The sequence below is a fragment of the Dendrobates tinctorius genome, unplaced genomic scaffold, assembly GCF_039654945.1.
Source record: "Dendrobates tinctorius isolate UK_male_01 unplaced genomic scaffold, ASM3965494v1 ptg000089l, whole genome shotgun sequence".
Lineage (NCBI taxonomy): Eukaryota > Metazoa > Chordata > Amphibia > Anura > Dendrobatidae > Dendrobates > Dendrobates tinctorius.
Window position 1 is genome coordinate 23,521,461 of NW_027361757.1, and position 288,358 is coordinate 23,809,818.

Sequence of the window (288,358 nt, forward strand, 5' to 3'; positions counted from 1 at the left end):
TGCTCCACCACTACCGCAACAACCCGATAAGCCTGCATTTGTACTATAAAATGCACCCCCAAATTTTGGAGGGGGGGGTGCGTCTTATAGTCCAAAACGTACAGTAAGTATGAAAAACATGCAAAAGAATAGAAAATCAGGAAGGGGGCAAACGCTTTTACTCACAACTGTTGATCCCAAAATAAGTGGTGCAAGATAACGAGTTTTGAAAATAGACAAACTTTTGTATTATCAGGCATTGAGGGTATCATAAAACATTTGCTGGTCATTTTGCAGCATTCATCACGTTATATCTTAAGCCAAGAGTGCAGTCAATGAATGGAGATATCTATACATCTACTTTGAAAAGCCTCCACAAGCTTATATTAAAATGGTTGTCTAGGGCTGGGATATTGATGGCCTGTCCGCAGGATATGTAATCAATATAAGCTTTGTGATGATCCAATACCCAGCATCCTCACTAATTAGTTGTGGGCCGGCCGGAACCCCACACTGTGTTCTGGCCACTGTCACGAATTGGAGCTCATCTACTAGCTTCAGTAGAGCTGAAATGTAGAACTTAAGACTGGCCAATATACTGCGTACAGAGCTGCGCAATTTTCAGTGTACATCTAGCCACACCAAGATCTGCAAAGGGCTGATCGGTGGGGGTGCTGGGTGTTGGGATTTCTACGGATCTGTTACTCATACACTGGACAATACCTTTAAATGGAATCACCTCACCGCAGCCTCCTGCTGCAGCACACAAACAGCTCCTAAATGGGACTTCTGTCAAGTCTATGCACTATCTTCTCCTGATTTTCCACAATGTGTAAGGTTTGATAAAGACCAAGGATAGGGTCGAAACGTTACCTCTGGAATACTTTGTTTTTCCACTGCGGTGAATTACCTTGTGATTGAAATAAACCTTCCTTTTTGCAACTATATGAAATTTTGAGTGCGATTGTTTATCTTTTGGACTGGGTTTAAATGAAATCTATCAGTCGATTCATGCTACCCAAACCACGGGCAACATGAGCACGATATTTTACTGTGAAACATTTTCACATAGAAAGAGATGAAATTAGTCCTGCACTGCACCCGGCCAACTTCTTTTTGCACCACTTTAATTGATTGATGGGTTTATTCCATGTGTGTACATCGGGAGAAACCTGTCAGTTAACTAGAATGGTGAGAGTAAAATTCGGCAGTGTGCAGTGTCGGACCGGTCTCGTTTTCTGTGGTCCACGGGCTGGATCTTCAAACTATGTTTTCTTTGAAATACCGCAGCATTTCAGAGTAAAACATACCTGGCTATAATCGTACAGCCAGTGTCTGATTCATGATACTATTGGCTTGGGCAGCATGAATTGACTGCCAGGTTACCTATCAGAAACCATGATAACTTATTTGGGCAGAGCTTATATACAGCTGCAGGTCCCTGTATATCTGCACACACCATATGTTCCCCCATCTATGATAATGTTGTGAAGTTGTTGTTTGGACTCACCTACACCAATGATCCACATGTTTACCACTGGTAACATTCCGGCAAAGTGTTTTACAAACTCCTCTTCCTACAGGTTGTGTATCGCAGGCGTAATAATGAAGGTAATTTGTTACTGTCATATCTTACATATTGCTCACATAGAGCACCCACTGTTTGTTTTTTTTAGTCTCTTAATTTATTTTGCTCTGAGTTTATTTTTTAGACTTTCTGCTAGAAAACCTTACTGTCATTTTGGGTGTGTAACTTCACTCAGTGGCAACCATCCCTAAAAGGAATCTCTTACAAAGGGCCAGCAGTCTAAGTGCATTTTTATTGTATTATTTGGGATTAGTGAAGAACCTCCGTAAGTTACTGTTCCATATATAACATATACCACCAGTCATCAAGCAGGTTTGATGCCCTTAAGTGTATGTGCACATGACCTCTTTTTCTGGAGGGTTCCGCCTGGAAACTGAACAAAACACAAAAAATGCCAAAAAGAATCAACATATCCATAGCAATGTAAAAACAACTTGTGCATATGCTTGGTCATTTTGAATTTCTTTTGACCGCATCAGGCTTCCAAAGTTGCAAAGCAGGTTAAAAGGAACCATGTCACGTTGGATAATGCTATTGTCGTGCGTTCCTGGGACGTTGTTCCAGGTACAATCACCAGGGAGCGAGGAAGCGAGGAGAACAGAAGCTCACCATAAGTGAGGACCTGCAGTAGCGGGGCCAGCACCGTTAGATGGCAGTAGAGAGGTCGAACACGCCGAGTCGTTAACAGCTGAGAACGCAGTACAAGGGGGTGAGACAAGAGCTGAGTCAGGGTCGAGCCAAAGGTCAGAAAGCCGGTCAGGAGCACAGTATCAAAGAGGGTGAGATGGGAGCACAGTCAAAATCACGCCAAAGTGTCGGAGCCGGGCAGAACCAGAGAAAACAGACACGGAATACAAGCCGACAGGACAGAGTACAAACCTGGAGTACACCGCAGGAAACAGACACACAGACACATGCTAATTAAGGGATAGAGAGTGAGGCACACTAACATGGGTAGTCAGGAAGCAAGGGTCACGTACTGGGTGCACTGGGTCAGCAGCTAGCCGAAGACAGAAACTATCACTGACAAGAGCTATCGGCGGCAGCGCTGAGAAATAGCCATCCCCATACCAGAGTGAGGCAGAAAAGGTTAACCCCCACATGACCAGGCCGGGGAATGAAAAGCAGACCTTAAACCCCGACCTGGATCATGGCCGCTATTACCCTGCTGATAAAGGGTTAATCTGCAGGATAATAGCGTTAAAAAGGTGTGCGGACACTGTACTAAAAGTGCGTCACATGGGAGAAAATTAAATTTATTGGGAGTTGTCAGCTTTCAGTCATAGAGATGCATTGGCGTGGCTACAGTCATCATTTACGGTGCATTGAAGGGCAGCTGTAAGCACTTCCCGGCACAATGACTGATAGCCAGATCTAGTTTACTTTTCCTATACATTGCAGTAAAATTATCACCTGCTTTAAGCTGTCCAAACCAAGGATTACAGCCAGGTATATTTTTCCCTGAATCGCTTTGGCATTTCACAGAGGATATGCTTTAAAGTTCCTGCAGAGGTCCATAGCCAAGAGACCAGACTAGTCCTGTGACACCCCACGTCGGATTCTCCCAGCAACGCTCCAGGTGGATTGACAGGTCTTCACTATGGGAGAGATGTGCCAATCACCTGCAGGAGCGCTGGTAGAAGTCAGTCTAGGGCTGTCCCCAGCTATGGACCCTGCGGGAACTTCTAACTATAATTTCAGAGCATTTTACAAAAAAAATATGCCTGGCTTCAGTCATACAGCCAGTCTCTGGTTCATGCTAAACATAGTTTGGGCAGCAAAAATAAGGTGACAAGTTCCCTTTAAAGAGTAAAATTTGCATTCAAAAGACACTTGAATCACATCCGTGTGCTGTCTGTTTTTTTCCATGGACCCATTCACTTGAGTGGGTGAGTTTCATCTGTGAGATTCATCTGAGATAATGCACGGACATGTCTCCTCTTATCTCTTTTGCAGATTTTCATTCTGCAAAAACATTAACGTGATCTAGCCATGAAGAATGTAGATAGAACATATTTATGAAAGTTTGAATGAGACCGTATGTACATATATACCAAATACGCATATTTAGCCTTTAAAGAAGCACTCCTCCCATCAAAGTTTTTATCCTATTAATATATTGCAGTCATATTATGTAGCACTGTGCACTTACAATTGCTCATTTTTCTTTTATACCCAGTAAATTCTTCTCTTTTCCATTAGGTCTATGAGATCACATGATTAATAACAGACTAGCTGAATCCTTCTAAGCTCTGTGTAGAAACAGGAAGTCAATTTTCACTGCATGACTGAGTCACTGCAAGTCCCTAGCAGGAGGAGAAGGGGGGATCTTGGTCAGGAGTTGAAGAGGGGTGTGAGAGCAGGACTTATATTTATTTATACTGACTCTATTGTGGATATTCTACATATATTATCTCTTTCCTTCCGAGATGGAGCCTATGATCAGATAAGGTTCTCAGAAATGTGTTTGTCTAACAGACTAAAGGGGGTTTTACACTAAGCGATATCGCTAGCAATATCGCTAAAACGTCACTGGTTTTGTGACGTTATAGCGATATTGCTAGCGATATCGCTATGTGTGATACTTACCAACGACCGGCTCCCCCGCTGTCCATCGCTGATCGCGCGAGAATGTCCGGCTCCATTTCTCGTCGGGCGCTTCCTGCTGAGACTTCCTGCTGTGATGACGAGCGACACGTGGAGGCGGGCGGGAGGACGTCTGGATCGCCGTGTGTGAAAGGTGAGTATCGTGCGCTGCGTCGCTGCTGCATCGCTGTGAGATCTTTCTGTATGAAAGCTCACTAGCGATCATTTAGCGATGCACCAGCGATCCTGACCGGGTCATATCGCTGGTCGGATCGCTGGTGCATCGCTAAATGTAAAAGGGCCTTTAGAGAAAACATAGGAAAGTTGATAAATGAAACCTAAGGTGAGGAAACACACCTAACTTTCCAGTTGGGTGTAGAGAGAATTAAATTTAGCCAATGAGATACTTGTACTGAGCATACGTGTTACTCACCCATGGGTGATGGAGAAAGGGAAGCTCAACCATGGGGAGAAGGCGAACCTACACGCAACTGGTCACTATACCGAATAGAAAGGCCTTAGCCGCATAACTAAAACACCACCTCAGACCTTACTCTCTAAAAGGCCATTGAGGGGTTTCTCATACCTCCTGAAGAACCAGAGCGGAGGCCGCAACACACTGCCAACTAGTGGATTATGAAGGAAGATACGAAAACCCAAGGTGAGAAACTACAACATGTTCATAGAAGGTAGAGAGGGAAAAGTAAGAAGAACCAAAATAAAAGGAACAACTCATCTCCCAGACAGTGGTAAAAGATGAAAAGGTGCTGGAAAGGAAAGAAAACAGACTCACTGCATGAATACAGCTGGAGTTTACCAAACAAGGTAAACCCCTTAGTTGAAGGGGCTGGAACTCCTAAACACACATCTACCAAGAGGTATAGCCAGCAAGAAAGTGCAGTGAAGAGTGAACATATAAAACCCCACCCAGGGTGTTATAGGGCAAGCGAAAATAGGAAAATGAGAAACACCTGGAGAAGGGAAAACAAAGATAGTTGAAACCATCAGCATTTGGACAGGGAAAAAGGGCAATAGTTCAGCAAACAGGGGAACCGACCACAAAGCAACAGGTCACCAGATCAAATCCCCAAACCAAGGCATGACAATGCCCCTGAAATGGATATTACTGATGCCACTTTGTCACAGGGTCAGGAAATTGGCTGTGGCAGTGATGTCCCATTTGAGTATCCCAGCATGCACTGACGATTCTTAAACAGAACATCATCTAAACAAAAATAAGAGAAAATAAACAAAGCAGTTAGAATAGAGAGAGAGAACAATAGGGACTATTTAATTAAAGCATGTTATAAAATCTATCAGAGTATTACAATGAATAGTCATTTAGGATGAAAATTAATATTAGTGTCGGACTACTCCTTTAAAGTCCAACTCAGATTGAGTTAAAGCAAAAATTGCTGTGAACAAGCTCCCAGTTGCACAGGCTCATAATACAAAATAATTAGAAATATACACCACCGTTCAAAAGTTTGGGGTCACCCAGACAATTGTATTTTCCATGAAAACTCAAACTTTTATTAATCAAATGAGTTGCCAAATGAATTTGAAATCTAGTCCAGACATTGACAAGATTTGAAAAAAAGATTTTTATTTGAAATAATAATTTTCTCCTTGAAACTTTGCTATCGTCAAAGAATGCTCCCTTTGCAGCAATTACAACATTGCAGACCTTTGGCATTCTAGCAGTTAATTTGCTGAGGTAATCTGGAGAATGCTTCCAGAAGCCCCTTCCACAAGTTGGTTTGGCTTGATGGGCACTTTTTGAGTACCATACGCTCAAGCTGCTCCAACAACAGCTCAATGGGGTTGAGATCTGGTGACTGCGCTGGCCACTCCATTACAGATAGAATACTGTCTGTCTGCTTCTTCCCTATATAGTTCTTGCATAATTTGGAGGTGTGCTTTGGGTCATTGTCCTGTTGTAGGATGAAATTGGCTCCAATCAAGCGCTGTCCACAGAATATGGCATGGCATTGCAAAATGGAGTGATAGCCTTCAAAATCCCTTTTACCTTGTACAAATCTCCGACTTTATCAGCTCCAAAGCAACCCCAGACCATCACATTACCTCCACCATGCTTGACAGATGGCGTCAAGCACTCTTCCAGCATCTTTTGTTCTGCATCTCACAAATGTTCTTCTGTGTGATCCAAACACCTCAAACTTGGATTCGTCTGACCATAACACTTTTTTCCAATCTTCCTCTGTCCAATGTCTGTGTTATTTTGCCCATATTAATCTTTTCCTTTTATTAGCCAGTCTCAGATATGGCTTTTTCTTTGCCACTTTGCCCTGAAGGCCAGCATCCCAGAGTCGCCTCTTCACTGTATACGTTGACACTGGTGTTTTGCGTGTACTATTTAATGAAGCTTCCAGTTGAGGACCTGTATGGCGTCGATTTCTCAAACTACAGATTCTAATGTGTAATGGTCAACGTGTGACTGGACACACCGCCTCCAGCAGGGCGAATTTATATGACACGCGACCCTGGATACACCGCCTCCAGTAGGATGAATTTAAATAATAAGACGTGCAGCCAGATACACCGCCTCCAGCAGGCGAATTTCAGAAATACGTGAAACTGGATACACCGCCTCCAGCAGGGCGAATTTAAATAATAAGGGGAAACACCAGGGAAACAATTACAATGGTGTGCCCTGCGACAGGGAATGGGGACGTGGAGACCTCCTGCACTCCCCTGAGTCAGTGTCTCTACACTCCTACCGATCCCTAGGCCAGTTCCGCACCGGGCGCCGATCAGGATACCTTTAAACCATAGCTCGCCCTGCACCTACACCTTTCTAGTGAAATGGCCGGTGCAGAGACTAATCCCACCACTGCACTGAAACACACATAAAGGAAAGGCACAAACAGGGAACACCACTTAGCTTTGCTATGTTGCTCTTGCTCCCAGCAACAGAGTCCACCACCAGAATGCAGCTTTCCTCCAGAATAGCTGCTGCATCAGAGTTCTGCCTGAGCTGCAAGGAATTCTTCTCTGTAGTTCCTTCCTTCTCCAGACTTGGTTGGAAATGAGCACTATCACCAACACCAGTGAGAGCACATGACACACCTTTATAGTTAAGCCAGAGGAATCACACCTGTTAGTGATTCCCATGTAATAACGCTAACCACCACCGGGGGAAAACTAGAACAAAAGACACCACTGTGTAATAATCCTAATGGCCACCGGGGACAAAACCAAACTTAAGCACACAGCTTAAGGAAAAAAAAAGGTTACATGTGCTTTTAACTGTTATCATCCAACCTGGATCATGACAGTAGCCTCCCTCAATGAGGGGCCTCTGGACCCTCAAGACCGCTCCTCATCAGGGAACCACCTACAGAGGAGACGCCCAGATCCAGAGTTCACACCTGCAACTACCTGCACTTCAGGTTTACGACAAACGATTACCACTGGTATTGGCAATGTATGTTCTGGAGGCACCACACATCTCCGAAGCGCCGACCTGGGGAACGAGTTATGTATGTGTATGTATGGGGGATACTTGAATTGGTAAGACTCCGCAACACACTTCCACTGGATGTTTTTTGGTGGCCACCCATACATGCTCGTTCACACACAGGTCCGGACCTGAACGTTTATTGCCACTCATTCGTTTGTCACCATTAGGTAAACTTTCTGTGATTGACAACAGAGGCGTCCCCCTGTGTCACCACACTCACACCCCCGCAACTCCCCACGGGGTACACCACCCTCCAACCCCTTCCACCACGAGGTCTGCGCCTCCCAGGGTTGGCTAATGGCGAGGGTTGAGACTTGCCCCTACTCTCCTGTAGCACATCTGCTGCTCTCACTGGAGAGAAAGGGGTCCGTTGAAGAGAGACGGCAGAGACAGTAGTCCCTAGCCAGCAGCCCTCACACGACTGCTCCCAGCTGACCACTTCCCTCGCCCGCCAATCTATTACAGGGTTGTGTTCTTTCAGCCAAGGGAGGCCTAAAACGATAGGTACTGGCATTCCTTCCAAGACGTAGCATGACAAGGACTCCTCATGATGTCCTATATGTAGATGGATATTTTCTACGACTTGGGTCAAGCTCCCCTGGCTCAGTGGAACAGAGTTTATGGCCTGGACGCTTATAGGTTGGGAAAGCGTCCTACACCTCAGGCCATGAGACTGGACAAAGCGAGCATCCACCAGACTAACTCCTGCTCCGCTGTCCACAAGCACCGGTATCACCTCCAGTACGCCGCCAGCCAACACCTCTGCTGACATAGTACCTTGGGAGGGCAAAATGGAGGAAATATACAGTCCCTGGTCGCCTCCCTCCAAGTGACCAGGGGAATGCGGCTTCACAGATGGCACAGATAATAATTTGGCGCGGGTTGGGCAAGCCTTCAGGACATGACCAGTCTGCCCACAGTAAAAACATGCCGACACTACTCCCCGAACCCTAGGCAGCTCCGTACACAAACTAGCTGCTCCTACTTGCATGGGTTCGTCTGGAGACTTGGCACGTACTGTGCAGGCTCCCATGAAATGGCCCGGCTTCCCACAGGAAAAGCATACCCCCCACCATGATGAGCCGCAGACACCCCCTTTTTTGTACCAACAACACCGGGCTGTCTGGGTTCCTCCGTCCACACTGGTGGGTCCTCCTCCCTAGCGAGGACAACAGGGGGCACATTTTGTGTATGTCTCTCCCTAAGGCGTCTATCCACCCGGATGGCAAGGGACATGGCTGCCTCCAATGACCTGGGGGCGGCATACTGCACCAGAGTATCCTGCAACTTTGGAGACAGACCCTGCACAAATTGACTCCTAAGTGCAGGGTCATTCCACTGAGTGTCAGTTGCCCACCTCCTAAACTCTGAGCAGTACTCCTCAACAACCCGGGCTCCCTGTTTACACTTACGGAGTCGAGATTCCGCCAGGGCGACGCCATCAGGATCCCCATACACTAGCGCCAAAGCCACAAAAAACTCGTCCACGGACTCTAATGATGGTGAATCATCCGGCAGGGAGAAGGCCCAGGATTGGGGATCCCCCTTAAGAAGGGACATAATGATTCCCACCCGTTGCTCTTCATTCCCTGATGAACGAGGACGCAGCATGAAATATAATTTGAAGGCTTGCTGGAATACCAAGAATTGATCTCTCCCTCCAGAAAACCTGTCAGGAAGGGATATCTTGGGTTCTGGCTGAGCCTGTGCCGGAACCAGACCCCCAAAGCCCACCAACAGCTGCAGCTGCTGCACCAACTCACCGCGCAGCCCCCTAATCTCCTCAGTAAAGATTTGCAGCATTTGGGCAAAGGTCTGCCTTGGGTCCATGGCTCAGCAGAAAAAAAGTTTGGTTGGTGATAATGTAATGGTCAACGTGTGACTGGACACACCGCCTCCAGCAGGGCGAATTTATATGACACACGCGAAACTGGATACACTGCCTCCAGTAGGGCAAATTTAAATAATAAGACGTGCAGCCGGATACACAGCCTCCAGCAGGCGAATTTCAGAAATACACGTGAAACTGCATACATCGCCTCCAGCAGGGCGAATTTAAATAATAAGGGGAAACACCAGGGAAACAATTACAATAGCGGGCCCTGCGATAGGGAACGGGGATGTGGAGACCTCCTGCACTCCCCTGAGTCAGTGTCTCTACACTCCTACCGATCTCTAGGCCGGTTCCGCACCGGGCGCTGATCAGGATACCTTTAAACACTAGCTCGCGCTGCACCTACCCCTTTCTAGTGAAATGGCCGGTGCAGAGACTAATCCCACCACTGCACTGAAACACACATAAAGGAAAGGCACAAACAGGGAACACCACTTAGCTTTGCTCTGTTGCTCTTGCTCCCAGCAACAGAGTCCACCACCAGAATGCAGCTTTCCTCCAGAATAGCTGCTGCACCAGAGCTCTGCCTGAGCTGCAAGGAATTCTTCTCTGTAGTTCCTTCCTCCACCAGACTTGGTTGGAAATGAGCACTATCACCAACACCAGTGAGAGCACATGACACACCTTTATAGTTAAGCCAGAGGAATCACACCTGTTAGTGATTCCCGTGTATTAACGCTAACCACCACCGGGGGCAAACTAGAACAAAAGACACCACTGTGTAATAATCCTAATGGCCACCGGGGGCAAAACCAAACTTAAGCACACAGCTTAAGGGAAAAAAAAGGTTACATGTGCTTTTAACTGTCATCATCCAACCTGGATCATGACATAATGTAGTTGTCTTATTGCTCAGTTGTGCAGCGGGACCTCCCACTTCTTTTTCTACTCGGGTTAGAGCCTGTTTGTGCTCTCCTCTGAAGGGAGTTGTACAAACCGTTGTAGGAAATCTTCAGTTTCTTGGCAATTTCTCGCATGGAATAGCCTTCATTTCTAAGAACAAGAATAGACTGTAGAGTTTCACATGAAAGTTCTTTTTTTTCTGGCCATTTTGAGAGTTTAATGGAACCAACAAATGTGATGCTCCAGATTCTCAACTAGCTCAATGGAAGGTCAGGTTTATAGCTTCTCTAATCAGCCAAACTGTTTTCAGCTGTGCTAACATACTTGCACAAGGGTATTTTAACCATCCTTTAGCCTTCTTACACAATTAGCAAAGTGATGGTTGTTGGAAATGGGCCTCTATACACCTATGATGATATTGCATTACAAACCAGACATTTGCAACTACAATAGTAATTTACCACATTAACAATGTATTTCTGAATCATTTAATGTTAGCTTCATTGGAAAAAACTGTGCTTTTCTTTCAAAAATAAGGAAATTCGTAACTGACCCTAAACTTTTGAACGGTAGTCTATATAGTGTACCTCTGTGTACTTTTGATATCTTGAGTAGGTTTTCATTCTCCATAATACAGTGTCATACAGAGGCACCACTTTGCGGTACACTGACTGACTACATTGCCCTCTTCTATTATATGAACTGTATGGATGGACTATAATTAGAAAATATATGAGTATTGTATTTTCACCTATGACCAGTGGCAGATGTTGCATCTCCAGGTATTGTATCAGCTGAGATGTCTAGAAGAAAAGGTCTAAATTATATAAATCCAGAGTCGTACAGCGGGTGGAAAAAACTCTTTCTGTTGCCCCCATCAGTTTATTAACTCTTTTCCCTTTACATATGTCTATTTTACTCTACATGGTTAATGTTTCTACTGCAAATTACAGCCTTAAAAATTATATATAAATAAATTCATCTTTTCCAAAGTGCTCATGGTGAAAATTATTACCAACAATTTAATTACAAATTACAAATTCAGCCGGAGAGGTAACGACCATTAACCCACAATTTCTTTTTTTTTTTTTTTTTTGTTACAGCAAGCATTTCTTTATGAAGAAATTGAGTTTTACATTTCTTTAGCCGGGCAGGCTCTTTAATAACATGTTATGTAACAGCTTTTATACGGGTAATAGAATTTTTCCTAACATTTTCCTTAAGATGAGAAGTGATTTATGGGTCCAGTTTCCATTAAACAAACTAAAATCTTTTGGCAGTCTGTAATTTGAGCACCTCCTTTTAATGGCAGAAATCCAACAACTTCATTTGGAAGGTATGTTGCTGCATTTATAATTCATAAAACTCTTGGCATTAATCCCATAACGCAATGAAGGGAAGGAAAATGTTCTCATGCAGTTCGAAAACATTTCTATTTGCTAAGCTACTAACTTTTTTTTTCCTTTTTTTTACTTTTGTAACTTTTCTTTTGTAAGTAAATGTTATTTTAACAGAACTTGTAGGCGTTTTAGGGATGAAACAAAAACATATAAAGATAAATTATAACAGAAGTGGAAAAAAGGGAAATACAGTACATATTGATGTATTAATAGCAAGAAACTAGATAATATCTAAGTTCTTTTATATATACTTCTCAAAATTAGAAATTTGTTGGGGAGTACATGTATAGAAGGGTTTTCCCCAATCTGCAAGTCCTATGATTAGGAGATCACTTTGATTGTTGGGGGTCCAATCACTGGGATCTTGATTCACGAGCAATGGTATGCATTTTCGGCCTACAATCCTTTCATCTATGGGAATGTTGTACAAAGCCAAGTGCAGTGCGGCACTATTTTCGGTTGTCCCCTGGAACTGTTGCTACTTGTTTTGGTCTAGTTATCCACATATTTCTCATCTACCATACCAATTAATAGCTAGTGGAACATATTGATAAAAGTACGTAAAAAAGGTATTCCCTTTTTAGAAATGTTTTTAATCTAGGCTTCATGAGTAGTGAAAAACAAACAAACTGCTTTACTTACTATGCCCGGGTCCGGTGCTGAGTACCCACCACTGCCCCAGTGACTGTTGTCTGCACCGATAACATCACATTGGAAGGGCTGCAGACAATAACCAAGCTCAGCGGTGTAGACAGCACGAGCCAATCAGAGACGCTGAGCTTGTTGATTGGCTGCCGCACTGTGAACGTGATGTCAGCGCTGCAGACTAAACAGACACTGAGGTAGCGGCACACACTGAGGGATGGACCAGGGCAAAGTAACTATGCACAATTTGATTAGTTTTTTTTTTATTACTAATGGAGTTTGTAGGAAAAAGTTTTCTGAGATGAGACAACCCCTTTTATGAGCAATTGTATTACATCAATAAAAGTGACTGCTAGTTAGCAGCTCTCCTGCAGTGGTGTCAGTACGACTCCAGTATGTAGCCCTGATGCAGCAGGGGGTGGAGTGTGCTGATGTGGATGCAGGTCAGCGGATCAGTGCAACATGATACTAGGGCAAGCCGGCGAGGGATGCATTGACTTTCCATTGGGCCATTCCAAGCCTGGATATTCCAACAAAAGGAAAAAACTTCAACTTGGATTAGGATGCAAACTGCTGATACGGTGTTCTGATAATGAATGAAGGAAACAATTTTATTAACTAAAGGTAACCATTAATATATGTAAAAAAAACAATTTATCCATGGCAAAGGCGTCTGTAGTTTTTAACATTTTTTGTTTTTGATTTTTGGCTACATTATCAAGAAAAAGTGAAGCTGCTAACTCTAGCCAGAATTCAAATCCAGCTTTTAAAAGTAATAATAAGCAAGAGGAAATGATTTTGTGACATTTTTAATAGACTGGATTTTTTTTTTTGAGAATAAGTTTGTACATTGATGTTTCCAGTATTGTCTTGGTTAAAGGGGTGGTCCGAAGTTCAAAGTAATTTGCATCCTGAATCCCTAACTACAGTTGTGGCCAAAAGTATTGACACCCCTGCAATTCTGTCAGATAATACTCAGTTTCTTCCTGAAAATGATTGCAAACACAAATTCTTTGGTATTATTATCTTCATTTAATTTGTCTTAAATGAAAAAACACAAAAGATAATAAAGCAAAAAGCAAAACATTGATCATTTCACACAAAACTCCAAAAATGGGCCAGACAAAAGTATTGGCACCCTCAGCCTAATACTTGGTTGCACAACCTTTAGTCAAAATAACTGCGACCAAACGCTTCCGGTAACCATCAATGAGTTTCTTACAATGCTCTGCTGGAATTTTAGACCGTTCTTCTTTGCAAACTGCTCCAGGTCCCTGATATTTGAAGGGTGCCTTCTCCAAACTGCCATTTTTAGATCTCTCCACAGGTGTTCTATGGGATTCAGGTCTGGACTCATTGCTGGCCACCTTAGAAGTCTCCAGTGCTTTCTCTCAAACCATTTTCTAGTGCTTTTTGAAGTGTGTTTTGGGTCATTGTCCTGCTGGAAGACCCATGACCTCTGAGGGAGACCCAGCTTTCTGTCACGCCATGCTCACCTGGGGGCGGGACCTCGGTCCCGACGTCATCTCTTCCGGAGCCGCGGTCACTCTGGGGGTCCCGTTGGGTGCGCACGCGCAGCTCTCGTCCCCGGGTCTCCTCCTACATGTCACGTTTGCGCGCTCCTGTCAGTGCTGTATAGGGCTCGGTCCTCTCTATGGTAATGGAGGACCTGACCCGGAACCTGTAGTGGTCATGTGCTTTCTGGCTAGGTCCTGACCCGGAACCAGTAGTAGTCATGTGCTATATCAGACGACCTCCCCCTAGGGGAGGTGCCTGATTATTGTTGTGCTTCCTGGCTTGGTCTGCCGTGTCCCTGCCTGGCTGTGCGCTGTATTCAGGTCCTCTGCTTTGTACTTGGTTGTGCCTCCTGGCACACGCTCTGACCCTGTGCTCTGTCTCGTACTTATTTGTGCCTCCTGGCACATGCTCTGACCCTGTACTCTGTCTCATACTCAGTTGTGCCTCCTGGCACACGCTCTTACCCTGTACTCTGTCTCATCCTCAGTTGTGCCTCCTGGCACACACTCTGATTCCGTGCTCTGTCTTATACTCAGTTGTGCCTCCTGGCACACACTCTGATTCCGTGCTCTGTCTTATACTCAGTTGTGTCTCCTGGCACACACTCTGATTCCGTGCTCTGTCTTATACTCAGTTGTGCCTCTGGGCACACGCTCTTACCCTGTACTCTGTCTCATCCTCAGTTGTGCCTCCTGGCACACACTCTGATTCCGTGCTCTGTCTTATACTCAGTTGTGCCTCCTGGCACACACTCTGATTCCGTGCTCTGTCTTATACTCAGTTGTGCCTCCGGGCACATGCCCTGATCCTGTACTCAGTCTCTTACTCTGTTGTGCCTCCTGGCACATGTACCAATCCTGCGATCTGTCTTATGCTCTGTTGTGCCCTCTGGCACACACCCTGCTCCTGTACTCTGTTACACCTCCTGGCACACCTGCTGCCTGACTCAGTGCTCTGACGTGCGCCTTGCACAAATCCTGCTTCACTCACACCCGGACGAACGTAGTCTCTGTATACCACGTGTTGCCGTGTCCACGCTTTACACGTTCCTGCAGACACACTCACCCACTCGTGTCTCCTGTGAGCCGGCCGCCTGGTGCCAGCAGTCGTGGTGCTTCACCCCCTGGGGCTTGCCCCTGACACTCCCTGTATAGGGGTGGTCTTCACTAGGTCAGCTCGCCCTGGGAGGGTTGGTGTCACGACCCAGAGGGTCCACTCCAGGAGTTGTCACAGTATAATCAGGCCATGGACCCCGCTGTTACCACCACCTCCATCCAAAAGGAACTGGTGTTCCTACGGGAGAGTCAGACCAGGATTATGGCCCTTTTGAAATCCATGGAGTCCCGTTTGTAGGCCATACAATCCGTTTCTGCCCAGTCCTCGGCCCCGCACCTGATGCCGCGCCTCGGCAAGCCACCCCGATATAGCGGGGACCCCAAGTTTTGTTGAGGATTTCTGAACCAATGCCGGTTACATTTGGAGCTTTTGCCGCAGCACTATCCCACTGAGCGCGCCCAAATTGCCTTTATTGTTTCACACTTAGAGGGGGAGGCGTTAGCATGGGTGAACCCCCTCTGGGAGCGCAATGACCCACTCGTTTCTCAGCTTTCCACCTTTTTGGACACCTTCCGCAAGGTGTTCGACGAGCCGGGTCGGCTGGCCTCTATCACCGAGTCCCTCTTTAACCTCCATCAGGGTACGCTACCGGTGGGACAGTATGCCATCCATTTTCGTACCTTGGCCTCCGAACTCGGTTGGAACAATGAGGCTCTCGTAGGGATCTTTTGGCGTGGCCTGTCCGGTCGGATCAAAGACGTACTGGCAGGTCGGGATACCCCCAACTCTTTAGAGGATCTGATCTCTCTGGCGACACGCATTGACCTGCGGTTTCAGGAACGCGCCCGTGAATTAGCCAGAGAGAGGAGCTCCTCTCACCTCCTCCGTTCCTGCTCCGAGAAGCCGGGAAACTTCTCCGCCTAGGGTTGATAGGAGAGGCCTCCCTAGGTGTACGTGATTCCTCTCCTCCCCTGCTCGTGTCCGTATTATTGAATCTCGGTGCCAAGCGTTATTCTGAGTAGGCTTTTCTGGATTCTGGCGCGGAGGGGAATTTTATCACACTCGAGGCGGTTAAAAAATACCGGATTCCTGTCAGATCCCTGGAGACTCCTCGGTCGATTGTTTCGGTCAATGGTACGTCCGTGCAGGAGACCGTTACCCAGGCCACCGAAGAGATCGAGCTGCAGATTGGAGCCCTGCACCGGGAGAAGATCTCCTTCCTCGTCTTGTCTACCATGTCTTACACACTTCTTCTAGGCCTCCCTTGGCTACGGACTCATGAGCCAACCCTGGACTGGCGGTCGGGCGAGATACTCTGGTGGGGACCGTTCTGTCAGGAGAAGTGCCTGTTGCCCGTCCGTCCGATGAACTCTGCCGGTCCATCCCCGGCACCTACAGGTCTGCCGTCGGCTTACTGGTCCTTTGCAGATGTCTTCGACAAGAAAGAGGCCGAGACTCTGCCCCTCCATCGGCCATATGACTGTCCGATTGACCTCATTCCTGGTTCTACACCACCCAGGGGTAGGATATACCCGCTATCCCCTGCTGAGACCCAAGCTATGTCTGACTATATCCAGGAGAACCTTGCGAGAGGTTTTATCCGTAAGTCCTCCTCGCCCGCGGGAGCGGGATTTTTCTTTGTAAAAAAGAAGGACGGCTCCCTCCGTCCTTGCATAGACTACCGAGGCCTGAACGATATCACGGTCAAGAACAAGTACCCATTGCCATTGATCCCGGAGCTCTTTGACCGACTTAGAGGAGCTCGAATTTTCACCAAACTGGATCTTCGTGGGGCCTACAACTTGATCCGCATTCGTTCCGGGGATGAGTGGAAGACCGCCTTTAACACCAGAGACGGTCACTATGAGTACTTGGTCATGCCCTTCGGCCTCTGCAATGCCCCAGCGGTGTTCCAGGAGTTCGTGAATGACATCTTCCGGGATATGCTGTACTCCTGCGTGGTAGTCTATCTGGATGACATCCTCGTTTTTTCTCCAGACCTCTCCGCCCACAGAAAGAACGTGCATCAAGTCCTCCAGCGCCTGAGGGAGAACCGCCTTTATGCCAAGCTCGAGAAATGTGCCTTCGAGCAAACGTCCCTGCCATTCTTGGGGTACATTATCTCAGAATCAGGTCTACGCATGGATCCGGCAAAGGTGTCCGCCGTCCTCGATTGGCCACAGCCTCATTGGGTGAAGGCAATCCAATGCTTCCTTGGTTTTGCGAACTACTACCGACAGTTTGTTCCTCATTTCTCCTCATTGGTTCGCCCCATCTCGTCCCTTATCTGCAAGGGAGCTAACCCAAAGGCTTGGCCCTCTGAGGCTGAAGAGGCATTCTAGTCGTTGAAACAAGCCTTCGCCGCTGCTCCGGCGCTTCACTGACCTGAGGTTAGTAGACCTTTCACTCTCGAGGTGGACGCATCCTCTACTGGGGCTGGCGCAGTCCTTCTGCAGAAATCCTCTTCTGGACGTCTTGTCACCTGTGGCTTCTTTTCTAAAGTATTTTCCTCCACTGAGCAGAACTACTCCATTGGCGACAAAGAGCTATTGGCCATTAAGTTGGCCTTGGAGGAGTGGAGGTACTTACTGGAAGGTGCCATACATCCATTCAAGATCTTCACGGACCATAAGAACCTGGCGTACATCCAGTCCGCACAGAGGCTCAATCCTCGGCAAGCCAGGTGGTCCCTATGATTCGCCCGCTTTGACTTTGAGCTACATTTTCGGCCCGGCGATAAGAACGTTAGAGCGGATGCGTTGTCAAGATCATTCCTGTCGTCTGATGCAGAGGAAGAACCCTCTCATATCATTGATATATCCAAAGTGATTACTGTGGCCCCTGTCAAGTTAACCACGTTACCTCCAGGAAGAACCTTTGTGGCTGAGAATAACCGAAAATGAGTGCTAAATTGGGGACATTCGTCCAAGATTGCCGGCCACGTTGGTGTCAAAAAGACTTTGGACTTAATCTCTCGCCATTATTGGTGGCCTTCACTCTCCCAGGATCTTAAAGACTTTGTGGCATCTTGCCCGTCCTGTGCCCAGAACAAGATACCCAGACAACCACCCTCCGGTCTTCTGTTCCCGCTTCCCGTTCCGTCGGCTCCATGGCAGCACATAGCCATGGATTTCATTACTGATCTGCCTTGTTCTTCCGGTTGTACTGTGGTCTTGGTGGTTGTAGACCGATTTTCAAAGATGGCCCACTTCATTCCTCTTCCCGGACTACCCTCTGCTCCTGACTTGGTGAAGATCTTCATTTCCCATATCTTCAGGATTCACGGCTTCCCCCAGCACATCGTGTCTGACAGAGGGGTCCAATTCACCTCCCGATTCTGGAGAGCTCTATGCGGACTCGTGAAAGTGTCATTGGATTTCTCTTCCGCCTATCACCCCCAAACCAATGGGCAAGTAGAACGTACCAACCAGATCCTTACATCCTACCTCCGGCATTTTTCTAATGCTCATCAGAATGACTGGGTCGGTCTACTTCCTTGGGCTGAGTTCGTCTATAATAATCACTCCAGTGAATCGTCTACCAAGTCTCCTTTCTTCATCGTCTTTGGACAGCATCCCAATGTGCCTCTACCGGTACTTCCTGTCTCGGGGGTACCTGCTGCCGATTCTCTGTCTGTGGAGTTCTCCAGGGTATGGCAGGAGACCAAAACCGCTCTCGAGAAAGCACGGGACAGAATGAAATTACACGCTGACAAGAGGCGTCTGGACGTTCCTCCATTTCTCCCTGGTGACAAGGTGTGGCTCTCCACCAAATACGTCCGCCTTAAGGTACCATCTTACAAACTGGGTCCCCGTTACATTGGTCCTTTTGAGGTCCTCAGGCGGATTAATGATGTTGCTTACAAATTGAAGCTGCCTCCTTCACTCCGTATTCCCAATTCTTTCCATGTATCTCTCCTAAAACCTGTGGTTCTTAACCGATTTCATCCTTCTCCAGGTCACACACCCCAGCCTGTTGGCTTGGGGGATGAGTTTGAGGTGAATGACATTTTGGCCATGAAGAAGGTAAGAGGGAGAACCATGTTCTTGGTCGATTGGAAGGGTTTTGGCCCCGAGGAGAGGTCATGGAAACCCAGGGAGAATATCCACGCACCCCAGATTTTGTCTAAGTTCCTCTCCAGTTTTAGAAAGAGGGGGCGTAAAGGGGGGGGTACTGTCACGCCATGCTCACCTGGGGGAGGGACCTCGGTCCCGACGTCATCTCTTCCGGAGCCGCGGTCACTCCGGGGGTCCCGTCAGGTGCGCACGCGCAGCTCTCGTCCCCGGGTCTCCTCCTACATGTCACGTTTGCGCTTGCGCGCTCCTGTCAGTGCTGTATAGGGCTCGGTCCTCTCTATGGTAATGGAGGACCTGACCAGGAACCTGTAGTGGTCATGTGCTTTCTGGCTATGTCCTGACCCGGAACCAGTAGTAGTCATGTGCTATATCAGACGACCTCCCCCTAGGGGAGGTGCCTGATTATTGTTGTGCTTCCTGGCTTGGTCTGCCATGTCCCTGCCTGGCTGTGTGCTGTATTCAGGTCCTCTGCTTTGTACTTGGTTGTGCCTCCTGGCACACGCTCTGACCCTGTGCTCTGTCTCGTACTTGGTTGTGCCTCCTGGCACATGCTCTGACCCTGTACTCTGTCTCATACTCAGTTGTGCCTCCTGGCACACGCTCTTACCCTGTACTCTGTCTCATCCTCAGTTGTGCCTCCTGGCACACACTCTGATTCCGTGCTCTGTCTTATACTCAGTTGTGTCTCCTGGCACACACTCTGATTCCGTGCTCTGTCTTATACTCAGTTGTGCCTCCGGGCACATGCCCTGATCCTGTACTCAGTCTCTTACTCTGTTGTGCCTCCTGGCACATGTACCAATCCTGCGATCTGTCTTATGCTCTGTTGTGCCCTCTGGCACACACCCTGCTCCTGTACTCTGTTACACCTCCTGGCACACCTGCTGCCTGACTCAGTGCTCTGACGTGCGCCTTGCACAAATCCTGCTTCACTCACACCCAGACGAACGTAGTCTCTGTATACCATGTGTTGCCGTGTCCACGCTTTACACGTTCCTGCAGACACACTCACCCACTCGTGTCTCCTGTGAGCCGGCCACCTGGTGCCAGCAGTCGTGGTGCCTCACCCCCTGGGGCTTGCCCCTGACACTCCCTGTATAGGGGGTGGTCTTCACTAGGTCAGCTCGCCCTGGGAGGGTTGGTGTCACGACCCAGAGGGTCCACTCCAGGAGTCGTCATACTTTCTCACACTGGGCCCTACATTATGCTGCAGAATTTGTTGGTAGTCTTCAGACTTCATAAAGCCATGCACACGGTCAAGCAGTCCAGTGCCAGAGGCAGCAAAGCAACCCCAAAACATCAGGGAACCTCCGCCATGTTTGACTGTAGGGACCGTGTTCTTTTCTTTAAATGCCTCTTTTTTTCTCCTGTAAACTCTATGTTGATGCCTTTGCCCAAAAATCTCTACTTTTGTCTCATCTGACCAGAGAACATTCTTCCAAAACGTTTTAGGCTTTTTCAGGTAAGTTTTGGCAAACTCCAGCCTGGCTTTTTTATGTCTCGGGGTAAGAAGTGGGGTCTTCCTGGGTCTCCTACCATACAGTCCCTTTTCATTCAGATGCCGACGGATAGTACGGGTTGACACTGTTGTACCCTCAGACTGCAGGGCAGCTTGAACATGTTTGGATGTTAGTCGAGGTTTTTTATCCAACATCTCTTGTCAATTCTTCTTTTCCATCCACATCTAGGGAGGTTAGCCACAGTGCCATGGGCTTTAAACTTCTTGATGACACTGCGCACAGTAGACACAGGAACATTCAGGTCTTTGGAGATGGACTTGTAGCCTTGAGATTGCTCATGCTTCCTCACAATTTGGTTTCTCAAGTCCTCAGACAGTTCTTTGGTCTTCTTTCTTTTCTCCAATGCTCAATGTGGTACACACAAGGACACAGGACAGAGGTTAAGTCAACTTTAATCCATGTCAACTGGCTGCAAGTGTGATTTAGTTATTGCCAACACCTGTTAGGTGCCACAGGTAAGTTACAGGTGCTGTTAATTACACAAATTAGAGAAGCATCACATGATTTTTTGAACAGTGCCAATACTTTTGTCCACCCTCTTTTTATGTTTGGTGTGGAATTATATCCAATTTGGCTTTAGGACAATTCTTTTTGTGTTTTTTCATTTAAGACAAATTAAATGAAGATAATACCAAAGAATTTGTGTTTGCAATCATTTTCAGGAAGAAACTGAGTATTATCTGACAGAATTGCAGGGGTGTCAATACTTTTGGCCACAACTGCATTTAGTGGAATAATGTTAATTATTTTCTAATATACTTGAATTAATAATTCTCTAACTACACTCTCTAACAGCTTTTCTTTTTTTTTTTCACTTCCTTTTTGTTGACACTTTGTTTTGAGAATCCCAGTAACATCTGCCCCCTCCCTGAAATGAAGTGCCATTAGTGACACTCCTTTCAGGGGCTGAACAAGTCCCTGCTTTGTCCCTGCACAGTGTGCACTGTGCGATGTGCACATTGACAGCGCACTCTTTGTTGCCGGCTCAGTAACAAGCTGGCAACAGAGCACATTGTCAGAATACACAGCATACAGATGAGCACCGCCCCTGCAAGTGACATCACTTGTGAGGGCAGCGCTGGTCTCTGGACTCCTTCCCTCTGCCAGGGAAGGATAAGGAATTTTTAGTTCAAGTATATTAGAAAATATTTTACATTATGGCACTAAATTGATAGAGATTTAGGATGAAAGTTACTTTGGACTTTGGACTACCCCTTTAATATCACCAAAGATTAAATCAATGCCTCTATCATCAGTTTATTCATTCTTCCCTGCATATAGATACATAATGCAACAAATGAATGCTGGATCGGTTAACTCACATTTACAGGAAAATGAAGGGTAGGGCTCTATAGTTTTGACTCCTCACCAGTAGAAATGGATTCAATCTACAACTTCCATATCTAAAAATGGTGCAATCAGGATCATTGTTCTCAATCAAAAATAAGCAATTACCGTCTTTTGATTAAACACTGAATCACCTGCTATTCAGAATATACAATATATACTCATGTTCATGTTCAAAAGTAGCAAAAATCCTTATCCATTTTTAGGATAGCATTACATTTAGTGTCCCAGAAATAATCAAGACAACCTCTCTCTATAAGCCTAGGCATGACAAGATTTTGGACATGACATAGTTCACAGGCCCAAAGAGCACTATACACCATGTGCTACTGTGCTACATCATAGCATAATGCAGTTGTATGCGTTTGCATGGGTACCATGACTGTGACAACCAAGTCACACAAAAAATCAGACCTATTCTGACTTCTGGCGGCTTACTTATTGCTGTCATGGTACCTTAGGGGTCACAATGCAACCCATTTCACAAAGGCTAGTGACCGGAATTATGGCCAAAGTTGTATGTAGTCCCAGCCTAAGTCCTCTGAAGGCTCAGGACACTTTCTACGAGCCAGAGCAAAGAACTAATTTTTCTGGGAGCCTCATGAACCAAACCCTTCCTCCAGCAGCATCTCTGATATTAAAGGGTTTCTCTGGTTTCAGCTCTGAAGTAAAAGGCATTTATGCATCGAATAGGAATAAGCTGTATCACAAAATCTTTTTTTATATTACTAAAAAATGTTATTAAATTTGTAGTTTTTTAGTATTTGGACAGCTCCAGGAATATTTTGGAAAATAGGTGAGGCTTAACCAGGAGAAGGTAGGCTGAGAACAGTTGACAACTTACCTAACTGATATACATGTCTTATGGTGGCCACTGGCAGGAGAAAGATGGGACAAATTCATTAAAGAGTACATGCCTCTTCATCAAGACTGGCTATCTTCATTAAGACTGACACTCTTCATCAAGATAAGAACTTTTCATGAAGAATGGCACTCTTTATCAAGACTGGCACTCTTCATCAAGACTGGGACTCTTTATCAAGACTGGCACTCTTTATCAAGACTGGCACTCCACCAAGACTGATACTCTTCATCAAGACTGGCACTCTTCATCAAGACTGGCACTCCACCAAGACTGATACTCTTCATCAAGACTGGCACTCTTCATCAAGACTGATACTCTTCATCAAGACTGGCACTCTTCATCAAGACTGATACTCTTCATCAAGACTGGCACTCTTCATCAAGACTGGCACTCTTCATCAAGACTAGGACTCTTCATCAAGACTGGCACTCTTCATCAAGACTGGTATGCAAACATGATGAGTTAGTAAAATATAATCATATTATGGCCCCATCAACAGAGCTGTGTGAAGGCCTGTAAAGGCCTGATCTTTGATGGAATTTCCTTATCAGAACCCATGCCTGCTGGACCAGACTGCTGCAGTATGTTCCTGCTCCATAAGCCATTTTCTGATTAATAGGAGTCTGCTGGATCATGCAGATCGCTCCTCAATGAAGTGGCCTTTGGTGGCCCCCTGATCAGAAGAGGTAGCACAATGCCACAAGTAGTAAGAGGTACACCGTGATTTGGTCCAGCTGTCATGGATTAGCAACATGACTGCTGGACCCGGGTCCTGTGAATTTGTCTGTCTAACTCTAATTCCATATAATAGGGACCACAGGTGCTGTGGAAGCCATCATCTTAGTGGCTAAATGACCTAGATCACATTGAAACATGAGTTTAGCTGCGCTTCCTTGATCATGATCACAATGATGTACATTATTTTGCGTTAATGGATATTTTTCCTGGCTATAATCCAAAGTATATTGTGTATTTGACAGATTGGTCATTATTGGGTCCCCATACATTGTAGCATCTGTAAACTGGCAGTATCTATACTGTAGTAAGTATATTAGGGAACATATAGAATTTACAGTTTTTGACACTATAAGAGTTAATAGGGTTAACTGACTAATTATGTAATCTGCTCTAGAAAAACTCACCCCTTACTAAGGAAGTATTCAATAATCTTTGAAGTGAGGGCTAAGACCATGCGAGAGCAGCGGGGTAAATGGTCCCTGTTCTGTACGGATATTTGGCAGGGTTTTAGTACTGTTATTCTTATCTATGCAGCGAGCTGGGCGTTCTGGCGGTCCCAAATGAATTGGGGCTTAATTTTTATTATGTTTAGGCCCTTGCTCTTCCCTCGTCTGACAGCCTCACTTGTCACATTCTCTTCTCCCGTGCTGTTTGTCATACCAGTGATTCTCATATGCTCATCACTGGTTATTCTTAGCTGTGTGCTCCAGTCTAAATAAAATCCGTACATGGGGATTAAAGCCCCACCTCAGTCGTGAGCGAGTCCACATGTATGGTATTAGCTGTGAATGCAAGCCCAGTAGGCAAGCCAGCGATGACACAATAGATGAAACTCTTTAATGTGTCCTTATATTTTATCTTTATACATCAAGTTATACAAAGAGTGTTTAGCAGAAGCTCCTCGGTATGAGGCCACCACATTTACACCATGTAGTAACCTTGACATTCAACAATAATTATATTTGTATCTTGAATGACTTCTGGAGACATTGCTGAAATGCAAGGCATTATATGGTAACCATGTGCTTAAATTAAAGGTCATGCTAATGAAGAAACTTGGCCGGTCCTCAAAATACACTGTAAGATCTGATTTGGAATAAGATTTCATAAAGATGATGGATTCTTGAGGCGTTACGAGCCTGCTGAGGTCATTCTGGAAGCGTTGTATAACAGGTGCACTAGTTTGCATTAAATGAAGGCTTGCAGAGGTTGTTACAGACATGCCGAATCAAGAGAAAATTACATCATCCATTGTGGATTTTCTAGAAAACCATAAGTCTTATAGAATGATTATCTTAGACGACGCTGAGTTATTGAGTGGTCTGTGGTATGCAGGGCTCAGCAGTAAATCTTTTTGTTACTCACCTGTTCCATTTCTGGGCCCGGGGCCCTGTTCTTTTCTTCCACAATGTCCGGATCCTGTTATGATGAGTTACTGTGGTAAATCAGCATACTCTTCTGATGTCTTCATCCAAGGCCTGCTCAGTCAGCTGCTTGCTGCCTGAGTATTGCCGTAGTACAGTCCTCTGCTACCATGTGTTTGTCAAGATTTTAGCTTCACCTTCTGCTTGCCACAAACCAGCCATGTTTATAATCATCTTCAGCTACCACCTTCTACTACTACTTTGAGTCCAGCTTCTCTATGTGACACTGCTGAATCAAGATTGCATCTAACTCCTCTCAACCATTCTTGGTGTTGTTTGCACCTCAGTCTCTGCTATCAAGGTACCTGATAATTATCTTATCTCTGCTATCAAAATATTAGATAACCAACCCCTTATCTTTGCTATCAAGCTCTCTAATAATTACTTTCTGCTGTTCGGCTGCTGTCAAGTTTCCTGTTAAATTGTTTCAGTTATCTTGGTGCTACCCGTACTTCCATCTTTACTATTTATGTGTGTTACTGCACTCTTGCTGCAAGATAGCAGTTTGCCTGTACATCTCTCCTGTTCATGTACAAATTCAGTGGTGTAACTAGAGTTCGTTGGGCCCTGGTGCAAAATTTGAACTTGGGCCCCCACCTGCATGTTGGTCAGATCTATGAGCCCTTGTAGCGTTTGGATCCATACATGTTTGCCCCCCATGTAATAATGTTCCCCTGTCCTATCTCCTTCTAATACTATCCCCCATCCTGGACACCTTCCAGTAATAATGCCCCCTATCGTGGGCCTCATGCTATAACATTTCCCCAATTCTAGTCTTCTACCAGTAGTTATGCCCCCCATCCTGGACCCCTTCCAGTAATAATACCCCCAGTCCTGGGCCTCAGGCTATAACATTTTCCCTCATCTTGGGCTTCTTCCAGTACTGATGCTCCCTATTCTTGGCCCCTTGATACATTTTCCCTCATCTTAGGTCCCATATCTGTTTCTCCCCGAAATTTCCAGTCACTCGCATCACTCATGCAGCATACCTACTAATTGTCACAGATAATGTTGCACATCTACTGCATTTCGTTTCACAAGCCACAACATATTGGCCCACATGACATTTAACTGTTCTTAAAGGGAATCTGTGACTAGATTTTTGCCACTTAATCTGAGCGTAGCAGAATGTAGAGACAGAGACCCTGATCCCAGCAATGTATCACTTACTGGGCCGTTTGCTTTAATTTTGAAATCAATCTCTGATTTTTTTAACTGCAGACCTAGCAGCTTGTTAGGCGTCAGGTTTCTGCATCTGCTCTGCTGGAATCCAGAGCCTCACATTCTGCGGTCTCCTGCTGTCTATCTACCGCAGAGGAGATTGCTTTGCAGCAGATCGCTCCAGAGACTAAGTCCCTCTGTTCTCCTACTGGGCATGCTCACGAGACGATTTCCCATTGGAGATCAGGAGTCATGTGCCCAGGTCCTACTCCAGATCTCATTGGTCCATCTTGGAGTTCTGGAAGCTTCCGGAAGGTCCCGGCTATAAAAAGCGCGCATGACCGTTCGGCCATGCGCTAGTATAGTCTCTAGCTGCTACTGTGTGAATGATGATGGATGTATGAACCTGCAAATGACTCATTAAGATCCCCTTCCTTTGATATTACGAATGTGTACAGGGACTTAGATTAGAGTCAGCGCCAGCGCGTGGCAAGCCTCAAGCCACTACAGCATCAACCACAGTGCTAGCGTCCGACATTGCGCCTGCTTCCTTGCTTTGTCGACTAGCGGCAGTGTCCTACGCCGCGCTGCAGTTGCAGCCCTCTTTGGCGTCCGCAGTAGCGATGCCGCACGCACAGTAGGTCTAGATGGACGCAGCTCCTCTGTCTTGGGTCCTGCTCCTGTGACCAGATACCGTGTGTGCATTTACCTGAGACCTGTGACTCTAACAGGCTCAGCCTTTTGTGTATATCTCTGCTGATATCTCTGTGAGCAAACAGAGATTGCTTACCACACTTGGGTGATGTTCAACCTGTGCGCGATATACCGCCATGTTGTGTGTCTGCCATTACCTAGCAGCGGTGTAACACCTACTGCACGGTGAAACCCGAATTTTATTCCGTTAAAGCAGAGAGTTATGTGACACAAAATAGTTACTAAATAACATTTCCCACATGTCTACTTTACATCAGCACAATTTTGGAGACAAAATTTTTTTTTGTTAGGAAGTTATAAGGGTTAAAAAGTTGACCAGCGATTTCTCATTTTTACAACAAAATTTTACAAAACCATTTTTTTTAGGGACCACCTCACATTTGAAGTCACTTTGAGGGTTCTATATGGCAGAAAATACCCAAAAGTGACACCATTCTAAAAACTGCACCCCTCAAGCTACTCAAAACTAAATTCAAGAAGATTATTAACCCTTCACAGGAACTAAAGCAACGTGGAAGGAAAAAATGGACATTTTAATTTTTCCAACAAAAATTTTTTTCAGTTTCACATGGGCAACAGGATAAAATGGATCCTAAAATTTGTTGTGCAATTTCTCCTGAGTACACCGATACCTCATATGTGGTCAAAACCACTGTTTGTGTGAACAGCAGGGCCCGGAAGGGAAGGAGCACCATTTGACTTTTTGAATGGAAAATATGCTGGAATATTTAGCGGTTGCCATGTCGCGTTTGGAGAGTCCCTGTGTGCCTAAACATTGGAGCTCCTCCACAAGTGACCCCATTTTGGAAACTAGACCACCCAAGGAACTTAACTAGATGCATAATGAGCACTGTGAACCCCCAGGTGCTTCACAAATTGATCTGTAAATATAAAAAAGTACTTTTTTCACATAAATTTTCTTTTAGCATCAATTTTTTCATTTTCCCATGGGCAGCAGGATAAAATGAATCCTAACATTTGTTGGGCAATTTCTCTTGAGTACACCGATACCTCATATGTGGTCATAAACTACTGTTTGGGTGCACGGCGGGGCTCGGAAGGGAAGGAGCGTCATTTGGCTTTTTGAATAGAAAATTAGCTTCAATCGTTAGCGGACACCATGTCGCGTTTGGAGAGTCCCTTTGTGTCTAAACATTGAAGCTCCCCCACAAGTGACCCCATTTTGGAAACTAGACCCTCCAAGGAACTTATCTAGATGTGTTGTGAGAATTTTGAACCCCCAAGTGTTTCACTAAAGTTTGTAGCACAGAGCCATGAAAATAAAAAATCATTTTTTTCCACAAAAATGATTTTTTAGCCCGCAATTTTTTATTTTCACAAGGGTAACAGGAAAAATTGGACCCCAAAAGTTGCTGTCCAATTTGTCCTGAGTACCCTAGTACCCCAAATGTGGGGAGAACCACTGTATGGGCACACGTCGGGGCTCGAAAGGGAAGTAGTGCAGTTTTGGAATGCAGACTTTGATGGAATGATCTGCATGCGTCATGTTACGTTTGCAGAGCCTTTGATGTGCCTAAACAGTGGAAACCCCCCACAAGTGACACCATTTTGGAAGCTAGACCCCCTCAAGGATCTTATATAGATGTGCGGTGAGCACTTTGAACCCCTAATTGCTTCACAGAAGTTTATAACTCAGAGCCATGAAAATAAAAAATCATTTTTTTCCACAAAAATGATTTTTTTTAGCCCCCAATTTTTTATTTTCCCTAGGGTGAAACAGGAGAAACTAGACACCCAAAGTTGGTGTGCAATTTGTCCTGAGTACGCTGATTTCCCATATGTTGGGGTAAACCACTGTTTGGGCACACATCAGGGCTCGGAAGGGAGGGAGCACCGTTCGACTTTTTGAACGCAAATTTGGCTGGAATCAATGGTGGCGCCAGGTCGTGTTTGGAGAGCCCATGATGTGCCTAAACAGTGGAAACCCCTCAATTCTAGCTCCAATCCTAACGCCAACACACCCCTAACTCTAATCCCAACCCTAACCATAACCCTAACCACAAGCCTAACCGTAATCCCATCCCTAGCCCCAACACACCCCTAACCTTAATCCCAACCCTAACCCTAATTCCAACCCTAACACTAATTCTAACCCTAACCCTAATGGAAAAATGAAAATAAATATATTTTCTTTATTTCATTATTTTTCCCTACCTATGGGGGTGATAAAGAGGGGGTTTATTTATTTTTTTTATTTTGATCACTGTGATATGGTCTATCACAGTGACCAAAATGAACCAATAGGAAAAATCTTTTTTCCATTTTTTAACCCGAAGAAGATGGCGGTGCCCATGGGGGAAGACCTGGAGACAGAGGGACACCGGGAGGTACCGGGGGAGGGGGTGGAATCGGATGGCAGGGGGAGCGGAGGGCAGAAGAGGGAAGTGGAGCACAGCACGGAGGGGAGACTGACACGGTATTAAGAAATGGGGTATGTGAACCTTTGATCAGGGTCATTTGGCTTTCTTCTGGCGACTTAACCTTGCAGCCCATTTTTCTTCAAATGCCTCCTTATTGTGCATCTTGAAACAGCCACACAGCTAGATTTCAGAGAGTCCAGTATTTCTGATTATGTTATTTGTGGGTTTTTCTTTGCATTCCGAACAATTTTCCTGGCATTTGTCACAGGTACAGGTGAGGATGTTACCTTTAGGAGCCAATTATCAGGATCCTGTCAGCGCCGGCGGACTGCCATGGCTGAGCAGGGTGACACACCCACACTGCGGGAGGGGCCCGGGGTCAGATACTGCAGGGCGCTCCCTCAAAACTCATTTGTTCAGAGCGGCCTATCACATTCACTAATCACAGTCATTCTATGTGTAAGTGTGCATGTGTAGCCCATTCACTATCTCCATCCATCCCTCACTCCCTCAAGATGGCTGGACCATCATTGAAAATACACACCTGTACTTTGTATCTCCCCCACCTCATTGTAGATTGTAACCTCTCACGAGCAGTGTCATCTTATTTTGCTTTAATTATTGTATTGTTAACGTTGTTACTTATGACTTATGTTATGGAACTGTTAAACTGTAAAGCGCTGCGGAATATGTTGGCGCTATATAAATAAAGATTATTATTATTATTAAAGTTCAGGCAGACGGGACCTGCGACGCTGAAGGTAGCAAGCAGTGAAGGACCTACAATCATGTGACCACAGGGGACAGGGCTTAGCATCCTACTGCTGGAGATGACTGTAGGATTCTACTACAGGAATCCTGGAGTAGAGGCGAGGGGAACTCAGGTCAGACAAACGGGGGGTCATACACGGAGAGGGAGGCGCTGTACCAGAGGGATGAGCAGAGAGTAGTCAGAACGTAAGCAATGAGTCATACACGGAGATAGCTGCACAGTACAAGAGGGGCAATCAGAGAATAGTCAGGTCATAGGCAATGAGTCATACACGGAGATAGCAGCACAGTACAAGAGGGACAGGCAAAACTCGTAACAGGGACGGAACCGGATCAGAACCAAACAAGCATAAAGTATCACAGTCACAAAGCACACCAGGGTCACACACACTCAGCCAAGGGTCTGAGTATAAGCGACGAGGAATGAGCCCACAATGAGGCTATAAAAAGCCTCCCAGAATCTCAGAGTGAGGCCGTGAAGTGTAATTGTTACACCACTCCATACTCACCCGGCCTCCGCTCCCACACCGCAGCCAGCCTCCGCACCCATGCCGCAGCCGGTCTCCACTCCCACGCCGCAGCCAACTTCCGCTCCCACACTGCAGCCTCTCTCCACCCGACAGCCACGGCGGTCACCTCTGACGGGCTCGCGGCCGACGCCATCTCTGCATGCAATGCGCATGCGCCATAGGCCGCGGCCGCGCCTCCCTGCTGCTTCTTGTGCTCCGGCTGTGCCCTGACCCGGAAGCACCTTTGGACCAATGGCAGACCAGACGGGGCTATATCAGGCCGTTTCCCCATGAGGGAGGCGCCTGATCGTTGTGTTACCTTGCACTCTAGGCCCTGCTTCCTCCTGTGCTCTCTGCAGCCTCTCGGCTCTGTCCACGGTGTTTCTTGCAGCAGCCTCGCAGCCCTGTCTCCTGTGTTCCCTGCAGTATTCTCCGTCCTCCTCCAGTCCTGCTCCAATGTTCCTGTTCCTCCTACTCCAGTCCTGTTCCTGTGTTCCAGTTCCATCCTACTCCAGTCCTGTTCCTGTGTTCCTGTTCTATCCTACTCCAGTCCTGTTCCTGTGTTCCAGTTCCATCCTACTCCAGTCCTGCTCCAGCGTTCCTGTTCCATCCTACTCCAGTCCTGCCTTCGGTGTTCCTGCTCCATCCAGCTATCCACACTCCAACAGTCCTACTCCTGTCCTGTCTCCTGTGTTCTGCTCCAGCCATCTCTCCATATTCCAACCTTACAGTCTACACCTCAGTCCCGCACTCCTACTCCAGTCAATTCTGAGCCGCCCCTCTCGGTTACCGGCTACCGTGGTTCTTGAACCCCTGGGCCTGCTCCTAACGGTCCCTGTATAGGGGTCGGTTCCACCTGGCAGCTCGCCCGGGGGGCGCTCCGTGCCGCGGTCCAGAGGGTCCACTCCTGGAGATTCCAGCTCCTGACCACCCACGCTAACAGTAATGGACTATACGTGGTGCGATTTATGATGGTTAAATAAACCGAAATAAGACTGTTTTGTGAGAAAATGTGCCTGTGTGCTTTAATCCCGTTGCCAAGCGAGTGTCCCCTAACACTTGCAGTAAGCACTGTCTTACAATTGTCATTATGATTTAAAAAGAGAAAACAGTAATTTCACAATAAATGGCTTCACCCAACCACTAACCATGAGTGGAGAAAAAGTTTTGGTGTTATCATTCATATTCTCTGAAAAAAAGCCAAGAAAGCAAAAATTCTGCCGGGGTATGTACATTTTTGAGCACAACTGTATGATAAATAGCCAGACAGAAGAAAACAGAAACATCAAATAGGTGCGTATAGAAAATCACATATGGGTGCTGGCCCCTGAACATATACTCAGTCTAGACAACAAGACCCCCGAAGGGGAAGAAGGGAAAAAGAGAGGAACAGACGAGCCAGGGGGTGCACTTTCTTCCTGAGACTGAAAATATTCCACCTCCCTCTCTTTCTTCTGATTCCCTCCTTTTCATTTCCCTTTTTGGGGTCTTGTCCAGACAAGAGTATTTTTTTAGGGTTACCTGGACACATTCATGGAGCTATATCTATATGCTGGCCTCTATATACACCCACTAGCTGTTTCTATTTTCTATTTAGCTCTTTGTTATATACAGGACTGTGCAAGTAGCAGCCCACAGAAAGGGATGGACAGAGACCAGAATCCAAGGTGTGGGAGCTAATGCGAATTCCACTATACAGCGTGAGAGCTAATTCGGGGGTCATTATACAGTGTCGGAGATAATATAAGGGCCGTTATACCATTTGAAGGCTGCTGTCGGGCCATGATACAGTGTAGGGGCATATATACAGTGTGGGGCTACTGTGGGGGCCTGTAAAGAGTTTGGGGCTACTGTGAGAACACAAAGGAGACATTTTACTATGCAAGGACACAGTGGTGGCATTACTATGTAAAGCAGTGTGAGGAGCATTGCTTTTGTACCACACAGTAGGTGCAGTAATAGGGACACAACAGCAGCGGCTCAGCATTGCGGTATCATTAGGATAGGGAATTTGTGTAGGTGTCATGGTCACGTGTGACTGGACACACCGCCTCCAGCAGGGCGAAATTATATGACACGCGTGACCCTGGATACACCGCCTCCAGCAGGGCGAATTTAAATAATAGAACGTGCAGCCGGATACACAGCCTCCAGCAGGCGAATTTCAGTAGTACACGTATGTCTGGATACACCGCCTCCAGCAGTCGAATTTCAGAATAAAGGGGAAAACCAGGAAAACAATTACAATGGTGGCCCTGCGATAGGAAACGGGGACGTGGAGACCTCCTGCACTCCCCTGAGTCAGTGTCTACACTCCTACCGATCCCTAGGCCAGTTCCACACCGGGCGCCGATCAGGATGCCTGAAATCCCTAGCTCGCCCTGAAACAATCCCTTACTAGTGAAGTGGACGGTGCAGAAACTAATCCCACCACTGCACTAAAACACACATTGAGGAAAGTGACAAACAGGGAAACACCACTTAGCTTTGCTCTGTTGCTAATGCTCCAAGCAACAGAGTCCGACACCTGAGCACATCTTTTCCTCCAACCGGATCCAACACCTGAGTGCAGCTTTCCAGCAACAGAGTCCCGCATCTGAGTGCAGCTTTACAGCAACAGAGTCCAGCATCTGAGTGCAGCCTTCCAGCAATTGAGTCCAGCATCTGAGTGCAGCTCCTTTCCAGCAACAGAGTCCAGCATCTGAGTGCAGCTCTCTTCCAGCAACAGAGTCCAGCAACTGAGTGCAACTTTCACCATAGCTGCCACTCCACCCAGCTTTGCAAGAACTCCTCGATGACACCATAGCTGCCACTCCACCAAGCTTTGCAAGAACTCCTCGCTGACACCATAGCTGCCACTCCACCAAGCTTTGCAAGAACTCAACACTGACACCATAGCTGCCACTCCTCCCAGCTTTGCAAGAACTCCTCGCTGACACCATAGCCACCACTCCAGGATTCTGACTGAGCTGCCAGGAACTCTCTCTAGCTCCTTCCTACACCAAGGATGGTTGGAAAAGACCAATATCACCACCAGTGATTGCAACCACCTGACACTCTTTTATAGGTAAGAGCCAGCAATCACACCTGCTTCATAATCACGTGCACTAAACTAAAGTAACCAGAGTGCAATGACCCTAGTGGCCACTGGGGGCAAAACTATCTTTAAGCACACAGCTCAAAGGAAAAAAAAGGTTACTTATTCAAAACCTGTCATATCCAACCTGGATCATGACAGTAGGCTGGAGATAGATGGAGACGCAGGAAATGTGAGAAGTCATATATGTCTTTCTTGTAATGTCTGCAGATGAGTTGAGGCTGGAGAAGTTGTCACGTCAGTCTGGGCCGGATGGAAAAAACAAGAAAAGTGAACAACTCCATCAGAAAGAAAGTCCTCTGTAAGTCACTATCTATAACTGTACTGTAATCACTTGTATGCTTTCTGGAACTGGTATCTACTACTATATTGTCACAATATAGCAGTAATATCAGTGTTGGTGCTTGTGGAGATTTTTTTTTAGGTACAGCAGAATCATCTGCTGAGGTTCCCCTATACTCATGATTAGAGAGCACCGCCATAGTTGTAATAAGAGGTTAGGGGCCCACTCAGATGTCTCGCCCCCCCCGATCTGAACCCCTAGTTACGCCACTGCGTCACTTTATCGTGTACTCACTGTTTGTCTGGCAGACGACAGTGCAGCTGCTGATCCTGAAGTAGAGCCAGAATCAGTGTGGGAACGAGGAGGAGAGGTGAGTATTGTGTTATATATAAGGCCATAAGACTGTGGAGCTGGATTATGTTCTATTATTATGGGGGGGGCTACATTATCTCCCATGTGGGGCTGCATTATACTCTATGAGGGTCTACACTATATTCCATGGGGGGGCAGCTACATTATATCCCATTTTGGTCTGCATTATACCATATGAGGGGGCTGCATTATACCTTATGAGCGGGGCTACATTATGCCCTATGAGGGGTGCTACATTATATCCTATGAGGGGGCTGCATTATAGCCTATGAGGGGGATGCATTATACCCTTTGAGGGGGGCTGCATTATACCCTGTGAGGGGGACTGCATTATACCCTTTGAGAAGACTACAATATACCTATGATAGGGGCTGCATTATACCCTATGAGGGAGTTACATTATATTCTATGAGGGAGGCTGCATTATACCCTATGAGTGGGGCTGCATTATACCCTATGAGGGGGCTACATTATACCCTAAGAGGGGGGCCACATTATTCCCTATGAGGAGGGATGCATTATACCCTATGGGTGGGCTGCATTATACCCTATGAGGGGGTTGCATTATACTCTATGAGGGGACTGCATTATATTCTGTGGGGGGGCTGCATTATTTTCTGTGTGGTGGCTGCATTATACCCTATGAGGGGGTTGCATTATACTCTATGAGGGGACTGCATTATATTCTGTGGGGGGGCTGTATTATTTTCTGTGTGGTGGCTGCATTATACCCTATGAGGGGGATGCATTATACCCTGTGAGGGGAGCTGCATTATACCCTATGCGGGGGCTACATTATATTCTATGAGGGGTGTATATTTTTTTTTCTATGAAGGGGCTGCATTATACTATATGAGGACTGCGTTATATTCTATGAGGGGGGCTACATTATATTCTATGAGTAGAAACAAACAAAGAAAGAAGGGAGTCTATAGCCACCTATAAAATTCCATCATTATTTATTGGTACTCACAAAATACTGTATAAAAGTCCATAGACAAAATTACACAACCATATGTATGACAAAATGCATTACAAAGAGACCAAGGTGCAACTATGTGCAGGGTCGCTAACAGCAAACAAAATTAGTATATCTACAGCAAGAGTCATTATCTCCCAGAGGCCCATAGGATACTGAATAGCATAAGTGAAGTAATCCTCCAGTGAGGTGTGAATTTCAAACAAGTGCCCTGCTTCCTGTCCTCAGATCATAACCTCCATATCATTGCTCACCCATTTGCTGTCAGGAACGCCACACACTACGCCCCTACGTGCGTTTCGCGTGGGCTTCTTCCAGGGGCTGCTGCATTATACCCTGTGAGGGGAGCTGCATTATACCATATGGAGGGCTGCATTATACTCTATGCGGGGGCTACATTATATTCTATGAGGGGAACTACATTATATTCTATGAGGGGGGTACATTATTTTCTATGAAGGGGCTGCATTATACTTTATGAGGGCTGCGTTATATTCTATGAGGGGGACTACATTATATTCTATGAGGTGGGCTACCCCAACCTCTGCTTCATAACTAAGATGTGTACTACCTTATATTATACCCTGATATATTATAATTGGTGGTCTTGTATTTATTTCTATGTAGCTACATAGTGGGCTCCAACAGTGATTTTCTATGGTGGGCCCAAGGTGCTCCAGTCCGATGCTGGTAGCATAAGTCCTTAATTTTGTTAATTTTGCACTCTTACATGCCTTCATTTTCCCGTTACTACTTCCCATCTCCCACTCCTTCCAAACCCTTGTGCACATCTTTGTACTATGTATTTTGTGATCTCCTTGGGAACTTAAGCTGTGTAAAATGAACAAAATGTAAAGGGTGCATCAAGATCCCATTGCTCAGAAAAAAACACTTTCATATAACAAGAGGCAAAATGGCATGATATGGGCCTTATAGCAAAATGGACTTGTGAAACAAACATTGGGAGCTATTGTGGTAAAGGAGTATACCTCATTGTGGTCTCCAGCTTCAAAATCTTTTGGACAGAGTAGAACTTTTTTATTGTGTTTTTTCTGGGTGGTGCGTGGCCCACAACATTAACTTTGGGATCAGCAGTTTTATTTGTTTAATCAGCATTTACCACCTTGGTGTTTCTCTCAGATGAATTTTCTTTGGCCAATTTTAGGCCTACAGATCGTTGATTGTTCCTGTGGTATGTTTGTGATTTCCTGGATGAGTTGTCACAGTGCCCATGAACTAATCTTGGCATTTAACTTACTTCTAAATACGGTAGATTCACCGCTCTTCCGAATATTCTCTGTTTGGGGATAATGGTTCTCGCTATGCCTCAATGCAGCCAGAGGCAAAAAAAATAGCTTGTTATCAGAGTTAGACTGATATATCCTTAAAACGTAATGGCTTAAAACTTTCACCCTCGAAATCTGTAGTAAAAAGATTTAAAAGATGCTAAATATTTCAAGGGCGTGAAACATGACTGTAATTCATGACGAGCTATGGCATTTCGCATGTTAAAAATCTTATTTCAATCACTTACTGGGGTAAGATTTGTGGTGACACCACTTCTCTCGACACCCCTTATTCAATAAGAAGCATGCCCTTATTTATTTATTTATTTGGCATATGAGATGTGGCCACCGCCATCAGGCTTATCTACAGCATTCTGTAATGCTGTAGATAAGCCCCCGATGTAACCTGAAAGATGAGAAAAACGAGTTATATTATAATCACCCAGGGGGGGCGGTCCGGTCCCATGGGTGTCGCGGTCCGGCGATTCCTATCTTCTAGCGATGACGTCCTCTTCCTTGCTTCCTGTCGCAGCTCCTGTGCAGGCGTACTTTATCTGCCCTGGTGAGGGCAGAGCAGAGTACTCCAGTGCACAGGCGTCGGGAAAGGTCAAAGAGGTCCGGTGCCTGCGCACTGCAGTACTCTGCTCTGCCTTCAACAGGGCAGAGTATTATGACAGAAGCAAGGAGGATGACGTCATTGCTAGAAGATGGGAGGCGCCGGACCCGGACCGCGACACCCATGGGAGCGGACCGCCCCCCGGGTGAGTATAATCTAACTCGTTTTTCTTATCTTTCAGGTTACATCGGGGGCTTATCTACAGCATTACAGAATGCTGTAGATAAGCCCCTGATGGCGGTGGCCGCATCTCATATGCCAAAAATGAGGTGACAGATTCCCTTTAATGAATGTGAAGCTTCTGACTCCAGCATTCCCCCTCATCAAGACCGACATGAAAACGCTGGTTTTGATGACTCCTGGCCAATATCTTCTGGAATTTCCACAGCAAGGAAACATTGTGGTGACTACTTTATTACTATGGGAAGGACAACTATGCGGTGAAACTTAGTGATGGCTGGAGTCTTATACCCATCTGCATCGTGAGTTGCACCTCTAGGTATAAAATCAATAGTTTATGGGAGTCTGCAAATCCACCTGTAATCACATCATGAAGGAAGTTTCAGCAATATGGATGCACGTTTATAAAACAAGAATTTCTTCCTGGATCCTATTATTATCGCACTTCATAAATCATTTTTTGTACTGTATTTCAGATGTTACAAACTGCAGGAGATGTAAAGGTTATTATTTTTGGCTACAGAGTAAAATTCAAAATTACTTTCCTAGTTAAAGCACTCAGTAAATTTACACTTTTTATGAAAATGCTTGATACTAAATGAAACCTAGTAAAGCACCATGCCTAATAACTTGCCTGACAATGAAAGAATGTTGATGTTATATGTATATACGCAAAATGAAATCTATGTACCTTTTCTTTCTTTAGAAAGGTCTAATACAGTAACTTTATATACCACAGAGACTTCTAGAGTATCCTTTCTTGTAATAGGACAGTTGCAAAGTGAAGAGTGGCCAATACTGCACATGTTTTATTACCGCTACTTGCCGGAGTAATCCGTTTTTTTTCCTTTTTAATATCTGCCATACAGTTCCAGACATATTGTCATGGGGTATTGCGACAGTATGGAGCCAGAAGACCGCAGCGTCGGATTGCTCCTACTCAGGCACTGAGAAGAAGCACTTCTTCATTTTAAATGTGTTTATTTCTTCGGGCAGAACAGGGGTTAATCGGCCATGTTGGGAATCCCTATGTTCACAGCTGTGCTCAGTTAGCCACTCCTTTCCTCTTTATAACCTGGGATCTGTCATATAACGCGAGTTCATGTGAGAAGGAGAGTTGGAGGAGTTATCTGTGACTGTTGCTGGGTGTGTATGCGTGGTAATTCTTTATCCTGCTCTATTTTAGCTTATTCCTCCACGCCCCAGTGCATTCCTCTGTTATATGTAAGTGAATATTTTGTATGCCTGGAGTTTTCTGTTAACCCTTGTTTGTGTTGCCTTGTTTGTCGGGTTGGTGTACTACGGTGCACAGTAGTGCCCCTCTTCCCTGAGTGGGGGAAGAGAATAAACCGAGGGCTAACTCAGGAGATAAGGCCAGGGTGGAAGCCCTGGCATCTACACCTTCAGAAGTATCCTGAGGAGCAGGGCGAGCTAGAGCGCCCCTTAGTGTTAGAGACAGGGAAGGAGCCCCTGGTCCTGGGTCACCCGACAGCTGTGCCGCGATAGATATGGGTCTTTTTATTTAGTGCTTATTTTTATGGGCTTTACCTAGGGGGTGTGATTCACAGAATAATTATGCAGACACGCCCCTAAGGAATTCTGTGAGCCACACCCTCTTGAAAACACCATGTAATTTTCGTACTAAATAAAAATGCCCACATCTGTGCAACTATATGGCAGATATTCAAAAGGAAAAAAAGTGGAATACTCAGAGGAGCAGCGGAAATCAAATATGATCAATAACTGGCCACTTTTGATCTGGTGACAGGTTCTCTTTTAACACGCATTGCTGTACATTTAGGGAGCTGAAATCTCGCAATAACAGCAGTTGGTGCCCTAGCCATCTCCTATAATTATAACCCCATTGTGAACATGTTTGATAGGGATAGCTCTAGATCATGAAAAGATTTTCCTTATTGTCCTAACGCTTGTTAGATAATACAGTACTTTAGATTTGCCCAAAAAGATGACTTAGCATTTTATACTGTGAAAGTATATATTTTTTCTATTGAAATACCGCAAGACTAAAATGGAGAAATAAAAATGAGGTGCTTTATTTCTTATAGAGCATAGTGAGCAACACAGTTATGGCTACAGAGAGAATATAGAAAGTGTAAGTAGAGGAGAATAAACTATATATAAGGAAGGCACTGCATGGCCAGGTAGTAGTGGTAGATTATACAGTAATTAGTCCATGTCTCAGATGTAAATTGGATTCAGTACTCCTAATTATAAAGTAGAGTGTCACAAGTTACAGCATCTGTAGTCTTGTACCCTATGACAACACTTCAGGTTCTGTGGCCTGCTTGATCACTGGTAAATTATATATATAAAAAAAAATCTTAAGTATGAAAAAAAAAGAAGAAACACAATTTTGGCTGACGATTTGACCCTTTATAAACCTCAAATCACTATTAGGCATTATGTATGAAAAAGAGGTTAAACTGTCATTCCCACCATTGGCCTAACCACCTGTAAGGAAGACAGAGGAAACTGGTATCATAAGATTTACGAAAATGACATTTTTAGTTTAAGGCTGCTACAATTTGCATTAATCCAGATACTTAAAGTTCAGGAACATTGGCTTTTGATGTTAGTTGCCGACCAAATTCCTTTAATTGTTTTACTTTTGCTAACACATCCCTCCCTAATTCTTGGATTAGGTTTCCCTGTTCGCACCCACCTATACTCTCCCAAAAAACTGTTCCCTGTATGAACCTCTCAAAGATCCCTGAAATACAAAATTTGCCAGGAATGTAAAGATATTAATCTCCTGCTGGTATTCAGAATAGGAGGAAGCACATTCCAGCACAGATTGTCCTACAGGTTCTTTCTTTATTCTTCTAGAATCATTCGCATGTTATAAAGTGTATTATTTGGAAACCTGCTGATAAAGTAATAATAACCTGTACACGGGAAAAACTAACACTAGACAGGGATCCTCGTATGGTTAAAGGAAAACCGTCACAAAATGTTTGCCACCTATTCAGCATAATGTAAAGACCCTTCCCCCCACACTGATTGGCAGCTTTCTGCCTATGCACAATGTTCACAGAAAGCAGCCAATCAGTGGTGTGGGCGGGGTTATACAGAGTTTAGCATTCAGGGAACTGGGAGACCTACAGCAGAGAAAACAGAGATTTTAACAAAACTACAGTAGACCTGTAAGTGATGCATCTCTTGAATAAGGTTCTCTACCCCTACATAATGCTGCTCTCAAAGACCTGAAGGAGACTGATTCGCTTTAAAAACAAAAAAAAAATTAACTTTTAAGGCAAAAGATTTGTGTAACATTGACCCAATTAAAATAAAGCATTACCAACTTATATCCAGTAAATGTGGCAATATTTAAAGGGAAGCTGTCATGTGAAAAAACATTACTAATCTGCAGATATATGTTAATTTGTAGGTTAATAGCGTTCTGAACCTGCCCAGAGCAGGCAGGAAAAAGACTTTATTCCCGTCGGTAGTGTTCCAGTTTCAGCCACAGGGGCGGCGCTAGTGTGGGTTCAGTCACCGCTCTATGTATGAGTGGCGGCTGTAATCACGCCTTCAGCACTGGCTGACAGCAGCTCAGTATTAGATATTAGAGCTCAGCATTGGGGCTGGCTGTCAGTCATGGCCAGGGGCGCAGTTACAGCCACCCCTCACTATACACAGATCGGTGATTGAACCCGCACCAGCGCCGCCCCTGTGACTGAAACCAGAACGCTGCATGGTGGAATAAAGTTAATTTCCTCCTGACATCAAGGCTCTCTGTGCAGGTGCCAGGCAGGTTCAGAACACTGTTACACAGATTAACCCCATATCTTCAGATTTATAGCATTTTTTCACATGGCAGGATCCCTTAAAGACCACAACACTGCTACGTCTGGAAGAAGGAGAACATCAAAAGAGGAGAGAACTGCATAAATTCTGTAAAATATGGGAGGACTAGAGAACTCACCAAGGCTTGGATATTATGTCCTTACTTGGGGGTGCTGGGTAATATTATTACATGTGTCACGCGATATATGTCTGATTAAGGTCTATGGAGCGATGTATGTAAAATCTGTTTCCATGATGTCCTTCTTGTTTCAGGTGAATAATAAATAACTTGGAGACTTGGGACTTATCTTTCATAATGTTTATTTGCACATGAGTGTACAGATTGCCGTACTCAGCTTAAATATGTTGTTTAACATAATGAGATACTTGTATGTGGTCCGGAACAAGGAAGGGGGGGGGGTTGGTTGGGTGTTGTCTTTTGTTGTATGTTGAAAAATTCAAGAAAAATGTATCTGATTTAAAAAAAATGAAATAATAACTATTTAAAAGAGTCCTTACACTCAGCAGCCACTTATAGCCGATGTACCTTCATAGGTCACTACATCATATTGTTTGGCATTGTCCACTAGGTGGCAATATATACACATTGAGCTAACACTTGCAATAACTCAGTCAAGCTTGCACTATATACAGTTGTGGCCAAAAGTATTGACACCCCTGCAATTCTGTCAGATAATACTCAGTTTCGTCCTGAAAATGATTGCAAACACAAATTCTTTGGTATTATTATCTTCATTTAATTTGTCTTAAATGAAAAAAACACAAAAGCGAATGAAGCAAAAAGCAAAACATTGATCATTTCACACAAAACTCCAAAAATGGGCCAGACAAAAGTATTGGCACCCTCAGCCTAATACTTGGTTGCACAACCTTTAGCCAAAATAACTGCGACCAACCGCTTCCGGTAACCATCAATGAGTTTCTTACAATGCTCTGCTGGAATTTTAGACCATTCTTCTTTGGCAAACTGCTCCAGGTCCCTGATACTTGAAGGGTGCCTTCTCCAAACTGCCATTTTTAGATCTCTCCACAGGTGTTCTATGGGATTCAGGTCTGGACTCATTGCTGGCCACCTTAGAAGTCTCCAGTGCTTTCTCTCAAACCATTTTCTAGCGCTTTTTGAAGTGTCTTTTGGGTCATTGTCCTGCTGGAAGACCCATGACCTCTGAGGGAGACCCAGCTTTCTCACACTGGGCCCTACATTATGCTGCAAAATTTGTTGGTAGTCTTCAGACTTCATAATGCCATGCACACGGTCAAGCAGTCCAGTGCCAGAGGCAGCAAAGCAACCCCAAAACATCAGGGAAACTCCGCTATGTTTGACTGTAGGGACCGTGTTTTTTTCTTTGAATGCCTCTTTTTTTCTCCTGTAAACTCTATGTTGATGCCTTTGCCCAAAAAGCTCCACTTTTGTCTCATCTGACCAGAGAACATTCTTCCAAAACGTTTTAGGCTTTTTCAGGTAAGTTTTGGCAAACTCCAGCCTGGCTTTTTTATGTCTCGGGTTAAGAAGTGGGGTCTTCCTGGGTCTCCTACCATACAGTCCCTTTTCATTCAGACGCCGACGGATAGTACGGGTTGACACTGTTGTACCCTCGGACTGCAGGGCAGCTTGAACTTGCTTGGATGTTAGTTGAGATTCTTTATCCAACATCGGCACAATCTTGCGTTGAAATCTCTTGTCAATTTTTCTTTTCCATCCACATCTAGGGAGGTTAGCCACAGTGCCATGGGCTTTAAACTTCTTGATGACTCTGCGCACGGTAGACACAGGAACATTCTGGTCTTTGGAGATGGACTTGTAGCCTTGAGATTGCTCATGCTTCCTCACAATTTGGTTTCTCAAGTCCTCAGACAGTTCTTTGGTCTTCTTTCTTTTCTCCATGCTCAATGTGGTACACACAAGGACACGGGACAGAGGTTGAGTCAACTTTAATCCATGTCAACTGGCTGCAAGTGTGATTTAGTTATTGCCAACACCTGTTAGGTGCCACAGGTAAGTTACAGGTGCTATTAATTACACAAATTAGAGAAGCATCACATGATTTTTCGAACAGTTCCAATACTTTTGTCCACCCTCATTTTTATGTTTGGTGTGGAATTATATCCAATTTGGCTTTAGGACAATTCTTTTTGTGTTTTTTCATTTAAGACAAATGAAATGAAGATAATAATACCAAAGAATTTGTGTTTGCAATCATTTTCAGGAAGAAACTGAGTATTATCGGACAAAATTGCAGGGGTGTCAATACTTTTGGCCACAACTGTATATAGTCTAAGTTGGTGGAGTGAAGTGAGACAAATATAGGCATAACTTAAATTTATGGGATAAAATTACTAAAAATTGGCATGTGCATATGTCTTCACCCCTTTTGCAATGAAGCCCCTAAAAATTTCTGGTGTAAGCAATTACCTTCAAAAGTCAATTAGTGAAAAAAAGTCCATCTGTGTGCAATCTAAGTGTCGCATGGTCTGTCACTATATACACTTTATCTTTTCTGAAAAGCAACCGAGGCTGCAACACCATTAAAGTGAATCTGTCACCCTATCAGCTGTGGCCACAGCCATCAGGGGCTTATCTACAGCATTCTATAATGCTGTAGATAAGCCCCATGTAACCTGAAAGATAAGAAAAAGGAGTTAGATTATACTCACTGGGGGGCGGTCTGGTCTTGGTCCGATGGGTGTTGCAGTCCGGCGCCTCCCTTCTTCTAATGGTAACGTCCTCTTCTTTACTTTCTGTTGTGGCTCCTGTGCAAGCGCACTGCTCTGCCCTGTTGAGGTCCGGCGCCTGTGCAATGCAGTACTCTGCTCTGCCCTGTTGAGTGCACCTGCGCAGGAGCCACGACAGGCAGCAAAGAAGAGGATGTCACCGTTAGAAGATGGGAGGCGCCGGACGGGACGGCGACACCCATCGGACCGAACGCCAGGGTGAGTATAATCTAACTCTTTTTTCTTCTCTTTCAGGTTACATTCGGGGGCTTATCTACAGCATTACAGAATGCTGTAGATAAGCCCCTGATGTCGGTGCCGGCAGCTGATAGGCGAAAAATAGGGTGACAGATTCCCTTTAAGCAAGAGGCACCACTAACCAAACCACACCATGAAGACCAAGGAGATCTCCAAACAAGTCAGGGATAAAGTTGTTGAGAAGTACAAGTCAAGGGTGGGTTTAAAAAAATATCCCAATCTCTGATGATCCCCCGAAGCACCACCATCATTTCTATCATAATCATCAAATGGAAAGAACATTGTACCACAACAATCCTGCCAAGAGAGGGCTGCCCACCAAAACTCTCACCTTGGGCAAGGAGGACATTAATCAGGCAGCACAGAAACCAAAGGTAACCATGAAGGAGCTGCAGAGTTCCCAATCTGAGACTGGAGTAGCTGTTCATGCAACCACAATAAGCTGTACACTCCATAGAGGTGGCCCTTATGGAAAAATGGGCAGAATAACGCCTTTACTTATACACAAAAATTGTAAGATTCATTTTGAGTTTGCCAAAAGATGTGGAAGACTCCACAAATGTATAAAGGAAGGTGCTGTGGTCAGATGAGACCAAAATGTAACTTTTTGACCACCAAGGTAATTGCTATGTCTGGTGCAAAACTAACACAAGCTCATCACCCCAAGAACACCATCCCCACAGTGAAACATGTATATAAGTGTGTATATACTGACAGACCATGTGACACTTAGAAATTGCACACAGGTGGACTTCCTTTCACTAAGCATGTGACTTATGAAGGTAATTGCTTGCACCAGATATTTCTAGGGGTTTCATAGCAAAATGGGTGAGTACATATGCACATGACAATTTTTATTTATTCAATCCCATATATTTAATTTATGATTATATATTTTTTTCTCTTCAACTTAGACTATCTAGTACTGATGCATCACACACAGATCGGATTACAAAACTATTTAAACACAGGCTATAATGTAAAAACAAAATAGGTTAAAAGCCAGGGGGTGAATACTTTTGCAACTAACTGTAGCCTTAGCACCAAACCCTGAAGAAATTATTTTGCTTTTTCTAGTGTGGACACTAACCCGCTTGAAAAACACTTTTTGTTTTAATCCTCTGTGTCCCTCTGTGAGACTCATGGGAATATATCTGGATATACCAACCTATGCTCGTGACTATAGGCAATTTCTCCAATTTGTCCTAAGTACTCTGATACCCCATATGTAGGAGAAAACTACTGTATGGGCACACGTCGGGGCTCGGAAGGGAAGTAGTGACGTTTTGGAATGCAGACTTTGATGGAATGGTCTGCAGGTGTCATGTCACGTTTGGAAGGCCCCTGATGTGCCTAAACAGTGGAAACCCCCCACAAGTGACCCCATTTTGAAACTAGACCCCCCAATGAACTTATCTAGATGTGTGGTGAGAACTTTGAACCTCCAAGGGCTTCACAGAAGTTTATAACGTAGAGACATAAAAATAAAAAAAATCATATTTTTTTCCACAAAAATAATATTTTTGCCCCCAATTGTTTATTTTCCCAAGAGTGACAGGAGAAATTGGACCCCAAAAGTTGCTCTGCAATTTATCCTGAGTAAGCTGATACCCCATGTGTGGGGGAAACCAAAGCTTGGAAGGGAAGGAGCACCGTTTGACTTTTTGAACGCAGAATTGGCTTGAGATCAGACGCAATGTCATGTTTGGAGAGCCCCTGATGTGCCTAAACAGTGGAAGCCCCCCAATTCTAACTCCAACCATAACCCCAACACACCCCTAACCCTAATCCCAACCCTACCCACAAACCTAACCCTAACACACCCCTAACCCTAATCCCAACCCTAACCCTAACTTTAGCCCCAACCCTAACCCTAACTTTAGCCCCTACCCTAACCCTAGTCCCTACCCTAACCCTAACTTTAGTCCCAACCCTAACTTTAGCCCCAACCCTAACCCTAACTTTAGCCCTAACCCTAACTTTATCCCCAACCCTAACCCTAAGGCTGCTTTCACACGTCGCTTTTTTCGCTTTTTCGCAGCGGTTTTAAACGCGCGATTTTGCCGCGAAAACACGAAAAATAAGCATCCCATGCAATCCTTTGGGATTCCAATGGTGTGCTAATGCCGCTGTTTCTTCCGCGGTGGAATCGCTTCACGGTAAAAAACGCAGCATGCTCATTAATTTAGGGGAATCGCGGCGATTGCGCCCACATAGGAATGCATTGTTCTGCTTACTTTCCGCATGTGGCTGTGCCCACCATGCGAAAAGTAAGCAGAACATTTGCGGATGGTACCCATGGTCCGGAGGAGAGAAGACTGTCCTCCGGGCTCTGGGTACCATATCCCTGTAAAAAATAGAAGTAAAATAGAAAATATTGTTATTCTCACCTTCCAGCGTCCCGCGCAGCCTTCCTGCCTCTCTCCACGCTCCCGGCATCTTCTGGTCCCAGTAATCCTTTGCGAGAATGACCGCGATGACGTAGCGATCTGGCGGGAACGCGACGTCTCGCGGTCATTCGCGGAAAGGATTACTGGGACTGGAAGATGCCTGGAGCGTGGAGAGAGGCGGGAAGGCTGCGCGGGACGCCGGAAGGTGAGAATAACAATATTTTTAATTTTTTTATTATTTTTTACATCCTATCTTTTACTACTAATGCTGCATAGGCAGCATCAGTAGTAAAAAGTTGGTCACACTTGTCAAACACTGTGTTTAACGAGTGTGACCAACCTGTCAATCAGTTCTCCAAGCGATGCTCCAGATCGCTTGGAAAACGCTAGCATTCTGCAAGCTAATTACGCTTGCAAATCGCTAGTTTTTCCGCGGGCAAATTGTCATGATCTGCTGAGTTTGTGTGATCAGGTAGTTCCGAGGTTAATCTGGAGTGTGTGACCCTGGTGTGCTTTGTGACTGTGATACTTTATGCTTGCTTGGTTTTGATCCGGTTCTGTCCCTGTTACGAGTTCTGCCTGTTCCTTCTGTACTGCTCTGCTATTCCCGTGTATGACTCTTTTGCCTTGGACCTGACTACTCTCTGACTGCCTCCCTTGTACTGCGTTGCTATCTCTGTGTATGATTCATTGCTTAAGTTTTGACTATTCTCTGCTTCTCCCTCTGGTACCGCGCTGACCTCCCCGTGTATGACCCCCGCTTGTCTGACCTGAGTTTCCCTAGCCTCTGCTCCAGGATTCCTGTAATAGAACCCTATCCTGCAGCAGGACTCTAAGCCACGCCCCCTGTGGTCACATGATCGTAGGTCCTTGTACTGCTAAACTACTTTCAGTGTCGCAGGTCCTGTTGTCTGAACTTTCCCTGCAGTATCGGACCCTGGGTCCTCCCGTAGTCTGGGTGAGTTACCCTGTTCAGCCGCAGCAGTCTGCCGGTGCTGACAGGATCCTGATACAAATGCGGGAATTTAAAATGCGATTTTCCCGCAGAATGGAATTCCGGAATTCTCACGGTAACTTCCGCGGGAGTTCCGCTACATGTGAACGTAGCCTAGCCCTAATGAGAAAATGGAAATAAATACATTTTTTAAATTGTATTATTTTTCCCTAACTAAGGGGGTGTTAAAGGGGGGTTTGAGTTACTATTTATAGCGGGTTTTTATGTTTGGCAGCTGTCACACGCTTAAAGACGCTTTTTATTGCAAAAAGTAGTTTTTGCATCACCACATTTTGAGAGCTACAATTTTTCCATATTTTGTTCCACAGAGTCATGTGAGGTCTTATTTTTTGTGGGACGAGTTGACGTTTTTATTGGTACCATTTTCAGGCACATGACATTTTTTGATCGCTTTTTATTCCACCTTTTGGGACGCAAAATGAACAAAAACCAGCAATTCATGAATTTCTTTTTGAGGGGTGCGCTGATACTGTTCCAGGTATGGTAAAATTGATAAAGCAGTTTTATTCTTCGGGTTAGTACGTACGATGACAGCGATACCTCATTTAAATCTTTTCTTATGTTTTGGCGCTTTTATACAATAAAAACAATTTTATATAAAAAATAATTATTTTTGCATCGCTTTATTCTGCGAGCTATAACTTTTTTATGATGACGCTATATGGTGGCTAGTTTTTTGCGTGACAAGATGATGTTTTCAGTGGTACCATGTTTATTCACATCCGTCTTTTTGATCGCGTGTTATTGCACTTTTGTTCGGCGGTATAATGATAAAGCATTGTCTTTTGCCTTGTTTTTTTTTCTTTTTAAGGGGTTCACTAAAGGGGTTAACTAGTGGGACAGTTTTGTAGGGCGGGCCTTTATGGATGCGGAGATACTAAATATGTGTACTTTTATTGTTTTGGTTTTTTTATTTACATAAAGAGATGAATTTATTGGGGAATATTTTTTTTTCTTTATTTAGGAATTTTGTTAAAATTATTTTTTACACATACTATTTTTTTTTTTTTTTTACTTTTTTACATTGTCCCAGGATGGGACATTACCAGGGCCGGACTGGGACTAAAATTCAGCCCTGACATTTGAAGTTACACAGGCCCACTAGTCACATGGTGACTATATAATATCTTTGTACACTTGTAGGTTACAAGAAGTGAGAGGAGAGTAACATGTAGTCACAGCTGTGCCCAGTATTTCAGCTCAGTCCTATTTATTGCTTTTAGTTGCAGTACTCCTTCAAAAGCTCTGTCCCCTTTTGTACATGCGGTGACAGAATTCCTGGCAGAACTGCTATTCATTGGGCAACCAGGCCCCCTGGTCATAGCCGCCCCTATCATACCTCCCAGCTTTTGAAGGGAAAGAGGGACAAAGACTGCGGCACACGTCGCTGCAAATTTTAATCCATGCCCCGGCCACACCCATTTCACAACTAGTCACACCCATGTTCACGCTCCCATTTAGCACTGCTCATCAGAATGACTAGTACTGAGGGCACAGTGGCTGGCATTATGGGCACATTTGCTGGCACTGTGGGCACACTGACTGGTACTAAGGAAGAGAGAAAACAGAGAGAGAAAAAGGAAAACAGAGAGAGAGAGAAAGAAAGGAGAGCGAGAGAGAAAGAAAGGAGAGTGAAAGAAAGAACAGAGAGGGAAAGAAAGAAAGAACAGAGAGGGAAAGAAAGAACAGAGAGAGACAGAGAAAGAACAGAGAGAAAGAAAGAAGTAAAGAAAGAAATAACAGAGAGAAAGAAAGAGAGGAAAGAAAAAGAAAGAAAGAGGGGAAAGAAAGAACAGAGAGAGAGAAAGAAAACGAGGGAAAGACAAAACAGAGAATGAGAAAGAAAGAACAGAGAAAGAAAGAAACAGAGAGAAAGAAATAAAGAAAGATTCTATAAAGATACTATAGCAGCCCGGCTCCCATCTGAGCCTCCTGCTGCAGGACATATCATGATCCGCTCACATGGCCGGCATCCCCGATTCCAAGGCGATCCTGCTGTCTGCGCTGTCGGAGGACATGGTGATGGATGTGAAGCATTCCTAGTTTGGTCACAATCTCCTCATGAAATTATCTCATTTCCGGTCAGCTTCCAGCACATCACTTCCGGTGGAACGTCATGTGCGAGTTTTAAAATGCTACTCGGGGCTCCGCCGTGTACTCCTGTGGCCGTGGGAAAAGCCCGCTTTGCCTCGTACACACTTGGCTCCGCTCCGTGCACCCCATACACATATGACTCCACTCCGTACACACACGGCTCCGCTCCGCATACCCCATACACACACGGCTCCGCTCCATACACCAAGTAAACACACGACTCTGCTCCATACACCTCGTACACGCACCGTACACATGTGGCTCCGCTCCGTACACCTCATACACGCTCGGCTCCGTACACCTCGTACACCCGCGGCTCCGCTCCGTACACCTCGTACACGCGCGGCTCCACTCCATACACCTCGTATACGCGCGGCTCTGCTCCGTACACCTCGTGTACGCGCGGCTCCGGTCCGTACACCTCGTACACGCGCGGCTCCAGTCCGTACAGTGTGTTGGGAGTATTTGATGGGAGAATACTGAATGAGGGTATTGTGGAAACCCCTGGATCTCGATATACTGCTTTGTGTGATTTCTGTGGAAAAGCTTTTGTCTGTCATTATAATAGTAATGGGGGGCTCTGGGTGTCGCCACAGTGAGGGGAGCAGGATTTAAATGGGGCTCGCGATCATCTGTCACAGGTGAATGTGGCTCTCAAGGTCAGAAAGGTTGGGGACCACTGGTCTAATGTGGATGGGTGCCTCCCAAACTTACCCTGAGGCTACGGCCACACTATCAGTATTTGTTCAGTATTTTTTCTCAGCATTTGTAAGCAAAAACCGGGTTTTGGCTTACAAATACTGATGTGAAATACTGACTAAATACTGATAGTGTGGTGTAGCCTGATAGATGATATCAGGGGTGATAAGTATCTGTCATGTCTGATTTTGAACTGATAATCCTTTTGTTCTCTGTGAAAGATTGGCCCACCAGTGTAGTCTGACTGTGGCTCTCATAGAGAACACAGGAGACCGTGGAATAGGAATGGGGGAGGTGGGAGAGAAAGCCGACAGCTATCTATTGTGTATTCGGGGCTTAAAATTGTCTAGTCTAAGTTTACACTGTTTAAAAGTTAGCTTTAGTAAATCAGCCTCAGGTTATTTTTTTTGTGTGGGTAACAGAATATGGATATTGCACTCAGTTATGCCACTGCAGGGATATTAAACCTAAGAATGTCACAATACAGAAATAATAACTTGTGAAATCTAATGTATGAAGCTCAAGTGTGTGTATGTATGTATGTGTGTATGTATGTGTGTATGTGTGTGTGTATGTGTGTATGTGTGTATGTCCGGGATTGGCATCTGCACCGTCGCAGCTACAGCCACAAAATTTGGCACAGTCACACATCTAGACCCCGAGAGTGTCCTAGGCTATGTTGTGAGGCAAAATTTTAACCCCGCGCGTTCCAATTCACCAAACAATTTTGCCCCTATCTACATAATGGGGAAAAAGTGTGTGTCTATCAAGCCCCGCCCCTCATTATGATGTCATAATGGTTGACTATGGGATGGAGGATATGTGATGGGTATATGGGTATATGGGCATGGGACTATGGGATGGCGAATATGTATGATGGGTATATGGGCATGGGACTATGGGATGGTGGATATGTATGATGGGTATATGGGCACGGGACTATGGGATGGAGGATAATTATAATTTGCTATAACTAACAACAGTTAGTTACTATGCCCGGGCAGCGCCAGGCTCTTCAGCTAGTCTCTGCATAATTGCCATATTTCACAATACAAAGGTAATAATGGAAAGAAAGGAACAGTAGAGGAATAATAGCCACAGTGATATCACAGTGTCGGGATGATGCATGACAATTATTATGGTCACAACATAACACAATGCAGGGAGATAATGCAAGATGTATTGGAGCACAACAGGGAGAACAAACATTGATGTCACAGTGCTCACACGTTGCATGTAGGGCGAGTACACACAGTGATACTGTAGGAGTCATGTGTACAGTGATGTCACAGAACAGAGAGAAAACCTAAGAGCAGGGAGTAATAATTATAGTGATGTCACAGACATACAGGGATGATAGTAAGCACAATGATGATACAAGGGCAATGCACACACAGTGATGTCACAGTGCATGGCTACCTTATGCAATGATGTCATATCACAGGTGTAATAAATACAGTTATAAAACTATAAGATGCTCCCGACGGCTACAGTGCAGGGTGTAGTGCAGCAGGGCTGGTACAGTGTGACAGATAGGCAGGGACCACAGGAAAGTTCACAGCAAACATGTTTAATGTCCAAAAAACTCATGCTGACAGCAATTTATGGTGGTTTTGGCTCATTGTGTATGAATAGGCAAACTATTATTGTTTTTTTGTGAGGGTTAGCATCAGCAGCCCTAATTAGGGTTTCAATTATATTGTGGGCATATTGCCCTGGTTACTCTGGCATTGTGTTCTGTTTATATTTAAGGTTTTTATTCCTTTTCTCCCTTCATTCATATCTTATCTATTTGGCATTGTTTTCCCACCTGTGAGATTAGGGTGAGACAGGGGAGACAGGGTCAGTCGACGTTGAGTGGGGGCGCCAAACAATCGTATCTATTAGGGTGCCAACCTCCACGGCAAGGAAGGGAGCAGTTAGTTTATTGTAGCCTTCAATAGGGCTTTTTTAATAATTATTTGTTCACGGGCATAGGTGTTCTTTAATTTAATTGATTAAAATTAAATTTTATGGGAATACATGTTAACTACAAATTAATATATTCCTTTTTCTTTATAATGAATTTGTTTTATCTCCTGAGTTAGCCCTCCATCTGTTCTCTTCCCTCACCCAGGGGAAGAGGGGAGCTACTGTGCACCGTAGTATACCAACCCGACAAACAAGGGATAACAGAAAACTCCAAGCATACAAAATATTCACTCACATATAACAGACGAATGCACCAGGGTGTGGGGGTAGGGGAATAAACCAAAATAGAGAAGGACAGGGAATTACCACACATACAAACCAAGCAAGAGTCACAGATAACTCCTCCAACTCTCCTCATATGAACTCCTCTCCCTTCATTAGCCATGCAGCAAATGCTTGCTCTGACAAGGATTTGTAACAGAGCCCAAATTATAAAGGGGAAAGGAGTGGCTAACCGAGCTCAGCTGTGAACATAAGGATTCCCAACCCCCTGTTCTGCCAGAAGAAATAAACACATTTAAAAGGAAGGAGAAGTGCTTCTTTTAAGCGCCAAAGAATGAGCAATCAGACGCTGCGGTCCTCTGGCTCCACACTGTCGTGGTAACCCCGTGACATCCATGTGGCCTGGTCTCCATCAGCTTGTAAACTATGTTTTTTTCTGAAACACTGAAGCATTTCAGAGTCAAACAAATATTGCTGAAATCATACAGCCAAGAGTGGGGAGTCAATTTTTTAAGAACAGATTCCCTGTTTGTGTTTTCCACACCCATTTTGCCAGCCATGTCCATTTCCACACACATTTTCCTCTACCACAAAATACAAGTATTGGTAACTTACAGTAAAAGTGCTTTCCCCTTCTCTTACCCCATCTGTACATTCAATTATAGTCTCATAGCCTTTTGTCCAGTACACACTGTCCCAGTCACTCTGTCACTTCTTAGTATGGTTAAAAAAAATAAAAAACAAATCTGAACTGAGAAAAGTAAGTTAATGTGTATGTAAGTGCATATTAACACATGACCATTAACCAGAGAAAACAAAAAGCAAAAAACACAAATATCCTGAACTAAAAGTAAAAAATATACTGCAAATAATGCATAAAGGTAATAATAATAAGGGTATTTAGTAAACATAATTTTGATCAAAATAATGTACAAGCCATCCCGCCACGTCACGGCAACCCTTGTGGGACAGTCCCTACTCTAGTATTTAAAACCTTTTCACTTGCCAAGTGGCGTGAATGTGAATAAGGGTCGAGCGGCTGAACCACTAGTAACAGCTTAGGCCAGACTGGATGGCTTTCCCAGCTCAGAAAGAGGGCGGTCACACCCATATATGCACTGAATGCACAATGAAATGAATAAAAAACAAATCTGAACTGAGAAAAGTAAGTTAATGTGTATGCACAATGTAAGTGCATATTAACACATGACCATTAACCAGAGAAAACAAAAAGCAAAAAACACAAATATCCTGAACTAAAAGTAAAAAATATACTGCAAATAATGCATAAAGGTAATAATAATAATAAGGGTATTTAGTAAACATAATTTTGATCAAAATAATGTACAAGCCATCCCGCCACGTCACGGCAACCCTTGTGGGACAGTCCCTACTCTAGTATTTAAAACCTTTTCACTTGCCAAGTGGCGTGAATGTGAATAAGGGTCGAGCGGCTGAACCACTTGTAACAGCTTAGGCCAGACTGGATGGCTTTCCCAGCTCAGAAAGAGGGCGGTCACACCCATATATGCACAATGAAATGAATAAAAAACAAATCTGAACTGAGAAAAGTAAGTTAATGTGTATGCACAATGTAAGTGCATATTAACACATGACCATTAACCAGAGAAAACAAAAAGCAAAAAACACAAATATCCTGAACTAAAAGTAAAAAATAGATTCCCTGTTTGTGTTTTCCACACCCATTTTGCCAGCCATGTCCATTTCCACACACATTTTCCTCTACCACAAAATACAAGTATTGGTAACTTACAGTAAAAGTGCTTTCCCCTTCTCTTACCTCATCTGTACATTCAATTATAGTCTCATAGCCTTTTGTCCAGTACACACTGTCCCAGTCACTCTGTCACTTCTTAGTATGGTGTATACTTTTAAAGGGTTTTTTACAGGTTTTGAAAATTAATACTAAAGGAACCCTACTGAAATTGGAAAGGATTAGCACCTTTCCGTCACCTGAACTATCTGCTGCACCTAATTTCTGTCCTCAGCAGCCATAGGACAAATATGCTCAAAATACTGCTATACCATGACCAGACCACATATTACCACCACAAAGTGACCGAATAATACCACATACAAGGTAAAACTACTGCCATACCATGACCAGACCCCATATTGCCACCACATAGTGACTGAATAATACCACATACAAGGGAGAAATACCACCACACCGTGAGCAGCCCACATATTACCACCACATAGTGACCAAATAATATCACACACAGGGGACAAATGGCCAGACCACATATTGCCACCACATAGTCACAGAACACTACAATACTGATCATTAATAAAAACCACACTAATAACACTAATATTCCAACTTGTGACATTACACAGGTAATACAGTGATCTCCAGTGACATCATACACAGGAGCTCTGTATATACTGTCAGTGTATAGGTAATACAGTGATCACCCGTGACATTATACACAGGAGCTCTGTATATACTGTCAGTGTATAGGTAATACAGTGATCACCCGTGACATTATACACAGGAGCTCTGTATATCGTGTTTAAGGTACAGGTAACACAGTGATAACTGGTGACATTTTACACATGAAATCTGTATGTAGTGTATAGCGTACAGGTACTACAGTGATCACCAGTGGCATTATACACAGGAGTTCTGTATGTAGTTTATATTTAAATTGTACAGGTAATACAGTAGTGATCACCAGTGACATTATACACAAGAGCTCTGAACAGCTCTGGCAAATATTAAGAGACCACTGCACAGTTTTATAAAAATCAGCTTCTCTACATGTCTGACAGCCATTCCATTCCAGTGTCAGCTGAATTCCAACCAGAGTACACCTCATTCTACTTAATGTGCTTCTGATTAGGTGATCACCTGAACCAAATCTTATTTAACAAAAGAAAGTATAAAAAACCCTGCTGTGGTGTTCACAATCCTCTTCCAATAGGACAAGCTGGATGGCAAAACAAATGCTAGTAATATCCCAAAAGTAATAGGAATGAAAAAATAACTTTTAACCATGCCAAAGTAGTTGAACAGAAAAGTCTTGAGTGAGGAAAAGAAGGGCTCAATTCTGGATTTACAAGCAGAGGCGATACAGTGAGCGTCATGTTGCCTCCATCCTAAAATTTTCTAAGACGGCAGTCCATTACAACAAGGTCAAGCAGCAGACTCTGGGGACAACAAAGCTACAGACTGGCAGAGGGCGAAAACGACTCTCCATTGACTGGGATGACCATCTTCTTATTCAAATGTCACTCAGCAACCGCAGGATGACATCAAGTGACCTACAAAAGGAATGGCAAATGGCAGCTGGGGTGAAGTGCATGGCAAGAACAGTTCGGAACAGGCTCCTAGAGGCAGGGCTCAAGTAATGTAAAGCTAGAAAAAAGCCTTTTATCAATGAGAAGCAAAGGAGAGCAAGGCTGAAGTTTTCCAAAGACTATAAGGATTGGACCATAGAGGATTGGAGTATGGTAATCTTCTCTGATGAGTCTAATTTTCAGCTTTGCCCAACACCTGTTTATCTAATGGTTAGACGGAGACCTGGAGAGGCGTACAAGCCACAGTGTCTTGCACCCACTGTGAAATTTGGTGGAGGATAAGTGATGATCTGGGGATGCTTCAGCAAGGCTGGAATTGGGCAGGATAATCTTTGCGAAAGACGTATGAATCAAGCCGCATGCAAGGTTATCCTGGAAAAACAGTTGATTCCTTCTGCTCAGGCAATGTTCCTGAACTCTGAGGACTGGTTTTTCGAGCAGGACAATGTGCCATGCCACACAGCTAGGTCAATCAATGTGTGGATGAAGGACCACCACATCAAATCCCTGTCATGGCCAGCCCAATCTCCAGACCTGAACCCCATTGAAAACCTCTGGAATGCAAACAAGAGGAAGATGGATAGTCACAAGCCATCAAACAGAGAAGAACTGCTTAAATTTTTGTACCAGATGTGTCATAAGGTCATCCAAAAGCAGTGTGAAAGACTGGTGGAAAACATTCCAAGACGCATGAAAGCTGTGATTAAAAAATCATGGTTATTCCACAAAATATTGATTTCTGAACTCTTCCTGAGTTAAAACATTAGTATTGTTGTTTCTAAATGATTATGAACTTGTTTTCTTAGCATTATTTGAGGTCTGCAAGCACTGCATTTTTTTATTTTGACCATTTCTCAATTTCTGAAAATAAATACAAAATTTAGTGCTTGGAAATTTGAAGACATGTTGTCAGTAGATAATAAAAGAGCAATTTACATTTAACTCAAAAATATACCTATAAAGAGAAAAATCAGACAAACTGAAAATTTTGCAGTGGTCTCTTAATTTTTGCCAGAGCTGTATATAGTACACAGGTAATACAGTGATCACCAGAGACATTATACACCGGAGCTCTGTATATAGTGTACAGGTAATACAGTGATCACCGGTGACATTATACACAGGAGCTCTGTATATTTTGTAACTGTACAGTAATACAGTAATCACCAGTGAGATTATACACAGGAGCTCTGTATATAGTGCATAATGTACAGGTAATACAGTGATCACCAGTAACATTATACACAGGTTCTCTGTATATAGTATACAGGTAATAGTGTGATCAACAGAGACATTATAGACAGGAGCTCTGTATATAGCATACAGGTAATACAGTGATTACCAGTGGCATTATATACAGGAGCTATGTATATAGTATACAGGTAATACTGTGATCAGTGACATTATACACCGGAGCTCTGTATATAGTGTCAGTGTACAGTAATACAGTGATCACCAGCCACATTATACACAGGAGTTCTGTATACAGTCTATAAGTAATACAGTGATCACCAGTGACATTATACACAGGAGCTCTGTATATAGTGTCAGTGTACAGGTAATACAGTGATCACCAGTGACATTATACACAGGAGCTCTGTATATAGTGACAGTGTACAGGTAATACAGTGATCACCGGTGACATTATACACAGGAGCTCTGTATATAGTGGCAGTGTACAGGTAATACAGGGATCACCAGTGACATTATACACAGGAGCTCTGTATATAGTGTATAATGTATGTGTACAGGTAGAACACTGATGCACCAGTGACATCTCTAGGTGAAGTCGTTTAGTTGGACTCCTGGAGTTCAGCTGTTCTAAGATTGTTACTCCCAGCATTTATAATAACCCTCCTTGCTTCTGATTTTGCCAATGATAGTTCATTCTGCCAGGTTTGGTGTTGTAGGAGTAGTTCGTGTTTGGAGTATGCATTTAAAGAGTTGTTCTGAAGATTGCTGCTTGGAGTTGGTTTGAGTGCTTATCCTTATCCTCACCTATTTGGTTTCTCCTACCTATACTTCCTCTGTGTCCCACTCTGTTGTTTTGTGAGTATATTTGTATAATTGTAGTTTTCTTTTAATGCTGTCTGTCTAATTTGAGGGATCGGGTACACGCCCACAGGATATATTTTTGGAACATGATTGTGAACTACCACCTCAGCGCTCAATCAATCTGATTCCTAGGGCTAAATTGACTAAGAGCAAGTTGCATAATATCTCAGGTCCTGAGAGGCAGGCCATGAAAAGTTATATTACAGAAAGCCTAGCTAAGGGATAAATCAGATCCTCCTCTTCTCCAATGGTGGCAAGATTTTTCTTTGTTAAGAAAAAAGATGGATGCTGCGCCCCTGCCTGGTTTTCCGGGAACTAAATTGGATCAGTGTTTAGGATCCATACTTTCTTCCTCTCTTTCTAGATCTCTTTAATCGGATTGTTAGGGGCTGTGTAGTTGTCACGCTCGCGCCTTGGCTGATTGACGCGAGCCAAGGGGTTGTGGCCCCACTGTGCCACAGACCAGACTACCCTGGAAGGGGCGTGACTACGACAGCTACCTCGGTCTTCACTGAAGACTCTGATGGTGAGGTCAGGCTTGTGCGGCAGATAGCTGTCGGGTGCCACTCCAGGGTAGTGTCTGGCTGTGGATGCTTATCCCACTCAGGGACAAGTCACTTGGACAGAAGCTACAGACAAGCAGGCAGGTAGGCACGGCAGGCACGGCTGAGACACTGGGCAAGAAGGCACGGCTTGGAAACACTGGGCAAGCAGGTACGGCTTGGAGACACTGAGCAAGCAGGCACGGCTTGGAGACACTGGGCAAGAAGGCACGGCTCGGAGACACTGGGCAAGAAGGCAAGGCTTTGATACACTGGGCAAGCAGGCACGGCTTGGAGACACTGGGCAAGCAGGTACGGCTTGGAGACACTGAGCAAACAGGCACAGCTTGGAGACAGAGCAGGCTGGCACGGCTTGAGACACAGGGCAGGGCAGGTGGGCATGGCCTGAGACACAGGGCAGGAAGGGGTGGAGTATGAAGGAACAGGTTTGGACCTGTTCACACAGGAGGTGCAGGTATGGATACAGGCGGGAGTGCGGAGTAGGCGGAGCTTGCAAGAGCGCAAGGTAGATGGAGCTTGCAAGAGTGCAAGGTAGGCGGAGCTTGCAAGAGTGCAAGGTAGGTGGAGCTTGCAAAAGTGCAAGGTAGGCGGAGCTTGCAAGAGTGCAAGGTAGGCGGAGCTTGCAAGAGTGCAAGGAACAGACAGGGAGGACACAGGGAAAGAGACAGCAGGGAAAGGAACCACAGACAAGGAGACTGACAAACAGACAGAGGTAAGACAGAGTTCAGAGAGCGACACAATACAAGACAAGGTACAGGGACCGAAGGATACAGGGACCAGGATATGCAGCCTCCTGGAGGGCAGACAAAGAATACAAAACAAGGCTAGAGTATTCCTCCAGAGAAGGAGATACATAGAACAGGGCCTTGGTACCTCAGCATCAAAACACGAACTGAGTATAGACATTGCACAGGCAAAGGTTAGTGGGTGTGGCGACCCTATATAGTAAAGGGCTCCAGGTGATTGGTCGGGGACAGATTAGACTGCTGCACCCTGACTGCATAAGAAGCAGAGAGTTCAGGCGCCGCCCCCCTATACACACAGTCAGGAAACATGGAGAGCAAGCAGGAAAACAAGAGGTATAGCGCATGGAGCTGGCAGCAGACAGAAATCACCGCATGACCTGGAGCAGTGAGTAAGTTGGTGTGCGGGGATGGGAGGCCATGCAGTGATGCCAGCAGGGTTGTTACAGTAGTTTTCCAAATTGGACTTTAGGGGGAGCCTATAATCTCATATGTATTAAATAGGGGGATGAGTAGACAACTGCTTTAATACACCAGGGGGACACTACGAAAACCTTGTTATGCCACTTGGGCTGACCAATGCTCCCGCCGTGTTTCAGCAGTTTGTAAACGACATTTTACGTCATCTGGCAGGTAGATTTGTGGTAGTCTATCTGGATTACATATTGATTTATTTCCTGGACCTTGAGTCACATCAGGTATATGTCAAGCAGATCCTACAAATACTTGGGGAAAATAAACTTTGCCAAGTCAGAAAAATGTTTGTTTTCTGTTCAGGAAATCCATTTATTGGGATATCTATTATTTTCCACCGTCTTTTGTATGGATCCTACAAAAGTCCAGGTGATACAGGATTCGGGTTGTCCTGAAAATTTAAAAGCTTTACAACAGCTTCTGGGCTTCGCCAACTACTACCGCAAGTTCATCAAGGACATTTCTGTAGTGGCCAAACAGCTTATGGATATGACCTGGAAAGGAACAGACTTTTCCAAATGGTTTAAACCGGCCTGTGAAGCATTTGATATCTTGAAAAAATGTTTTGCCTCTGCTCCGATTCTTATACAGCTTGACGTCACTCAGCCGTTCGATGTGGAGGTAGACACGTTGGTGGTGGGGGTTGGGGCTGTATTGTCACAGGGTTTGTCTCCTAGTAAATGGCATCTGTCTGCATATTTCTCAAAAAAATTGTTGTCCTTCCAAAAGAATTATGGTAATTGGTAATAGCAGGGTAATAGCAGGGCTGGTTTTAGGCAAAGTGGGGCCCTAGGCAAAGTTTAAAATGGGGCCCTAAATGCTAACATATTGCACATCACACAGAAGCATTTCGATTGTATTTAAATGCGCTGATTTCAGGACGCTAAATAAGTGTGATCGACAATACTGAAGTCGTTCAACACTTGTTTCCCGGCCTCTTTCCACCGGCTGAGAAAGAATAATGGGGACGTAACGATCACTAATGGATCAATCTGTCCCCATACAGTATCATGTTATCAGCAGCACATCTAGTTTACACCCCATAGTCCTCCATATAATATAATGTGCCCCATATAGTATAATACACTCCTTATAGCTCTCCATATATTAAAATAGACTCAGTCCTCCATATACTATAATACACTCCTCCATATATTAACCCCTTCACCCCCAAGGGTGGTTTGCACGTTCATGACCGGGCCAATTTTTACAATTCTGACCACTGTACCTTTATGAGGTCATAACTCTGGAACGCTTCCATGGATCCCGGTGATTCTGACATTGTTTTCTCGTGACATATTGTACTTCATGTTAGTGGTAAAATTTCATTCAAATAACTTGCGTTTAATTGTGAAAAAAATGGAAATTTGGCAAAAATTTTGAAAATTTCGCAATTTTCCAACTTTGAATTTTTATGCCCTTAAATCACAGAGATACGGCACACAAAAAACTTGATAAGTAACATTTCCCACATGTTTACTTTACATCAGCACAATTTTGGAACGAAAATTTTTTTTTGTTGGGAAGTTATAAGGGTTAAAAGTTGACCAGCGATTTCTCATTTTTACAACACCATTTCATTTTTAGGACCACATCACATTTGAAGCCACTTTGAGGGGTCTATATGATAGAAAATACCCAAAAGTGACACCATTCTAAAAACTGCACCCCTTAAGGTGCTCAAAACCACATTCAAGAAGTTTATTAACCCTTTAGGTGCGTCACAGGAATTTTTTTGAATATTTAAAAAAAAATGAACATCTAACTTTTTTTCATAAAAAAAATAATTCAGGTTCAATTTTTTTTATTTTACCAAGGGTAACAGGAGAAATTGGACTGCAAAAGTTATTGTGCAATTTGTCCTGAGTACGCAGATACCTGATATGTGGGGGGGAATGACTGTTTCGGCGCATGGCAGAGCTCAGAATGGAAGGAGCGCCGTTTGACTTTTTCAATGCAAAATTGGCTGGAATTCAGATTGGACGCCATGTCACGTTTGGAGAGTCCCTGATGTACCTAAACAGTGGAAACCCCCTACAAGTGACCCCATTTTGGAAACTAGACCCCCCAAGGAACTTATCTAGATATGTGGTGAGAACTTTGAACCCACAAGGGCTTTACAAAAGTTTATAACGTACAGCGGTACAATTAAAAAATCATATTTTTTCCACAAAAATGATCTTTTCACCCCAATTTTTATTTTCCCAAGGGTAACAGGACCCTAAAAGTTATTGTGCAATTTGTCCTGAGTACGCTGATACCCCACATGTGGGGGTAAACCACTATTTGGGCGCATGGCAGAGCTCGGAAGGGAAGCAGCGCCATTTGACGTTTTTGGCTGGAATTGAGATCGGACATCATGTCGCGTTTGGAAAACCCCTGATGTACCAAAACAGTGGAAACCCCCCACAAATGACACCATTTTGGAAACTAGACCCCCTAAGGAACTTATCTAGATGTGTGGTGAGAACTTTGAACCCCCATGGGCTTCACAGAAGTTTATAACATAAAGCCATACAATTAAAAAATCATATTTTTTCCACAAAAATGATCTTTTCACCCTCAATTCTTATTTTTCCAAGGGTAACAGGACCCTAAAAGTTATTGTGCAATTTGTCCTGAGTACGCTGATACCCCACATGTGGGGGTAAACCACTATTTGGGCGCATGGCAGAGCTCGGAAGGGAAGCAGCGCCATTTGACGTTTTGGGCTGGAATTGAGATCGGACACCATGTCGCGTTTGGAAAACCCCTGATGTACCAAAACAGTGGAAACCCCCCACAAATGACACCATTTTGGAAACTAGACCCCCTAAGGAACTTATCTAGATGTGTGGTGAGAACTTTGAACCCCCATGGGCTTCACAGAAGTTTATAACATAAAGCCATACAATTAAAAAATCATATTTTTTCCACAAAAATGATCTTTTCACCCTCAATTCTTATTTTTCCAAGGGTAACAGGACCCTAAAAGTTATTGTGCAATTTGTCCTGAGTACGCTGATACCCCACATGTGGGGGTAAACCACTATTTGGGCGCATGGCAGAGCTCGGAAGGGAAGCAGCGCCATTTGACGTTTTTGGCTGGAATTGAGATCGGACACCATGTCGCGTTTGGAAAACCCCTGATGTACCAAAACAGTGGAAACCCCCCACAAATGACACCATTTCGGAAACTAGACCCCCTAAGGATCTTATCTAGATGTGTGGTGAGCACTTTGAACCCCCCAGTGCTTCACAGAAGTTTATAACGCCCGGGCGTGAAAATAAAAAATTCGTATTTTTTCCACAAACATGATCTTTTAGTCACCATTTTTTTATTTTCCCAAGGGTATCAGGAGAAATTGGACCTAAAAAGTTGTTGTCCAATTTGTCCTGAGTATGCTGATACCCCATATATGGGAGAAAACTACTGTATGGGCACACGTCGGGGCTCGGAAGGGAAGTAGTGATGTTTTGGAATGCATACTTTGATGGAATGGTCTGCGGGTGTCATGTTGCCTTTGGAGAGCCCCTAATGTACCTAAACAGTGGAAACCCCCCACAAATGACACCATTTTGTAAACTAGACCCCCCAAGGAACTTATCTAGATGTGTGGTGAGCACTTTGAACCCCCCAGTGCTTCACAGAAGTTTATAACGCCCGGGCGTGAAAATAAAAAATTCGTATTTTTTCCACAAACATGATCTTTTAGTCACCATTTTTTTATTTTCCCAAGGGTACCAGGAGAAATTGGACCTTAAAAGTTGCTGTCCAATTTGTCCTGAGTATGCTGATACCCCATATGTGGGAGAAAACTACTGTATGGGCACACGTCGGGGCTCGGAAGGGAAGTAGTGACGTTTTGGAATGCAGACTTTGATGGAATGGTCTGCGGGTGTCATGTTGCCTTTGGAGAGCCCCTAATGTACCTAAACAGTGGAAACCCCCCACAAATGACACCATTTTGTAAACTAGACCCCCCAAGGAACTTATCTAGATGTGTGGTGAGCACTTTGAACCCCCCAGTGCTTCACAGAAGTTTATAACGCCCGGGCGTGAAAATAAAAAATTCGTATTTTTTCCACAAACATGATCTTTTAGTCACCATTTTTTTTATTTTCCCAAGGGTATCAGGAGAAATTGGACCCCAAAAGTTGTTGTCCAATTTGTCCTGAGTATGCTGATACCCCATATGTTGGAGAAAACTACTGTATGGGCACACGTCGGGGCTCGGAAGGGAAGTAGTGACGTTTTGGAATGCAGACTTTGATGGAATGGTCTGCGGGTGTCATGTTGCCTTTGGAGAGCCCCTAATGTACCTAAACAGTGGAAACCCCCCACAAATGACCCCATTTTGAAAACTAGACCCACTAAGGAACTTATCTAGATGTGAGGTGAGCACTTTGAACCCCCAAGGGCTTCACTGAAGTTTATAATGCCAGGGCATGAAAATAAAAAAATCGTATTTTTTCCAGAAACATGATCAATTAGTTCCCAATTTTTTCATTTTCCCAAGGGTAACAGGAGAAATTGGACCCCCAAAAGTTGTTGTCCAATTTGGCCTGAGTACGCTGACACCCCATATGTGGGAGAAAACTACTGTATGGACACACGTCGGGGCTCGGAAGGGAAGCAGTGACGTTTTGGAATGCAGACTTTGATGGAATGGTCTGCGGGTGTCATGTGCGTTTGGAGAGCCCCTGATGTACCTAAACTATTGAAACTCCCCACAAGTGACCCCATTTTGGACACTAGACCCCCCACGGAACTTATCTAGATGTGTGGTGAGCACTTTGAACCCCCAAGTGTTTCACAGAAGTTTATAACACTCAGACGTGAAAATAAAAAAATCATTTTTTTCCACAAAAATGATATTTTTGCCCCCAATTTTTTATTTTCCTAAGGGTAACAGGAGAAATTGGACCCCAAAAATTGTTTTGCAATTTGTCCTGAGTAGGCTGATACCCTACATGTGGGGGTAAAACACTGTTTGGGCGCATGGCAGAGCTTGGAAGGGATGGAGCACCATTTGACTTTTTCAACTCAGAATTGGCTGGAATTGAGATCAGACGCCATGTTGCATTTGGAGAGCCCCTGATGTGCCCAAACAGTGGAAACCCCCAATTATAACTCCAACCCTAACCCCAACACACCCCTAACCCTAATCTTAGCCCTAACCCTAGCCCTAACCCTAACCCTAACCCTAGCCCTAACCCTAGCCCTAACCCTAGCTCTAGCCCTAAGGCTGTGTGCACACGCTGCGGATTTTGCTGCGGTTCCGCAGCAGTTTTGGCCGCTGCGGACCAGCAGCAGTTTTTGCTGCGGTGTACAGTACCATGATTCCCTATGGGAATCAAAAACCGCAGTGCAGACGGTGCGGAATTTTCCGCGCGGATTATCTGCGGTTTTCAATCCGCAGAAAGAATTGACATGTCAATTCTTTCTGCGGATTCCCCTGCGGTTTGCCATCTCCTCTATTGAGGAGATGAAAAACCGCAGGACAAAACCGCAGAGCAATCCGCAGGTAAAACCGCAGGTCTTTTGACCTGCGGTTTCACCTGCGGATTTTACAAAATCCGCGCGGATGAATCCGCACCTAATCCGCAGCTTGTGCACACAGCCTTACCCTAACGGGAAAATGGAGATAAATACTTTTTTTTTAGTTTTATTATTTTTCCCTAACTAAGGGGGTGATAACGGGGGGTTTGACTTACTATTTATGGCGGTTTTTATGTTTGGCGGCTGTCACACGCTAAAAGATGCTTTTTATTGTAAAATAGTTTTTGCATCACCACATATTGAGAGCTATAATTTTTCCGTATTTTGACCCACTGAGTCATGTCAGGTCTTATTTTTTGCGGGACGAGTTGACGTTTTTATTGGTACCATTTTTGGGCACGTGACATTTTTTGATCGCTTTTTATTCCGATTTTTGGGACGCAGAATGAACAAAAACCAGCGTTTCATGAATTTCTTTTGGGGGGTGCGTTTACACCGTTCTGCGTGCGGTAAAATTGATAAAGCGGTTTTATTCTTCGGGTCAGTACGGTTACAGCGATACCTCATTTAGGTCGTTTTTTTATGTTTTTGTCGGTTTTATGCAATGAAAACTATTTTATATAAAAAATAATTATTTTTGCATCGCTTTATTCTGCGAGCTATAACTTTTTTATTTTTTCGCTGATGATGCTGTGTGGCGGCTCGTTTTTTGCGGGACAAGATGACGTTTTCAGCGGTACCATGGATATCTATATGCGTCTTTTTGATCGCGCGTTATTACACTTTTTGTTTGGCGGTATGATAATAAATCATTATTTTTTGCTTCGTTTTTTATTTTTATTTTTTAAGGGGTTTGCTAAAAGGGTTAACTAATGGGACAGTTTTATAGGGCGGGTCATTACGGACGCGGCGATACCTAATATGTGTACTTTTATTGTTTTTTTTTTATTATTTCCAAAAACTGGATTTATTGAGGGAATATTTTTTTTTTTTTTCTAATTTATTTGGCGATTTTTTTAAATTTATTTTTACATTTTTTTTTATTTTATTACATAGTCCCAGGTGGGACATCACTGTCCTGTGACAGATCGCTGATCTGTCACATGACAGATCACTGTGACAGATCAGCAATCTGTCACAGGCATTGAAGAAGACTTCCTCTTGCCTGCGCTTTGCAGGCACTGAGGAAGCCAGCTTCTTCAGGTCCCCGAAGGCCCCCGTCGCCATCTTGGATTTCGGGGGCCTGGAGGATAGGAGCCCCCCGCAGCAGCGCTGCACATTGCGCTGCCGTGGGGGGCTCAGGGAAGCACGGAGGGAGCCCCCTCCCTCCCGATGCTTCCCTTTAACTCCCGGTACACCGCGATCATGTTTGATCGCGGTTAGAGTTGAGCGATACCGTCCGATACTTCAAAGTATCGTATCGGATGGTATCGGCCGATCTTTAAAAAAAGTATCGGTATCGCCGATTCCGATACCGGAAGTCCCATTCAAGTCTATGGGACTTCCGGTATCGGAATAAGAAAAACCCTTTCCTGCCCTTGTACAGCCTCTCTGGGGTCTGTACGGGCCTTTCGGGGGGCTGTGCCGGCCTGCCAGGGGGTCTGTGCAGGCTCCGGTGGTCTGTGCCGGCCTGCCGGTGGTCTGTGCAGGCTCCGGGGGGCTGTGCCGGCCTGCCGGGGGGCTGTGCCGGCCTGCCGGGGGGCTGTGCAGGCTCCGGGGGGCTGTGCCGGCCTGCCGGGGGGCTGTGCCGGCCTGCCGGTGGTCTGTGCAGGCTTCGGGGGTCTGTGCAGGCATCGTCCGATGGGACTACAAGTCCCATCGGGCGATGCCTGCTACCATGACAGTGATTGACACATTAGCCAATGATGGGACAGTAGTAGTCCCATCATCCGGCTAATGTGTTAAATGTAAAAAAAAAAAAAAAATTACATGCTACATACATACAACATGCATACTACATACATGCTACATTCATACTACATACTACATACATGCTACATTCATACTACATAAATACTACATGCAACATACATACTACATATATACTACATGCATGCTACATACATACTGCATGCTACATACATACCACATATATACTACATACATACTACATGCATGCTACATGCATGCTACATGCTACATACATAACACATATATACTACATGCATGCTACATACATACTACATGCTACATACTACATATATACTACATGCTACATACATACTACATGCTACATACTACATATATACTACATGCATGCTACATACATACTACATGCTACATACATACTACATATATACTACATGCATGCTACATACATACTACATGCTACATACATACTACATATATACTACATACATACTACATGCATGCTACATACATACCACATACATAACACATATATACTACATGCATGCTACATACATACTACATGCTACATACATACCATATACATACTACATGCATGCTACATACATACTACATGCATGCTACATACATACTACATGCTACATACATACTACATATATACTACATGCATGCTACATACATACTACATGCTACATACATACTACATATATACTACATGCATGCTACATACATACTACATGCTACATACATACTACATATATACTACATGCATGCTACATACTACATGCTACATACATACTACATATACACTCACTGGCCACTTTATTAGGTACACCTGTCCAACTGTGTGTTAAGACTTAATTTCTAATCAGCCAATCACATGGCGGCAACTCAGTGCATTTAGGCATGTAGACATGGTCAAGACAATCTCCTGCAGTTCAAACCGAGCATCAGTATGGGGAAGAAAGGTGATTTGAGTGCCTTTGAACGTGGCATGATTGTTGGTGCCAGAAGGGCTGGTCTGAGAATTTCAGAAACTGCTGATCTACTGGGATTTTCACGCACAACCATCTCTAGGGTTTACAGAGAATGGTCCGAAAAAGAAAAAAAATCCAGTGAGCGGCAGTTCTGTGGCCGGAAATGCCTTGTTGATGCCAGAGGTCAGAGGAGAATGGGCAGACTGGTTCGAGCTGATAGAAAGGCAACAGTGACTCAAATTGCCACCCGTTACAACCAAGGTAGGCAGAAGAGCATCTCTGAACGCACAGTGCGTCGAACTTTGAGGCAGATGGGCTACAGCAGCAGAAGACCACACTGGGTACCACTCCTCTCAGCTAAGAACAGGAAACTGAGGCTACAATTTGCACAAGCTCATCGAAATTGGACAGTAGAAGATTGGAAAAACGTTGCCTGGTCTGATGAGTCTCGATTTCTGCTGCGACATTCGGATGGTAGGGTCAGAATTTGGCGTAAACAACATGAAAGCATGGATCCATCCTGCCTTGTATCAACGGTTCAGGCTGGTGGTGGTGGTGTCATGGTGTGGGGAATTTTTTCTTGGCACTCTTTGGGCCCCTTGGTACCAATTGAGCATCGTTGCAACGCCACAGCCTACCTGAGTATTGTTGCTGACCATGTCCATCCCTTTATGACCACAATGTACCCAACATCTGATGGCTACTTTCAGCAGGATAATGCGCCATGTCATAAAGCTCGAATCATCTCAGATTGGTTTCTTGAACATGACAATGAGTTCACTGTACTCAAATGGCCTCCTCAGTCACCAGATCTCAATCCAATAGAGCATCTTTGGGATGTGGTGGAACGGGAGATTCGCATCAGGGATGTGCAGCCGACAAATCTGCGCCAACTGTGTGATGCCATCATGTCAATATGGTCCAAAATCTCTGAGGAATGCTTCCAGCACCTTGTTGAATCTCTGCCACGAAGAATTGAGGCAGTTCTGAAGGCAAAAGGGGGTCCAACCCGTTACTAGCATGGTGTACCTAATAAAGTGGCCAGTGAGTGTATACTACATGCATGCTACATACATACTACATGCATGCTACATACATACTACATGCTACATACATACCACATACATACTACATATATACTACATGCATGCTACATACATACTGCATGCTACATGCATGCTACATACATACTACATGCTACATACATACCACATACATACTACATATATACTACATGCATGCTACATACATACTGCATGCTACATACATACTACATACATACTACATACATACTACATATATACTACATGCATGCTACATACATACTACATGCTACATGCATGCTACATACATACTACATACATACTACATGCTACATACATACCACATATATACTACATACATACAATACATTCATACAATACATACATAGACATACAGTACATATAACATAGAGTAACATACTTACCAATACTTGTCACATTGTTCCCCGAAGCCATTGTCTTTTCCGGAATAAATATTAACATAACAAACCACAAAAATACTCACCCACGATCCGAAGCAGTCCACGAGTGTGTCCCACGACGATCTTGGGTAGAGAACTGCAGCATCAGCTGTTGCTGCCGTTCTCTACGGGCTGCAGGAATCCAATGACGGAAGGTAGGTATCCTTCCGCACTGTATTCCTCCGCCACTTAAAAAAAAAAAAAGTCCCTAGTCTCACTTTATGGTAAAAGCTGTGTGGGAATTTCCCACGCAGCAATGGCATAAAGTGAGACTAGGGACTTTTTTTTTTTTTAAGTGGCGGAGGAATACAGTGCGGAAGGATACCTACCTTCCGTCATTGGATTCCTGCAGCCCGTAGAGAACGGCAGCATCATCTGATGCTGCCGTTCTCTACCCAAGATCGTCGTGGGACACACTCGTGGACTGCTTCGGATCGTGGGTGAGTATTTTTGTGGTTTGTTATGTTAATATTTATTCCGGAAAAGACAATGGCTTCGGGGAACAATGTGACAAGTATTGGTATGTTACTCTATGTTATATGTACTGTATGTCTATGTATGTATTGTATGAATGTATTGTATGTATGTAGTATATATGTGGTATGAATGTAGCATGTAGTATGTATGTAGTATGTATGTAGCATGCATGTAGCATGTAGTATGTATGTAGCATGCATGTAGTATGTATGTAGTATGTATGTAGCATGCATGTAGTATATATGTAGCATGTATGTAGTATGTATGTGGTATGTATGTAGCATGTAGTATGTATGTAGCATGCATGTAGTATATATGTAGTATGTATGTAGCATGTAGTATGTATGTAGTATGTATGTAGTATGTATGTGGTATGTATGTGGCATGTAGTATGTATGTAGCATGCATGTAGTATGTATGTAGCATGCATGTAGTATGTATGTAGTATGTAGCATGTATGTAGTATGTATGTAGTATGTAGCATGCATGTAGTATGTATGTAGCATGCATGTAGTATATATGTAGTATGTAGTATGTATGTAGTATGTATGTGGTATGTATGTAGCATGTAGTATGTATGTAGCATGCATGTAGCATGCATGTAGTATGTATGTAGCATGCATGTAGTATGTATGTAGTATGTATGTAGCATGCAGTATGTATGTAGCATGTATGTAGTATGTATGTAGTATATATGTAGTATGTATGTAGTATATATGTAGTATGTATGTAGCATGTAGTATGTATGTAGCATGCATGTAGTATGTATGTAGCATGTAGTATGTATGTAGCATGCATGTAGTATGTATGTAGCATGTATGTAGTATGTATGTAGTATATATGTAGTATGTATGTAGCATGTAGTATGTATGTAGCATGCATGTAGTATGTATGTAGTTTTTTTTTTTTTTTTAACATTTAACACATTAGCCGGATGATGGGACTACTACTGTCCCATCATTGGCTAATGTGTCAATCACTGTCATGGTAGCAGGCATCGCCCGATGGGACTTGTAGTCCCATCGGACGATGCTTGCACAGACCCCCGGACATCAGCACAGCCCCCCGGCAGGCCGGCACAGCCCCCCGGCAGGCCGGTACAGACCCCCACAGGGTGCACAGACCACCGGCAGGCCGGCACAGCCCCCCGGCAGGCCGGTACAGACCCCCACAGGGTGCACAGACCACCGGCAGGCCGGCACAGCCCCCCGGCAGGCCGGTACAGACCCCCACAGGGTGCACAGACCATCGGCAGGCCGGCACAGCCCCCCGGCAGGCCGGTACAGACCCCGGGCAGTCCACACAGCCCCCCGGCAGGCCGGCACAGCCCCCCGGCAGGCCGGCAGAGACCCCCGGAAGGCCCGAAATGACGGCGCATCATGATGCGCACACACCGCGCATCATGATGACGTCAGTCTGTCAATCAACTTTGAACTTCCGATTCCGATGCCGAATTCCGATATTGAAAAAATATCGGAAGTCGGTATCGGAATTCCGATACAGCAAGTATCGGCCGATACCCGATACTTGCGGTATCAGAATGCTCAACACTAATCGCGGTGTGCAAGGGGTTAAGGTGTCGGGGGCGGTCCGTGACCGCCCCTGACACATAGTGCCGGGTGTCAGCTGTGATAATCAGCTGACACCCGGCCGCGATCAGCGGCGCTCACCACGTGGGCACCGTTGATCGCGGTAGACGTACTATCCCGTCCACGGTCATACGGGCCCGGGTACCGTGGACGGGATAGTACGTCGGATGTCAGGAAGGGGTTAAAATACACTGCTCAGTCCTCCATATAGTATAATACACTCCTCATAGTGCTCCATATAGTATAATACACCGCCAGTCATCCATGTAGTACATTTCACTTCCCATAGTATAATGCACCTTATAGTTCTTCATATAGTATAATGTATTCCTCATAGTCCTCGATACAGTATAATGCAGCCCATATATAGTATAATGCAGCCACCCTATAGAGCATAATGCAGCCACCCCACAGAGTATAATGCAGCCCCGCCATACAATATAATGTAACCTCCATAGAATATAATGCAGCCCCCCTCTTATAGTATAATGCAGCCACCCCTTAGAGCAGAATGCAGCCACCCCACAGAGTATAATGCAGCCCCATCATACAATATAATGTAACCCCCCCATAGAATATAATGCAGCCCCCCTCATATAGTATAATGATTATCACCCCAGGCTTCTATTAAAGTGATCATTGGTATGGAAGTAAGGGTAAAATCCACTCAGCGCTCTGGTTCTGACCCCAGACTGACGGGATGATGAGGGATATTAGGGGTAGTAGTCTGTTGGCTCTGGCTGACGGGATGAGATGATGTTGGATATTAGGGGGAGTAGTCCAGTGGCTCTGGCTGATGGGATGATGTGGGATATTAGGGGTAGTAGTCTGGTGGCTCTGGCTGACGGGATGATGTGGGATATTAGGGTTAATAGTCTGGTGGCTCTGACGGGATGATGTGGGATATTAGGGGTAGTAGTCCGGTGGCTTTGACGGGATGATGTGGGATATTAGTTGTAGTTGTCTGGTGGCACTGGCTAACTGGACGATGCGGGATATTAGGGGTAGTAGTCCGGTGGCTCTTGCTGACGGGATGATGTGGGATATTAGGGGTAATAGTCCGGTGGCTTTGACGGGATGATGTGGGATATTAGTTGTAGTTGTCTGGTGGCTCTGGCTGACGGGATGATGTGGGATATTAGGGGTAGCAGTCCGGTGGCTCTGGCTGACGGGATGATGTGGGATATTAGGGGTAGCAGTCCGGTGGCTCTTGCTGACGGGATGATGTGGGATATTAGGGGTAGTAGTCCGGTGGCTCTGGCTGACGGGATGATGTGGGATATTAGGGGTAGTAGTCCGGTGGCTCTGGCTGACGGGATGATGTGGGATATCAGGGGTAGTAGTCCGGTGGCTCTGGCTGACGGGATGATGTGGGATATTAGGGGTAGTAGTTCGGTAGCTCTGGCTGACGGGATTGTGTGGGATATTAGTTGTAGTTGCCTGGTGGCTCTGGCTGACAGGATGATGTGGGATATTAGTTGTAGTTGTCTGGTGGCTCTGGCTGACGGGATGATGTGAGATATTAGTGGTAGTAGTCCAGTGGCTCTGGCTGACGGGATTGTGTGGGATATTAGTTGTAGTTGTCTGGTGGCTCTGGCTGACAGGATGATGTGGGATATTAGTTGTAGTTGTCTGGTGGCTCTGGCTGACGGGATGATGTGGGATATCAGGGGTAGTAGTCCGGTGGCTCTGGCTGACGGGATGATGTGGGATATCAGGGGTAGTAGTCCGGTGGCTCTGGCTGACGGGATGATGTGGGATATCAGGGGTAGTAGTCCGGTAGCTCTGGCTGACGGGATTGTGTGGGATATTAGTTGTAGTTGCCTGGTGGCTCTGGCTGACAGGATGATGTGGGATATTAGTTGTAGTTGTCTGGTGGCTCTGGCTGACGGGATGATGTGAGATATTAGTGGTAGTAGTCCAGTGGCTCTGGCTGACGGGATTGTGTGGGATATTAGTTGTAGTTGTCTGGTGGCTCTGGCTGACAGGATGATGTGGGATATTAGTTGTAGTTGTCTGGTGGCTCTGGCTGACAGGATGATGTGGGAAATTAGGGGTAGTAGTCCGGTGGCTCTGGCTGACGGGATTGTGTGGGATATTATAGTGAATGTGGCTATGTGGTGTGGGCGTGGCTCTACACTCAGCTTTATATATATAGATATCATTATAATTTTATAACTAACCGTAGTTAGTTACTATGCCCGGGCAGCGCCGGGCTCTTCAGCTAGTTATTAATATTTGCCAAATGCCAGAATAACGAGAGACTTTGCAGTAAGTAATAAAATGCCTTAAAACATTCTCTCTCTCTTTCTTTATTTTGGCATTTGGCAAATATTAATAATTATGGTAATCCTAATTAATCTAAAACAGGGAAGGTTTATTCTGATTTCATGTCAGATATTGAGAAAAACATGCAGATGTGTCTTTTTATATAGTGTATGTAAACTTCTGGTTTCAACTATATGCTCCATCCTGGTCCCCATATGTCCCTCATCCTGGTCCTCATATGTCCCCATCTTAGTCTTTATATGTGCTCCATCCTTGTCCAATATGACTCCCATCCAGGTCCTTATGTGTCTCCCAATCTGGTCCCCATATATTTCCCATTCTGGTCCACTAGTATCTCCCAATCTGGTTCCCATGTCTCCCATCCTGGTCCACATATATCTCCCATCCTTGTTGTTGTCATGTCTCATCCTGGTCCCCATATGTCCCCCATCCTAGTCCCCCATATATCTCCCACCCTGGTCTACCAATATTCCCCCTCCTTGTCCACATATATCTCCTATCCTGGTCCTCATGTGTCTCCCATCCTGGTCCTCAATAAGTCTACAATATTTCTGCATTTTTGTAATTAAAATAAAAAAGTTTCTTCTCACCTGTCCACTCTCCAGCGACGTCCTCTTCTGGCTCCAAATGCAGTGTGGATGGGCCGACACATGACAGTGATGTCATACGCCGGCCATGTGAGCACCGATGTCATCTCCCAACCTCTGACTGGCTGGTGGCTGTTAACTATTGCGATGCAGGTAGTCAGTGGCTTTCTGTACAGCGATATATTTCAACTGACTGTACATCTGAGAATGCACATTCAGTTGAAATAGGCGGCAGACAGAACCGGATCAGGGCGGCGCTTCTTGACAATTCTGGGAACCGTCTGTAATTTGAACAAATGGTTCCCACGAACCAGACGGAACCTCCTGAATCCTACCACTGCATACAGCCAGTGCCTGATACACACTGGACGTGGTTCGGGCAGCAAGTATAAGTTGTCAGGATCCCTTTAAAACTCTGATTTGAGCCATTCTTTGTTATTTCTCCTGGCAATATATAACTGGATGTTACCTTTCTTCTTATCAATGGGGTTGAGTTCTTACAACCTAGAGTCGGTGCAGATACTGTCAGACTATAAAATTCCAGGAGGAATAACAGAGGGACAACATGATGCAGAGTTCTATAAAAAACACACTCCAGAACTGTAATGTCATCGGGAATTCATGTTTATACTGAGAAGGACGTGTCAGGAGCGGTGAGCGCTGAGTGCGGACAGCCCCGCTTTATAGAACTGTTTATCCTTAGCAATAACTAAAACAATACATCCATCCTGGCGAGAATTACATGACGCGCGTTGTTGTTCTGTCACTATTGTCCTGTTCTAAACACTGGAACATAAATGGCCTCTAAAGATCCATCAATCACTGATCGCACATGTTTGTCAGACCGGGGCAGCTGTCTCTTTATGTGTCCGCAGATACAACCAGGGCTTTTTCCAGGGGAATGATCTTACTTTTTTGTCTTTCGGAGCCAGGATAAATTCATCCTAAAATGTGACGCTTCTGTAAAGTGGCCCAAGTTAAAAAAAGAAAGGAGTGGAAATGTTTTTTTTTTCCTTTTTTTTATCTTCCATCTGCACAGTAGGACTTCTGAATAACACTTTCCATAGGGAAAATACAGTTCTTTCTATTCCTGCATGGCTTGGATATGGAGTGGATATGAAAATGTTACTTTCCACTTGTGGTGACAAAGCTTTCCAGATACTAAAACTACTGGAATACCTGTCCTGAGGTTTAGATGCCGGAGTAAATATTATTCTTCTGCACATCCCACCCTGAGTATACACTGTATATATGTATTTATATATACGGCATATAGATATGTGTGTGGGTGTTTACAGGCCATATCGGGGTCCCACACAGCCTCCTTAGGAGCGCTGGTTATAAATAAGATGTTAGTCACACGGGATGACTTGGATCTCACACTACTGTGCAGAATAAGTGGTTTGTTGCCTTTGGCTGGTCAGGATATGAGCACAGGCGAAAACTATGTCATCTCCCATCCTGTGCCAATCTACCACCACTCATTCAGGGAGAAGCTCGCGGGAATCAGTTTAATGGATGCTCTTTGAGGGAATATACAATTTAGAGACGTGGTAGGGGAAGGGGTGAGGACTTCTGGCTCGACCCCAGGATGAGCGGACTCAGCACTCATCACTTGCTGGCAGCCACATCTGCAGGAAAGGGATTTACACAGCAGCCTCCGGCTCACGTTACGCACTTTTCCTATTCACTAGTGGAGTCTGCGCAAGGAAACTTAGGACACCAAACCAGAAATATGGCTGGGCCTTGAAATGTACGTCCTTGTATGGTGGGGGCTGGTGCAATAATCCACCTAGTAATCCTCACCAATATGAATGGTGGACAATGCTACATCCCAGCGGACAAAAGGGATCATGGCTTTTAGCATTATGCGTACATAAACTTACAGATGTAGCAGTGTTTTTTAAAAAAAAAAAAAAAAAAACCCGTCCCCTGGCTTCAGTTTATTTAAAATAAAAAAGACAACCTGTGCTTTACTCCCGGTCCGGGGCCGGGTCTCCGCCGCTGCCCGGCAGTCTTTTATTGTCTGCAGCGCTGATGTCACGTCGACAACATTGCAGGCAGTCATTGAGCTCGGAGGCTCTAAAGACGCCAAAAGACGCTCAGTACTGCTGAGATCGCTGATTGCATTACTGTCAACGTGACATCAGCGCTGCAGACAATGGAAGACACCGGGGCAGCAGTGGAGACTCAGCGCTGAGCCCGAGGGTGAATAAAGAACAGTTTGTTTAATTTTTTTTTTTTAAATAAACTGCAGCAGGAACTGGAAAGCCCCTTTAAGGATTGCAATTTATCACTTATTTCGGTACCGCATGTTTACTGTATTCGACTATCTCCATCAGCACTAAAGACTGCAGAATGGCGGCATCATTCAGGACCTCATTTCATGACCAATGGGGTCTTTGGACCCCCACTTTAAAACATGATGTGTCTTTCATCTGCTACACTAAGTTCCTTTGGCCGACTACCATATCTATGGCCCTCAACATTTTGAAAATCTTTGAAATATTAGTTTAGGAGAGAGCTTGCTGATGCAGTATAACTACCTTGTTTCTTGTTGCGGTGCTCAGTCTTAAGGGGGTTTTACACATAGCGATATCGCTAACAATATCGCTAAAGCATCACCGATTTGGTGACGCAGCAGCGATATCACTAGCGATATCGCTATGTGTGACACTTACCTCCGACCGGCTCCCCTGCTGTCCATCGCTGATCGCGCAGCTCTATTTCTCATCGGGCGCTTCCTGCTGGCGCCGACGAGCGACGCGTGGACGCAGACGGGAGGACGTCATGTTCGCCGCGTCTGAAAGGTAAGTATCGTCCGCTAGATCGCTGCTATGTCACTGTGAGATCTGCCTGTTTGGCAGCTCACTAGCGACCATTTAGCGATGCACCAGCGATCGTGACCGGGTCGTATCGTTGTCAGGATCGCTGGTGCATCGCTAAATGTAAAGGGGCCTTTACCCTGGTGTATGAGCTGAAACGGTCTTCCACAACCTCACCATTGTAGCAGAGTTTGGCAGTTCCTCACCCAGTTTGAAGCCTTCTGTACACAGATGTTTCAGTTAATGATTGTGTTTCAATCCACATATAAAAATAATCATTATCATCTTTTTCATATAACTGGTAATTCATACACCGGATTTTAATCCTGGAAATTCCCTGTGTGCAAGTGGACCTAGAAGAACTTTTGCTGGTTTGAAGGCAAAGGGTGATCACCTCAAAATTTATCTTCCGTTCATCCTCTTTGTAGCTTGTGAATTTCTAAAAGATAAACTATTAACACTTCAGTTTGTGAGAGCATTCTTACTATGCAGCATAATGTCACCGAGTACTGTATATATAAACTCAGAGTGCATGCACACTCAGCTCTGCTATGCACACGCGCAAACTCAGCTGTTACATAAATGCATGCACACTCAGCTCTGCTACACAAGTGTGAAAAGTAAACTGTTACACACACATGCACATGGCACAATCAGCTTTGCTACACACACATACTCAGCTGTTACACACAAGAATGCACATTCAGCTCTGCAATGCACATACACTCAGCTGTGACACACATGCACGCACACTCAGCTATTACACACAAGCATGCACAGTCGGCTCTGCTATGCATGCGCACACACTCAGCTGATATACACACTCTGCTCTGCTACACACACTCAGCTGTTACAAGCATGCACAATCAGCTCTGCTAGTCACACACACTCAGCTGTGACACACATGCACGCACACACGGCTCTGCTACACACACTCAGCTGTTACAAGCATGCACATTCAGCTCTGCTTCACACATATGCTCAGCTATTACACACAAGCATGCACATTCAGCTCTGCTATGCACACACATTCACCTCTGTTACATACACATACTCAGCTGTTACAAGCATGTACACTCAGCTCTGCTACCCACGCGCGCTCAGTTACACACATAGGCTGTAAACTCTGTGTAATGAAGCTGAGTGTGTAAGGCTACTTTCACACATCAGTTTTTTGCTGTCAGGCAGGATCCGGCTTTTTTTAGAAAAAACGGATCCGGCATAAATTTTGGAGAACTGTAGAAACGGATCCGTTTTTTTGCTGGATCCGTCTCTGTTCCTGGGGGCTGGCCAATTGGATCTGAGCATGCGCAGACTTAAAAAAAACGGATCCGGTGGCTGGATCCGTCTTTTTCTGGATCCGGCGCATTCCGGCGCCCATAGACTTTCATTGTAGCAAAAAGCTGGAAGCGCCGGATCCAGCGCTTCCGGCTTTTTCGCCGGAGACAAAAAACGTTACAGTAGCCGTTTTTTCCAGACGCCGGAATGAGACAAGTTGCCGGATCCGGCAAAAAACGGATGAAACGCAATGCCATCCGGCACGATCCGGCGCTAATGCAAGTCAATGGGGAAAAACCGGATCCGGCATTGCATTTTGCCGGATCCGGTTTTACAAAAAAAAGCCGGATCGCGCCTGAAGGCAAAAAACTGATGTGTGAAAGAGGCCTAAGGCCGCGGTCAGATTTGCGAGAAACTCACACGAGTCTCGCGTCTCAATCCCCGGCACTGCCGCCGGCACTCGGGGTGGACTGTGTGGATGCATGTCTTTCCATGCGGCCGCACGCTCCAGTACTGAGTGCCGGTGGCAGTGCCGGGGATTGAGACGCGAGACTCGTGTGAGTTTCTCGCAAATCTGACCGCGGCCTTACACACTCAGCTTCATTACACAGAGTTTACAGCCTAATAAATGCAATTACAGATCTACCAGCGAATGCACAACCACACTGTAGACCTATACACCAGGCTGAAGTTGGTTTCTTATTCTGCAATTTTTTCTTTTCTGGTTTTTACAACAAAAACTAAGCATCACAATAATCACCTACCATGCAGCGAGGAGCCCTGATGCGAATACACTTAAAATCAGAGACAAAAAGGATAAAACGGGCACAAAAGTGGGCACCAAAGGGCGTTACATGACTGTGGGCCACTGATGTCACAGTGTGAGTGCGCAGAGAGTGAGGCCCCAGGACCCTCCAGCCGGGCCCGAATGGGTGCTGGGCATCACAGTGGGCACACAGCCGGTGCTCACAGATATGAAGTAACTGATGCTTTTAAGGGGTTGAATGATTTGGGGCCACTGACGTCACAGTGTGAGTACTCACCTCAGCTCCCTATACAGATCTGTGAGCACCGGCTGTGTGCCCACTCTGATGCCCAGCACCCATTCGGGCCCGGCTGGAGGGACCCGGGGCCTCTCTGCGCACTCACTGTGACGTCAGTGGCCCAGAGCCGTTTAACCCTTCCAGTAACGCCCGTCGGTGCCCACTCTGACGCCAGTTTTATGGGTGCGCTCACATCCTCAGGGCGCCTCGCTGCATTGCTTGTTATTGTTGGCATGAATATTTTGTTAAACCTATAAAAGAAAAAAAACAGAAAAGAAAAAATTGCCCAATAATAAACTGACGAATAAGAAACAGCACCGTCACCCACGCGGCTTCTCTGTGACATGACATGCTGGGCTTTGTAGTGCCGCCCGCTGTAACCAGACCGTCACCTAAACATATGCAGCGGTGACTCCGCCCCTGCGCCCACGTGACGCACCCAGCGGCCATGACGTCACCGGGGGGCTCTGGCTGGCTGCGCTCGGCATCCAGTGTAGTGAGGGCAGAGTTCCTCTCATGGGCAACTCCGTGCGAGAGGGCGAGCGCGCTGGATGTGCCCCGCGGGGGAGCCGCCGGCCACCTGCTGCTGCTAGCCCGTGCTGACATGTGTCCTGCAGTAGCGGCCGCCGGGACGGGCTGCTGGAGAGTCCGCTCCTGTGCATGAGACCCGCGGGCGGCGGTGAGGATGTCTCTGCAGAGCCGGACGGAAGAGGAGCAGCCCAGGGACAAGCTGCCCCCCATCCTGTGTGCGGCCGGCGCGGCCACTGCTGGGGTAACTATCATCGGTCCGCCCCTGGGAAAGCTGGGGTCTGACAACACGGCGCTGCTGGGGTAACTATCATCGGTCCGCCCCTGGGAAAGCTGGGGTCTGACAACACGGCGCTGCTGGGGTAACTATCATCGGTCCGCCCCTGGGAAAGCTGGGGTCTGACAACACGGCGCTGCTGGGGTAACTATCATCGGTCCGCCCCTGGGAAAGCTGGGGTCTGACAACACGGCGCTGCTGGGGTAACTATCATCGGTCCGCCCCTGGGAAAGCTGGGGTCTGACAACACGGCGCTGCTGGGGTAACTATCATCGGTCCGCCCCTGGGAAAGCTGGGGTCTGACAACACGGCGCGCTGCAACTGCTGAGGAGGGTGTCAGCAGCGGTCCAGGATTACACCGAGGGAGGAGAATACTGCAGCTCTGTGTGTAGAGCCCTGGCAGTCTACTGCTCTCTGCTGTCAGCCATGGAGCCTGACTCCAGTCACTGACACATCACCTCCATGGAGCCTGACTCCAGTCAATGACACATTACCTCCATGGAGCCTGACTCCAGTCACTGACACATCACCTCACCTCCATGGAGCCTGACTCCAGTCACTGACACATCACCTCCATGGAGCGTGACTCCAGTCACTGACACATCACCTCCATGGAGCCTGACTCCAGTCACTGACACATTACCTCCGTGGAGCCTGACTCCAGTCTTACACTGACACACTACCTCCGTGGAGCCTGACTCCAGTCTTACACTGACACACTACCTCCGTGGAGCCTGACTCCAGTCTTACACTGACACACTACCTCCGTGGAGCCTGACTCCAGTCTTACACTGACACACTACCTCCGTGGAGCCTGACTCCAGTCTTACACTGACACACTACCTCCGTGGAGCCTGACTCCAGTCTTACACTGACACACTACCTCCGTGGAGCCTGACTCCAGTCTTACACTGACACACTACCTCCGTGGAGCCTGACTCCAGTCTTACACTGACACACTACCTCCGTGGAGCCTGACTCCAGTCTTACACTGACACACTACCTCCGTGGAGCCTGACTCCAGTCTTACACTGACACACTACCTCCGTGGAGCCTGACTCCAGTCTTACACTGACACACTACCTCCGTGGAGCCTGACTCCAGTCTTACACTGACACACTACCTCCGTGGAGCCTGACTCCAGTCTTACACTGACACACTACCTCCGTGGAGCCTGACTCCAGTCACTGACACATCACCTCACCTCCATGGAGCCTGACTCCAGTCACTGACACATCACCTCCATGGAGCGTGACTCCAGTCACTGACACATTACCTCCATGGAGCCTGACTCCAGTCACTGACACATTACCTCCGTGGAGCCTGACTCCAGTCTTACACTGACACACTACCTCCGTGGAGCCTGACTCCAGTCTTACACTGACACACTACCTCCGTGGAGCCTGACTCCAGTCTTACACTGACACACTACCTCCGTGGAGCCTGACTCCAGTCTTACACTGACACACTACCTCCGTGGAGCCTGACTCCAGTCTTACACTGACACACTACCTCCGTGGAGCCTGACTCCAGTCTTACACTGACACACTACCTCCGTGGAGCCTGACTCCAGTCTTACACTGACACACTACCTCCGTGGAGCCTGACTCCAGTCTTACACTGACACACTACCTCCGTGGAGCCTGACTCCAGTCTTACACTGACACACTACCTCCGCGGAGCCTGACTCCAGTCTTACACTGACACACTACCTCCGCGGAGCCTGACTCCAGTCTTACACTGACACACTACCTCCGCGGAGCCTGACTCCAGTCTTACACTGACACACTACCTCCGTGGAGCCTGACTCCAGTCTTACACTGACACACTACCTCCGTGGAGCCTGACTCCAGTCTTACACTGACACACTACCTCCGTGGAGCCTGACTCCAGTCTTACACTGACATATCACCTGCTGTTATGTCTTACGAGATACTAGAATTGTCTAGAATTGTTACCGAGTTTCCGTCACACCAGGTTTTGTATGTGTTTCCTTATTTGGCTTGGAATAAATAGTATGCGTAGTTTAATGTTTACCAAAATAATTTAATAAATAAATGAGTACTTTTTTTTCCATTTTCCCATGCTGTTCTCTAGTGACGCCCGTGTCTGGGGACGTGCATCCCTATTTTGGAGCAGAAACTGAGCGTAAACGCTCTAAATGCTCTCCAAAAACTTAGGAAGTTCCACTCCAAAAATTCAATTAAAAAGACTGTGTGCACATAGTCTATAACAACGTTCTATGAAGAGAATGTGTTTACTTAAACAAAAAAATGAAAATAAATATAAATGTCCCCTGAAGGAAAAAATGCATCTAAGGCTGGTTTCACATTAGCGTTTATTAGCGCAGCGCATCGTGAGCCTCCATGCGCCCCTATGTTTAACATGGCGGGCGCATGGTCTAGCATTTGCACGCGTTCGTATGCGTTTTCGTGCGCATGCTTTTTTTGTAGTGTGCACCTAGGCGCGCCCGACGCAACCTGTTGCATTTTTGGGTCCGTCCAACGGCTTCAAAAAAACGCTTGGGTACGCCTGTGTTTGAAGAGTTAACATGGCTAGAAACTGGTTAAAACGCACGCGCCTAAAAAACGCATGCAAAACACATGAAGCGTTTTTTGCATGCATTTCTATTGCGCACAAAGCGCAGTGCTAAAAAAACGCTAATGTGAAAGTAGCCTAAAATGGTACAAAAATATCCTTCACATACGGTATACAATTTTTTTTTTTTTTGCTTCCTTTTTTTTTTTTTTTGCAACTGATCAGCAACAAACCTGCATTAAAATCTGCAAAAAAAAAAGAGAAAATTTTGCAGTGACTTTTTCAGCGGATTTCATGTCTGCACCGCAGGCGCTGAAGTTTTTCTCCGCAGCACGGGAATCACGTTTCTTCAATTTCTCTGATCTGTACCATCGTTTGCCGGCTGCAGAATCTGCCACATATGGCCCTACCCTCGGAGCGTCTCATCTGCTGCAGCCGGATGTTGGATCCCTGGCGTTTCTCCCAAATGCAACATGTTCTGTGGTCTGTTTTTTTTTGTTTTTTATATATGTATAACAAGTCAGAAAAAATGTTTTTGAAATAGTCGTTCAGGTTAATATAGCGTTGGTTAAAAAAAAAAAAAAAAAAAATGTTCCAAATTTAGAAAAGGCCCATGCTCTGACCTAGCACAGATTTCTGCTGTAGTGAAAATAGTTTGTGTCTCAGTCCTAATGTAGACATGTGTTTCCATGGTTACAGACCACAAATAAACCCCTTGTAGTCTGTCCTCCCTCTCATCTGTTCTGTTTCTCACTCTGTTTGCGAGAGGCACAATCCGTTTGTTTGTGGTCTGTTACCGTGGAGACGCGTGTTCTTATGGTAGATGAAGACACTTAATAATGGGTTAATTATGGTCTTTCCTGTCGTATTGATTATTATATGAGGTTATTTTCCTTATGTTTGGCTTGCTGAGACCATAAACAGAGGCTGCAGAGCTGAATCTTTGATTAATAAGTAATGAAAGCTGCTGCCACTTTCTGACGTTCCATATAATGTTGAGAATCCGCTGGCAGATCTTGAGAGCGTTAGCGTTCCCCTTCATAGCCTGTGTATATGGGAATGGGAGCCACTGTAAATGGCTTATTTGTCCGATGTTGTGAAATCTGGTAGCGCTAGAGCTGACGGTTTAATACAGCGTATCGGATGTATACCGTCCTGTCGGCTAATCGCAGCATTGGCACTGACTCCAGGCTGATCCATACACATAGCAGTGTGAGCAGGGCTAGGGATCGCCGCCTCCGAATGTGCAAGAGGATTGCATTTTTACTTGCAGCAAGCTACGATGTATTTTATACAAGTGCACGGCTTTTATTATCTTCCAATGTAAGAATTATTCCCAACATTAATGGGAATCCGTCAGCATGTGTCCACCATGTAATCCGACAGCAGCACAATGTTGATTCCCACGATTTATCACCTACTGGGCTGCTTGCTGTCATTTTGAAACAATCCATGTTTTCTCTGCTGCAGATCTAGCGGCACTCTAATGCTGAGCTGTGTATAACCCTGCCCACAGCACTGATTGACAGCTGCCTGTGTACATAGTCAAAAAGCTGCTAATCAGTGGTGGGGGGCAGGGTTACACAGAGTGGGAGGCTTCTAATGATCATCTGTACCATCTGTAATCAGGACCCTGGACTGCAGTTACCAAGTAAAGGTACAGAAAATTGCACCCCGCTGTCTTTTCTGCTTCCTACCCTGTCGGCACTGCTACATCACCGTGCCCACCACATCTACACTGCCCTGGGACTACAGCTCCACCTGTGGGGAGCTTTACCATTTCTGCTGCACACACCATCTGTCCCAGCGTCGGCCTAACACCATATTTGCCGAACACCACAGGTGGCGTCACGAACTATCCATATAAACTATCTCGTAAACCACCATTGATTTGGGCGCCCAGGGCCACGGACCGGGTCATCGCTGCTATGACACATCCCCCTGACACCGGCCCGGTACCGAGTACCCCACAGCCCTGGGAGGGTGACCCATAACTATCGCCCGATATCTCTTCTCCCTTACGCCTCAAAACTACTGGAACAGCATGTATATCTTGAACGGTCCTCCCACCTCTCCTCCAGTTCCCTCTTTGACCGGTTACAATCTGGCTTCCGACCGCATCACTCACTCAACTGAAACTGCCCTAACTAAAGTCACTAACGACTTACAAACCGCCAAGAGCAAGCAACACTACTCTGTTCTCCTTCTCCTGGACCTGTCCTCTGCCTTCGACACCGTGGACCATTCCCTCCTGCTACAGATTCTCTCATCTCTTGGCATCACAGACTTGGCCCTATCCTGGATCTCATCATACCTAACGGACCGTATATTCACTGTCTCCCTCTCACACACCACCTCCTCACCTCGCTCCCTGTCTGTCGGTGTTCCCCAAGGCTCTGTCCTAGGACTCCTACTATTCTCCATCTATACCTTCGGCTTGGGACAGCTCATAGAATCCCACGGTTTGCAGTATCACCTCTATGCCGATGACACGCAGATCTACCTATCTGGACCCGACCTCGTCTCCTTACTGACTGACATCCCACAATGTCTGCTATCTCAGCCGCCTTTTCTGCTCGCTTCCTCAAACTGAACATGGACAAAACAGAATTCATCATCTTTCCCCCATCTCACTCTACCCCTCCACCAGACCTATCCATCAATGTCAACGGCTGCTCTCTTTCCCCAGTCCCGCATGCCCGGTGCCTTGGGGTGATCCTCGACTCTGCGCTCTCTTTCAAACCACATATCCAATCCCTCGCCTCCTCCTGCCGCCTCAAACTCAAAAATATTTCCTCGATCCGCTCATTCCTCAACCACGAAACCACAAAAACACTAGTGCACCCTCTTATCATCTCCCGCCTCGACTACTGCAACCTCCTACTCTCTGGCCTCCCCTCTAGCACTCTAGCACCGCTCCAGTCCATCCTACACTCTGCTGCCCGACTAATCCACCTGTCTCCCCGCTATTCCCCAGCCTCCCCCCTATGCCAGGCCCTTCACTGGCTTCCTATTGCCCAGAGGATCCAATTCAAAACCCTAACCATGACATACAAAGCCATCCACAACCTGTCTCCTCCATACATCTGTGACATGGTCTCTAGGTACCTACCCGCACGCAACCTTCGATCGTCCCAAGATCTCCTCTACTCCCCACTTATCTCTTCTGCCCACAACCGCATACAAGACTTCTCCCGTGCTTCCCCCATACTCTGGAACTCCCTACCGCAACACATCAGACTCTCACCATCAACGGAAACCTTCAAGAAGAACCTGAAGACCCATCTGTTCCGACAAGCCTGCAATGATTCTCGGTCTACTGAACCATCGCACGACCTGCTCTACCCTCTCCTACTGTATCCTCACCCATCCCTGTAGACTGTGAGCCCTTGCGGGCAGGGTCCCTTCTCCTTATGTACTTGTGTGTCCCTTGTCTTACACTTGTTTATTACTCTTGTCTATATTACACTTGTCTATATTTCCCCTTTTCACATGTAAAGCGCCATGGAATAAATGGCGCTATATAAATGCATAATAATAATAATAATCTCCTGCTGATAAGACTCTGATTGTAAGAAACTGCAGCAAGCTGCTGAGCAAGTGACACATTTCCTAGAATCAGGGTCTCTGCCCCTACATTATACTGCTCTCAGATTACATAGCAGAAACCTGCTGACAGGTTCCCTTTAAAAATGATCACTGATCTAAATGTATATGAGAAGTTGCAGATTTGTGGGAATCCGTGCCGATCTTGAGAACGTGAACCGCAATGCCTCAGCAGTGAAATGGTGGCTGTGCTCGATTTTGCCATCAGTTTGGATCCCAGTGGTCGGACTCTCGCTGAGCTGCAAATGATTACCTTTCCTGCGAGGATCGGGCTACCTGACTTCTTTGGCTACGTCACAGTTTGCATGACCGAAGATCGCTATATACCGCTGCTGCATCACGGCATAATGCAAGTGAATGGGGTCATACGGTGACCATAACAAGCGAGTCACAGTCAGAACCTGTTGGATTTTTTTGTAGCTTGCTTTTTGGGGGTCACGGTACCTTGTGGGTTGCAATGTGTCTCCGTTTGCTTGCATTATGCTGCAGTGTGATAGCAGCGGCACATCTAGATTTGAATGGCGCCTAGGGTATCGTCCTTTGGGTACTTCAGCTTTCCTTTCCTATTTTTCTCTCTTCCTGTCTCTATTATACAAGATTTTACTTTTTTTCTATTCTATGAAAATAACAAGTTATTAAAAAAACATCCTCCCAGACAACAAGCTGCCACTTAGTTATTGAGAACACATGCCGAGAACGTGGCAGTGCGTCGTAAGTCACAATGACGAAATGTCTGGGATATAAAACAAGCTCTTTAAGCTCCGTGCACACAAAAAAAATCTATCGAATGGATAAAACCATGTCTAAAGATGATATTAAAGGGAATCTGTCAGTAGGTTATGCGATGTAATCTGAGTGCAGCAAGATCGGGCTGAGACACTGGATTCAGTGATATGTCGCTTACTAGGCTGTGTCCTGTTCAGTGCTATCAGTGTTTTGCCAGAATTCTTGCGTAAATCGCTTTGAAAAGTCACAACACATTTATGCAACTCAAAGTTGTGCAAAAAAATGTTACAACTTTTTAAAATGTTCATGTCACAACTTGTCTGACTTGTGATGAACTGTGTTGTTCCTTACTCCAGAAATCGTACTCTAGTCCCTGACTGGAGTCAGAATTGTGGCAAGTAGCCCAGTGCATAAGGTCCATATAGACTTGGTTTGTTGGGGTTGGGTTTGGTGTGGACGTACATAACTGGCTGCACAGCGTCCTGAACCCATCAGTTACCTTTGAGATGAACTAGGTCAGAGAATGTGAGCCCGGCCTCTCCTCTACCATCAGTATTTGACCTCCCAAATGATGATCTTGATGAATGGACAAAAATTCTAACAGACACCTCCCAAATTTGGTAAGAAGTCTTTCCAGGAAAGCAGAAGCCTTCCCAGCTGCAATAATGTTCATAGGTTGTAGAATGGGAGACCAGAAAAGCTCTTGTAGGTGCCACCTTACTTTTGTCCATATTCTGTAGGCAATCATTTGTCGGAGAATTCCATATGATATGGCGGAAATGTTTTACTGTCATGTAATGTTCTTTACCCAGTGTCTGGAGAAAGACTTGTGACCATGGCTACTCCATAGACATAGACAGTTTTGATTTAAAAAGATGGCTAAGGAGCGTCCAAGACCGTTTTTTCTGTTCGACGGCTGAGCTCTTATTGGTTCCTGTGGACAACATTGGCACTTTGTGTAAAGCCCATTGACTATTGCATGTGCACAGCCCGGACTGCTGCTAGAAAGGTGCGTCCTGTGAGACATTGTAAGGGTGTGTGCACACGCTGCGGATTGGTCTGCAGATGTTTCCGCGTGGATCTGGCAAAATCCGCAGGTGTTTGACCTGTGGTTTATCTGCAGTCTAGCCCTTCGGTTTCACCCCTCTACAATGGAGCAGGTGTGAATCCGCTGCGGATTCTGCACAAACAATTGACATGCTACGGATTTCAAACAGCAGCAAATCCGCGCGGAAAAATCTGCAGCATGTGCACAGCGTCTTGTGTTTTTCATTGATTTTAATGGTACTGTACACCGCAGGAGAATCTGCTGCAAATCCGCGGCGGATCCGCAGCGTGTGCACATACCCTAACTCTGGACAGGGGAGCTGATTTCTGTCGCTGCTGTATCTAGCTCACAGAGGATTGCCGGACCAAATACAGCTGAAGCATCCTGTATGGGCCATCTTCTTTCTGACTAACCAATAGTAGCAGAGCTGAGCAAAAAGACTTGAGACCTTGGTCCGGTGTCCACTCCAATGCTTTGGGGCAGGCAGACCAATGATCCTGTGAATTTCCTCAGCCGACATTTAAATACTGGAATTTTGGGCTCCACTTTTGATTACTGGGCCTGTGCGGTGTCATGAGTGCTACCTAAAGAAATTCTCCGAACCCTTGTCGATGTCCAGCTGCCAGAGTACCGATCTGGACTCGGACCATACCTTTTGCCGTACCGCCCCCTTATTAGCACATGGGATACAAGTCTCTATCACTGGATCACAAAGGTTCTGGTTAATAGGTTTTTTTTTTTTTTTTGGCTTTTGTCTATAGAAAATTCACAGATGGAAGCCATCAGCTATGCTAATATAACAAATGTCGGTCAGCCTGAATTGGAGGCTGGCGCCCCTTATAACACATATATGTTACAGGCTGAGATGTCGGCAGGAGGCAAGGTTACTAGGATGTCTAGTCACAGCTATGTCGCTGCTTGTCACCTGTCCAGACACCGAACAAAAAAATCCTTCAAGGGACAAAAAAAGTAATACTTTGACATACGGTGCAAAGCTTGTCATAAGACTGCTCCGATATCTGTACTATGCGGCTGGGATTCCTACAAGAAGATCTTGTCTGTTTTTAAAGGAACTGCAGAAAATAGTTGTTTCATTGTTAATGAGAATCTGTCAACAAGTTTTTGCTGTCCCATCTGAGCGCAGTATGATGCAGTAGGGACAGATATCCCGATTCCAGTGATGTGTCCCTTACTGAGCTGCTTGCTGCAGTTCTGATAAAATCTCTGTTTTCTCTACTCCAGATCTATCAGTTCTTTGAATGCTGAGCTCTGTATAACCACGTCCGTATCACTCATTGGCAGCTTTCTGTATACACTGTGCATAGGGCGCTGTACTGAAACTGCGGCACCTGGGAGAAAATTATGTTGATTTCTCTAGGGAGCTGCCGGCTTTCAGTCATGCAGGCGTGCCCGGAGCACTTACAGTCACGATCACAGCTCTGAGAGGGCCGACTGTAAGCACTCCTGGACACTGACTGACAGCCGGCTCCGCACTGGCACTCTCAGGGCTGTAAGTGGTGACTGCCATTGCTCTGGGCACATCTGCTTGACTGAAAGCTGGCGGCTTCCGGGGAAAAAAAAAGTGAATTTTCTCCCAAGTGCAGCACTTTCAGTACAACAGCCGGGCACCTTCTTAACGCTATTAAGCTGCATATCAACCCTATAGGTTAATAGCATTATCAGACATGACAGGTGGCGCTAGAGTCCCTGTTCTGCTCCTATGTGAAGGCGCCATTTCAATCAGACTAGGACAGACTTGTTGATAGTGAAGGTCCCAAATGATTGTCTTAAAACAGTGATATAGAAAATATCAGAAACTATATGGCCCCCTGCGGCCCAGTAGCTCATAATAAAGCATAATTTGACCTGTTTTGAAAGTGTAAAAGGGCCCCCTTACCTCTTGGGCCCCTGTGCGGCTGCACTGGTTGTACCATTGTTACGTCACACATTGCACATGTACCAACCTGAGATGGGCAACATGTAGGGTTTGATGACCATTTTTGCATTAATTGACCTTTACAATCCTCTAGACTTTCTCATACTTTTATCAGTGGCTAACACACGGGATGAAGGTAAAAAGTGGCCCTTGTTTTCTTTAACACCGTGTGGAGCAGGAACCTTCTGGCGAGTTGCTATGAGCAGCAGTGATGGCATTCTCTGGCAGTCAGGACTTGATTAATAGTGTTGGCTCGTCACCATAACATGGGCACGTCGGACTGCAATGCTGGAAAAGCAAACTATCCAGACGAAACGTTACAACCGGACGTACCCATAAAGACGGAGCTCGTGTCATTCCTTCAGCGACTTGACTGGAAACAAGCAGATTTTTTGTATACCGTAATTTGAATATATAGACAATAAAATTAGGTTGTTAGAAAGCAGACCCTAATGAACATGGCAGAGCTGTATGTAGAAAGTAGCCCGTCTGCCTTCATGCACCGCCATATGGTGCCACATGTGGCACTCTACTACTGTTGGAATAGCGCTGTGATACAGTGTCCAACAGAGCATTTATAACTGGCATTTATTTATTTTTTCTGTCAGATTCACACGAAGTAAAGGATATTGTAGACATACGGAGGAACAGTAGGGCCCCGTACAGCTTAATGGGAGCCATATTACGGTGCCAAAAACCTCAGTTTGTACAAAGCCGTAATACACTTGTATGCATGATGTGTTCGTGTTGTGCTAGAATTGACGAGTTCTCAAAATTTTGGCTCCAAATCTTTACACATCTACTAGTCCACAATTTAGCTATGAGACTTTTTGCAAAACATTTGCTGGTAGGAGGCAACAGGCTTGTGTCATTACCTAGGGAATCTTTTATTAAAGGGCCTATCCTTTTCTAGCTACACTAACGGCTTTATTTCGGCCTCTGATCCCCCCCCTGAAACAAAGCGTCATCAGTGACCTTGCAATGTGCACAATGACAGTACGCTCTCTCGCCGGCTCAGATCATGAGTAACGAGCAGGCAACAGAGTGTACTGTCATTGTGCATTGTAAGATGAATACCCATCTTGCAGAGACCAGCGTCGCCCCACAAGTGACATCACTTGGTAGAGGTGGCACTGGTCTCTGCATATCTGGTAATCCTCTTCCAAAGTATACTGACAGTGCGCTCTCCCACCGGCTTGTTACTTCTGATCTGAGCCTTCAAGAGAGTGCACTGTCATTGTATACATGGCACAGTGACAAGAAACAACTCAGCATCCATAATTGATAAAAACAACACATGCCCAGTAGAGCAGGGACTAGCTCAGCCCCTGAAACAGAGGTCACTGATGATTCATTTTATAGAGTGCGCAGAGGTTGTGGCAGTGACCGCAGCCTCTACCCCCTGATGGTGCTTCATTTCAGTATCCCAGCATGCACTTGAAATCTCAAACGAAGCGTCATCGAAAAGGAAGTTTTACACAAAAAAAACAAACAAATACAGCATTTAGATAGTGTGGTAAGGAAATGGAATTTTTAATTACAGTTTATTAGAAAATAGATTAGATTATACCATTAAATACATAGGCATTTAGAATGAAAATCAATTTGTTTTGGATAACCCCTTTAACCACCTTTCTCTTTGGGGATGAACGGTAGTGAGGTTGGGAACTATGGTTGGATTCATTTTTTTGTCCTCCATTAGAGAACTCGAGAGAGTTTTTCAAAACGAAGAATGGCCCGTCTATTGACAGCTGTTTTGGGGTTCTTGCTCCTTGCCAGTACATAGCAGAGTTTCGGTTTTGGAATTGGTGCCATTAATGGAGTTCTGGTGGATTATAGGTAAGTGGGGTATAGGGAATGGCTCTCGTTGAAAATATTAAGTGGTTATATCGATGTCATGACCCTGGACAAGATGGTTCCGCTTCCATCCTGTTCAGGTCAGGGTTAACTTGTGCTTGTGTGCCTTGCTGTGTATGACCCGGTTCGTCCTCTGAACTTTTAAATTCCTATTTTGCATCTGTTTTCTCTCAGAAAGGAAATGTAACATCAACGGTTCTTCGCTGTCCTATTAAGGGAATAGAAGAATCCAGGATATCTATAAACAGAAAGTTAGTGAGGAAACACTTAGCTAACCTAAATGAACTCAAGTCTCCAGGTCCAGATGAATTACACCCCAGAGTTCTGAAGGAGACAGCAGAAGTTTTTGAACCTCTCTCCATTATCTTTGAAAATTCTTGGAGAACAGGAGAAGTCCCAGAAGACTGGAGAAGAGCAAATGTTGTTCCTATCTTCAAAAAGGGGAAGAAGGTGGACCCAGGGAACTATAGGCCGGTGAGTCTATACCAGGAAAGATCTTTGAATAAATTACTAAACAACATGTATGTAAGTACATGGACAAGAATGAAGTGATTAAACAGAGTCAGCATGGGTTTGTAACAAATAAGTCAAGTCAGACTAACTTAATTTCCTTCTATGACAGTATCACTGATTGGGTAAATAAGGGAAATGCTGTATAGTATATCTTGACTTCAGCAAAGCATTTGACAAAGTATCTCACACAATCCTTATTGAAAAAATGGCTAAGTATGGACTGGACAAGGCAACTGTTAGGTGTATTCATAACTGGCTTAGTGATTGGACCCAAAGAGTGGTCGTAAATGGCTGCACATCCAGTTGGAGGAATGTCTCAAGTGGGGTACCACATGGCTCTGTCCTGGGCCCTGTATTGTTCAACATCTTTATCAATGATTTAGATGAGGGAATTGAGGGCAAGCTGATTAAATTGCTAATGACACAAAGCTAGGAGGGATATCTAATACTAGAGAAGAGAGAGGATTCAAAAAGATATAAATAAACTGGAGCAGTGGGCAGCAACTAACAGAATGTTTTTTTAACAGGGAAAAATGCAAAGTACTACATCTTGGCAATAAAAATGAAAAAAGCATATACAAAATGAGAGGAATAGGGCTAAGCAACAGCACATGTGAAAAAGACTTGGGTATACTAATTGATCACAGACTGAATATGAGTCAACAGTGTGATGCAGCAGCAAAAAAGGCAAATGCAATTCTGGAAAGTATAAACAGAAGCATACAGTCTAGATCACGTGAAGTCATTATTGCCCTCTACTCCTCTTTGGTCAGACCTCATCTGGAATACTGTGTCCAGTTTTGGGCGCCACATTTTAAAAAAAGACATCAACAAACTGGAGCAAGTTCAGAAAAGAGTGACCAGAATGGTGACGGGTCTGCAAACCCTGTCTTATGAGGAAAGGTTGCAGTATTTGGGAATGTTTAGCTTGCAGTAGAGAAGACTGAGAGGAGACTTAATAGCTGTCTACAAATATCTAAAGGGCTGTCACATTGTAGAAGGATCATCTTTATTCTCATTTGCACAAGGAAAGACTAGAAGCAATGGGATGAAACTGAATGGGAGGAGACACATTAGATATTAGAAAAAACTGTTTGACAGAGTGATCAAAGAGTGGAACAGGCTGCCACGAGAGGTGGTGAGTTCTCCTTCACTAGAAGTCTTCAAACAGAGGCTGGACAGACATCTGTCTGGGATGATTTAGCGAATCCTGCTTTGAGCAGGGGGTTGGACCAGATGTCCCAGGAGGTTCCTTCCAACTCTACCATTCTATGATTCTAGGATTCCTCCAGGAGTTCCATGATTTGGCGCTGAGTGGACATCTTGGATTTCAGCCACTCGTGGGGCCATCGCGAGGGTTTTTTGGTGGGCCTTGCTTACTTCTGATGTGAGGAAATTTTGTATCTGCTTGTGAAGTTTGCGCCCACGCTAACAGCTCTCATAACCGGCCGGGGAATTGGTGCCTTTGCCAGTTCCTCATAGACCACGGACACATTTGTGCATGGATTTTATCACCAATCTTCCTCCCTCCAAAGGTAATACTGTCATCTGTGTGGTGGTGGACAGCTTTTTGAAGCAAGTAAACTTAACGGCACTACCTTCTGCTGAGACCTTGTCTAGGTTGTTTGTTCAACATGTGGTTTGTTTGCATGGTGTGTCTGATCTTGGTGTGCAGTTTTTGTGTATGTTTTGGAGGGCGTTTTGTAAGAGGTTGGGGGTTGAGTTGTCCTTTTCGTCGGCATACCATCCGGAGACCAATGGTCAAACCGAACGGACCAATCAGTCCTTAGAACAGATTTTGCGCTGTCTTGCCACCTCCAGTCAAGAGGACTGGTCTGTTGCTTTGCCGTTAGCAGAATTTGCGTTCAACAACCGCATTAACCACTCTACAGGTACCTCCCTTTCTATTGTAATTATGGGTTTAATCCACACTTTGGGGAGGTTTTTTTCCACCTTTAGAAGCGCATTTACGCGAAACAATCGTGGTCCTACTCATCCTGCATGAGACTTTCCTGTCCTGTATGTTTTAAACTGCCTAAATAAAGTGGATTTTTAAAGGGACGGTGAGTGCAACTCTCTTCTCTTTTTCTGTGCATGGATATATCCTAAGGAATAGACCATAAATGTAAAAGCATTGGACACCCTCAGACTGTTGGCCAATGACAGCTGAGTACACCTCTCCGATAGTCGCATAGACTTTGAATTAAGTGGAATTGCAAATGTCTATTGCTCGAAAGAGAATGTCAGTGGGTTTTTCATATGTAATCTGAGAGCAGCATGCTGTAGCGGCAGAGATCCTAACTCTAGCTTTGTATCACTTACTGGGCTGCATGGTGCAGTGTTGATAGAATCCCTGTTTTCTCTGCTGAAGATGTAGCAGTGCTCTGAATGCTGAGCTATGTATAACCCCGCCCACTCCACTGATTGGCAGCATGCTGCCAGAGTGCACAGAAAACTTCCAATCGGTGGTGGGGCAGTGTTATAAATATTACCTGGTCTGGCTTGCAAGCGATGCCTAGGCAAGCTGTGATCTGCTGATAAAACACTGTATAGAAACTACAGTACAACACCCATCCTAATAAGTAAGAAACCCTGGAATCAGGCTCTCTGCCCCTACTTTATGTGGCTTTCTCATTAAATAGCAAAAATCTGCTGACAGATGCACTTTAAACAGGGGACAACCTGTTCTCGTGATTGGTGGGACAATTGGGCTCTTTAAAGGGAATCTGTCACCTCATTTTTCGAGTATCAGCTGCTGGAACCGCCATCAGGGGCTTATCTACAGCATTCTGTAATGCTGTAAATAAGCCCCCGATGTAACCTGAAAGAGAAGAAAAATAAGTTAGATTATACTCATCCAGGGGCGGTCCCGTTTTGGTCCGAAGGGTGTCGCGGTCCGACGCCTCCCATCTTCTAACGGTGACGTCCTCTTCTTTGCTTCCCATCGTGGTTCCTGCGCAAGCGCGCTGCTCTGCCCTGCAGGAGCCACGACAGACAGCAAAGAGGACGTCACCGTTAGAAGATGGGAGGCGCCGGACCGCAACACCCATCGGGCCAAGTCCGGACCGCCCCCCCCTATCTTTCAGGTTACATCGGTGGTTTATCTACATCATTACAGAATGCTGTAGATAAGTCCCTGATGGCGGTGCCGGCAGCTGATACTCGAAAAATGGGGTGACAGATTCCCTTTAACCGTGGACAGGTGATATGTTTGGTGATGGTTTAGCTATTTAAGCACCCACCGGGATAAATGGAGGCGTTTTTAGTGTGGAAGGGTTCCACAAACATATATAATTGCCAATCGGCTCTATCACAGCTTCCGGCAATTGTGTCGCTATCCCACAATCCACCGCAGCCTGAAGGCCACGAACTGCGCCTCCACAAGTGACAAAAACTGCACCGCTATTCCGTCACTGCCACCGGTAGCCGCGGCTCATCTCCCACCGCAGGGAGGTCAGCGGCGACGCAGCCGGGAACTACGCCGACTGCCATATTGGAACACCCAAGTTATGGGTATTCCGATATGGCGGCCGGGATTCATATCCCCCGCCAAGCTGCGCGACACTGCTCATTGGCTGAGCAGTGCGGGATTCAAATCCTCCGCCCCGCCTGCTGAGCCAATGAGCGTTCCCGGACGGGATTTGGGGCTTTTCTACAGCATAATAGAATGCTGTAGATAAGCCCTGAAAGGCAGTGGCCGCATCTTATAGCGGCCAAATCAGCTGACAGGTTCCCTTTTAAAGAAACCTGTCACCACTTTTTTTGCCTACTAGCTAAAAACATCAGATAATTCGGTGTCAGCTATGCATTCCACACCTACTTCTGAATCCCCTGACTCCCCATGTATCACCCATAAAAACCTTTTTAATTTGTCCCGCGCTGTAAGGTAATCTGTTTGGTCAAAAGCAGTAGTGAGTGTGCGCCTCGGTTTTGTTCCAAGCCTCTCCCTGAACGCTCGTAAGACACACGTGCCCGAACCCCAGTCACATAGGCATTTCTGTGCGTGCGCCGCTACCTCAGACGTCGTTTTGGCTGCTTTACTACGCGCGGTCGTTCTCCCTCCCCACTCATATCCGGCGCATAGCTTCATATGGTATTTAAAGCACATTGCCAGAAATGATTAGACATGACACCACAGAAGGCGTAGGACACTACGCATGCGCACTACTGTTTTTTGGCTTTGCCCGCAGTTGGGCAAAGCATACAGCGCACGCGTGAGATACCATTTCAATATGCATGCGCAAAATCTGTACACTATTCACGACAAAGAATGCATACAGCAAGCCAAGGAGGGGTAGAGTGAGGGAACAGAGGCAGCGCTTATCGGATCGGACCAAACAGATTACCATATAGCGCGGGAGCAATAAAAAGGTTTTTATGGGTGATACATGGGGAGTTAGGGGGTTTCATAAATAGTTGTGGAATATTATGCATAGCTGACACCGAATTAACTGATGTTTTTAGCTGGTAGGCAAAAAAGAGTGGTGAGCGATTCCCTTTAAACATAATAAGCATTAATAATGTTTTCCTCCACCTCTCCCTGTTCCTAAGTCAATTATAAATCTCCCTTCTTCCCTTCCCAACCCCCACACGCCTCATTGTCGCATCCCATTATTGTCCTCTCCCCCAATCATCGCCCTTTCCACCACATATATAATTGCTTTCTCCCCCACCACCCCATCATTGCCCATTCCACCACCTCCATCATTTCCTCCTCCCCATCACCCCATTATTGCCTTCTCCGCAATCAACCCCATCATTCCCCTCTCCTACACACACACCTCACCTCACCGCAGTATCACCTTCACCTGCAACTTCAGCTCTCTGGCACAGCTGTCAGCCGCAGTGCTGGATGACGTCACCCAGACGCGCTGCTGACCGCTGTGAGAGACAGGAAGTGTGGGCAGGGAGCAGGACAGATCGCTTCAAGAGAAAATGGCAGCGGGAGCTGCAGGGATCTCTCCCTGCCCACCGCACATGAGGGCAGTCTGGCCAAGGGCCTCTCGGTGCCGGATGAGCAGGCCAGTTTGCCCTCATTATTAGCTGCCCTGGAGCCTCTGGGCTGCTGTGCAGCCGCATCAGCTGCATATGCGGTGTGTCCGCCCATGGCGTATTGCACTGTCAGTTTCCCATTTTCTATGCAAATATGCCCTACTACGAGTCACGTGGGAAATGTAAGATGTGTCTCTGGAACCAGCAGAGGCTTTTGTGAATGACTTGAGTATTCCCAGAATCCCAGGTTCCCTTGTGTTGCGTTACCAGGTAGTGCTGGATTATATGAACACAGCGTCACCTGCTGGGCTGAAGAGAAACCGCTCTGTTTCGCTTTATTAATGCTTCACAAGATAAACTTTCAGTGCAGATTTGCACAGTGTGAACTTCCATTGCCTCCTCTGTAATGTATGGAGCCATGTTCCTGGAGTTCCTCCATCATTACTTTTCTTCATCTGTAGCGTGCAGCCAGCGGCTTTTATGTTACCCTCCGTGTTCTTCACATCTCGGCAGGCGATACAGCACGCCATCTTCACCACAATATGCCATATAACAGGCCTGCTCCTGCTCTGTGATTGTTAGGGCATGCTGGAATCTGCTGTATTCAGGAAAAATTGATTTCTCACAATGGGTGTTAGGTTTTAATGCGACTAATGTATTTACTTATTTTTTTTAACCGGTTTTGACTCTTACTATTACACATTGACCTAAGCCATCTGTTAATAAAACTCTAAAAATCCAATAATGGTAGAAAAAAAAAAAATCATTTTTTGTCTTTTGTGTAAGAACTGTGTTTGAAATTTGCTGAATTGAGCACTGTGAAATATTCTGCTTTTTAACTCTTAAAGAGGGTAATTTGCAAATGAATGAATGATCTATTTTTTTTTCTTGTATGTCTATACAGAATGTACAAAACTTACAAGAGACAAAATGAGCAAAAACCCTGCTGTAACTAAATAAGTAGAAAGCAAAAGTGTATTTAAGAGTTCTTAGTAATACTGTTTTTGATTAAAAAAAAAAAAAAAAGGCATAAAAGCCGTCCCACGACGACAAGGCAACTCTGATCGGTACGGTCCATCACTGTCTAATATTAAAGCCTTACCATGTGTCAATGTTGACCTCAGTGTGTGAATAAGGGCAGACAAAAGGACTGGTCCCAACCAGTGGAAAACCAGTCTGGTTTAATGACTTCGATCTGTTGATGCATTTCTATTGAAGATTTGTATTGTTAGTGGTTTTTATTTTCCCCATGATGTCTCCAGATTGTAGCCTACTCTTCCAAATCCAAGGCTCCTGGACCGAACTGTTACGCTACAGACATGGCATCTGGTGTCTTCACAAATGAGAGAATGAGACATTATTTCACAGCAACAATCCATGTAAAATAGAGACTTGGAGCAGAGGAAGTCATTTGCCAATTTTCTATATTTTTTTTTTTCTTCCTATTTTCCCACATCGGAGCGGAAGCAGGAGAGAGAAACATTTTCTTTCTACATGAACGTTCTTACATGAGGTTTATTTCCCATGGCTCTGTCTCTTTTGTTTTAATATCTGTTGATCTCATTGTAAAGAAGAAAAATCTTTTGATGTTTGTGATCTTTATTCCTTAGTTTGCTTATTATAATTCTCCTGAATGCAGATTATATCACAATCATTGATCACTTTCATGTACTGCAAGGCGATTACTTTTATGAAAAACACAAGAATTAGATTAATGCTACATGACAACACAAGGCACGAAAAAAAAAACAGGGCTGCCTGCCATCAATGAGGTTAGGCACCGCAATCGTACACTTTTGGGACAGGTCCGTAAAGCCGGATGTGGCCATATTAAAGCAAAATAAAAATGTGGATATGACGCTGTTCCAAATGCATCCCTGCAACCTTTGACTCGGCCAGTGCCATCAGTAGAGCCTCACCTTATGGTGGCTAATACAGTGTTGTATAAAAAATGGAATTTTTCATTTTATCTTACCTTCTTCATAGAGATCACTGCGCCTTCTCCAACTTTTCCAAGTAGTCACCTCAGTCTCCTTCCACTAGAGATCAGAGAAGGATTACCTTCTCCCACCCTGCAAGTGGTCATACCAAGACTCCCCCAGTGCAGTATGATAACAGTAAAATGGGAGGGTTGGCCATTAAATTATAATATCATTAAATATCAAAATGTAAATTATTCAGTAGAAAAATTCTTTGTCTTCTTTCACCTCCACATATCTGATATTAGCAGTACACCATTGCTCTGGCAGCAGCCTAATCGCCCCCTCTCATACATTAGACTAACAGTTGGGCCCCTTAGACTAATGTGGGCCCAATCTGTAGGTATTGACAGGTTCAGCTGACGGTGTAAGGTGTAAAGGTGCCCCAAACTACTGATAGTTGGTGGAGATGTCGGTCTCTCCTTTTCCTAGAGATAAGCAGTCACCAGACATGTTGGTCAAACTAGCACTGCTGTGTATGGAAGAGCTTCTTGGGTGGCTGCCGGCCAAATGATCCCCCAAAGCTTCGTTTGGCCGACGTTTGACTGGCTTTGGAGTCAAGAGGCCTAGAGTTAACAGAAGTTGCTCATGCAGTTTAAAGGAGTTGTCCAGTGTTTTGGAATGGTCAGAATGGGAGAGTGCTTTTAAAAACAATTTACTTCTGATTAAAAGAAAAATAAATGTTCATTTTGTAGTTTTAGCTCATTGCCTAGATTGCTAGCCACCTCTGCCATGACCAATTCCCAGGCAAAGAACTTGTGCTTGCTGGCTGTTCCCATGCTCTCCTCTGATGCTGCTAAGGAAAAACTCCCCCCTAGCAGCGCTGGAGAGTGCGCAGATCGGGCCGGAAGCTCAGCTATGTCGCTGACACGAATTGTCAATCTTTAAGAGTGCACTGGCAACCAGGAGGCAGAGTAGCGGTGCGCTCCCGAAGAAGGAAAATGAGACAATCCTTTTACTGCAGGGTTGTATGAGTATTAGCACCCATATGTATTACACCACACTTCAGAATTATGCAATGTGAAAAAGTCAGTTTTTTTGTAATGATACTCCATGCTCCGATCCGTCCTAGTGATGGCACTGTACGATTCATGGGGGGGACGCTTGCTGTAAAGTAGATTCTGTAGTAATTACATTCTTTAATTACAGGGCATGGAGAGAGCAGCGAAGGGCCAGTTCTCAACGTTCAGCAGTTTCATTTCAACGATCAACCAAAAGAAAGAAGCCGCCGGGAACAGATGCTCACCTACGCAGCTTGTTATACCCAACAACAAGCATGGTAAATAAAAGTCTTATGTACGCAGCTGCTGCCACGAAACAACAGCACACACCGCGGTGGAGAGAGCTACGCTGGGTGAATAGAGCAGCTCGGGATTGTTCTCACCTTAGTTTTTGTCTTTGATTTTTGTTTCTTGTGGTTAATCCTAAATGACAATTTTATGTGAGTAGTTCACATATAGAGCCGATATATTCCAGGCTTTTAGTTTACTAGGATATTTACTGAAAGGACCCTGCAGTGTGAACCTGGCCTTTTACGTAATGGCCATACACTTTCGAAGCTGTTCTCTGGTTCGAAGCTGTTCTCTGGCTGACAGCTTTTCCCATCATCTTCCCATACTTACAATACTCACATAAAGTTAGGTATATTTTATTTTCTTCCGAGCAAAAATTATGGAAAGCGTAAAACGTTCACGCTACGGTGATATTTTATCAGGAAAGTAGGGCATTTAAGTAGAAGCATGCAGTGGTGATTTCCTCATCTCAAACAATTTATTGAGGCAAAAGCCAACAACAGTAGTGGGTATACCCTAACAAAAGAGGTCAATGTCTCAGTAACGTATGTGGCCTTGAGCATCTATTGCAGCTTGATAACCATGTCTCATTCTATTCACAAGTTCAGTTAATGTTTGTGTGGCATCTCACTATTCTTGAAGGGTGGCCCTCAGGTCATGGAGGTTCTGGGGTACAGAGTTATGAACCTCTACACAGCGACTCAGCTGATCCCATAAGTTTTCTATGGACTTTGGGTCTGGAGGAAGAAGCAGGCCGCTCCATTTGAGGTTCCTCAGTCTCCAGCAGCCGTTCCCTAACGATGTGACCTCGATGAACCGGGGCATTGTTATCCATGAAGATAAAATTAGGTCTGTGTTTTTTGTGTAGAGGCACAATGACTGTATTACTGATGTGATGTCAGTGGCAGCCAGAGCCGTAGCCATGTCCCCCAAAGGTTTCTGCTTCAGCGCGCCCTGGCCACCCGCACCACATATAGTCTCACTTGCTTGGTTCTCAAAAACCTCCCTTAGTCGCAGAGACACTTTTTCCTTTGATCTGGCACATAAAGAGACAGAATCCAATTCCAACTTTAAACGTAGAACTTTACTGGTTTTCAATCTCAGCACATCCACATCAGTAACAGCATCAACACAGAGTTCTGCACAATCCACATCCTTCACTTTCCCTGTGCTCTTTCCTATGTCCTTCAGTTTGTACCCGGGTCGTCCCGTCTCAACCAGCACCGCAGCGTCCTCCCTGTCCAGCTTCACTATATTCAGGAGTTCCCTTGTCCATTTCACCCCAGACAGGGCATCTGCCCATGTAGTAAGCTGCCACATCTTAGAGCGACCTGCTTGTCGGTACTGCTGCACTTCTGGCCCAACGGCCATGGATGGCTGAGCTTCCCAATTCCTAATGTTACGGAGTTAACTGCCCTGTCCGGGCTCTGTAGCCCTACTAACTAGAAAAAGGAAAACCTATCATATCTGCGGTTGGCTCCTCCTATTTAAAACTATGTACACTATTGTACCCCATCTAGTGTCCACTTTGAGGTACTCCATTTTCCCTATCTACACATATGTACATATAAATATATAGCAGCATCTGAAACATTATATATAAACAGTACAATATCAACATGAGAAAAAGGGAGTGGAGCATCACACGAGCCCGGTACACCCCTTACAGTGATTCAAGTAGTAGGGTCTTGGGGCTTGTCACGGTGCCATTCACAAAGTGTAGGACAGTTCTGTGTTGACTAGACCTCCAGCTCACACTGTAAGACCACCAAAAGCTAACAAAAATCTAACACAATATCTGAGCACATTTGCTCATCACTAGTACTGAAACATCGAACAGTTGGACATGTGCATTCAGAAGTGAGTCTCTCTCTGTCTACGTTTCCTGTCTCTATAATTATTTCACTTTTTTTCCTCTGTCTCTCTTCCTTTTTTCCTCTCTACATACACACGTGTGCAGACAGCACAATCGTGCCACACGTGCAAACACACGTACATGTACATTCACACACGTCATATTTATATGCACACACATGCGCGTATACCGTATTTTTCAGTCTACAAGACGCACCGGACCAGAAGACGCACCTAGGTTTTAGAGGAGGAAATTGGGGAAAAAAAAATTGAAGCAAAAAATGTGGTCAATTCTGTACTTAATATCCACTATACTGGTACAATGGGGAAAAAAGTATTTAGTCAGCCACCAATTGTGCAAGTTCTCTCATTTTAAAAAGATGAGAGAGGCCTGTAATGGACATCATAGGTAGACCACAACGATGAGCGTCAAAATGAGAAAACAAATCCAGAAAATCACCTTGTCTGATTTGGCAAGATTTATTTTGCAAATTATGGTGGAAAATAAGTATTTGGTCATTAACAAAAGTTCATCTCAGTATTTTGTTATACATCCTTTGTTGACAATGACAGAGGTCAAATGTTTTCTGTAAGTCTTCACAAGGTTGGCACACACTGTTGGTGGTATGTTGGCCTATTCCTCCATGCAGATCTCCTCTAGAGCAGAGATGTTGTGGGCCTGTCGCTGGGCAACACGGAATTTCAAATCTCTCCAAAGGTTTTCTATGGGGTTGACATCTGGAGACTGGCTAGGCCACTCCAGAACCTTCATATGCTTCTTATGGAGCCGCTCCTTCAGTACCCTGGTGGTGTGCTTGGGATCATTATCATGCTTAAAGACCCATCCACGTTTCATCTTCAATGCTCTTGCTGATGGAAGAATGTTTGCACTCAATCTCACAATACATGGCCCCATTCATTTTTTTCATGTACATGGCTCACTCGTCCTGGTCCCTTTGCAGAGAAACATCCACAAAGCATGATATTGCCGCCCCCATGCTTCACAGTAGGTATGGTGTTCTTTGGATACAACTCAGCATTTTGTCTCTTCCAAACACAACGAGTTTTGTTTCTGCCAAACAGTTCTACTTTAGTTTCATCAGACCATATGACATTCTCCCAATACTCTTCTGGATGATCCAAATGCTCTCTAGCAAACTTCAGATGGGCCTGGACATGTACTGACTTAAGCAGGGGGACACGTCTGGCACTGCAGGATCTGAGTCCCTGGTGGTGTAGTGTATTACTGATGGTAGCCTTTGTTATGGTGGTTCCAGCTCTATGCAGGTCATTCACTAGGTCCCCCCATGTGGTTCTGGTATTTTTGCTCACTGTTCTTGTGATCATTTTGACCCCACGGGGTGAGATCTTCTGTGGTGCCCCAGATGGAGGGAGATTATCAGTGGTCTTGTATGTCTTCCATTTTCTTATTATTGCTCCAACAGTTGATTTCATCACACCAAGCTGCTTGCCTATTGCAGATTCAGTCTTCCCAGCCCGGGGCAGGGCTACAATTTTGTTTCTGGTGTCCTTCGACAGCTCTTTGGTTTTCACCATAGTGGAGTTTGGAGTGTGACTGTTTGAGGTTGTGGTCAGGTGTCTTTTAAGCTGATAACAAGTTCAAACAGATGTCATTACTACAGGTATTGAGTGGAGGACAGAGGAGCCTCTTAAAGAAGTTATTACAGGTCTGTGAGAGCCAGAAATCTTGCATGTTTTTAGGTGACCAAATACTTACTTTCCACCATAATTTGTAAAATAAATCTTGCCAAATCAGACAAGGTGATTTTCTGGATTTGTTTTCTCATTTTGACTCTCATCGTTGTGGTCTACTTATGATGTCAATTACAGGCCTCTCTCATCTTTATAAGTGGGAGAACTTGCACAATTGGTGACTAAATACTTTTTCCCCACTGTATATATGGCCCCCTCATCCCTATCCTGGTATGCATAGATCCCTTATCCCTATCCTGGTATGCATAGCCCCCTCATCCCTATCCTTGCAGGAATGATCGCTCTCATCCCTATACTAGTATGCATGGCCCCATCGCTATCCTGGTATGCAGGGTCCCCCATCTCATCCTTGTATGCATGGCCCCATCTCGTCCTAGTATGCATGGCACCATCCTTATCATTGGCCTCCACCCCCCCAACCTGGTATGCATGGCCTCATCAGAAAACATTAAAAAAAAACAAACCAAACCATTACACTTACCTTCCTCCACTCCCTCGCAGCGTCCTGCTCCAGTGCCAGCAACTGCTTTATGCTTGTAAGCAGCGCATGGCAGGGACGTCATGCGCTGCTCACAAGTAGAGCATAGCGTCCGGAATGCTCACCGGGACTGTTCATCGCAGAGAGCAGTGAGTATTCATTGCTCTTCAGTAGCGTGCAGTGTCCGCCACCGGCTTCCTGCCATGCACTGCTTACAAGCATAAAGCAGTTGCTGGCACCGGAGCAGGACGCTGTGAGGGAGGTAAGTGTAATGGTTTGTTATATTAATGTTTTCTGCTTACCAGGATGGGGGTGGGGGCCAATTATAAGGATGGGGTAATGCATACCAGGACCATTGGAGTTGGGGGGCCAATTATACCAAAGATACTATTATTAAAGAGAAATTAATATTGTCTTCCATGCCCATGGGCGTGGAATGCAGTGAATATTAATTTTTCTTTAGCAGCGTGAACAGGAGTTAGCCGCAGCTGCCGGCTCCAGCCTCTTGTGACCCACTTGCTCCACCAATGCTGCTCCCCCACGTATCCACCACAGCCAGAGCTGGTACAGCCGGACTATAAGACGCACCCCCTATTTTCCTCCACATTTTTGGAGGAAAAAGTGCGTCTTATAGTCCGAAAAATTCGGTACATATACACACATGTACATACACACACTCACACACACCTGACCCCAAGATATCTTCAAAAAGATACGTGTGTGTTCAGCATGTCTATCATACGTCAGTTTTGAGATAGTAAATTTGATCTCCACACATCTACTGAGACTTTGGACTAAAGTATATTTCAAGTGCCGGAATAAAGTGTACAACAGATGTTCGTGAGCAGAATGCCATCTCTGCCTGTTTGCGGCACTTAAAGGGCTTTAATGACTTGATGACAAACTTACTAGAAGGAAGAATTTAAGCACCAGTTAATGAACCACTGTCTGAAAGCGATCACTGCAGGGAGAGGCGATGACACTGATGTTCCTTAGTGTACATTCACACTTGCTTAATGGCACCATCTCTTTCCTGTATCGACAATTAGCTTTTTGATGCAGAACTTCTACATGTGGAATGTGTTTCTTTAAATCTGATCTCTACTTTTCAGTAAGCTAAGCATAAATTAATACAGGTGAATGTAAGAAACCTTTTAATATGTCATCAAAAAATATGCTTATTTCTCCACTTCTTAGCCCCTTCTGCCCTGCCTCCTGAACTTGTCATTTACTCTTAAGAAAAGAAAAACACAACTTAAGATGTTATGCCACCACAGTGAGAAGTCAGATTACACCTCCTATTATACTAAATTTAGAGGGAAGGGAGCAGAAGAAAGAAGCATAAAAAACAAATTGTGCAGATTTTGGCTAGCTTATCCCAGTGCTGGATTCACCGCTACAATGCTCAGTACTGCCTTGTAATTTCCTCCATACTGCTTCTGCTTTATTCTATGCTGCCAGAAGAGCAGGGGTCCCTTTTTGTGTGTTTCCTGAATTTGACCCATCATAGCCGCTCTGCTATGCAAATTAGACATATAGTGGCCGATTCATTAAAACTGGTGTTGCTCACACCAGTCATGATGAAGGGCTCACTGAAGTATGATACACTGGATTCATTACGCATGCTACTTAATAAACTTTCTCAATGGAGTTCACTTTTGTGTGCCTCGTCAGAAATGCTACTTAAGTGATAGACGTCGGTTTTCATAAATTAGACAGGTGGGCATAGCACTGCCCCTACCTATTTTCTCCACAGGTTCTCTTATTTTGGCACGGCTGGCCGAATATGTTGTGAAAACTCGCAACAGTTTTGCTCAACTCTACGCTGTGCAAAAATTTTGTGAGTTTTCACTGCAAAAAAGACGGAACTATGTGACATATATTAAAATATCCTTGAAATGGACACTTTGCACAGTTCCCGTCAGCTCGGTAGACCATTTAAAAGAGTTTGACCTCTTAGGTTTTATTAGTACTTAGGCTCAGAAATATCTTTCTTCATTGACTGACTACAGTGGTGATTTTGATGTATTTGCTGATGATCTCTGTGATTGGCTGCATCACCACAGATGTGATGTCTCCGTTGCAGCTCATCAACAAGGTCCTATGCAGTGATGGAGAGGCTGCACTTATCTTGTGAATAAGTGATAAATTTAATTTGTAAAGAAATAATTGTAATAAGGATTTATAGGTGTAGTTGACTAGGTCCTAAATCCATCTCCAGAACACATTGATCCCCAATGCTCAAGACCCCCTAGACCTCCAGTGATCAGCAGAGCCTGAAGACTAGCGGTCCCTTTTATTCAGGCACAGTGCCAGGCCTGTCCATGTGGCTATGCTTGGTACTGCAGGTCTTTCCCCTTCACTTGCTTTTGTGCAGGGATTCGGAATGGTCCGGACTTTAATTGATCCACCCAAGCATGAGCCAATACATTTTTTACACTCTTGAGTCTCATTTGCCTGGGTCCATTTTATTACACCGTGGATAGATAGTCATAGAGATTTATTGTGGTTTGTTGACAATCCGTGCACTAGTCAGTGCTACTGACAGCAACTGTTCCAAATCCCGCAAAGATCATTGATTAATTCTGCTTTTATTGTTATAATATTTCCAATAGTGATGAATACGATATGTGATGTCCCATTACTGTGATCTTAATTTAAAGGGAACCTGTCAGCACTTTTTTGGACTATCAGCTAAAAATATGATTTAATTTGGTGCCACCTATGCAATATGCAACTACTTCTGTTACCCCCTGACTCCCCTTGTATCATCCATAGATACCTTTTTTTTTTTTATTCCTCCCGCACTGTATGTCCTGTTTCCATCTCTCCCACCTCCTCTCGCTTGCGCTACGCATTCCTTGTGGTGAATTTCGGCGATCGCTTAGAGTTTAAGAGCATGCGCATTCGAAAGGCATCTCGCGCATGCGCAGTATGCTTTGCCCATCTGTGGCCAAAGCTGAACAGCAGTATTGTGCATGCGCCGGCAGGGAACACAGAAATGGCAGCGAAATACTTCCGGACCATAGAAAGCATGCGCGTATGCCAGCACATGTGCAATACTGCTTTTCTGCTTCACAGTTGGGCAAAGCATACTGCACACGCGCGAGATGCCATTTGAATGCGCACTAAATTAAATGATATTTTTAGCTGGTAGCCCAAAAAAGTGCTGACAGGTTCCCTTTAAAGGGCTCGGACATATTCTCTTTAAAGAGAACCTTTAACCAATTTTTAGTTATTTCAACTGAGTATTTTCTCTAATTGGTGCTCCTTCGCTGATTCTGGAACATATGTTGTTTTTCTTCTGTGCCACTCCTTTCCAAAGTTATGCCGACAGTGAATAGTGGTGCATATTTTCACTTCACCTTCCTGGGCGTGTACCACAGAACTTCTCAATGGGCGTGGCCATGTCTCTATTGGCCAATAATCGCCCACCAATGCCCATAGAGAAGTTTTGTGGTAAACACCCAGTTGACTGGAGGGAAAATTTGCAGCTTTATTTCTAGGGGGCATAACTTTGGAAAGGAGGGGCACAGAAAAGAAAGGAAAATTGTTCCAAAATCAGTAGATCAGCACCAAATTTTTGGGCGATAGAGAGTTTAAATTAAGAAGGATCTTTCAATTTTAATAAGAAATCTGTGACCACAAATTATTGCCTTCTGTGAACAAAGCTCGCAGAGCTAATGTTTTTCTAAAGGTCACGCTTCTAATTGTAGCTCTGGGACGCAGGAAGCGTTCTGGATAGTGCTGCCTGCAGATGGCCGTAATATGTGACTCTGCTGGGTAATCGCTTTCATCCCCGTTATATAAGTCCTGACTCAGCGGCTCCGAAGCATCTAGGGGAAAATACAAGACTTTTATTAGACTCACATAGAATATATACGTAAGTGCAGCTTCGCCACTTGTATTAACGTTTCCATCTTCTCCACATTAGCCTTTCCTATTACAAAAGAGCCAAGTGGGATAAGGTTAAAAAAGAGAGAAAAAAAAACACCCTGTGTTTACTCCAAAGTCTTTTTTTAACTTTTTAGTTTAATCCAAGTCCCTGTGATGTTTTTCCAATTTCTAGCTGTGAAAACAGAGGGGAGGCTTTCTGTGCAATCACTGGCGCTGATGGTTGTTAGTGTGTGGGTTTGCGTGATTCATGCTCTGTACTCGGTGGGTGACGGCTTCCCATCTGAAATACTGTGTTCATTCACAAATTCGGAACGGTCTCTATTCACCATCATGATCCCCCACTTGGCCTCGCAGCTTAATGCTCAATACGTGAAAACCGCGTGGAGCCATCTGTACTGGCAGCAGCCGCTGAGGATTCAAGAAATACAAATGTGGACCAATTGAAAGAAAACCCATGAAAGCCAAGTGTGCCTGTTATTTCACCTAATACCAGAGTAAAAGCACAGTACTGCTGCCATCATCACCCACCACAAGGTAAAACTGATTTTGGGGCACATAGCAGTTTAAGGGTATGTGCACACGTTGCGGATTTGCTGCGGATCCGCAAGTGATTTACAGTAGAATGTTATTCTATAGGGGGAAAAAAAACAGCTGTGCACATGCTGCGGAGAAATCCGCGCTGAAACGGTGTTTTTTTTTCTCCACAGCATGTCAATAGCGTTTATACACCCATTCCATTATAGGAATCCGCAGGTGTAAAAATGCAGGCCAATCCGCAGGAAATCCGCATAAATAACGCGCGGATTTTGACCTGCGGATTCTGCCAAGAGATGCAGATTCCGCGCAGAAAATTCCTCACCGCAATCCGCAACGTGTGCACATACCCTTATATGTAGAGATTAAGTTGTGATTCTCAAGCAGTGTAACTTGCCATCCACTTTTTGTTGTGCTGTTCCCCTGTACCACCCTGCCAGTACTATAGGAGCTGGAATAATCCATCACTTTGTGCACTGCTCCTGCCATTGTCCTATGCCTTTCTTGCCCTGAACTGAAAGCCATCCTCACAGTTAAGGAATGTATACATAAAGGAAAGCAGAGGGACAAATGGGCTGTTCCCCTTCTATGGCATTTTACCAGTGCTATAGGAGCTGGAATAAGCAACCATTTCATGCGTTGCACCTGTCATTGTCCGATGGCTTGCTTGCCATGAACTGAAAGTCATCCTCGCTGTTATGCCTGTATTCAGCCAGACATAAAGGAAAGCAGAAGTATAAGTATCCACCCTTATATTCTGTAATCCGTCTGGAGGTTTCTCTTGCTAATGACTGATTACACTCAGTAACAGGCGGTGGACAGGAAGGTGGTAAAGGCAACAATCGCGACAAGCATAGAAACTGTAGGAGATTGTAGTAAGGATCATGCTACTTGTTATTCCCATTTCTTTCCAGTCACAAAATAGGTATCATTCTGATATCATCAAGGTTCCCATTTAGGACCTCGTATGTGTGTTCTGTATCAAGAGTTATACTCTCTGCTGGTTTTTAAAGAACACACACACACACACACACACACACACACACACACACACACACACACACACACACACACACACACACACACACACACACACACACACACACACACACACAGTGGGTATGGAAAGTATTCGGACCCCTATATATTTTTTACTCTTTGTTTCATTGCAGCCATTTGCTAAATGCAAAAAAAGTTCATTTTTTTCTCATTAATGTACACTCTGCACCCCATCTTGGCAGAAAAAAAATGTAGAATTTTTTTTGCAAATTTATTAAAAAAACCCTGAAATATCACATGGTCATAACTATTCAGCCCCTTTGCTCAGACACTCATATTTAAGTCACATGCTGTCCATTTCCTTGTGATCCTTCTTGAGATGGTTCTACTCCTTCATTGGAGTCCAGCTGTGTTTCATTGAACTGATAGGACTTGATTTGTGAAGGCACACACCTGTCTATATAAGATCTCACAGCTCACAGTGCATGTCAGACCAAATGAGAATCATGAGGTCAAAGGAACTGGCCAAGGAGCTCAGAGACAGAAATGTAGCAAGGCACACATCTGGCCAAGGTTACAAAAGAATTTCTGCAGTACTCACAGTTCCTAAGAGCACAGTGGCCTCCATAATCTATAAATGGAAGAAGTTTGGGACCACCAGAAGTCTTCCTAGACCTGGCCGTCCAGCCAAACTGAGCAATCGTGGGAGAAGAGCCTTGGTGAGAGTCATAAAGAGGAAGCCCAAGATCACTGTGGCTGAGCTCCAGAGATGCAGTAGGGAGGTGGGAGAAAGTTCCTCAAAGTCAACTATCACTGCAACCCTCCACTAGTCTGGCCTTTATGGTAGAGTGGTCCGACGTAAGCCTCTCCCCAGTGCCAAACATATGAAAGCCCACATAGAGTTTGCTAAAAAACACATGAAGGACCCAAACTATGAGAAATAAGATTTTCTGGTCTGATGAGACGAAGATAGAATTTTTTTTTTTTTGTGATAATTCTAACTGGTATGTATGGTGAAAACCAGGCACTTCTCATCACCTGCCCAATACAATCCCAACAGTGAAACATGGTGGTGGCAGCATCATGCTATGGGGGTGTTTTTCAGCTGCAGGGGCAGGACAACTGGTTGCAATTGAAGGAAACATGAATGTGGCCAAGTACAGAGATATTTTGGATGAAAACCTCTTCCAGAGGTTCACCTTCCAAAAAGACAATGACCCTAAGCACACAGCTAAAATAACAAAGGAGTGACTTCAGAACTACTGTGACCATTCTTGACTGGCCCAGCCAGAGCCTTGACCTAAACCCAATTGAGCATCTCTGGAGAGACCTGAAAATGGCTTTCCACCAACGTTCACCATCCAACCTGACGGAACTGGAGAGGATCTGCAAGGAAGAATGGAAGAGGATCCCCAAATCCAGGTGTGAAAAACTTGTTGCATCATTCCCAAGAAGACTCATGGCTGTACTAGCTGAAAAGTGTGCTTCTACTCAATACTGAGCAAAGGGTCCGAATACTTATGACCATGTGATATTTGTTTTTTCTTTTTTAATACATTTGCAAAAATTTCTATTTGTTTTTTTTCCAGCCAAGATGGGGTGCAGAATGAGAAAAACAATCAACTTTTTTGCATTTACCAAATGACTGCAATGAAGCAGAGTTAAAAATTTAAAGGGGTCTGAATACTTTCCGAACCTACTGTACGTACATACGTGTATATATACATACATACGCATACATACACCTACATACATACACACATTTACATACATACATGCATACATATACACACGTATGTACGTGCATACATACACACACAATTACATACATGCATACATATACACCCATATACAGTACATACACACACACGTACATACAGTACATTCTCATTTAATTCTACTCAGAACTATTTTAGACATTTTAAATCCAATTTTAGAAATTCATTAGCTGTCGTTTTCTTTTTAATTAAAGCCACGCTTTCATGACTGATTAAATTGTGGTTGAGTTAGCATAATGGAAGCAGTATGGGGTTCATATTTGGCTTTTTTGAAAACACTTTTAATAATGAATTCTTGTATTGTATGCAAATTCCATTTTATGTAGCGGTTAGCTGGTAGATCGTAGCAATTATTCAGAATTTGTGACCGATGCTGGTTTTGTTTTCAGAAGTAGGCCAGTTCAGGGAATGTGCAGCCTCCTTTATGGAGGTGTCCGGCCTTAAAAACATAATAACTTTGAATGTTCTCATTTTTTTAATAAGATTGAAAAAAGAAAGTTATACTTATTTAATTCACAAACTTTCCAGGTTTGGCACATTCCAGTCCCCCGTCTCCTTACTTCCACACAGCTGATCACATGCCATCTAGCCAAATAATGGCTATGGTACATTTCTGAATAGCAGTATGGAAGTACAGAGATCGACAGGGGATCAGAAAGTCCCCTTAGGTTTCTTTTATATTTACCGTGTTTTGCGGGCCGTTTTTGCGGCCCCAATTTATTTTCTATGGGGCCGCAAAATCGTGCCGCAAAAATTTCACAGTGCGCCGTGTGCTATAGGGCCGTGAGCGCCGTATTTGCGGTCGTGAAGAAAGATCGAGCTTGCTCGATCTTTTTCACGGCGTATGGACACGGCCCCCATTGAAAATCAATGGGGCCGCAAAAACAAAAGGAAGTTTGTTTCTGTGGTGCACCGTCACTTCCAATTTTGCGGAACGCCGGGTTTTTTTCCCCCAATACTACAGTCATGGCCAAAAGTTTTGAGAATGACACAAATATTATATTTTCACATGACCTGCTGCCCTCTGGTTTTTATGTGTGTTTGTCAGATGTTTTTATCACATACAGAAATATAATTGCAATCATATTCTGAGTAGCAAAAGGTTATATTGACAGTTAGAATGAATTAATGCAGCAAGTCAATATTTGCAGTGTTGACCCTTCTTCTTCAGGACCTCAGCAATTCTCCCTGGCATGCTCTCAATCAACTTCTGGATCAAATCCTGACTGATAGCAGTCCATTCTTGCAAAATCAATGCTTTTATTTTGTCTGAATTTGAAGGTTTTTGTTTGTCCACCCGTCTCTTGATGATTGACCACAAGTTCTCAATGGGATTAAGATCTGGGGAGTTTCCAGGCCATGGTCCCAAAATCTCTGTTTTGTTCCCTGAGCCATTTAGTTATCACCTTTGCTTTATGGCAAGGTGCTCCATCATGTTGAAAAAGGCATTGTTGATCGCCAAACTGCTCTTGGACGGTTGGGAGAAGTTGCTCTTGGAGGACATTCTGGTACCATTCTTTATTCATGGCTGTGTTTTTAGGCAAGACTGAGAGAGAGCCCATTCCCTTGGCTGAGAAGCAACCCCACACATGAATGGTTTCAGGATGCTTGACAGTTGGCATGAGACAAGACTGGTGGTAGCGCTCACCTGGTCTTCTCCGAATAAGCCGTTTTCCAGATGTCCCAAACAATCGAAAAGGGGATTCATCAGAGAAAATGACTTTACCCCAGTCCTCAGCAGTCCACTCCCTGTACCACTTGCAGAATATCAGTCTGTTCATGATGTTTTTCCTGGAGAGAAGTGGCTTCTTTGCTGCCCTCCTTGAGACCAGGCCTTGCTCCAAGAGTCTCCGCCTCACAGTGCGTGCAGATGCACTCACACCTGCCTGCAGATGCACTCACACCTGCCTGCTGCCATTCCTGAGCAAGCTCTGCACTGCTGGTAACCCGATCCCGCAGCTGAAACACTTTTAAGAGACGGTCCTGGCGCTTGCTGGTCTTTCTTGGGCGCCCTGGAGCCTTTTTGGCAACAAGGGAACCTCTCTCCTTGAAGTTCTTGATGATGCGATAGATTGTTGACTGAGGTGCAATCTTTCTAGCTGCGATACTCTTCCCTGTTAGGCCATTTTTGTGCAGTGCAATGATGACTGCACGTGTTTCTTTAGAGATAACCATGGTTAACAGAAGAGAAACAATGATGCCAAGCACCAGCCTCCTTTTAAAGTGTCCAGTGGTATCATTCTTACTTAATCATGACAGATTGATCTCCAGCCCTGTCCTCATCAACACCCACACCTGTGTTAATGGAGCAATCACTGAAATGATGTTAGCTGGTCCTTTTAAGGCAGGGCTGCAATGATGTTGAAATGTGTTTTGGGGGATAAAGTTAATTTTCTAGGCAAATATTGACATTGCAAGTAATTGCTGTTAAGCTGATCACTCTTTATAACATTCTGGAGTATATGCAAATTGCCATTAGAAAAAATGAAGCAGTAGACTTTGTAAAAATTAATATTTGTGTCATTCTCAAAACTTTTGGCCATGACTGTACTTCAATAGTATTGGAAAACTGAAAAACGGCGATCCGCAAGTTTTTTTTGTGGTCCGTTATTGCAGCAGACCGTGAAAATTGCAGCGATACGGCCCGCAATAACTGGCTGCAATAAACCAGGTAAGTGTAAAAGAACCCTTAATCTGTTGTCACAATTGGAGTGGCGACTGTCTAAGACAAGCATGATTTTTTTTTTTTTTTCATAAATATATTCTAAGGGGACATCAGAGGGTTTTTCACGGCTAGGCAGTTCCCTTACGAACACATAATCCTGGTGCTTTAAACCTACTTCAGAGTAGTTTATGTACTGTGCTAGTTATGGCCACCTCTATGATAGTTTTGTATAAATTAGAGGCAGTGGCTCTATTGGCTTTTTTAGACCTGGTGGTCAGTAGGACAAAACAAAAGCCCTTACAATCTCAAAACAACAAATGATTAATTGAGTAATTTTTTTACAGAACTCGTCTTGTATGGTAGGTCTCTAGCACAATGTAACTACAAAAGTACATGGAAAGCTGGTTCTGACCTTTGGGTGTCAGCAGCCTTTGACTATGTGTCTCTTAGGAGTTGTCCGCTCCTCAGGGGCGGATATATCAATATATCGCAACCTGTGCTGCCTTACAGGAGGCTAGAAGGTAAGGGGGCCTGTTTCAACCTTCAAAGCAGCGATCAGCTTTTGTCACATATGTAAAGAGGCGCCCATATTTAGTTCTTGCAAGGGGGCCTTTTCCTGTCTGTTTCCTCCCCTGAACTCCTCAATACATAGAATGGTTCAGACCTGGGCAAATTTCTGCCTGAGGGCCACAACTGGCCCTTTAGCTGTTTTCTGTCCAGCCCACAGATTGGGAAAGCCACAGGGTTCGAAATCAACTGCAACTAACCAATAACGCAGTGCAGGCATCCTCCTGTCTGGTTTGAAGCATTGACACCCTTTTTGTGTAGATGCGTTAACCTGACCTTTAGCTGCTGGTCAATTGCAGAGATGGCATTGACGGATGGAGGAGAAGGTGAGCAAGGGCGAAGAGAGTGAGAATGGGAACAAGACCAATAGGAGAATGAGAAAGTAAAAGCAGAATTGTGACTGAAACAAAGATAGTCAAAGAATGGGATTGTATTCGAGAAAGAAAATGCAACAAGGGTAGACGCTGTAGGAGAGATTGTATGTCTACGTAAATTATACTTGGTAGGAGCAATGTGATTTACTGCTTCTTATAAATGTTATACAAGGCACTAGGTTATATGGCTTTCATTAGCTGCTATTGATAAGAATACACGTGCTGATAAGCCACGTTACATGTGTGATCAGTAGCAGCTGCTCTGCATACTTAATTTCATCACTGGACATTCAGCAGAAGTAAGTTTTTGGCCGGTTGGTTTGGCCCTCCGCAACAGTCACTCATGTGGCCCCTTGGGAACTTCTTGCCCACCTTTGGTGTAGGTCAATGTTTGTGTAATGTTCATAAATAGATAAAAATCTCCAACATCGTCCAGCATTAAAGGTCTAACGGAACATTCTCTCTTTTTCAGTCAGAGACCTTCCACCCATATGCCTTGATGTTCGACAAAAGCAGCGGCTCTCCATTGATGCGCTACCTGCAGAGATGAAAGCCCCGATCCTGCCTGAACCTTTCATTCCAGTACGGAACAAAACTCTAAAGGATTTCCAGTGAGTTCAATATGATTTTGAAATTACATTTTCACAAATGGTGTTTTTGTTTTCTAGAGAATTCCTGACCAGGTTACAAAACGTCATCTTGCGTTATGGACAATTTGGTCTCCTATCTGAACGCTCTGACGTTCCACCTTTCACTGTTGAGCACTGTTGGTTCTAGAATGAGAGTTGTCTGAAGACTCATGAAACCCAAAATCCTTACGACAATACTGAAATCGATTTCCAATACTGGACTACCCGAGCTTCATTGATTTATGACCCCAAATAAACTAAAAGGAACAAAATCTCTCCTCCCGCAGTGTTTCTGCTCCAACCTCATTGGCGCTGCTGTTCCCGCAGGGTGACATGGCATTGTTGTATGTCGTGCAGCCAGTGAGTGGCCACTAAAAGGGTTTTCTCATAATCACAAATGGTTAGTAATGCGAAATATTCATGAAAGCAAGCAATTCACACTAAGAATCCTCTTTGTTCTCAAGGATGGAGAGATTTCTCTGTTGCTGCATGTCGCTTGCTGCCTAGGGTTACTGGCCACCTCTGTAGTGTATTAGAGGTGGCTGTTTTTTTAAGGCAAGGAGCAAGTGCTTCATGCATTTTCTTCATCTGGCTGGATCTGACCAGCTTCATTATCCTTACGCACCACAGAATCTGTCTCTGCTTGTAGCATTGAAGAGCGCAGAATTTGGGTCAGTGGCTCCACTACGCTATTGTCCCAAACTCTCTATTTTCAGGAGCACACGGCCCCCATGGCAAGGAAGAAACTAGGAGGCAAGATAGCAGTGCACTTCTCAAAAGTGAACATGAGAACAACTCTTTAAAGGGAATATCACCAGTTTTTGCTAACCCATCTGAGAACAGCATGATGTAAGAGCAGAGGCCCTGATTCCAGCGATGTATCACTTATTGGTTGCTCACTGCAGTTTTAATCCATGTTTTCTCTGCTGCAGATCTAAAAGTTCTCTGAATGCTGAGCTCAGTATAACCCCACCCACACCATTGATTGGCAGCTTTCTGTGTACTCTGTGCATAGGCTAGTGATAATCTCCTGATGATAAAAGTGATGTTGTTAAAAGTAAAATAAGCAACTCAGCAAGTGGCACATCACTGGAGTCAGGGTCTCTGCCTCTACGTTTTGCCAGCGACAGATTCCTTGTTTCCATTATGAGGCATTCTTAGTTTTCAGTCGAAGGCTACACTCATAGTGCTGTGTGAGGCTCCGTACCCATAATGAAAATCAGAATGCTGACCAAGAACCATTGCACAATGGATCCTAATGTTGCCCAATGGACCCCTTTACCTTCAATTTATTTCCTTTGGTATTTCCACCAAATTTAACAGCAAGAATAGCCAGCACTCACTGTTCTACCACAACACTTAGGTGCCATAGCCAATAGCCTTAGTTTAAGTTTTGTAATCTTATATTTTAGGTGGAAAAACTTTTATATGAGGAAGAACACCATTTCTGCCCATAAGGTCGCATTCACACGTAGAGTATTTGGTCAGTATTTTACCTCAGTATCTGTAAGCCAAAACCAGGAGAGGAACAATTAGAGGAAAAGTATGCTAGAAACACGTCACCACTTCTGGATTTCTCACCCACTCCTGGTTTTGACTTACAAATACTGAGGTAAAATACTGAGCATGTGAACGTGGCCTTATCTTTCCTGCATTCTCTCTAGCTTCAGTCTTACTTTGAATATACTCTCACTTAGTGGGATGAGACTAACTGCTATGATGTGTCCTATACACAGTATGCACAGCGATGGATTCCCAATTTTCTTTATCTGTTTCACACAGGCAGAAGCAGCATGAAAGACATTGTAACATCCCACACGATCTGTGGACGGGGATCACTCGCTTTGCTGGTCACTGAGGCATACGCTGGGACACTCTGGGTTTAAAAAGTCCATTTGGTTTATTAGAAAAACAGCATAAACCGCTCCTCAGGAACTTGGTAACATGCAGCCGCCAGTGCAATGTCCATGAAACAATTAGCTCTATAGGAAAAACACAGTCTCTTTCTGACCCCGGTCAGCATAACGCGGATCCCTGTCCGTTACCTGTTGGTGTCGGCCACACAGGTTCCCGGATGCCCCTTATCCTCAGAGATATCCCACAAACATCTCACTGACCCCGGTCAGTATCACTCACGGTTATCAGACTGTCCACTCCGGAGGTATCTCACAGACCTCGTTCCTCTGGCTCAGACTAGCCAGCACTCGCCCACATGTGCCAACCACACCTCGATTACATAGCTCTAACCACTCCCAGGTACCTATCACATGGCTAGTCAGGTGATCATGACAGCACCGCAGGTCCTCAAACACACAATCACATACAGGCTTCATCTTGGGTATTCAGACACACCTCCTTGGGGGTGGGTATGTAGGTGACTGGACCCACCCATCTCTCCAAGTCACCTGGAAGCCTCCCAATGTATAGCAAAAACCCTCAGCAGTAGATCTGCTAAGCAAAACACGCCAAGGCTTCCATCACAGGACCACCCACCTCTGTGATACTTTCCGCCCATCAATCACATGACCAGTTGCCATGCCACAACATTATACAGCAGTACTGAGCTGTGTGGCTGTGAATCCAGTACCGAAGCAAAATGAATTCTCTAAACATTTCAGCTCAATCTGCCTAGTGTCTCACTGTGCTGTGTTCTTGTCTCGCGTCTTTTCACCTCCCCTCCTCATATGGTATAACAGGACATGTAACCTTATACCTCACTGTCAGTCTATCTCTCTTTGATCAAAAGCTGTCTTTCTAGAGTGGATAATGCGTTCAGGAGGCATATTTTCCCTCTGAGCTATATAACTAAGTTTCTTTTATTCACTTGTACTATTGATTTTTTCAGATTGTTGATTCAACAAAAATTATTTTAAATGTGTTGTAGGTTTACATAAATCATCTGGGAGATCTCATACAAAGGGTTTTTCTGGATTAGCAAAACGTGATCTGATGGATGTAAATGGCATAATATAAATCCTTTTCTGTGTGCAGGGAGGTAAACAGATGCATTGATTCTGGAGTCGCAGAGTACATGCGTTATTTTATGCAATTTGCCCCCTTCACCCTGATTTTTGCTTTGCATCCTGAGCCTCTAAAGTCTTGAATTAGACGCTCACAAACCCTTTTTTCCTGCCCTATACATCACTTGACAAGTATGACGGTGCTGTGTCATGACCATTTGTCCATTCTCATTAGTGGTCGTTCTCATTGAATTCTCCTTGCGCCGAGCTCCATTTTCAAAAATCGCTGAAGACGTCGACGGTGATATAAAATGTCAGAGCATGACGGTGGTCTGTCAAGCGGGAAATGGAGTATACGGATCTGTCTTGTCACTGGTGATACAGGCGTGTGTAAAGCAATGTGCTCGTCTACGTGAGGCATCACTCCCTGGGTTGCACTTTTGTAGTCGCGGCTGTGCGGAGGCTGAATACGTGAGAGTAAAGCATCACACATCATACGGTAACTTCCTCCAGACTTGGAGGCAAGAATCTTTACATTTCTTATGTAAGTGATGTTCGCTCACACAGTGCAAATAACTTTTTTCGTTGTACTGTATTTTTACCACTGGGGTTTGATGTCCAAATTTGCTTTACTTATATTCATATGTTAGTATTATTACTAATTATTATTATTATTACTTTTTATTAAAACTTGTTCCCCTGCTGCAGGTTGTTGTAAGTGCCTTAGTCACTTTCCCCAGGTCCATTGCTCAGTCTCCGCCGCTGCTCCATGGTGTCTAAGCTCCCTGAATGGCTCCAGCACAGTGGAGACTCAGTGATGGACTCTAGGAGTGTAAATAAAGCACAATTTTTCTTTTTTTTTTTTTTTTTTCCCAAACATTTTGTGCCTGGAGATAGTGGTATTCCAAAACCAGAAAGCTTCTTTAGGGTATGTTCACACGCTGCATTTTTGTAGTTTTTTTTTAATGCATTTTTTAAATGCAAATTAAAAGCTGCTTTGTAAAATAACAGCAAAAGCTCTAAGATTAAAGAAATTTCATGCACACATTTTTTTTTTTCTTCTTGACTGAATTGGAAAACTACTGCTTTTTTGAAAACTGCAGCATGTCAATTTTTTTTTTCTTTTTTGCTGCGTTTTTTGCGCTATGTAGAGCTATGAGAAAGCAAAAACACCCTGCAAAAAATTCCACCATTCATTTTTGCTGCTTTTTTTGGTGAACAAAACTAACTTTTTATTATACATGTTGACAAATGACTCACATAATCTGCACCGAAAATGCAGCAAAACCAGCATTTCTCATGCCAAAAGAGTAGGATTTGGCTGCAGAGAAAGCAACGTGTGAACATCTGCCTGAGATTCAAATGAAAAAGTTATTATACAATGCTAAAAAGAATTAACATGTGCATTTGTCCAAAATGTATTGTGTGCACGTACCCTTAAAGGGTCTTTCCAAGATATATTGATGACCTATCATTAGGATTGGCCATCGTTATGTGATCTGTAGGAATTTACTGATCCACCTCCAACCCGGGTGAACAGAACCAGTGGGCAGTGGTGCTTGTTTGAGACCAATACAGCAGTGCCTGGCTCGGTCTTGTCGGTGGCCCTGGCTCGGTCTTGTCGGTGACCCTTTTAATGAACCTCTGCTACATTCGGTCCCATTCGCTTGTATGGGCTGAGCAGTAGTATCAGGTAAAGCTGCACTCATACCATTGTGCCAGGGATTTCATTCTGCTGATCTGTGGGACCCTCTTAAAATGCATTGATGGGCTTAGGACCAGGCCTATACTGTAGTGTCCCTTCCTCTTTATTGAATGGTTCTCTCATGAGTAAAAACTTCAGGAAAAGCCTTTATCGGCCACCTGATATCAACATTGCTGGATTATCCTAGGACTGTGCCGTGCCAGCTCTACCAGCCAGCAGTTTTGAGTCGATAGTAGTAATCCAAACATGTGTCCACTGATCAGATGTAAAGATATCACAAATGGTTTTGACAGTAATTGCAGCAAACCGGTTAAACTGAGTCTTGTAAAAGGACAACTTTGAAGTTTAAGTATTGGTAATTGTGTTGGCAGCCATGACATCCAATGCAATTATAGGAAAAGTGAATAGCTCTGTGACTTTATGCGCAAGTGGCCAAGGCTAAGAGACTGTGACATTTACTGTACTTACAGATTTATAAAGTTCCTACCTATTAATTTACTACAGCGGCGCTCAGAAATAAAGGAACACGCTGAAGGTCAGGGAAATGCTGTATTAGGCTGGATCCAGAAAAGAAGGATCGGTCTTTCCCTTACAGTTCACATTCCTTTTGAATCCACTCTTGGCTTTGGCTCAAGAAATGCAGCAAAAATTGCAGCAAAACTGACTTGGGCAATGTGAACACGATGTGTTTTAGATGCCGGAACAGACGCTGACTTCAGGAAAACGCCTGTGGTCACTTTCCAGAAGGGGATTCGTCCGTCGGCGGTATTTCCGTATTTCTTGTGGAGTCTCTTACTCTGCACTGATAAGAATGAGCATGTCACTTCTCATCGTTTGAGTTTCCAAACCTTGAAGCGGTTAAAGGAAGCGACATAAGACAAAATCCGTTTGACATTGCTGTGCACCATGATCTTTGTATGGGGTGCTTTTGCAGTGGTGTTTTTTTTTTTTTTTTTGCAGGTACATTTCAGGCGGAATCCAACTGAAAAAGACCCTGTGTGCACATAGCTTGGACCGTGTGTATGATTGCATGTTTACACCCCAGTTCATCTGATGACAGAAAACTAATCAAGGTCTATTCACATGTACTACAAATACTTTGTCAGTCAGCCTTGCACCATATATACAATTACGGAAGCTGTTCAGGCTGTGGACCTTCATTGAGGGCTTTTTGCTTTATAACCCAAAATGTTGCTGCCCCCATAGCAAATATAATATTCCATATCACGAGCACACAGTGACACTGCCTGTGTGATATACTGCATAGATCGCAATTCATGGATGTCATGTAGACACTGCCTATGTGATATACTGCATAGATCGCAATTCATGGATGTCATGTAGACACTGCCTATGTGATATACTGCATAGATCGCAATTCATGGATGTCATGTAGCGTATAAATCCTGGTCTTAACCTGGCCATACACATTAGATAGCCATTGCCTTAACTCTTTTTGTCCTTTTTCCCACCTTCCTGCCTTCAACAGGTAATGCACGCTCAGTTTGTACAAGTGTCCATATGTTCTGAATAGGAGAAAGGGATTCACCCAACAGTGGATCTCCAACCAGAGCAAAAAAATCAGGCCTGTCGAAATCAAACAGGCCCATCCCCATCTTTTATTTTTTTCCCCTTGAAATTTTCCATTGGACAACCAGAATAATTATTAGCTGGTTACATTGATAGCAGTAAGTTTGGCTGGCATTAACCTAATGGATACCTTTTAATCATCATAAATGTGTAGTGTGCATTGCTGATTACCTCTATATCGGAGTGTGATGACACAGCATTTTATATAAATTAACCAGAAGTCTATTTTAAGTGAGCCAGGAGGAATACACTGTGATATGTGTTGAGTTTTGAATTTGTGTTTATTCTTTGATTGGTCAAGAAAACAGACTTTTTTGTCCGTATAAGCCTGTAATATCGCCTTATAAGTTGACATGTTGATACATATTGTGCTGTTATACTGGATGACTGAGACACAGGATAATTGAACAATGATGTTTGCTGATATATTGATTGCACATCGTCCAGGCCAGCTAGCTTGTTGACTTGCAAAACAGAGGCTTAAAAACTATGCAAATTGATTGGTCAAACAATGCAAGTTAACATCACATCTTTCTCTTGACCTTTGGATGCTGGCTTGAAGGACAACAGTTGTGGGCTATATGTGCCTGTAACAATATGCATCCAGTCATCTAGACCAGGGTTTCCCAACTCCAGTCCTCAAGGCACACCAACAGATCATGTTTTCAGGATTTCCTTAGTATTACTCAGGTGATAATTGCTTCACCTGTGCAATACAAAGGAAATCCTGAAAACATGATCTGTTGGTGTGCCTTGAGGACTGGAGTTGGGAAACCCTGATCTAGACAGCCAAGAGATCCAGAGATCCAAAGAAGCAGAAACTCTTTACAAAACCACAGCCAGAAACACTCTACAAGATAGAAGCCAGATCATGGCTCCATCACGAAGGGCACAGATTTGACATTCTACAGGATGCCAGCTTAGGGGACCATGGCCCCTGCTGAAAGAATACAAATTTGCTCCATTGACCATCACTGGACCCATGGATACATTTGGAGTAGTCAGGATTTGGACCCACCGGCCACTTGAGCCCATGGATACATTTGGGAAAGCCAGGATTGGGACCCACTGGTCACCTGGCTCCATGGAGATGTTCATAGATGCCAGGATGTGACCCTCCGGTCACCTGGTCTTGTACTTCAATGGACTGTCAGCTTCCTAAGCTTGCCGTTACCTCCTCTCTGTGGATGTCACCGGTGGGGGTAGTCAGCCCTGGAAGCCTCAAAGTCACAGCTGCTCTAATCCTGGTGGGTCAGTGGCAGGGTAAGACTCCTCTGTCACTTTGCACCATCTTGAGTATTTTTCTGTGACTGTTCTATGTGTTCTTTGCCTATTTTGTAGTTTAATAAAGTATTGCCACACTGTTTTACCCTCACCCTCTGTTTTCTGAGTAGTATTATGCCCACGGTACAAAAGGAGTGGACTTTCAGTGGGATGAGCCGTGGTCATAATACTACTCAGAAAACAGAGGGTGATTATTAAACTACAAAATAGGCAAAGAACACATAGAGCACCTGCTGGCCTGAGTATTCTGTCTCTTCTGTCTACAATGTCTGCGCTCCTTTAGAGTGGAAGAGTCCCCAAACAACTTTATTCTTAATTTTTGTATGCCAACTTATTTTAAAGGGGTTGTTACTGAGTAGATGTGGTGACAATCTAGTAATGATTCCATCAGAGGAGCGTTTCACACTTTTCAATGGAAGTGGGCAGGCTACCTCTCTAAGGCCTGACTTGCGGATCCCCTTGTTAAGTGGCCAAATAAAGACAAAAAGTGGTCCCTGTAATGACCATCAGGACATTGGAGTTCAGGGTTCTTTGCAAAGGTAATGATATAGAGGGACAAATGCAAAAAAAAAAAACAAAAAAAACCCCAGAACAATATCTCAAGTAAAGGGCCTTTGAGTAAGACATTTGGTAGTAGCTTTTTATGTGTAGGGGGTCGACAGACCTAAATAAATCTTCATATCTTTTTTTGTTTCACCATTCGCCTATTAAAAAAAAAAAAATAGCAAAAAATCCCTCTTTGGAAAATGACCAACCTGCTGTATTGTGGCAGCAATCGCTCATCTCGTGTTTTGATGGAAAGAGGAAAATCACGACTCGAGCATTTATCCATAGGGCTCATGTTCTGTATTACATTCCTCTTAGAAAAGCCATTTTCGTTCTCAGACATTAGGGACACAAATTACAGATAATTGTGGTCGGTTCAGAGGACACACACGACTCGGCAGCGAGAGAACAACTACTGTATATTTTTCACTGTGTGACAATCTATATTCTAGGAATAAAGTAGTGTCGGGTGGAATACTTTACACTCAGCGATAATTTGCTTTGGCCAGAGCCGGCGTAGCTATGATAATTCTTCCAAAATTAACAGACTGCATAGAAAAGAGTCTACCATGGAAAAGTAGAATAATTTCTGGCTTTAGATCCAACGATTGCAGCTGAAATAATGTTTCTTCCAGTCTTTCTAGCACCCATATATGTGGAGACCCAGTAGAGCTGGGCCTGATGCCCATGTTATGCTTCTGGTGATGCCTCCATCATTTGCGGGATTATTGCCTCATGTTTAAAGAGTTTTTAGCGGAATTTTCTTGAAAGAATCTGTGCGCTATTATATACAAAACTGCCATGACGTACAGTATGGGATTTAGACTTCGGGGGGCGCCATTTTCCAGGCTCCGATCCCATTTATGACATTTTGCAAAATAGTCTTTTATAATCCCGCAAATAGGTCCTGCTAAGGAGAAACTTGAATGGAAAGTTTTGATGAGAAAGTGTCCTAATTAGTGATGAGCAAGTATGCTCGTTGCTCAAGTTTTCCCGAGCATGCTCGGGTGATCTCCGAGTATTTGGGTGTCCTCGGAGCTTTAGTTTGTCGCGGCAGCTGCATGATTTGTGGCTGCATGACAGCCTGAATACATGTGGGGATTCCCTAACAAACAGACAATCCACAGATGTAATCAGGCTGTCATGTAGCCACAAATCATGCAGCTGCCGCGACAGAAACTAAAGCTCCGAGCACACCCAAATACTCGGAGATCACCCGAGCATGCTCGCTCATCACTAGTCCTAATTATTTAATGCAGGCACGTATTTTATTCTTTTACGCCTTAGAATACTTCATAGCAAGATGTCGTTTTTTTCACCCTGTGTAAATGGTGCTGTTCTCCTGAATATGGAAGTATTTTTCTTTTTACATTTTCTGTTCAAATTTAAGAAGATCAAGATTGTTCTACCAACACTGCAGCATGGCAGAAACCAGAGTGTCTATATTTCACCTCAATGTATACGTTAATCTGCCTGATACTGAATCTAAAAGGAATATGTGGCAAAGTGTTTGCTACCTAACCTGAGAGCAGCATGATGTAGGGACAGAGACTCTGATTCTAGTGATATACCGTATCACTTACTGGGCTCCTTGTTGTAGCTCTTATAAAATTGCTGTTTTATCAGCAGATTATCACATTAGGACTAGTAATCCTGCTGTCATGTAGTCCTCGATATTCATAAGCTCTATATAACTCTCCCACACATACTTATTGGCAGCTTTCTGCCTATGCACAGTGTAGACAGAAATCAGAGAGGTGTGGACGGTTTTATACAGAGCTCAGCATTAAAAAAAAAAAAAAAAAAATTAAATCTGCAGCAGAAAAAGCAGGGATTTTATCAAAACTGCAGCCCAGTGAGTAACTTATTGCTGGAATCGGGGTCTCTATCTCGATATCATGCAGCTCTCAGTTGCATGATATCACGGCTGTTAGACAGCAGCAACACAAGCAGGGATTGCCTAACAAACAGGCTGTCAAACAGCCGAGAAGCATGCAGGCGCGCGGACTCAAACATATTATTCGTGCCCGCCGAAGACACTCGGTTTACACCCACGCGTGGTCCGATCACACCTTATCCGAGTACGTTCACTCATCACTAGTAACAATCTGCGGTGCCAGTCACAGTCACTTCTGTGTGCGGGAAGAGAATGCGGAACTTGTGCAATTTACTGTGAAAAATGGTGGGGTTCCTGCAGGTACGCGATCTTTTCACGGTCTATGATTTATCCGAAATTCTTCTCCCTAAACATTTTCACGTGTGCAAAATCTTAACCTCTGTCTGTTTAGACAAAACTATTATAAGGGGAACACGTTTAAAGACGAGAAGAAGAATCCTTCATATATCAGAGATGTGCTGCTAGTATAGGGGGACCCAGATGGAACGGGACATCTGTACAATACAATAATAAAACTGTGGCGCCACCTAGGGGTGGTGACCTGTATGTACAATCCCATGTCCAGTAGTGGCTGATTGAAGAGGTGCCCACCAGACTGCCTCAGATTACTGCTAATAATTCTTTCATCGTTACTTAATGAGCCTTTTTACTTTTGAGGACCATATACTTTGAGGCATAGTAACTAACTCTAAGCATCAGGCGCCGTGTCGCTAGTGCATAGATTAGGCCACGTTGATTTTGTTATAATGGCATTGATAAAATACAGGAGCCGGGACTTTGATCTACAATGGGTTCCAACTTCTGGGATGTTCTCTGGGGATTTGTACTCGTATAAGTCTTAGTGGGAAACTATAGTGATAGGATAAAGAATAAACGACTTTATGGCGTATGTGCCTTAAAGTAAGGCAGGGGGATCAACTAAAAGCCCCTATTCACATTGGATAAGTCAGCCGAACCCTTTGATTTGTAATGTGTATGGGCGTCTCCTGATTGTCTTCAATAGATTTTGTTGGGGTACATAAGGAACATAGTATTAGGCGTCTGGGGTCTGCTCTGCAGGAATCCAGAGCCTCACATTCTGCGGTCACCTGCTGTCTATCTACTGCAGAGAAGATTACTTTGCAGCAGACCGCTCCAGAGACTAAGTTCCTCTGTGCTCCTACTGGGCATGCTCACGAGGCGATCTCCCATTGGAGATCAGGAGTCGTGCCCAGGTCCTGCTCCAGATCTCATTGGTCCATCTCGGAGATCTGGAAGGTCCCGCACGGCTATAAAAAGCGCTCATGACCGTTCGGCCATGCGCTAGTATAGACTATACTTGCTATGTGTGAATGGTGACGGATGTATAATTCTGGTGACTGACTTATTAAGAAACCCTTCCCTCTGATATTACGCATGTGGATAGGGAATCAGTTTAGCAGTCAGCGCCAGTCAGTGGCAAGCCTTAGGCCACTGTGCACACCGCACCTCTGCGCTAGCGTCCGACATAGCGCCTGCTTTGTAGCTGTGTCGTCCAGCGGCAGTGTCCTACACCGCGCTGCAGTTACAGCCCTTCTTGGCGCTCGCAGTAGCAATGCCGCACACACGGTAGGTCTAGACGGACGCAGCTCCTCTGTCTTAGGTCCTGCTCCTGTGACCTGATACCGTGTGTGCATTTCCCTGTGGTCTGTGATACTAACAGGCTCAGTGTTTTTGTATGTTTATGTTGCGGCGCCTCTGTGTGTGAACAGAGCCCTCTTTGCGCACTTCGGGTGAAGTCTAACCCGTGCGCATTATACCGCCATATTGCTTGTCTGTCGTTACCTAGCAGCGGAGTAACATCTACTGCACGGTGGACCCCGAGCGGCGAACGCACTTTATTATTTATTTTTATTTAGTGCGTTCCGCCGTTCCTAACACATAGATTCAGTCGCCGGATACCTTGTTTCGGGAAGGAGTGACGAAAGCTGCCGCCAGGCTGGGTGTTTGGGGAGACATAATTGTCAGCTGATTGCCAATTCAGCCAATGCTTAATGTATATAGTCCGCTTAAAAATCACTAGCCGTACAGCCTGATCTTAATCCAGTGCATAAAGTTTTTGGTAATTTGGCACCAGCTGGAGCTTTGGCAGAAACCACCTATTAATGAAAAGCTGTTAAAGGGGATATGACGCCATTATTTTACTATACTCAGTTTATACACTATTAAATTGATATCTTGGACCTGATGGGGTTGTTGTACTTACATTGAAAATTCATGTCATAGTAGTTAAATTGTTTTTAAACCTTTTACTGCCAGAAAATTAAAATGAGCAATTTTAGTCCACCTAACTTGGCTTAAAGGGGTTATCCTGTCTTCTGGTGCATTCTACAGTCACTCCACGTGACTGCAGTCTTCTGAATCTTTACGGCATGCACATCACACACTGTCGGGATTCTCTGTTGCCGGTGAGAACGGGTGTTCACGTGACTGCAGGTGTGCGATTTGCATGCTATCAGCCACAATCCGACTAGACGTGCTTGGCCTCGCTCAGTTCGCTGAGCACGTCTAGTCGGCACATGACTGCATGTATGCGAATGGCATACCCGCAGTCACGTGACCACCCGATCTTGCCTGCAAAACTAGGGAATCCTGACCATGTGAAGTGCACATGCAATAATGGTTCTGCCGCCTGCAGTCACATAGAGGGACTGCAGACTTTCACCAAAAGACGAGACAGCCACTTTAAGGCTTTAATTTCACCTGCTAAGAATAGATTTTGTGTGAACAATCTGTCAGCTACTACTTGTGTGTTGAAGTCTGCCAAGGTCAAGACAAGCGCTCACAAACAGGACTCCATCGTTGAATCGAAGATCCTAAGATCAGACAATAGAGCAGGTGGAGGTGTTGGTCTGCTCCTATCACCAAAATGTACCTTTCAGGTTATCCCTCAACTACCCTCACTAGTCTTCCCTTCTTTTGAGGTCCATGCCGTCAGACTCTACACCCCCTTCTCCATGCGAGTGGCGGTGGTATATCGTCCTCTCGGCCCCTCCCATCAGTTCCTGTATCATTTTGCAACTTGGCTTCCACATTTTCTCTCCTGTGACATCCCTACCCTCATCATGGCGATTTCCACATCCCTATTGCTCTTCCCATCTGCTACTCACCTTTTATCTCTAACCTCCTCGTTTGGCCTTTCGCAGCTTACTAATTCTCCAATGCATGAAGACGGAAACTCCCTCGACTTGGTCTTCTCTCGACTTTGTGCAGTGGATGATTTTGCAAACACCCCTCTCCCGCTCTCTGACCACAACCTTCTATCATTCTCTATCAAGAACTGCCAGGCTGCTCAGGTCACCCCCACTGTCCATACTTATAGAAACATACAGGCCATTAACACCCAGAAACTTATGAAGAACTTGCAGTCTTCATTGGCCCCTATCTCCTCCCTCTCATGTCCTGATTCTGCATTGAAGCATTACAATGAAACACTTCAAAGTGCCCTGGATGAATTTGCACCCCCTATAAATAGAACACCACAACACAGATGGCGACAACCCTGGCACACCCTGCAAACACGTTTCCTGCAGCGATGCTCCAGATGCGCCGAACATCTGTGGAGAAAATCCAATCTACACGAAGATTTCATCCATTATAAGTTTATGCTTAGAACATACAACACTGCCCTTCACCTCTCCAAACAAACCTATTTCAACACCCTCATCACCTAACTGTCCAATAACCCGAAACGTCTCTTTGACACTTTTCATTCTCTACTCAACCCAAGAGTACAGGCCCCAACCACGGAGCTCCGTGCTGACGATCTGGTCAATTACTTAGAAAAAATTGACCAGATTCGACAGGAAATTATCTCCCAATCACCTCATACCATGCACTGTCCTCCCTCCCCCCACTGCATCTAGCTCACTCTCTGATTTTGAACCAGTCACAGAAGAAGTAGTAAGCAGGCTCCTTGCATCTTCTCGACCAACCACTTGCACCAGTGACCCATTTCCGTCACATCTCCCCCAGTCCCTTTCCCCTGCTGTCACCCCTCACCTAACTAAAATATTTAACCTCTCTCTCTCTTCTGGTATCTTTCCCTCCTCATTTAAGCATGCCATCATACATCCACTACTTAAAAAACCATCCCTTGACCAAAACTGTGCCGCTAACTATAGACCTGTCTCTAATCTTCCCTTCATCTCTAAACTCCTGGAACGCCTGGTCCACTCCCGTCTTATCCGCTATCTCTTTGATAACTCTCTTCGTGACCCTCTCCAATCCGGTTTCCGCTCTTTACACTGTACTGAAGTCTCTAGTGATCTACTAACAGCTAAATCAAATGGTCATTACTCCATGCTAATTCTCTTGGATCTCTCTGCAGCATTCGACACTGTGGATCATCAGCTCCTCCTCACTATGCTCCGTTCCATTGGCCTCAAGGACACCGTTCTCTCCTATCTCGCTGACCGCTCGTTTACTGTATCTTTTGCCGGTTCCTCCTCCTCTCACCTTCCCCTTACTTTTGGGGTTCCTCAAGGATCGGATCGGTTCTAGGCCCCCTCCTCTTCTTGTACACTGCCCCTATTGGTCAAACAATCAGTAGATTTGGTTTCCAGTACCATCTCTATGCTGATGACACCCAATTATACGCTTCTCCTGACATCACGCCAGCCTTTCTAGAAAACACCGGTGATTGTCTAAACGCTGTGTCTAATATCATGTCCTCACTATATCTGAAACTGAACCTGTCAAAGACTGAACTCCTTGTGTTTCCTCCCGCTACTAATGTACCTATACCCGACATTGCCATTTCTGTGTGTGGTTCCACTATTACTCCCCAGCAACATGCCCGCTGTCTTGGGGTCATACTTGACTCCGAGCTTTCCTTTGCCCCACACATTCGATTACCGGCTCGCTCTTGTCATCTGCACCTCAAAAACATTTCTAGAATTTGACCTTTTCTTACTTTTGACTCTGCAAAAACTCTTACTGTTTCTCTTATTCATTCTCGTCTCGACTATTGTAACTCTCTTCTAATTGGTCTCCCTCTTACCAAACTCTCCCCTCTCCAATCTGTCTTGAATGCTGCAGCCAGGATCATATTCCTCACCAATCGTTACACCGACGCCTCTACCTTGTGCCAGTCATTACACTGGCTACCCATCCACTCCAGAATTCAGTATAAACTTATTACCCTCACCCACAAAGCCCTCCATGGCTCAGCACCACCCTACATCTCCCTTGTTTCAGTATACCACCCTACCCGCGCCCTCCATTCTGCTGATTACCTGAGGTTAGCATCCTCAATAATCAGAACCTCCCACTCCCGTCTCCAAGACTTTACACGTGCTGCACCAATTCTTTGAAATGCACTTCCCAGGTCAATACGATTAGTCCCCAATCCCCACAATTTTAAGCGTGCCCTGAAAACGCATTTATTCAGACTGGCCTATCGCCTCAACACATTAACCTAATCTATCCCTGTGTGGCACAGTCAAAAGTTTAACCATAACCAGGTTCCCCACATCATGGTCCCACATGCTTTATGCATCCATTAGCCCTCTGTGTCTGTACTGTTACTCACTTAACATTATGGCTGGTCCATACAATCAGGGGAACTGTTACCACCCACCTTTCGTTTCTACCTCTTTCCTCATAGACTGTAAGCTTGCGAGCAGGGCCCTCATTCCTCTTGGTATTTGTTATAATCTATGTGATTATTGTTATGCTGTAATGTCTATCGTCCCCTCTGAAATGTAAAGTGCTGCGGAATATGTCGGCGCTATAGAAATAAAATGTATTATCCTTTGGAGAACCGCTGAGACCCCAGAAAGTAAACTTCTGTCATAGAATAGAAAGCATTTGGTGACTTTAAGAGTGTCTACCCCTGCTTGGAAAAACGACCAGGCCTTCACCAAGCTTCCCATCTTCTATAGGAGCGAGTTCTTGTATCCCAGGCAGCAGCTCCTGACAGAACAAGCTCTCTTCAGAGGATCGACCGCGGTTACATAACACAAACCGTCTCAATTATGCAGGAACAGTTTATTCTTTGTCTGCACATAAATGTAGACAGTCGTGCACATTACGTTATCATTAACTAAAGAATATACATGAATTTGGCAATCCCTATTATCTTCGTCTTCTGTTGCTCCTGGACGGTATAATTTGATGCGTGGTGGGTCAATTTTCTGAAATGTCAAGAGTTTGCGCGAAAAGAATTGAGATTTAGTCATGGTTCTCCTCATGGAAACAGCTTATTACATAAGACGTCCACGTTCAGAGACATCTTCTGTGGTGTCCAAGGTGTGATTATGTAGAAATGTTTGCAGGTTTCATCTCTGTCTATACATGAGGGCTTCGCTACTGTATACTGTGGGCATAAAGTCCTGTTATATAGGAGGAGAAGCTTTGATATATTTTGGTGGCGCACAATGTGCGACCTGCACTCCATTCAACACCTATTGGGCTGCCAAGGGCTGCCCTCATCTTTGTCCGCCAGCACCATAGAGAATGGAGCAGCGGGTGAGCATCCAACTTGCTGCACCTTTATGTACGGGGGATAAGAGTTCCCCGTTGATGTGGGTCCCAATGGTGCGCCGCACCAATCAGAAAGGTATCCCCTGTCCTGCGGCTAGGCAATAACTTGTTTTCACTGGACGACCCCTTTAAAGAATAGTGTGTTTAATGTTAAATACCAGGGGGGAGTCATCTGGGCGGTCCCTCTTTTAGTGCCTTAATATACTGATCCTGGCGTGATGGACATCTCACAGCCCACTTTACAACATCACAAGTCATCTCCGGTGGCATATGACTTTTGTTCAGTGGCTGATGTCCTCATCCCATGGGAAGTCAGTCTATCTAGGATGGGTGTGTACAAGGACTGGAATGCATAATTCTTTAACAGAGTAATCAAATTGTTATTATTACTATATAGCTTTGCAGAATTTAAAATATTTTTATACTATTGTAGTTCAGGTTTCCGAACAACCATGCAAATTGTCTGGGTTGACCCACTTTTGATGTATATGCAACTATATGTACAAAAGCAGCATTGTGGCTCAGTGGTTAGCATTGCAGCCTTGCAGCGCTGGGGTCCTGGGTTCAAACCCCACCAAGGACAACATCTGCAAGGAGTTTGTATGTTCTCCAGGGCCGGACTGGGACTAAAATTCAGCCCTGGCATTTGAAGTTACACAGGCCCACTACTCACATGGTGACTATATAATATCTTTGTACACTTGTAGGTTACAAGAAGTGAGAGGAGATTAACACGACTATATAACATGTAGTCACAGCTGTGCCCAGTATTTCAGCTCAGTCCTATTTATTGCTTTCAGTTGCAGTACTCCTCCCAAAGCTCTGTCCCCTTTTGTACGCACGGTGACAGAATTCCTGGCAGAACTGCTATCCATTGGGCAACCAGACCCCCTGGTCATAGCTGCCCCTATCATACCTCCCAACTTTTGAAGAAGGGAAAGAGGGACAAAGACAAATTTTAGGCCACGCCCCAGCCACATCCATTTCGCAACTAGTCACACCCATGTCCACGCCCAACCGCACCCATTTAGCACTGCTGATCACACTGACTGGTACTGAGGGCACAGTGGCTGGCATTATGGGCACATTTGCTGGTACTGTGGGCACACTGACTGGTACTAAGGAAGAGAGAAAACAGAGAGAGAAAGAAGAACAGAGAGAAAGAAAGAGGGGAAAGAAAGAACAGAGAGAGAGAGAGAAAATGAGGGAAAGACAGAACAGAGAATGAGAAGGAAAGATACTATAGCAGCCCGGCTTCCATTGTAGTGCCCACCTGAGTCTCCCGCTGCAGGACATATCATGATCCGCTCACATGGCCGGCATCCCCGATTCCAAGGCGATCCTGCTGTCTGCGCTGTCGGAGGAGGACGTGGTGATGGATCTGAAGTATTCCTAGTTCCGTCACAATTTCCTCATGAAATTATCTCATTTCCGGTCAGCTTCCAGCACATCACTTCCGGTGGAACGTCATGTGTGAGTTTTAAAATGCTCCTCGGGGCTCCGCCGTGTACTCCTGTGTCTGTGGGAAAAGCCCGCTTTGTATGCTTCGTACACACTTGGCTCCGCTCCGTACATCCCGTACACATATGGCTCCACTCCGTACACACACGGCTCCTCTCGGTACACCTCGTACACGTGCGGCTCCGCTCCGTACACCTCGTACACACACGGCTCCGCTCTGTACACCTCGTACACACACGGCTCCTCTCCGTACACCTCGTACACACACGGCTTCGCTCCGTACACCTCGTACACACACGGCTCCGTTCTGTACACCTCGTACACACACGGCTACTCTCCGTACACCTCGTACACACACTGCTTCGCTCTGTACACCTCGTACACACGGCTCCTTTCCGTACACCTTGTACACGCGGCTCCTCTCCGTACACCTCGTACACACCCGGCTCCGCTCCGTACACCTCGTACACACCCGGCTCCGCTCCGTACACCTCGTACACACCCGGCTCCGCTCCGTACACCTCGTACACACCCGGCTCCGCTCCGTACACCTCGTACACACCCGGCTCCGCTCCGTACACCTCGTACACACCCGGCTCCGCTCCGTACACCTCGTACACACAGCTCTGCTACATCTACCCTGTAAACCCCTCCTGACCCCACACGTACTTCCCTCATCCAGCACCATGACAACCAGCACAGCAGAGTCCTGCAGACACCAAGAGGCAGGGCTGTGCGCACAGGACCTGTGATGAGGTCACAGGAGGGGCGGAGTCAGGGGTCTGGACAAAGACTCCTGATCATGTGACCCCTGACTGCTCCCCTCCTGTGACCTCCTCACAGGTCCTGTGTACAGAGAAGAGAGCAGGCAAGTGACGCTGTGAGTGGCTGCAGGGGAGGTCTCATGCTAGGGCGAGGATGGGGTGCGTTTGGGGGGGTGTGGCAGCTTATCTCCCTGCAGTGAGGGTTGGAAACTATAACCGCCGTGCCCGCAGAGAGGGCCGGCGGCAGGAACAACTCCCAGGTCAGTGGCCGCATCAGCTGGCAAGCGGCCAGATGAAAATGCCCGGTTGGGCATATTACCAATCCGGGCCTGATGTGCTCTCCATGTTTCCTCCGGGTTCTCTGGTTTCTTCCCACACTTCAGACATACTGATAGGGAATATAGATTGAGTCCCAAAGTGGACACATAAAGTTGGATGCCTTCTTGTAGAAAATTATATATTCTTTTGGAGCACCCCCAGGGTTTACTCGGTACCAGACCGGTGTCTTAAAAGGATGTGTCGCAGTGGCAGTGACCCGGTCCGTGGCTCTGGGTGTCCATGTAGAATAAGAGGAATAAAGTTTACGTGTAGATAAGTTCGTGATGCCACCTGTGGTATCTGGTCAGAAGGGGACCAGCGCTGCAGTGCAGACCCTCTGGGACAGATGGTATGATGCAGCAGATGTGTAATAGCTCCTGTGATGAAGGAGCAGCCGCCATCTTGGGATATGGGGCCACATGTCTGAGCTTGGCATCCATTTTGGTCTAAGTTCAGGAATTACAGGCAGCTAACGGCTTCTATACCCCCAGGTGCTGTGTACTTTGTAAATACAAGCAGGATTTAGTGTTCCAATGCTAAATAGCCAGGGCCATTGGTGTGATAATTAGGATAGGCCCAAAACAGAGCTTCAAAGCTCAAGTACGGAGCCGTGCCATCAGGGGGGCGGAAAAAAGCCTAGGGCTTCAATTAGAATGTAACTGCTAGCAGATGCAGGAATATACATCCTTTGTGTGTCCCAGATGCTTTGGCTCCATCCTAGAGCATGGATTATTAGCCCACCCTCTGACACAGGGGGAGGAACCTAGCGTGTTTAAGGATTGGCAGCCCCTGGCAGACATTCATTCTTTCACACAGAAGATCCGGACGATGACAATCAAAGAAGGACCTGGGGACAGACCTGCCGAGGGGAGCAGCGGCCCATGCTTTGGGGGTCTGTCCGGCAACTAAGATTCTTGTACCTGTGGACTGCAGAGCTCCCCAGCACCCACATGACCCTACAATCAGGTAAATTGACCTCCAGCTTAATATCTTAAGTCTTGTACCCTTATTGTTATATCTTTTCTCTGACTTCAAATTTACTGTATATTTCTGTAATTATCTAGTGCGCCCTTAAGGCAATTAAACTATAAACTTAATCTTGGGCTGATGCTTTTACTCTGATCACGAATCTTAGAACCCCCAGCGGGTAACAGGACCTCCTCCCCGGCGACCATTTGCTCTAGGTGCAGCTCCCTTACTGACCCGAGAGACAAAGGGGCCACCGGAGAGCTGTGCCTGTGTAGTTACGTCACGGTGGTGACGTGGGAGGAACAGGTCTGTGTGCGTTCCTCCACAGCTCCCCACAGGCAGATCTGTAGTCCCAGGGCAGCTGTAATGGATGTTGAGGTAGATGGTGAAGTAGCAGGTAGCAAGAGAGGTAACATTGCTAAGTGGGTGTTGCAGGGAGAGTTCAAAGAACACAACAGAGTGCAGTTTCTTTTACCTTTTACTGTGCTTTGTAGGTACAGTCCAGGATTCAGATTACAGATGGTACAGGACTTAGTAAACCTGGAAGCAACTTGGGAATCTCTCTATGCAGATGGGTTGTGAGGTCTCCTTTCTAGCGCTATTCTGAAGTACTTGCGGTTCTGGACTCCACACAAGTTCCACTTTCTGACTGTGAGGCTATGTGCACACGTCCAGAATTCCTGCGTATTTTGTTTTTGCTGTGTTTTTTCGCCGCGTAAACGCTGCAAAAACGCATAAAGTAAGCAACCCATTGAATTCAATGGCATTCCGCACGTGCTGTGCTAATGCTGCGTATTTTTCCGTGGCAAAATCGCATCACGGAAAAATACGCAGCATGCTCATTCTTTGTGTGGAATCGCGGGAATTCTGCACACATAGGAATGCATTGTTCCGCTTACTTTCCACATGTGACTATGCCCACCATGCGCAAAGTAAGCGGAAAATGTGCGGATGGTACCCAGGGTCTGGAGGAGAGGAGATTCTCCTCCAGGCTCTGGGTATCATATCCCTTTTAAAAAAAAAAAAGAATTAAAATAAAAAATCGTGTTATTCTCACCTTCCGGCGTCCCCCCGCAGCATTCCCAGGCCTCAGCGATGCTCCCGCCAACTCTCGTTCCCAGTGATGCCTTGTGACAATGACCTTCGATGACGTAGCGGTCTCGCGAGATGCTACGTCATCAAAGGTCATTGTCGCAAGGCATCGCTGGGAACGGAAGATGCCGGGAGCATCGCGAGGATCGGGAAAGCGGCGTGGGATGTCGGAAGGTGAGAATAACACCATTTTTTATTTTTTTTAATATTTTAAACTTTTATATCTTTTTACTACTGATGCTGCATAGGCAGCCTCAATAGTAAAAAGTTGGTCACACTACTTTAATCAAACACTATGTTTGACGAGTGTGACCAACCTGTCAATCAGTTTTCCAAGCGATGCTACAGATCATTTGGAAAATGCTGGCATTCTGCAAGCTAATTACGCTTGCAAAACGCTAGTTTGTTGCGGGAATTCCGCATGCGGAATTCTAGCATATTTCCTGCGGCAGGGAGTTGCGGAATTCCCGCATAAATTTCCGCTGCAATTCCGCAACGTGTGCACATAGCCTAACTTAGAAGTCCACTCGCATGACAGGTAGCTGTAGCCTCCTTCATGAATTGCCCTTAATGGCGTCTCTGACTCACACTTTGCTACTGTGTTGTCGAGTCTCAGTTGGGAATAAAGTGGTCACAAATTCTATTCCTCCGGTTTCTGCTGTAGAACCATTCGCATTCATACAGCCTCGGATACCGGCGTCTGGTCACTGCGCTTCAGCTTGGGGATGAGCTCTGCTCTAGCTCTAGTCCCCAGCTGGTCTCCACACTCTTCCCTCTCCACACTTCAACTCCCTAACTTCCTATTCCCGACGACAGAGAGCAGCTCCTCTGCTGTTAGTTTCAGAGCTCCCTCTGCTGGCCCGGAGTTGGAACTTTGTTGTGTGTTGGAACTACCTGACAGAGAGACCCTTTCTCTGCTCCCAGGCATGACATCACTCCCCACTGGAGGGAAGCAAGGTCACTGCGGCAACTATACTCCTGGGGGCGCCACACTTTCAGCCACGCTCCTGTAGTTGAAGAAAAACCTACAAAAAAATTAGTGCAGCCAAAACAAACACAATATAAGTGTGTTGGAAAAATTAATACATACAGTTAATTGATGACAAGTGTATTAAAATAGGGGGAACACTAGATGGTGTTAAAACACAGCAAGAGGAAGGTGGTGGATGATGATGATAAATATATAAAAATACATAAGACTAGGTGCTAAATCAATAAGGAAGGGAGAAAAGTTGAGGGGGGATAAGGTGAGCAGTCAATCAATGTAACATAGTTAGCAAGGCCAAAAAAGACATTTGTCCATCCAGTTAAGCCTATATTCCATCAGAATACCATAAATCTCCAGATCTACGTCCTTCTAAAGAACCTAATCACTGTAAGATACAATATTGTTATGCTCCAGGAAGACATCCAGGCCTCTCTTGAACCCCTTTAAAGGGGTCGTCCAACTGAGTTCGCCATCACCACCTCCTCAAGCAAGGAGTTCCAGATTTTCACTGCTCTAACAGTAAAGAATCCCTTTCTATGTTGGTGGAAAAACCTTTGCAGAGAATGCCCCTTGTGACAGTCAACTTCCTTGGTATAAACAGATCCTCAGAGAAATATTTGTATTGTCCCCTTATATACTTATACATGGTTATTAGATTGCCCCTCAGTCGTCTATTTTCTAGCCTAAACCTAATTTTGCTAATCTCTCTGGGTATTGTAGGTCCCCCATCCCCTTTATTAATTTTGTTGCCCTCCTTTGTACCCGATCTAGTTTCATTATATCCTTCCTGAGCATCGGTGCCCAAAACTGTACACAGTACTCCATGTTCAGTCTAACCAGGGATTTGTACAGAGGCAGTATAATGCTCTCATCATGTGTGTCCAGACCTCTTTTAATGCACCCCATGATCCCATTTGCCTTGGCAGCTGCTGCCTGGCACTGGCTGATCCAGGTAAGTTTATCATTAACTAGGATCCCCAAGTCCTTCTCCATGTCAGATTTACCCAGTGGTTTCCTGTTCAGTGTGTAATGGTGATATTGATTCCTTCTTCCCATGTGTGTAACCTTACGTTTATCATTGTTAAACTGCATCTGCCACCTTTCAGCCCAACGTATCCAGATCCATCTGTAGCAGAATACTATCTTCTCTTGTATTGACTGCTTTACATAGTTTTGTGTCATCTGCAAATATCGATATTTTACTGTGTAAACCTTCTACCAGATCGTTAATAAATATGTTGAAGAGAATAGGTCTCAACACCGACCCCTGCGGAACCCCACTGGTCAGAGTTACCCAGTTAGAGAATATACCATTTATAACCACCCTCTGCTTTCCAGTTACTTACCCATTTACACACATTTTCCCCCAGACCCAGCATTCTCATTTTGTGTACCAACCTCTTGTGTGGCACGGTATCAAACGCTTTGGAAATATAAAGATATACAACATCCAATGACTTGCCTTGGTCCAGTCTATAGCTTACCTCTTCATGGAAACCGGTTAGATTGGTTTGACAGGAGCGATTCCTCATAAACCCATGCTGATATGGCATTAAACAGTTATTCTCATTGAGATAATCCAGAATAACATCCCTCAGAAACCCTTCAATTATTTTACCAATTTACTGGCCTATTATTTCCAGGTTCACTTTTAGAGCCCTTTTTGAATATTGGTACCACATTTGCTATGCGCCAGTTCTGTGGAATAGACCCTGTCGCTATAGAGTCCCTAACTAAAATAAATAATGGTTTGTTTATTACATTACTTAGTTCTCTTAGTACTCGTGGGTGTATGCCATCCGGACCCGGAGATTTATCTATTTTAATCTTATTTAGCCGGATTTGCACCTCTTCTTGGGTTAGATTGGTGACCCTTAATATAGGGTTTTCTTTGCCTCTTGGCATTTCACCTAGCATTTCATTTTCCACCGTGAATACCGTGGAGAAGAAAGTGTTTAAAATATTAGCTTTTTCCTCGTCATCTACAACCATTCTTTCCTCACATATTTTTAAGGGGCCTACACTTTCACTTGATTCTTTTACTATTGATATAGTTGAAGAACAGTTTGGGATTAGTTTTTCTCTCCTTAGCAATGTGCTTCTCTGTTTCCTTTTTGGCAGCTTTAATTAAATTTTTTAGATACAGTATATTTTCTCCCTATAGTTTTTAGAGCTTCAACGGTGCCATCCTGCTTTAGTAGTTTAAATGCTTTCTTTTTACTGTTAATTGCCCCTCTTACTTCTTTGTTTAGCCACATTTGGTTCTTCCTATATCTTGTGCTTTAATTCCCAAAAGGTATAAAGCGCTTACAGTGCCTATTTAGGATGTTCTTAGGCTAGATTCACATTGCGTTAAGGGCATCCGTTTAATGGATCAGTTTAACGGATGCGCTAACGCAAATGCAATGTCTGACATCTTTTGTGACCTAGCGCATGCGCTAACGCATGGTAGCTTTTCGTTACCATGCGTTAGCCCATACAGGTCTATGCACAGCAAACGCGTCCGTTCGCTGTGCGCTAGACCCGACGCACCCTTGGACGCTGCAGACCGCGTTCGAGGGTGCATCATGAAGTAATGCATCATCGCTAACTAATGCTGATTTTGGCATGCGTTAGGATGCGCTACTGTTATTGCGGGCAATGGCAGCGTTAACGCTCCCGTTACATAGCGTTAGTGCCACTATGTAACGGATGCCGTCAGCGCATTGCACGCAACGCAATGTGAACCCAGCCTTAAACATTTCCCATTTATCTGTATTCTTATTTCTGAGGACATTGACCCAGTCAGCTAGATTAAGGGCATCTCTATGCTGGTCAAACTTTGCCTTCCTAAAGGTCAGTTCTTTCCTAGCGAAAGACAAGTGAAACTGTACAATATTGTGGTCACTATGTCCTAGATGCCCGACGACCTGCAGATTTGTTATTCTGTCACGTCTATTAGTATTGGGTCTAAAAGTGCTGCTCCTCTGGTTGGATTCTGTACAAATTGTGAAAGATAATTTTTCTTGGCTATTAGCAGAAACCTGTTGCCTTTGTGTTTCACAGGTCTCTGTTTCCCAGTTAATATCCGGGTAAAGTCCCCCATAACAAGGACCTCATTATGGGTTGCAGTTTCATCAATCTGCCTTAGTAGTAGACTTTCCATGATTTCTGTTATACAGTGGGGGAAAAAAAGTATTCAGCCACCAATTGTGCAAGTTCTCACACTTAAAAGATGAGAGGCCTGTAATTGACATCATAGGTAGACCACAACTATGAGAGTCACAATTTGAAAACAAATCTAGAAAATCACCTTGTCTGACTTGGCAAGATTTATTTTTCAAATTATGGTGGAAAATAAGTATTTGGTCACCTAAAAACATGCAAGATTTCTGGTTCTCACAGACCTGTAACTTCTTCTTTAAGAGGCTCCTCTGTCCTCCACTCATTACCTTTAGTAATGGCACCTCTTTGAACTTATCAGTATAAAAGACACCTGTTCACAACCTCAAACAGTCACACTCCAAACTTCACTATGGTGAAGACCAAAGCGCTGTCGAAGGACACCAGAAACAAAATTGTAGCCCTGCACCAGGCTGGGAAGACTGAATCTGCAATAGAAAAGCAGCTTGGTGTGAAGAAATCAACTGTGGGAGCAATAATAAGAAAATGGAAGACATACAAGACCATTGGTAATCTCACTCGATCTGGGGCTTCACACAATATCTCACCCCATGGGGTCAAAATGATCACAAGAACAGTGAGCAAAAATCCCAGATCCACACAGGGGAACCTAGTGAATGACCTGCATAGAGCTGGAACCACCGCAACAAAGGCTACCATCAGTAACACTCTACGCCGCCAGGAACTCAGATCCTGCAGTGCCACTCGTGTCCCCCTGCTTAAGTCAGTACATGTCTGGGCCTGTCAAAAGTTTGCTAGAGAGGATTTGGATTATCCAGAAGAGTATTGGGAGAATGTCATATAGTCTGATGAAACCAAAATAGAAATGTTTGGTAGAAACAAATCTCGTTGTGTTTGGCGGAGACAGAATCCAAAGAACACCATACCTTCTGTGAAGCATGGGGGTGGCAACATCATGCTTTGGGACTGTTTCTCTGCAAAGGGACCAGGACAACTGATCTGTGTACATGAAAGAATGAATGGGGCCATGTATTGTGAGATTTTGAGTGCAAACCTCCTTCCATCAGCAAGGGCATTGAAGATGAAACATGGATGAGTCTTTCAGCATGATAATGATCCCAAGCACACTGTCAGGGCAAAGAAGGAGTGGCTTCGTAAGAAGCATATGAAGGTCCTAGAGTAGACTAGCCAGTCTCCAGATCTCAAAGCCATAAAAAACCTTTGGAGGGGTTTGAAAATTTCTGTTGCCCAGCGACAGGCCCAAAACATCACTGCTCTAGAGGAGATCTGCATGGAGGAATGGGTCAACATACCACCAACAGTATGTGCCGACCTTGTGAAGACTTACAGAAAACGTTTGACCTCTGTCATTACCAACAAAGGATATATTACATAATATTGAGATGAACTTTTATTAATGACCAAATACTTATTTTCCACCATAATTTGCAAAATAAATCTTACCAAATCAGACAAGGTGATTTTCTGGACTTGTTTTCTCATTTTGACTCTCATAGTTGTGGTCTACCTATGATGTCAATTACAGGCCTCTCTCATCTTTTTAAGTGGGAGAACTTGCACAATTGGTATTTGGGGGTTTGTAACAGACCACAGTGAGAATTTTGTTACTATTTTTCCCTCCATGTATTTTGACCCATATGGACTCGACATCCTCATTCCCTTCGGTAATATCCTCCCTTAAAGTAGACTTTAGACAAGACTTTACATAAAGACAAACCCCTCCTCCTCTCTGATTTTTACTGTCTTTTCTAAACAGACTGTAACCCTGTAAATTAAAGGGAATCTGTCACCCCATTTTAGCCCTATAAGCTGCGGCCACCTCCATCAGGGGCTTATCTACAGCATTCTGTAATGCTGTAGATAAGCCCCCGATGAAACCTGAAAGATAAGAAAAACACGTTAGATTATACTCACGTGGGGGCGGTGGGTGTCGCGTTCCTGTCCGGCGCCTCCCATCTTCATACGATGACGTCCTCCTTGCTTCTCCCTCGGCTCCTGCGCATGCGTACTTTATCTGCCCTGTTGAGGGCAAAGCAGAGTACTGCAGTGTGCAGGCGCCAGGAAAGGTCAGAGAAGTCCGGCGCCTGCGCACTGCAGTACTCTGCTCTGCCCTCAACAGGACAGATAAAGTACACCTGCGCAGGAGCCGAGGGAGAAGCAAGGAGGACACCATCGTATGAAGATGGGAGGCGCCGAACCACGACACCCATTGGACCGGACGTAACGCCGGGGTGAGTATAATCTATTTTGTTTTTCTTATCTTTCAGGTTACATCGAGGGCTTATCTACAGCATTACAGAATGGTTTAGATAAGCCCCTTTTGGTGGTGCTGGCAGCTGATAGGGCTAAAATGGGGTGACAGACTCCCTTTATCTGCCTAGTCATAGCTTTCATCTAACCATGTCTCGGTTATTCCCACTATGTCATAGTTACCTGTAGATATTTCTGCTTCTAGTTCTTCCATCTTGTTTGTCAGGCTTCTGGCATTTTCGAGCTTGCAGTTTAGAGGTTTTTGTTTTTTTCAAGTCTCCTCCTTGTGGATTGTTTTAGAAATTTTTTTACCTTCCTTCCCAGTATGTTGTCTTGGGTCTTCTTTGCTTCACCTCATATCCTTCATCAGTATATTTTCTGGCTTCATGTTCGTGTCTAACGTGACACATAGTGTACGGTATCCTGTCGTTGGTGGCTTAGAGCCATCTACATGCTTAAATCTATAGGAGGCATCCATGTTCCTCCAGCAGCATCTTTCATTGACCAAACCATTCAGCGTGCCACACGATGTTCTAATAGTTAAGCCATTAACAAAAAAAAGGACAATAAACAAGAAGTTAAAAAAAAGAATTAGGTGAAAAGCGAGGTCAGCGGCTGCACATGAGCGAGAAAAAGATTGCTGCAAATAACAGTAATTGTGTGCTACCTCTTATCTTCCTTAGTTGATGACATTTGCTGCTCCTCGTGCCAGTCCAGAAATAAACTCTGAATGCTGGGAACTATTTTGATTTCACATTTTAGAACAAATTTCACCATGTATTTAGGGGCAAAGTGCCCAATTCATTAAAGTGTTTTCACCAGAATTCTAGTTTGGAAAACAATGAAAATTCACAACTTTTTTGCACAACTTAAATCTGTCACCGGGTTTTTCTACCTCGTTTTGAGAACAGCATGATGTAGGAAAAGATACCCTGATTCCAATGATGTGTCACTTAGTTTACTGGATGCAGCAGATGTGACTCTCTTCTAATCGGTCTCCCTCTTACCAAACTCTCCCCTCTCCAATCTGTCTTGAATGCTGCAGCCAAGATCATATTCCTCACCAATCGTTACACTGATGCCTCTACCTTGTGCCAGTCATTACACTGGCTACCCATCCACTCCAGAATTCAGTATAAGCTTCTTACCCTCACCCACAAAGCCCTCCATAGCTCAGCACCACCTTACATCTCCTCCCTTGTTTCAGTATACCACCCTACCCGCGCCCTCCGTTCTGCTGGTGACCTGAGGTTAGCATCCTCAATAGTCAGAACCTCCCACTCCCGTCTCCAAGACTTTACACGTGCTGCGCCAATTCTTTGGAATGCACTTCCCAGGTCAATACGATTAGTCCCCAATCCCCACAATTTTAAGCGTGCCCTGAAAACGCATTTATTCTGACTGGCCTATCGCCTCAACACATTAACCTAATCTATCCCTGTGTGGCAATGCCAAAAGTTTTACCATAACCAGGTTCCCCGCATCATGTTCCCACATGCTTTATGCATCCAGTAGCCCTCTGTGTTTGTACTGTTACACACTTAAAATTATGGCTGGTCCATACAATCAGGGCAATTGTTACCACCCACCTTTCGTGTCTACCTCTTTCCTCATAGACTGTAAGCTTGCGAGCAGGGCCCTCTTTCCTCCTGGTATTTGTTAGAATCTATGTGATTATTGTTATGCTGTAATGTCTATTGTCTGTACAAATCCCCTCTGAAATGTAAAGTGCTGCGGAATATGTCGGCGCTATAAAAATAAAATTTATTATTATTATGTGACACAACCAGAGTTTTTAGATGCAGCATGTAGCAGAGCTCAGAAAGCGAACATCTCCCACCCCACATATTTCTATGTATATTTGCATATTTGACAGTAAGCTGGTTATCAGAGGAGGAGGAGTGTGATCAGACCAGAGCTCACATGAGCTGTAGTCCAGGCAGTGATAATCTCCTGGTGATAAAACCTTCATTGTATTGAAATAGCACACAGCCTAACAAGCGACACATCCCTGAATTCTATGTTTTTATCCCCTACTTCATGCTGTCCTCAGATTACATAACAAAAACCTGCTGACAGATTCCCTTTAAAGTTGCATGAATATTTTGCGCCATTTGGCCTTTCTTTACGTGAGTCCCAGCCAGCTTCTTTAAAAAGGGCAGAGCGTGGGTAAAGCCCGATTGGCAAATTCATCAAAAATTGACGCTATGTTACTCGCATAAATTATGGCAGTAGCCTTTCTGACGGAGACACTTGTAAGGTGTAAGATGCACCTAATTCATTAAAAGGCACACCCATCAGTAAGACCATTTTGTAGAACGCCAGTTTTTATGAATCTGGCCCAAAGTCTTTTGTGAAAAAATCTTTTACAGATATATATTCTGCCTTTGTCACTTTGTCCACACTGCCCACTTTAATGGGATTATCCAGACATTCCGAAGAGTATTCAGCCAAAAAATATTCCTAAATCGCCCCATACACTTAAGATAACTATCAACCAAATGATGGTTCGGCCGATCGTTGAGGTGGCGGTTCTTTTGAGTGCTCCGCCATTCTCTACGAGAGAGCCACTGCCGGCCACCTCCGATGGCAGCTTACCTCTTAGAGAACAAAGAATCAGCAATCTGAAAGCGGACATGCCTAATCCTGTCCCCAACATCAGTTACCATGGGGCAATCAGGAGCCCCCTTCCCCACCCTTGTAATAATATGTGGAATGTTATTTTAGGACTATGTTACCAGAGATTTTTTTTACACCAATAGCTGGCTAAAAATATTGGGAATAGCTTAAATGGCTTGTCCCATAAACAAGATATATTACCTGGCCACAGGTGAGTATCTGACAACTGAGACCACCAAAGCGTGAAATTGGGTCCGAAAGTCTCTTGTTTGAATGGATTGATAATGAGCACGTGCGGCCACTGCTCCATTCACTCTGTATCGGAGCAGTGGACAGACATGCTCATTACTCCACCATTTAGAGGCCCCCATAACCAGGATCGATGGGGGGTCTCCGAAACCAAACCACCAGCAGTTACAAAGTTATCATGTATTTGGAAAGTCAGTCATAAATGTTGTTTATGGGACAATCCCTTCAAAAAGGAGTTATCAGTTTTGCTGTTGATGCGATGTCATCTCTGCAGATGGTCAAAAAAGACTGGGGCAGTGGCAGAGAGTCGGCGCTGGAGAGGGTAAATAAAGCTCATTTTGTAATTTCAGATATCACTGAGCCTGTGGGCTAAAACAAGGTGAAAGGGAACAACCACTTTATGGGGAATCTGTCACCAGATTTTTCTCAACCTCCTCTAAGCAGCACGATGTAGGGGCAAGAGACCCTGATTGCAGTGATATTTTACTTTTTGGGCTGCTTGCTGCAGTTTTGATTAAAACCTGTTTTATATGCTGCTCATATGCCAGTTCTCTGAATGCGGAGCTCTGTATAATCCCGCCCACACCTCTGAAAGCTGCGAATCAGTGGTGGGGGTGGCGTCGGACTATATGGCAGCAAGTTTACTAGTCCTCTAGTGATGATCTCTGGTGATAAAACAGTGATCTCATCAAAACTAGAGAAAGCAGCCCCATAAGTGACACAGCACTAGAATCAGGCTCTCTGGCCCTACATTATGCTGCTCTAAGATTAGGTTGCATAAATCTAATGACAGATTCCCTTTAAGGCGATCTACATCCCAGATGATTTCTACCCTGTAACGCTAAGTTCTTACTCTATTTGAGACCAACATTTCTTCGCTTTAGGGCAAATTAATTTTGCTTCATAGTTGGGTACATTGGATTTTATTACACTTATTGGTAAAGTATTCAAACCCAGCCATGAAATGGCCATCCAAGATCTCGATCACTTCTATCTGGTACCAGTTGGAACTGTTTTCTCTTTCTTATCTGAATAATGGGAAATTAAACAGTAATTTATAATTACCCCATACTTTTTTATTTATTTTTTTGTGTATATTGTGTTTTTGCAGGATAGACTTGGACAAAGCCAAAGCCACAGGAGAATGGAAAGCCGTGCACGATTTCTATTTAACCACATTTGATTCGTTCCTGGAGTTAAATGCTGCATTCAAGGTAATCTATAACATTCTGTAGAAGCCTTTATTAGCATGGTGAATAATGGATTAGAAACGTTATTCTACACTGGTATGTAAAGGGACTCCAGTGTGATGAAGAATACAGGAGCATAAAAAAAATCATTGCTTTGCATGATTTAAAGGGCATCATCCTTAAAATAGAATACTTGGAAACAGAAGTCCTCATGTGCGATGGTCATAATTACTCTCTTTGGCTTGCCACTTACATGTCATTTACTAATTTCTGCCAGTCATTGCCCCTAGGTGAGGCATCAGGCTGTCTCCAATTCCTGAGCGGCATGTAAATCTTCTATAATGTGTAGATTATCTTCGCTGCTTCTTCTCTCTTCCTTTTATAAATTTATATTACTGTAATTATCTGCTATTGTTTTTAAACTGTGATGCAATTCTTATGTCGTATATACTCTAGTATAAGCCGACCCGTGTATAAGCCAACCCCCCTAATTTTGCCACAAAAAACTGGGAAAACTTATTGACTCGAGTATAAGCCTAGTAGGGTGGGAAATGCAGCAGCTACTGGTTAATTTTAACCCCTTCATGACCAAGCCTATTTTGACCTTAATGACCAGGCCATTTTTTTGCAATTCTGACCAGTGTCCCTTTATGAGGTAATAACTCAGGAACGCTTCAACGGATCCTAGCGATTCTGAGATTGTTTTTTCGTGACATATTGGGCTTCATGTTAGTGGTAAATTTAGGTTGATAATTTTTGCGTTTATTTGTCAAAAAATCAGAAATTTGGTGAAAATTTAGAAAATTTTGCAATTTTCAAATTTTGAATTTTTATTCTGTTAAACCAGAGAGTTATGTGACACAAAATAGTTAATAAATAACATTTCCCATATGTCTACTTTACATCAGCACAATTTTGGAAACAAAATATTTTTTTGTTAGGAAGTTATAAGGGTTAAAAGTTGACCAGCGATTTCTCATTTTTACAATAAAATTTACAAAACCATTTTTTTTAGGGACCACCTCACATTTGAAGTCACTTTGAGGGGTCTATATGGCAGAAAATACCCAAAAGTTACACCATTCTAAAAACTGCACCCCTCAAGCTACTCAAAACTACATTCAAGAAGATTATTAACCCTTCAGGTGTTTCACAGGAACTAAAGCAATGTGGAAAGAAAAAATGGACATTTTAATTTTTCCAACAAAAATTTTCTTTTAGCATCAATTTTTTCATTTTCACATGGGAAACAGGATAAAATGGATCCTAAAATTTGTTGGGCAATTTCTCCTGAGTACAACGATACCTCATATGTGGTCATAAACCACTGTTTGGGCGCACGGCACGGCTCAGAAGGGAAGGAGCACCATTTGAGTTTTTGAATGGAAAATATGCTGGAATATTTAGCGGTTGCCATGTCGTGTTTGGAGAGCCCCTGTGTGCATAAACATTGGAGCTCCTCCACAAGTGACCCCATTTTGGAAACTAGACCCCCCAAGGAACTTATTTAGATGCATAGTGATCACTTTGAACCCCCAGGTACTTCACAAATTGATCTGTAAAAAAAAAAAAATACTTTTTTTTCACAAAAATTTTCTTTTAGCCTCAGTTTTTTCAATTTCACATGGGCAACAGGATAAAATGGATCCTAAAATTTGTTGAGCAATTTCTCCTGAGTGCACAGATACCTCATATGTGGTCATAAACCACTGTTTGGGTGCACGGCATGGCCCGGAAGGCAAGGAGCACCATTTGACTTTTTGAATGGAAAATTAGCTCCAACCGTTATCGGTTAAGTGACCCCATTTTGGAAACTAGACCCCCTAAGGAACTTATCTAGACATGTAGGGAGCACTTTGAACCACCAAGTGCTTCACAAAAGTTTATAACACAGAGCAGTGAAAATAAAAAATAATTTTTTTTCCTCAAAAATGATTTTTAGCACACTATTTTTAATTTTCACAAGGCTAACAGGAGAAATTGGACCACAAATCTTGTTGTCCAGTTTGTCCTGAGTACGCTGGTACCCCATATGTGGGGGGGAACCACTGTTTGGGCACACGGCAGGGCTCAGAAGGGAAGGAGCGCCATTTGACTTTTTGAAATGCAAATTACTTCCAATCGTTAGCGGACACCATGTTGTGTTTGGAGAGCCCCTGTGTGCCTAAACATTGGAGCTCCCCCACAAATGACCCCATTTTGGAAACTAGACCCCCTAAGGAACTTATCTAGATGTGTAGTGAGCACCTTTTAACCCTCAAGTGCTTCACAAAAGTTTATGACGCAGAGCCGCGAAAATAAAAAAAAAAAATTTTCCCTCAAAAAAATTTTTAGTGCGCAATTTTTTATTTTCACAAGGGTACCAGGATAAATTAGACCCCAAAATTTGTTGTCCAGTTTGTCCTGAGTACGCTGGTACCCCACATGTGGGGGGGGAACCACTGTTTGGGCACACGTCGGGGCTCGGAAGGGAAGTAGTGACATTTTGAAATGCTGACTTTGATGGAATGGTCTGCGGGTGTCATGTTACATTTGCAGAGCCCCTGATGTACCTAAACTGTGGAACCCCCCCACAAGTAACCCCATTTTGGAGACTAGACCCCCCAAGGAACTTATCTAGATGTGTGGTGAGCACCTTGAACCCCCAAGCGCTTCACAGAAGTTTATAACGCAGAGCCGTGAAAATAAAAAATTTTTTTTTTTCCACAAAAAAAAAAAGATTTTTAGCCAGCAATTTTTTTTTCACAGGGGTAGCAGGATAAATTGGCCCCAAAAGTTGTTGTCCAGTTTGTCCTGAGTACGCTGATACCTCATATGTGGGTGGGGACCACTGTTTGGGTACACGTCGGGGCTCGGAAGGGAAGTAGTGACATTATGAAATGCTGACTTTGATGGAATGGTCTGCGGGCATCATGTTACATTTGCAGAACCCCTGATGTACCTAAACTGTGGAACCCCCCCACAAGTGACCCCATTTTGTAAACTAGACCCCCCAAGGAACTTATCTAGATGTGTGGTGAGCACCTTGAACCCCCAAGTGCTTCACAGAAGTTTATAACGCAGAGCTGTGAAAATAAAAAATATTTTTTTTCCTCAAAAAAAATGATTTTTAGCCAGCAATTTTTTTTTTCACAAGGGTAGCAGGATAAATTGGACCCCAAAAGTTGTTGTACAGTTTGTCCTGAGTACGCTGGTGCCCCATATATGGGGAGGAACTATTGTTTGGGCACACGTAAGGGCTCGGAATGGAAGTAGTGGCGTTTTGAAATGCAGACTTTGATGGAATGGTCTGCGGTCGTCATTACGTTTGCAGAGCCCCTGATGTGCCTAAACAATAGAAACCCCCCACAAGTGACCCCATTTTGGAAACTAGACCTCCCAAGTAACTTATCTAGATGCCTGGTGAGCACTTTGGACCCCCAAGTGCTTCACAGAAGTTTATAACGCAGAGACGTGAAAATTAAAAAAAAATTTTTTTTCCACAAAAATATTTTTTTAGCCCCCAATTTTTTATTTTCCCAAGGGTACCAGGAGAAATTAGAATTAGAGAAATTTTCCTGAGTACGCTGATACCCCATATGTTGGGGTAAACCACTGTTTGGGCACACGTCGGGGCTTGGAAGGGAGGAAGCACCGTTTAACTTTTTGAACGCAAAATTGGCTGGAATCAATGGTTGCACCATGTCGCGTTTGGTGACCCCCTGATGTGCCTAAACAGTGGAAACCCCTCAATTCTAACTCCAGCCCTAACCCCAACACACCCCTAACCACAGCCCTAACCCCAACACATCCCTAACCCTAATTCCAACCCTAACCATAACCCTAACCACAAGCCTAACCCTCTTTCCAACCCTAACCCTCTTTCCAACCCTAACCCTCTTTCCAACCCTAACCCTCTTTCCAACCCTAACCCTCTTTCCAACCCTAACCCTCTTTCCAACCCTAACCCTCTTTCCAACCCTAACCCTCTTTCCAACCCTAACCCTCTTTCCAACCCTAACCCTCTTTCCAACCCTAACCCTCTTTCCAACCCTAACCCTCTTTCCAACCCTAACCCTCTTTCCAACCCTAACCCTCTTTCCAACCCTAACCCTCTTTCCAACCCTAACCCTCTTTCCAACCCTAACCCTCTTTCCAACCCTAACCCTCTTTCCAACCCTAACCCTAACCCTCTTTCCAACCCTAACCCTAACCCTCTTTCCAACCCTAACCCTCTTTCCAACCCTAACCCTCTTTCCAACCCTAACCCTCTTTCCAACCCTAACCCTCTTTCCAACCCTAACCCTCTTTCCAACCCTAACCCTCTTTTCAACCCTAACCCTCTTTTCAACCCTAACCCTCTTTTTAACCCTAACCCTAACCCTCTTTTTAACCCTAACCTTAACCCTCTTTTTAACCCTAACCCTCTTTTCAACCCTAACCCTTTTTTCAACCCTAACCCTAATGGAAAAATAAAAATAAAAATATTTTCTTTATTTTATTAGTTCTGCCTACCTATGTGGGTGATAATCGGGGGGTTTATTTACTTTTTCTTTCATTTTGATCACTGTGAGAGTGATCAAAATGAAAGAATGGAATCTGCAGCCGGCAGATTCGGGCGGGCGCACTGCGCATGCGCCTGCCATTTTCAAAGATGGCGGCGCCCATCATCCGGACCCGAGGGACGGGGGGACTCAGGAGGTACCGGGGGGGGGTGAGGGGGGGATCGGAGGCTGGCGGGGAGCAGAGGGAATGGGAGGGGGGCAGATCGCCGCTGTCATTCAGTTGCGGGGGGGGGCGATCGCCGGTGGGGGGGTGGGATCGGTGTCTCCAGCCATGTCCGATGCTATAGCAGCGTCGGACATGGCTGGATTGTAATATTTCATCAATTTTCATTGATGAAATATTACTATCGCTCTGATTGGCTGTTTCACTTTTAACAGCCAATCAGAGCGATCGTAGCCACGTGGGGGCGAAGCCACGCCCCCTGTGGTGAATTACAAAGCCCCCTGTATCTGCGGGTCGGGTGACCTTTCAGTGACCCCGGTCACCTGACCCGCAGGGGGGCTTTGAAGTCATGACGCCACATAGGCGTCACTGGTCAGATTTGAACCAGGTTTCATGACGCCTATGTGGCGTCATTAGTCGTGAAGGGGTTAAAAATAAAAATAGATACCAATAAAAGTCAAATTAATTGAGACATCAGTAGGTTAAATATTTTTGAATGTCCATATTGAATCAGGAGCCCCATATAATGCTTCATAAAGTTCATGATGGCCCCATAAGATGCTCCATACAAAATACACCCTATGTAATGCTCCATAAAGTTCATGATGGCCCCATAAGATGCTCCATACAAAATACGTCTCATGTAATGCTCCATAAAGTTCATGATGGGCCCCATAAGATGCTCCATAAAATAATATGCCCCATATAATGCTCCATAAGATGCTCCATAGAATAATATGCCCCATATAATGCTGCACAAAGGTTGATGGCCCCATAAGATGCTTCATAGAATATAATGCTCCATAAAGGTTGATGGCCCCATAAGATGCTCCATAGAATAATATGCCCCATATAATGCTCCATAAAGGTTAACGATGGCCCCATAAGATTGCTCCATACTATAATATGCCCCATATAATACTGCTGATTCTGCGATTAAAAAAAAAAGACACACTCACCTCGCTGGGGGCCAGATGCCAGTGTCCTGAGCAGGCGGGGACACCTGCGCGCTATGGGGGCCAGGTGCAGGTGTCACCGCTGGCTCAGGCCCCCAGCACTCGCGATATTCACCTGTCCCCATTCCACTGCCGCACGCCGCTGTGTCTTCTGGGTCTTTGCAGTGCCTGTTTAGGCAGAGGGCGCGCAAAAAACACGTCATTGCGCCCTCTGACCTGAACGTCACAGCCAGAGGATGCGGAAGACACAGCCCGGCGGTGGAACGGGGACAGGTGAATATCACATTGCTCACCCTCCCCCAGTGCTACTCACCCTCCTGGCTCTGCAACATCTCCTCAGTCCCTGCATCTCTGGGCAGTGGCATCTCTCTTCCTGTGTTCTTCCTGTGCTAAGCGGTCACATAGTACCGCTCATTAAAGTAATGAATATGCGCTCCACGCCTATGGGAGTGGAGTCGCGTGCATATTCATTACTTTAATGAGCTGTACCACGTGACCGCTCAGCACAGGAAGAAGACAGGAAGAGAGATGCCGATGCCCAGAGATGCAGGGACTGAGGAGATGTAGCAGAGCCAAGAGGAGTGAGTATGATGTCTTCTGCTCCCCCGTCGGCAATGACAAAAAAAAGTGTGCTGAAAAACTTGGCTTATACACGAGTATACACGGTAATTGTCAAAAGGCAGATACAGAATGAATGGGAGTTTAGTGACTCAATTTGTCCTTTAACTTAGACAGTAGCTATCAATTTATTTAATATCTAGTCCCTTGTTAACATGTTCAGCAGCAGATTGGTTGATGATTGGGGTCTGAGTCCTGATAACTTGCAGTATAAATGATCATCGTTCTCAGCGTTGCTGTGTCCTGTGTAAACAGTTCTCGCTCTTTCTAGAACGACGGCAGCCTATGCACACTGGTCTAGCATAGATCCCGCAATGCGCATTGTTTGCTTTGGTTTGTCTGTTAACAGACATTCAAAAGACCCCCGGTTGATAAAAGTTTACAGATCGATTGGCAATCGTATCGTGCCGCCAGTCAGGTTGTGTAAACGAACCATAGCACAAAAGGAAACTGGGAGGTCATACAGTCAAGAAGGACTATCACACATATCAACAAACTGACCGTTAAACGAGTCTGTCAGCAGGTTTTCGCTAGCTAATCTTAAGACGGCAGGAGATCGAGGCTGAAACACAGAGTTTGGGGATGTGTCACTTGTCAAAGTGTGTGCTGTTTACTAACCGTTAAGGATTTATCACTAAGAGATTAACATTGCCGAGCTAGATTGTCTGGCAACGCCCCCTTCTTCTGTGATAAGCAGCTCGCAGTCTATGGACTTTGTACATGGAGCACCTTGTGTGGGCGGGGTTAGCTGTGTTTTGGGTGGGGTTAGCTTTCTCGTCTCTGCTTCATTCAAAATCTAAAAAATCTGTGTGAGAAGGGTGGCACCCAGTAAACTAAGTAATACATCATTGGATTCAGCTTCTCTTTGCCTACATCAGGCTGCTCTCAGATTAAATAAAAATAATAAAAATAAAAATAAAAACCTGCTGACAGATTCCCTTTAATACAATGCCATCTGCCATCCCTCCACCATAGCTACAGCTGTTGTTCTTTTCTCCTACAGTCGCATCCATATTTCACAGCAATTACTTAACCTTTTCATGTACATATACTACCTCTAAATAAAGTGACCCCAATTATAATCAGGAGTAACCACACAGCGATAGAAAAATAAAGCCTAAAGGAACATTCACACATCCGTTTGAAATGCCCGAGTGCTGTATTTTTTTTTTAATTGGATCCAGAGTATCACAGATTCAATCACTAATCTGTGAAAATGATGGATCCGAGAATGAGAGGTGTGAAACTCTGAGCAGGTCCTATTCTGGTCCGATATTGAGGATCAGAATAGGACATACTGACTAGGTCTTCTACTGTCCCCCCCAAAATCTGGTAGCACACAGAGATTCACTCTATCTTGTTGAAATGATTGTAAGCGATATTGTACAATAACTGGCACCCGAGTGCAAAATGTAGCAATATAACATGTCCATGTCTTTTTCAGTATGGCTGTGCTTTGTTTGCAGAGAGATGTGAACGCGCCTCTTAACACTGTTGAAGATTCCAGAATCAATACAAAATTTTTGAACATCATCTACGATGCCTTATTAACTACTGTAAGTATCAGACTTGAAACGTGTAATGCACAGTGTATATGTCCTCACCAGGGTAGAGAAGTGCCATTATAAGGAAGACCCAGGTTGTGGTTCGGTATAGTAGCAGAAAACCAATTAAGTATATAGCAGTCACCTCTTGTCTCATTGGGGTACACTGTAATGCCACGAGGAAAAAATATGGCTACCAAATACTGTGCAAGTTAGACCAATGTTTGATGGGAGGGGATAGTCATTATAACACTAATAATTACAACATAAATGTGGCGATAGATTAACGTATGGAACAATCATTGGCTTGGTATATTTTTCAGACTCAAGATATCCAGAAAACCGTACTAAAAGGAATAATTAACAGTCTGTTAAGAGAATGGAAAGGGTGAGTGCTGTTCTTGTACATCCTGTAAAACTATGGGCCCGATTCATCAAAGCTTTGACGCCAGTATAAAAGCTTTGAAAAGTCACAAAATTTTGGTGCAACTCAAGGCTGCTATAAAATGTTGCACTTTTGGCATTCTCACGCCATTTTTGCACCGCTCTGACAAAGTGGTCGGAACGGGCAGGGGTTGAGATGACCACCACTGATCAAATTCTTGATGAGCGGTGGATTTGCCGCGTTACTAATCTTACTCCAGCCTGGACTGGAGCAGGGTTTGTGGTGAGGAGCTCGCTAAGCCACGTGTCCGATGCTCCTAATTAAAGGGAATCTGTTACCTATTTTTTCGTCTATAAGCTGCGGCCACCGCCGTTAGGACCTTATCTGCAGCATTATAGCAATGCTGTAGATAAGCCCCTGATGTAACTTGAAAGAGAAGAAAAACATGTTAGATTATACTCACCCAGGGGCGGTCCGGGTCCGATGGGTGTCGCAGCTCCGGGTCTGGCGCCTCCCATCTTCATGCGATGACGTCCTCTTCTTTGCTTCCCGTCGCGGATCCTGCGCAGGCGTACTTATCTCCCCTGTTGAGGGCAGAGCAAAGTACTAGATTGCGCAGGCTTCGGGAAAGGTCATAGAGGCCTATTATGGACTATTATTTCACTAAAGTTTCAAATACCCAATAATACTTCTAGTGATACAGTTGCTATTTTTTATTAAAGGGTTTAGGAAAAAGGTGAGAAGAAGCATGCCAAGAGTTATGTACTCTCACAATAGAGGGAACAAAACTGCTTGTCCTATCCGCTCTAGAGATGAGAACATGTGCAACCATGTCTATCCATAGAGAACCATGAGTCGTGTTTGGGTTGACATTTTCTGCCACGTTCCCTATGATCTTTGTTCTAAATGTATTTCTTTTTCTAGCTTATATACCACCATCATATTCCACAGCGCTTTTATAATCGCTGTCCCCAATGGAGCTCACAATCTAGATCCCCTATCAGTATGTCTTTGGAATGCGGGTGGAAACCGGAGAACCTGGCGGAAACCCACGGGGAGAACATACAAACTCCAGAGTTGTTTGACCAGCTGATCTCCAGCAAACTTTCTAGATGTTTTTTTTTTATTTTTTGTTCACGTCCCAATCTATTCGCAATGGCTGATTAATTTGGGACAGTCATTTTGGGTATGAAGCTTTTGTAGCCTTTTTAAAATCTTTTGGTTGATTTTTGATCTTGCTTTATTTTCTCAGACCAAGAACTAAAGATGACCTCAGAGCCTACTTTATCCTGACCCAGGTATTGGCTCCAAGACCTTTGATTTGACGTTATTCCAACATTATAACCAAGATCTCGTGATTGATGACTGTTTTCCCGTCTTTTAGAATCCACAATTCAGCAGTACATCTACTTACGTCATCTACGCTCATCTACTCAGACAAATCGCCACCTTGTCCGATGCCGACCACAATTTGTTAGTTCACTGGTTCAAAAAGTAAGACTCGTTCTGATCTGAATAAAAGCAAAAAAAAAAAAATCAGATGTAACTTAATAATAAGTTACCAAACCGGCCATTCATGACCATGAAATTGATATTTTCTACCTTTCACTGCTTCACTTTCATATGATGGACCCTGACATTTCTGTACAGATTTTAATTTCTTTATGACAGATGAGTAAACAAGGTTCTGTTTAATTATAATTAATTTTATTAAAGAGATATCAAAATTTCAACTAATAAAGATTATTCTCTCTCTTTTTAAAAAAAAAAAAAAAAAAAAAAAACCTGTATTCATGTTAGGTTTGGTGTGTATTATACACCAAAATCCAGTCCACATCCCACATGCAGCGAGGTGGTAATGACCTGATCGCTGGCCATATGTAGTTTGCAGATACGACGCGCTGATGTATTGCAGTATGGTTTATGCCACCGTGTCACTACTGTATTATGTAATTTCTCGAACCTTCTTAATCGCGTCTTTGTCTTGTTTCCTATCGATCAGGATGTCACAGAAGCGATTTAAACAACTAGTTGACCGACTGCTCCAGTTTATCTCCTTGCGCCTCTTTCCTGCCAAGCCTGAAGAGTTTCCACCTCTTGCAAAATGTACCTGGTGGATCCCATCTGCAACCAAAATGTTAGCCATACTAAGTACGTTTCCAAGCTAATCTAGTCCGTCCTCGGATAAAATGATGAGTACGTAAAATGTAGACTTTAAGTGTAACTGAATGAAAATGCAGTGATTGCCTATTCACAATAAATTGTACTGGAGATGATCACAAAGCTAAAGTGGTCGAGTATCTACTATTTATTTTATTTTTTAACTTTACATCAGTCTTGGAATAAAAAAATATAATTTAAATAAAAAAAAAAAATTCTTGTCTTCCACGTCCCCCTCCAATCTCCTCCTTCCTGTTAAAATTGCAGCTGCAATAATTGGCTGCAATGGGGACCTGACATTCCCGGCCGGAAGAGGAAGTGAGGAGACGGGGCTGGGAACATGGACAGCGGTGCTGGGGAATAGTACAGTAGTGAGTATCTTTATTTATTTTTTTACTATGATGGGCTCATTTTTGTAAGTAAAAAATTGAGCAACCCATTTAAAAGGGTTTTCTCATCTCCAAGGTCCTATCCCAATATATAGTAGTGGTAGTAGTAGTAGTAGCCAATACCTCTAATTGCAAATATAGTATAGTTTTTGTGATTTGCTATTTCTTTCCTCATGTGCAGGCATTGCAGGACCTCGGGTATCCATGGTTATGACCATTGGTATAGTGACAGATAGTTGGTAGTGGTCGTAACTAGAGTTGCGCGAATTTGTTCAGCTCCCTCTTATTCGGCAAGCTATAGCGCTTACGGAAGAAGCTGCTGCGGGCACCCGGCTCCCTGGATCACGCCGGCTGATCAGCTGTTTGGCTCTGCAGCTGCATGTGTTGCGGCTGTGTCACTGTCACAGCACATGCATGGAGAGCCCAACACGCAGGTACTCAATGCATGTGTTGTGCCTGTCACACAGCCGCGACACATGCAGCTGCAGAGCCAAACAGCTGATCAGTCGGCGTGATTCAGGGAGCCGGGTGCCCGCAGCTGCTTCTTCCGTAAGCGCTATAGCTTGCCGAATAAGAGGGAGCTGAACAAATTCGCTCAACTCTAGACTCGTAACCATGGATACCTAAGGTCCTGCAATGCCTGCACATTACTATACTACATTTCTAATTGGAGGTACAGTGGGGAAAAAAAGTATTTAGTCAGTCAGCAATAGTGCAAGTTCCACCACTTAAAAAGATGAGAGGCGTCTGTAATTTACATCATAGGTAGACCTCAACTATGGGAGACAAACTGAGAAAAACAAATCCAGAAAATCACATTGTCTGTTTTTTTTTCATTTTATTTGCATATTATGGTGGAAAATAAGTATTTGGTCAGAAACAAGCAATCAAGATTTCTGGCTCTCACAGACCTGTAACTTCTTCTTTAAGAGTCTCCTCTTTCCTCCACTCATTACCTGTAGTAATGGCACCTGTTTAAACTTGTTATCAGTATAAAAAGACACCTGTGCACACCCTCAAACAGTCTGACTCCAAACTCCACTATGGTGAAGACCAAAGAGCTGTCAAAGGACACCAGAAACAAAATTGTAGCCCTGCACCAGACTGGGAAGACTGAATCTGCAATAGCCAACCAGCTTGGAGTGAAGAAATCAACTGTGGGAGCAATAATTAGAAAATGGAAGACATACAAGACCACTGATAATCTCCCTCGATCTGGTGCTCCACGCAAAATCCCACCCCGTGGGGTCAGAATGATCACAAGAACGGTGAGCAAAAATCCCAGAACCACGCGGGGGGACCTAGTGAATGAACTGCAGAGAGCTGGGACCAATGTAACAAGGCCTACCATAAGTAACACACTACGCCACCATGGACTCAGATCCTGCAGTGCCAGACGTGTCCCACTGCTTAAGCCTGTACATGTCCGGGCCCGTCTGAAGTTTGCTAGAGAGCATTTGGATGATCCAGAGGAGTTTTGGGAGAATGTCCTATGGTCTGATGAAACCAAACTGGAACTGTTTGGTAGAAACACAACTTGTCGTGTTTGGAGGAAAAAGAATACTGAGTTGCATCCATCAAACACCATACCTACTGTAAAGCATGGTGGTGGAAACATCATGCTTTGGGGCTGTTTCTCTGCAAAGGGGCCAGGACGACTGATCCGGGTACATGAAAGAATGAATGGGGCCATGTATCGTGAGATTTTGAGTGCAAACCTCCTTCCATCAGCAAGGGCATTGAAGATGAAACGTGGCTGGGTCTTTCAACATGACAATGATCCAAAGCACACCGCCAGGGCAACGAAGGAGTGGCTTCGTAAGAAGCATTTCAAGGTCCTGGAGTGGCCTAGCCAGTCTCCAGATCTCAACCCTATAGAAAACCTTTGGAGGGAGTTGAAAGTCCGTGTTGCCAAGCGAAAAGCCAAAAACATCACTGCTCTAGAGGAGATCTGCATGGAGGAATGGGCCAACATACCAACAACAGTGTGTGGCAACCTTGTGAAGACTTACAGAAAACGTTTGACCTCTGTCATTGCCAACAAAGGATATATCACAAAGTATTGAGATGAAATTTTGTTTCTGACCAAATACTTATTTTCCACCATAATATGCAAATAAAATGAAAAAAAAACCAGACAATGTGATTTTCTGGATTTTTTTTCTCAGTTTGTCTCCCATAGTTGAGGTCTACCTATGATGTAAATTACAGACGCCTCTCATCTTTTTAAGTGGTGGAACTTGCACTATTGCTGACTGACTAAATACTTTTTTTCCCCACTGTATATACTAATATTATTATTCCACCTACTACATATTGGGAGAGGATCTTGGAGATGGGAATACCCCTAGTAAGCAGTCCACTGCTGCCTTTTTTGACAACAGCTCGAGGACTCCAAACAACGTTTTTCTAGAAGGCCATACACATTCTATCTTTCTAATGTCATTTTGATGTATGGCTATCACTTCTGATTCCCCTATTAACCACACATTCGGGTGAATGTTGGAGACAAAAGCTGCTGACAACAATCTTTTGTGGTAAGAAAGAATAGCGCATGCTGGATTTCAACATGCCCAATCATTCTTTACCACAAAATCCACTGTTGAAGCAACCATTATACCCACATTTAGTGTGCTACAATAAGTATTATTATTTGTTTAGATAGATTTAGGGCCGGATTCATCAAGACCGGGTGAGATGCACCTGATTCATGAAGGGGTACCCGCGTCTTATTGAATCTGGAGGATCTGACACCTGGTGTGAGCCTTCGTGTGCTAAGCCAGAAATCTGACTCCTGTCAGGTACTGGATTGAAATTTCTGGAGTAGGGAGCACCGTCCTGAATTAGATGAGCTGTTCTTATACACCCCTGTCCCTCCCCAGCTCCCCCCATTTCGACGCAGCTGGGAGAAACTAGTGTAAAGATGCTAAAAGTGGCAACATCTAGCTGGATAACATGGATTGATGATACAATTTCAGCTTTAAAGCTGTAAGACAAATGTCATCCCAACCTGCTGATTTTACTAAAATAAAGGGTTTGTTCACACTTGTGGGTTTTGATAAAGATTCTCTGCAGTAATCAGCAGGGAACCTGAAGGCAGTCTACTTCACCATGCATGTGAATGGTGCTTCTGCAACCCTGGTCACATCCAGCAGCAAAAATATAGGTGAACTTTTTACCTGTTACAGATATAAAATGTCTCCCTAGAACCATGTTCCTTCATTGAGGTGCCTTTGAAACTCCCCCCCATGGGTAACATTCCATTAAAAATGAGTGCTGGAGCACAGCTGATTTATTCAGTTGGCCATGTGACTTTATATGGAATCTGTCAGCAGGTTTTTGCTATGTAATCGGAGGACAGCAAAAGGTAGTGACTGAAACACAGATTTTATTTAATTTCAGATGCCATTTATTAAGCTGGGTGCTTTTTCATTACAATGAAAGTTTTATCAGCAGGAGAGTATCACTACAGAACTAGCTGTTATGATTAGGTCACTGAGGAGGATAGCCGGGGAATAAGCTAGGCAACCAGAAAGGTTGGTAACTAAGCGGATTGCAGACCCCTAAAACTTAACAACACAACTAGAATTAGCTGTGGGACATGCCTACGATGCCCTAGATGCCTCGGCACAGCCAAAGAGTTAACTAAGCTTAAAGCAAGAAAGAGGAAAGCTAAACTGCCCCGGAGTAGAACCCCAAAGGAATAGATAGCCCCCAAACATATATTGACGGTGAGACAAGATGAGGCATAAACACCGACAGAAAATAGAGTAAGGAAATGATGGGGCCCAAACTGTCTAGATAGAACAGGACAGGAAAGATACTGTGTGCAATCACGCAAAAATCCCTAAGAAAAATCCAACACGTCTGATATGCAAAAATACTGAGACCACACGACCTCTCCCCCACTAGATCAGCATTCTGGTGTGAACTGGAAGCAAAGCAAAAGATACTGATATAACAGGGGACTAGCAATACTGAACAGACTGACATAAGCAAAAGGTGGCTACTTTGAAGAACCTAGAATATAAGACATATTTTCAGTTGTTTCACACTTTTTTGTTAATTATAGAAGTCCACATGTGGTAATTCATAGTTTTGATGCCTTCAGAGTGAATCTACAATTTTCATAGTCATGAAAATAAAGAAAACTCTTTGAGTGAGAACGTGTGTCCAAACTTTTGGTCTGTACTGTACTTCTATATGATAATGTCATCTCTTCATTCATTCATTCATTCATTTCTTCTTTTATCCCCATCTCTTCACTCAATCCCCCTGCAGATGCTGCGAATATGCTCTGTAACCCGCCATTAATTCCTTACACTGATTTCTATAACTCCACGTTGGATCATATTGATCTCATGGAAGACTATCAAACCTGGCAATTCTATGGCAACACTCACAGGTCAGTATTACTCCGTTCTTACTTTCTTAAATGTGGTTTAATAGGAGAATTTTGTTTGTTCCTAGAAATAGTTGTTTGTTTTTTTTCATTTGAAAGGCAGAATTCATTCAAAGTTGAATGGAAGTAAAAAAAAAAATTTATGAAAACTTGCAATGAATCATAATAAGAAATCAAAGAAACGCTTCGGATTTCTGTGTAGTTCAGCTAATAACCTCCCCAAAATTTGCGTGTAATGACTCACAGGATTCACTCCTGAAGACAATCTTTTTAATTTGACGCCAGAATTGCGGCTAGATAATCGTCGTGGATCCAATGGCAGAAACCCCAGATGCTTCATCACAGCATAGCACAAGTAAATGGGGTCGTGTTGTGACTCAAATGGCACCACAACTAGTAAGTCGTATATAGTGGAACCAGTTGAATTTTTCTCCAATCCCCTCAACGACAGCACCATCCCCATCCTAATTAGAGACAGGAAACACAAAGAGGTTAAATACCCCATCCCTACCTTCTATCCTCTGTGTTTTTCCTGTCCATAGGGGCATGATGGTTTTTTGTGGGGTGCTGTGGCCGGCGGACAGTCACCTCAGAATTTTCCTTTCCTTATCCGAGCTGCAGAGGTCGATCGCACTGCCTTCCTCCTTATGCAGCTCCTGCACCCTTCTGGAGCAAGATTTTGCCACTCTCCTGTGTTCTAGGGCGATACCGGGTGGTGTCAGACTGTCCTCTTCCCATAGCTCCTCAACCTTATTTTCCCCTTTACCTTCATGTTGGTGTGTGATGCGCACATGCAGGAAGTACTGGAAGCTCCCAAGGGCCTTCGTGTGTGACGTCCTACCGGATGCGTTCCAGTGTGAAACGCATTAGTATCTCAGAGCGGGAAAGCTCCCATCTGCCCATAAAAAAAAACATTGTGCCAGGGCCCAGGGGTGTACAGAGAGGAAAATAATAGAGAAACAGCCATCCCTTATGGAAGAAGTAAGGATAATGGTGCGGCAGGAGATTGTCTTCCCTAGTGCCCATTTCTCAATCTCTCTCTATGAGCCCATAGTCTGCTAAAAAGATGGTATCATAACCAGTAAGTCGCAAAAAGTGGAACCAGTTGATTTTTTTTGTCACTAGATTTTGTAGATCAGTGTTACCCCGCTCACTTGCACTTACCTGCCATGTAGTATCAGCATGATCTTTGGTCGAGTACTCGGGCTCATAGACTGTGGCTACACGGTGACTTTGGCTCAGTGTTTAGACGGATGTTGTGGATTTTGGTCTCTTTTTTACTTTTACCATCCCCTTTACATATACAACTAGCAGAAATACCAGACGAGCACAAGGTTTGAAGTTGCCCAACTTCTGTGCAATGTATGATTCATTGCAACACTGACGTTGACAGCGTCCTTTATGTGATAAGTGCATGACTGTTGCACTCCAGTAAGTTTCCCTGATAAATCTGCAAACAACCTTTAGTAGAGCATCTAGCTGCAGTCACACAGATCCAGGTCTATTGTTGATCGCTTGGCAAGTACGTTTAATTTTTTCAGCACAGTTTTGGAGAGGGACGGATGGTACAGGCGTGGGATTACTTCTCCTGACACCGGCTTTTGTAATGAAGCTCTATTTTAAAAAAACATTTTTTTTCTTTTTCTCGTTCATCGGTTTGGCTGTGATTTAAAATATAGTACTAACACGAATTAATAGTGCTTACATTAATATAGTATCCACTCTTTATGCCACTTGAAGCTAGTATACAATTCTGGCTGTCTGAAACTCCATCGCTCGTTTCGGCCCCCTGAGGAACCCAGTGCGAAACGTGCATTGGGCTGAGGAAGCCAGTGCGAAACGTGCATTGGGCTGAGGAAGCCAGTGCGAAACGTGCATTGGGCTGAGGAAGCCCGTGCGAAACGTGCGTTGGGCTGAGGAAGCCAGTGCGAAACGTGCGTTGGGGCTATGTGTGTGGCAGCACAGACAGGAATATGGGTAAGCGCCATTAAATGTTGGATTCGTGTTGCCATCATCAATGTTATTTACAAGACCTGTGATTTGACTATATGTATTATATTTTGGTTTTCATTTATGTGGTTTCATGCATCTACAGCAGTATAATTTAGAATTTGTATCACTGTTACTTTACGTACAGATTAATTCTATTACTAGGCGCTCCCTGATCACACTATATCTGTGGTGCTACACCACATTTTTTTCTTTGCTTTGAGCAACTCTGTTACAATTATTATTTAAACCTTTCTTTGTATTCTATTTTGGACCATATACGCCATTTATTTTGTATGCATCCTTGATAGGAGTATCAATGGCTATTGCCTGTAACAGTCCTGATATGTAGGCTTAGGACTATCTTTAGTATTTAGTATTATGGTTTCTGTTTTGATGATCTCGTATTATTAGGCTACATTAGGGCCACCCATCGAGAGGGGGTGGTAGCCACTTGTTTCCCTTTACATAGGAGTGTGAGATATTGTGTTGGGCCAGTGATACTGGTATAACATGAATTATGTGGTTTAATACGTTTTACATGCAGTTAAATTATGTATTTATTGACACCATTGAGAATATATAGGTTAATATAATGGAAAAATGTTCTGCAACCTATTCTGTAATTGGCCACATGGAGTCAGAGTGGGACCGTACTGTCAGAATACACAGGCTATAATGGGAGCTAGACGGGCTGCTCCTCGCTCAGGGGAAAGTATACTGTATATGCAGCATGCCGGTATAGGAGGAAACAGTGAAGGGCCTCTGGGAAAGCCATTTGTCTGGGTCCTGTCATAACCCATCCGCTTATACAAAATGTTGTACATGTTGATAAATTACACAAATACATAGTACACAAATGCACATAAGGAATATATATAATATATATATATATTTATTTGTTGTGGATTAAATTGAAAAAAAATAAAAGCGCCATAAATAATGTGATTTATAAAGGGTTGTTATGATTACAGTAATATTTAATATGTCCTTGTCGTTTCCTATTCTTCAAAAAATTGCATTGCAAAAATCCGTTTTTCTTGGACAATATGTTTTATTTATTATATAGATAAATATCTAGCTTTTACATTTTAGTACTTTTGTTTTTTCGGTTTTATTTTTTTATTTCATTTTTTCCAATAATGTACAGGCATGTGCACATGAATTGCTATATAGAGATTTACCAGTACAATAGTTCTACAAAGGAAAAATACCACTTCAATCTTTAGGGCTCATACACATCACCATGACAAAAAAAAGTTCCGATTTTGGTCCAGAAAAGTAGGACTTGTCATGCAAGTGTGATACGATTTTCATGCAAGTACAATCTGATTTTTCACACCCAGCATCTTAATGCAGTGCGATTGCTATCCGATTGCAATGCGATTTTAACATGAGCTTTTACATAGAGAAATTCTGTCATTTCCACGTCGTTTTCAAAGGAATTATTATTCAAAACATTTTTATGAAAAGCTGGCAATTCAGCAGCTGCGTACAGTAAAATCACAACGTGACAGGATAGAATAGATGGATTACATACAATAAATACAAATAAAATAGTTATATATATAGAAATCAGTCACATTCAATATACGATTAATACAGTGTGTGTGCAGCTTACTGTACATGTATTAAATTAATAAATTGTTTTTCTGAAAAAAATGGTGTGAGCTCCCGCATAATTTTCAAAGCCAGCAGAGAGAAAGCCGACTGCGGAGGGCTGATATTTATAGCCTGAGAAGCGGGTAATACCCATGTTGTGTCCCAGGCTATTAATATCAGCTTACAACTATATACTTAGTCTTTACTGGTTATTAAAATGGGTGACCCCCAAACAAAATGATGTAGTGTCCCCCCTATAATTAATAACGAGGAAATGCTATGCAGACAGCTGCGGGATGATATTAATAGCCTAGGAAGGGGCTATGGATCTTGGCCCTTCAAGGCTAAAAGATCTCTGCCACCCCAGAAAAGGTGCATCTACTAGATCTGCCAATTCTGGCACTTAGTCTCCCTCTTCACACTTGCCCTGATGCAGTGACAAATAGAATGAGAGTTTCATCCCATGGGATGGTTGCTGGCATGCTGGTCATGGCTTCTACCTTATAAGAGACCCTGACAAAAAGACACCTTAAGGTAGGACAAAAAATCTTTGATCTATGAAAGGTGTGGTACCCCTAAGATCTACATCTGCAGTGCCCAGCGTGAACCCAGGCCCAGTAAGTATTGTTGGTATGGGGAAGTTCCCACTCTGTTTTTGATCAGGATCCGAAATTAGGTAATTTCCCCTCTTTTTGTTTTAGGGGGACAAAGAGCCTGCACCAAGAGTGAGGGCGAAAACTATGAACAGCAAATTCACCATCTGTAGTAAAAAGCTCCCATCTGCCCATAAAAAACATTGTGCCAGGGCCCAGGGGTGTACAGAGAGGAAAATAGAAAAACAGCCGTCCCTTATGGAAGAAGTAAGGGTAATGGTGCAGCAGGAGATTGTCTTCCCTAGTCCCCATTTCTCGGTCTCTCTCTATGTTCCCATAGTCTGCTAAAAAGATGGTATCGTAACCAGTAAGACACAAAAAGTAGAACCAGTTAAATTTTTTTGTCGCTAGATTTTGTAGGTCAGTGTTACCCCGCTCACTTGCAGTTACCTGGCATTGTAGTATCAGCATGATCTTTGGCCGAACACTCGGGCTCCTAGCCAAAGTCACCGTGTAGCCACAGCCTAAGTGTTTAGACGGATGTTGCGGATTTCTGTCTTTTTTTTTTTACCTTTTACCTTTACCATCCCCTTTACATATACAGCTAACAGAAACATCAGACGAGCACAAGGTTTGAAGTATGGTTTTATTTCATTATTTCCAATAATGTACAGGTATGTGCACATGAATTGCTATATAGAGATTTACCAGTACAAAGGAAAGTACAAAGGAAAAATACCACTTCAATCTTTAAGGCTCATACACATCACCATGACAAAAAAAGGTTCCGATTTTGGTCCAGAAAACTAGGACTTGTCATGCAAGTGTGATGCGATTTTCATGCAAGTACAATCTGATTTACTCTGTCGCCTAATTGGGGGACACAGAACCTTGGGTGTTATGCTGCTGTCCACTAGGAGGCGACACTATGCATAATCTGAAAAAGATTAACTTTGGCTCCTCCTCTGCAGTATACACCCCTGGACGGCGTCGGCCTTCTCCAGTTTTTGCTTAGTGTCGCAAGGAGGCACACCTTTTTTCTTCCGTTTTTTTTCCTTTTTTTCACGGAAATACAGATGAAGAAAAGTGGGTCTCCAGCGAGACTCCCGGCATGGCTCCCTCCTCGGTCCCCTATTAGGGGTACCCGGTTGAGGTCGAGGTGGTTTTTTCCCCATGTCGCTCCCTCCCCAGTCCCTCGGGTCCTGGTTCGAGGTCGAGACCCCCCTCCTTCCCCAACCCCTTTAAGGGGTCTGGGTTGAGGTTGAGGCGAGGATGAAGACCCCCTGACGGTGACAGACGCACCCTCCCTAATCCCCCGCAGGGGGTATTAGGTTGAGACGCCTCAGGTAGGGTCGGAGATCAGGCAGCATTTCGCAGCTTCCAGGGACCCCAGGCTGGCTGAGGGATCCTGTTGGGGCCGGGGGAGGGTGCGGACTGGATGGCACAGCAGAGACAGGGTTTTTCTGCGTCCCTGTCTCTGCAACAGCAGCGGCTCCATAGCGCTTCAGGGGCACCCCATACAAAAACCGCTACCCCTGCTACCCCCACCGCTATCCAGTCGACCATTCTGGGGGGGTCTGGTACAAATCCGCCCCCCCCGGACTACCGCGCCGCTCTGGAGCCCTCCTGGGCATCAGGCTTCTAATTTAGGCCGCGGCTTCGGCCTAGCTGAAGCCGCCGCCTTTTCCCCGCCCCCCGGCCCGCCCCCCGGATGACCAAAATGACACGCTGGAGTGTCATAGAAGGGGCGGATTGAGGCAGAAAGGGCGCGTTTTTACACAGCCTAGCGCGCCCTTTTCAGCTCTCCGCCCCCTCCTCCCTCTCCTCAGAGCCCCGGTGGCCATTTTTTCTGGATGAGATCCAGGAAAGGAGCATCACAGCGGTCTCCGGGGGGCACAGAACTTGGATCTGTCGGCGCTGGACCTAGGGGCACACCGGTGGGGTAAGCTCACAGCTGGGTTCTCATTACTCAGCTGTGAATCTATACTTCCTATAAGTCTTTCTGTGGGTTCCCTCTGCGTAGCCACCCCTGTACGATCCCTTATAGCCAGCCTCTGTGCACTATGCCGGGCTCAAGGAAGAGAACCAGGCAGGAATGTTTCTATGAATTCTGCACAGCCTGCAAAGCCACGCTCCCTAGTGGCAGCACGTATCCGCACTGCCGGGACTGCATCCAGAACTCTGGGTCAGAACCCCAAGGAGTCCCTACTGACGCTTCAGTGTCACAGGCCACGCCGGAATGGGCAACTCAGATGTCTCAGTCTATGTCACAGTCCATAGACAACCTAACTGCTACATTACTGCAAGCTCTGCAGAGTCGGGCCCCGGCTATGGACGGTACACAGCAAACGGACAGCTTGTCTCAGGAACATGCTGCTTCCGACTCTCACAGACGTAAGCGGACCCACAGGTCTCGATCACCTAAGTCGCACTATAGCACAAGGTCGTCCCCCTCTAGGGAGAGACAGCGTCATTCCAGGTCTCCTGGGCAGTCCCCTGCCACAGACAGACAGTGCAATTTACCACAGGGATCCCCCACCACAGAAGACCCCCGCCCCAGGTCGCCCTCCAGGGATCACCTTAGCGAGGCACAGGATTCGGAGGGCATCTGTGACTCCGACTCAGATAATGAAACGGTCAGGTCCGTGGTACCTTCTCCCCCTAGCAATACAGCGCTAGTTGAGGACATAATTTCTGCCATTCATCGGGTGCTTAAAAATTCCAGAGTCGCCCCCGGAAGTCCCAGAACATAGGATTTGCTTCGAAAGTGTTCAAAAACCACCTAAGGTCTTCCCTAATCACGATGAGTTTGAGAAAATACTTACCAAACAGTTTGCGCAGCCTGACAAAAAATTCGCTAACCGCAAATATTTGGAAGCGAAGTACCCCTTCCCACAGAAAGACACCAAACAATGGACAGATCCACCTGAAGTGGACCCTCCGGTTTCTAGGCTAGCAGCGCAGACTTTACTCTCTCTGCCGGATAGCTCAACCCTCAGGGACGCAGCAGACCGGCAAGTAGAACGCATGGCTCGTTCTATTTTCGAAGCGGCAGGCGCCTCTCTGGGCCCTGCATTTGCTTCAGTTTGGGCATCCAAGGCCATCCTGGCTTGGGCCAAAAAACTACAGGAGGGTCTTCAGGCTTCAAATCCTGAACTCTCGGACCAAGCGGTCCAGATGGCAGTGGTAGCAGACTACATGATTCATGCAGCCCTGGATTCCGCCAGAGGTGTAGCGGGAATAGCATCAAACGCCATCACGATCCGACGCATCCTCTGGCTGCGAGAATGGAAAGCGGATGCAGCCTCAAAGAAGTCCCTCACGCGACTTCCGTATTTTACTGGAAGACTTTTCGGCGAAAAGTTGGACACCATGATAGCCAATGCCACTGGGGGTAAGAGTACCTCTCTCCCTCAACTAAAACCGAAACGCACGTTTAAACGAAGAAACCAGACGCGATTCCGATCCTTTCGGAATTCCTCAGGCTGGTCCGTTTCGCGCCCAGTGCAAAACCGCAACCGTTCTCCACGCAGAGACAACCCACGGACTCAGCAGCGACCGGACAGGGCTTGGCAGTCGAAAGCAGGCCAAGCGAAACCCAAGGGAGGAAAACCTCAGAACTTCACTTCATCATGACTCGAGACCTCCGGAAGACACCCCACCAGTAGGCGGCCGACTTTTACTCTTTCAGCAAGTCTGGCTGCCTATTACAGAAGACAGGTGGGTCAGGGAAATAGTGTCTTCCGGATACAAGATAGAGTTCACTTCCGTTCCACTGATCCGGTTCTTCCTTTCTGTTCCTCCAACACCACCAGAAAAGGCTCGTGTTTTCCACCAAGCGGTTTCCTCTCTCCTTCAATCAGGAGTTGTGGTGCCGGTTCCCGCGAACGAGAGATTCCAAGGGTTCTACTCAAATTTGTTCGTAGTCCCCAAGAAAGGAGGCGGCGTCCGACCCATACTGGACCTAAAACAGCTCAACAATTACGTACGGGTCCGTCATTTCCGCATGGAGTCCCTCCGGTCCATCATTGCATCCATGGAGCAGGGAGAATACCTCGCCTCCATAGACATACAGGATGCGTATCTCCACATACCAATTGCTCCCGCCCACCAAAGGTTTCTCAGGTTCGCGGTCAACCAAAACCACTACCAGTTTGTCGCCCTTCCGTTCGGACTCGCCACGGCTCCAAGAACGTTCACCAAAGTCATGGCGGCCACCATGGACGTCCTGCACTCAAGAGGCATCCTAGTCGTCCCGTACCTGGACGACCTCCTCGTCAAGTCTCCCACTTTCAAAGACTGCGAGGTCAGTGTCTCAATCACTCTAGACACTCTGAGTCGCCTGGGATGGCTAGTCAACCTACAGAAATCGTCGACCATCCCAACTCGGACTCTAACATTCCTGGGAATGGTATTCGACACCGCCAGGGGCCTGGTGCTCCTTCCCAAGGACAAGACACTGGCCATCTGTCTGGGAGTTCGCACACTCCTTCGCAGTCCTCCTCGATCTCTCCGGTTTGCCATGAGAGTCCTCGGGCGGATGGCAGCAGCAATAGAGGCAGTGCCATTTGCCCAGTTTCACCTCAGGGTCCTTCAACTAGCCATGCTCAGATCTTGGGACAGGAACCCCTTCTCCCTCGACAGGGAGTTCAGGTTGACGTCATCAACCAGGAGGTCCCTGCATTGGTGGCTCAAACCAACCTCGCTTACACAAGGGAAGCCATTCCTCTCAGGACAATGGAAGATCCTGACTACCGATGCAAGCCTGACAGGCTGGGGGGCGGTGCACCTACATCACAGGGCACAGGGCAAGTGGTCACCGAGGGAAGTGACATTGCCCATCAATGTTCTGGAAATCAGGGCCATTCTCTTGGCACTGAGAGCCTTTCATCACTTGCTTGCAGCCTCGCACATACGGATACAGTCGGACAATGCCACGGCTGTGGCATACGTGAACCACCAAGGCGGGACCCGCAGCGCCCAGGCGATGAGAGAAGTGGCTCATATCCTCCGCTGGGCGGAAGACACAAGGTCGGTACTTTCTGCGGTACACATTCCGGGTGTAGAAAACTGGGAAGCCGACTTCCTCAGCAGGCAAGGAATGGACTCGGGGGGAGTGGTCTCTCCATCCCGAGATTTTTTACCAGATCTGTCAACGCTGGGGAACCCCGGATGTGGACCTAATGGCATCCCATCTCAATACCAAGGTTCCCAATTTCATGGCCAGGACACACGACCCGCGGTCGCTCGGAGCGGATGCCCTGGTCCAGGACTGGTCCCAGTTCCGACTCCTGTACATTTTTCCACCCCTCCCCCTAATCGCCAGGGTCGTGAGGAAGATCAAGCAAGAGGGAGTTCCGACCATCCTCATCGCGCCAGACTGGCCCAGACGTACTTGGTACGCCGACATCGTCCAACTTACGGCAGACGCCCCCTGGCGTCTACCCGACAGTCACGACCTTCTGTCTCAAGGTCCGTTCTTCCACCAGAATTCAGGGGCTCTCAATTTGACGACATGGCCCTTGAAACCTGGATTCTAACCCAGGCAGGTTTTTCACCGGCAGTCATTACAACTATGATCAGGGCAAGGAAGCCTGCCTCCGCCAAGCTCTATTATCGTACCTGGAGAGCTTTCTTTTCTTGGTGCGAATCTCATGGACAAGTCCCACTCCCTTATTCCCTCCCGAAGGTACTAGGTTTTCTTCAATCGGGCCTAGATGCCAAGCTATCCTTAAGTTCGCTTAAGAGTCAGGTGTCGGCGCTTTCAGTCCTTTTTCAAAAGCGCATTGCTATTAAACCGCAAGTAAGGACTTTCATCCAGGGAGTTTCCCGATTGGTTCCTCCCTACAAACGTCCGCTGGATACGTGGGACCTCAATCTGGTCCTGACAGCATTGCAAGCTCCACCCTTCGAACCTCTTAGAGGAGTTCCACTCTCCATTCTGTCTCAGAAAGTGGTTTTTCTAGTGGCGATCACCTCGTTACGCAGAGTGTCGGAATTGTCAGCACTTTCCTGCAGACGGCCTTTCCTAGCCTTTCACCAGGACAAGGTGGTTCTCCGCACGGTACCATCCTTCCTTCCGAAGGTTGTGTCCAACTTGCACCTTAATGAAGAGATTTCACTGACTTCCCTTTGCCCGGTTCCGGTTCATAGAGTGGACAAGGCTCTGCATACGCTTGACCTCGTCAGAGCATTGCGAATTTACGTGTCCAGGACTGCACCTTTCCGGAAATCTGATTCCCTCTTCATTCTTCCGGAAGGTAGTCGCAAGGGGTTGCCGGCTTCCAAGGCTACCCTTGCCAGGTGGATCAGGTCCACCATACATGAGGCCTACCGACTTAACAGTTCCCCTCTTCCGGCCGGTATCACGGCACACTCTACACGGGCAGTAGGGGCCTCCTGGGCCATTCGGCATCAGGCTTTGGCACAACAAGTGTGCAAGGCGGCCACTTGGACTAGCCTACACACGTTTAAGAAACACTACAGTGTTCATACCCAGTCCTCAGCGGATGCGAGCCTGGGTAGACTGGTTCTGCAGGCGGCAGTACCCTAAGTCTAGGGGACTGTCAGCACAATATTCGTCCACTGCTTCCCACCCAGGGACTGCTTTGGGACGTCCCAAGGTTCTGTGTCCCCCAATTAGGCGACAGAGTAAAGGAGATTTTTGTGTACTCACCGTAAAATCTCTTTCTCTTAGCCTTTAATTGGGGGACACAGCTCCCACCCTGTTGCCCTTACGGGCCCTTGTTTCCTGTTGAGTTCTCATATTGTTCTTTGAGCTCGTACATAGTAGCCTTCTTACAGGCATGGTTATGTTATTTGGTTACGTTCCTCCTTATGCTTTGGCACAAAACTGGAGAAGGCTGACGCCGTCCAGGGGTGTATACTGCAGAGGAGGAGCCAAAGTTAATCTTTTTCAGATTATGCATAGTGTCGCCTCCTAGTGGACAGCAGCATAACACCCAAGGTTCTGTGTCCCCCAATTAAAGGCTAAGAGAAAGAGATTTTACGGTGAGTACACAAAAATCTCCTTTTTCACACCCAGCATCCTAATGCAGTGTGGCAAGTGTGGTGATAGTTGGGAGGTTGATGTTACCTTTGTATTGTCAGGTGACGTGAAGCCCCGAGGTTAGTAATGGAGAGGCATCAATAAGACGCCCCCATTACTAACCCCATAGTCATATTGTATAAAAACACACACACACCCTGAATAAAGTCCTTAATTGAAATAATGACAGCATCCTTTAGGCTGCGTTCACACGTCGCGTTTTTTTTCGCATTTTCGCGGTAGTTTTAAACGCACTATTTTGCCGCGAAAAATAAGCATCCCATGCCTTCCTATGGGATTCCGCAATGCTGTGCTAATGCTGCGTTTTTTTCTGCGGCGGAATCGCTTCGCGCTAAAAAAACGCAGCATGCTCATTAATTTAGCCGAATCGTGACGATTCCGCCCACATAGGAATGCATTGTTCTGCTTACTTTCCGCATGTGGCTGTGCCCACCATGCGAAAAGTAAGCAAAACATTTGCGGATGGTACCCATAGTCCGGAGGAGAGGAGACTGTCCTCTGGGCTCTGGGTACCATCTCCCTGTAAAAACTAGAATTAAAATAAAAAATATTGTTGTTCTCACCTTCCGGCGTTCCGTGCAGCCTTCCCACCTCTCTCCATGCTCCCAGCATCTTCCGGTCCCAGTAATCCTTTGCGAGAATGACCGTGATGACGTGCGGTCTCGCGGTCATTCGCGCAAAGGATTACTGGGACCGGAAGCTGCCGGGAGCATGGAGAGAGGCGGGAAGGCTGCGCGGGACGCCGGAAGGTGAGATTAACAATATTTTTTATTTTTTTTTTTTATTTTTTACATCCTATCTTTTATTACTGATGCTGCCTAGGCAGCATCAGTAGTAAAAAGTTGGTCACACTTGTCAAACACTGGGTTTGACAAGTGTGACCAACCTGTCAATCAGTTCTCCAAGCGATGCTCCAGATCGCTTGGAAAACGGTAGCATTTTGCAAGCTAATTACGCTTGCAAATCGCTAGTTTTTCCGCAGGAAAATCGCGGGAATTTAAAATGCGATTTTCCCGCGGAATGGAATTCTGGAATTCTCGCGGTAACTTCCGCAGGAGCTCCACTACGTGTGAACGTAGCCTAAATCAATCTTAATTAAACCCTACTTATGCAATTGCCCATTCCACTGAAGCCAATGTCTCCTGTAAGAGAATTAAAACAATAACTGCCATATTCCTCACCTGTCTGCTAAGAAGATAATTATCCATTTGTCCCACGATGGGTCTAGCTCTGCTACATCTAGATGGCAGGCTGCATGGTTGCATGAGGTGACCATACTCAATGTCATCCAGCAGAGACACTGAGCAACGTGTGGTAATGCTGCCCACTGTCTCCCTGTCAACTCCTATTACCTGTCTGACAACACCGCAAGTGTGAGAAAGTTGTCCTGCTCGCAGTGCTGTCACAAAGGTCCTGCGAGATCACAGCCAATGAACTCGCTTCACAAAACTGACGTCAGCGCGAGCTCCGTTAGTAATTTACCCACCTCGCTGACGTCAGTAATTTTGTCCTATTTGTTGTTTGCTTCACAATAAAAAGAAAACCAAATGTTAACACTTGTAGACAAGCTCTTGACATGAACTGATGCAAATCTCCTAAAAAAAAAAAAAAACAAAAAAAAAAAATTGTGCAATTCCAGTTGTGAGGTAGAAAAACACGGAAAAATGACAATGGGTTAATACTTTCGCAAGCCATTGGAAACCGCATTTCTCTAATCTCCCCATCTAGTAGAGCATCAATCTTGGAAATACGGCAGTTCTTTTGCTTTGAAATCTCAAAAACAAGCAGTAGGAAGTTATTTGGGTTCCCTGTGGGATTTGAAATCTCAAAACTTTCATGAGAGCCACGTTCTAATTGGTTAAAAGGGTATTTATTGTGCATTTACAGAAATATGCCTTAAAGTCAAAACATTCATTCCACGTGTGTGATACCTGAGGAGATTCCAACCCCTTCCCCCATAATAAACATGGTTTTATGTAAAACATACCTCCTACCACTTTATACAATCAACCAGACAAATTATGTGGTGGTGGGCTATGTTTGCCCTTTTGAAAACTCCCAGCACATGTATTAAATAAAGGGTTTGTCCGGATCTAATTTTCATGTTGCCATATGCTTGCCGATGCAGAAAATGGCTAAATAGCTTGACTTGCCCTCCTAGGTCCAGCGCTGCCTTTTCCCCGCTGGTATTTGTGGACAGGCTGCAGTGCTGACATCACCCCTGCAGCGCATCTTACCTCTGCAACTAATCACTGGGCACAGCGGCTTGTGCCATCTACATTGGTAATTGGCTGCAGCGGTGATGTGCGCGCTGATCATGAGGTCTGTACGGCAGTTTGTCAACAAAGAGCAGGGTAGAGAGATGTTGCTAGACCCCACAAGTGTAATTAGTTTGTTTTCATATTTTCTACAGCTTCAAGGCTTTATGTTCTCTGTCTACATTGGGATCATTAAGGGTATGTTTCCACGTTCAGGAAACGGCAGTGCTTTGGACGCAGCTCCGCCCACAGTGCTTCCCCCTTTTGTACGCAGGGTGATTCCGCATGTGTTCATTGAACACATGCGGAATCACCGCATCCTATACAGTGGACTGTGATATTTATCTTGCGGAGACAGAGCGTCTATAAAGACGCGCCCCATGTGCGTATACGTGGGTCTGCCACCTGTGTCTTTGCACATATAGTGGAGATGGGATTTCATAAAATCCCCTCCACTATGCTGCAACATCTTGACTCTGCGGCTGTACGAAGCGTCCAATCCACAGCGTTTACTGACCATGGAAACATACCTTTTCCTTTGGGGTGAATACTGTAAGAGGGGGATGGGTTTTCAGCGTTTCAGCTTTTGGAAAGTAATGGGATCTGCTTGAATTCTGGCAAAGATCAAAATATTCTGAAAGGAAATGTCACTCATCAAAATTGGTTATTTTTTACTTAATGACAATTATTAAACTTTTTGTCATATTTACCCACATGAACTTCATAGATGAACTTGCTCCTCATGGAAATCTATTTTATATGCCAAAGCATAATTCTTCCTGACAAGCAAAAGGGATAATGAATCTTGCTGATGATGTGGACATGTCTTTTTTTTTTTTTTTTTTTTTTTTTTTTTCTCAACTGTACTAACTATATAACCGTGGGATGCAAAGGGGACTTTAAAGGGAACCCGGAAAACATAGGCGGCTGACCGCATTCACATCAACAGACGAACGGGCTAATACTCCAAGGAACCATCTTGGAAATAGTCCAATATGGAGAGCATCCAACTCCACGTGTTCATGTTTTTGGTAGAATAAACTTTGTCTCAACTGAACAATGTTTCACCCTGTAATAGGTGTTTTACAAATACAAACATGGAACAGTAGGGTGGGCTTATATAGTGTGGGTAACAGATTTGCACCAACCCGCCCGTATAAGTGCCGGGTCAAACGTTTTATAAACATCAATATGGCTAAAAAATATAGTCCCGTAGAGTAATGAGCGAATACAGCAAAATCTAAAATGAATAAGTAATTAACCCCCCCCCCCCAAAAAAAAAAAAAAAAAAAAAAAATCAAATCAAGCTCTATTTAACAAAGATAGATATTAGAATGAAGTAAGCTGATCCTCCAACCAGAAGAAAGCATCAGCGTTACCCCTATCAGGGCTGTGGAGTCGGTAAGCCAAACCTTCGACTCCAACTCAGACTCCTCAATTCCCATGACACTCGCTCCGACTTCTACTCAACCAAAATGGGCTTCAACTCCACGACTCCAACTCCGCTGTGGAGTCGGTAAGCCAGCCATCCGACTCCTCAATTTCCATGACTTCGACTCCACCAAAATTGGCTCCGACTCCTGACTCCATGAGTTCGACTCCACAGCCCTGACACCTATAAAGAAGCTCCATAGAAAGGTAGGTCAAATAGATAAAATCAAGTTTACTGCATACAATAATAAAACCAAACTACAAAGGCAAATAAAAAAGTAAACGGAACGAGACAACCCAGATAGATAGATAGGTGGCACAGCCTGGACCAATAATAGTAATATAGTAGAAAAATAAGTATGCATATATATTCAAACAATAGGTAATGCTGACATTAACATTTTATGATAGGTGACCTATTGTCCTTCGTATATATTCAATAGGCTGAGCATGTATCATCCCCTATGTGAAGGGGAATGCACATTTTGCTTTGCATTTAACAATATGTAGAAATGTGTATATTCTATACAGTGCTTATTACCATATGCAAGTATGTATACTGTATATTTTGTTTGTGGTTCAATAAACAAATTTAAAAAGAACAAACAATAGGTAATGTAGTATAAACAGAGTACATTATGCAAGCTAAAGAATGTATCCCCTATAGGGTTAAATAAATTTATAGTGTACACATTATTAATGTGGTACAATTAGCCGGGTAGGCTATGTATATAAGAATTTAGTATTATACTGTCTATGGTGCCTATACATGTTCACCATTTAAGCTGCAGTTATATCAGGCATCAAAGTATGAAAACGGTATTATACCCTGCAAAGTTCTACCTTGTATCCACTGGGAGGAAAAAAGTAAAAATCAATTTAAACCAACAGTGGACATCCTCATTATAGCTTAATGATTTGTACATTTAATGATACACATGCTGATAGTGAGATCAACCTGACAAACAAGGCCTGCATATTAGAAAGAGGATAAAGTAATCATTACCAATAAGATAAGCAGAGGTCCAGCACACCCCGAGGCGCGTTTAGAAGACGAAGCATTTAATTTCATATGCTGTTTTATTTGGGAATTTTTCTAAACCTTCCCTGATTTTTCATGGTTTATTCCTGTTATCAAATTCTTTTCCATTTTCATTATTCAAGGCCAGTATTAGGGGATCTTACTGGAAATAATGGCTCCGTCTGTTCTGCTTCTCGTGACCACATTGAATGATGCAGCAAAATCACAAACTCTGAGCTATATTACTTTCTCTAGAGAACAACCGTGTTTTTGTGCAGTACCGTAATTAGAACTAAAAATGACGATTGTGATATTTATTGGTTTCCTCTTCTCTTGATTTTTTTTTTTTTTTTTTGTTTTAGTTTCTCTTTTTCTCCTTCGCCTCATTGGGGGCCACAGATACTGTGGGTGTATGCTTCTGCCGTTAGGAGGCTGACACTAAGTGGAAAAAAGAGGTTAGCTCCTCCTCCGCAGTATACACCCTCGCCCCTATTGCGGGCGGAAACCAGTTTTTTGCTTAGTGTCTTTGGAGGCACACGTGTCTGGTTGTCTCCAGACTTTTTTTTTTTCTCTTTCTTTTTTTCCATGAAGATAAGACAGGGGCGACAGATCCTATTGAAAGGGTCCGATCTCTCTAAACCAACAACGGGCGAGCACGTGTTGAGTATTGTCTCCATGTATCCTTTCCCGCACCGAGGGACAAATCTGGGCTTTTTTCCCCAGACGTCTATTTTTGTTTGTTATTTTATGAAGAAGAGACAGGGGCAACGAATCCTATTGAAAGGATCCGATTTCCCCAAACCAACAACGGGCGAGCACGTGCGAGTGTCCCTCCACGTATCCTCTTCCGCGTTATGGGACACGATGCCGGACCTAGCCCTGTCCACCCCTAGGTATTGAAACCATGGGCTTGCACAGAGGCACAAGACTAGTCTGCGCGGCCCCCACTGCTCCACCAATGTTAGACGGCGGTGCCGCAAGGCGGCGGACAGTCCCTCTCCTCACCCCATGAAGGGGTTAGATGGAGTTAGGGTGCCTGCACCGTCCAGAAACTAACCCCATCCCTTCTACCTGGTGGCAACAAGTTAGAGCTGGAGTCAGGTATGAAGGGCTGGGGAGGGCCTGCGGCAGTGTTCCGGGAAGCTCCAGGCATCTTAGGAAGTGTAGGGCAATCCTTCCCTTTCCTCTCTCCTCCCTCCTTCTGCCAGGCGTGGGTGCCGGGTTCCGGCGGCAGGGACTGGAGCCTTCGCCCCCCCCCCCTTCTTCCCTCCTGCTGAGTCTGCGGCTTCGGCCGTGACTGGGCCGCAGACGGAAGTCCCGCCTCCGGCGTGACGTCGTTCCCGGCGCCGCCACCTGGCTAGGGCGGACGCCAAACAAATTGAGCCCCCGGCTTCATGGCAGGTAGGCCGCGGCCGGGAGAGGAACGGCCCGCCCTACCCGGAGGACAGGAGCGCGGGGCAGCACAGCGCAGAGGCAGCGACAGGAGCACGTGGTAAGTGTGGCTCCGATCTTGGAGGCTTGCTACGATTAAAGGTGGCATTTTTTTCCCCTCCTCCCTTCCCTTCAACCCTCATTTGGTTTAGGCCTGGATTCAATGATTGGAAAAGGTAAATCACGTTCCCTTATGCCGCAAGCATTTCTGGAGGGGTTAATTTTTTTTGCCACATGCCAGAGCCAAAAATTATGCGAAGCCTGTGAGCCCGATCGCGCCCAGGAGCCCTCCCCTGCGACGCGACCAATGTGCAAGCCCGCCGGAGTGGACGCTATCTCTGTCACAGTACGAGGGCAATTGAGTTCCGTCATGCCCCAGATAGGGGCAGGGACAGTGACTAATCGGCCTTAGAGGGGACCTCCACCTCACTAGAGCCTTCGGCCTGCAGGGGCCGCTTGTACTTCAGGCAGACCCGGTGCAAGGAATCCTCGCGGTGTCGCCCAGTCCATCCGGTGCTGTGGCATCCGTAAGTCCTGCTTCTCGCTCCCCGTCACTAGTGGTTGATAGCAAGCAGACCTCAGGTTGACTCAGACAGACACCTTGACCTGGATGCTCCGGGGTGATGTGAGATAGTGGACAGGCTCATAGAAGCCGTCGGTCAGACCTTGAGGTTGGTTCCACCGCGGCTTTTAGGCCATAAGGTGGCGTTTAAGCGAATGAAGCGGGCACGGAATTGGTTCTTCTTATCCTGAGTTTGAGGACATGGTGCAGCGACTCAGGGAACGAACAGACGGGGGTTTCTCGGGTCAAAAGGCACTCGAAGTAAGGTATCCATTTGCCGGACATCCGTAAGAAATGGATGAAATCTCTGATGGTGGTTTTACCGGTGTCGCATCTAGCCACTAAAACTCTGTGGTTTCGTTTCTAGTGGTTCCTCTATTAAGGATTCCACGGATCGCCTCATACAGCGCTTCTTGCTCAGTAAGTGAGGTGTCAGGATCAGCGCTCTCTCCCTCGTTCGCAGCAACTTGGGCAGCCAAGGCCATTATTTCATGATTTCATGGTCAGGATCATTAAGCAGGGTCACGCAGAAGCGAGAGCTACCTGCCGAGATATCGGAGATGGCGAGGCAGATGGCGATGGACCTGGGACTATGTAATCAATGCGTCTTTGCATGCGGCTAATTGCTCGGCACTTGCTGCCGCTAATGCATTTTCTATCAGAAGAGCGCTATGGATGGCGGGCCGATTCTGCTTTCAAGAAGTCCTTGACTTCTCTGCCTTATGATCAGTGTGGCCGTTTATTGGAGAGAAGTTGGATAAGCTTATCTCTGACTCCGCAGGAGGAGAGAGCGTTTTTTTCTCCCTCAACAAAGGGTCAAACCGCCTTTTTCGCACCCTTTTCGGGCACGTTTTCGATCTTTTGGCAACCACCGGGTGGACCACAGCGGCCAATTCCACCGCTTCAGGCCGCCCCAACCAGGATAGGGAGCGGCAGATCTCATTTAGATCCAGCCCATTGGGGGGAATGCGGACTCAGCAGCCCAGATCAAGGGGATCCAGATCCCAAAGATAGTCAGCTAAATGACTCGAGGCGTTTACCAGACGACACCGGCAAGGTGGGCAGCCGTCTACTCTGATTCCGCCACGTCTGATTTAGTGTTGCACGCGACACGTGGGTAAAGGAGTTGGTGGCCTCAGGTTTACAAAATAGAATTTGTCAGATGCCCTCCAAGACGGTTTTCCTTTTCTCGTCTTCCCAGGGTGAATACCTAAGCAAGGTCTCTATTAGGGGCCATCGAATCGCTCCTGCACAACGGAGTCATTGTTTCCGTGCCAGAACACGAAAGAGCTCAGGGTTTCAATTCCAAGCTGTTTGCGGTTCACAAAAAGGGAACGGGTCTGTCAGACCTGTCTTGGACCAGAGGCTTCTGAACAGGTTCGTCAGCATCAGACATTTCCGGATGGAGTCTTTCCGGTCAGTCATATCGGCCAAGGAGCGGAGAGATTACTTGGCCTCAATAGATATCCAGAATGCATATCTGCAAATTGCCACCGGCCATTCTAGGCTGAGCATGAGTGCATTCATCAGGTGGCGAGCCCATTTTTCCTGCTCATTAGAGGTTTCTGCACTTCGACATCAATGGTCGACATTTTCAGTTCATAGCACTACCCTTTGGGCCAGCCAAGGCTCCCAGAGTGTTCACAAAGGTTATGACAGTTGTCATGGCCATGCTACATTTTTGAGGCATAGTCATTTTTGCCTTACTTGGACGACCTCTTAGTTAAGGGCCCTTCAATACGGGCATGCAAGGAAAATGTCAACATCACGCTGGATACTCTTGGCCGCTTAGGGTGGTTGGTCGGCGCGAGGTAGTCATCTCTTGTGCCAGCTCAGAGGTTTTTTCTTCTTGGGAAGGATCCTCGACACTTGCTGGGGGCTGGTAATTCTCCTCAGGAAGAGGCGCTTACTCTTCGGAGGGAGTCTGGACACTTCGCCAACCAGTCCCTCATTCCATCTGGTTCAGAATGAGGATTCTAAGAGAAATGGTGGCGGCAATAGAAGTATTACCATTCGCCAGTTCCATCTATGCCCCCTGCAGCGCGCCCTCTTGTCAGCTTGGGACAAGAATTCCGTTCACGTTCGTTCAGCGGGGCCGGCGATCCTGTCAAGTCAGGGAGTCGCTCGAATGGTGGATAACCAGTCCCTCTCTGTCCCAGGGGAAGCCCTTTTTGCCCAGACCATTGGTTGGTGATGACAACCAAAACCAGTCTCCTCGACTGGGGGGCAGGGTTTTCGCCACCACACGACCCAGGGGCGGTGGTCCCCACAGGAGGCTCTCCTACCGACCAAGCTAGTCGAGATACGGGCAATTTGGCTGGCTCTGCAACAGTTTCATCCAGCAGGCCGCCTTGTCTGAATTCAATCGGACAAAGCCACGGCGGTGGTCTATATAGACCATCAAGGGTGCATCCGCAGCAGAACAACCATGCGCAGGGTGGGGCACGTTCTTCAGTGGGTCAGACAAACCACTCGGTGATCTCGGCAGTTCACATCCCGGGCGTGGAAAATTGGGCGGCAGACTTTCTCAGGGTCCTGTGTCCGGAGAGTGATCTCTACATCCCGAAGTGTTCCAGCAGATTTTTTAACTACGGAAAACACCAGATGTGGATCTGTTGGCTTCCGGAGTGAATGCCAAGGGCCCACGTGCGGCGCTCGGTCCAGGGATCCGCAGGCAATCGGTGGACGCAGTGGTTCTGTCATGGAACCAGTGTCGCCACCCATATCTATTTCCCCCGCTGTTGCTACTGCCGAGAGTCATCAAAAGGATCAAGAGGGAAGGGGTTCCGGCGATCCGGCTGGCCCCAGATTGGTCCTATTGAGCGTGGTACGCAGATCTAATGCACCTGCTCGCCAACGTTCCTTGGCGACTGCCAGAGCTACTTTCTCAAGGGCCGATTTGCCACTCGAGCTCAGTGGCCCTGTGTTTGACGGCATGGCCAGTTAATCTTGGCTTCTAACCCAGGCAGGGTTTGGGAGCAAGGTGGTCGCTACAATAGTTAGCGCCCGGAAGTCGACCTCAGCACGAATTTACCACCACACCTGGAGGGTGTTCTTCGCTTGGCGTCGAGGACGCTGTGTTTCTCCGCTGAGATTCTGGATCCCCAACATCTTGATTTTATTCCAGTCGGGCCTAGACTTGGGCCTGGCCCAAGTTCCCTCAGGAGACAAATATCGGCTTTATCCGTCCTGGTCCAGTGTGGAATGGCTACCAGGTTACAGATTAAGACTTTCATCCAGGGAGTCTCCCACTTGGTACCTCCCTATAAGGTGCCTATGGATGCCTGGGACCTTGACCCGGTCCTAAGGGTTCTGCAGGAAGCTCCTTTTTGGGACTGCTTCAGAAGGTTTCTTTGAGGTTCCTTTCCTGTAAAGTGGCGTTCCTAGTGGCCATCATTTTTGTCAGGCAGGTGTTCAGAGCTGAAGGCACTATCCGGCCGACCTCCATTTCTCACTTTCCATAATGATAAGGGGTGCTCAGACCAACCCCTCCTTTTCTGCCGAAGGTCATGTCCTCTCTTCACATTAATGAAGATGTTGTTTTGCCTTCATTTTGTCCAGCACCGGTGCACCATGTGGAAGAGGCTCGTCACACGTTAGACCTGGTAAGTGCCCTCCGGGGGTACGGGTTGAGGACGGCTCCCTTTCGTCAGACGAACACGCTGTTCGTGCTCCCGGAAGGGCGCAGAAAGGGACTCGCTGCCTCAAAATCGACCATAGCCAGATGGTTTTTTGTTTGACTTTTTAGGAGTCCTACCGCATTAGAGGCACGCCGATTCCAGCAGGGATCAGAGCGCACTCTACTTGGGCAGTGGGCGCCTCTTGGGTGCTTCGGCATCAGGCTTTGACAGAACAGGCTTGCAAAGCAGCAACCTGGTCCAGCCTGCACACATTTGCCAGACATTGTAATAGTCATACTCCGGCTTCGGCGGATGTGAGCCTGGGTAGAAGGATTCTCCAAGCAGCGGTGGCGCACCTTTTAAACAAAAGAGGCATATAGCTTGGATCGGTGAGTCAATCTCCCACCCAGGGACTGCTTTAGGACGTCCCACAGTATCTGTGTCCCCCAATGAGGCGAAGGAGAAACATGGATTTTTGTGAGTACTCACCGTAAAATCCTTTTCTCCGAGACACTCATTGGGGGACACAGCACCTACCCTAATAGCCAGTTGGCTCTTGTTTTGTTTAAATTTATGTGCATTTACTAATTTGAGATAAGGGTGGTGGTTTTTGACATGTTGTACCTGTATTAAGGCTGATTTGTTGTCCTCCTATTGCTTTGGCGCCAAATTGGTTTCCGCCCGCAATAGGGGCGAGGGTGTATACTGCGGAGGAGGAGCTAACTTCTTTTTTTCACTTAGTGTCAGCCTCCTAACGGCAGAAGCATACACCCACAGTATTTGTGTCCCCCAATGAGCGTCTCGGAGAAAAGGATTTTACGGTGAGTACTCACAAAAATCCATGTTTTAGCAATATATATATATATATATATATAGTATAGCATACAGATATTTATGAATACTAGGAAGTTTTTTACCTAGGAGCCATAACACCTAGAATGGTTTATCTTGCCTAGAAACCATACACAGTATAAAATTACATAATTTTCATGTCGCTTTAATCTGTTAAATAAAATGATTTCTTGATTGCTCTTGAACTTTCTATTGTAACAATATTCACATTTCTATCTTTTTTGTTTAGATTTTCATTCTGTCAGTTTCCATTTGTCATATCCATTGCAGCCAAAAAAGTCATAATTCAGAAGGACTCGGAGCAACAGATGATCAGCATTGCACGGGTACTAGCTTCACGTAATGTATATGGAGGGATGTGGGCATCTCGGGGTTGGGAGAGTTGCTTAGTCAATTACTTTGATTTTGATTTGAAATATTTTGGCCACTATTGTTAATATGGTCATAGTAGGATGTTTTATAGGATTATTCCTGCTTCAGACGCCTAAAAGTTCACGTCTCCCTTTTATATTTCCAGTTTGATGAAAAACTTTAATGTCTCCTCCCCTTTCGGATGCTGAAATTGTTTCATTGCTCTAAAAATATTAGAATCAAATATTAGTTCATTGTATTACAACACAAAATCCAACCCTGTGTCGCTATGTTTAATACACTAACAATCTATGTAATTGTAATTGAAAAAATAGCAAATTATTCCATAACCATAGGATAGGGGATAATTTGCTGACTACTTGGGGGTCTGACTGATGGGTCTACCAGCAAACTGGACTCTGCAGAACCCCTTTTTTGAATGGAGCAGAGCTGCACATGCTCAAACTCTGTAGCGTGGTGTTCTCTCTTTTTGGTCCTTCTGGAGAAAGAAGAGAAGAGCAGAGCAGTGCTTGTTTTTGTGGTTCCAGTGCCCTGTTATTGGACTCACTGGTGTTCCCAGTATCAGATACATAGTGATTAGTGATGAGCGAGTATACTCGTTACTCGCGTTTCGCCGAGCAAGCTCGGGTGGTCTCTGAGTAGTTTGGCATTCTCGGAGTTTTAGTTTGTGTCGCCGCAGCTGCATGATTTGCCGCTGGTAGCCAGCCTGAATCCATGTGGGGATTGCCTGTTTGTTGGGGAATTCCCACATGTATTCAGGCTGGCCAGCAGCCGCAAATCATGCAGCTGACGCGTTGAAAACTAAATCTCCGAGCACGCCAAAATACTCGGAGGACACCCGAGCATGCTCAGGGGAAACCCGAGTAACGAATATACTCATCGCTAATAGTGATCTGACTTGTTATTTTTTTGAATATTCCTTTAATTGCACAGATATTAACAACTTGTGTAATTAAATTTGTTTGGTATAGGCAATGTGGCTAATAATCCGACATAATGAGGTCAGCTGATTCCAGTATTCGAGCAGGCAGCTTTTTTTCTTAGTCATTCTGCCAGTTTACATGTTTCCACCTCCCATCCGATGACAATTTGTTCCAGGGATTATGTAATAAGCGTAAAAGCCTTGGTTGACAAGTGTAGAGATCCTCTGCATAGACATTGTGGAACAATTCTTAGTACCGGCAGACCACTTAATGTGTATGGAGGTTGCCCAACATCATCTGTTGGGGAGGGGTAGGATTGTTCCAGCATGTGAAATTTCTGCCCCTGATCCTTTTATTCAGTCAGAAGATAAAAGGGGGAAATTGGGGAGATAAGTGTATGGTAACCCTAATTCTCTGCAGTACAGCAGACCACATATCAAATCAGACAAGAAATGGCAGGATTGTGTTTAGCTATGCTGGGAGGGACAGGATTATAAGATCATGCGAAGATGAGTCCTATTTTTGGTAGAAACACAGAAGTATGCTCACGAGTGAATGAATGCTTGCCTACTGATGATTGTTGTGCTGACCCAGCCATACATATATCAGTTGACCTTGACCATTACAATTGTTGACCACATCCACACGTATTCAGCTACATCAGATGAAACTGATGTATTTACAGAAGTAATGTCCAGATTAGAAAGTTCAAAGACCTAAAAGGTCTTTTTCAAAACAAAAACTTTGCAAAAAAAAGATACTTTTCATTGATCTACTGCAGCTATGAAGAATTTTTTTAAATGTTTAACATGAGGTTCTTAATTAACAATTTGATCAAAGTGTGTAAGCCCACTGCCACATCACTGCGACTTACAATATTAATTGTAGTGCTGCATGGTACCCAACATCACCTCTGTTGCCAGGCAAAGCTCTCCTGGGCCCTATGCCACATCACCACCATAACCATGGCAGTCACTCAGCATCAACTGATCTCAAAAAGATTATATTTCGGGACTGTGAACTGAACACTGATGGTGCTGACCCCTAAAGTGAGTAGCTCCATGTATAAGCTCCTGTACCTTGGCTGGAAGCGGTGTTTACCCAACCCAATTGACCCAGCACAAACAGTATATCTCTCTTTGATGAGGAACATGTTTGTGCTTCAGGGTGGCCTGTGGGCAAGTCTTTCCTTGATTTCTCTGGCTTAAGGGGGTTTTACACTGGTTTTGTGACATTATAGCGATATTGCTAGCGATATCGCTATGTGTGATACTTACCAACGACCGGCTCCCCCGCTGTCCATCGCTGATCGCGCGTGAATGTCCGGCTCCATTTCTCGTCGGACGCTTCCTGCTGAGACTTCCTGCTGTGACGACGAGTGGGAGAACGTCAGGATCGCTGTGTGTGAAAGGTGAGTATCGTGCGCTGCGTCGCTGCTGCATCGCTGTGAGATCTTTCTGTATGAAAGCTCACTAGCGATCATTTAGCGATGCACCAGCGATCCTGACAGGGTCGGATCGCTGGTCGGATCGCTGGTGCATTGCTAAATGTAAAAGGGCCTTTAGAGCAGGAAGTTAAGACCCTTTAGTCCTGCCTCGGAGCATGGGCATCTCATTAACTGAAAACTTCTAACACTGATTACACAAGAACCACAAAGACAGATTTCTTCACCCCAGGTATCATTTTAATCAGTTTAACACTGCCAACCTGACAATGCCTGTAGTTTACTTAGCAAAATCCTGCTGACAGGTTCGCTTTAAGAGAATTTAAAAATTTGTCAAGGTCCAATAATTCTTTATTGGGACTTAAACATACCAATATCTAAATCACTAGACTGTTTTTCTGAATCACACCTGAGACATGGAACTAAAAGACATGATTGCCAAAGAATGTTTACCTGATATTTGGCATTACCATCGTGCAATTGAAAGAGATTATAATTTTTCTCCAAGGTCACACAGCATATTCTTGCATAGATTATTTTTTAGTAGATATTGCAGCTTTAAATATATGTGCGCATTCAGAGATAGGCTCCATCACATGGTCTATTCACGCCCATGTGTTACTCGAAATATCTGAGAAATGTCCCTCTCCCCCATTAACATCTTTGCGCCTAAATACTTATTTATTGATCTCCACATAAAACAGACACACCATTCAGGAAGATAGAATGGTGTCAGATGAAATGCTAAGGTCGGCCCATAAGGCATATATTAGAGGAGTATTTCTAAAGATGGCTGCTTTAGCTAAAAGGAAAAGAGAAGGTGATGTTAAAGTAAAGCAGGTCCATATGGATTTCCAAATGAGTAATGTAAAATTTTCTTACTGCAGATATCACCATACCTCCTTAGACTCTTCTATTACTGGCAAAATAAAGGTAATATTTCCTTAACTTATCTAGACGCTACAATAACCACCCTACCAAAACCAGGTAAAACACCCACCAAGCCTGAAAACTTGTGACCAACCTCATTACTCAATTCTGACCTCAAAATATACTCCACAAATAACTGGCTCATATACTTAATAGAATGCTACCCTCTTTGATCTCTGAGGATTAGGTGGGATTTCTTGCAGGTAGACAGGATACAGATGGTACAAGATGTATGATTGACTTACTATACATCGTTGAGAAGTCCAGGTCTCCAGTGCACTCCGCTCCCTAGAAGCTGGAAAAACTTTTGATAGGGTGCCCTGGGGATACCTGGATGCAGTGTTTTCCAAATTTGGACTACCCAGCTTTATTAAACAAGCAGTAATGGCTTTGTATACCAATCCCAGGTCTAGAGTCTTTGTATTTGGATTCCTGTCTTCTCCTTTCAAAATAACAAAAACGGTACTCTGCAGGAACCACTGGCAGAGTCCATCTGCTCCTGTGATAAAATAAAAGATAGTCAAGCTGGGAAAAGTTCACATTCTATGGGCCTGTACGCTGATGATGTACAGTAATTGTGTACTTTTCTGATCTGGAGAGATTGCTCCCTACCCTTCGGTCTATTCTCTCTGCCTTCTCTAGAGCAGTGTTTCTCAACACCAGTCCTCAAGACCCACCAACAGGTCAAGTTTTCCAGATATCCTTCGTATTGCACAGGTGATATTTTCATCACCTGCTCAAGCATTAATTCCGTAACGTGTGCAATACTAAGTAAATACTGAAAACATGACCTGCTGGTGGGTCTTGAGGACTGCTGAATTAGCAAAAGAAAATATTAGAAAACAGATCACATCGCTAACCAACCCGAGATGGATCGGATGGGCAAATTACAACTCTCATGGATAGCCAGAATCCACATGTGTAAGATGCTCTTCTTACCTAAAGCTTAGTATGTTCTTAGATGCATTCCCCTATATATACTGAAACCTAGTCTACTTAAGTTACAATCTATGCTTTCACAATTTAAATGGGCCAATAAAAATCCAAGAATAGTTAAAAAATTGTTATATTATAGGACGCCAGATGGAGGAAAGGGGATAAGTAACATCGTACTCTACTATAAAGCTTTCTTGGTGGACACAATAAGGGAATGGTGGAAATCAGATTGACCACAAATGGGTTCAGATTGAGAAAGCTTTTACTAACAGACAATCCACTAGAAGGCTATTGGAAGCTGAATATCTAAAACCACACTCCCACTTTCACATGCTTTCCTCCATGCAAACGACTATTTATATATGGAGAGAAATACAGTATATAAAAAACACCTAAAATATATCCCTAGATTATATATCAGTAAGATGAATATGTACTCACATTTATCTGTATAATCTTGTGGGTGCGACACAGAATTGAAACTGTGGCCACCATATATAATGGGGATAACCTATCCTCATGTAACGAGTTAAGTGATAAATTCACTTTTCCAAAACATTTTTTCTTTTCGATATATACAAATCAGAAGTTTCCTCTCGTCTTGCTCACGTAGACAATTGGTAGTCTCTGATAATCAAAGGTTTATACTAGAGAAGTATGGCTATGAAAAAAGGCGAATCTGTATCTTATGACATATAAACACTCCCCGGCCACCCAATCAAATCTACCATTTTTGGGAAAATGGGAACAAGATCTAGTAGTGTGTGTGCGTGTGTGTATATGTGTATGTGTGTGTGTATATATATATATATATATATATATATATATATATATATATATATATATATATAGCAGCAGGCATTAACTTGGACTACTAAAAGCTCATCAAGTATCAATCACTTAGAATACTCCAAGAAGATACAACTTAGATGGATTTACACTCCTAAGAGATTATTCCACTATTTTTGATGAATACATACCTTTATGTTGGAAGTGGTGTGGGGAAATGGGTACTCTACTTTGGTCATGATGGGCAGGTAATAAAGTAAAGGTTTTCTGGAAAGAGGTTTTTGATATATCAAAATGTACTAAAATTCCCCGACAACCTACGCCAGAAATGCCGTTACTGAACAATAAGCTACAAGAATTACCCCGTAATACAAGTTGGATTTGCTCTTCTACACTAACTGCTGCTAGACAATGTCTCTCAGCTAAATGGAAGTCTAAGAAAACACCTTCCATTGCTGAAATGTATGAAAGGGTTAATTTATATAGACCATATGAATTTGCCCCCCGCGCAAAATGTGGGGCATCGTGAAATAGTTGGAAAACATTGGTTAAACTGGCCCAGAGATCACAACCCAACTCCCCACCCAAGGAGAGTATCCTTAACTCAGTACTGGAATGCCCAAATAATCTCTGGTATTGGTAATTTGGAATATACAGTATGTATGCAGCCATATAGCAAGTCATACTCCAAGAACACATAATTTAGAAAAAACACCCAGACACTATTAATAAGGGATGATTTATAAGTAGTCTATGGTCTTACAGTAATATACCTATATATTTTGTATATCAATGACTTGTTTTATTTTTACTTTTAGTTATGTCAGTACGTTTTTAACTTGATCCTTTTATGTCTAAGTTTAATTGTTTCTATTGTCTCTCTGTAATTGAATATCTTGAAAATCAATAAAAAAAAGTTGTTAAAAAAAAAAAAAAGTGGTTACCGTAACTTTCTATGTGGTCTTAGACCAGAAACTGGAAGAAAGAAGTTGCTGTGTGTGGTGGTTTGGCAGCAAGGGGGCAGTTGGGCACCGGGGTGGCTCTGTGTGCAGCTACTGCGTTGTGGCAGCAGTGTTCACGATTCAACATTACAGGAATCCTCTTAAGAATATGTCTCTGTGATGTGGCAGTGGGTTCATACACTGTGATCAAAATATTAAGAACCTCATGTTCAAATACAAAAAAAAATTCAGCTGCAGTATATCAATGTATAATGTGCCTCTTCATGTATCTGGAGCATCTGACTCCAACATACCCCATCAAGATAGGGGTGAAAATTGCCGGTCTTGATGAATCAGGGCCATAGTTTTTACGATACAATCTTCTCTGTATCGGCTGAATGTTTCAAACATGGCCATGCCTCTTTCCAGGCAATGAAGATGTGTGACTAAAGCGATCATTAAATTTCACCCCAAAATATTCGTTATAGTTGAAATTTTCCATATTCAGTAACTTTAGTGTAATGTGCGGGGGCACTGCTAGTATTTATGGGGTTTAGTTATGCTGCATCGTAGCGTGAGCAGGAGGCGCACGGCGGCGTAATGTATTACTGCAGAAACAGGAGGAGCACTGACCTCTCTGGCATTTAATACAAAACATTGAGAAATCTGGAAACCATGTTCAATGGATGTAAACAGTTTCTTTTTAAATTGAGGTGAACTTGATCTCTGATCCATTTTCTGATTGCCCTCTGGCCTTCAGTTTCCTGATATCCATCTTTAGTGATTCTTTTTTGTCATTCTTAGTTTAATAGATTTTTTAATAAGGTATTATATCAATTTTGTCTAAAAAGAAAAAAAAAAATATGGTTGTACAGTTGGCAAAATAAAGTGGTTGCCATGCTCCTGAATTGGCAGAAATTACATGATTTTCAGTTCTTCAATATTTAATGGAAAGAAATCTGCATTGAAACTGTCATTAATACACAAAAATGCCCATAAATCTCATATTCCCATAACAATGTGGGTACTATATACCACAGACAGAATGAATCACACTAATGATGACCATGTAGTAAACACAAGGCACCACTGAATGGTCTATACAATTACAAATATTCTTTATTTGAAAATAATTAAAAACATATATGAACAAGGTGCTGAATGAATGAATGGGGACACACTCGCCATAGACTCACCACAAACCAATGCTGTCTAACCGCAATACAACAAATTTCACAATGTGATAACAATCACAGAGGACCATAATGCCCTATCATGAATAAATAATGAGCCTAAAAAAGAGGCATACATATAAAAAGGACTGTGCATCCACTTCTCACAACTTAAATGCTGGCCTGTACCAATACTATACTGTGAATGGATTTAAAAAGATGTATGAATGTACATACCAGCGGTAGAACGTTGGTGAACCCTGGATGTTCCTCTGCTCATTATTTATTCATGATAGGGCATTATGGTCCTCTGTGATTATCACATTGTGAAATTTGTTGTATTGCGGTTAGACAGCATTGGTTTGTGGTGAGTCTATGGCAAGTGTGTCCCCATTCATTCATTCAGCACCTTGTTCATATATGTTTTTAATTATTTTCAAATAAAGAATATTTTTATTGTATATACCATTCAGTGGTGCCTTGTGTTTACTACATGGTCATCATTAGTGTGATTCATTGAAACTCATGTAATACCTGCACATTTTTGCTACTGATTTTCAGCAAAAGGCAACAGAGATTTTTATTCCGTCACATACTTTGTAAAGTACGTTTTAAAATAAAAAGTCTCAGCCTTGTAGCTTCCATGGGGTAAGGCACAAGCTACAAGACCGATGTCTGAGGGTGCTTGAGGCGCCACAGAGGAAAGCTGTGGTGCTGGTGCCTGAGGCGGCACCGAGGGAAGCTGCGGTGCTGGTGCCTGAGGCGGCACCGAGGGAAGCTGCGGTGCTGGTGCCTGAGGCGGCACCGAGGGAAGCTGCGGTGCTGGTGCCTGAGGCGGCACCGAGGGAAGCTGCGGTGCTGGTGCCTGAGGCGGCACCGAGGGAAGCTGCGGTGCTGGTGCCTGAGGCGGCACCGAGGGAAGCTGCGGTGCTGGTGCCTGAGGCGGCACCGAGGGAAGCTGCGGTGCTGGTGCCTGAGGCGGCACCGAGGGAAGCTGCGGTGCTGGTGCCTGAGGCGGCAGCCGAGGGAAGCTGTGGGGCTGGCGCCTGAGGCGGCAGCCGAGGGAAGCTGCGGGGCTGGTAACTGAGGCAGCAGCCGAGGGAAGCTGCAGGGCTGGTAACTGAGGCGGCAGCAGAGGGAAGCTGCGGGGCTGGTAGCTGAGGCGGCAGCCGAGGGAAGCTGCATGGCTGATAACTGAGGCGGCAGCCGATGGTAACTGTGGAGCTGGCACCTGAGGCGGCAGGCGAGGCAAACTGCAGGGCTGGTAACTGAGGCGGCAGCCAAGGGTAACTGTGGGGCTGGCGACTGAGGCGGCAGGCGAGGGAAGCTGCGGGGTTGGTAACTAAGCCAGCAGCCGAGGGAAGCTGCAGGGCTGGTAACTGAGGCGGCAGCCGAGTGAAGCTGTGGGGCTTGTAACTGAGGCGGCAGCCGAGGGTAACTGTGGGGCTGGCGCCTGAGGCGGCAGGCGAGGGAAGCTGCGGGGCTGGTAACTGAGGCGGCAGGCAAGGGAAGCTACGTAGTTGGCGCCTGAGGCGGCAGGCGAGGGAACCTGCGGGACTGGTGCTTGTGGGCTATCTTATTATGGCATGGCTTCTGCACAGTAACACTGTCAAATGCTTTATACCTAAAGCAGCATTTTTTATTGATATTTTATGTACTATAGAAATCCGGCCAATATTACTGTACATGAAATAGAAATTTGTATGGTTTTAATGCCCCAACTGCTCTATATACTTCACAATGGTGCTTTCAGAGGGCTCATAGGTTATTCAGACAATTACTTTGGAAAAAAAAGCAGGCTCGAATCCGTCTGGAGTACCTACAAAGAGAAAAAACAAATGGGGGGCTGGTTATCCCGAATGCTTGGATCTACTATCTGGCGGCTCAGATTCAGCAACTGAAGGTTTGGGATCAGTGTGGTGCACTGGAGAAAAATGGGCGACTGGCAGTTCAGACTAGCCACTGGAGAGTACCAATGTATATGGTAGACGCCCGGGGAGGGGGAAACAAATTATCTCAAGCTCCAACTCTGGCCATGATCTATAAGGTTTGGGATAGAGGAAAGCACCTGTTGGGTGGGTCTGATTGCTCTTTGTTTACATCATTGTGGCATAATCCTAGTCTCTTGGAATTTCAAACTTTAGAAGGGTGCTCTGATTGGGAGGCGAAGGGGGTGATGACGGTGGCACACATTCAGTCTAAAAATACATTAAAACGGTTTGAACAATTGCCCACTGAATTTGATATTCCCCATATGTTTTCTACTGATTTTTACAGCTCCGACATGCGTATGAAGCTCAGATCAAAACTAGAGATCTTAGTATAGACCCTAATCCCTTGACTATGTTGGTGGGGGACTTGGGCTCCAGAAGAGGACTGATTTCCTCCATCTATAGAATACTTCTCAATGCATTCATCGATAAGTACCCCCTTTGCACCAAAGCTAGATGGGAGGAGGATGTTGGCCAGCTCTCAGATGATCAATGGGACTGTGTATTGAGTTCAGTGCCCTGTCTTTCGTTATCGGAGGCCCAGAGATTATCGCAGGTGTATCTAATACATAGGAAATATAAAGCGCCTGCGTTCTTACACAAAATTGCGATAAGGAGTGACTTGTGCTGCCCCAGATGTAGCCTACCTGATGCATACCATATGCATATGTTCTGGGAGTGTCCTCGGCTTGGACCGTTCTGGAATAATGTTCTGAATAAGTTGGCAAGAGGTTATGGTACATGATTGCTCCCTGATCCAAAGGTCTGTGTGCTGGGTATTATACCGGTTATTCCTGTGGAAGACCCGCTGGCGATCGGTATGGCTGGAATTCTATATATAGCACGGAAAATCATTGCCTTGCACTGGAAGCAATCTACACCCCCGACGGTGGAGGAGTTTATTAACAGAGTCAATAGTTCTATAAGACTGGAAAAAGGAGTGGATATTAAAAGAAAAGCTATCGGAAAATTTGATAAAATCTGGAGCCCCTGGCTTAACCCCCCTGGGTTTGCCATCCCAAATTTTGCTGCTGGAGAACCTGTTCCCTATGCTTTGTTAATTATGGTACCCCTTATTCCCTCTTGGTTCCATATGATCTCTTGCTTTATGAATAGGTTTCATGATTACCGTATGTCTATTGCTCATTTTGTACTATGTGCCTGACTGTTCATAGTTCTATGCTGTGCAAGTCTTATCTTGATTCACATTGTCCCCCTTAAGGCTGAGTTCACACGTGGCGTTTTTTTCGCGTTTCCGCGGCGGTTTTAACCGCGCGATTTTGCCGCGAAAACACGAAAAATAAGCATCCCATGCATTCCTATGGGATTCTGCAATGCTGTGCTAATGCTCCGGTTTTTACCGCGGCGGAATCCCGCACCCATAGGAATGCATTGTTCTGCTTACTTCCCGCATGTGGCTGTGCACACCATGCGGAAAGTAAGCAGAACAATTGCGGATGGTACCCACGGTCCGGAGGAGAGGAGACTGTCCTCCGGGCTTTGGGTACCATATCCCTGTAAAAAATAGAATTTAAAAATAAAAAATATTGTTATTCTCACCCTCCGGCGTCCCGCGCAGCCTTCCCGCTTCTCTTCACGCTCTCGTTCCCAGTAGTCCTTTGCGAAAATGCCCGCGATGGCGTCCGTTCTCGCGGGATCGCGAAGTCTCGCGGTCATTCACACGACGTCATCGCGAATTACCGCGAGACATCGCGATCCCGCGAGAACGGACGTCATCGCGGGCATTTTCGCAAAGGATTACTGGGAACGGCTGCGCGGGACGTCGGAGGGTAAGAATAACACCATTTTTTATTTTTTTTTTACATTCTGTCTTTTACTACTGATGCCGCATAGGCAGCCTCAATAGTAAAAAGTTGGTCACACTTGTCAAACACTATGTTTGACGAGTGTGACCAACCTGTCAATCAGTTCTCCAAGCGATGCTACAGATTGCTTGGAAAACGCTAGCATTTTGCAAGCTAATTACGCTTGCAAAATGCTAGTTTTTCCGCGGGAATTTAAAATGCGATTTTCCCGCGGACTGGAATTCTGGAATTCTCGCGGTAATTTCCGCGAGAGTTCCTGTATGTGTGCACTTAGCCTAAGAATTGTTTGTTTTTTTTGTGTGTTTCTCGCTTTTTTCTACTATACATTTATAGGTCCATTTCTAAGGGACCCACGGTTATATTAGTTATAATTTGATAATGGGGGGTTGGGTTGTGTATAAGAGGTATGTCTCAAATCTTTATGTTAAAACTGTGTGCGCCTTGTCTCAATTTTGTAAGTTAAAACTGTTTAATAAAAATAATCTGATTTAAAAAAAAAAAAATTGTTGAAATTCTTGCCTAAGCTTTATATTGCGGAAATTACAAAACAAAATGAATTACTTTTGTTGTAACTGAAAAATCCACTGAGCCAGTCTGGGGCCCCACAACACAAACATGATACAAGACCTTGAAGCTTGCACAAGAAAGGCAATCAGTTGACCGTGCACACATTACAAATTCCACCGTGATGTCTAGATGACTTTCTATTTAAACTCACGTTTCATCATTTAAAGTCCATGTGAGACCAGGTTGGGTCAACGGGTTGGTTTGGTTGAACTGTTCAAACACTGATAAATTGAAGCATCGCAGACTTGCTAAATATTGTTGAAACTCCGAACCTTGTTCAGTTTTAACTATTCTTTATTTATTTTTTTTTTTTTCAGCAAAGTCTTGTGGATAAAGTTTCTCGGAGACAGAAACCAGATATGAACATGTTGTTTCTTAATATCAAAGTCAGGAGGCTGCAGCTGGTGAGCGATTCTCTGGATGAGGTAATAAAATTGTTAAATCTCAACTACTCAAAATATATGAAATACCCTTCTTTACACTTCAACAATTTGGAATCTTGTTTTTAATATTTTACTACGTGTATGCTGAGATGTGATGGCTTCAAGTTGAAGGACCAAAACCCAAGGCTGACCTACTGACATTGTAGTTACCAGTCCCCAGCTCAATAGGTTACGAGAAGAATGCCACTTACAGACACCCCTGGCAGTGATTTATCGCCTCTGTCACCAAAATGAGAATTATCTGTTGGGATACTTGGGAGGCCCAACATACATCAGATAGCCAAGTTATTTCAATGTGTATGGAGGCCTTAAAGGGAATCTGTCACCAGGTTTTGGCCACCTAATTTGAATGTCCTCCATATTCATGACCTCTGTATAAACCCATCCTCGCCATTGATTGGCAGCTTGCTTGTTTTTTGGGTGCTTGCTGGCATCTTTACACAGGCTGATGGAAAAGGAGCCTGGACTAGTGATGTATATCCCCCCTCACTGAGAGCGCCTCAATAACTTGTACCTATAAAGGAAGCCTTTCCAGTGACTACTTGCCCTCGGTGCAGTACCCTGACTGACCTGGGGAAAGTGGTGTCGCCAGAGAGTCGATCGCTGCTGGGTCCTTCTCTCCCATCCCCAGAGGTGAGTGAAGGCGGCACACCCCTCCCCTGTGCAATCCATCATAGGGAGGCACTGATGGATCACAGGTCCAAATCTTAGTTACGGGATTTCCTTGGCCGGTGGTGAGCTCCAGACCCTTGGTCCAGCTCGCAAGAGGCCCCGCATGTGATACGCCCAAGTGTCCTTGGGGCACCTTTGCAGGCTCCGGAACTTCCTTCAGTAAGACTCCGGAGTGAGGTTGAACTGCTGGATCAGGGCCTGTTTGATGCTCTCATAGTCCTTTTCCACCCTGGCAGGTAAGTCCCCCAAAACTTCTAGAGATTTACCCCTCAAACGGGGGGTCAGGTACTTGGCCCTGTGATCCAGGGCCATATGGTGCTTACAGCAGGTCCATTCAAAGGCCCGCAGAAAAGGAGTCCAGGTCTCCATCCTTCTCCAGCAAGGGAAAGTCCTCGGCTTGGACCTTGGCTGTCTTGGGTTGTGGAGGTGCTGTGGTGGGCTGTAGGAGACCCTGCCGAGCCAACTCTAGCTGATGCTGTCGCTCTGCAGCTTGACTGCATTCCACCGCCTCACGCTCCCGCTCTGCTTGTGCCGCCTCTCGCTCTGCCTGGCGTATTGCCGCCTCCCCCCCTGCAGCTGCACGGCGTTCTGCCACTTCTCGCTCTGCCTGGCATTCTGCTTTTAGGAGGGCTGCAGAGGCTTCCTCGTGCCCCGCCTCTAGACTCACCAGGGCAGCTTCAAAGAGGGCCTCCGACCTGAGCTGTCCAGGGAAAAGGGCAGTAGGAGGGCGTTCTCCTGTGGCAGGGTAGTGCACTGGCAGCGAGATGCTTGGGGAGTCCGGGAGGGACCCTCTCGGGTTCTCCCCTTCCTCAGAACCAGTACAGTCATTCTCTGCATTACGGGCTAGCTCCACGACCATCATTCTTGTCCGGCTTCGAGTGCTTGCAGCCAGTCTTCTCAGCCCTCGGTCACGGATACAGTGACAACCCGAGCACCCACATCTCTACAGTACTTGCATTCAGACTGTCTAGTGCTGAGCTGATCTTAAGACCCCAGCAGCAAAAGCTACTGCTGTTAGTCTTTAGTGTCTGGGAGAGAGGATCCCACCCACACTATTATCTTGATCCTACTGCTCTGCCACCAAGATCTGCACCTGCGGTGGCTCCCTCCGGGCCTTCGCACGGGACTTCAGCGCTCACCATGGCAGCTCTCCTACTCGATGTGGCATAGCCCCCGCGGGCTTCGATTACCGGGTATGGGCCCAACGCTCCAGCGCCTTCCATTTTGATTCAGCAGGTGAGTTGTTACATACTTCTTAGTGGATTCTGACTTCCATGGCCACCGTCCTGCTGTCTATATCAACCAACACCTTTTCTGGGGTCTGATGAGCTTCGGCATCGGGCACCTTAACCCGGCGTTCGGTTCATCCCGCAGCACCAGTTCTGCTTACTAAAAGTTGCCCACTGGGCGTGCACATTCCACGCCTGGCTTCTTACTCATTTAAAGTTTGAGAATAGGTTGAGATCGTTTTGGCCCCCAGACCTCTAATAATTTGCTTTACCAGATAAAACTGGGTCTCTGGAGTGTGTCAGCTATCCTGAGGGAAACTTCGGAGGGAACCAGCTACTAGATGGTTTGATTAGTCTTCCGCCCCTATGCACAGGTCAGACGACTGATTTGCACGTCAGGACCGCTGAGGACCTCCACCAGAGTTTTCTCTGGCTTCATCCTGCCTGGGCATAATTCACCACCTTTTGGGTCCTATCGCGCGCGCTCATGCTCCACCTCCCCGACGGAGCAGGCAAGGCGGGTCCGTGGTGCACCCGCCGTGTCAACCCTCTGGAGCGGACGGCGGGATCCCACCTCAGCCAGGGCGCGCCGGCCTTCAACTTAATTGCACCACAGGCTGTCACCGCCAGACACTTTTTTATCATAAAGAGCACAGGAGTGCTTATCCAAACAGGTGCTCCTATGTATGAGAGACCCGTCCATTATGGCTGTCGGCTGTAGCATCGTTTTTCTGGGAGTCATCTAATGTGTATGGCTAAACTAATGCTAGACTTTTCAGCTGCCTCACTATCATTACAGACCAGATTACAATGAAGGGTATCACCCCAATGTTACAGAGTTAACAAAGCATGTACCATTCACTATAGGTGATGGCCGTAGCTCACTCCCCCCTTCCCATTACCCTTTGCCCAACTCCGACCATGTCCAGAAAGCCTTCATGCATAACTCGATGAGTCTGAGACAGTCAGTGTCATCCTATTTCTGTGTGGCTGCTTAAAATAAATGGAATTCTGTGTCTAATATTTAGCCTAGTGAGCCGAGTGAAAACTGAAAGAGATATAATATATAAAATAAAAGTTTTTAAAAAGTAAGTTTGAAACCTGATGTAAATAATACATAATTTTCTAATGACCCATTCGGACAGATTTCCATATAGCTTCTACGCTAGATCTCTCATGATTAGCACATCAAATCTCGACAAAAAGGTATCTGTTATTATGAAAGAAGCGCCTGCACAGCCATACCTCGACGGCTGTTTTTTTTGTATCCTACTTCAGAGTTCAGGAATGGTTTTTAATATGATATATGCACCCTAAAATGGTATTTTTAAAATACAACTCATCCCCTGAAAAACAAGCTCTCCAACTGCAACATTGATTAAAAAAAAAGCTGTGCACTTTCACACGGTCTTCCAAAAGTCCAGTAGTTCCTGAAGTAATTTTGGGTTGCTAGTAAAGGCTAGGTTACACAATTGGGGATTGATGATGTGCCAGCTTTCAGTATCTGCATGCACGGTTTATCTTATTAGATACACACACAGCTTTAGGTCAAAGTCAGTTTTGAGCTGGACATTTTTATCTCTCTTAATCAAGCTACTTTTGGCAATCATTTTGTCCTGATTAGCCAGTTCACTACTGGGCTATATCCGCCCACTCCTGGCCTGGCACAGTTTCAGGATTTTATTGTACATGCACTTTTAATGACTCTAAAAAAAAAAAAGATGTTTTCTTATTCAAATAATTATTAATAAGATATGAAAATATTTTTTTGCCTCTTATATTGTCGATAAATGGAGCTTAATTTTTTTTATTTTTAGATTATTTTTTTTCTGATATGAAGGAATAATGTAGAGAACCAGAAATGTGTCTGATTTTTAACTTTAATTTTATTTTAGACGTGTTTTTTTTTTTTTTTTTTTTTTTGATTTATATGGCACGGCCAGAAATAATTTTTTGGACTGGCAGTGTGTCTCCTTTTTTTTAATATGTATTTTGTATACTTTGTCCTTCTTTAAAGACCTTTAGGGGCATTTTAACATATTAATGCATTTTTTTTCAATGCTGATTAGAGATCGGCAACCGTGCTCGATAATTGATCAAGGATCGGGGTGCTCGATCGAGTAGCGAGCAGTGCCGAGTATCATGTAGGGCTCTAGTGCTCGGATACCCCGTAAGTGAATTATGAGAGTGTAACGTTCCACACTGTGTGTGGATGGGGATTACTCACTTTGCAGGTCTTGGAGGTAAACTATGGCACACTCAGGGTTAAAACGAGTCCATTCGGTTTATTATTCACCAGTATTTAGCAGTCATTACACTGTTACACATTCAGCTTTACCAAAATGAACACTCTCTCACTGACCCTGGTCAGCACAACACGGACCCCTGTCCGTTACCTGTTTGTGTCGGCCACACAGGTTCTCGGATCCCTCTTATCTGCAGAGGTATCCCATAAGCATCAATACACAGTGTCTTCCTCACAAATACTTCTCACTGACCCCGGTCAGTATAACTCACGGTTGTCAAGACCGTCACCTGTTGGATCGGCCACACAAGTTCTCGGATCCCTCTTATCCTCCGAGGTATCCCATAAGCATCAATTCAAACAGTCTCTTTCTGACCCCGGTCAGCATAACACGGACTCCGTTCCGTTACCTGTTGGCCACGCAGGTTCTTGGGTCCCTCTTATTCGCAGAGGTAGCCTATAAATCTCTCTCACTGACCCCGGTCGGCATAACTCACGGTTTTCAAGACCATCTACTCCTCTGGCTCAGACATCCTGGACACAGGGAGGTCTGTCCACTCTCACAGACTCCCACACACTATCATGTGCAACACACCTTCCTTAGATAGTTGTAACCACTCCCAGTTACCTATCACATGGCTAGTCACATGATCATGACGTCATCACAGGTCCTCAAAGTTCACAACCACACATGCCTTCAGGCAAAATGGGGTACAGTGAGACCCCTCACCACAGAGCCAGGTAAATGGGTAGCATGACCCTCCCAACTCTCAGAGGTACCCGTAGCATGGACCCAAATGTGAACAAAAACTACTTAGAACTTACGTACACTTAAGAAAAAAAACACTCCAGGCTACATCACAGGGAGCTGCAGTCCCTGTGATACATACCTCCCATTAACTATACCGCCATTAGTATCGCTACAAGAGAGAGAGAACTTTTCATTCCTCCGGAAAAATGCTCGACTTTATCATTCACTTACGGTACATTATGCACGCTACTCGAGTTGAGAATGTCTCGATTCGAATGATGAGCACTCAAACATTTCACTACTTGGTCAACACTGTTGCTGATTTTCCCTTGGTATATTAGCCTCAGTTACAGGGGAGATTCAGCCTCTTGTCTGCATAATACAACTGGCCATGTGTCCTAGAACCTAGAAGCTCCTGTTCCCTCCCTACACCCAGCCAGCAATCACATAATCATTGGGTCCAGAGGAGGAAGCACTATCAGTGTTTCCTAATCCGTATACATAAGTGCTGATTCCTGATTCAGCATTGGGTATACAAGATCGAGAAGGCAAACATGGTATAAAATGTGTCTGCCTTCTCTGTGTAGAGTCTGGCCGACTTTCCACCCTTACAGCTGGATGATCTCCTGCAAGTTACGTACTCTGCACTGATAATTTAGAATGCCAGTGCAGAGTAAAGCATGAACCATCTGAATGTGTATAGTCTACGGGTGGTCCAAAAGTAGTTAAATACCTTTTATAAGAAAGCTTCATTTTCATTTACTGTTGGGGTTCCTCAAGGATCGGTTCTAGGCCCCCTCCTCTTCTCTTTGTATACTGCCCCTATTAGTCAAGCAATCAGTAGATTTGGGTTCCAGTACCATCTCTATGCTGATGATACTCAATTGTACACTTCTCCTGATATCACGCCTGCCTTTTTGGAAAACACCAGTGATTGTCTTACCACTGTCTCTAACATCATGTCCTCCCTCTATCTGAAACTGAACCTGTCAAAAACTGAACTCCTCGTGTTTCCTCCCTCTACTAACCTACCTATGCCCGACATTGCCATTTCCATGTGTGGTGCCACCATTACTCCCCAGCAACATGCCCGCTGTCTTGGGGTCATACTTGATTCCGAGCTTTCATTCACCCCTCACATCTGATCACTGTCTCGCTCTTGTTATCTGCACCTCAAAAACATTTCTAGAATTCGACCCTTTCTTACTTTCGACACTGCAAAAACTCTTACTGTTTCTCTTATTCATTCTCGTCTGGATTATTGTAACTCTCTACTAATCTATCTCCCTCTTACCAAACTCTCCCCTCTCCAATCCGTCCTGAATGCTGCAGCCAGGATCATATTCCTCACCAATCGTTATACCAATGCCTCTACCTTGTGCCAGTCCTTACACAGGCTACCCATCCACTCCAGAATTCAGTATAAACTTATTACCCTCACCCACAAAGCCCTCCATGGCTCAGCACCACCCTACATCTCTTCCCTTGTCTCAGCCTACAACCCTACCTGTGCCCTCCGTTCTGCTGATGACCTGAGGTTAGCATCCTCAATAATCAGAACCTCCCACTCCCGTCTCCAAGACTTTTCACGTGCTGCGCCAATTCTTTGGAATGCACTACCCAGGTTAATACGATTAATCCCCACGATTTTAAGCGTGCCTTAAAAACACATTTGTTCAGACTGGCCTATCGCCTAAACACACGAACCTAAATATCCCTGTGTGGCTCATTTCAAAATTTTTTACCATATCCAGGTTCCTCGCATCATGTTCTCACATGCTTTTTGCATTTAATAGCCCTCTGTGTCTGGACGGTTCCATATTTAGACTGTTAACTGGTTTATGTAGCAACAGGAACACCCGATTCTTACACTAGGGCTGGTCCAAACAAAAAAACGATTGTTACCATCCACCTTTCGTGTCTCCCCTTTTCCCTTATAGATTGTAAGCTTGTGAACAGGGCCCTCATTCCTATTGGTATCTGTTTTGATCTATGTGTTTATTGCTATGCTGTTGTCTGTATATTGTCTGTACAAGTCCCCTCTATAATGTAAAGTGCTGCGGAATATGTTGGCACTATAGAAATAAAATTCTTTATTATTATTATTATTATTCACCAAATGACTTGGAAACTTGTAAAACACTTTAAATCTTCTATTTCCACAGCTTACAAGAAAACGAGCTGACCTAAAGAAAAAGTTGAAAGTTACATTTGTAGGTGAAGCTGGCCTTGACTTGGGTGGTCTGACTAAAGAGTGGTTTCTTTTGCTAATCAGACAGATTTTTCATCCGGACTATGGTAAGTCGGCTCGATTAACACATGGCAATCTAAATGAATAAAGATGGAGGCTTGAGTAAAAGTAGTGATTGGAGTCTTGAGGCTTTAAAGAAATAATGTCCAATAATGTGCTTATCTAAAATAAAATAATATGCAATTTATGTCTATCTTTTGAGACTCTGATGGCTAGAACTTGGGTTCCTGTGCTATGCTAAGTAGAGTGCCTCTACTGACCAAATCTATGAGCTGTGTGGCAACGTGGCACGGTTGTTGAGACTCGCATTCTAGTGATTTTAAAGGGTGTCTGTCACAGATCTCCACCAATGCAATCTTTTTTACTCAATGACATGACAAAAGGACAAACATAGACTCAATACATAATCACAGGGCAGTTGGTGCAGATCCCCTCTTCCTTAAATAACACTTTTGCAGTCAATTCTTGTTTTAAAGTTGAAGGTAGACCGAAGTCCATCGCTTTCAACCTATAAATCGTTGATCCAGAAGAAGGCAAACCCCTCATGAGGCAGATGCTACTTGCCCCATATTAAAGAAGAAAATCCTTCCCAACTTCAGACTTGTTCCCTGGGTCAACGTCCCATACAGAATCAAGTACCCATAACCTGCAATATTATATTTTTCAAGAAAGGCGTCCAGGCCCTTATTGTACTTTTTCTGTAGCGAATCAACCATTACAATATCATGTGGCAGAGCGTTCCATAGTCTCACTGCTCTAAAGGGCCTGTCACACTAAGCGATATCGCTAGCAATATCACTATAATATCACTGCCTTTTGTGACGTTATAGCGATATCGCTATGTGTGATGCTTACCTCTGACCGCTCCCCCGCTTGTTATCGCTGATCGCGCGAGAACGTCCTGAGCCGTTTCTCGTCGTCAGCTTCTTGCTGTGACGACGAGCGACGTGTGGACGCGGGCGGAGAGGACGTCAGGATCGCCTTGCCTGACAGGTTAAGTAGAGACCCCCGACCCCTGCGATGTCGCTGGTGAGATCCCCCTGTGTGCTAGCTCAGTAGTGACCACATAGCGATGCACCAGCGATCCTGACCGCGTCATATCGCTGGTCGGGATCGCTGGTACATCGCTAAGTGTGACAGTACCTTTACCGTAAAGAATCTGTGTGTGAGATTATGATAAAACCTTCTATCTTCTAGATGTAGAGAATATCACCTTTCACTGTTGAAGACATAGGTGTAAACAGGTCATTAGTATGATCTCTGTACTGTCCCTTCATATATTTGTACTTTGTATTTGTCCCTAAGCCTTCATTTTTACAAACTGAAAAACCCCAACTTTGATATCCTACCTTGGAATTGCAGACCCCCCATTACCTTAATAACCTGGGTCGCTCTTGTCTGCACCTGCCCAAGTTCAACTATGTTCACCTTAGACAACGGAGCCAAAATTGTATCCAGTACTCTGTGTGGCCGCATTAGTGACTTGTATGGGGGCAAAACTAGGATCTGGTCATGAGCATCTAGGCCTCTGTCGATGCTTCCTGTTTTATTTGCCTGCATGTTCTTATCAGATGGACATGGCTGACCATACCCCTGAACTCCTATGAGGAATCTAATAGAGAATTTGGAGCAGTAATGAACGACAACACTAAGACTGTCTGGTTGTGGCATAATTTTGTGCTTCCCCTGCTATGAGACTAGTGGGGTCTTTGCCCATCAGCAGATATTTAGGCGGGGAATGGTGTACAATATCTGTATTATGGAAACGCTTCTTATTACTGAACCTTGATTCATATTGATTGGTTTCAGACACCCGTATGATCTTGATCATTAATCCTGTTTCCGTGTTTCAGGCATGTTCACGTATCACAAGGACTCCAACTTCCACTGGTTCAGCAGTTTTAAGTGTGACAACTATTCCGAATTTCGCCTGGTTGGAACTGTATCCTTTAATTGGAACAAATCACTGTACCTTGTCTATGTCTGGCCAGGAGGAGCGAGCGAATGCACTGCATATTAGACTCATTAATGATTTTTTTTTTTTGCCACTGTTGATTTGAAAGCAGCAAAGAAAAAGTTTTCTAAAGTTGACATATTTTGGAAAAATTACTATTATTTTTATGATTATTTTTATAGCGCCATTAATTCCGCAGCACTTTAGACACCACTGTCCCCATTAGGACTCACAATCTATATATCCCCTATCAGAATGTCTTTGGAGTGTGGGAGGAACCTGGAGGAAACTCAGTTGTCCTTGGGGGGGATTTGAACCCAGGACTTCAGTGCTGCAAAGAAACAGTAACCACTGAGCCAGCGTGCTGTCCGGATCAGATGGTATGGCTGTGGAGGCCCCTAGAGCACAAGCCACTCTCTCCAGTAATAGGGGAGGTTCCCACATTGTAAAGCTTATGGGAAAGACCCTAAAATGTTTTAAAAGAATTAAAAAGGATTAAATAGCATCTGTTAATTGGAATATCATATTGCTAGGACACGCCATCACTTTGTATTCTGTACTGGTATAGTGGTGTGTCCTTTTCACAGCAGTATCATAGCCAAACTTAGAGGGGATCAGCACATTAAAGCAGCACTCATTTTTTTCTTTGGATCTGTGGGATCCTGGTGATTACATGCCTTCTGTTTATAATGTGATGCCATATCCTTGCATTTCCCATTTCTTTGTAAAATGGGAAAACTCCTTAAAGAGGTTGTCTGGTTTAAAATGAAAAGTCAGCAGTCCCTCTGTGTGACTGCAGACTTGGGAGTCCTCTCATTGCACGCACTGTGCCCTGCAAGAATTCGCAGTTGTCTGTCCCAGTGAATGGCGGTCAGGTATTCGATGGGCTTTCTCCCGGGCAAAGACCGTGCAGTGAGCACAGCCTTGCTCAATACAAGTGTATGGAACTAGGTTGTGCCCACTAGACAGGTTCTGCCCAGGAGTATGCATATCGCATACCTGACAGCCATTCCCAGGGAAGACAACAGCGCGTTCTCACAGCGCACATGTTCATGTGCTGGGAGGATTCGCAAGTCTGCAGTCACACAGAATCTAGCTACCCAAATTAATGTAGGCTTCAGCCTAGGAGCGGATTCTCATTAGATAGGTTCCCAGCAACAAGAATCCCTTATCGTGGCTGCGGAGTACAGATGAATTGGCCAATTTATATGCTAAGTATTCTTGATTTTTCCTATGTTCTAAAGCAGTAAAGCAATTCATATATCCTATATTTCATGGTTGCATGTTATAGTGCTTCAGATTATAACTTTATTTGTTGGTCCTATATGTTGATGGCTACTCTGTTTGCACCTTTACACACCTGGTTTATGTTTGGAAGTGACGGCGGTCATTCTTTTATTTATTTTCAGTCACACAGAGGGACTGCAGACTTTTCACTTGCGACCGGACACCAATTTCATAATAAATCCTCAAGTCATTAGAAAGTAATGTGCTCTTATAATATACCCTTAAGAAATGCAGCATATGATAATCTAGCCTTTGCTACTATATTCCTAGACTGGGCATAATGACTACACATCTATATTTTTTGGCAAGCTTCAAGAAGTCCTTCTATGGAATTGAATCTTAGCATTATTATACATCAACCTGTATCTTCTAGCAAATCTGCAGTTCATTCATTTCACGGGTATATTTAGTAACCCCCTGAGACGTAGGGCCTCCAATAATAATAGATCAGATTTTTACTTTGACTTTTGCTGTATGGAGTGGATCCTAATGGGCCTTCAGAGCCAACATTGCAGTAAAATATAATCGTCATCTAGGATGATAATCAAGAAATATATCAGTAATTACGATAACTGTGTTCTGATCTGTATGACATGTTTAGACTTAACATTTCCCCATAGTTGATGGGGCTGGCTGTCTATAACAGCATCACTCTAGATATCCGCTTTCCACCTTGCTGCTACAAGAAGCTTTTAAGTCCTCCCATAGTACCTTGTGACCAGAACATCCCCGTAGGCCTTGCATTGGTCACACTAGATGACCTGTATCAGATCATGCCAGTGAGTACAATTTGGGTTTGTTGTTCCCTATTTTATGCACCATACTCTTCTAAAGTATATCACTAGTGATGAGCGAACGTGCTGGGATAAGGTGTTATCTGAGCATGCTCGGGTGCTATCCAATTGTCTTCAGCATGCTCAAATAATATGTTTGCGGCTGCATGTCTCGTGACTGTTCGACAGCCTCAACACATGAAGGGATTGTCTGTTTGTTAGGACAACCCTGCATGTGTCGAGGCTGTCAAACAGTCACGAGACATGCAGCCTCAAGGACGCAAACATTTATCAAGCACAACGAAGACTTGATTAGCACCCGAGCATACTCCAATAGCACCTCATCCCAGCACGTTCGCTCATCACTATATCTCATGCTCACAAGGGGCCGAGAAGCTGCTCCGCTGACCCTTTACCCTCTGATTTGCTATGGATGAAGCCATGTAGTCACAAGAAAATTTTCTCATACCCCCAACAAATTTGTGGGAAAGTTGAATTTTGCCCGACATCTCATATTTCAGCTTCCGGGACTTTTTGTGACTTGGAGGGTTGTGGGAAAAGAAATGTAAAGGAAAAAGATTCTTAAAGACAGACCTCTTCAAACTTCTGTTTGTCACCACAGGAAGCATCATCTGGCTATACAGAGAATTGTAGTAATTCCAGTGACTTGCCAGCCATGGGATACATGTGGACATTGCACTTATCAGCTGTCCACTATGGACCATTGGGGCTTCTGATCCTGGAGGCCTCCTTACCTGACATCCAAATGCAATAACCTCTTTAAGACAAAAAGTGCATATCTGATGCAACTTCTGGTTTATTATTATTATTATTATCATCACAGATTGTTTACCAATGGAGCATAGAAATACCATAAAGCGGATTTTTTTTTTCTGTACATTTATGCTCTTTGCACTTTTGTATGGGGACATGCTTCATTTTAACAACATGAATGTGGTAGAGGCAGCCTGTGCTGCTGTAAGTTATTTGTGGAGGGTTTGGTGCGGGTCACGTCACACCCATCCATCTTTAATTATAATCATAAGGGTAGCACTTTGGAGAAAGAACTAATGTAGATTATAAGTAGTAGGAATAGAGCCGTCCCATAAGTCATACCACCATCTCTTCACACTAAGTGTGGTAACATAGTACATAGTAACATAGTTATTAAGGTTGAAGGGAGACTTTAAGTCCATCTAGTTCAACCCATATCCTATCCTATCTTGCCCTAACATGTTGATCCAGAGGAAGGCAAAAAAAACCCATGTGGCAAACAGTAAGCTTCACATTGGGGAAAAAAAATTCCTTCCCGACTCCACATACGGCAATCAGACTAGCTCCCTGGATCAACGCAATATCAAGGAAACTAGTGTACATACCCTGTAATATACTTTTCAAGAAAGGCATCCAGTCCCTTCTTAAATTTTACTAGAGAATCACTCATTACAACATCATATGGCAGAGAGTTCCGTAGTCTCACTGCTCTTACAGTAAAGAATCCGCGTCTGTGAGTATGCGTAAACCTTCTTTCCTCCAGACGTAGAGGATGCCCCCTTGTCCCCGTCACAGGTCTAATAGTAAAAAGATCATTAGAAAGATTTTTGTACTGTCCCTGCATATATTTATACATTGTAATAAGATCACCCCTAAGCCTTCGATTTTCCAAACTAAATAACCCCAGATGTAATAACCTGTCTTGGTATTGCAGACCCCCCAGTTCCCTAATAACTTTGGTCGCTCTTCTCTGCACCCGCTCTAGAGGCATGAAGAAATTCCTGGACCACACTTCTAATGTTTATCTCCTGCCGGCCTGTGTATGCCCATTATGGCTGCCATGACTTGTGTAGTTGTCATATTATAAGAAATAGAAATGTATATTATCAGTTAAGATGACATATATTTTTGCCTTTTGTGTCTAGGAACTTGCTCATGGATTGAATGAATTACTAACCTATGAAGGCAACGTGGAGGAGGATTTCTATTCCACATTCCAGGTCTGTCGACCACCGTCTTTCATACTTACGAGTAGTGTTGAGCATTCCGATACCGCAAGTATCGGGTATCGGCCGATACTTGCTGTATCGGAATTCCGATACCGACTTCCGATATTTTTTCAATATCGGAATTCGGCATCGGAATCGGAAGTTCAGTTGATTGACGGCCTGACGTCATCATGATGCGCGGTGTGTGCGCATCATGATGCGCCGTCATTTCGGGCCTTCCGGGGGTCTCTGCCGGCCTGCCGGGGGGCTGTGCCGGCCTGCCGGGGGGCTGTGTGGACTGCCCGGGGTCTCTGCCGGCCTGCCGGGGGGCTGTGCCGGCCTGCCGGGGGGCTGTGCACCCTGTGGGGGTCTGTACCGGCCTGCCGGGGGGCTGTGCCGGCCTGCCGGGGGGCTGTGCTGATGTCCGGGGGTCTGTGCAAGCATCGTCCGATGGGACTACAAGTCCCATCTGGCGATGCCTGCTACCATGACAGTGATTGACACATTAGCCAATGATGGGACAGTAGTAGTCCCATCATCCGGCTAATGTGTTAAATGTTAAAAAAAAAAATACTACATACATACTACATGCTACATACATACTACATATATACTACATACATACTACATACATACTACATGCATGCTACATACATACTACATATATACTACATACATACTACATACATACTGCATGCTACATACATACTACATACATACTACATACATACTACATGCATGCTACATATATACTACATGCTACATACATACCACATACATACTACATGCATGCTACATATATACTACATGCATGCTACATACATACTACATATATACTACATGCATGCTACATACATACTACATGCTACATGCATGCTACATACATACTACATACATACTACATGCTACATACATACCACATATATACTACATACATACAATACATTCATACAATACATACATAGACATACAGTACATATAACATAGAGTAACATACTTACCAATACTTGTCACATTGTTCCCCGAAGCCATTGTCTTTCCGGAATAAATATTAACATAACAAACCACAAAAATACTCACCCACGATCCGAAGCAGTCCACGAGTGTGTCCCACGACGATCTTGGGTAGAGAACTGCAGCATCAGATGATGCTGCCGTTCTCTACGGGCTGCAGGAATCCAATGACGGAAGGTAGGTATCCTTCCGCACTGTATTCCTCCGCCACTTAAAAAAAAAAAAGTCCCTAGTCTCACTTTATGCCATTGCTGTGTGGGAAATTCCCACACAGCAATGGCATAAAGTGAGACTAGGGACTTTTTTTTTTTTTAAGTGGCGGAGGAATACAGTGCGGAAGGATACCTACCTTCCGTCATTGGATTCCTGCAGCCCGTAGAGAACGGCAGCATCAGCTGATGCTGCAGTTCTCTACCCAAGATCGTCATGGGACACACTCGTGGACTGCTTCGGATCGTGGGTGAGTATTTTTGTGGTTTGTTATGTTAATATTTATTCCGTAGACGACAATGGCTTCGGGGAACAATGTGACAAGTATTGGTAAGTATGTTACTCTATGTTATATGTACTGTATGTCTATGTATGTATTGTATGAATGTATTGTATGTATGTAGTATATATGTGGTATGTATGTAGCATGTAGTATGTATGTAGTATATATGTAGTATGTATGTAGCATGCATGTAGTATATATGTAGCATGCATGTAGTATGTATGTGGTATGTATGTAGTATATATGTAGTATGTATGTAGTATATATGTAGTATGTATGTAGTATATATGTAGCATGTATGTAGTATGTATGTAGCATGCATGTAGCATGTAGTATGTATGTAGCATGCATGTAGTATATATGTAGTATGTATGTAGCATGCATGTAGTATATATGTAGTATGTATGTAGTATATATGTAGCATGTATGTAGTATATATGTAGCATGCATGTAGCATGTAGTATGTATGTAGCATGCATGTAGTATATATGTAGTATGTATGTAGCATGCATGTAGTATATATGTAGTATGTATGTAGTATATATGTAGCATGTATGTAGTATATATGTAGCATGCATGTAGCATGTAGTATGTATGTAGCATGCATGTAGTATATATGTAGTATGTATGTAGCATGCATGTAGTATATATGTAGCATGCATGTAGTATATATGTAGTATGTATGTAGTATATATGTAGCATGTATGTAGTATGTATGTAGCATGCATGTAGCATGTAGTATGTATGTAGCATGCATGTAGTATATATGTAGTATGTATGTAGCATGCATGTAGTATATATGTAGTATGTATCATGTAGTATGTATGTAGCATGCATGTAGTATATATGTAGCATGCATGTAGTATATATGTAGCATGTATGTTGCATGTAGTATGAATGTAGCATGTATGTAGTATGTAGTATGAATGTAGCATGTATGTAGTATGTAGTATGAATGTAGCATGTAATTTTTTTTTTTTTTTTTTTTTACATTTAACACATTAGCCGGATGATGGGACTACTACTGTCCCATCATTGGCTAATGTGTCAATCACTGTCATGGTAGCAGGCATCGCCAGATGGGACTTGTAGTCCCATCGGACGATGCCTGCACAGACCCCCGGAGCCTGCACAGACCACCGGCAGGCCGGCACAGCCCCCCGGCAGGCCGGCACAGCCCCCCGGCAGGCCGGCACAGCCCCCCGGAGCCTGCACAGACCCCCTGGCAGGCCGGCACAGCCCCCCGGAGCCTGCACAGACCACCGGCAGGCCGGCACAGACCACCGGAGCCTGCACAGACCCCCTGGCAGGCCGGCACAGCCCCCCGGCAGGCCGGCACAGCCCCCCGGCAGGCCGGCACAGCCCCCCGGAGCCTGCACAGACCACCGGCAGGCCGGCACAGACCACCGGAGCCTGCACAGACCCCCTGGCAGGCCGGCACAGCCCCCCGAAAGGCCCGTACAGACCCCAGAGAGGCTGTACAAGGGCAGGAAAGGGTTTTTCTTATTCCGATACCGGAAGTCCCATAGACTTGAATGGGACTTCCGGTATCGGAATCGGCGATACCGATACTTTTTTTAAAGATCGGCCGATACCATCCGATACGATACTTTGAAGTATCGGATGGTATCGCTCAACTCTACTTACGAGTCTTTTAAGATCGAATTTTCCCCATCTGACCATATAGTCTGTTGCTAATCGATTCATGAAGAATAAGTGCTGTGTGAAGAACGGGTCACCTGTTCCTATTAAATATGTTTGCTGTCACTATATTCTTAGTAAGACACAAGTTATGCAAACAGATAAACAGTAAATAACCTCCTTGTTACTTTATATTGGCAGTAAATTAATGTGCATGCAAAATGTAATTGCATATGAACGCATGACCTTTACACAGAGAAAACCAAAAACAAAACAAATAACCTGAAATAAAAAAGTAAAAAATAAATTGCAAAAATTGCATGAAGGTAGTAATAATAATAAGGGTATTTAGTTAACATAATTTTGATCAAAATAATGTAGTAATGTATTTAAAACCTTTCCACTTGTCAAGTGACGTAAATGTGAACAAGGACAAGAGGGACTGAACCACCAGTAATAGTATCCAACTTATGAACAGTGACGTTGACGTGGCGGGATGGCTTGTATGTTATTTTGATCAAAATTATGTTAACTAAATACCCTTATTATTATTACTACTTTCATGCAATTTTTGCAACTTATTTTTTACTTTTTTATTTCAGGATATTTGTTTTGTGTTTTGTTTTTGGTTTTCTCTGTGTAAAGGTCATGTGTTCATATTCAATTACATTTTGCATGCACATTAATTTACTTTTTCTGCTCAGACCCAGTTTCTCATTTGTTTCATTGTGCATTCTGTGCATATAAGGCTGTGACCGCCCTGTTTCTGAGTTGGAAAATCCATCCTGTCTGGTCTATACTATTACTGGTGGTTCAGTCCCTCTGTCCTTGTTCACATTTACGTCACTTGACAAGTGGAAAGGTTTTAAATACAAGAGTTAGGACTGTCCCACGGGGGTTGCCTTGACGTGGCGGAATGGCTTCTACATTATTTTGATCGAAATTATGTTAACTAAATACCCTTATTATTACTACCTTCATGCAATTTTTACAATTTATAGATTACTTTTTTATTTCAAGATATTTGTTTTGTGTTTTGTGTTTTGTTTTTTGTTTTCTTTATATTGGCAGTGTAGGAAATGTAAAATATAAAATATCCAAAATCTGCTGACAGGTTTCCCTTTAAACCTCTCATATTGATATAACGTACAGTAAAGGAATCTTCTTTATGGAGCATTTATGGATATTTAAACATAAATTTTCATTATATATATATATATATATATATATATATATATATATATATATATATATATATATATATATTATATTAAGCTCAATGTATGTATGTGTGTTTGTATGTCCGGGATTGGCATCCGCACCGTCGCAGCTACAGCCACAAAATTTTGCACAGTCATATGTCTGGACCCCGACAGCGTCATAGGCTATGTTGTGAGGTGAAATTTTAACCCCGCGTGTTCCAATTCACCAACACAATTTTGCCTATTATTCTTATTTCTATGGTGTTATCGTCCTTCTGTAAAGCTGAAAATAACACAATTTATTACCGTGCCAACACAGACCACCATCTGACACAGACTGCAGGGGGAGCCCAGTATCACACAGGACAGGATTAGATACACTGCTCAGCAGTCAGTATCACACAGGATAGGATTAGAAAACGGCTCAGCAGACGGTATCACACAGGATAGGATTAGATACACAGCTCAGCAGTCAGTATCACACAGGAGAGGATTAGACACATGGCTCAGCAGTCAGTATCACACAGGATAGGATTAGATACACAGCTCAGCAGTTAGTATCAAACAGGATAGGATTAGATACACAGCTCAGCAGTCAGTATCACACAGGATAGGAATAGATACACGGCTCAGCAGACAGTATCACACAGGATAGGAATAGATACACAGCTCAGCACACAGTATCACACAGAATAGTATTAGATACACGGCTCAGCAGTCAGTATCACACATAATAGGATTAGATACACGGCTCAGCAGTCAGTATCACACAGGATAGGATTAGATACACAGCTCAGCACACAGTATCACACAGAATAGTATTAGATACACGGCTCAGCAGTCAGTATCACACAGGATAGGATTAGATACACTGCTCAGCAGTCAGTATCACACAGGATAGGATTAGATACACGGCTGAGCAGTCAGTAACACACATGATAGGATTAGGTACACGGCTCTGCAGTCAGTATCACACAGGATAGGGTTAGATACATGGCTCTGCAGTCAGTATCACACAGGATAGGATTAGATACACGGCTCAGCAGTCAGTATCACACAGGATAGGATTAGATACACGGCTGAGCAGTCAGTAGCACACAGGATAGGATTAGGTACACGGCTCAGCAGTCAGTATTACACAGGATAGGATTAGATACACAGCTCAGCAGACATTATCACACAGAATAGGGTTAGATACACAGCTCAGAAACAGGATGTGCCAAAGGAGAGGACATTTTCATTCCAAGAATTCCACTCATTCCATCTGATTTGTTTTTTGATTTTAACCGCCTCCATTTTCCAGTTCAACTGCTATTTGCAATGTCCATTAACAATGCTCAGGGACAGTCCTTGAAAGTAGTAGGGATCGATTTGCAATCTCCATGCTTTTCTCATGGTCAACTTTACGTGGTCTGTTCAAGAGTTGGAATTGCCAAAAATCTGTTCATCTTTGCACCGAAAGGAAAAAACAAAAATCTTGAATGAGTTGAAACTAAATAATATCAATACTTGGGTAATTGTTTAGTTAATTTGTGTTGCAAATCTGTAGTGTTGAATGTATGATGTGAAATGTTTTTATGTGCAATATAATCATTATAATTTGTTATAACTAACCACAGTTGGTTACTATGCCCAGGCAACGCCGGGCTCTTCAGCTAGTGTGTATGTGTGTGTGTATATATATATATATATATATATATATATCTCATTTCTACTTTTTAGGTGTTTCAAGAAGAATTTGGGGTCATTAAGTCGTATAATCTTAAACCTGGTGGAGATAAAATCCCAGTCACCAATCAGAACCGGAAAGGTAATTTATGTGGGGTTGACTATTCTAATCTGTAATGATCCATTATAAAATATAATTTTTTATGTATTAAATGTCATCTTTCTTCTTTCAGAATATGTCCAACTTTATGTAGATTTCCTCCTTAATAAAACGATTCACAAGCAGTTCTCAGCGTTTTACTACGGTTTTCACAGCGTCTGTTCATCCAATGCATTGATGGTAAGACTAACTGTATATAGTAATATTTTGTGGATTACAGTGTTTGGGGTAACGTGTCACATAATCCCCCCTGTGTGTAATTCTATACATCTACCTGGATGTACTGTATGCCGGGCTGCCATTAGGGCATTACTGGTGTATGGGGCCCGGTGAGCAGAAGCAAGGATGGGGGTGCTCGGACTTGGTCAGACACGTTGTTCAGTCTGCACTGAGGCAGCACAGCCGAGCCACTTTATAATCGGTCTGGCAGGCTCCATGGCACACTGTGGCCCGGGATAATTATTTACTTTGCTTTATTAAGCCCCGTAGCCCCAGTCACTCACAGCCGCAGCTACTTACATTGTATGGCCGCAACAGAGGGGGCCATCCGCATCTGACATCAGTATCTCCAGACGCTGCAGGGCCCTTGGGGCACATTATGTGCAGGCGGTGAGGGCCCTGAAAATGATGAGGTGCGCTCACCCGTCCGACCTCCCATTCGCCCATCTTTTGGCGAAAACAAAAGCTGCTGGTTATTTGTGTGATATGGTGTTCAACGGGACCTATTAATGTGTGATTGGTGAGGACGTGGTGCAGAAGTGGTGTGTTTCCAAGAGTGGGCATGGGACTGTGCAAGGCTTGAGGGGTGGAGGCGGTGCTGGGGTAGGTAGTCTCAAGGGGGTCCAAAAATGTGTGTATCTTCTGTGGTTCTACAAGGCACATGCTGCAGAGCTGTGTGTGTATCTACTGTGTGTCTACAAAGCACATGCTGCTGAGCTGCGTGTGTATCTACTGTGTGTCTACAAAGCACATGCTGCAGAGATGTGTGTGTATCTACTGTGTGTCTACAAAGCACATGCTGCAGAGCTGTGTGTGTATCTACTGTGTGTCTACAAAGCACATGCTGCTGAGCTGCGTGTGTATCTACTGTGTGTCTACAAAGCACATGCTGCAGAGATGTGTGTGTATCTACTGTGTGTCTACAAAGCACATGCTGCAGAGCTGTGTGTGTATCTACTGTGTGTCTACAAAGCACATGCTGCAGAGCTGTGTGTGTATCTACTGTGTGTCTACAAAGCACATGCTGCAGAGCTGTGTGTGTATCTACTGTGTGTCTACAAAGCACATGCTGCAGAGCTGTGTGTGTATCTACTGTGTGTCTACAAAGCACATGCTGCAGAGCTGTGTGTGTATCTACTGTGTGTCTACAAAGCACATGCTGCAGAGCTATGTGTGTGTATCTACTGTGTTTGTACAAGGCACATGTAGCAGAGCTGTGTATATAGTGTGCATGTGGCAGAGCTGTGTAACAGAGATATGGGTGTATCTACTGTGTATGTGTGTGCGCGTCACATGCAGCAGAGCTGTGTGTATATTGTACATGCTGAAGAGAAACCCTAACAGGAGCTATTCACTATTAACACCCTCTTCTACCAGAGAGCATGAACATTAGTGATATGGAGCCATTCACTGACTTAAATCATCAATGAAATGTTACTAGAAAATGTTTGTTTCCCATTTTGTGTTTTTTGTTGTCTGAAGCTATGGTAAGACTAATACTGCAGTACAGTGTTTGCTATGATCTGAAAATGCTGCAAGTTTATCATCTCCATGAATACTGCCTGTATTATTTTTATTTTTTCAAGCTACTTCGCCCAGAAGAAGTAGAGATCCTTGTGTGTGGGAGTCCTGAACTAGACATGCATGCGCTCCAGAAAAACACTCATTATGATGGATACCAGAAAACGGATCTTACGGTCCGGTAAGTGGAGTATATTAGATTAAGATTTGGAAGTAGATTGTAAGTAATCGCGTATTACTGTACCTGGTCAGACATGCTCCTGATAACAGAGGTCACAATGAGCTCAGTCCTCAGAATTCGATGTCCGCCCGCCTCATACACACTGTACAAGAGATGGAAATATCGCTGGCGCGTTTCAGCCACATCTGGCCCTTATATATAGCAATGTGATTTACGTCTCACATACAGCTTTCACTAATGTCGGGGAACCTGCTGATATTGGTGAGTACAGGGGACGGTCTATTGTGTATGATCACCCTGACAAATGATTGATGGGGTCGTGAAGGATGGGGCTTCTCTGATTTTGGACTGGTGATTCTTCTGCTGGTGCTACCTCCAGAAATGTCTCCCTCACCGAGAACACAGGAACAAGATGGCTGATGGTTGAAAAATCACCGTTCAGCTGCCAGCCATCTATTGTGTATGGCGGGCCTTAGACAGTTCTTTTCTATTTTATACCTGATGGAAAACTTTTGACATTTTCCAGGTGTATCAGGATTTCCCACACTACTAGCGCGGTTTGAAGCGACCATGTTCTCCTTTACTAGATTAACACAGATCAAGGGACCGTTTCTAAGGGGCGACGACCTTTCTGGAACATTTTTTCTTGATTCTAAATTATGGTGTTTTTCCCCTCAGCATTAGGAAATTCTTTTTAAAGGGACCTTCCCTCCTGTCTGAGTCACAGGTTTATGAGTGAAACACTATGCAGAGAACTTGCAAAAACCAGTACAAAAAACAATTTAGGGACATTTATCGAAACCATTGTAGTGGAAAGAATACAGCATTGCCTTAAGTGATCAGTTTTATTGCAAGTTCCATTTTGAAAGACCCTAGAAATGATACCTAAGGATGAGCGAGCGTGCTCTGAAAAGGTGTTATCTGAGCATGCTCGGGTGCTAATCGAATCTCGACTGTTATGCTCCAGTCCTTTCGGCTGCATGTCTCCGGGGTATTCGACAGCCGCAAAGCATGCAGGGATTGTCTGTTTGTTAGGCAATACTTTCATGTGTTGGGGCTGTCAAACAACTGCGAGAAATGAAGCCACAGCGACTCGAAAATAGTATTTGAGCGCGCAGAGATGCTTGATTAGCACTTGAGCATGCTCAGATAACACCTTATCCGAGCACGCTCGCTCATCACGGATCCAGTGGGCAAAGTTTGCTCCTTTGTGTACAGATGTGTGTGTGGGGCGGGGGGGGGTTGAATCCTGGCTTCTAAAATGACTTTGCGGATATCCACAGAGGCAGCAGACCTAATCTACCTAAGAAGGATTGTTAGATTTTTTCCTGAAACCTCTTAAAATATTTAGCGGTAGGAATTCCATATTCGCACTTCTGTGTTTTGACGACTTTATCCTCCGTCCATATATACGACTTATCCTGTACAAGATCTACACACCCTGCGATTGGATTAAATACATTGATTTTGCCAATATCTTTCCTTCTGTTTGGTAAATACTCACTGTACAGAATATTGTGAGTCACCGCCACTTGTCGTTTTCACCCATTACTGGAGTCCAGACTCTAGTTCTGCCCTGTTCATATTGACATCAGAGGCTTCATTTGGAGCCTCCATTATTGGCCAGTTTGATGGTAGCAATACGTGCGACAATGTTCTCATGTCATAAGTCATAATAGAAGCCACAAGTACAACCAGAAGTCGTGATGGTAGTGTGAACACAGCCATACATGTTTCCTAGTGAGCAGTGAGCATTATCTTCAGTGAGGGGGCATTTTAATATTTTGTTGTTGTGTCTTTCTACCTGACATTGGTCCTAGAATAAAACCTGTTTATCAAGAGTTTTATTACTTTTTTGATAGCCAGTATATTCTTGTTTAGACTTTTCCCATTCGGGTTTGCTAAAGGGAACATGTCACCAGGTTTTTGAGAGCAGCAGGATGTTTTATAAAGTGAGTCCCTAATTCCAGTGATGTATCACTTACTGGTAGATTTGAAAATAATCAACTGTTCTATAAGCAGGAGATTATCAATAGGGGACTAGTAATCCTGCTGCCATGTAGTCCTCCATATTCATGAGCTCTGTATAACACCGCCTCACCACTGATTGGCAGTTTTCTGCCTATGCAGAATGTACACAGAAAACTACCAATCAGTGGTGTGGGCAGAGTTATACAGAGCTCAGCATTCAGAGAACTGCTAGATGTACAGCAGAAAAAACAGTGAGTGACACATCACATGAATCAGGGTGTGTAGCTCCACGTTATGCTGCTCCCAGAAGGACTAGCAAAATGTGGTGACTTAATAATTAAAATGTGTGTTTTTTCTTAACATTGTGGCCATTTCGATTAGCAACACTATATAGGTTCAAATTGATGGAAATGTCTCTTCTCTAAACCACAAAACACTTTGGTTGTGTTCTCCAGTTACCAGGAATCATGGACGTAGGGATATTCTTTATTCATGATGATATGTCCTTCCTAAAACCTTGGCTGAGGTCCTTGTAGCAGATCATTCTAAGTGCTCTAATATAATGACCAGAGCCCAGGGTTTCAGTGGATCAAAATTATGAAATCCTCTTGTCGTCTTTGTTTTTTGTTTTTCTTCCAATTCATGCTTCATAATGAATGTTTATCATTAATTCCTTTATTTAATAGAAATTGTGAAAAATATGTGATGCTCATGAAAAAGAACAGAGTAAAAATGTAGTGCTCAGCTTTGTATACTCCTATTAAGATGAGAACTATATTTAGAAATAACTTGAAACTCAACATAAAAACAAATTTTAAAATTTATTTTGCAGGTATTTTTGGGATGTTGTCCTTGGGTTCCCTCTTGAACTTCAAAAGAAGTTTCTCCATTTTGCTACAGGAAGTGACAGAGTGCCGGTTGGAGGCATGGTGGACTTGAATTTCAAGATTTCAAAAAATGAAACCTCAACTAATTGGTAATAATGGTACTTGGATAACTTGCATAACTTCCATCTAATTGTAATTGACTTTAAATCACTGTGTTCTGTGCTTGGCTTTCTCCACCACTGCCATAGACTTGAGTGGAGAGGCAGGGAGACTTGTACTTTCCTTGGCTTCCCCTGGCTGTGGTATGGTGGACAGGGAAAAATGGTGAGATCACTGATCTAAGTGGTATCACCTTCCCAGTACATAAATTTTGATCTACAGAAATTAAGGCTTATCATCTGTGAAGTTTCATATCTTGGATCTATCTGGTTTGCCGTATGTCTAAAAACCAAAACTTCAAAGTAGTTCAAACCCACATGTGGAAGGCTAATGCTAGCCACGCCATCACCTAACACAAAGTATAGGTTATCACAGAACAGCAATTTTCAGGTCAATTTTGAACAGGCAATTCACGTCTTGAAGTCTTCATTGGACATAGCCCTAAATTTTAAGTAATTGGCTGCACAACTGCCATGCCGAGTCTTACAGGGTGTCAAAGGATGAGATGTTTTGAGGGGACACATGAATAAATGAGGGTGTCCAAATGAAACGTTGCGTCACGTTCACTGTAACACTCGGCACGCGATTTGTTTTTAGCTTGATACTTAAAAATCAGGACTATATCCGATGAAAATTCAAAAGACGTGAGAAGTTTGTTAAAAATTGGTATGTCTAAAGCCTCCTATACACATTAGATTACTGTTGTCTCAACCCAACTATAGAGACGGGTTTAGCCAACAGTCTAATGTGTATGGGAGCCCTGGACAATTGGTTGGGGAGAGTTAAGGATCCGGAATGTCTGATTTTAGACTGATGAGTGTTTTGTTCTCCCTGAGATAATACGCTGCCAGAAATGTCTGTCATTGGCTCTCTTGATAATGTAGGAGTACTGTGTTATGCTCCTATGTAAGGGCTTGTTCAAATGTCCATTTTTCTCATACGTTTGATCAGAGTTTGGTCCATTTTTCTCTTACTTGGAGAATAAAAGATTCTCCACCTGTGACAGTCCATGAAAATCAGACTATATCCAAGTGCGGGATGATTTTTTTTCGCGGACCTGTAGACTTGTATTGCCAATTTCGATCTGACCCATGGATGAAAATCGGACATGTCTCTGCAATTCTAAGCAAACCACTCGGTCTGTGAAAAGGCACGGGCAATAGACTGTGACCGGTACTAGTGCTATCCGTGAAAACTACAGATAGCAGTCGTATGCAAAAATCAGACGTCTGAATGAGGCCAAGGGGTGAGACAGCCAAGATAGCTGTTGGCTGAACCATCTTTTGGCCAAAAGCCATCCTATGTGTATGGGTGGATTATGTTCTGAGAAAGTATAATGAATACATTGTAGGTGCTGAGTGAGATGTATATATTTATTTTTTTTGTCATACATCTCTTCCATAAATATTCTTTTTTGTACACCAATAATAAAATTAATGTGTTTGTTCCAGGTTGCCGACATCACACACCTGCTTTAACCAGCTGTGTTTGCCTCCGTACAAAACTAAAAAGGAGCTAAAGCAAAAGCTGACCATTGCCATTTCCAACTCGGAAGGATTTGGCCTACAATGAGCACAGAAGACGCGGCGGTCTTGATTTCTCACCTCTTAACAAGAGAGTCCATTGGGTATTCCGGTTGTGGTTGGAAGGCAGCAGTGCCAACTACTCCGCTTCTGTGTCGGACCTACAGCAAAGGACATTTACCTTTTAAGAGAGACCATTAAGAAAACTATGGGAGGATTGCAAGAATTCAGCTTGTTGTAAATAACACAATTTTCAACTTTTTACCAACAGGCTTGGGTATTTGCTTGGATTAAGTAGCAATTTTTAGTTACTTAGTGATAAAACTTAATGCAGGTCATCAAACCTTGACAACAAACCGCTTTCTAATCCTGCCCTTTCTTCACCGTGCTGTATTAATGTAGAGAGATGTTTATAATGAGCTGTAAAAGATTCGTGTAGATAGAATTTTACAATTTTCTACTTCATAGCGGTTTAGGAAATGGACTAGTCTAGAAGGGATTGTCTCGTGTATATTTATGGACTTAGATCAAGGAGCATCATTCACTTAACTTCCATTTTGTATAACGACCGGTAATTATTTTACTTTAGTTGGAAAAAAATATTTTGCTTTTTGTATAAAGGATATCGTTTCCGCCTTTGTTGTTGGACATAAGAAGAGACAAGCATATATTTAATATGATCTTCTATGAACGCCAAAAAGACAGGAACTTTTGGTAGTTGTAACAGATAACTTTCTGAAATGTGACGCGTGTTCCACAAGATTCATTTGGGACCAGAATAAAAAAAAAACACAGGGCAAGTTTGATATTTTCACAAAATTTTTAATTAATTTTTTTATTAAAAAAATAAGGGACGCAAGTGATCTGTATATACTATGGATAAAAACAATATTTTTGGGTGGTTTATTTATATCCGTCATGTAGAAAGCTACATGTCAGAGATAGTTTAGTTTGCAACGACAATATGATGTGTACATATAACCTGAAAAGTTCTGCCCTGTACATAGATTTTTTGCTAGCTTTATATGACTGTACACATTAACCTGTTCAGTTCTGTGTGTGGAAGGCGTTCTGTGATGTAATGCCTATAGACTGCCTGTTCTGAGAGTCTTCTGCTGGGGATACCATTGTAGTAAGTTTAGGCTGTGACTTGCTGTCAACTACAGGATAGCATCATGGCCTGTCCTGCAGGTAGCTCTTGGACTTATCTGCCTCTTCACCCTGCTCCTCCCTCCTTATTCCTGCCCCCATGCAGGTAAAGATGTCATATTATATCTGCTTTACATTAAAAAGCAGTTAATTTATAAGTAAGTCATGTAAAGATTGGCTGTATGTAGAAAACTCTCCTCAGACTCACATTGTTTATATACTGTTTGTGAATGTTCCAATGTATTTGACATACAATTTTAGAATTTTTCCCTGCCTCCTGCTTATTAGAGCTGAAATGTTGAAACCTATCACAAGCGGTAGGCAGGTCAGACAGGCTGATGTTGCATCTCATAGGTTTAGCCGAGACATTTTAGTGAGTGTCAGGGGAAATTTTTGCCCTTAGATAGGAGAGGCCTGGTCCTTCATGTAAAATGTAATCTCCAGTATGTAAACCATACCAGAGTTGAAGAAGGATTCAGCATGGCAGACAAACCACAAATGGCACACCATCTAAAACAGGTTTTCACAAAGCTTCTAAACTATTTTTAATATCATCTTTGGCTACATAATATAAGCAACTTTTTTTTGCTGGAGTGCTCCTAATATGTAATTGGTGAGAAAGCCAAAGTCAGTGCAAATCTCACCAAGAGACTTTTGCCATTTTGTCCTAGGACTTCAACCTACAGTCCTATGTAACGGTTCACATTATTTGCTGTTCACTTAAGTCCATAATCACGTCAATGTAGGTAAATCATTTGTGGTTTGTCATTTATATAACAGGAAGACTAAAATAATAGGAAGAAAGCAATATGTATAGCGAAACTCTGCATCAGACATAGTAAAGGTGTCCTTAGGACTGACATGGCCATTTTTTATATATCTAATGTGTATAATAGTGCTTCAGTGTCAGAGATTTCTTTTTTGCAGGAAGACTTCATGACAATGTATCTGGTAAAGGTCTACCGGGCAATACTGATCACTGAAGATGTCGTGAGTTATAGTGAGACTTCAGTAAAATATTTAACTATTCAGTTGGAATAGCTGATGTGTTGCATGGGAAGTCATGCTGGAAAAAGACGATTTACAATAAAGACGACAACATTTCAGTGACGAGGAAATACTTTACATTCCTGGTCATAAAATGGCGTCATGTGTTTATGGCGTTGATTTGTGTAGTTTTGTATGTGACAGAAGTGAGAACACAAAGTGTTAGGATCTTGCTGAAACGTTGAGTCCTCTTGTTATATACGGAATTATTTGTATGAGATGTAGCTTGGTGTACTGTGTATTTGCCTGTTTTAGCTGATGTTACCAGGGGGTCTATGCTGCTGCCCAATTGTCCATTTTTCTGATTTTGATGTAACTTTTTTATACAATCATTTTGTTTTAATATACATATTTTCATCAAGATTTACTAACCTTTGGTTCCCAGGGCAATGTTTCTACTTCATTGATTGCTTTTGGTCTTTAGATAGTATACTAGCTGAAGAGCCCGGCGCTGCCCGGGCATAGTAACTAACTGTGGTTAGTTATAGCAAATTGTAATTATCCTCCATCCCATAGTCCCGTGCCCATTTACCCATAATACATATCCTCCATCCCATAGTCCAGTGCCCATATACCCATAATACATATCCTCCATCCCATAGTCCCGTGCCCATATACCCATCATACATATCCTTCATCCCATAGTCCAGTGCCCATATACCCATCATACATATCTGCCATCCCATAGTCCTTTGCCCATATACCCATCATACATATCCTCCATCCCATAGTAGAGTGCCCATATACCCATCACACATCCTCCATCCCATAGTCCCGTGCCCATATACCCATCATACATATCCGCCATCCCATAGTCCCGTGCCCATATACCCATCATACATATCCTTCATCCCATAGTCCAGTGCCCATATACCCATCACACATCATTCCATAGTCAACCATTATGACATCATAATGAGCGGCGGGGCTTGCAACCTATGATGAATCAGCGTCGCCATGGCAACCATTATGACATCATAATGAGGGGCGGGGCTTGATACGCACACACTTTTCCCCATTATGTAGATAGGGGCATTATGACATTATGAGGGGCGAGGCTTGATACCCACACACTGTTTCCCCATTATGTAGATAGCGGCAAAATTGTTTGGTGAATTGGAACGCGCGGGGTTAAAATTTCGCCTCACAACATAGCCTATGACGCTCTCGGGGTCCAGACGTGTGACTGTGCCAAATTTTGTGGCTGTAGCTGCGACGGTGCGGATGCCTATCCCGGACATACACACACACACACACACACACACACACACACACACACACACACACACACACATACATACATACATACATATACATACACACTTTATATATTAGATTACCATATCAAATTGAGGTCCACCATTCTGTGCGGATTAATTTCACAAAATATCTCTACAGTAGTTGGAGCTCTGTTTTTCTGGAGTCTAAATTCCGTGCACAGATGTAGAGGAAAATAATAAAATTGCAGCTGGCCTAGAGCGTTAGAGCGGGTTCAGGTAAGTGTATTTTCCATCCATGTGCAAAAAAGACTGCGTACAGACAACACATCCACCAATGTAAGCAAATGGGCTAGTGTAGCATGCATTATTTTGGTCTGATCTATGGACAAAAATAATGCAAGCAATGACAGGCAGCTCCGGCACTGTCCTCAATGTGGACGAGCACTTACAGCCACACACAGTCTCAGGTATGTCCATAATTTGCAGATGTGACGGGCCAAATTATTACAACTAAGAGACAAATTTGTATGTGTCTATATAAACTTTTTTTTTTTAAACTTAAAATGATAAAAATTTATTTTCTAATTGTAATGATTGGGCCTGTCACAGCTGCAAATGTGCTTGTCCATATTTATTGTCAAACTACTGTGTTTTCTCTTTTTAAATCATAATGACAACCCAAAACATCCAAATGACTCTGATCAAAAGTTTACATACTCTGATTTTGGCAAGATAACAGAAGTTGACACAAATGGGTTTGAATGGCTACTAAAGGTAACATCCTCACCTGTGACCTGTTTGCTTGTAATCAGTGTGTTTGCATAAAAGATGAGTGAGTTTCTGGGATCCAGAGAGACTCTTGCATCTTTCATCTAGCCACTGACATTTCTGGATTGTGAGTCATGGGGAAAGCAAAAGAATTGTCAGCGGATTTATGGGAAAAGGTAGTTGAACTGTATAAAACAGGAAAGGGATACAAAAAGATATCCACGGAATTGAAAAGTCAGCAGCAATCAAACTGTGATTAACAAGTGGAAAATCAGGGGCTCTGTAAAAACAAAACAGCGGTCAGGTAGACCAACAAAAATGTCATCCACATCTGCCAGGAAAATTGTTCCAGATGCAAATAAAACCTACAAATACCATCAGCTGAAATACTGGACTCTCTGAAAACTAGCGGTGTGGCTGTTTCAAGATGCCCAATAAGGAGGCACTTGAAGAAAAATGGGCTGCATGGTCAAGTTGCCAGAAGAAAGCCATTACTTAGCAAATGCCGCAAAGTTTCTCGCCTATAATGCGCAAAACAGCACAGAGACAAGCCTCAAAACTTCTGAAACAATTTAATTTGTTGTGATGAGACCAAAATTGAACTTTTTGGCCACAACCATAAATGTTACATTTGGAGAGAGGTCAACAAGGCCTATGACTAAAGGAACACCATTCCTACTACAAAGTAGTGAGGTGGATCATTGATGTTTTGGGGATGTATGAGCTACATAGACACAGGAAACCTGGTCAAAGTTGAAGGAAAGATGAATGCAGCACATTATCAGCAAATACTGGAGGCAAATTTGCTCTTATCAGCCCGGAAGCTGCGCATGGAACGTACTTGGACGTTCCAACATGACAACGATCCAAAACAGGAGGCCAAGTTGACCTGTCATTGGCTACAGCAGAACAAAATGAAGGTTCTGGAGTGGCCATCTCAGTCTCCTGACCTCAATATCATCGAGCCACTCTGGGGAGATCTCAAGCACACAGTTCATGCTAGACAGCCCAGGAATTTACAGGAACTGGAGACTTTTTGCCAAGAAGCGTGAGCAGCTTTACCATCTGAAAAAAATTCATGAACCTCATCCACAACTACCACAAAAGACTTCAAGCTGTCATTGATGTTAGAGGGGGCAATACACGGTATTAAGAAATGGGGTATGTGAACTTTTGATCAGGGTCATTTGGATGTTTTGGGTTGTCATTATGGTTTAAAAAGAGAAAACACAGTAGTTTGACAATAAATGGCTTCACCCAAAGACTAACCATGAGTAGAGAAAAAGTTTTGGTGTTATCATTCATATTCTCTGAAAAAAGCCAAGAAAGTAAAAATTCTGGGGTATGTAAACTTTTGAGCACAACTGTATAGTGATTATTTGGAGATGAGCAATACTGATGAAGTTATGACCCCATATGCTTGCCTAGAAACGGCATGATTTGCAGGTATTGTACACGTGTTCAAAACTGCTGTTTAGCGTCTGTGGCAGCTGGACAGGAACCCTGAACACCGGCCCCTACTTCCCAGCATCTGCACCACCTCTTTTTTTATTTCTTCACCGATGTGACATTGTTGCTGCGAGATATACATATGATGTTGTGTCATGCCGGATAATCAAAAGAAGAGCCATAGATTTCGGATGGTAGGAGGTGGACTGGGTCCTGCAAATTGATTTGCACCAACTCGACTGCTGTACGTTAGTGATGAGCGAGCATGCTCGGATAAGGTGTTATGAGAGCACGCTCGTGTCCTAGTTGAGTATTTCCGGCGTGCTTGGAAAAAAAATGCTTCAGACGTCATGGCTGTTTGACAGCCACAACAGATGCAGGGACTGCCTGTTTGTTACGCAATCTCTGCATGTGTTGCGGTTGTCTAACTACCACGACTCAAGCATTTTTTTTGAGCACACCGAAAATACTCAATTAGGACACGAGCGTGCTCTGATAAGGTGTTATCTGAGCACCCTCGCTCATCACAACCGATCGTGCATGTGTTTTGACGGGTAATGAGGTCATTGGCTCTGTTCATCTCTGATGCAGAATTGCACGGCACAGAATGGTTCTTTTTAAAGGGAACCTGTCAGCAGGATTGTGCTGAGTAAACTACAGACAGTGTCAGGTTAGCACCGTTATAATGATTACAGTGATACCTTGGTTGATGAAATCTGTCTTGTAATTATTTAATCTTTATTTTCAGTTAATGATATGCTCGTGCTCCGGGGCGGCCTGTGAGGGGTCTTCATGTGGTGCTCTGATTAGGTATTCCTCAGTATGGCTTCTGACAGGTCACTTATCCCTCACTGACCTGCCCCCTATTTTACATACTGAGTATTGTATGTATTGAAAAGAAAAATCACAATCAGCAGGCGCTGGCTGAGCCGGTACCTGCGCTGCAGCATGACTGCATCTATAATATGCATTAAATTGTGTTGTTTAGGCACGTACATGTATTCTGAAAAAAAATCTTTCTCAAAATGGCATAGATGCTACTGCACAGTTGCTTCTGGCGCCATTTTGCTAGAGGGAAAAAATGTCTCCACCAAGATGGCACCTGCGCAGTAGCGTCTATTAGCGATCTGATAGATGCTACTGCACAGGCGCGGCCAGTGCTATTTTGAGAGAGATTTTTTTTTCTTTTATATAGTAATATACATTTATTCTGAAAAAAACAATTTAATGCATATTACACATACGAAAATGCTGCAGCGGAGGCGCCTGCCTGCTGAAATGTGATTTTTTTTTTTTTTTTTTTTTTTTTTCCCAATACATGTAATAATCAGTATGTAAACAAGGGGGCAGGTCAGTGAGGGATCAGTGACCTGTCAGAAGCCATACTGGTGAATACCTAAGCAGAGCACCACATGAAGACCCCTCACATCCCCACCCACAAGCCGCCTCGGAGCACGAGCATATCATTAACTTAAGACTGAAATTAAAGATTAAACAACACCCACAAGATGGATTTCATCACCAGGTATCATTGTAATCAGTATAACGGTACCAACTTGACACTGTCTGTAGGTTACTGAGCACAATCCTGCTGACAGGTTCCCTGGGATTAGGGACAGGATGCATTGGGATTTTACCAGGGAACCGTCTACTTCTGCTGTGTATAGAACACGGTCTTATTAGATTTTTCTTCATTGTTGTGCTGGAAAACACCATATTTCAATTAAGTATATTCCCGCTTCCACAGTATACTGACATGTTGTGCCTCTCAATGCATGATGTATTTGGTGTGTATTTTCCCAGCTTTCCTTTTTTGGGCTCCAGCGGGTGATTAGTCTTAGATGTTTTGCTTCTTTCTCATACACACCATGGCGACATTCATGGGAAACTGCCCAGAATTAAGCCAGGCTGTTATGAATGAGAGACGTCTAACCCCTGGCATCAGTCATGCACTTAATACAGTAATGCTTTATACAGCTTCCACTGTACATATCTGCGATGTTAAGGGAATGCCAGATTGCTGCGTTACTTTAGGGATCGATCCCACATTATGCATTTATTACGGTTTTATAAAACTCTATCCCGTTACTACATCATGCCAAGTAATGTTTTTTTTTCCTTGTCATTTTATGCTCCAATGTCATTGCTCAGTGCCCCCCATCCCATGCTGTTTAGTGTATTAAGCTGCTTTACCGCAGTTTAACGCCAGGGGTCACAGATGGACAATGCTGCCAAGTTATCGTCTGAATCTGGTTGACGTCAGCTCTGCCACTGTGTTCTGTGCCATCTGAAATACGTTCATGTAAACCGGTGATGTTTCCTGCCCGCTGCATCCGTATTGATTAACCGCCAACATTGACCAAACATCACAACCTCCCTACGGGTATGCGAGGCTTACCGTGACTGCCCTTTTTTTATCTCCACCATTAGAATCCTAATTTGACTTTGGCTTCTAAAAATTATAGAAACCTACAAATTTTTGTTCAGTTTATTGTTTTTTATGCCCACAGCAGAGTCCAGAACCTGTACGGAGCAGTATGACCTCCGAAATATTCTTTTCTAGTGAGATCCCCAGTGGTTTCACCCCAAACCTCTAAACTGACCGGTCTTTTCCTATGTATGTGTAGTCTAGGGACCTGAGGGTGGGACGTGCCTCAATCTAGCCATTCTGGTCACCTAGGCCAACTCTTAAAAGTATATGGCCTTGATTCATCAAGACCGGTGGTTTTCACACCAGTCTTGATGAGGGGATGTGCTGGTACCAGACGCTCCTGAGTCATGACTAAATGAGGAGAGTCTGAAAAGTGTGTGCTTTCACCACAAGTCTTACTCTAGTCCAGGACTGGCCTAGCGAATGCTGATGCTCATCATGCATTAGACTGCCACGCCTCCATCTCAGTCCAGGGGAAAAATGGCGTGAGAGCACGAAGTCGCAATTTTAGCGCAGCCTGGCGTTATTCTAAAACTTTGCAACTTTTCAAAGCTTTATACACCTAAATTCTGGTATAAAAGCTTTGATGAATCAGGCCCAATGTTCTTTGAAACTGTTTAAAGAGAATCTGTCAGCCACAAAATGGCTGTTCAAACCAAGTACAGGTGCTTGGTGCAAACATTTAAGTTATTGCAATCTCCACCCCCCTCTTCTTTGATTGACAGCCCTGGCTTTATAGAGCCAGAAAAGGGTGGGGATGAGTGGAAAACCGGTAGTTGGTCAGGCACCCTGAACTATTAGGGTGTGTGCACACGTTGCAGATTCTGCTGCGGTGTACAGTACCATTAAAGTCTATGTAAAACGAAAAACGCTGTGCACATGCTGTGGATTTTTCCGCGTGAATTTTCTGCGGATTTAAATCCGCAGCATGTCAATTCTTTGTGCGGATCTGCAGCGTTTTGACACCTGCTCCATTATAGGAATCCGCACAAAATCTGCTGTAAATCCACAGTAAATCTGCACTAAATCCACAGGTAAAACACAGGTCATTTTACCTGTGGATTTAGCCAAATCTGTGCGGAAAAATCCGCAGGGTAATCCGCAACGTGTGCACACACCCTAAGGGCACGCCAAGGTTGCAACGAGTGCCGCTGCTTAAGATGAGCAGTCATTCTGTGCTGACAGAGTTCATTCAAGAGTAAAAAGCACAGAACCATTCTCTGATTCACGCGGCTCATGGGTTGGGAAGCATGAATCTGCTGTCAGGTTTCCTTTAAGAGAATTGCGTTATTAGAGACCTGAATTGAGAGCCTGCCTATTCATAGGAAGATGCTATTAATGTTTATAGGCGCCGTGCAATTCTTAATTTCACCTGCGGAGGCACTGCTGGGGAAAGGAGCAGTTTCTTCTTGGTTTTCTAGCAGTTTACATTTGATCTCTGCTGATCTCTCCATTAGTGCGTTATACTGCAATTGTTTCATTTTTTTTATTTTTGCGGCTTTTTTTTTTTTTTACAAAGTAGAGCGTAGGAAGCTATATATAATAATCTCGGGATGTTAGCGATTGGTAAGTCATTTTCCGATCATCTGTAGGTCGATGGCTAGTTACTCTGGGAAGGACTGAAATCACCCTCGTATAAGAAATAAAAGCCTTTATTACAGGTTAGTGTTTGCCTTTTCAATTTGCTGAGCATTTGGACTCTTCAGACGTCACTTTTATTTATGTACAAAAACCTTTTAGTATATTTCATGCTGATGTTCACGACACGGAAGACAACTGTTGTTTCCTGTAATCCTGAGAAGAAAAGCTTTATTGTTCACCTTGTTTAGAGATCTAATCATCGCCTTAGGATACTTTTATTTATTATGCGATGATCTGTTTACTGTAAAAGTAATACCTCAGACAACCTGCTGTGTGTAAATTAGAAGTGCAATCAAACGTCAGGGGCACGTTTTATACTTTGTGCAAAAGTAATAAATCTGTCTGCACTTTGTACTTGTCTGTCGTGCGATTTTATTATTTGGGGTTTTTTTTACTAGTTTAATATCGCCCAATAAACGATGGGATGCACAGCCTTTTTTGATTCAAAGGTCACATTGTCATCCTGAACCAATCCGCGGGCTGCTCTGAAAATTAAAAGGGCGTTACCTTCGGTGACATCTATGGCATATCGAAAGGATATACTATAAATGTCTGATAGGTGCAAATTCTACTTGACGGACTCTTGCCTCCACCAATCGGCACTCTAAGGCTGTGTGCACATGATGAATTTTTGACGCTGCCTATTTTCACTACATCAAAAACACAGCGTCTTACAGTTCCCGCATTGTGGATGGGATCTATACAAATGACGGGCCCAGTGTACTTTCTTTTTTCTATTATGCAGCGTATGCTGATCTGTGGTTCGTGTTACAAATGTAAAACATGTCGATTTGTCTTGTGGGTATGCTGAGTTTTAAGTGCACTATAAAGGTTGACACCGGGGAAGGGGGTTCACGCAGATCCCACCGCTACCACCAGTTTGTCAGGAAAACACAAGTCCGGCGCTTCTAATTATCAGGACAATTACGCAATTGACTGACGGTGATAGATAATGTCGCCGCTGTTTCCACTACTAGGCCAGTTATTGGGGAACTCACAGTGAGCATATGGTATATACACCTCCGATTCCAACGCAAGGAATATATTGTGTACACACACCCACCCCGCTGCGGTCACCTCCAACTCCACAATAACAAAATAACTACTGTAGCTGCCACCACCATTTGTTTATACAGGCTGATTGGACACCCGTTACAGGTAGCATATTGCTTCAGGGGTGCGGTTTACAGAGCAAGAGGAACAAAGATATTACATTTTATATGTTTAATCAGGAAAAGTAGGCAGTGTTTATAAGAAAAAAATATATACAAAGATGATACAAAATAGGAACCAAACAGTACATTACATAGAATAAAAAGGAATAATGAAACGGTAGCAGTAAACCTAATATTGGAGGAATGGCTCTTATCTTTATGGAAGGAAGTGCTCCGATTAGGAAAATGGAACACTCTCACAGCAAACTGTCTTCCAGAATGAAAAATGACCAGACACCAAAACTCTGATTTTTATAAAATCAAGATTACATCCACCTACCTCCCCTTGGTGAGCTCATTTTGGGGCTAGTTGTTGGATTTGCTAGGTCTTGTAGACTTTTATGAGATAACTATCATTTAGGATATCTTCACCCCTGGACGTCACAGGCAGTATATATTGTCGTCATGTTTCCTATTGCAATTTTACCTTTTTGAATAGAGGAAGCATTGGATGGGTAGCATCATCCATCAGACCGAATATTAAGTTGGAGGGGTTAGAATGGGCTTATTGTGATGTGAGTGAATGTGTTTTGATCATCACATTGCTATGACGCCGAAAATATATCTCCCATAAATATAGGAAGGATCAAACCCCAATATTTATAACTGACCACTGGCTCCAAAAAGCCTGTGATAACTCCTTTGAATAGTGGAAGCACTTTCCTCTGGAGTGTACTTCTCCCCGCCTCTTAATAAAAGAATCCAAGTTGTAGTGACTGGTTCCCATAGCAGATCTCCCGTTGTGATTACCTGGTCGCTGCAAGAGTTCCCTACCTCAATGGAGGTTGAAGTGTCAGCTCTCACTTACCCAGGTATAATTAATCCCATATGTTCAATGTGAGGCCCTACTTCAATGGAGGTTGAAGTGTCAGCTCATTCTGTGTGTTCAATGTGAGGGTGATAGGTTCCCTCTCTGGGTAAATCTTTAAGGATTTTTAATTTTTCTGTGAAACATACACATATTTCAATTAGATTTGCAATGCATGTGGAAAAATGGCAGGTAAAAAAAAACACCTGTAATTCGCACATGACTGACCTATCAAAGGTTTGTCAACACCAAATAGCCGGAAGTATCAAAACAAAGCAGCTGTATTTAAAGCATGACATATCAAAAAGAAATAAAAAAAAAAAAAGAAGATGTTAAAAATGTTATAGCGCATGTGAAAAAAACCCACAAGTAACTTAGTTTATCCAATAGGTGCTACTCTTGTGTGTGGTTGCCCGCATATAGTTAACCTCTCAGTCAAGAAGAATTTTTCTGTCCATATGGTTGAGGCACACTCGGAATGACAATATGGGCCACGTGTCATGATCCGGGCTGGGTTTTGTATCCTGTCTCTCTTGGTCGGATCATGTCAAGGGTTAACTTTTCTCTGCCTCGTTCTGACGTCAGGTCGGCTATTTCTCTCCACTGCATCATGCAGGCGGTGTCGGTTATAGTTTCTGCCTACGGCGTGTGTAGCTGACTCTGTGTACCTTTTTTGTTGGTCCTGCTGCTTTTGCTGTACCTGTGTCTGTTCCCCTCTTCCCGTCCCGAATCTGTGTTCCCCTTTTCGTGTTTTGACTCCCCGGTATTTGACTTGGCTTGGATCCTGACCTGCTGTTTGTCTCTTGTTTTTTGGCATATCTGCTCCTGACCAATATTGACACATTTGGCTTGTTTCGGACTCTGTGCTTGTATATTCCTTTGGTACTGCGCTACAGACTAATATCGACCCGGCTTGTTTTACTATTCCACTGCCACCTGGTGGTAGCCTCGCTGCTGCGCTGCAGGTCTGCTCCTGCTGTGTGCAGTCCTTCCTCCTCTCTATTGCCATTTAGTGGAGCTGCAGCTACCTGCATAGCAGCAGCTTGACATTTTGTTGCCATTGCCTCATAATGTCATGGGCTACAAGTTGTTTTAAAGAATCTGTGTAAATTGCATTTTGGAGCATTATTTTAAAGAGGTATTCCAGAATTTCTACACATTTGATAGGTGGTGACTGTTTGGATTCCCTCCATTCTTTATAAGTGATGGGGGGGCTGCTTCCTATCCATCATCAGATGCTGGATAGTTAAATCTGTTATTGTGAGTTAGACCCCTTATGTCTCTGATTAACTCTCAACCACAAGACCATGGCAAAAAGGAATTGAATAAAGTTTTCACTTTGCTGCTCCATTTAAAGTCTCACACTGCCTGAGATGGCTGAGCCCAGCATATAATGCACCCATCTCTCCATTCAACACTTTCTGGCTATCATCTTGCAATTGACGGCTTAAGGACACCGGATCAATGATTCATGGGAATTACCACACTGGCCCAACCATTATTACCCATCAGTATTATGATGATGGATGTGGCATTGGCAGGCAGACTCCATTATTATAAGGGTGTCCTCCAAAGGTTCAGTTGACTGTTTGAGCACTTTGCAGAAAGCACAGCGCCACATGCTGCACTATTCCTAGCATCAATGACTATGGAACCACTGACAGGAACCTCTGTGGCGGCCCCTAATTGTAAGTTATACCCATACCTGCATGCATGGCTAACGACGTCTGTTGGTAAATGGAGGTACTTCCTTTAACGTTGTGCAGTCATAGGCCACCTCTAGGTGGAATCAGCTGCATGTAGCAGCCTATAGCTTGAAAACCAAGCCCGATAGTGCACACCAAAGGAATAACAACCACAAAGATCCATTAGGCTATGTGCCCACGTATGCATAAAATTTCTGCATCAAAACCGGACTCCTTCCCAGAAAACGCGCGACCCCAGACACATAGAAAATAGCCAAAAACTCGGACTTTTCCGCAAAATTAATGAGCATGCTGCGTTTTTTAACGCAAAGTTTTTTCGAGGAAAAAAACGCATCAATATGCACAAAAAGTGCAAAATGCATCAAAATGAATGGGAAGCTTTTTAAGCGATTTTTTTTTTTTTTTTTTTTTTTTTTTTATAAGCATTTTTGCTGGTAAAAACGCTTAAACGCGGAAAAAACGCTTACGTGGGTGCACAGCCTAAATATCTTCATGGTATCAATCTTGAATTGATTGCATTTTCTTGAAAATTACATCTGCGCATCCAGCTGTAGCTGGCTTATTTCTCAGTTCGGTTAATTTCCGTTATATGGCTTTCAATGCAGCATTTTTTTCTAAAGGTTTTGTTTCAGCAATTTTAGAATACAGGATCAATATTACAATTCAACATTGCAATATCGTGTGAGTTTCATTCATCCAAGCATAATATATTCTCAGCCTTATGACAATAGCAGGGGAGTCAAAGCAAATTAAGTCGTGTTTGGGCTACAGCAAGAAATAACAGAAATTTATGGATTTTTTTTTTTTTTTACAAAACTAAACATACCTGCAGGATTCGGTTATAGATGACCCATTCTACCTCACCGAATGCCTTAGCCAATGCCATTCATACAATCTCATCTCCCACAATCATACGGCCACTTCAGCCCTCCATCATTCCACAAAACCACCATGCACAAGAGTATTTCCAGTAATTCCACAAACAACCAGTCTACATGTCATGTAGGTCTAGTGGTCTCTACAGATTGAAGTATCCATAGTTCCCAACCATTAGCCCCAAGACTTTTTCAAAGTTTTGGGAGCATTTTCAATTGTCGTATGATGTCTTATACATCAGAAGACATTTTCAGGGCATAATAATCATTTCTCTTGCACAGAAAAGTATAAACTTAAAAAATTTCTCGTAGGATTCTGCTTCATCCATTACATCAATGGAGACGGGATTTTGGGGAATTCCAATTGCTCATGCATAATCGAGAGCACTTGTGACTAGGATGGAACTATTTTAGGGAAACGACCATTACGTATGTAAGAGATTCCGAAAGTTTGCTTGGCATCTAAAATAAAGTTTGGATGGGGAGACTGTCTCATTCCTGGCTCATCTGTCACCTACTTAGAATGATGTTCATCACGTGGTTTTTCAATTGAGATCAAGAGTGTGTTTGCGTGAGTAATTAACATGGACAGGTTAATGTTCCCCAAAAGTGTTTCCAATTTCAAAAATCCACAACATGCTTATGTAGACCCATACAACTCATATGATTGCCATGACGGTTTTTGAGGGTAAAGGACATTAATTTTACTAGATAACCTCTGTATTTCGCATTTCTAATTAAATAAACTCAAAGGAAGCTGGGAATATCTGAATAACAAATTTGATGCCTTGCCCTAAAAGCAAGATCTGATAGGGAATATAAATGAGGCTGAAACCAAAAATGAGGCCCTCAGGGAAGAAGCAGAGGCTGCAGGCTCCTGCACCAGTGCTTGTGACGCCTCCTGGACTTTAGCTACTGTATCAATGGCAGTTAGAGGGACTCTGTCAGTACAGATTTGACTGTTCAATCCAAGTACAGGCGCTTGGTGCACCCTTGGCGCTGCCAAGCATTCAAGTGCACCTTCCCATCTACTTGTTTTTCATCTAGCTCCACCCACTCTTCTTTGATTGACAGCTTTGGCTTTACATAGTCAAAGAAGGGTGGAGATAAATGGAAACCAAGCAAGTGGGAAGGTGCACTTGAATATTCGGCCCCACCATGAAGCACCAAGCACATGTACTTCGGAACAGTCATTCTGTGCTGACAAACCACCTTTCTTTCATGGATGGTATCTGTACAACAGGATTGGTTGACTTTTATATAATTCAAACATTTTTGTATCATTTTCACCAATGTGTTCACCGCATTGTCCATCACATAAAATGTCATATTTAAGGGGTTTGTCACGCAGATGAAACATTTTTTTTTAAAGAACTGTGACCTATTAGGAAACAAAAAGCCCTCACTGATTCCCTGGTGCTCCTGTTCTGCCACTTACCTGAACCTCGGCGGCCACGCCTTCACTCTTCTGTCTCTGCACACCAAAATGGCCTAAAAATATGCCTGCTCAGCCAATCACTGTAAGGTTAGTGTCGATCTTTAATTATACCAATCTGAGAAGTTTGGAAAAATGTTACTCCCTGAAACGATTCCTTGGCCCACTAGAGGAAATTCTGTGCGTTCTCCATGTACCTGGAACATCTGGCATTGCATCATAACTATTATCATTTAACGCTTTGGATATACCACCAGATATAAAATGTTATTTATGAATCCACCCATGGCAAAAAGACCCCAATGGCAAATGATTGACTCCATAGTCAGCTCTAAATAGGGTTGTCTTCTGGCTATTTGAAGCCCATTCCTTTGGTTGGCAAGTCTAAACGGGAAATACTAATTACACTAAGTTGTTTTTTTCTCCATTGTTTATAACCGTGCTTCTAAACATATGAAATCCTATTAGGAATTTATATACTGCTCCACCAATCTGGGCAAGTCGTCACTTGTATTTGCTCATTAACCTAGCAGGGTGCTTTGCTGCTGGACTTCTTTTATTATGTACTACCTCGGAAATATTTAGAGCTTGCCCTCTCAACTCTGTCCATCATGTAGAAATTAATAAAGTCCTCTTAATCAAAGACTACATTACCTATAGCATGTAGGGAGACATAATCTTATTTGGAATGCTTGCAACTTTATATTCTAGAGTTTTTTAAGGAATTTTTTTTTGGCATCTGATTAGCAAATGTACATATATACTGTATATAGATTAGTGCAGCAATTGCTATGGAGAAGCATGTAGCACATGGTATACAATTCTTTAATTCTTTTTTTCTTTTATGGGAATCTATGGGTGATACATGCCATTGTATGTCTATATAGTAAGGTGGAAGTATATCTCTGATTTTAGGCTCAAACATGGTGTGACCAGAGCCTAAATGGTATGAAACTTTAGAACCAGTGAAAGTGCCATGGCTGACGATGAACATTTTAAGGAACAGAGGGGAATCAAGTGCTACTTAGTCTTTTAAAATGCTCAAATTAAAGAATCCATCTCTTTGTATTTTAAGTATGAAATCCCTAAAATGTTAGGACTCTACATCACATTTGAGCAGCCAAGTCAGCTTTACAGACGCATACGGCTGTCATTGACTTTCAGTGTAAAAAATAAAAATGGAAACCTTGCATTCTATGAGTTTTTCTTAGTCTGTCTTCTTCTTTGAAATTAAGCGAGGTCATCTCCAAACACCACACTGCCATTTGGGCAGGGTGTGTGACTACAGCATGTATGAACATGGTATTTAAGGTATGAAAGGTGTGACTTGTTAGAACATGCAATATCTTCTCAGCTGTAATTTTGGCAAGTGCATCTGTCACTGCAGTTTTACTCAAGTTTTATTAGACAGGTATTTTATTTTGGAGCAAAGTCAAAAAGTTATTTATAAATTAGTTTTAGGTCTCTGTGCTGAATTTCAGATATAATTTACAGGAATGGTTATTACCTCAGAAGTTTCTAAGTAGAATCCTAACTCACGGCAGTGCGGAGAGCTGATTAAATGTGTTCCTGTAAATGCCATAGTGTATGATAACTAGACCTCATTATGTAAGCCACCCTCTGCTACTATACTGGAGTTCAAGACTCAAGGGTTGTCTGCCCGACAGGTGACCGTACTGGTATGCAGGTCATGGTATTTGGTTAAGGTGTGGTTACGGTAATTCCTAGCTCTCCATTATCCTCCTTAATGAGAAATGTCCTTTTGTATTTCATTATTGACTATGACAGCTTGTGCTAATCGTCTCCTCTTCCTTGTCTGATCTATATATCTTTGGAGCACCTGGCCTTTGGTTAATATGATCTTATCTAAAGAGCTTGGTGCCTGGCTGCCTTCCACTGGCCTTTTTTGCCCATGGAGTCACCAGTTTGCAAACATAATCAAGGGTTAGGGTCATTTTTCAAGCTCTTTGTGTACTGAAACTTCAAACAGACAGAAGAAGACCCAGTGCACGAAAACCGTATTGAGAACAAGCTTTCTATCCTCCAGAGCAGACTTCATGATACTGGTTGTGACAGGTAGTCAAAAGAACATTCAAATTCTCAGCAACTGAAACTGTCAAAGACACCTTCCCCTCACAGCCGTCATTCCTTCACACCCAGTTGGTCATGTATTCATATTATGCATAAGGGTAATTGCTGCCATGATAATTACTCACAGTAATATACAATCCATCTCCCACAAATTATGATTGTTCCAGTTTGGTTCTCCATTCACTTTGCCATGAGGATCACAACAATGTTCATCCTCTAATTTTAAGGATGGACCATGAGCTTGAAATTCTGCTTGTGCCACCCAATACACAATGGCCTCATGTTGTAGATAAAGTCTTATGATCCTAAGAAGGCACGATAGTTTGACAATCTACCTAAGGTGAGGGCCATTGCAATTAAGGCTCCCCTATAGGCAATATGTTCACTACTGCTCCTCACAATCAACGTAAGAAGTTGGCCATAAACTTAGTGTTTGTCTTTTTTTTTTCAATATTAAGAATCTTACAAAACGTTATTTCCTCCAAGACAAAGATCTACTTTTATGCTGTGGAAACCCGGGGAACCTCCTGGATGCCCAGAAAAGTTGAAAAATCTCCTAGGCCCCGCCATAACCTCCCTGGAAAATAGAAGTTTGGGAAGGTTTCTGTAATTTAGAAAGAGTGAAAGTAGGATAAAATGTATGGGGGGCCATAGTCAGAGAAATGGGCATGGTAACAGAGGAATAAAAAGTGACACACTCTGTTCTCTGCAGTTAGCATCCTTTTGGAAAATGCTCAAAAGTTAAAGGGGTAGTACGAAGTCAAATCTCATTCTAAATCCCTATTTAGTCCCGTATTCGAAGATATTTTCTAATATACTTGCATTGAAACTTCCCTAACTACAATTTTTTTTCTTGTTTGTTTCCTCTTCGATGACTCTTCGTTTGAGAATCCCAGTGCATGCATGCATCATCAATGTAGGGGACAGAGACTGCGGTCACAGTCACAGCAACTACCACCTCCCTGAAAGAAGCGTCATCGGCGACGCTCGTTTCAGAGACTGTGCTGGCCCCTGCGTATTGTTCAGTCTGCAAAGTGACAGCATCCGCTCTGCTGTCGGCTCAGATCAGTAATAATAGGCCGGCAACAGAGCGATGTCAGAACACTCGGCATGGAGAAGACTAGTGACATCACTAGCGGTGGTGGCTCCAGTCTCCTGCACGCTGGGCATTCTGACATCGCTCTGTTACCGGCTGATTATTAATGATCTGAGCCGACAACAGAGTGGACAATGTCACTGTGCAGATCACAGGGAGGGACACAGCAGGCACGAGCGCAGCCCCTGAAAAGAGGGTCACTGATGACACATTTCAGGGAGGGGGCAGGGGCTGTGACAGTGACCGCAGCCTCTGCCCTTAACTCTGATGACCCTTCTTTTAGTATCCTAGCATGCACTGGGATTTTCAAATGAAGTGTCTTTTTCACACAAGAAATTGGAAAAAAAAATAGCAGATAGTCAAGGTAGGGAACGATACGGAATTTTTAATACAAGAATATTAGCTCACTTCACTAAATAAATAGGGATTTAGAATGAAATTTAGTTTAACTTCGGACCACCCCTTTAAGCTTGCATTTATGGCTTAATGCATTTCTCTGAAACTCTACAGCGCTTTACAGAAAACATACTTGGGAAAAGCCATCCGTGCCGGCGGCTTCGGCCCGCCCATTCCCTTAGACTGACAGGTCTCTCTCGATGTATAGAGCGAGCCTGTCAGTGTAGAGAAGGCTACAACTTTTCAATGTAGGTTTAGTCTGATACGCTACAACATTTTATAGTAAGACATGCCTGACATCATTATGGCAGGAGGAATCAGATGACCGGTTCCCTCTATGACTGGATGTTTTTTAGCCTGCCATAGAATAGTAATCCTGATACTGTACAATAATATATTAGGAGATACAGAAAATTACCTTATCTGTAACTGAATCGACTGTTAATTATTCGTAGCAACTGATCTTCATTTTTCTATATAAATTGTTCAAAGTGGATTCATGATCGTTACCCAGAGAATGAAATTCTGCAGCTCAGGTGGATGCAAAGGGACTTCCATCATTGCTGGAATATGTCAAAAATCAAGCAGCACATCAACTTGAATTGACTGTGAAAAGGTTACTGCTCTGGGATCCAAAATGAAAGCAGCAGAGAATCCAGCAGGGCTAAGAATGACATTTAAAAAAAGATGTTTCGTAACCTGCCTGGTTACATGATCCTCAATGCCTATGCTCTTCATGTGACTTGTGATTTATAACAAATCTGGTTGTTATTTGCTCTTGCCCTTTGCTTTCTATAAAATTAAACTATAGCCCGCTTTGAAAGTGTAACGTATGCACGGCATGTTGAGTGAATTACCATTCCACGGATATATCAGCCGGCATACATCTTCATTTATAGAACCCTTTCTGATGGACTCCAGGTTACCTTACAAACATGGGACTCCATAGAGGAGGTTTGTGCAATATGAAAGTAACATAATAGCCAAAGGTTTATAGATGTTGAGAGTATTTTAAGACTGGCTACTGTATATACCTTTTCTGCTGAGGTTATCCGAGGATATAGGCATTCAGAAATACCCTAGAGGTCAGATACTCTATTCTAGTGCAACATATGATATATCAAAGTTTCCAATGGGAGCACAATAAGCCTACAAAACATTTATGTAATTTACAATAAAAAGCAAGAACATTTACTACGTAGAAACCTTAGAGTTATTCTTCCCCTCTATATCCAGCCCCATCCAGTTGTATATGTCTCATCTCAGCTCCTCATGTAAGTCCTGCAGAGCATCACTTCTTTCAGGCCCCCATATACAGCCCCATCCTGTAGTACATCACTCCTCTCAGCCCCTGTATACAGCCCCATCCTGCAGTAGATCTCTCCTCTCAGCCCCATCTATCTCCTCTCAGCCCCATCCTGTACTGTATCTCACCTTTCAGCCCCATCCTGCAGTATGTCTCTACACATTGCTTCTTCCTTGCATGTGCGCCCACTCTGTAATTAAAGGGGTGTTCCAAAACTAAAATTAATTTTAATACTAAATCTCTACCTATTTAATATCATAATTTAATATTTTCCTAATATTCTTCAATTAAAAAATCCCTATTGTTCCCTCACTACTCTATCAAACTGCTTTACTTTTTTTTTTTCTTTTTTTTACTAATTCCCATGTGATGTTTTATTTTAGGACCCTAGTACATGCTGGAATAGTCAAATAAGTTATCATCAGTTGTCATAAACTGTGGTCAGTGCCACAGCCTCTGCCCGCACTCTGAAAAGAGGCGTCATCAGTGATGTTTTCAGGGGCTAGGCTAGTCCCTGCTCTACTGAGCACGCGTCAGTTGTCAATTCCAACTCGTGCTGTGTAGGATCTTGTCACTGTGCACTGTTCTTCACAGAACAGTGACAATGCACCTTCTCTCTGACTCTGATGAAAAGTGATGAGCCAGCAAGAGAGTGCACTGTCAGTGCCATTTTAACTAGAGAAGGAGCGAGCAGAGACCAGTCCAACCCCGCAAGTAACGTCAAGTGGGGCAGATATAAAAATGGATAATATTGGCACAAATGAATAAACATGTACAGTATTATAAGATCATATTGTCATTTTGTAAATAACCCTTTAACATGTAGGGATTTCACTCACTCAGTTGCGGTTGAGGTAGGCACAGCAAGCAGTTTCATTAAAATGTCCACACAGGTTTATTAAACTTCATAAACTTCCCAGGTTAAGCATGCAAAACAAGACAGCCTTTTCTGGCAGAGAGTTAAAAAAACAAAAAAGAAACAATCCATATAGCAGTACGGGTCTGCCCTCTCACGTCCCTGTCCTTTAACAAACACACTGGAGGTCTCCACACCTCCAGGTGCAGACACTGAATGAAACACTTGGTCTCTATTCTTTCTGCCAAACCACGTCCCCCAGGGTGGGAATATGTGAGCAGTTAGTCCCTCCTATCTCTTTTGATTTCTCGTAAAACCCGGCCCTGATACGTCTTATTAACTCTCTCAGCACTATAGGTGTTGGAGCATGTTATCCCGGGCTTACATCACTGAAGCTACCAACTTCAATGATACATATCTCCCCACAAGGACCTGTCCGGTGGTCATTTTAGACATTTGTATATTTTTAATTTTTTTTTTCAACTTTAATATGTCAAATAACAATTATTACATCCTTTACATTATTTTGTTAAGTAACACTTTGTCTAGAAGAGTTTTTTTTTTACATTTTGGTCATCTGCACAGGTCAGCTTATGGTTAGGGATACCTAGTACTTGGAAAACCTCAACTAAACAGTCCAAGGATAAAACTTAATTATTTCAGTCTCTAAAAACTTATACTGATTCCTACATGGAGTCCAATGGGTGCTGTAAAATATTTGAAGAGTGCACTCCATCTATTGGCGGCAGCAGGTAGGCAAAATAAATAATTTTTACGCTTTCCTACATTATACCACTGCCATAAATCGCTCTCTTAAAGGGAATCTGTCACCCATTTTTAGTTTTATTATGTAAAGATATCACCCAATTGTGCGTCTCATAAGGATTCTATTAGGACTTTTGATTCCCCCTGACCCTGCATCTTTGAGGCATAAATACCTTTTTTATCTTGGAGATGTATGGAAATCGCAGCGGTCCGGTCCGATGGGCATGGCTTATTCGCCTTCTCCCCCCCTCCTCGGCTTGCTGAACGTAATCTTCATCTGCGAATATCACAGATGCCGTAGTTTTCCATGCTTGCGCATTAAAAAGGCCTCCGGCGCCTGCGCAGTATGCTTTGCCCAACTGTGGGTGAAGCATATAATCGGTACTGCGCATGCGCCGGTATTTTTCAGCACGGTCTATGCCCCGGAAGTGTGTCCTGCATGTGAAGACTTTTTCTTCTCCCAGTCTTATCTTGGCAAGGATATAATAAGTATAACAGCTGGGTAAAGTATCTTTTATTGATTACAAAGGAAATTCTAATTCACTAAAGTACATTAGCTAATGTTCACGAGGATACAAAATCTTTCTACATCTAACGTCAAAATTAATTTTCTTCTACAAATCTAAAGTTTCTTGGGTAAAAAAAAACAACTTAAAAGGGTTCTCCAAGGATGGGATAAAATGGCCTTGTTATGTAATTCAAACAGCAGCCCCTCCTAGTCATGTGTCAGGCCTGCATTTTAAAAACACACAGCTGACGAGACCTGTGTCTCAACTGTCAGAGGAACTGTATCTTAAGCAAAATCACTATCAAATATAAAGGGTCTCAAACCAAAAATCATATGAAAAACCCTAAAAACAATACTTTATTATTAAAAGACCAAAGGTCACACCACAAAGTGAACAAGACTAAACAGCAACGTGTCCAATGACATCCAATTACATAAGACATGTAATGGGGATTAACTAGGAGTCCCTAATGCAGTCTAACGCTCGATCCTTCCTAGCCGCGGAGGTTGGCACCCTAGGGGGAACGTTGTGGCGCCCCCGCTCAACGGTGGCTGTCCCTAGGGACCCTGATAAACCCTGCAGCCACTAGGGATCCCTTCCCCGATGCTAGAGGGACCCCTATCAATAGACAGAGATCAACTAAAATAAGGAGGACCCTAATCCCCAAAAGGATTAAAAACAAAAGGAACACATTAATATGATGGCATTATAGTGATGGCATCGTAGTGACACGAATCAAATAAATACAGTAAAGGAGATCCACAGCGTATAGTGTATCAAATTTCATTTACATGAGTTTAAATCCAATGGCACCAAAATGCAAACTCCACAAATGGTAATAATTATATGATAAGTCACTAGATAACCCAAAATTTGCATGAAAGGTGACAATGATCATGCCACTAGATTAACAGTCAGGTACCATTAGAGACATAATTCAGACACTCAGTAATCAATGCTGCAGGTACTCATCATGTCACACGCCATCTGCCATATATGTGAAGCGCCTCAACGCGTTTCGCCCCATCTGGGCTCATCAGGAGGGCCGATCTCAATAACAATTGTGTCCTGATGTGGTATAGTAGATGTGCTGGCATGATAGCCCTTATTTTATAGTTACCGCCACAGCGTTCGCCAGCTCCGGACGCTGTGTAGGGACACACCCCCTTAACCCTACTGCGCATGTCCCAACTCGAAAGGACTCACCCATTGGTTATACGGAGTGTCTCATTTACTTCCTCTCATCGAAAATGAGTAGGGTTAAGGGGGTGTGTCCCTACACAGCGTCCGAAGCTGGCGAACGCTGTGGTGGTAACTATAAAATAAGGGCTATCATGCCAGCACATCTACTATACCACATCAGGACACAATTGTTATTGAGATCGGCCCTCCTGATGAGCCCAGATGGGGCGAAACGCGTTGAGGCGCTTTACATATATGGCAGATGGCGTGTGACATGATGAGTATCTGCAGCATTGATTACGGAGTGTCTGAATTATGTCTCTAATGGTACCTGACTGTTAATCTAGTGGCATGATCATTGTCACCTTTCATGCAAATTTTGGGTTATCTAGTGACTTATCATATAATTATTACCATTTGTGGAGTTTGCATTTTGGTGCCATTGGATTTAACCTCATGTAAATGAAATTTGATACACTATACGCTGTGGATCTCCTTTACTGTATTTATTTGATTCGTGTCACTACGATGCCATCACTATAATGCCATCATATTAATGTGTTCCTTTTGTTTTTAATCCTTTTGGGGATTAGGGTCCTCCTTATTTTAGTTGATCTCTGTCTATTGATAGGGGTCCCTCTAGCATCGGGGAAGGGATCCCTAGTGGCTGCAGGGTTTATCAGGGTCCCTAGGGACAGCCACCGTTGAGCGGGGGCGCCACAACGTTCCCCCTAGGGTGCCAACCTCCGCGGCTAGGAAGGATCGAGCGTTAGACTGCATTAGGGACTCCTAGTTATTCCCCATTACATGTCTTATGTAATTGGATGTCATTGGACACGTTGCTGTTTAGTCTTGTTCACTTTGTGGTGTGACCTTTGGTCTTTTAATAGTAAAGTATTGTTTTTAGGGTTTAACTGTATCTTAAGCACCCATATTGGGGCTGCCAGAAAAAGCCTGTGAAAAGAAAAGAAATATATTTTTTCCTCGGCTGGCTGGGCACAGAGGACTGAATCTGGAGAAAAAACCTTTTGTGCTGCTCAGTCAAGAGATATTTCTTCTGATATCACAGCCCTTCACCTTGGCACTTTTGAGGTACGTCTGCTTACAATACTGGTCTTCTCTAAGTTATGGCATAGGTCTCAGGAGCTGTGTTTCTTCAAACTGAAGGCCCCTCATGACACGTGACTAGGACTGGCAACAGTTTGAATTATGTGATGGGGGTCATTTTATTACATTCTTGGACAGCTTTTTTAAAATAACATGCATGCTTGGTAGAGATATTCTTCTATGAGAGTGATAACTTATATTATACCGAAAAGGTGATAAACCTCTGTAGGAGTCATGGAATTCCTGGGAAGAAATCACAAAACCCAAAGAGGTGTTTAATGTGTAGCGGAAACACAAATTCTGGGTCTTTCACAAATAAAAGAAAACCTTCATGTTTGTCTGAAATTTTTTCATCCAATATATACTAGTAGCTAGGTTAATTGTAGACTATTTTAGTATGAAAATGATATAATGTGTCCATTTTGTTTCTCTGATGAGAATGTTATACTATATGTGTTCAGTATTTTCCCACCTGTGGATTTTTGCTCCATCTACCACTGTCCATCACAGTGAAGGTTTTGTTAGAGATTTCCTCCTCTTGTTTCACACTTGGCATTAGATGCCTATGTGAAATGCCATGTGGATTTCAGGTGCTGAATTTAGCAAATAGAGAAGCTCTTATTTCATCTTGGCTGGACTGGAAAAGTACTGCATGTAATTAGTCAGCCTTTCTGAGTTAGAAGTCCTGTCACTGGAGTACTGGGCCAAGAGTATAATAATTAGTTATAATTTACAGTTTCTAAGCTGATGACAAAGATTTTTATTTTTCTTTTAAACTGTTGTGTATAAGTAAAAAGTATAGTATAGGTTTTCCTCTTCCTTTATTCCTTTATTTATTATAGTTTCCAGTGATTAGACAAGCATTTTTTTGTCCCCAAGGCAGGGTATCAGAATTCACCCCTGTAATCCTAGTTTCTGAAATTCAGCATTATCACTGTGAAACCTTGTGTTGCTCCTTTCCTATTCATCCTTATTATTTTAATATAGGTTTTAATTTATTATATTTTTTACTTACTAATATCAGAGTACACATGTAAAATTATCAATTTGAGGTTCAAACAATATTCAAAGACAGACTTGTTTTTATTATATTTAAAACTAGCTGAAGAGCCTGGCGCTGCCCGGGCATAGTAACTAACTGTGGTTAGTTATAGCAAATTATAATTATCCTCCATCCCATAGTCCCGTGCCCATATACCCGGCATACATATCCTCCATCCCATAGTCCAGTGCCCATATACCCATCACACATCCTCCATCCCATAGTCAACCATTATGACATCATAATGAGCGGTGGGGCTTGCAACCTATGATGACATCAGCGTCGCTATGGCAACCATTATGACATCATAATCAAGGGCGGGGCTTGATGCACACACATACTTTTTCCCCATTATGTAGAAAGGGGCAAAATTGTTTGGTGAATTGGAATGCGCGGGGTTAAAATTTCGCCTCACAACATAGCTTAGGACACTCTCGGGGTCCAGACGTGTGACTGTGCCAAATTTTGTGGCTGTAGCTGCGACGGTGCAGATGCCAATCCCGGACATACATACACACACACACACACATACATACATACACACACTTGAGCTTTATATATTAGATTTTCCCCCTCGTTAAAATGAATTTCTCACCAGATTTCTCAGTACAAACTGCATACATGATTATCTCATAGACCTGATGAGACTGCTGTATTTACTTTAAAATTCCTTGTCAAAATGGCTGTATAATCTTTTGTGAAAGTTTAATTCAGTCTCTAACAGTCTTGTGAAAATTACAGCTCCTCAGTGTCCCTCCTCCCTGCTGCTGCTGAGATCTCACACTGCTCAGAACAAACTGCAGCTGACAGTCAGGCTGCCTGGGCAGAGACTGAGTACACAAACTCATGAGCTGTTTTATTCTATGGCTGGACACATCTTAATATCAGGATTATTCAGCCATGCTGAAATAATTTTTTAAAGTAAATTCACTAGTCTCATCAGGGCTGAGAGATGTATTTATTACTATATACGGTTTATATGGTGAAATCTGGTGACAGATCCATTTTCCCACCATCAGAGGTGGTTGATTACTTTGCCTACGCTCTGTCCTGGCAGTTTCTACCATTAAGCTCACTGTCAGTACTTGTCAGGTCATTTTTTTTTTTTTTTTACAGCCAGTGTGTGACACCCATTTGTAAAACAACGAGTTGTGTGACACCCAAGATTCAGATAACGGGTAATAAAATAAAAAAAAGCATAATAAAATTAAAAAGGGGATTGAACCTTTCGGTTCTACATAATTCATGTAATCTAATAGTATAATTAATGATTTATGTCTTTAAAGGAATATTCCCATGTTAAGTATGCCATAGAATATGCCACAAATGACTGACAGTCATCCTCCAATCATGGGACGTTCTTCATTCTTGGCCACTGCACTCCATAGAGTCCAGTGGAGAAGTAGCCACACTTGGCTCTCTATGCCACTTCCATTGATTTTAGAACAGTCGCCCATACGCAAGTTAGTTCACTTCTCCATTACACTGTATGAAGGGTACAGTGGTTTGGAGCTGACAAATAGGGTCACTGGTTCCTCACTTAGGAGACAGTCGTAGAGGTCGCACCTGTGGCATTTAAGGTCAATTTGCCATGTGCAAAAGATCTTTCTTTATGGAAGAAATGAGTTAATACCTGACTAAAACTTACTAGAGCACGCTGTTTAGTTGTGACCAATTGTGATAAACTGCATATTTGCTCTAAGAGGTGATAGATAAGTATCTCAGTGTGGTGAATCAATGCCAAGCCACCAAGACACCAACCTGCAGCTCGTTCAGTAAGCACGTGCACCTTATCACCTAGAGATAAAGAAAATGCCAGTCATCAGCCTGCAGCGGGAAATCAGACACAATTATTTGACTTTTGAAACGACTTGCAAAATTATAATATATCAGAGATCAATAATGCTGCAGACACTAGCATAGAGCCAAAATGAGACGGGCTCAAGTTGGAATTTATCACTTAAATGGGTATTTCCATCTCCAAGATCTGTTCCCAATATGTAGTAGGTGTAATAATAATAATATTAGCAAATACCTCCAATTTAAAATGTATGAAAAGCAAAAGTCCAATGAAGGTATATTACCATCCTCATATCAATCATTTACATACATCAACCCCAAATCATAAAAGGGGATAAAGAGGCATAAGCACATTTATAATAAAACCAAATATTTATTACTAATATTAAAAATTATCTGGACATTACAAGGAAGTTTCTCAAACAGGTCAAAAAGGGACATGAGAACAATAAGGGGACCAGTGTTAATAAAACCAGCAGCAAAGTAGAAAAATATACATTATAATGGGTAGAACCATATCCTGATTTCAACCAACAGCAAAATACCAATAACATGCACAGTGCTCATCTATTGCAACAAGGTATCCATCATCCTGACAAATAGGTATATACCACTATGTATAATACACTAAAATAAAGTGCTTCAGGGCCAAATATACAGTAGCTGCTGCTTAGTTATCTCATCATTACCTTAAGAAGGTCTTTCCTGGTCACCCGATGCCCACTGTCCTACCCCGACAGCGCCGTTTCGCCTAACGGGCTTCTTCACAATGGAGCCTCCATCAATGCCTTCATCTTGCAGGAACTGCTTACACACTCCAGCCACATAAGGTCTGGCATTGTCCTGCATTAGGAGGAACCCATGGCCAACCGCACCAGCATATGGTCTCACAAGGGGTCTGAGGATCTCATCTCATAGAATCGTAGAGTTGGAAGGGACCTCTCGGTACCTAATGGCAGTCAGGCTACCTCTGGCGAGCACATGGAGGGCTGTGCAGCCCTCCAAAGAAATGCCACCCCACACCATTACTGACCCACTACCAAACCGGTCATGCTGAAGGATGTTGCAGGCAGCAGATCGCTCTCCACGGCGTCTCCAGACTCTGTCATGTCTGTCACATGTGCTCAGTGTGAACCTGCTTTCATCTGTGAAGAGCGCACAGGGTGCCAGTGGCGAATTTGCCAATCCTGGTTTTCTGTGGCAAATGCCAAGCATCCTGCACAGTGTTGGGCTGTGAGCACAACCCTCATTTCTGGATGTCGGGCACTCAGACTGGGCCGCCCTCCCAGGGCCGTGGGGTACTAGGTACCGGGCCGGTGTCAGGGGAACGTGTCACAGCAGCAGTGACCCAGTCCGTGGCCCTGGGCGCCCAAGTAATGGGGGAATGTAGTTAATGGAATGGAATAGTTCGTGACGCAACCTGTGGTGTTCGGCAAGGGAGGTGTTAAGCCGATGCTGCAGACAGATCCTCTGGGACAGATGGTGTGGTGCAGCAAGGATGGTATAGCCCTCAACAGGCAGGGCTGTTGTCCCAGGGTAGTGTAGATGTGGGGACACTTATGTGGTGTAGTGTCCGGCGCAGGGGATGTAGCAGTGTCAGGCAGACGGATGCAGGAAGGAATGGAGGACACCAGGGCATGTAGTTCCAAAGCTTTACTCACAGTAAGTAATGCCCGCTTCTGTGCCGTGTCCTCCGGGTCAGGGACTCGGTCAACCTCCAGGCAAGATGGAAAGCTCCCCTCCAACACTCCGCCAACTTATGTGCCTTTCCTGAACGTCTCCTCTATAGCGCCTTTAAGTGTGAAGATCTCCAGTACCGTGGTACTCTGGAGCTCCTCCTGACAGATGTTCCCAAGAATTCTACTTGTACGGCAGACAGCTGTAGCCTGCTTCGGGGACTCCCTTCTCCTGAGTCCCGGCTCTCTATCCAATTGCTGTTGTGCCCCAAGTCTTAGATGGGAGTAGTGCATTTACAGCCAACTACTCCACCAGTGTCTGCTGCAGAACCATAAGTGTCCATACATCCTCGGGGACCGGGCCCTGGCCTTGCGCTGAGAACCTATAGGCAGGGTTCCTCTTCTAACCCACGTCCTCTCTGTTATCCTTACTCCTTCGTTCCATACTTGTCTTTCTCTCTCTTATAGAAGCTTAGGTTTCAGTTCTACGTCTTTCTCCTTTTCCTTTCCCGTGCCAGCTGGCTCAGATCACTGAGGCAGCTGCAGCACTCCTTCCTCCATCCCTTCTTCCAGGGATCCTCACTCCTGTCTTAGTGACTTCCTAACCGACTGACCTTCTGTCAGACTGACCTGTCATCCTACACTTTCCCACTTTTTTATGTATCTTAACTCCACCCACCTCCCAGCACATCCAGTGTTCCAAGCAGGGAACCACCAAAGGTGCTCTGCTACTCTCTAAGCACTGAGCCGCAATGTGGTTGTGCAGAACTACCCTGTTGCATGTGGGGTGCGAGTGTTGGAGTGTGGAAAGGAGTTCCCACCCTACCTGGACGGTGAGGCACCACACCTTAGGGGAAGGTGCAGTACCTCTGTGGCGACCGAGCCTCAGGGGCGCCACAAGACCATCCTCATGGAGTCGGTTTCTAACCATTTGTACAGACACATGCACATTTGTGGCCTGCTGGAGGTCATTTTGCAGGACTCTGGCAGTGCTCCTCCTGTTCCTCTTTGCACAAAGGCAGAGGTAGCGGTCCTGCTGCTGGGTTGTTGCCCTCCTATGGCCCACTCCACGTCTCATTGTGTACTGGACTGTCTCCTGGTAGCGCCTCCAGCCTCTGGACACTATGCTGACAGACACAGCAAACCTTCTTGCCACAGCTCGCATTGATGTGCTATCCTGGATGAGCTGCACTACCTGAGCCATTTGTGTGGGTTGCAGAGTCCGTCTCAAACTACCACGAGTGTGAAAGCACAACCAACTTTCAAAAGTGACCAAAACATCAGCCAGAAAGCATTGGGACTGAGATGTGGTCTGTGGTCCCCACCTGCAGAACCACTCCTTTATTGAGTGTATCTTGATAATTGCCAATAATTTCCATCTGTTACTATTCCATTTGCACAACAGATGTGAATTTGATTGTCAATCAGTGTTGCTTCCTAAGTGGACAGTTTGATTTCACAGAAGTTTGATTTACTTGAAGTTATATCCTGTTGTTTAAGTGTTCCCTTTGTCATGATTTCAGTGCGGGTTTGACTCGCACACGTGGGGTTAATGTCTGGAACCAGTGCTGATGACTGGCGTTTCTGGGGTTAAAGGTTGTGATCCCAGTGCAGGCTTACCTGCACACCCGGGGCTATGATTGTGGCCTCTCCCTGGTTCTGGGAGAGGCTTCTTATAGCCTCAGGACGCTCCCATCCCTGTCAGTTATACTTTCGCCCTTGGCATTGTGTGGTGACCCCTGAGTGTGTTTGTGCTGTGTTCTGGTTGCTTGATTCTCTGTGTATGACTCGGTCTGTTCTCTGGATATTGCATTGGATTCTGCTTGGTACCTTCTATGTCTGTTTGGTTTTGACTTCTGCTTGGCCCTGACAATCCGTTCTGTCTCATCCCTGGTACTTTACTGCTATCCCTGTGTATGACCTCCGTTTTGCCTGACTCTGAGTATTTCTGTATAGTATCCTGCCATCTCTAAAAGCAGGACGCTAAGCCCCGCCCCCTTGCAGTCACATGACCGTAGGTCCTGTGACTGCTTGCTAAACTTCAGCGTGCACAGGTCCTGTGTATCTGTACTTTCCGGCTGTATCTGACCCTGGGCCCCCCTACAATGCGGGTGAGTCCCTGCTCAGCGGAGGCTGCACGCCGGCGCTGACAGGATCCTGACACCCTTTATTTTTTTGAGCAGTGTATAAGGGCAGAATTAGAAGAGAGCTGACAAGTGCTATAACGGCATGCTACTACATTCATAGTATTAAGGTTAAAAGAGGACACAAATCTATTGAATACAACCTTTAATTCTAACATGATGATCTAGAGGAAGGTAAAATCACCATGAGGCAGATGCTAATTGCCCCATAATAGGGGAAAACATTTTCTCCACTTCCATCAGCCAGGCTAGTTCCCTAGATCAATGTCCGATCACAGACTTTACAGTAGTACCTACTGTATAAACTGTAATATTATAATTTTTCAATAAAGGAAGAACCAAAGATGAAGCGACCAGGAAGCAATTATGCTCCAGTGCTGCCATATACCAGAACTGCAACCTCCCTGGAGCCCAGAAGTCCAAGGTGTTCAGTGTTCAGAGACCGAGGTAAGGAATGCTGAAACCCATACGGTATAAAGTTAGTTTGTCGCACTAATCCTTGTAATGAACATTAGTATACACAACAATGAATAGCTAATGAGCATGTGTTTCCACTAGTGGTACTGCAAGATTAGCAAACCAGATACAGCATGTTAAACTGCCTGCTTAATCTGCACAATAGACTGTCAACTGGAATGGCTGATTAAAATTGCGGTATTTATTCAAATTCACATGCAATATGAACCAATTTCGTATTAAAAGCACAATATGCAATGTAAGTCCACAACAATGTGAGTAGATTTGCTCAGGGAAAGAGGATACAGCTAGAAGGCAGCCAGTAATCAGATCAGTGTAACCTCAATGGTTGTGTCCAAACCTGCTGTGGCTCCGTCCCGGTCCTGTGCCGTGGAATCTTGTCCGTTCCTGCAGACTTAGCTATGGCAGTGATGGAAGGCGTTCAGATACCATGGGGATCAAGAAGCGTCTGCGCAGAGCCAGGGGGGCCCCGGCCGTTGGCATCCCTGGTTGCCCGGCAGAAAAAAATGGCCGACAATGCAAAACGGTGTGTAACGTCACTGAGCTACGGAGTGTCTCAGAGGCCAAAAAGCTATCCGACGCATTTTCGGGAAATGCATGGTTCCCCTTCCTCAGGGTGCCTGAGGTCTCTGATACTGAGGGCGTTAGTGTTATCTTTTTATTTTAGTGAAGGCTAAAACCCGACCTCCACTGAACAAGACACAGAAATGTCAAGACTAGGCCAAGAACTATTGGGAGACAGATTTTTCAAGGGTTTTATGGACTGATGAGATGAGAGCGACTTGTTGGGCCCCTGGCTGGATCAGTAAGAAGCACAGACCTCCACTTCGACACCAGCAACGTGGAGGTGGGTACTGCTATAGGCTGTGAATATTAAAGATGAGCTACTTGGACCTTTTCGGAGTGAAGATGGACTCAAAAATCAATTCCCAAACCTGCTGCGAGTTCTTAGAAGACAATTTCTTCAAGTAGTGGTACAGGAAAAAGTCTGTATATTTCAAGAAAATATGATTTTTATGCAGGTCAATGTTCCATCACAGCACTGAAATCTCCACTGCTTGGCTGCCAGTAACGATGGAAGAATAATGACCTGGTCCCTTTCTCACCTGACCTAAACCCTGGTGAAAAATTTTTAGGCTCTTCTTAAAAAGGAGATTTATGGTGAAGGAAAGCAGTCACCCTCTGAACAGTTTTTGGGAGGCTGTGGTTGGTGCTTCACAAAAAGTAAAAGACATACTAATAGGGAATTTAGATTGTGAGCCCCATCGGGGACAGTGATGATGATGTGTGCAAAAATGTAAAGCGCTGCGGAATATGTTAGCGCTATATAAAAATAAAAATAAAGATTATTAAGTAGATCATCAACTGGCAGACTCCATCGATTGGTTACTGATATATACTTTTTAAATGTCAGAAATGTATTTTTGAACATTTTGAGGTGTCTGGTCATTATTCTCACTGTAACATGAAAATAAACAATTGAGATGATAAAGTTTTTCATCTAGTTAAATAATAGTTCTGCACACATACTATAGATATTCTCCTAGTAAGACAAAACTCCACTTCTACCTTCTTAAATATTCAGTCTCCATGTATATTAACCTTTTGGATTGACTGACAGCATCGTAATCTTCCAATGATAATTGAAAAAAATTGTCTAAGATTTCTGCACAAAGTGTAGAGGATGCCCCCCCACCCATCATAGTTGCAGGCCTATGTGTAAAAATATCTTTACAAAGATCTCTGTAAGGTCCATTCATACACATGTACATTCTAAGATCACCCCTAAGCCTTAGTTTATAAAAACTGAACAACCCCAGTTTGATAGCATGTATTAGTATTACAGTCCATTCAAAACTGAAAATAAAGATTAAAAAACAACCACAAGACAGATTTCATCAACCAAGGTATTATTTTAATCAGTATAAAGCCACCAACCTGACAGTATCTGTAGGTTACTCAGCACAATCCCGCTGACAGGTTCCCTTTAATAACCTGGGTGGATCTTCTCTACATCTGCACTAGTTCAGCTGTGTCCTTATACACCGGAGCTCAAATTTGTGCTCAATATTCTGGATGGTACTTGTGCCTTGTATAGAGGCAAAACTATAGCCCCGATTAATCAGAGCTATAAGGTCAGAATCGCACCTTGCCTCACCTCCTATGCCTTTCAATAAATCAGCTGCCTCACCCTCTACACCAGCCCTTCATAAAGGCCGGTGTGAAAACCATCAGTCTTGATAAATTGGTGCCAATGATCTTGTCATGAATATCTATGCCTCTTTTAATGCCTCCTATTATTTTATTTGTCTTGGCAGCAGCATCATGTCGCTGGTCAGTAAAGGTGAGTATATTATTCACCAATGAATCCATCCATGTTTATTTCAGTTACAGTTCTTACAGTTTTACTATACACACTACAATACACATAATTACACATTTTGTTTAATTCTCTCAACTGCGTGACCTTACATTTATCCAACTTAAACCTGAATTGTAATTCTGGACTCAAACCTCCAGCTTCTTCAAATCCCTGTCGAGAATTTAATTATTCTCCTTTGTTTAAATTGCCTTGTAGAGCTTTTTGACACATGCATATCTCAAAATTCGACTCTGCATTCATACAACAAAGTGTCTAATAAATGCATTAAAAAAAAAGACCCAATACTGACCCCTGTGGTCCTCAAATGTTAATTGTGACCGAATCGGAGTGTGATCCAATGGTAACCACTCTCTGTTTCTTATCACTGAGCAACTTGTTAACCCATCTGCACATACTGTACGTCCTGTATTCCCGTTCTTCTGATTTTATGTTCAACCTTTCAAGTGAAAATTTATCAAATGCCTATCTACTGACAGATTCCCTTTAACATTTAAAACATTTTTTTTCATCTCTGGATATTTTAAGATCTATCTTTTGTCCTGGGTCCCTTTTCATTGACAGTCATATCCAAAGAAATCCACTTACAATCTTAGAAGTGCAGAGTCATGTCTGCTAAGTGAAAAGTATATTACACTTATATCCTTAATACAGTGTCCGCTAAGGCTCACCTGTCAGTGACTCAGAGACTGCGTATTATGTATACCATTCTCCCTAATTCCTCTTTCATTTGTAGTGTTTATATTCTTATTGAATAAAATACATTTCAATCATAAAGCTTGCTATAAGACAAATCAACTATATAATAGTAATCTCCTTCTGTCGGACTTTGCACCAGCTTACCTAGTTAATCTTCTTGAATGGGTCACTTTAATAGGATGTTAATTCTAATAGATGGTGAATCACATCCATCATGCTCTCTAAGAATCCCCAGCAGAGTATAATTGATATTGGCAGGACTAGAACTAAGATGATAGTACTCCTAGTAGCATGATTATTGGTCATTACTATCATTATCAGTGAGAAACCTTCACCAAAGTCTTTAAACTTTATAAATGCAAATGAATTAATTTACCATAATCGAAAATATGAAATTTGTGGAGAACCATTTTTAGTCACCCATTCTCCCGATGATGTTACTATGTGCAAACTCTACCCAGATCATTCCATGTCTATAAAGAGGAGCATAGGAAGGAGGAGCTGGTGGTCCACAGTGTCAAATGCTGATTATCCTCGATCTCCCTCCTGCTTTTGAAACTGTGGATCACCAGCTACTCCGCACTATGCTCCGCTCTATAGGCCTCTAAGAAACTGCTCTCTTGCTTCTCCTCCTCTACCTCTCTGACTGCTTCTTCACTGTATGATTTGCCGGCTCATCTTCCTCTCCTCCTTACTGTCTGAGATTCTACAAGGCTTAGTCCTAGGCTCCCTATTTTTCTTTCTATACACCACCCTTCTTGGACAAACCATGACCAGATTTAGTTTCCAGTACCATTTACAGTATATGTCGTATCTTAATACAAAGGTGGGTGCGATGTCTGGAGAAGATGTCTAGAACATCATATCCTCCCGCTATCTGAAACTGATTATCTCCAAAATTGAACTTCTCTGATTTTCCTCACCACCAACCTACTGTCATGTCGGACGCTGTTCACACCACAGCGTCCGGCAGGCAGAGGTAGTTCCACCTCCAGCCACTATAGCCTCAGTGGCGCCGGCTTGATCTTCAGGCTCTCGGGGGTTAATCCTGCTGGAGACCAGGTTGGAAGGTTAGTCACGCCCACGGTCTTTAAATAGTCATACTGGCATATGGGCGTCGCCGATTATAGCTTGTGTTTCATACCAAGTGGTTCCGGTCTGGAGTGGAGGTGTTCAAGAGAGAGAGATTCATATCTGGTGTCGTATGATCCGTCGTTATCCTTTCTCCTTCCCATATTTGTGTTTAGTTGTGCCCTGTTCACATTACTGTATATTCCTGTGTGTGTGCGGCGCAGTGCAGTTTAAGTTCTCCCTGTCTGTCATTATTTGTGTGGGAGCTTTGGTGGTGAGACTCCTCACTGGGTGGAGGGTGGAGGGTTAAGTGCAGGGCTGAGCAGGAGATAAGGAAAGGTCGGAGGCTCAGGCATTTGCACCTTCAGCAAAAACCCTGGGTTGAGGGTCAGACAGGGTTTCCCCTAGTAAAAGGGACACCACAGGGGCCCCGGGTATTTCAGCCTTAGTTGAACTAAGCCCCCGTGACATTATAATCGGCCCACATTTTTTCAGGAGTCCATGGATCCATTAGATTCCATAACCCGCCACTTGGCGGCGCTGTCCATACAGGTCTCCGAGTTGAAAGGGGCAGTTCAGCAGCAGGGCCTGGTAGTAGCAAAGGTGCAAACGGCATCTGCAGGTATCGGTGCAGAGCCAAAGTTTCCGCTGCCAGAACGATTTTCAGGCGATCGCAGCAAATTTGTCGTATTTCGGGAGGCCTGCAAATTATACTTCCGCATGCGGCCAATATCCTCAGGTAATGAGGCCCAGCGAGTAGGGCTGGTGTTGTCATTACTGAGTGGTGACCCCCAAGCATGGGCATTTTCCTTACCAGCTGACTCTGCTACATTTCATTCGGTCGATAATGTTTTTTCTGCCCTCGGGCTCATTTACGATGACCCTGACCGACTGGCTCTAGCGGAATCTAAAATCCGCGCCCTCCGCCAGGGGGAGCGCTTGGCAGAAGACTATTGTTCGGAATTTCGCCGCTGGGCTGTAGACACACAGTGGAATGACCCAGCACTGCGGAGCCAGTTTATTCATGGGGTATCAGGGAGGGTGAAACAAGCCCTCCTGATGTATGAGACTCCGGCATCATTGGAGTCTGCCATGAGTTTGGTGATACGTATTGATCGCCGTTTTCGTCAGGGGGCACAGGAGACGCTACCTCTGGGGGAAAGCAGAGGTGCAGGTGTGGTTGAAGTAGATGAGTCCCCTGAACCTATGCAGATTGCTGGCGTGGCACAGGTTCAGCCTCGCGCTCCGGGATTCCGGAAGCCCGGAGCATGTTTCTACTGTGGTAAAGGAGGTCATTATGTTAACGTTTGCCCGGTACTACCTAAGAGGGTCACACCGGCGGAAAACTGTTAAGCTCAGAGGGTATGGAGGAGACCCAACTGAGCGTATGCATATCCTCCATGATGGTATCTCAATGTATGCTCCCTGCCAAGGTTATTATCGCCGGCAGAGAGCTACCTATATCAGTGTTTGTGGATAGCGGTTCCGCCACCAATCTCATAGATGAGGAGTTTGCACACACCGCCGGGTTTAAGATCGAAAAACTTCCTCACCCCATACAGGTGGTGACCATTAATGCTGTTCCCCTCCCTCAAGGGGAGATTACTGAGTTTGTGGCAGAGGTGAAACTCCACATTGGGGTCCTACATTCTGAGTCGGTTACATGTAGGGTCCTCCGTAATCTCCCAGCTCAAATGGTCCTGGGTTTTCCATGGCTGTCCAGGCACAACCCGGTAATTGATTGGAAAACTCAGGACATAGTACAATGGAGTGGTTTCTGCCAAGACAATTGCTTGGCCACCTGTGTGTCCGCCGTGACGCCCAGCCTGCCGGAGGCTTTGCAGGATTTCGCGGATGTTTTCTCTGAGAAGGGTTGCTCAGAACTGCCTCCACATAGAGCCTATGACTGTGCGATTAGGTTAAAACCCGGGGCCAAATTACCTAAGGCCAGGATGTTTAATATTTCTGGTCCTGAGAGACAAGCTCTGAAAGACTACATCGCGGAGAGTCTGAGCAAAGGTCACATCCGGCCTTCGTCCTCGCCTGTAGCCGCGGGGTTTTTCTTCATTAAGAAGAAAGATGGGGGGTTACGCCCGTGTCTGGATTTCCGAGAGTTAAACCAGATTACTATCCGTGATCCCTACCCAATGCCGTTGATCCCGGATTTGTTCAACCAGGTAGCGGGGGCGAAATGGTTTTCCAAGCTGGACCTCAGGGGGGCGTATAACCTCATAAGGGTCCATCAGGGGGATGAGTGGAAGACGGCGTTTAACACTCCTGAGGGTCATTTTGAGAGTCTGGTTATGCCGTTTGGGTTGACCACCGCGCCTGCCGTTTTCCAACATTTTATTAATGATGTATTTGCTCATGTCCTGGGGAGATTTGTGATTGTATACCTGGATGATATCCTCATTTATTCTAGCGATCGGGACACTCATTTGGAGCATGTTAGGCAGGTGTTACAGTTGCTCCGGGAGAACCAGCTCTATGCTAAGCTGGAAAAATGTTTATTTTTTGTCCAGGAGTTGCCCTTTTTGGGATATATTGTGTCCGCAGCCGGTTTTAAAATGGACACCGCTAAGGTGCAAGCGGTGTTGCAATGGGAGAGGCCGGAGAGTCTGAAAGCACTCCAGCGGTTCCTTGGGTTTGCGAATTATTATAGGAAATTTATAAAACACTTTTCGACTGTCGCCAAACCGCTCACGGACATGACAAAAAAGGGTGCCGATCTGGCGAACTGGCCTGAGGTGGCTATACGTGCATTTGAGCGTCTGAAGAATAGTTTTGCTTCAGCCCCCATTCTGGTGCAACCAGACGTGTCTAAACCTTTTGTGGTAGAGGTTGATGCGTCGGAGGTGGGAGTGGGGGCAGTACTGTCTCAAGGCTCGTCCTTGAGCGAGATGCATCCATGCGCCTACTTCTCCAAGAAGCTGTCGCCGGCCGAACGGAATTATGATATCGGCAACAGGGAGTTGTTGGCCATCAAACTGGCTTTTGAGGAATGGCGACACTTCTTGGGGGGGCGGCTCACCAGGTCACAGTTATCACCGACCATAAGAATCTGCTCTACCTGGAGTCGGCCAAGCGTCTGTCTCCTAGGCAGGCTCGCTGGGCATTGTTTTTTACTCGTTTCAATTTTCTTGTGACGTACCTTCCCGGGGCTAAAAACACCAAGGCGGATGCTTTGTCTAGGTGTTTTCCGGGGGGAGAACCTCGGGAAGAGCCGGTACCCATCCTCCAGAAAGGGGTAGTGGTCTCGGCTCTCACGACTGAGGTAGAGGCGGAGATTGCCGAGGCCCAAGAGGAGGTACCACCAGGTCTTCCCGCCAACAAATCATTTGTACCCCTGCATCTTCGGCTTAAGGTGTTGAAGGAACACCACGATTCGGTACTGGCTGGTCACCCAGGGGTGAAGGGCACCTTAGAGCTGGTATCGCGTCGTTTCTGGTGGCCCAAAATCCGGCAGGACGTGGTCTCGTACGTGGCAGCTTGCATCACGTGCGCTAGGGCTAAGTCACCCCGAACCCGTCCTGCTGGCACGCTACAGCCTCTGGGGGTACCCAATAGGCCATGGACAGAAATCTCCATGGATTTTATCACTGACTTGCCAGCCTCGGCAGGGAACACGGTCATCCTGGTGGTGGTTGACCGTTTTTCAAAGATGGCGCATTTTGTGGCGTTGTCTTCTTTGCCCAATGCTAAGACGTTGGCTCAGGTATTTGTGAAGGAGGTGGTCAGACTCCACGGAGTACCGTCTGACATAGTATCTGATAGGGGTACGCAATTTGTGGCGAGGTTTTGGAAAGCTTTTTGCTCAAGGTTGGGGATCAAGTTGTCACATTCATCGGCGTTTCATCCACAGTCTAATGGACAAACTGAGCGCATGAACCAAAATCTAGAACAGTATTTACGATGCTTTGTGTCCGACAACCAGGAGGAGTGGTCTACTTTCCTTCCTCTGGCCGAATTCGCATTAAATAATCACCGCCAAGAGTCATCAGGAGAGTCTCCATTCTTTTGTGTGTACGGTCAACATCCTCAGTTTTGTACCTTACGTCAGGGTGACTCCGGGGGTGTCCCGGAGGAGGATCAGCTAGGAGCCCAATTGTCATCAGTCTGGAGGCGGGTGAAACAGCGTTTGTTGAGCATGAGTGCCAGGTACAAACGGGTGGCTGACAGTAGACGCGTGCCAGGTCCGGACCTGTGTGTGGGTGAATGGGTGTGGTTAACTACGAAGAACATAAAACTCAAAATCCCATCTTTAAAACTGGGTCCAAGGTTTATTGGGCCTTTTAGGATTTCTGCCATCATTAACCCAGTGGCTTATCGGTTGGAACTTCCTGCGGTGTACAGAATACATAACGTTTTTCACAGGGCTTTATTGAAAAAGGTGGTAGGCTTGGTGGACACGACGCCGATGCCACCTCCAGTCATGGTGGATGGCGAGTTAGAGTTCGAGGTCGCCAAGGTAGTGGACTCTCGAGTAGTACGCCGTACTCTTCAGTATTTGGTGCACTGGCGGGGGTATGGTCCAGAGGAGAGGTCTTGGGTTCCAGCCTCAGACATACATGCGGATCGGCTGGTCAGTTCTTTTCACCGTCGTCATCTGGACAAGCCGGGTCCTATGAGTCTTGAGGGCCCTGGGGTCCCTCGTAGAAGACGGGGTACTGTCATGTCGGACGCTGTTCACACCACAGCGTCCGGCAGGCAGAGGTAGTTCCACCTCCAGCCACTATAGCCTCAGTGGCGCCGGCTTGATCTTCAGGCTCTCGGGGGTTAATCCTGCTGGAGACCAGGTTGGAAGGTTAGTCACGCCCACGGTCTTTAAATAGTCATACTGGCATATGGGCGTCGCCGATTATAGCTTGTGTTTCATACCAAGTGGTTCCGGTCTGGAGTGGAGGTGTTCAAGAGAGAGAGATTCATATCTGGTGTCGTATGATCCGTCGTTATCCTTTCTCCTTCCCATATTTGTGTTTAGTTGTGCCCTGTTCACATTACTGTTTATTCCTGTGTGTGTGCGGCGCAGTGCAGTTTAAGTTCTCCCTGTCTGTCATTATTTGTGTGGGAGCTTTGGTGGTGGGACTCCTCACTGGGTGGAGGGTGGAGGGTTAAGTGCAGGGCTGAGCAGGAGATAAGGAAAGGTCGGAGGCTCAGGCATTTGCACCTTCAGCAAAAACCCTGGGTTGAGGGTCAGACAGGGTTTCCCCTAGTAAAAGGGACACCACAGGGGCCCCGGGTATTTCAGCCTTAGTTGAACTAAGTCCCCGTGACACCTACATATGGCCAATATAGCAATTTCCTTGGGTGGTGCAACCATAACTCTCAAACAGCACACTCACTGTCTTGGGGTCATGTGTGACACAGAACTTTTCTTTATTCCCTATATCCAATCGCTTACTCGCACATGTCACCTGCATCTAAAAAAAAATCTTACTATCACTCGTATTTATTCTTGTCTGGACTATTACATCTCTTTACTAATTGTTCTCCCACTTACCAAACTTTTTCCTTTTCAATCTGTCCTAATTGATGCAACCAGGATTGTATTTCTGTCCAGCTGCTACACCAATGCCTCCGTAAGGGGATAGAGAAATGTCGTTGTTACATTGTTTGTCTTGTATCTTATAATAATGCATATGCTTTGTGGTACTGCTACAAAATAATGTGTATTACTATTATCTATGCCACCTTGGTACTGCTACATCATTGGATGTATTACCTTTACTGTATTATATGTAATGTATATATTTATGTGCTGTTGTAATAGGGGAAGTGCAGATCTTGGGTTGGTCACTAGATGGGGAGCATTCTAGTGTTCAAGGCTCTCAGCTAGTGTGTAGTGAATAGAATAGGAAATGGTTAACATAGGAGGGGCAGCTGTGTGGTGAGGCTAGACACAGGAAAGGTCCACATGGACTATAGGCCCAGGACACCACAGCAGTCACGCAACCTGTAGTGAAGAGAACCCCTGCCATCCACAGCTATGGTAAGGAAAATCAGCAGGCTAGAACAGATTGAGAAGATTCAGGATGTGGCACCTCATTGCTTGGGCAGAAACCCTGGGAGCCGGGGCGAAATGGTCCAGGGACCCCACGGAAGCAGTGAGCGCATACAGTAAAGACGTGGTGCAAAGTCAGCAGGCAGCACAGAAGGGCAGAAGTGTCTTACAGCGTTTTTATACTCCGGAGATTAATGATCTTGAGTCTGGGGCGAAACCAAACGAGGGAAGCATACCCATAGTAAAGCTGCACAGAGAATCCATTGAGGAACTGTCAGGGATGATCCGATTCGGGCCCGTGCTTTGTGACCATGAAAGTAGTGCAGGGAAAGAAAGGGAACATTGTTTGGTGAAGCCTGTTACAAAGAATGTGAAGTCTGTGGATGTGCTGTGCAAAGAAACCAGTAAAGATGTTATTGTTGAAGTTGAATTGGACTGTGTCTCAGTTTCTTCTGAACAATTTGGAGAGGATCCAAAGGGAAAAGGGGATCCGAAGAAGCTGGACCTGAAGGCACAGGTATGCTGAAAAATGGTGAATGTGATTTTTCTGTGAGGAGAGGCCAGGACACCAGAGCCACGGTGTCCTCAGCTATGAGTACGGTCCTGGCCGAACCTTACACCTCCCTGTTTTACCAGTCATTGCACTGGTTACATCCGCTAAAGAGTACAATATAAACTTATATCTTTCACCCACAAAGCTCTCTACAGTTCTGCACTGCTACTCATCTTCTCCCTCATCTCTGTCTATGACCCTACTCGTTCTCCTTATTTTGCAACTGATCTAAGACTAACATCCTCTATAATCCAAACCTCCCTCTTTTGTCTCCAAAACGTCTCTCGTGCTGTGCCAGTTTGCTGGAATGCACTACCCCAGACAATCCGATTAATACCTAGCACCTACCTTTCTAAACATGCTTCAAAAACACGTCTCTTTATACAAGCCGGTCCCTTCAATTCACATACCCAACTCTTCCCCGTTCCCACTTTTAATTGTTCTCCAGAATCTGGTCCCAATTATTTATCTGTATACACATCCTCTTATGTCCCCAATAGCGGTCACATTTACTAATAGGCCAGTAAATTAGAGTGGCCTTGAAGCCACCCACACCAGAGTAAGGGCTCATTCACGTGACAGTATTTTTTGTCCAAGTACTGTTTGTGAAAAAGTGGGCAGCACTCGGATCAATGTTATTCAATGGAGCAGTGCAGATGATCGATTTTCTTCACTGATTGAAATCTGCGTGTGAAAAAAATTGCAGCATGAACTTGTTTGTTCCATGTGTCAGATGTGACTCGCCCATTTGAGTCTATGGGTGCACAAGAAAACTAGATTCCATACGTATTGCATTAATTTTTTACAGATACATTGCAATTCTGTAAGATAGGAAACTAAATAGTTTTCTAAATCATTAATAGCTGCTGCTGGGAAAAAAAATATAACTGATTGCAAACTGATGACAAGTGAGAAAAGAAGTCACCGGAGTTTTCTGGATGAAACTCTGATATTTTTATATGGTTATGTGAAACTGTCCTTACAGAAACAGTATTCATGTTATGGAATAATGTACCCCCCAAAAATGCAAGATGCCATGATTATAACATGAGTTTTTTTTAATTATATAGGTTTCAGGCTATGTTCTATGTTTGAAGCATTACAATGAAACACTTCAAAGTGCTCTGGATGAAATTTCACCTTCTATACAAAAAACAACACGACACAGACGGCGACAACCCTGGCACACTCTGCAAACACGTTTCCTGCAGCGGTGCTCCAGTTGCACTGAACGTCTGTGGAGAAAATCCAATCTACATGAAGATTTCATCCATTATAAATTTATGCTCAGAACATACAACACTGCCCTTCACCTCTCCAAACAAACCTATTTCAACACCCTCATCACCTCACTGTCCAATAACCCTAAACGTCTCTTTGACACTTTTCATTCCCTACTCAACCCAAGAGTGCAGGCCCCAACCATGGAGCTTCGAGTTGACGATCAGGCCAATAACTTCAAAGAAAAAATGGACCAGATCCGACAGGAAATTATCTCCCAATCCCCACATACCATGCACTGTCATCCTTCCCCACTGCATCTTGCTCACTCTCTGATTTTGAATCAGTCACAGAAGAAGTAGTAAGCAGGCTCCTTGCTTCTTCTTGCTCAAGCTCTTGCACCAGTGACCCCATTCCATCACATCTCCTCCAGTCCCTTTCCCCTGCTGTCACCACTCACCTGACTAAAATATTTAACCTCTCTCTCTCTTCTGGCATCTTTCCTTCCTCATTTAAGCATGCCATCATACATCCACTACTTAAAAAACCATCCCTCAACCAAAACTTTGCCGCTAACTATAGACCGGTCTCTAATCTTCCCTTCATCTCTAAACTCCTGGAACGCCTGGTCCACTCCCATCTTATCCGATATCTCTCTGATAACTCTCTTCTCGACCCTCTCCAATCCGGTTTCCGGTCTTTTCACTCAACTGAAACTGCCCTCACTAAAGTCTCTAATGATCTACTAACAGCTAAATCTAATGGTCATTACTCCATGCTGATACTCTTGGATCTCTCTGCAGCATTCGACACTGTGGATCACCAGCTCCTCCTCACTATGTTCCACTCCATCGGCATCAAGGACACCGTTCTCTCCTGGTTTTTCTCCTATCTCTCTGACCGCTCCTTTACCATATCTTTTGCTGGCTCCTCCTCCCCACATCGTACACTTACTGTTGGGGTTCCTCAAGGATTGGTTCTAGGCCCCCTCCTCTCTTTGTACACTACCCCTATTGGTCAAACAATCAGTAGATTTGGTTTCCAGTACCATCTCTATGCTGATGACACCCAGTTATACGCTTCTTCTCCTGACATCATGCCTGCCTTTTTAGAAAACACCAGCGATTGTCTAAACGCTGTGTCTAACATCATGTCCTCACTATATCTGAAACTGAACCTGTCAAAGACTGAACTCCTTGTGTTTCCTCCCGCTACTAATGTACCTATACCCGACATTGCCATTTCTGTTTGTGGTTCCACAATTACTCCCCAGCAACAGGCCCGCTGTCTTGGGGTCATACTTGACTCTGAGCTTTCATTCGCCCACGACATCCGATCACTGGCTTGCTCTTGATATCTGCACCTCAAAAACATTTTAGAATTCGACCTTTTCTTACTTTTTACTCCGCAAAAACTCTTACTGTTTCTCTTGCTCATTCTCGTCTGGACTATTGTAACTCTCTTCTAATCAGTCTCCCTCTTACCAAACTCTCCCCCCTCCAATCTGTCTTCAATGCTGCAGCCAGGATCATATTCCTCACCAATCGTTACACCGATGCCTCTACCTTGTGCCAGTCCTTCCACTGGTTACCCATTCACTCCAGAATCCAGTACAAACTTATTACCCTCACCCACAAAGCACTCCATTTCTCAGCACCACCCTACATCTCCTCCCTCGCCTCAGTCTACCACCCTACCCATGCCCTCCGTTCTGCTGATTACCTGAGGTTAGCATCCTCAATATTCAGAACCTCCAACTCCCATCTCCAAGACTATACACGTGCTGCGCCAATTCTTTGGAATGCACTTCACAGGTCAATACGATTAGTCCCCAATCCCTACAATTTTTATTTCGTATGACACCGTCAAAAGTTTTACCATAACCAGGTTCCCCACATCATGTTCCCACATGCTTTATGCATCTATTAGCCCTCTGTGTCTGTGCTGTTACACACATAACATTATGGCTCGTCCAAACAATGAAGGCAACTGTTACCACCCACATTTCGTGTCTACCTTTTTCCTCATAGATTGTAAGCTTGTGAGCAGGGCCCTCATTCTTCTTGGTATCTGTTATGATCTATGTAAAGGGTGGGGAATCTTTTTTCTTCCAAGGGCCATTTGGATATTTATTCCATCCTTCAGGGGCCGTACAAACTCCACCAACAAAGTACATCCTGACTCTGGCACTGGTGTCAGGACGTAATCTTTCATTGCATGCGCTTCAGTGTTCAGTAGTGAACACTACATGTGTGTGCTAACAGAGCAAGAAGAAATTAATGAGTTGGTGGCAATCGAAATACAACTCCCTGCCCAAGCACAGCGGTCCCTGAGAATCTGCCGGGGGCCTGATAAAAGGTAATCGAGGGCCGTAAATGGCTCGGGGGCCTGAGATTCCCCACCCCTGATCTATGTGATTATTCTTATGCTGTAATGTCTATCGTCTGTACAAGTCTCCTCTGAAATGTAAAGTGCTGCGGAATATGTCGGCGCTATAGAGATAAAATTATTATTATTATTATGTTCACACTTTGCATTTTTGAAGCATTTTTTATGCAAATTTTAAGCTCCATTTTACAGTACCAGCAAAAGCTATAACATTTCAGAAATCTAATGCACCCACATTGCTTTTTACACAGAAAAACGTCAGCAAAAAACACAGGTATCAGGTTTTGCTGTGTTTTTGGTGCAAAAACCTAAGGAAGTTTTTTTGGAGGGCACTACACTTTATCAGCATGCACAATAGACAATACAAAACGTGGCAAATATGCAGCGAAAGTGCGGCAAAACCTGCAGAAAAAAACACTGCAAAAACGCAACATAGAATCATAGAATCGTAGAGTTAGAAGGGACCTCCTGGGCCATCTGGTTCAACCCCCTGCTCAAAGCAGTTTTCGCTAAATCATCCCAGTCAGATGTCTGTCCAGCCTCTGTTTGAAGACTTCCATTGAAGGAGAACTCACCACTTCTCGTGGCAGCCTGTTCCACTCATTGATCACTCTGTCAAAAAGTTTTTTCTAATATCTAATCTGTGTCTCCTCCCTTTCAGTTTCATCCCATTGCTTCTGGTCTTTCCTTGTGCAAATGAGAATAAAGATGATCCTTCTACAATGTGACAGCCCTTTAGATATTTGCACCCATTGACTTCCATTTAGTCATGCAATTCCGCAGCAAAACCGCAGAGATAAAAATATCTGCGGTTTTTGCTGCGGAATGGGGTGAAAAAATGCAGCAGAAGGAAGTGATGTCGGGAGGAAGAGGAAGTGTGTGGGCAGAGTGTAGTGTAGGGAAGAAGAAGGAAGTCGCCATCTTAACATTATGGAAGGCTACCGTCGCATGGGGATCGATGTGGGCCATCTCATTGATTTGGTATGTATGTATGCATGTATGTGTGTGTGCGTCAGTCTGTGTGCGTCAGTCTGTATGTGTCTGTCTGTGTGCGTCAGTCTGTGTGCGTCAGTCCCCATGCGACGGTAGGCCCACAATTGAGCTCAGTCGCCGTATGGGACTGCTGCTCCCATCCGGCTATAGGATGGGAGAGTAGTCCCTGAGGTGACCGAGCACAATTGTAAAGTTAAAAAAACAACAACTTACAAATGTCACACAAAAATGTAATGGAACCTGTCAGCATTTATGGGCGCTATAAGATGCGTAAACCGCCTTTCAGGTCTTCTATGAAGCATTCTATGCTGTCGCTAACACCCCGGTGTAAAAAGAAAGCTGGAAATAAACACAATATTAGCCAAAAATGCGTGTGGCGTTCACTTCAGATGTGAGTTTAAGGTACGTGTCCGGCCACTCCAATGTTTTCGCACAGCCACCGCCATCCTGCTTGCTTCATCGCTCTACTGCTCAGCCGTAGTTATCTGGCCTGTTGAGGGCAGCAAAAATTCCTACAGTGATCAAGCGCCAGGAAAGCTCTGCGCGGCACAGCACATGCACACCTCCAGACTTTGGTATATACTCATCAGAACTTAAAAGTACGCCTGCGGAGTACAGCGAGGAAGCCAACAGGAGAGTGGTAGCGCATTCACCAGGGGCTTAATTAGAGAATGGTGTACATAAGCCCTGAAAGAGAGTGGCGGCATCTTATAGCAACAATAAATGCTGACCTGTTCCAGGTGTGTGTTAAAGATCATGATATTTGTGGTACCGTAAAAGACAGTACCAAACATATCCATGTCAATGTGTCAGTATGTGCGCGGCACATATATGGCAACCATGTGCCGCCCATGGGCTGCAACATTACCACATGGATGGCTGGCAGGGAATAAGCGCTATAGAAAGTCCAGTTCCAAGGTGGCAGGTGCTGAAGACAAATCACATTCTTCCCTGATGGCGGTGAAATCCTGCAGAGCATGGGAGAATGATGCCAGAGTTTTCATCACCTGCCGCTAGGTAACAGCGCTTCCTATAGTGCTTGTTCAATAGTGCAATGCATGTCACACAGAGGACATCAATGTGTGTTCTCCATGTGCACGTGTGCATGACACTTTGTGGACCATGCAACTGCTGAAAATATGCAATGGAAGCGTGTTTTTACCACTGACATAAGGTCCGCAAAAGCACGCTGACATGTACATAGACCCATTCATTTGAGTGTGTCTACCTGTGTCAGTGTCTCTGTTACATGTTCAAAATATAATGACACGTACCGGATACACTGATGTGTGAAAGGGGCGTAATGACATACAAACCGAAAATTATTTACTTACTGCAAGGTTATGAGCAGCATTTCCTCAGCAGTGATTGCCTTCCTCAAGACCGTATCGGCAAATGTAAGATGAGGACCCAAGATTTCTAGCAGATTATCGAAGGCGGTGATTGGAAGCCGGCAGAACGAAACAAACTTTTCCAGATATCTGCAAAGTAAACATAAAAAAATGGTTAGTTAATGATTACATACTTTACACATTTTAAGTTGTAAAATAGCTTGAGATATTTGGCAACTTACCTACTCAAATTATTATAAAGAACTTTAAAATGCCCTTTATCTGTTCTCTCCACTAAGAGTGGGTGCACCCAAAATTTACGGCCTCGCATTCTCCTTCTGCGCTGCTGCTGAGCCTGAAATAAAAATATAGTTTTAGTACACAGCACACTCCAAAAACAGACATGTGAAGAATTTTATGATTCATAACTCTAATCCCAAAAATATTCATAATCAAAACCATAATCTAAAGTCTGATTTCCAAAAAAACACCAATCCCAAATCTATTCCTAATCCAAACACTAATCACAAACCTAACCCAATCACAACCCTAATCCAAAACCCAACCATAACCCTAATCCCATACCCAACCCATAATCCCATACCCAATCCCAAGTCTATTACTAATCCAAACACTAATCAATAACCTAACCCAATCACAACCCTAATCCAAATTCCAACCATAACCCCATTCCCAACCAACCCTTATCCTATCCATAATCTAATCCCAAACATAATTACGGTCCTTATCCCAAAAAATAGCAATCTACTAATCTACTTTCTCATACCTGCTCTCTGTGCTGCATCAGGATTTGCAGCAAACACCCCAGCATAAGTATTCTGAATGGCCTGTGGACCAATAGGCGCTGCACGCTATAATCTTCAGCACGCTGGGCACTCTGCTGCTCATTTCTGGCACTCATCATTATCGCTTTGGTAAAAGCAAAATGGAGCCTGGAGAGGTTGGATCAGGAAATGACATCACCTTTTTTTTTTCTTGAGTGTAGTTTGTCCAACTTTATTTATCTGTTTTATCTGTATGTGACTATGTAAATGGTGCAAATTGTTCTCCCCATCTATACTCCTTTTTGTTTCACCAACATCATAAAATCCTTTTCTTTGTAAAGGGGGTTTTACACATAGCGATATCGCTAGCAATATCGCTAAAACGTCACTGATTTTGTGACGTTATAGCAATATTGCTAGCGATATCGCTATGTGTGATAATTACCTCCAACCGGCTCCCCCGCTGTCCATCGCTGATCGCGCGAGATTGGGCGGCTCCATTTCTCGTCGTCAGCTTCCTGCTGGGGCTTCCTGCTGTGACGACGAGCGACGCGTGGAGGCGGGCGGGAGGACGCAGGATCGCTGTGTGTGAATGGTAAGTATCGTGCGCTGCGTCGCTGCTGCATCGCTGTGAGATCTTTCTGTGTGAAAGCTCACTAGCGATCATTTAGCGATGCACCAGCGATCCTGACTGGGTCAGATTGCTGGTCGGATCACTGGTGCATCGCTAAATGTAAAAGGGCCATAAAGCCCCCGTTACACACTGCGATATCGCTAGCAATATCGCTGTAAAGTCACTGATTTTGTGACGTTGCAGCGATATTGCTAGCGATATCGCTGCATGTGATACTTACCTCTGACCGGCTCCCCCGCTGGTAATCGCTGATCGCGAGAGAAGCTGCTGGACCATTCCTCATCGGCCACTTCCTGCTGGGCTTCCTGCTGTGACGACGAGCGACGCGTGGAGCCGGACAGGAGGACGCAGGATCGCCGCGTCTGACAGGTAAGTAGCGATCCCCGTCCCCAGCGATGTCACTGGTGAGATCTGCCTGTGTGGCAGCTCACTAGCGACCACCTGGCGATGCACCAGCGATCCTGACCGCGTCACATCGCCGGTCAGGATCGCTGGTGCATCGCTAGGTGTAAAGGTACCCTTAGTCTACCTAGTCTCTCTCCAATCCTTAGAGGTGACTCCGGAGTACTGGCTTTGCAAATAAATATATCAGGAAGCAATTGGAAAGATAATCTTTTAGCTAAGGAAAGTCAAATTAATTAGTAGTGCGACCTTGGAAATATCTCGGCTGTATTTTCTTCTAATAATCCATTAATGTCAGTAGGCTGGCTTATTGTAACGGATTTAGGTGAGCGATCATATAGTTCTAGATTAGTACTAATGGGAAAGTCTGCTGGGGAGGAAGATGCAATGAGTTGTGAGCCGCTAAATATAGGATTTACTGAAACTGCAGTTAGTACCTTGGAGAGAAGTCAGACACCTGCGCTAAACTCATGACAGATACATCTATTTTATCTACCTTGGGAAAGCAAAAATGTTGTCGTTAGCAAAAGGGTTGTAAACCTACATGAGCCTTATTCTAGCATAGGTTGCAAATGGAGATTAGGATTAACCCCTGATCTCCATGTGCTATTTTATTATGTCAGCATTTATCTACACAATTCCTTTTTTTTAAGGGGTTGTTACCCAGTTAGGAACCTCCAGACTTTTAGTCATCTACCAGTCACTTGCCCATTATTGGATGCTATGTATTGCATCACGTAAAGGGGTTTTACACATTTTTAAAAAAATGTGTGAAAGCGAACCTGTCAGCATGATTTTGCTAAGTAAACTACATGAATTGTCATGTTGCTGCTGTTATACTGATTAAAATGATACTAGGAGTGAAGAAATCTGTCTTGTAGTTCTTGTGCAATCAGTGTTAGACGTTTTCAGTTAATGATATGGCTGTGATCCAGGACGGTACTGTAGGCAGAGTCTTATCTTCCTGCTCTAAGGGCCCCGTCACACATAGCGACGCACCAGCGATCCCGACAACAATATTACCTTGTCAGGATCACTGGTGTGTCGCTACATGATCGCTGGTGAGCTAACAAACCGGCAGCTTCACCAGCGATCAGCACCAGCGACAGGAGGGTAACAAGCGACGCACGTTGCTTAGTTACCCACTGTGTACCTTAGTTACCAGCGCGCTGGTGCAGGGAGCTGGTAACCAAGGTACACATCGGGTTTATAAGCGGCGGGCGGAACTTGGGTTTCTAAAGAGCTGCGCGCCGCTTAGAAACCTGACGTTTACCTTAGTTACCAGCTCCTGCTCGCTGATCGCTGGTCCCCCGCCTGTCACACGCAGCGATGCGTGCTGGCCAGCGGGAGACCAGTGATCAAAATAATGTCCTGGCCATTCCAGGACAATCAGCGATACTGGCAGGGGGGCCGGTCGTTGGTAAGTGTCACAGACAGCGATCTCGCTGGTGAGATCGCTGTTGCGTCACAAAACTTGTGACTCAGCAGCGATTTCGCTAGCAAGATCGCTGGCTTTAGCCAGAGAAACCAAGAAAAGACCTGCCCACAGGCCACTCTGAAACACAAACGTGTTCCTTATTATAGAGACAGACTGCTTGTGCTTCGAGATGGCCTGTGGGCAGGTTTATTTTTGGTTTCTCTGGCTTAGAACAGGAAAATGATAAGACTCTGCCTACAGTCCTGTCACGAGTGCAGCTGCAGACGCGGCCCAGCAGGCGCCCCCATGCCGACGGCGAGGGGGCGGGCATCCCCCCGGGGACGCGATATGGACCCTGTATACCACTGAGGGGGACCTGGGCCTACCCGAACTAGGGAAGGGCAGCGACCGGGATACTGTGGCAGCTGAGCATGTGGACAAGGACACATAGGACTTGATAAGACCGCACAACTTCAGGTATAATAAAAGTAAAGTTTACTTAAAGTAAAGTCACAGTACATAGACAAAACAGGGCTAAACCAGGCTCCCGAATCCATGCGTCCCAGAAGGGTACCACCTAGTGGACCCCAAGGCACCATCGGATCACTGAGGCACTCATAAGCGGGACATCGGGACACAGGCAGGACGTCAGGACACACGAGGTCATCAGGACACACGAGGTCATCAGGATACACGAGGTCATCAAGACGCAGGCAGGACATCAGGGTACACGAGGTCATCAGGACATCAGGGTCACCCACAGGACATCAGAGTCACCGGCAGACATCAGACGGGAGTTGTTTGGTTCCGGACATCCAACACGACCTACAGGCACCGCTGCAGTCATCCAGCTCCAGGCTCCAGGCAGCGGTCATCAGGTTCCAGACTGTGGTCGACAGGCTCTGGTGTTATGAATGGGAAACCGAGGAGGAAAAACAAGATAACAAGCTAAGTCTCAGAAAACCAGAGAAGTTGGTAACTATGCAGATTGCAGATCCCTGATCTTAACCGCACAACTAGAAGCAGTCGTGGAGCGTTCCTACTTTGGTCCTAGATGCCTCGTCACAACCGGAGAACTACATAAGCCTAAAGCAGTAAAAGAGGAAAACTAACTGCCCCAGAGCAGACCCCAAAGGAAAGACAGCCCCCCACATGTATTGACGGTGAAACAAGATGAAAATACAAACAAAGGCAGGAAAATAGGCTGAGCAAACGATGGGGCCCGGCTAACTAAAAAGGACAGAAAAGGAAAGACACTGTCTGCAATTTGCCAAAAACAACCTACAAAAATATTGTCCAACACTTCTGATAGCAAAATTAACCCTGAAGTCACTAGACTTCTAAACCTATATCAGCACTCTGAAATATTCTGAGACAGAGCAAAAAAAGAGGCCAATCTAATAAGGGACAAAAAGCAGATTGGCAAATACTGATTAATAGGAGTGGAATTTCAGCATAGCCCCAGCAGGGGCAAGCTGACCACACAAGAAACTGAATTGACCAACAAACACAAGTGTGAACATAGAAAAAAACAAACTTAACTTGAGAAGACTGGAAGAGAGCTGAAGTCCAGGACCTGAGAAGCAAACTGAATCACCAGCACCCGGATAGGGCGTCGGTTGTCTTATATCCAGTCTGATACTCTAAACACAGAGGGATTCCAGGAACATAACACAGCATACAGTTCAGACAAGGTCAGGTACAGGATCAAGGATTCAAGCCTGGATACACCACCTCCAGGCCAAGGGGAATTTAGATGGGGTCAGGTACAGGACAGGTACAGGATCAGGGATTCAGGCCCGGATATACCGCCTCCGGGGCAGGGTGAGGGAACAGGACAAAGCAGGAATCAAGCCAGGGAATTTGGTACCATAACCGAGACAGACGAGGTCCACAGACACGAGACACATATGGCAAAATCCAGGAGCTTTGTGAGTAGCGCTGGCCCCGCCCATAGGGCAGGGTAAGGTTATAAAGGAGCTGCCCCTCAGCAATTGGCTGAGGACAGTATTTCAAGTACACACACTAACCCTGATAAAAGCAGGGAAGGTGTGGCTGCGCACGCCCTAAGCACACACAGAAACCATTACAGCACAGTCAGTGCAGGAACTGCAGCCTAGAGCACCTGGCAATGGCTGCCAGCCAAGACACACGTGGAAAGTCATGCACCAGCTGCAAATGACCTCGCAACCTGCGGACAGCTTCCACAGCAGCAACCAGGGACCGCACATGCGGATGGTCAAGCAGCAGAGCAAAGACCTAACAATACATGTGCAGCTATGCAGCAGAGCAGGGAACTGAGCAGGTTCCATACAGGTGAAAGCCAGCAGTATCCCAGCTCAATTAGGGGGAAAGGAGTAAGAGGTTAAAGCAAACACATGAATTGTCACGCCAACAAGCAGACAGACAGAACGGCGTGACAAGTCCTACCTGGAGCACAGGCATATGAATAACTGAAAACTTCTAACATTGATTACACAAGAAGTACAAGACAAATTTCTTTGTCTAAGGTATAATTTTAATTAGTGCAACATTGCCAACCTGACAGTGTCTGTAGTTTACTAAGTAAAATCCTGCTGACAGGTTCACTTAAAGGGAATCTGTCACCCATTTTTTAGGCTTGCAGCTGTAGATAAGCCTCCGATGTAACCTGAAAGATAAGAAAATCACATTATATTATACTCACCGGGGTGGGCGGTCTGGTCCGTTGGGCGTTGCGCTCCGGTCCGACGCCTCCCTTCTTCATGCGATCACGTCCTCTTCTCCCGTCCTGTAATGGCTGCGGCGCAAGCGCAATGCTCTGCCCTGTCCGGACCTCTCCTGACGCCTGTGCACTGCAGGACTCTGCTCTGCCCTCAACAGGGCAGAGCAGTGCGCTTGCGCCGCAGCCATTACAGGACGGGAGAAGAGGATGTCATCGCATGAAGAAGGGAGGCATCGGACCGGACCGCAACGCCCACCAGACCGGACCGCCCACCGGACCGGACCGCCCACCCCGGTGAGTATAATATAACGTGTTTTTCTTATCTTTCAGGTTACATCGGAGGCTTATCTACAGCATTACAGAATGCTGTAGATAAGCCACTGATGTCTATGCCGGCAGCTGCAAGCCGAAAAAAACGGTGACAGATTCCCTTTAAAGGATTTAGTCTGAATATCAGAGTCTGTATGTCACGCTCCACAAGGAGAAACCTTACCCCTTAGACCTCAGTCCAGAGCCTCTCACCTAGCCAAATCAGTTCTCATACTTTGCACTGACGAGGGGCAATACCACAAAACACAGTGTCTGTAAATTGAGATTCTGATTTGGCTTTTATCCTAAGTCACATTTCAAGGCCAGTTAAAGGGTGGATAATGACTTATATTATTGCTTCTTTCAACAGGTGGCACTATAGAGTTCAAGTCATTCTCCTCTCTGAAAAGGCAATTTGCATATTAGGTATTTTGTAACACTGATATGCAAGGATTACAGGTTGTCATTTGCAAAGTGTCACCCACCTATTAATGTAGCCTACTTTACAGATTGTAAAGCTCTCCTGTACTCAGAATGAACATTAATGAAGGAGGTAGGGCATGTGACCTGACTATTAACCTACTCCAGTTAAAAATCACTATAAAATTAATGAAAAAGCACATGTTCATTGTGATTCAATTGGAGCAATTGCAAATCAGAAAAACTATGAAAATGTATTTCTAGTAAAAGCTGCAGCCAATCAATAGGCTCAGTGCCTTTGCCAATGTTAGACAGTATGAGCTGCTGAGCTCAGTGATTGCATGCAGCGATTTCTTGCGCTGTAGTCATGACACCACCGCTGCAGCCTGTCAAGAAGACCAGAGAAGGCGGTGAGGCATTTCTGGACCTAGAGAGGATGATTAACATCTGAGTTTATTATATTATAAATCTGCAAGTCTTTGTGGGAAGTAAAATGTTATCCCAGACAATGCCTTTTACTTGTTCCATAAGATTATGGAAATGACCATACATAAAAGAGGGGGCAATATTCAAATAAGGACCCTCGGTCCACTTTTTATGATTCTTAGGGTGACTCCACACCAAAAATATAGTCTCAGTGCATCTGTATAGGGTGGAGTATACTGTATTTTGCTCCTGTGCAGCTTCCGCCGTTTGTCAAGAGGCTCTGCTGCATCCTGTAATTCATTAGTTTTCTGACCTGTGTTGGCAAATATGGATGCCGTTCTTCTGCTATGTTTTTTTTACATTTTTGTGTCCTTTTGTTGTGTTTTGATTTTAGTGCAAGGACTAGCAAGACAATGAGGACCCTTGACATGGGGTGTGAGCTTGCGTATTTTAGCCAAAATATTGATCAATACCTCATGTATATTATACATTTTACTACACTTTTTTTCATATTTATACAAGATGCAGCTAAGCCTGTCAATGTTGGCCTTGTTACCTACGGTGCCTGTCCAGCTGGGGTGCACTTATATAGTGCTGGGTGGCCCATCTAATCTAGTATGGGTGTCACTAATATTCTGTAACCCAGACAATGTGCATTACATCTGTGTAATTGGCGTCCTATACAAGCCTTATGCGTGTGCAATTCCAACACTAGGTGACCACCCCATCCGTGGATTGGTAGTTGTGTGAGTGCTTGTTTTATCAGTATTTTGCACTTTTGTTATCTCCACCTTTATGAAGGGGGTTGCTGCATCTATTACCGTAAGTGCATTACTTTTCTGACCTGTATTGGTTAACATGGCTGCCTTTTCTCTGCTATGCGTTTGCATAGGGTGAAGAACTGCACAAGTCGGAAACGAGATAGGGAAATATTTTGGCTTCTCTCTTCATAGGTTCGAAAACCGCCACATGGCTTGCCTCTATGGCATATACTTTCTTGAATAACCACATTTTCTATACCCATCTGGGCTCTAGTGTGTACACATAATTTCTTATAGGGTACTTGCACGGTCCTCATGCTGTGGCACAGTGTGCTTGGTTTAGAAACATTAATTCCTACCAGTGTATCCAAGAGATCTGTCTAATGATCCCTTTACATCTAGGTCTGCAATATTGACAATGGGGCATCCTATACATCTTCAGGAAAGAAGATTTAATCATAACAGACGACGATTCTTTTGTACAAGCAGTGAAACTACGGAACTCTCTGCTACATGATGTTGTAATAATTGATTCACAAAAATGTTCCCGAAGGACCTAAATGACTTTCTTGAAAATATAACATTACAGGTTATGAGAACCAGATTTCAGCAAATGTTTATTAATTCAGAGAACTAATCTAATTGCTGTATGTGGAGTCTGGGAGGAACTTTTCCCCTAATATGGGGCAATTAGCAACTGTCTCATGGAGTTTTTGCCTTTTACTAGATCAACATATTAGGCTTGATGGACTTATGTCTACCTTAAAGGGAATCTGTCTGCAGGATTTCACCCTCAAACTACTTATATGTCCATGTAGCTCTTTCAAAGACAAACCCAGCAATACCTTTACATGACCAGTCCGTACCACCATTACTGACAAATCAGTGAGCTGGAGTGACAGAGGTTTCAGATCTACAAATGGCTCTTCAGCCTCATTTGCATATCAATTCAAATGCTGCTGATTTATCAGTAATGGAGGAACAGACTGACAATGTAAAGCTTTTGCTGGTCTTGTGTTTGAAAGAGCTACATGCATCCTGTTGACAGATTTCCTTTAAAACTATGAAGCTATACTCGTACTGGTAAGTGAAGTTAAGGCTCTTTAACACGGGCCATTAATTGGTTATACAAATGTTTGCAAGATCTCACAATCATAATCGTTGGCTAGTTAGCATGGCTGATTATGGCCATGTTTAATCTCTTTAAAAAATAAAAATGAATGACCTTTCTGCTCCACACAATTTAGACTAACATTGTCCATATCCGCCAAATTCAACAGGAATGGCTGACTGTCTTATGTGTATGGTGGCCTCTTGACTGTCCCAAAACAGATTACATTGGTGGACAGAAAGATTTGCCCTGTCCGATTTCAGACTGCCGATCCATTCGCTCTCTAAGAGGTAAGCCACTGCCAGAGTTGTTTGGCAGCATCTCTCTCATAGAAGAAGCCAACAGGAAGGCTCACAGCTTTTCTACAGAAAACAGAGGGCTTTAGAGTTGTCTTCTTCTGAAGGTGGAGTAGAAAACAGCTGCATTTATAGCCCGTTGGAGCTAATTATATCATTATCTTATCAAGATAAGCACATACCTAAGTAAAATTTCTGGAACGACAAATAAGAAATATATCGGTGTTCCAGTTTTATTTACTGCAAGTTGATAAAAACAAGCTGACGGTGATTTTATATCCACTGTATAGCTAAAAATAAATCCAAGAATATAAAGTAGGTCAGACAGCCTGCTACACATAGAAAGCGTGTTTAATCCTGACGAGGGACAAAGGACAAAAGGGACATCTGCAGACCAGATCAAGCTTAGCTAAATGTAGTTGACAGATCACATAGAGAAGATGCTCCTCTCTCCCGTGGGGGTGTTACGGATTGTGTTGTTATCTGTATTACTACTGTATTGGGCATCTTTTATGCACTTGGGGAATATATTTCCTCGTTCTCATTGAATACATGTTGAAAGAGTCTGGAGGAACTGCTTGGATTACAGAAAGGACGATGAGGATCTCTCCCAATATTCAGGTGCTTAATGGCAATCACTGACTGGTAGAAGTGTTACAGTCACAATGTAGATATGTTTGGATGTAAAGCACAGAATGTAGCCTCATTCTAGCAATAAATATGATAAAGGGAACCTGTCAGCTGGTTTTATACCATAAACCAAACATGTTCTTGTTAGGCCATTGTAAATTCAGATTAAATATATACCTTATCTTTTGTAATCCTTACTTATGATCCAAAGTAATCCTTTATCCAATGTCTATGCAGATGAGGCGCAAGTGCAGGGTCTCTTTCCATCTTTCCCGCCTGCCATCTAAGCTCCATGACTGACAGGTCGCTCTTCTCTGAGGGACCTGCCTTCCCCATCCGAAAACGCAAACAGGCACTGTCACTCTCCACAGAGGGGATGGTGCATACTCTGATGCATAGTTCAGACCTTAGTACGTCATCAGGACATAATTGTTCATGCGTCGCTTCTGGAAATGATGGCGCATGCGCAAGATTTTGTACTGCGGATGGGTCATTCAGAGAAAAGTGATCTGTCAGTCAGGGAGCTTCAGACAGCAGTCTGGGCTGGGAAAGATGGCAACCGAATGGAGTATAGAATAGAGTCCAATAGCAGTTTGTAATGCTTACAGCGACTAATAGGTTAACCTAGAGGTAGCAAGCAGTGGGTTAACCAGCAGGTCTGCAAGATCCACGGGAGTTTTGCAAAGATGAATGAACAATATGAATTGTTGGTTGAACACTCCAAGCAATATCTTAACATGGGTCTCAATATTAAGATACAAGTGTGTCTAACTGGACCTCAAAAGGCCTAGGGAAATGTCACTAAGACACATTGGGCAACTTGTAAAACGACCACAAAGGGAAGCGGCGGCCATGGGGGAAGGGAGCGGAGCTCAGTACAGCCGAGACATTTATTATGACACTTTCTGTGCCTTGCCTGACAAGGAGGAATGGCCTATCTGAAAAGTGGTGGGGATTACTGGGAAATTGAGCATGGTCTAACATTGATACAATGCTCCAAAATTGTGGTGCAAACTTCTGGCACAAAGTAAACCAACTAAAGTGTGGTGTAAACTTATACTACACAGTCCCCAAATTAGACTTATCAAACAGCATGAACCACAAGGATAAAATTGGAGCACTTAAAGACTGTCTAGCCTAAGTTGGCGCTCTATAAAAATTAGCATTGATAAATCTGGCCCATTTTTTAATTCATTTTTTTTCCCAGTTTACCAAGTTACAACCCTTTCAGTTTTGCAGAGGTTATAACTTCTCAGCAGTCCCATTACCATCACAGGTAGGATTTCAATAAAAGGTAACTCCTTTGTTATGATGGAGGCAGATTCATGGGTGACATTAAGCTCACATCCTTCTCTCTGCACTTTGACCTCTGCACAGATCACAGAGCATGCCTACAACACTCTTCCATAAAAGTCAATGTGCTATAGCCAGATTTTAGATACTATGGTCCATATAACTAATTCAAACCATATTTTTGAAGCCTATTATCAGAGCAGTCCAACAATCTCAGGTAAGATAGGCACCCCTGTAATCAGGCACAGAAAAAAATCTGCAATAAGAAAACTAAATTACCAAATACACTATGTTTTATTCCTTTTTCAATTAGTAAAAAGAATTCTATATGGCACGTTCCCTTTAAGCATTTCAACATCAATGTATGGCTTAGTAGGATTACAGAGCAATACATTACATAGCTGCAAAGCAGATCCTGAAGGACTTTCCCTATACAATCCTTTTTAATTCCACCATATGTTTCGTTTTCTGAGGTACAGTAAGTATATTGACCTCTGTGAAGTACCTGTGATTAAATCTGAACCTGGAACAGAAATACAAGAACCTTCAAATTGCCCTTGTGTCTTCAAATATACAGAGGTTTGGTATGCTTTCAACAGAAAAAAAGAAGACATGTTCCATCTATAATTTCTGCCTATATATTATTTAATTTTTATTTTTACAGCGGAATAGATATACTGTACATTACGGTAATCACGGTTATTTGGAAATTAATTGATTTGTGGTTGATTTTTTAACCACATTTGCTGGAATGTTGTTTCTAGAAGGCACTGAACTGGTTAAGAACAAGGTCCTAGGACTGCGCGGGGGTTGGTAAGGGTTAATTAAAGTGTGGGGAAAATAAAGGGGCTGAACCAAGCATCAAGGGGGGGTGTTGGGATAGCTTTTAACCCTCCCTCAGGAACAATGGATCTGACAGGTGCAGCTCTTCTACTTTCATTTCTCCCTTCTCACCAGATTTTCAGGAAACCCCCTCCCTCTACATAGTCTCCTGGCTCTAGCTGCTGTGTGAAACCTGATACCACAGTTGGTCTGCAGAGCTTCAGGAAGGAAGATATAGCTGTGCTGGCTTCTCAGGCTCATTGGTCCCGAACACATCACACTTTATAAGGATGGTATGTAATGTTTTTAGTCATTACTATTGTTTATTTAGCTTGTTTTATGAATTGATAGAGAAAGGTTTGTGGATATTTCATATAAATAAGGCAGATTTTCTTACAAGTGAAAGTGTACTTCTCAGGAGTTTTGAAATTTGTGTATAACAAAGTTATTACTTTTATGTTGAGTAAATGGGTTTGTTTTGCACCTGATAATGTGTAGTCTCTTTTATTACATCCCTATGAAGGTCTCTGATCACTTTTAGATCACTGAAATTGAGAAAATTAGATATTCTAGGCATTTTTCTAGCCTGCGCTTGACAGGCACATTGTTCCATTATGAGTTAGTGCGAATATTGTTCCTGACGAAGGGTTAAAGAGGGACAGAGCAACAGCCTGTTGTCCATTTTACATTGTTAGTGTGTACGCCCCCACCCTGCTTCTATCCTTAGCCCCTTAAGATCCAGTTGTATTTCCGATTTTGCGGCTCGGTTTTTTGCTCCCCTTCTTCCCAGAGCCACAACTTTTTTATTTTTCTGTCATTATGGCCGTGTGAGGGTTTGTTTTTTGCAGGACAAGTTGTACTTTTGAATGACATGATTAGTTTTACCACATAGTGTAATGGAAAACGGTCAGATCAGCTGTCATGTGCCGGAAAAGGAGCAGGCTCATTTCTGGAGCCCGTACCAAACAGGAGGAGGCACCCAAAGACGGACACAGCACATCACTGGGTGTTAAGTGGTTAAATATCAAGGCTACATTATTGTCAAGCAGCATAATGTCATCACAGCTGGCGGTGCCTGTCCATGCTCAGTTATGTTTTATGTACAAAGCCCGCTGTACAGCAGTGGTTGGCCTTTGGCTGATTTAGGTGAAAAGGACAGTATAAGGTGAAGATGAAATTGGCAAAAGTCCACCAGTTTTGGTGGAATAAATCTGCGGCCAACCCATTTAACCCGTAACAGTGTTTTCGGTGTATTTTGTTATAGCTGTATGATGTATTCAGGGCAACCCAGGTCTTTAAAGTGGGGCTTGGGACCTCACACTCCATGGAGTCTAGCATCCATTTCTCTTTCAGTAAAATAATATTTTCTTATACCCCTTTTCCCCAGAACACAAAACTATTTTTCGAGAATGGGTTTTATTTTTTTTCTCCAGCCTTTTAAAAAAAATATATCAATGCACCAAGAAGTTGCCAGGTATTTGGAAGATGTCACAACTGGATTCTAGAGTTCCTGTAGACATACAGTGTCTACTAGCTTCATAAAAGTTTTGTAAGAAGCCGTAATGCGCTATCAATAGAATTTTATGGCTTCATAGTCTAGAATGCCTCTATTTTCATAGTCATGACATGCTGTGTTATGGAGGTATTGACCTCTGTACTATTGTGCCATTTGGAGGCTCCATATGGTGGCACACTGAGTAGTCAGTGGCTCTAAAATTCAGGACCATATGGATGTTGTGTGATGCTGTAGTGTGAGTCCTTGCACATGGGTCTGCCATGTGTATAAAGTCATACTGAAATGTGTGATATAAGATTCATCTTATAATATGCACTCTACTATATATCAATGTTTTTATATTTAGATGCCGCTACTCTACATAACAACTGAATGCTATATGATATATTGTGGCAAGACCCCTTAATCCTTTCTTTTTTCAGAATCTGAGCAATGAGATGTACGGCATAATCGGCATAATTTTGGTTACCACTGTTTGTATCCATGACCATACTTACTATGTAATGACATTTTTTTTGGAAGAGGATTTCATTACTGAGGTTGTAGACTGCACTTAAAATCATAATGTAGAAGCATGGGTTGTAGAGCTGAGTCAATATTTTGAAACTTAAATTCATCATATTTGTAAAATTTTCCTTGGCAATTCAATTCATCGTGCATCAAAAGTGCTCCAACTATTCTCTTTTTCTCATACGCTAATCTTCTTTACTGTGTGATTCACACTATCAGTATAGTTTCTTCTACACTTTATGGCTTTTTCTCAATATGTCTAAGCTGAGAGCTGTGATATCATCTCACAGTCCAGATTCACTACAAAGTGACTGCTGCATTCCCTGAGTCGGCTTTTATACAGGTTATTATAGTTTCTCCCTATTGCCGTCACTATACCATGTGATGTGATATCTGCAAGGCATTATGGAAAATCTCACCCAAGGTAATGCGATCCTCTCTGGCTGATGAATTATTCTGTAAAGTATAAAATGGCAGCCACTATTTTAGGTGATTTCCAGAAAGCGAATTGTTTGAATTAGTCGGGTTCAGTGAATTCCTAAGAATTTGACACAACTATGATTTGTATTGCAAAAGGGGAACTGACAAGCACTGCTGCAGCATTCCTGAGACTTGTAGTATGATACCTGGATCAGGACATAAAGGTGCCTTGCCACAGAAAAACAGCAGAGTAAAAGTTCTGGATCCTGAACAGGGAAAAAAGTGACAAAATGGCACTAATTGTCCTTTAATATCCTTTATTGGTTAAAACATGCAGATGAACATGGAGGGGAAAAGTGATGGACGATGGCCGTTTCGTGCACACACTGCTCTTCTACGGGTCCAGTAGAAGCGCCATGTGTGCGCGAAATGGCCGTCGTCCAGCACTTTTTCCCTCCATGTTCATCTGCATGTTTTAACCAATAAAGGATATTAAAGGACGGTGAGTGCCATTTTGCCCCTTTTTTCCCTGTTCAGGATCTATGATTTGTATTGCATTGATTCACTCATCTCTAGAGTTGGAATTCCACATATGAAGAACTTTACATGGAATAGGACATATTATTCAATGTTTTGAGAAGTAACCCTTGTGAAAAGATGTTGGGAGACGGGAATTACCCACGTCACTGATGTAATACAGGTAGGTGTGTGATTTCATTTTTTTTCTATATACCGGTAAGTTAGATCATGTGGAGCTCATCTCATTGCATTATTTTTGTTGCTTATTAACATTTATTCATGAGACCGGTAAGGAGATTTAGCTAATGTGTGAAAGTGATAATCCAAATTAGTTTCTATCCTACTTGTAAAGCAATTGTTCCTAAGGATGTAATGGAATTACAGTACATGGCTCTTAACGTAAACTCTAAACTACGTCAAAGATGGATGACGGCAAGAAAATAATTGCACCACGCGTGTGGAATTGGATTACATTTTTTGACTGGAGATCAACCGCTTTTCAAATATACATTCATAATGTGGGCTACAAGGACACTCAAGTCAAGCACCTTTAATAGACACTGAAAGACTGTCTGGCTAGTCACTAAAGTAAAAAGTGACTCTTAAAGGGTGGCCACAAGTACTATAAAAAATATGATGTGATATGATCCATGACTATTTTGCTCTTCTAGCCCTCTGTACTACTTCCCTTTGATTACAGACATAAGTAGTATACATAATACAGCTATATGACGATCATGAGTTAGCCATATCCTTACTTGTCACACACATATTTTTATATATACGGTACATACTATTTCTTTCCAGGCTCACCCACCCATAGTTCCATTTGTGGTGTTTCTCTGTTTTAAAAGAATATATCGTATATACTGTATTTTTATAATTTATATATTTTTGTCTAAATAAAGTTTATTTGCCTTTTCTCATGGCTTTTATGGTTCTTCTTTTGGTATTTTTATAATCATAATATTTACTATGTAGGTGTATCTATAGTGAGTG

General features: G+C 44.3%; 1 protein-coding gene across 2 annotated transcripts; it reads left to right on the forward strand.

Annotated features, from left to right (window-relative positions):
* The first annotated feature begins 80,021 nt into the window (after positions 1-80,021).
* On the forward strand, positions 80,022-225,871 carry HECTD2 (HECT domain E3 ubiquitin protein ligase 2). 2 transcript variants are annotated; one of them, XM_073585927.1, is made up of 21 exons: positions 80,022-80,352; positions 100,730-100,859; positions 116,225-116,363; positions 147,833-147,935; positions 155,659-155,748; positions 156,060-156,124; positions 157,374-157,419; positions 157,506-157,615; positions 158,124-158,272; positions 162,952-163,075; positions 185,730-185,826; positions 197,709-197,816; positions 204,897-205,029; positions 206,836-206,924; positions 208,844-209,002; positions 210,916-210,990; positions 217,051-217,138; positions 217,230-217,336; positions 218,962-219,077; positions 221,881-222,024; positions 223,486-225,871. In XM_073585927.1, exons 1-21 carry the CDS (start codon positions 80,266-80,268, stop codon positions 223,604-223,606), a joined length of 2,280 nt encoding a protein of 759 aa, XP_073442028.1. In that variant the 5' UTR covers positions 80,022-80,265; the 3' UTR covers positions 223,607-225,871. The 2 variants fall into 2 exon arrangements, with proteins under 2 accessions (XP_073442028.1, XP_073442029.1); XM_073585928.1 differs by lacking the exon at positions 80,022-80,352 and adding an exon at positions 80,576-80,647.
* Positions 225,872-288,358: the final 62,487 nt, after the last annotated feature.

Coding starts and splice junctions, on each gene's coding strand:
- HECTD2 (XM_073585927.1), top strand. CDS start 80,266: ATGTCTCTGCAGAGCCGGACGGAAGAGGAGCAGCCCAGGGACAAGCTG. Junction 147,936..155,658: donor AGTTAAATGCTGCATTCAAG/GTAATCTATAAC, acceptor CTTTGTTTGCAG/AGAGATGTGAACGCGCCTCT. Junction 163,076..185,729: donor TTCTATGGCAACACTCACAG/GTCAGTATTACT, acceptor TTTTTTGTTTAG/ATTTTCATTCTGTCAGTTTC.